Genomic DNA, 277,613 nt, shown 5'->3' with positions numbered 1-277,613 from the left:
GGAAATATGATGGTGTCGAGGTCATTTTTGTGGCCAATCGGGCGTCCTCATCTTCCACGAGTGCAAATCGGGAGGCTCGATGTAGCGCGTCATCGAGGTCTTTAGGTTCTCGAATGTTGAGGTCCTTCCGTAAAGGTGATATGGGAAGTAGACCCTTCCTGAAGGCAGCAATCGCGGCGTCTTCCGGGACGGAGACGTTTGCTAGTTTTTCTTTAAACCTGCCCAGAAAATTGCCAATGGGCTCACCGGGTTCTTGGTCCATCTCCCAGAGATCCGAACTCGTCACACCTTGCTCAATGAAAATTCGATAATGCTTGAGAAAAGCCATCGACAGCTGGGTGAAGTTGTCAATTAAGTTCGACTCAAGCCTTGTGAACCAAGTTAAGGCGGGACCAGAGAGGCTATCGACGAATAGCTGGCAGTAGCCAATATCCCTCTATTCGTCGGTATATTGGACTAGATCCTTGTCTCCGAGGTAGGTTGGGAGCTTCAGCTTGACACTTGGTATGGAGGCTTGTAGGACCCGCTGAGTGAAAGGGGTTCGCCGAGTGACTTCGACAATCCTGTCAATCTCTGGGGCAGTGTTGATAGCTCGGTGGAGGAGCGAATTCATGCCGCAAATCTGCGACTGGATTTCTTCGATCTGGGGGCAAGACTCCGTGTTCGTCGAGCGGGCGATCGGGGTAGCCGGAGTTTCGCGGGTCCGCAAGCTCGGGTTCGAAGGCCGAATGCTCGATGTCGCATGGGGAAGAGTCCTCTGTTCTGGTTGGTCGATTGTCGGTATGTCCGAGAAATCGAGATGGCGTGTCAGACCGGAAGGCCCTGCTCCGAGTATAGGCTACTGTCCTGCAGAGAGTGGTAATGGGGTTGTCTGAGTTACGACAGTATCAACTCTGCGGTTGGTGTCGGAGATCATCTAATAGATCTCCTTTGTCATGGTGCCGAACAAGACCTTGAAATCTTCCATAAAGATGACCTGCGGGTTTTGTGCCACCGTTGTAGCGTGGTCCGGAAGATCCCCAGTTCAGGCCCCTGGTTGCTGCTCCATGGCGGGCGTTGTTTCCTCGTTCAGGGGTTGACCGAAGTGGTACTTTTACGACGAACGTACACGGCTGTCGCTTGCGCAGTTAGAGCGTCACTTCGTACTTTGGTGCCACCCTGAGGGGGTGCTAGGCCCGTGACGTCGGACACGCTTGAGGGGGTATGGTTTGGGCCGATGATCTCGTTGATGGTGACTGGAGACATTGTCGTAAGCTTTGAGAGAAAACTTTCCGTCGAGCTGCTTTGAAAGATTAACTTGTAAAAACGATCTTGCGTCCCCACAGACGGCGCCAATTGTTGAATTTAGAATTCACACAATGAATTTGTTTGAGTGGAGAACAAATTCACTTAAGATCTCTCTCTAAAAACTGGATTAAAGCTAGGAAATAAAGAGGGGTTTTGCTCTCTTGAAGAAGAAGTTAGTGTTTTCTCTCAAGAACAATGAAGAACTAGGATTTTAGTATTAATTGCTGGATGTTTACAATGAAAGAAATTCCCCCTATTTATACTTTCTCTAGATTACAAACAATATTAACTTTCCTTATAATTCGAACTAAAATAAGGAAAGTTGCTTCTTCTCTTCAAATCGGCCACCAGGCGAATTGGGAAGTCGGCTTATCTTCGGGCTGGGCCGCCTTCTTCCGAACAGGCCTCAAAGATACGTTAAGTGGATATTAACCGGATTCTTGGTTAATCAATTGAATTGTCTTTCTGGTTTAGATCGGTATGTTGGGGGTGCTAAATCCCGCACCAACACATAGTTTGAGGAAAAATCCCTGGTTGGTATATCTCCATCTAATCAAACCTAATTTACCCTTATAATTTATCAATCTAGTACACAAATCGTCATATTTGCCGCCGCCTCTTAGAGTTAGAAACTTAAACTTCTCAGACCTAACATCGAAGCAACCTAAAAGATGCAATCGATTCTCATGGTCGTAAGCTACGTAATACAAAATTCCATTGATGCAGACCCCTCCATTTCCATCAACCGTCTTGAAGGGACATTCGATCTCCCTCCATCTCTCTTTTTCAGTTCCTAATGTTAGAATATAGTGGGCCATTTTATGGTCAACCCTATTGTACTTCATGGACAATACCTCTAATTGCCCCCCAACTGGATCAAACCCTATAAGGCCACCCCAGTCTTTCACATCCTCAGGTCCTAATCTCAATTGAGGCAAGATCGAAAACTGTCATGTGATAAGGTTACATATGACACCTGCTCCATCCTCATCCATACGTGAGACCTTCATACTTGGGAAATAGAGCAAACCAGAGGCATTAAACATGGTCTAAGAAGGAGCACTTGGTATGAAAATCGGCTGCTACTACAAGAGACGAAGACTTCCCATAATGATTCTGAGGCTGAGGCGCTGAGAAGAAGCTACACTCATGGTGTTGTCGGACCCTAATTAAGAGACGTGAACGAGCCGATAATCTGGTAAAGAATAACTTGGTGAAATATGGCTTGTGAAGCATGGATCCCCATTGCTTCGACACGCAGCGAAACCTCTCGATTGAGGTTATAGGCAATCTGGAGAGTATCTCAAGAGTGGACAAATGTAGTCGCGCTAAGAAGCTAACCTAAAGCCCAAGAAACATGGGCTTTAACCATCTAATCTACGTTGGAGTGGACACTGTTGTTTCTTTCACCTCAAGCAATATATTTCATTGTTACCAAATCAGTATGCATCAATGGTTTCGTGTATTATGGTGCTTGGTCCCCAACCCGATCGACAAATCCGGTGAGGCGGTGATTGTGTGTTTTGAAGTCAAATTTGAGAAGATAAGTTTTATCAAAGCGCCTATGACTGTTGTTTGCTGGGAGGGCGAATCTATTCTCATAAAATACAAAGGGAAGCTAGCTTCCATTGCAAGGTACCCTTATGTTGATTTCCGCAGATTGGATTTATGGATACTAGTGGAAGTGACGACACATGATTGGTTCAAGCAAACATTTGAGCATCCCTTCTACTCGGATAAGAATATGACTTCCCCGGGGACCAACAAGGCTGGTGAAATCATTTTTTGCCCCAAAACTCCTCTCAAATGATGTTCAACCATACTACATTTTCTACTACAATGTTGATAGAAAAGACATGAGAAGAGTTAGGCTACTAGGAATTGCTGCGCCGTTACGGAATCACAGGGCAATGTTACGTCTCCATCTCACCCCCACACGTCGAAAGTATTGCTTCTCGATGATCTGTTTTATCCCTTTCTTGAAGGATCTTTATGTTAGAGCTTTGACAAACTCTTTTTTTTTTTCATTATTGAAGCGTTTTGGCACCAAGCATTTAAGTGTTTTTGTTAGTCTGTGTTTTTTTTTTGTGATTATATTTGTAGAGTATTTGTAGTATTATTATTGATCATGTGTGTATTTGTAGTCTCTTACTTGTTGTGTGTATTGTGTAATATTATGCACAAGAATTTGGCAAGTATTATTATTGATCCTGTGTTCCGATTTTGTTACGATCCAACTTGGACCAAATCTATAGAATCTTATCGCCAAATCGAATTCAGGGTTTCGTCAGAAGCCGCCATTAAACGAAGGGACAAAGATGAGAAGGACAGGTTCTGCAGCAACGGAAGCGGAAGTAATAAGTATGATATGAAGTTGATCCCTTTTGTTCTAAAGATGATTACATTGCCTGCTGCCAAGTATCTGATGAAATGCAAGGAGAGACTTCTTCTTATTCGTTATGGTAACGAGGGGGACGAAAATGAGAAAGACAGAAGAAGATCACCAAGTAAGGTAGATCACATCCCTTTTGACCTAGAGATTGAGATACTCACTAGACTGTCTGCCAAGTCTCTTATGAAGTTCCAATGCGTGTCAAAGATTTGGTCTTCCATCATCCGCAGCCAGAGTTTCGTCAATGCCTACTATGATGTGTCTGCGGCGCAATCACGGTTTATAATCGCTTTCAGTGATGGTGGTGGTTGTTTGTTTATCTTCTTGTCTTCACACAAAGGAAGGGAATCTTCATCTTTGGCAACCAATCTCCATATGGCAATACCCTCCCGGACCTTGGATGGCTGGCTCAGCTCCAACTGTGCTTCCGTCCAAGGCGTCCATGGCTTGTCTGTAACCCTAGCATGGGGAAAGTCACTTACTTACCATTACAAGGTCCAAGCACATCCTTGGGATACGATTTTGTTGATGATCAGTTCAAAGCATTGACCTTTGGTGTCTGATCCTTACCAGCAATACGATTTTTTAGAGCACGAGGTTTTAACACTTGGACGAGGTGACTCTTCTTCATGGACATGCAATCAGGTTACCTCCCCGCCTTATTACTTTGCAACTAAATCAATATGCATCAATGGTTTCGTGTATTTTGGTGCTTGGACGACCCCCAACCATGATAACAATCCAGGTGATTGTGTGTTTTGACGTTAGATTTGAGAGGATTAGTTTTGTCAAAGCGCATGTGCCTGTTTTGTATTGGGAGGGTGGATCTACTCTCATAGAATAGAAAGGTAAGTTAGCTTCCATTGCAAGACACCCCTACCGTCCTTTTAGCAGTTTTGATTTATGGATCCTAGAGGATGTGGATAAACATGCTTGGTCCAAGCAAACATTTAAGCTTCCCTTCTCTTTGGAGTTGGGTAGGAGGATGATTTCCCCCGGAATCAACAAAGCTGGTGAATTCATTTTCGCCCCAGAAAGTCTGCGGTGCAATGAACCATACTACATTTTCTACTACAATACAGATAGAAATGACATTAGAAGAGTTATGCTCAAAGGACTTGCAGACAAAGAATTTAGGTGCAGATTGTAAGTTTTGAATAGGATAAGGAGTATGAAGAGATTAGTGAGGAGTGTAGGATCGAACAGAGATTGAAACAGAGTGTAGAACAAAGTAGAAAACAGAGTAAGAGAGTAGAAGGAATATGAGAGTGTTTGAGTGTAATGGAGAAAGAGATTTTCTCATTTCTTACTTGATTTAGATCCTAGTTACAATCTAAATATAGACATTTACACTACAGAATATTCTACTAAGATGCTATGCACAATTACATATACTGAGAGTAACATCTCCTTAAGCTAACATGTGATCTTGGTTTGACTAGCTTCCCACTTGCTTACTCTCACCAACGGCTCTATGGAAGGATCTCGAAGCATTGGTGATCGTTGGAGATTGTTCTATATGGACTGGACTTGCTAAGCCTCCAAACAGTACGAATGGCCCATCTTGATGAGTGTACGGATGTACGGACAATGGTGTGAGTTCTCATACTCCCCCTCAAGCTTGATCAAGAGGATCGATCAAGCTTGAACTCATGAACACCCACCTCATTTAAAACCTTAGTGTAAAAAACCTCTTGGGAAAAACTATACATAAGGGAAAAAGAGTGTAGGTGCCATATTGGAACTTTATGGCCGAATAAGGTCTTTAAGACCAAGTTTGGAGTGAATATACTCACATACTTGTGGAGTGGCTGCTTTGGTGAATACATCAGCCAACTGTTCGGAGCATTCAGTGTGACATGGGAGGACAACTCCGAGTTTGATTTGTTCTCGAACTTTGTGACAATCAACCTTGATGTGCTTGGTCCTTCATGGAATACCGAGTTTGATGCTATGTGAATGGCGACTTCATTATCACAATGCATTGTGATTGGCTTTGATGATTCAACTCCAAGATCCTTGAGAAGAGCTTTGAGCCACATTAATTTGGTAGTAAGTTTCCTCATGGCTCTATATTCTGATTCAGCGCTTGATAGTGATACAACTTTTTGTTTCTTGCTGTTCCATGTGATCAAGTTACCACCTAAGAATGTGCAGTAGCTTGTAGTTGAGCGACGGTCTTCACGGTCTCCGGCATAATCGGCATCGCAATATCCGACAAGCTCAGTGCTATCATTGTGTCCCATCCAGATGCCTTGTCCTGGTGAGCCTTTGATGTATTTGAGTATTCGGTTCACCATGTTCCAGTGGTGTATGGTTGGATTATGCATGTGTTGGTTGGCCTGATTCACGGCAAAACAGATGTCAGGCCGTGTGATAGTGAGGTATATAAGTTTACCTACTAAGCGCCGATACTGTTTGACATCTTCGAATGGAGCTGCATCGAGCTCCCCCTTTCCTCATGCCTTGTAGTTCTCCTCAAGTGTTGTTGATACTGCCTTTGAACCTAATTTACCTGCTTCACTTAAGAGATCAAGAGCATATTTCCTTTGTGATAAAAACAATCCCTCATCACATCTATATACTTCAATTCCAAGAAAATATTTAAGTTCTCCTAGGTCTTTAATATCAAAAACAGATTTGAGAAAATCTTTAGTGTTTGAATTCCTACCTTGTCATTCCCTGTGATGATAATATTTATTTACATAAACGAGAATGACTATGATACCTTTGTCGCTTGGCAATGTAAAGAGAGTGTGATCGGCCTCTGATTTTTGAAATCCTCTTTCAAGTAATGTGGTGCTTAACTTATGGTACCATGCTCTTGGAGACTGTTTCAGACCGTAAATCACTTTGTTGAGTTTCAAAACCTTGCCAGGACCAATGGTGTCTTCTAAGCCCGTTGGAGGGTGCATATAGACTTCATCTTCAAGCTCACCCTGCAAGAACGCATTCTTAACGTCCATTTGCCACAATTCCCAGCTTAGGTTTGTTGCGAGAGAAAAGACCACCCGAACCGTGTGAAGTTTTGCTACTGGTGCAAACGTATCAAGGTAGTCCTCCCCATACGTTTGGGTGAAGCCTCTTGCTACAAGCCGCGCTTTAAAGCGTTTAATCTCACCGTCACTTTTGTACTTGATAGTGAAGATCCATCTTGATGTTACAGTTTTCTTTCCCTTAGGTAGATCAGTCTCATACCAAGTGTTATTGGATTCCATGGCAGTCTTCTCGGCACTAACTGCATCACGCCATTCTTTATGTTCTTTGGCTTCGTCATAGGTTTGAGGGATCCAATGTTTGTCAATTTGACCGAGGAACACTTGATGTTGTAAGGGAAAATGTGCAAGAGTGCATACGGCTTGGATAGGATGAGCAACCGCCACATTGTTGTAGAAAATACGCGGATTTTTCCAGTTAGGGGGGACAGATTTGAGTCGCTCACTCCTTCGTAATGGTATAATAGCTTCTTGATCAGCCTCATCATTATCATCTTCATTGTCGAGACAGACATCATCCTCTTCATTGGAGACAATGTTCACATCGACTGAGTTTAACACCTCTGCATCATATGCAGGTTGTAAAGGTGCATCGATACTTGATGCAGGAGATGTGTCTGGACTCCCCTGTTTCTCTGCTTCTGGTGAGGAAGGTTCGTCGGGGTTTGCTGTGATGCGAGAGTTGTCAACACCAAGTCTCTCAAGGATGATGCGAAGATTTGTTGCACGATCAGATGGTGAGTTGGACAAGTCTTTAAGATTGTCCCAATTTTTCTCCTCATAAAAACCCTGAGACTCTACGAACTTGACATCGCGGGAGACTAACACTTTCTTTGTATTCGGCTCATAGCACTTGTATCCTTTTTGTGTTGTAGAGTAGACAATGAACATGCTTTTAACACTTTTGGCGTCGAGTTTGTCTCGTTGTTCACCTGGTCTCAGTACATAGCAAACACACCCAAATACACGTAAGTGATCAAGTGTAGGTTTTTCTTGGTTTAATACCTCAAATGGTGATGAGTCATGGAGAATCTTTGTAGGTGTTCGGTTGATGAGGTAGCAAGCAGCAAGGACAGCATCTCCCCAAAAACGCTTGGGAACACATGTGTGGAACATCATGGACCTTGCAACCTCCATGAGATGTCTATTCTTTCTTTCAGCTAAAACAATTTGTTGTGGTGTGTAGGGACAGCTTGTTTGATGAATAATGCCATGGTGTGCAAGATGTTGTTTGAATATATGGCTTGTGTACTCCCCACCATTACCTGATCTCAAAATTTTAATCTTGGCATTATAATGGTTAGTCACATAAATTTGAAAGTTCATAAATGCTTCAAGAACCCTATCCTTGGATGGTAGTAATGTTAACCAAGTATATTTAGACTTTTCATCAATAAAAGTAACAAAATATTTTTGATTTTCTCTAGATAAGCAAGGAGATGTCCACACATCTGAATGAACCAAATCAAAACAATGATCATAAATAGTCATAGACTTAGTGAACATTGATCTGCAATGTTTTTCAAGAATACAAGCTTCACATTCATCATTTTTAAAAGACATATTTGGTAACATAAGCTCTAAAGCTCGAAAATGGGGATGTCCTAGTCTAGCATGCGAAATAGCACTATTACCTCTAACAATAGTTGAACTAAACCAAGAAGATAAGGATGGAGCTAGGTTTGAATCCTCAAGCACATAGAGGTCATCTTTCGAGACTCCTTGGCCAAGCACTCTACTTGTGTCAATATCCTGAAAATGTACATTGTTAGGGCCAAATATTGCATAACAATTTAGATCAGTAGTAGCTCTCTTAACTGATAACAAATTTGAAGTAAAGCTAGGCATGTAAAAAGCTTTAGAAATTTTATCAAATAATTTCAGGTTACCAATGCCTTTAACAGGAACTTTTTCTCCATTAGCTATAATCACATTTCCATTTTCTGGTTTAATTTCACTAATTAACTTAGAGTCACTAATCATGTGATGAGATGCTCCACAGTCAATATTAAGAGGTTTAGTAGAGTTTAAGGCAAGACAAGCGTTACCGGATGCCTCTTTGAGGGCTTTGATGAGTGCATCCAGGTCCGACTTCCTCACCAGCTCTGAATACGCCATTAAGGCAGCTCCATTACCTTCCATAGTTTGATTGTTTGGTGTGGAGGTCGTTGCTTCTCCCACCATGTTCGCTTGGTGAGCTCTTGGTCCTCCACGACTAGGCATTGAACGGTTGACACGAAGATGGGGATGGAGAATCCAACATCGACTCTTGAAGTGACCAGGCCTTTTACAATGCTCACAAAAGGGTGGATTCTTGTCATCATGCTTGTAGTATCCTTTGTTTGCGGAAGCAATCTCCACTTTGTGGGCTGTTACCAGTTCTCCTTTGCCTCCAAATAGACCAATAGAGCCACGCTCTTTTTGAATTTGGTTGCATACATCATCGAGACTCGGGAGCTTATCCGATCTCAAGATATGCTTGATGAGATCGTTGTAGGAGGAGTTCAACGTCAAGAGTAGGCTGAATACTTTATCTTATTCGCGCCTCTCGTTTAAGATTGTTGGATCGATGGTTGCAGGTTGAAGCATCTCTAGTTCAGCCCAAAGAGATCTGAACTTTCCAAAGTGTTTGGTGAACTCCATATCTTCTTGGTTGAGATTGTTGATGGCTCGCTTTATTTCAAATATTCGGTTTACATTGGTGACATTCCCGAAAACATTTTGAAGCGTGTCCCATAGATCCTTTGCGGTTTCACAGTAGGAGTATGCTTCAAGAATAGGAGCATCAACTGAGTTTTGAATGATGGCAAGAACTCCTTGATCCTCTTGGAACGACTTGTCTTCTCCACTGGTGACAAGAACTTTGCCGTCTTTAGCGGTTTGGCTCTTTGGAGCTTCACTTGCGGTGATATGGGACCAAAGCCCTCGGCCACATAGGGCTGTTTTTGTGGTTCTTGCCCACAATAAGTAGTTCTCTCCTTTGAGAGTAACTGGAACAATTAGAGTTTTGGTGCTCTCCATGATAATCTGACCGTTGATTACATAGGTTGTCCAACGGGTAATGAGAAGAGTTTGAGGCAGAAATGTTTTGGTGGGTGTTAGATCTACAGAGAAGGTATGTCCTGCTCTGATACCATGTAAGTTTTGAGTAGGATAAGGAGTATGAAGAGATTATTGAGGAGTGTAGGATCGAACAGAGATTGAAACAGAGTGTAGAACAGAGAAGAAAACAGAGTAAGAGAGTAGAAGAAATATGAGAGTGTTTGAGTGTAATGGAGAAAGAGATTATCTCATTTCTTACTTGATTTAGATCCTAGTTACAATCTAAATATAGACATGTACACTACAGAATATTCTACTAAGATGCTATGCATAATTACATATACTGAGAGTGACATCTCCTTAAGCTAACATGTGATCTTGGTTTGACTTTCTTCCCACTTGCTTACTCTCACCAACGGCTCTATGGAAGGATCTCGAAGCATTGGTGATCGTTGGAGATTGTTCTATATGGACTGGATTTGCTAAGCATCCAAACTGTACGGATGGCCCATCATGATGAGTGTACGGATGTACGGACAATGGTGTGAGTTCTCATACAGATATGGAATTGGAGAGCAATGTTGTGTCCACATCTCACCCGAACACGTTGAAAGTATTGCCTCTTTATAAAGTGATTAATGTATTTCTTGAAGAACCGTTATGTGTAAGAGCTTGACGAACTCTGTTTTTCCCTTTTCTTTAAATTTATATCTAAGCGTTGGCTTTTTTAACACCAAGTAAACAAGTTTTTTTTTTATGTTAGGACATGATTTCCATTTGCTGACATGTGTTTTATTTTGTTTTCTACTTTTTATTTGAAGTATAGGAATATCATAATATTCTTCTGGCTCTCCAGAGTGATTATTATAATATCATAATATCATAATATCCTACCTACTTGCTGTGTATTAGTGTATGGTAGTATATGCACAAGATTTCATTGAACTGTATGTTGCATATAATAGAGAAGCTTCTCGATTTTGTTTGCTATGCAGATTAAGCGATTGCGGAAATTTTTGGCAAACAATCGTGATGATTCTTTGTGCTTCTGGAAAACCTAATCTCAACAATCATTGTCTTAATAAATAGTTGGTCTAAAAGGCAATGGCGAGAAACACGAAAGAGAACAATCAGGTGAAGGTGGTCTTGCATTTCATTATGCAGCATAATTTATGCTACTCTATTAATTACAACAATTATATTACATTTTAAGCTTGCAGATTCCCCTTCGAAGCTTATTTCCAAGGTTACTGTAGAAACTGGATTTCCACAATGAATTTGTTTATGGGAGAGAACAAATTCAGTAAAGTAAACTTTCTAGAAAATCAATCTAAGCTATGATTATTAGAAGAAAAGGAATTGATCTTTTAAGAACTAGGGTTTCTATTGCTAAGAACAAGTAGAGAACTCAATAATTGTATTCAATGATGGATGATTTACAATGGAGAAGTCTTTCCCCCTTTATACATATTCATAAATCGCACAATATATTAACTTTCCTTATCAGACGAACTGAAATAAGGAAAGTTACTCTATCTCTTAGATCGGCCGCCGGGCGAAGTGGAAGTCGGTTCTTCACCCTCGAGGCTGGGCTTCTTCTATCCGAAGTGGGCTTAAATGACCTAACTGAGTACTTAACCGGATTCCCAGTTAAATAACCAAATTGTCTTTCTGGTTTAGTTCGGTATGTCGGGGGTGCTAAATCCCGCACCAACAATTAGTCCCCCCCCAGTTCTAAATATTCGGAATTCAATTTGAATATTTCGAACTATGGAAAAGAGAATATCCGATCTAGACCATAAAGAACCATTTGATGTTACCCGGGATTCCCGCGCCACTTCAACGTGAACCGTCTAGATGACACGTGTCGTTTGCATCACATCTGCTAGGTCGGAAGTCGAAGAGCCGCGTAGGTCATAATGACTCTTCGTAGGGTTGCCGCCCATTCGACTCTATAAATACGCCTCCTCCCTTCGTCATTTCTCAGTGAAAGGTAATCTGCTCCGAACTCTCTTCTTTTTAATTATTTATCTCCATTTTTCTTCCGCACTCTCCGAACTCACATCATGGCGGGCACTTCGGATCCCTCTTTTTCGCCGGAAAGCGAAAGCGGACAATTAATTCGTCGCACCTCCAGACGCGTCGCACAGATCGGAGAATCCAGTAGATCGGGCTCCGAAATCCCATCTCTTCTAACTCGCTGCTCAGCTGGAGCTTCATCATCACAGACTCCTCTACCAGTTCGTCATGAAGACGGGAGTGATGAACTGACTCAAGATGTGTTGTCGCAAGAAGAAAACCGATTCGCGCCTTTAGGAATCTCAATCGAAGATATCGATCCTTTGTTAGACCATAAAGGACGAATTGGAGGCGATAAGAATTTGAGTTCGATCAAAACCGTGAACGACATGCTGAACGCATGCGGTGTATTTAACAGCAACGTCACAATTCTTATTCCTTGAGCCGACCAGCGCCCCTGGAACCCGCCGGAAGGGTACATATGCTTGTACGAGGGTTATTTTACTGAATGTCGCCTCCTATTCCCAATCCCGGCATTAATATCACTCTACGCCCAAAGACGCAGGATAGCGATCTGCCAATTTGTCCCTGGAGCCATTTGTAACTTCATGGCTACCCTTACCATAGCAGCCGAAGTCGGAGTTAACATTGGAGTTCAATGCTTTGAGCAACAATCCAATTTCAAGTCATCAAAGAGTCCGCATCGCTGGGAAGTGAATATGAGACCGGCGCATAATTTCCTTGCTGGTCAAAGAGTTTCCAAATTCAAGAAGTGGGCGAACCACTACTTTTATGTCCGTGTCGATTAGTACTCGCTTGTTAATCCATTGGGTTTCCATCGGAGAGTGTGGAATGAAAATCCTGGTAGATTTTATATTTCCAGTACGTTCTAATTGACTTCGGCACCTCTGACCAATTTTAACTTTTTCATGTCTTGCTTCCAGATCGTCCATTTTGCGCAACACGTCTAGCTCCGGACTATCACCCTATCTGGAACGCTCTACTATTCGGGAACAATCGTCGGTGGGAATTTATTACCCGTATCCGTGTTGAAACAGTGATGGGCAAACCCAGGACAACATTCCCAAGTTTCGCGAGTTCGCTGGGACGAACTGTGGAGCCAGTCGGGTCACGTGTCGTTGAATCCGACAGTCTCCAGGTCGTTCGCCGAGAAACCCAGGCTGCCATCGAAGCCGATATCGATCCTCCTCAGGACCGGTCTGATGTTGATCCTGTTCAGGATCGGACCGTCCTTAATCCAACTCGGGCTTCCGAAGAAGACGTCGACACAGTCGATGTTGCGAAAGGCGATACCCCTCCCCTAGCTTTAGGGAATGTCGACCCTCCGAACGATGAAGAGGATGTCCCTCAGCTTGGAGCTGGACCAAAAAGGAAGAAGAGGAAACACAAAAAGAAGGCGCCACAGCCAGCGGTTAACCGCAAACGCTCAGCCGAAGACGCCGGACTGGAATCTGCCGACCGATTCCGTCTGGCAAGAGAGAATGACAAAACGGATCGGTTTGCCTTCGAGTATTTCGGTGATACCCCTTTGGTCATAAATCGTGATGCTTCAGGCGAACTTTTCCGAACCTTGAAGATCTCCAGTCGAATTCTTCCGTCAGTGGACGAACTGGAGTTCCAAAAAGCGTTCCTTGACGTCGCCGAATCCCACTTAATGGTTAGCCTTATCATTTTCTTTAACTTGTTCAAACTTTGTGCGGGCAAAACTGACGTATGTTCCTTGATTTCACAGACTGCCGCCAGGATGAATACGCTGACTCAGTTGTACGATAGGCGAGTCAAAAGCGATAAAAAGTCTGGATTCGAGCTTGAAAAGGTGAAGGAATGCGCGGAACAAATCCGAGTTGCCAGTAAAGCTAAGGACGAGAGGATCAAGGAGCTTGAAGCTCTTCTCGCTGAAAAGGATGGTATCATCGCTAAATCCGAACTGAGGATTGGCGAACTGAATTCCCGAGCGCTTATCCTCGAAGAAGAGAAATCCGAACTGCAGGGAGCATGCAACGAGTTGAAAATTAAACTCGACTTTGAAGTTAAAAGAATTCGGCGGGATCGTTTGGAGAAGGTGGAGCGAACAACGAAGAAAGCGCAGACTCGATTTAATAAGGTCAAGGCTTATTTAGTCAAACAAGAGAAGATTCGCCCCTTGGAAGACCTGTTAAACCAAGCTACCGGAGTGCAGGAAACTGTGCAATATCTGATCGAGAAGGTGGTCGTTATTCCTGAGGAGCGAATCGCGGAGATTGATAAGAACAAGGCCAAAGTCGAGGAAACTATCCAAGCGATCGACGTCCTCGAACTGAATTAAAACGACCTTGTTATGTCCCCCGATCAGCTGGGCTACGGACTTCTTCACCCCGGAACGATGGCTCCGGACTCCGTCTACCATCCGTATGGCTCCAATGCCGAGAGTTTCCAAGCTGATTTGACTGGTGCTTTGGACGCTGAACTTTAATTTTTGTTTTTGCCCCAAACTCTATTAAGTATGGGTTTGAATACCCTTGTAAAACATTGCCGACTTGTTCGGCCCATTCTCCCTTTTGAAACTTTTTTGTCTTTTTTGTGCCGGAATTTTTCCTTTTGCCAAAGAGGAAAACTCAACAAATTCTCGAAATTTGCACTTTTGCCATTTTGCACAGAATATGGAAATTTCACCCCCCAGTTTGCATATAAATCAAACGGGGTGGTCTCCGAACTAAACAATTCTTGAAAAACTTTAAACCAGAGCGATGTCGAACTCTATTAGCAGCGTGGAATCCCCTCTTATCGCGAATGGTGTCCCGACTTTCTCGAATGCCGAAGTTATCGAAAGGGGGATGGCCTACTACCCGAACATCCAAGCTCCTTGGATGCTGATGTTCCGCGTTAAACCGGAAGAGAGACGTGACCTGGAAGAATTTCTTCATCACGTGGAAGACCGTCACACGGAGTACCGCGATCGACTCGCCGCACTCGAACAAGCGCAACGCGAACTGCTGCTCAAGCTTCAGATGCTTGAATCCCACCCAAAAGATTGGATCGAGAATGGATTCGAGAGGATAGCGGCCCTGCCACCATGCCTGGTTACGTACTGCATCAAGTGCCGAAAGGAAGCAGATCGGAAGCCGACACACATGGACCCTACCCTGATTGGTGACTTCATTCCAGGAAACGTCAAGCCGTTTTATATCAACAGGCGTGCTAATGATGCCGAGCTTGCTGAAGCCGATACCTTCTTTTGTCAGGTAACTATCGCGAGACATCCTGCAATGTCCGCTTCCAAACTAATCCGTTGTTGACTTTGCTTAGGCAGATCGCAGGTACACATTAAGAATTGAACCAGGATCTCCAGTACGTTCATATGAAAAAAGTTAGGATCGACCGCCAACTGAAGACTTTAGAATCTGAAGTCGCCATACTTAAGGCAAAAAGGAAAAGGACTATTGACTTGCTGGATGAGTCCGAACAGAAGGCCAGGGCATTGGAAACTCGCCCCAAGGACTGAGAGAAGACCGGGCTGCAGCTGTTGTGGTCGATGCCAAAATGACTCAAGACGAGTGTTCGTGAGATCGCGGCGAATGGCGCACTAGTTCGGAAGTAAGATGTGTTATTTGAAATAAAGAGTATTTAATAAGATTCTACCGCATAGTAGCAGGCGAATTACACTATTTGAGTACTTAAAGTTTGCTATTTTTATTGCTGAAAAATGTACCAGAAGCGAGACGTCTCCCGGCTTATATCCGGCAATTTTTATTAAACGATGGTTGAAAACATCAATCAAACTTTAAAAATTAAGCTATTTAGCCTTAACGGGATACGTTTGGTCAGAGGGCGAGATACTGGGCTCGGCTTCTCTCCTTTGCTTTAGTTCGGATGCCGGACTGCGAAATTATTCTCTGGGTTCGGCTAACCATTCCGTCCGAACTAAAGTTTGGGTGCGAAATAAATACTCTGGGTTCGGCTTATCCCAAAATTAAAAGATTGGGTGCGGAATAAATACTCTGGATCCGGCTTATCCCTAAATTAAAAGAACGGGCGCGGAATAAATACTCTAGGTCCGGCTTATCCCTACATATGAAAGTCAGGTGCGAAATAACAACTCTGTGTTCGGCTTAATCCTGAAAAACATTGCGTAGTTACGCGAGTTGATCACCTGGCCAGGGTGTCAACGAAGAGTGAGTTCGGTATATACCAATACTTAACCCAGTTCGGTATATATATATATATTTTTAGAGAAAATAAAAAGACGCGCTGCATTAAATGTGTTACGCGGTCTTTGAGAATTTTTTTTGGGACGCGGCAAAAATTTCACGGTATTGTGATTGGTGGATTCAGCGGCGGTTACTTTCCACGACCCTATATAAATATGGTTGAGGGTTGGGAGAAAGAGACATTCCAACTTTCACAATTTCTTGAAAAAGAAGGATGATAACTACTCGATCCGCATGGCTAAGACGGGCTTGGGAAAGAATAGCTGCTTCGGCGAGCAACGCCGGGTGTACTGAAGCGTCGGATAATCCCTCCACTCTAGATCGGGCGGAGACGTTTCTTGTTCGTGCACCTGTCCCCTTCGTTGATATGACTGGCGCGGAGGGGAGTCTTATATGCCAGGAGCTTCGACGGTACCGAGCTCGCCGCTATAGGTTGGGGGCTCATCTTACGGCGAGACGTCTTAGGCTCTTTGAGATCTGTCGGTTCTACCGCTTGAATGGGACTGTTCGGGTTCTGAACGAGATGATCGCCGAAGTTTCTTCTTGGCGAAGTGGCGAATGACCCAGTTGCTTGCCGCGCGTGCGACGTGCCAGGAACAGGTTGCGCGCATGGATGTGCCTGCCCTACTCGAGGCCGACTGCCAACCTCTGGAGGATACCGCGCATCCGTTTATCACGGACATCTGGGCCTATCGGGCTTCCCTGGAAATGTTGAGGCGATATGCCAATTTTTTGGAATCGGCTGGCCCAATCTTTCGCGAAAGGCATATGGTCGAGGGCCCATGCACCTTCCTGGAAGATTTGGTATCTAATGGCTTCGAAGTCCCGGCGGATAGACTTGAGGCCTTAAGGCAGGCACGCCGGTTTTGGCGAGCCGAACTAATCAAGATGGAGGTGGAGGAACCTTTGGAGGACGATTTGTCTGGTCCTCGTCCTCCACTTCGGCTGCAGGACCGTCCAGAACGGTGATGGTGAGCCCCGTACCGCGCCGAACTCCGAAAACGGGCGGTTTTTATTTCTTTTTGTTTTTTTTTTTAAATCTTATTAATCGGTCAAATCTCCAAAGCATGTAATGGCGATTGATCAAGACTTTGCTCATTCGTATTATCCGAATTATTCGATGGAAGTTTTCCATTTGTACTTGAAAATAGCGATTGTAGACGAAGTGTAATGGAAATTAATCTAAACGACTTTCAGCGTAATTTGGCGTACTGCCGATCAAAATGTGTTCGAAATAAAGACTTTATTAATATCTTAGCTGCATTCACTTAATCTTGAAAAAGACAAGGAATTGCCTACGTACCCCGAAACGGGGATCAAGCCAACCGTAGTTCGTATTACAAAGGAAAGATGAATGGAGTTCGGATTCCCGAAAACTCCTAGTTAGGGTCGTGAAGACGACTTAGCAGTAATAACGCTTCAAGTGGGTTGTGTTCCACGAGTTTTTGATCCGTTCTCCGCCCATGGTTACAAGTTCGTAGACGCCTGGGCGAACTGCCTTGGATACGAGGTATGGACCCTCCCACCAAGCGCCGAGTTTACCGGCATTGACTTCTTTGGTGTTCTCGAAAACTTCCCGTAGAACCAGATCACCTTCGTTGAAACGCCGCTGACGAACAGTTTTGTTATAATACCGAGCCGCTGCATCTTGGTAGTGTTGTACTCGGACTAGGGCTTGATCGCGCAGCTCTTCGGCAAGATCGTTGTGGTCAATCAGCATCCTGTTGTTAAGTTTGGGATTGCCGACCATCATGGTACGTCAGAGTGTCGGGACTCCTGCTTCGGCAGGGGCGAGTGCCTCGAGACAATATGCAAGGGAAAAAGGGGATTGTCCCGTACTCTGCCGCGGGGTTGTTTGATAGGACCACAATACGCCATCAAGGTGGTCTGCCCACGCCCCCTTTTAGTCCGTCGATGATCGACTTATTAGTGGCCTCAACTTGCCACTTCGTCAGGAAACGTCTGGTGATCATCGAGGTGAATTGTGTGCCGTTATCGGTGACAATCTCGTATGGAAGTCCGTGCCGACATATGATGCTCTTCCATATGAAATTGGTTACGTCCAAGGATTGGATCCTTGTGAAGGACTCCGCTTCGACCCATTTGGTGAAAAGATCGGTCAGCACCAGGACGTATTTCTTGGATTTTGACGCCGGAAGAGGACCTATAGTGTCCATGGCCCAGCGCATGAAAGGATATGGAGCTGTCACGGTGTTTAGCAGTTCGGGCGGGATTTGCCGCATTGGTCCGTGGCGCTGACAGGCTTCGCACTTTGCCGCGAAGGCTTCGCAGTCGGCTATCATGGTCGGCAAATAGTGTCCATCCTTTTTTATTTTGAGGGCGAGTGCGCGTCCGCCAGAATGGTTGCCACCTTCGCCTTCGTGCACCTCCATCATGATTCGCTCGGCCTCGTCCCGAGTGACGCAGGTGAGGAAAACTCCAGATGCGCTTCGGCGGAATAATTCCCCGTCCAAGAGGATGTATCTGGCACTTCGAGCCATTAAGCGTCGGGCTGCCCATCTGTCTGGTGGGACGACGCCGTCGGAGATATAGAGTTTGATCTCAATTTGCCAGTCGTCCGGAGGCTTCGTGACGTCCGTCAGATCCTCTACTGGTTCGTTGACCTCCATCAAAACTGAATCGTCGTTGATTACTGCTATATGATTGTCGGGGTCGATGCTGGGAGCGTCGTTGCATTCGATCGGGATGGTGCGCCTTAAATCAGGGTCGGAGCTGTTTGCCAGGGCTGCGAGGGCGTCGGCTGACGCGTTTTCGTTTCGTGGGACCTTCGTCAGAGAAAAAGACGTGAATTCCCTGGACAGTGCTCGGACCAACTGCCGATACGCCCACATTCGCTTATTTTTGGCGTCGAACTCTCCACTGAATTGGCTGACTACAAGCTGGGAGTCACAGAAGACTTGCAAATGTGTCACTCCGAGTCCTCGTGCTAACCGAAGACCCGCAAGGACGGCCTCGTACTCCGTTTCGTTATTTGATGCTCTGAAGTTGAGTTTTAATGCTTGCTCGAGAACTTCACCGGTGGGGGACCGGAGAATGAGTCCCACTCTGGATCCTTCATTCGTCAACGAACCATCGACGAACATTGTCCAATGCTCTTCCCTATTGGGGTTGTCGAGGTCAGTAGATAGCTCGGTGATGAAGTCGGCCAGGACTTGCAACTTCAAGCTTGGACGGGAGCGGTATTCGATGTCATACTCACTTAGCTCGACTGCCCATTTCGCCATGCGTCCGGATTGGAGGGGGGTATGGAGGATAGTTTGGAGTGGCTGATCGGTTAATACGACGACGGAATGTGACTGGAAATAGGGTCGGAGCTTCCGTGCGGCGATGATCACTGCGAGTGCGAGCTACTCCAGCGTGGGGTATTGTGACTCCGCGTCGTTGAGTGCTTTACTCGTATAGAAGATAGGTTTTTGATCCCCGCGGTCGTCTCCAACCAACACGCCACTGACAGTCGAACTGGAGACCGAGACGTAGAGGTACAGTGTTTCACCGTCTTCTGGTTTGACTAACACTGGGTGGCAAGTCAAGTACTCCTTCAATTGCTAGAAGGCGGCCTCGCATTCCTCGTCCCAGTGAAAATCCATATTTCCGCGGAGGAGTTGGTAGAAAGGGAGGCATTTATCTGTTGATCGAGCGATGAAGCGATTTAAGGCTGCAATGCGGCCGGTCAGGCGTTGCACTTCTCGCTTGTTGGTCGGCGACGGCAGTCCCAATATGGCTTCGATTTGCTTAGGGTTTGCTTCTATCCCGCGCTCAGTGACGATATACCCCAAGAATTCGCCTGAAGTGACTCCGAATGTACACTTTGTTGGATTCAGTTTCATCTGGAAATGATCCAAGATATCGAAACACTCAGCGAGATGCTCGATGTGCTGCTCTGGGATCAAAGATTTAACCAGCATATCTTCGATGTAGAATTCCATGGTTCTTCCAAGCAAACTAGCGAACATCATGTTTACCAGTCGTTGGTAGGTTGCTCCAGCGTTCTTTAATCCGAACGGCATGACCTTATAACAATAGGTCCCCCTATCCGTAATGAATGCCGTTTTTTCGCGGTCAGTTGAACTCATGGCGATCTGGTTGTAACCTGAGAAGGCATCCATGAATGAGAGCAGTTGGTTTCCAGCCGTGGCTTCGACGAGACGGTCTATGTGTGGCAAAGGAAAGCTATCCTTGGGGCAAGCTTTGTTGAGATCGGTGAAATCCATGCATACCCTCCATTTACCGTTCTTCTTTTTGACCACGACTGGATTGGCCAGCCAGTCAGGGTACTGGACCTCCATTATCTGGTCAGCTTTGAGCAGCCGCTCGACCTCGTCCTGAACTGCTTTAGCCTGGTCTGGACCCAGGCGTCGTTGTTTCTTACTGTTCTGAATGTGGGATCGACGTTGAGCTTGTGGCAGATAACATCTGGGTCTATCCCGATCATGTCTTTCGTGGACCAGGCGAATGTGGAAGACCGAGACTGCAGAAAAGCGATCAGCTTTGACTTTATGTGCTCCTCCAGTTCGGCACCGATGCCAACAGTTCGTGAGGGGTCGGTGGGATCGATGTTCACCTGTAAGATTCGACACTCCGGAGACTTAAGGCGATCTCTTTCCGGCTTAGGGGGACCGGTAAGATGGTCCTCGCTCTGTAGTTGCTACACGTCTTCAGTCTTCCTCTGCTTCTTCTCGATAACAGAGCAAGTTTGAGCTACCCTCTGGTCACCATAAAGTGTGCAGATGCCCGTGGTGGTTGGGAACTTGAGGCAGAGGTGATAGGTCGATGGTACGGTCCGCATCGCGTATATCCACGGTACCCCCAAAATGGCGTTGTAGACTGGAGGCGCGTCGATGACTGCGAACTTGGTCTTCTGGGACAATCCGCCGGCTCGCACCTGCAGCTTTACGTTGCCCATCGAAAGTTTGGCGACCCCATCATAGCCCGTCAATGTTCGAGATTCGGGTTTCAGTTGTTCCGGCGTGACACCCATTTTTTCTAGCGTTTGCCAGCATATTACATTGACGGTACTATGGAGACTTTGATGACTAAAGGATCCGAATGGGGGTGTTGGATTCCCTTGGCATCTTCCGAAGTAAATGATATGGGGTCCGAGCAAAGTGGAGGTTCGCTTGGGGCTGCCTGAAGGCTGCAAACTTGACGCCCCCTCTTCTTTAGTGCGCGGACGGAGTCGGCGCAGTCCTCCGGTGGGCCAAGTATCATGGTTATTCGTCCTCGGACAGGAGAATTGGCCCGCTCGGGATTTTGCCCTCTCTGTCGCTTGGGTGGGCCAGGCAGCTCGTCCGCCTGGAGCATCTCCTCTTGATGGTTCGCCAGTACTTGGTTAGCCGGCTGCTGAACTCCGTTGGCCGGACCATTGTAGCCTCGTCCTCCTCCGGCGCCATGGCCGCCGTTAGATCGTCCACCACGCCATCCCCCTCGGCGACCTCTGCCTCCACGAATGCTTTTCGGCTGAAAGGTGGCTTCCACTTAGCCGGAAAGATACTTTCCGTACAGGAAATTCTTCAGATGGACGCATTCGTGTGTAGAGTGGTCGGCGATCATGTGGAAATCGCAGTACAGCTCCTTTGGGTCGGATGGCTGTTTGTTTTGGTCCTCCACTTTGGAGACCGCGTGAACGACACCCTTTTTTTGGTCTTGGGGGTCGTGATGCTTGCGAGGTTCGTGGTGCTCGTCCTGGCTTTTAGCCTTAGGGGGTGCGACGGTTGCCCGATTATTTTTGTGGCTAACTGGGCGTCTTCATCTTCGTCGAGCGCGAATCTGGAGGCTCGATGTAGTGCGTCGTCGAGGTCCTTGGGCTTCCGTATGTTAAGATCCTTTCGTAATGGCGACCCGGGAATCAACCCCTTTTTGAAGGCTGCCATTGCGGCATCCTCTAGGACGATGCGCACGTTAGCTTTTCCTTGAATCTGCTCAAGAAACTGTCGATGGATTCGCCGGGTTCCTGGGTCATCTCCCAAAGGTCTGAGCTCGTCATGCCTCGTTCGATGAGAATTCGATAATGCTTAAGAAAAGCCGTAGATAACTGGTCGAAGTTATCGATTGAACTCGGTTCGAGCCTTGTGAACCACACCAAGGCAGGGCCGGAGAGGCTATCGATGAATAGATGACAACAACCAACATCCCTCTGTTCTTCGGTGAATCGTGCCTTTGTCATGGTTGCCATGAAGGACGTCATGAATTGGACGGGGTCCTTGTCGCCCAGGTAGGTTGGGAGTTTCAGCTTGACGTATGGGATGGCGGCCCGCAAGATCCGTTGAGTAAAAGGGGATTGTCGGGTCACTTCGACAATCCTGTCGATTTCTAGAGTCGTGCTAATGGCCCGATGAAGAAGCTTGTTCATACCGCTGATCTGCGTCTTGATTACTTTGATTTCGAGGCAAGACCCCGCGTTCGTGAAGCGGGCGACCGGGCGGCCGAATTCTCGTGCATACGTGAATTTCGGTTCGTTGGTCGAATACTCGATGTCGTCTGAGGGGGAGGATTCTTCCGCTCGTATTGGACGTCCGAAAAGTCGAGACGACGAGTGAGACTGTCAGTGCCGAGTATGGGCGACTGTCCAGCAGAGATTTGCGATGGGGTTGTCTGAGTTATGACAGCGTCGACCCTGCGGTTAGTTTCGGAGATCATCTGGTAGATTTCTTTCGTCATGGTGCCGAACAGGATCTTGAAATCTTCCATGGAGACGACTTGCGGATTTTGGACCGCTGTCGTGGTGCGAACAGAGGGGTTCCCGTTTTGTGCGTGGAGCCGCTGCTCCGTGGCGCGTGCATCCTCCTCGCCTGGTTGTTCATCGGAGAGCTCCGTGTCGCGGTTGGTTGTCTCTTTGCGAGTTCGCCCTGCTTCCTGGCTGGTCTCCCCTTCAGATCTGGTCTCAACTGGGAGTTCGGAGGAGACATCAGTCAGGTTCCTCGATTCGGTGACGGGGCGGCGAACATACACGGCGATAGCCGGCCTAGTTGATACATCGCTCTGTGTTGCAACGTTGTCTTGAGCAGGCGCGATGCCCGTGACATCGGGTGTGTTGGAGGTGGTACGGTTCGCGCCGGTGACTTCGGTGATGAGTGAAGACATTATCGTGGACTTTTCGGAGAACTTTTTCGGATAAGATTGTCTTTCTTAGAGAGTAACTTTTAGAGACGATTTGCGGTCCCCACAGGCGGCGCCAATTGTAGAAACTGGATTTCCACAATGAATTTGTTTATGGGGGAGAACAAATTCAGTAAAGTAAACCCTCTAGAAAATCAATCTAAGCTTTGATTATTAGAAGAAAAGGAATTGATCTTTTAAGAACTAGGGTTTCTATTGCTAAGAACAAGAAGAGAACTCAATAATTGTATTCAATGATGGATGATTTACAATGGAGAAGTCTTTCCCTTTATACATATTCATAAATCGCACAATATATTAATTTTCCTTATCAGACGAACTGAAATAAGGAAAGTTACTCTATCTCTTAGATCGGCCGCCGGGCGAAGTAGAAGTCGGTTCTTCACCCTCGAGGCTGGGCTTCTTCTATCCGAAATGGGCTTAAATGACCTAACTGAGTACTTAACCGGATTCCCAGTTAAATAACCAAATTGTCTTTCTGGATTAGTTCGGTATGTCGGGGGTGCTAAATCCCGCACCAACAGTTATTTTGATATTGAGGATCTATGTATATTCTCTCGCTAAGAGGTTCATTACATTACCTGTTACTTTTGTGCCAGCTTGTCGTCCTCTCGGCTATAATCTCTTGATCTTGCAGGAAGAGGTCTGTCTGAAAGATCCATGTTTCTCCATTGCTCAGAGTAAATTACATTCGATAAAACAACTACGGATGAATGAGTGAACAAGAAAAGCAGAGGATTCAGATCGTTGACTCGTGGCTAATTGATCAGCAGCATTGTTTGTTGTCCAAAGAAATTCAATGGCATCAAATCTTTGATATATTGAAGATTGAAATTAAATACAAATATAAAATCTGAAAACGGGAACTTTGTATAATCATTTTTGGTTCACATTTTTTAAGATTGAGATAAATATTTGAAGTATTGTGTTAACAATCTGAAAGTTAGAATTTTTTTTAATAAAAAATTGATATAAAGACTACAAATGTGAAATCTAAAAAAGGGCAATTTGTAGAATTCTTTTTATTTTGATTTTTTTAATAGATTGGGATAAATATTTAAGGTATTTTTATATAGAGAAATTTCTCAAATATACCACATTTGAAGTTTTAAAATATATATATATATATATATATATATCATAAACACAAAAACTATATATACTTACAAAGTAATCATGCCGTTTCCACGAAACAATAAATATCCTAAGTATGTGTGTATGTTGAAAATTAGATTCCGTCAGTTTATAAAATATATCCATCGCACAATGGTTTAAGTAAAATTTATTTTGTAAGTGTTCATTATGCAACTAAAATTTATTTGATATCGTTATGCGATTATTATGAAGTAGGAAAGAGACTTTGAATCACTTTTACGATGTCATGCCTTCTTTATTGGTTACATTCATTTAGGTACATATTCAGTTCATTTATTCATGATGGTTAAATTTTCTCTTCTAGAGTTCATGTTCTAGAGTTCATGTTTCTAATTTGCTCGGATCTTGAATGCAAAAGAATTGGTATATTATGATTTATAATTTTTTGTTGGCATTAGATCTTTAGAAATCTCCCAATTGATTGTTGCTATGATAGGTGCAAAATTTTTGACAACAACAAATGTAATGAAAGAATATTCAAGAGCATTTTATTTGTGTCATTACAAAATATTTCACAGCAGAAAATCAAATTGGAAACTAGGATATTAACAGAAACATGGATTTTGAATCCCTATATGTATGTTCAACACCAAGTGAGCTGCACAAACAGGACCAGACAACCTGTATTCAAACACTCTCAAACCCGTAGTCACACCGTCACACCTATATTACTCATGAAATCAACGGTTTCTTTATGCCCTATGATAGTCGTGCCTCTAATGACAAAATCAATCTGTTTTTTTTTCTCTCATTTACTTTTGTCAACGAATGTTAACCACCTAAAAACACAATTTTTTTTTTTCACAATAGAAATTTAAATAAAATACAAAGTAATTAAGATTTATAGTATTCACATGAAATTTCTTTAAAGTAATACTAGAAGACTAGTCAAAGTCAACGGAATCTTCCTCCTCGATCGTCACTAAGAAAGAACTTGTTAATGTATAAGAAAAAAAAAGATAAACAGAAGATTTAAGTAAGAAACTTGACAACATAGATAATTAAAAGCCGCGGAAAGTTTGTGTTTCTTCTTTGAAATGTTTTCTATAAACACTAGGCTTATTAACTCGCCAATGCGCGAGTGTAATTTTGTAAACGGTTTTTATAAATTTTTGGATTTACTAATTTTTTAAATAGTTACATATATTGACATAGTATGTTAGTATTATAATGTTAGATATGAGAGGATAAGTTTTCTCAAAGAGCCTCTGGATATTTTTTTTTTTGCTGGTAGGGTGAATCTGTTCTATTAGAATACAAAGGTAAGTTAGCTTCCTTGCATTTTGCGTCAATGGTTTCGTGTATTTTGGTGTTTGGACCCCCAGCCGAGATAAGAATCCCACTACAAGAAAATATGGATTTTACGACTACAATTAGCGACTATATATGTAGTCGTCATTTTTGGCGACTAAGTAGTGACTATCTAGCGACTATTTTACGACTACAAATATTTGATTGTATATTAGTCGTTTTTTAACGACTGCATATGTTAGTCGCTAGTTTAGTCATAATTTAGTGACTATTTTATGACTATATTGCACACCGAAATATGTAGTTGCTAAATAGTCACCAATTTAGCGATTAATATGCGACTTATAGTAAACAGTCGCTAAGAAGTCGCATATCAGTCGCTATTTAAGAAAATCATAATTTTTAAAATTTAACCCCAAACCCTTAACCAAACCCCAAAACCTAAATCATAAACTCTAAATCTTAGAAATTAATTCATAAGTCATAAATTCAAAACTTAATCCCAAATCATAAACCTATACCCCAAACCTGTACTTTAAACCTTATATCTTAATTTTAAACTTTTATAATGCATAGTATATAGAAATTAAATTATAAACCATTTAACCAAAATATAACCATTATGTGTATAAAATTAAATCTAATCTAAAACTATTTAGTGTATATATATAATTTAATACTTCCAAAAACTAATTACTTATAAAATTTATTAAATTAGTCATTTTAAAATCTGAAACTAATTGTTGATAAACAAAAAAAAAACTTAAATACTATATCATTTAGTCTGAGCCTTGAGAGGTTTTTGTACCACTTTGGATTTTGATATGAATTGAAAATTGGCCAACAAAAAAAAAGAAAAAAAATCAACAAACAAAGAAGGGTCAATTTGCCAACTAGCCATATTTACATATATAATTAAGAATATAACATATTATTTTGAAAAATTAAGTGAATAACATGAAGGGTAGGAAAAATTACCTTTGATGGTTTGGTGGCAATGGTGGCTGGAGGGTGGGTGGCCGGGATTACAATCGGAGGTGATGGCGGCCGGAGGCCGGAGGTGACGGTGGCTGGTAGCCGGAGGTAGGTGGTCGGAGGTGGCGGTGGCTGGTAGCCGGAGGTAGGTGGTCAGAGGTGGCGGTGGTCGGAGGTCGGTGGTCGGTGGCCGGAAGCCGGTGGCCGGTGGCCGGAAATCGATGGCCGGAAGTTGACCGGAAGTCGATGGCCGAAAGTTGGTGGCCAGTGGCCAGATGTTGATGGCCGGTGGTGGCAGCGACCGGACGCCGGCGGTGGCAACGGCCGGTGATCAATGATGACGGTGGCTGGAGGAAATCTAAACCCTAAAGATTAGTTTATTGAGAACCCTAGGGGTATATAATACAGTATATTAGCTTTTAGTGGTTAGAGTAGTTAGGGAGTAAATTATAATTTGTTTTTAGGTTATAGGGTGCAATTCCCCAACAAAGAAACCTTCACCAACCTGTGCCTCTATTCCTCGACACTACACTTAGAAAAAAAAATCATCATCCCTCTCAAAACTCTTTCGGAGAAACTCTCACTCTCATTTCTTCGAATCGCGATGACTCTGTACGGCCAAACCTCCGACCGTATCTCCAGATCTAGAAGGGAAACTTGTTTCCGTGGGAGAAGGTCAGTTTGTTCTATCTCTATTCCCCCCTTTAAATCTGATTTTGGGATTAGGGTTTCTGGTCTACGTTTGTAATGACCTTAATCTTCGAATTGGTTTGAAGACGACATATAAGAAGAAGAAGCTGAGAGGTGAAGCGGAGGAAGACGACATAGAAGACGAAAAAGCTAAGCGGTGGATTTATCGACGAAATTAGAAGTTGGGATCTCAAAACCGGGAAAGATCTGCTTCGATTCAAGTCGTGTGCTTCTCCGGCGCACAGCCGAAAACTTGGGTCGACTAAAGAATCAATTTTTCTATCAAGCAACAATGGGTCAAGTTCTCTTTTGCTCTCACACCAATCCTCTCCGACGTTCTTGAAGGCTTAGTAGTTGCTTTCATTTGTTATCCTTTTTTTTCTTTTCTTGTTCCGCTGTAGGAGCATGGATTTTCACTTTGATTCTGCTAAAAACGAGTTTGATTTATCTGCTTGATATCGGTAGCCAATGCTGATGTGATCCACTTAGTTGCCTTGTTGCGTCTCTCATCCCCTGTGTGATTGCAGATGAGGGAGGATAAGAAGTAGAAGAATGATGAAGGAGAAGTGAGGGAAGGAGTAGCGCATCAATAGCTTTGTTGCCACGCGGGTATATCTCTTGTCATTTCTTTCAAATGTCTAGCTCCATCTGTTTTGGTCTCCATGGAGGTGGGTTTCTTACTTTCTTTTAAAAATCCTGGAACTGCTTTGTTATTTCATCTTTTCAGAATTCTTGAGTACTTATGTGCAAGATTGTTTTTTTTTTTTTTCTTTGGTGGGTTTCTCTCAGATCAGGTGTCAGCTATTTTGGTTGAGTCTTGTGGCTTAAAGAACTCAAGGCTCAACTCGGCTCTCCTCAGTGTCACCAAAGTCACCGAAGGTACTCAAACTAAGCTCTCTAAAAGCATATCACTTCTTTCACAGAGTCACCTCAGTTTTGGTGATTTTATATGATAAAATGTGGTATGTGTGTGTGTGTTGGTGTTTGTGTTTGTGTCTTAGAAGCTTATGGTTTGAACATGTGATTTTTGTTTACTATATTATTTTGTTGTTTGTGATCAATAGACTGGATTTGGAGAAGCTTGAAGAAGCGGTTGGCTGGAAGAAGATAGGTAAAACCCTTATGTTTATTTTCAATTATTACTCTTGTATTACTCTTCAATTCTTTGAAGTCACATTGTTGCATGCGTAAACCATCTGATTCAGTGTCCTATTGTTCTTAGGTCGATGATGATGTTTGGCTTACAGAGAAAGCCACAGCCAAGCACACTCTTAGACAGAGCTCATGATGTACAACTTTATTTCAGAGCGTAAGGTAAACTTTCATTGGTTAAGACATTTTCTTATCCTATTGTATCTTTTGCTATTAAGGTACAATATATATACTTTGCTACTTATTGCTGTGAGACTTTTATTAAATCTGTCAAAAGAGTCATTTGTTTAGAAGCCTCTGTTGTAATTTTTGTGAGGCTTTTTGTTGAATTTGTCAAGAGTTATTTGGTAATACCGATCTCTAGACACCTGTTTTATATGCACTCTTTAACTAGAGTCACCATTGTCGTTCTTCTTACTCACACTCAAGTTTTTAAGCTAGAAGACATGTTAGTTATAGTGAATTGCTTGTCCCGATGGTTTCTCATTTCTAGTCTCGATTTTGAAATCGTGTTATATTGATAATGGGAAATGAGTCCCCATGATACATTTTTTTGTTTGTTTGTTCTGAAGGTACTTGAAGAAATGAGTTGCTCTTGGAACATTAGTGGGAACTACCTAGGCTTCAATGATGGAATACAAAGCAATTGAGAATGTGCGACAAACCATTTATTATGTAGTTTTTCATCTATTTTTCTAATTATGTTTTTTGAGGAGGATGAAGTATTCTTATTTTTAGTTATGATTTTTAATTTTATTTTGTAATACAATTTTTTTGTAATCATGGTTTATTAATCATAAATATAGTACTTAAAAATAATGTTTTAAAACATTATTCATAATTTAAATATATTTAAAACAATTAATAAAATATATATAATTTGTATAAACACTGTATAAATACAATAATGTATAAATACTTAAATACAACTATAGTCAGTAATTAGTCATCAATTAGTCACTAAATTTGGTGACTACATTATGACTATTTTGGAGACAACTAGTCGTAATGTAGTCGCTAAATTTAGTGACTATATTACGACTAAATTTACGACTATTAATGTAGTTGCTATTTGGTGACTAATTTTACGACTATCTATTTTAGCGACTCTCGATTTACGACTATTGGTTTTAGTCGCTATTTAGTCGTAACACACCATTTAGCGATTAAATAGTGACTAATAGTGCAGTCGCTATTTGCCTGTTTTCTTGTAGTGTCCAGTGATTGTGGGGGTTTGATGATAGATTTGAAAGGATTATATAGTTTTATCAAAGCGCTTGTGGATGTTGTGTATTGGGAGGGTGAATCAATATTGATAGAATTCAAAGGGAAGTTAGCTTCCATTGCAAGACAACCCCACCATCCGTCTAGGAGTTTTGATTTATATGGATACTAGAGGATGTGAAGAAACTAGAAGAAGTTTGCGTCCACATCTCGCCAGAACACGTTGAAAGTATTGCCTCTTTATAATGTGTTTTATGTATTTCTTGAAGGATCCTATTATCCTAATGGCTAATGTAAGAGCTTGACAAACTTTGCCTTTTCCCTTTTCTTTTAATTAATATCTAAGCGTTGGCTTTTTGACACCAAGCAAAACTAGTTTTTTCATGTTAGGACTGACGATTTGCATTTGCTGACATGTTTAGTTTTAGTGTTACTCTTATTTTCAGTGTTTTTGTCTTCTTGTCTAAATATTAAAGTAAAGGAATTCCATACCATACTTGCTGTGTGTTAGTGTATGCAAAGATTTTATTGAACTTACAAGTTACAACAAGCTATGTTTTTTCATCTTCAAAGTTTGCTTGCTTGGTCATTAAAAATCGCTTGTATTCCCAGCCAACAGTTGTTGATATACAACTCTCACGCGTAAGTATGTATGATTTACGGTTTAAAACTTCAAAAGACTGAGAAAAAGAAAACGACCAAATAGAGTCTAAACTGCAATTTTAGTTGCCTTTCTTTAAATCTTTAATGCTGTTAACAAATCCTTCAGTCGTTTTTCACCTCTAAAGAATAGTCCAGTAGATTTTGAAGTATTGCTTATAAAAACATGAAAGAGTTAGTAAGCGGTGGTAACCATATATATGAAACTTTATGGCTGTAAACATGTATATAGGTTTATATGAAAGCTAATTATCTCAAAAATCTTCCAAAAGTCAGGAGATATCCATATCCATGAGATGGAAATGCATTGAATTGTCTCGGAATACAACGTCAGAAATGTTCTATCTGCAAAGACAAAAACAAAAAAAATGAAAAAACTATATAGCTCGCAGGAATGTTCAATTCAATTCTTTTCAACAAAATAGAATTCACTGTACTACAAGAAAAGAGTTTTAGAAACTGTAAAAATAAAATAAAAATAAACTGACCTTGTAAGGACAGACTTTTTTAATGGTCTTGGTGGGGTATAAAATGAGATTGAACTATGTAAATAAAGTAACAAGGTCTCTGTGATACCCTCTTACGATCAACATCCTTGGCACATTCTCTACCAGCAAATCCATATATTCCATGTAGAAATACGCCGGGTGGTTCAACGGAGGTGGCGGGAGACTAACCAGAACCACCGCGGCCATCCTCGAGTAACTGAGTATGGTCGAGTTCAATTTCAGCATTGTGTATAGAAACTTCTCTACTTGTTGCTCATTCACCACCATCGGTTTCCCATTTGCCAATAACGGATTCGAACCCTGTCTCTTGATCTCTCCCAGGTAATCTGAGATTCGTCTCTGTGCTGCATCAAAAGCTCCCAATGAATCTTCTTGGCTGTTTCCTTCGGATCTTATATCCCATGATTTCATCGTGACGACAATTACTTCTGCTTGCATTCTGAGATCGTAGAGGAATTTCTTCACATCTGCTTTGAGTGCTTCCGCGTCTGAATCCTCTTCAGCTATGCAGAAGAGTTGGATTTTGCAGCTTTCAAAGCTTTCTTTCGTGAGAAGAAGCTGTGAGAGAAGAAGCATGAGACCACCATCTCTGACAATCCAGTACAAGTCGATTGTTCCATACTGCCTTTGGTACTCGTTTGGCCATTCGTCTAACCCTTTGATGATGACAACAGCTTTGTTTGCTGTTATGCAGTCGTTGATTATCCCAACAAATGTGGATGGAATCTCTGTTAGATTTTCTCTGCGCCAGATCTCAGGGTACCGCATTACCACGATGTTGGGTTTGAGATTTCCTAGTCCCATTGTCTGGATGATACCACGGAACCCTTCGGTCATGTTTGGTGCTACAACGATTTCAGCTACACCTTCGCAACGCTTGTACTCAATGTAGGTGGCTAGTTGTTTGCAGGCTTCCTTTGCTTCTTCAGCACATTCATAGTAGTCACCATCTAATATCGAGACAAAGATCGACATTCCACGACCTTTTTTCTTCATACAGTTCGCAAAATCAGCCAACTTAGGGTGGCACGGAACATTTTCTGGGAGCTGTCCCCACGGTCTGCAGAAAACAAGGGGAATTGGATACCAGTTCTTGGGGTGCACTTGATTTGCTACAGTTAGGAGAAAATACAGTACATGTGATTAGCATAAATACATGGACTATCTCTTACTGAATCAAATAGATATGGCAGGTTCAGCATTATGGAACTTGGAGAATATATATTAAATAACCCGTTGGTTACAAGCAAAATAAATTTATGCAGCTCACCTCCGAGTGACCTGAGACTACGAAGGGCCAACTGGAAATATGCACTCTTGAAACCATCCCCCCAGTCCCCGGCCTTTCCTTTTAGGCCAACATATTTGTATATAAGACTTGCAAGTGCAATGGCAACCACAGTGAACGACCAGGAAATCAAGAACATGATCACTGTTACAGTAGAGAAAATTGAAAATCAACAAGTCTTTACAATAAGACATTTCGAGCTTCAGGTATGAATATACTATATAGGAAGACAGTACCACAGACATTTTATTCAGTGAGTATATGGAAATTGATACCTATGCACAGTGAGGCTCCAACAAAGGAAAGGCTCCAATGATGGTATTTCCACCGTGGACGCCAACTTGGAGCATCAAGAAGATCGAGCAGGAAACAAGACAGGTTTACTCCCGAATAGCATAAAAGATAAAACATAGTCACAGTTGGTGTGATAAGATCCAGATTTCCAATAACAACACATCCTATGCAGATAAATGCTGTGAAAAGCGTCGCTATGTGAGGTTCACTAGTATCTGCAACTTTAAAATAATTGAGGATGGGGAGAATATCATCATTTGCTATAGCTGCAAGTAACCGTGGGGCCCCTGTCAAACTCTGGAGAGCAGCCCCTAAGGTTGAAAGGATGATTCCAACGTGAACAATGGCAGGGAAAGGCCAAGCAATTGTAGCAGTAAGTAGCCTGCAATAGAGGGAAATTGAATTAGAAAAAGTTCATAATGTAAGCTTGGTGTTGAAGTACTTAAAAGAACACCGTCTCTGTGACCAGACAAGATAAATCTTTTCTGACATATAAATGTGTGTAGTATATAAAGAACATGAGGTTATTTTAGTTTCTTTCAGGTTTAACCACACTCAAGACACGATGCAAGTAACAAGTGGGTTTTTGCATTTCCACCAGGACACTTCTCGCTATGAAAACACAACAGATCAGCTGTGTAACAAAAAAAAAAGATAATCCACACGATGAATAAAGTCGTTACCTATCAGTCAAAAGTTTATTACGGGTCGCAACAGCTCCAAAAAACAACACAGAGATCAAATATAGCGAGGTTGTGGTCAGAGTGGCAGCCAACGTTCCAACAGGTATTGATCTTTGTGTGTCTTTCAGGGAAGCTGATCGATTTGAACCAGCCATAATTCCTGTTACAGCAGGGAAAAATAGACCCACCAGCTCACTGAAAAGAACCAACAAGAAGGGGAAATAAATTTCAGAGTAACAACTGAACAGAAAATTAATTCTAACATAAACCATAACTAAAGTTTTTCGATCATAGGCAACACAATCTCTGGAAGTTACTCACTTGAAGCTCCAGTACGTGCCTCCAGTTGGATCAGGAATTCCCGCATCATTTGTCATTTGATAAGCAGAACCCCAGTTATCTTTAAAACTTTTTAAACGTAAGCCCGTAATTCCAGCTGTGCCAAATTATAAAAGGGAACAAAAGGAAGGTTAACCATTCGGGAAAAACTAAACACCACACCTGTTTCGAACAATGTCAACAAACGACTTACTGTCAGGGTCATCAGTCTTTGCCAAAAATATCCCAATGAATATGCAGAAGATAGAGAGCAAAACGGGTACGAGGAAAGCAGGTGCAACCCGATTGATCATCTTCACGCCGCCAAACACAATGAAGCAAAGAAGGATCGTCACTACAATTCCATAAATCTGCAAGTCATGTGAGTTCGGGCTTTGTATTGATTCGGCAACTGCTGTTCCATTAACCTTTGTGATAGTTTCTGCAATTAGAAATGAAGCACAGACATATGATTAAATGTGACTTCTAGACAATAGATTATGTCCTCAGGGAAACAAGTAAATTTTTTGTTAAATAAAACTCAAGATTTTCAATAACACAGTCTTTTGTTTCTTCCAAAATCCTGAATTTGCATAACGCTTTCTCAGTCTTAACAAACTGATGAAACAAATCTCAGGTGTCAAGACTAGCATTACAAAGTTGTGGTTTAGATAAGAATAATGGCGGATATAAAAACTAACAAATTACTAGGATTTGTTATAAATCCTCGAAGCCTTCTGCTAGTTCACAGGTCTAGTTCTTAAAAGTTTCACAGTATACCTCTAAAAATCCCAGCAGCAGGGAATGCTTTTAGAAAAGTCTCCACGGCACCTAAAACATACCTACAATGATTAGGAAGAAAGCAAAAAAAAAGTAGTTATTAGAATCACTTGGCGACCATGTGAAACTAAACAGAGCACCAACAACTTAATGGAATGAGTGTCAAGCTAAAGACTTTTTCCAAAGGTAGATTCCTTGAAAGGATCTAGGATTTACACTTACAGAGCTCCAGCAACTGCATTGCCAAGGAAGAAGCACAAACCTATGCTAATCCCAACTTCTGGACCAAGAGCGCGACCAATGAGGTAATATGGTCCTCCGCCCTGGAAGTAACACAAAAATTTATTAATAAACTTGATATTACTGTCTATTGTTTAATCACAAATGAAATATAAATTAACGAGGGGTGCCAACGCTGGACCCGAGACCCAACAGTAGGAGATATATTTTTAACTATGGTTTCACAGATTTTATTCAAAGAAAATTCAGGTGATATAATAGAAAAAAAGAATTACCTTCATTGCGCCATTTGTTGCAATAGCACTCAGAGATATCGTCGTCAAGAATGTACATAAGCCACAGAGCAATACCAATACCAGACCTTGTCCGATACCAGCCATACCAACAATCCTGAATATTGAACAGACTGAGGCAGGCTATAATGACTTTATAATATGCTGTGAAACATCAAGGAGTTGCAGTCTTACCATGTGAAACGGATATAGTATATAATTCCTAATATGTTTTGCAAGCAGGGAACGAAAACTCCCATCATTGTGCCCATCTTGAGAGGCTGCAACGAAATGCATAATATCATGGAAATTATAAATTAAGCAATAGACGATGTCTATGTCAAAAAGATCCTTACAAAAAATTATGACAAAAATCTGCCAGACTAGAATACCTAAGAATAATTTTGCATGCACCATAATCAACAGAACAATGAAGGAAATTATCATTGGAAAGTAAAACCATCTAATTATCCTGCAACAATGATAACTAAACAGAAAGTAGCAAAACAATCAGATATAGGATTGCAATCTTTGCAGTGTAACAAGACATACTTCCGTACATAATCTTTATATGTTTATAAACGTTCCAAACAATATTTCTAGTGCAAACTAGAGGAGATAAGGGTGATTCTAGTGCATGACACTTGAACACCTGGCGTTCCCCTGCATCGCCAGGGTAGAAAGATATACCTTTTAAGTTATTTTCCAATGTTCCCTAACATCTCACATCTACCTCTCTTGACTAAGCCTGATACTAATTGAAGTCTTTTTCTTTAAAAAACAGAGAAGCACTTGATCGTTACAGCCTGGCAGAAGTCATCAATTGTATAATTTAAAAAGCACTTAGAAGCTAATGGTAATAGGAAGATACCTTCGGGTGCCCTTGCGTGATGGAGATATCCTCCCCATCTCTAGGGCTAGAAGGTGTCGGAATTTGCTCTCCTGTCATACTGAAAGAGAAATTTATAACATTTTCACATGTACAGTTAAGAGAAAATGTGTTTCCCAAAGCAAATGACATATATTGTGCAAGAAAAAGCCAAAGATGGGCAAAACTAAACATTATCGAAAAATTGAACTGCGGAATGGATCAAGTGTAAAGCGTAGTTTAGGGTAAAAGATGTCATTTCCACGTAGCAGGATAAAAGAGAAATCCTTACTGTTTTATTGATAATGAGAGACACTAACACTAGTAAAGAACAACACAAACTAATGGAATGTGCATCAATGTTACAATAGAAACCTGAACATGATACATAGCCAGGGGAAAACAGTACACAAGGTTCCAACAAGCAGGAAACTTCTATCGAGTATATTGTTATCCATTGATTCAGTTAAGACGGGAAAAAAAAACAAAGGTATTTACAAAGGCAAGAAATGGAAGCAAGAGATCATTTTCAGTGAATAATCACTACTTCTTAATGCATGTCACGTCATCTTTCTAATGAACATTTCTAAATGTTAATAACAAATAAGATCGCAAGTACCTCTTCAAACCAAGAATATTCACAAGAGAATCGAAACCAAATAACTCCAGCTTGGATTCCTTCTGATGGCCATTAACTCCATCTTCTGGACTTGTCCTATCCCTTGCATTAGCGCCCACATCTCCTGGCGCAACTACTTTTATGTTCCTGTCAAAAACCTACAAATGTGAGACACTCATGATGAAATAAGGTGCACAAGACTGGAACATTCAACAATAACTTTCCAAGGTAAAGTTTGGAATATTCCTGCGCCCATGATTCATTAAACTAGAACTTCACCTTGGAGGATTCTCTTTACAAGCAATAAGGAAGCAGCCAAAATATAAATTACCTAGTAGACTTATGCAACCCATCTACCAATGTAACCAAGTTCAACCACAACTAGTGATTGAAGCAAACGTAGATTGAACAAAAAAATAGCAATGTGAATCTTATCAAGCTAACGTCACTTTCAACATCAAATTGTCGGAGAATCTAACAGCAGCCTTAGAATCATTAGAAATCGAACCTAATTGGATCCCATTCTATTGATCAGTACACAAAATCGTCATCAACATCAACGAAAAAAATCCACATCCTTAAAAACACTTGAAGAAGCAATGATCACAACAACACCAGACGAAAACGAAGTTACCAGGCGAAATATTATAAAAAGAAGAAATTACTTGAGGGTGGAAGAAGAAGATCCAGGATCGATGGAGGACATCTCAACAACGGCTCTATCGTGAGCCACCACGGGCCTGTATTTGCTTCCTCCGAGACGTGGTCCTGACCTGAATTCCTCTTCGCCATTACCACCGGCTTCTTCAATGTCGCCGCTATCCATTTATCCCGCCGTATCTGGTCAGATCCCTCTTTCGAAAAACGAATCTGATATCCCGGCGGAATCAGAGATCGGAGAGTTTGATATCTGATGAGGACGGAGATCGAGACAGACTCTCACGAATTAACGGAAAAAAAACAAAAACTCAAAAAATTTCAGAAGAAAAAAATAAAATAAAGAGAAGATGATTTTTCAGATTTCAGAGAAGAAAAATATTAAAATATTATAAACGGAGGAAAAAAAGTTAAAAAAAAATGTTAAAATTGGGCTTTATAATTGGGTCAATTGCTTAGCATGATAGAGTCTTTGGTTAGTAGTAACTTCAAGTCTTCCAAATTTTTATTTTTAATTAAACCAATTTTAAGCAACTAATTACATAATTTCCCGGTTCGAAACGATACTTGTATATTTATTAATGGAAAATTACTAAAAATGCATTCTCGTTAATATAAAGGCTTCTGATAACTTACCATTAATATAATAAAATTGAAACTCCTTAAAGAGATGCAAGAAATGAGATAAACACATTTTTAGATGGTTAAAAAAACTGAATTCTAGAGGATTATATTTTTCTTGTGCAATAATAATATTTGATTCTTTTGAATTTTCTTAGAAGTTCAAATGAAAATATAAAAATGAGAAAGTAGTTTGGTTGTCAAACGTCACATAAAAATTGAAAAGTAAACATGATTACAAAGCCTACAATGCACACATTTAAAAATGGAAGCTCTCATCTTTTTTAGCTAACCAATGTTCAGGACACAGTAATTGAACCGTGGAATTTTTACCATTTTCACCTCTCAGAACTAATGCTCGAAGCTTTCTTATGCTTCCCACGACGTTCTTTAACATCCTTTAGCTTCTCTATCTTCACATTCTCGTTGTTAGACTTAGACACAGATCCTTCTTGAGCACTGCACATTTGATGTGACTTCAGCTTAAAACCAAACCCGAGTTTCTTAGAAACGTTTTCCCATGTTTTGCCGCCACCGCCTCCACCGTTTGCGGAACCACCTCCTTTCGTCGTCTTGCCGAGTTTCTCAATCTCTTGTCTCATGTTTGAACATTCTTTCTCTAACTCGCAAACCCGCATTCTCATACTGTCCATTCCAACTTTCAGGACTTGATTCTCTCTTACTGCGGTTGCCCATCCTCCTCCTCCTCCTCCTCCTTCAGTTGATCCTCCTACAAATCCTCCGCTTCTTAACTGTCTTGATCCGCCATCGAGGTTGTCTGAAACCAGGAAGCATCCTGCTACAGAGGTTCTGAGCTGAAGCTGCTCAAAGAAGAGCACTTGAACGATTATTCTTAACGGTAATCTCTCGTTCTGCGCTGCGTGTGTACAAGCTTCTAAAGAGAGTTTCTTGCAATCCAACAACCTGCACAGATTCTCTCTTTCGGATTCTGCTAACCATGGATGATGCTGTGAATCATCAAACGAAGAGAAAACTTAATTTGTCTGTGTAAATATAAATCCAATATATAGAAGATTGATAGGGTTCTTTTTGAAGTGTTACCTTTAGATAAATGTCTATTGCACGATAGAGTCCGTCATCTAAGAGCCTGGCGTATTCAGGAACAGAAGCAGCTAAAGCTTGGAACTTTGGAAGCTTAAGATTGACATCGGGAGCAACTTCAGCAAGATACCCGTCGATCAGCTTTGCAACCGCTGTCATCGGTGTTATTGACTGTGGGGATCCGATTAAATTTCCATCATCTACTGAAGAACAAGGAGAGCCAACCCCCCCAGGCATAATCTGATCCGTCCCAAGAAAATGGTCTAAGATCCTTTGCACAGAGTCAACATCGTATAGAGTCTCCATAGTATGAGAAAAGCTAGGCATTACAAGATCTTCCAACGCAGCCTGGTCAAGCTGCATACCTATCCTTTTCTCCAAATTCGCTATGCAATCCGGACTAGCTTTCAAAATCTTGGCGATACGAAGCATGTCGACGAAAAATTTGGTTGGAACTAAACCTTTTTGCATACGTAGAAGCTCCTGGATCTCTTCAAGCAAGTTCTTCTGCTCTTCCTCGGAGAGTACAGTTCCTGAGGCCAAAGGAGTACTGAAACGACCACTAGATTCAGCTCCACCACGTCGCCTTTTTAAGCCAGGCAAATATTTTCTTGTGTAATAGGTAAGGGAACCGGCAATGATGTCTTCTCTTATGCCTCGGGAATCCATGACTGTGATAAGTCTCTTGAAAAGAGGAAAGCTAAGCATTGATGCATCCTCGTACCACCAATCTGAACTAGTATGTTTAGGTCTAGCCCCGGTGCTTATCCCATTCCATAAAACACTGCCACCTGGACTCTGCATTGGCCCACCATGCTCCACAACAGGCCATCCAAACAAGTTCGGGTCTGTCGATGTTCTCATTGCTAGTGACTCAATACATTTCTTGGTAATATTCAATTCATCAGCATACTCTAGGACCTCATCGCAGCTATGAAGCGCCTTTATTGAATCTTTCCAGCTTTTGAGAACTACTTGATTGAAAAATGTTTCAGTTTGAGAAATAAGATTTCCTTCCCCATACTCTTCCGTCATCTCGAGATGCTCGGCAGCACATCTGAGATATACAACGTTAGAGGCAGTGAGTTCGAGCTTCACACCGTAGCAGAACTTGGCAACTAGTTCAAACGTCTTGTCTCCGCCAGGAAGATCAGAAATTTCAATGAGACATTTATCATCCCCTTCTTTTGACGCCTCTGCAATCCTTCTTTCCATGACTCCACTTCTAGAGAGCAAGGGAAACTGTACATAGCAAAAAATAATTAAAACAAAAGGTGTCAGAAATTAAATCATTCTTTCACAAAGAGGGGGATTAGTAAATACGTGTTTCTACAATAAGTGTCAGAATTCTCATTGTTAGAAACAAGGCATTTCCACAAAAACTACAGAGCTGAATGAGTATTGAAGGAAGCAAAAGAAAGTTCAGCAAATAAGCAAGGATGTGGAACAGCTAGCAAAATTGCATTGGTGGATTAGTCATATAAGTAGATTAAGAGCTAAAAACCAAAGTTTCGATCTTTTTGATCAACAAAAGACTAATATGGCACAATGTTGTAAAGAATAAATATACACACCCACCAAAGAGATCTTTGACACATAGCAGTTCTACAATGCTGGAGAAAGGCATAACATTCTAGAAGCAAGGATGTGGAACAGCTATTTCAAGAGGAGAGTGTTGTGTTCAAGTTAAGCAAATTGTACCTTGTGGAGATGGAAACACATCTCCCCAACTTCAACGACAATGTCACTTGGAAGTCCAGTTGTGCAAAACCTGCAATTAGCAAAACCCAAGAAGACAAAGGAATGAGCTTTTTTGACTCAGTATTGCTGAGATTGCTTTACAGAAAGACCACGGTCTCAAATTCAGACCAAGTCTGCTCAATTAGAAGGAGAAAACAAGAAGCAAAATACAAAATAAAATTAGAGAGAGAGAGAGAGATCAAGTGAGAATATACCAAGCCTGGCCTTGTCTCTGGAAAGCATCAGATTTGGATCCCAGCTTCATGCAAGCCATTGTTTCTCTCACCGGAATTCAACAAACCAACCAAAGTAACTAGTAGAGTTAAACCTTCAAACCCCTAAAAAAAGAAATCCCTCCAACAAAATCAAAACCCTAATGCACAGAGAAACCTCCTTTGTTACCCAGAAACGAGATATTGATAAAAACAGAACAATTTTCACTCAGACATTTTAACAAACACTTGAGCTGCCTCCTCCTTACTCTACATTTAGTAAGCTCACAATACGTTTCTTTTTCTTTTTTCCAGAAAGTAACCTAAAATCCCGTAGATGTACAACAGATCCCTTGACCAAAACCACTAAAAACCCAGAATCCCCCTCAAATAATCTTATCTGAAACACCAAATTCAAACAACAAAGTAATGAAAAAGACAAAAAAAAAAAAAAATGAAAAGAAAAGAGCACAACCCCAAAAACCCAGCTAGACAAGAACAGCTAAGCAGAAGTTACCAGCTCTTGTAGCTTTATACGAGAGAATATACATTGTAAGAAAGGGGACCATATTATATATCCCAAACATGTTTATTATTATTAGTTATTCATATCAAATTTATTTCTTTTTTTTTTCTTAAGAAGAGAAAAAAGAAAGTGAGGTAATTGATAATTTCTATATTGGATTATTGGTTGCTTTAGAATTTTTTACATATCGAAAGTGAAAAGGAAAAAAAAAGGAAAGAGATGGATGGAGATTTGAAAATCTCGAGATTAATAAGATGAAGAAGAAGAACACATGCACGCATGTGGGGTCCTTAGTGTAATATCTTCAAACATACTCATTGTGTTGGGATTCTTGAAATTAGCAAAACACTACTTATGCTTTCAATTAGTACTAGTTAAATGTGGGTTGTGTTTAGTTTTGTCCTAATCTTTACTCAAAGAATCCAATCCTTCCCACTAATTTCTTTTGGCGTGCGAGTGCGGTTATATATGTGATGTGTGTTCCTGTTCCACTAATCCGTATCATATCAATTGTTTTGAAAGAGATTTACTTACACACCATAACTATCATTAGTAGGGTATAATGATAAAGTTATACAAATTTTATTCCTTTTCTGAGTTTGCTAGTACTTTTTTATATATTTATAAGAATTGTTAATAATGTTATGAAATCTACTAGTTTTTTATTTGTTTTTAACCGGATTTATATGTTAGAAAATCTCAAAAGTTGTGAGAACAAATTGAATATATTTTTGTATTGTGGTAAATGAGAAAATGTGTTACCTATTTGTTATGGTTAGCTAACAACAAAGTAAATTAATTTTGTGGTTTCTACCGCTCTTCTCTACGTATTAGAATATGGATAGATTATATTTTTTGAATTACCAAATTGACGTGTTGGCCACCAATTGTGATATGGTTGATCAATGAAAAATCACCCTAACCATATATATAATATTTTGTTTTGTTGTCAAACATTAATCCCTCCAAAATAAACCATATGAATCATATAGATTATCTTATAAAAAATTAAGTTTATAAGATTATAAAATCTTTATATTTAATTTTAAATAATTAATATAGTAACTCCTAAAATTTTGTTTTTCATATTTGTTACACTTTTCATTTTCTTGTAAGTGTCATTTTTATAAATTTTCACACATGTATAATAAATAAATAATACAGTATTAAGTTGACATATTTAATGCAACATCACTTTACAATAAAAGACTCATTAATTATAAAAGAAAATCTATATTAAATAAAAGTAGACGCTATAAACTTTTTAAGTTGTCCACATATGATTTTAAACAACCAATAGGGGTTAGTCATCTCACTAATTAACATTTTTAATTAAGTTGTCCACATATAATTTTTAAAAAACAATAGAGATTGAACATCTCACTTATTAACATTTTTGAAAATATAGTAGTTTCTATATTATTAAGTTTTTTTGAGAAAAAGGAAAAAGTTAAATCTATAAAAATAAAAGACATATGTACAATGTCCCACATCGGGTAAAAAAGTTTTAGACACTGGTTCAAAACCATTATAAATAAAGACTAATATGCTTCCAACTACAAATGAGCAGGAAAACTTGATTTATCAAGCTTCCACATTTAAAAGTTTCATTCGGTTTAATCTGATGCTTTATTTGAGCAAATAAACACTTTTAAAACATTTCTAAATATTATAATTTTAAATTTTCAAAAAGTTTAAAATATTATAAATATTAAAAAATTTAAAAGTTTTTAGCTTTTACAAAAATTTTAAAATGAGCAGGAATCTTGATTTACCATGCATCCACATTTAAAAGTTTTATTCGGTTTATTCTGGTTCTTTATTTTAGAGAATTTAAACAATAACAAAATTTCCAGTTCCGAGAGAGAGAAAAAAGAGAGAGAGAGAGGGTTGCCGCTGGTTCGTTAAATCTGCCTCTCTGGTTGCCCTTCTGGCGCCGGAGAGGGCTCCGTCCATTAGTTTTTTTTCCTCTTTGTAATCTCGTTTGCTGTCTACTCCCGCTCCTTGTCTTCCTTTTGCGTTGGTTGGGTGCCTCTCGACGGTGGTGGTTCCGGTGTTATCTTGGCGCGTGAAGTGAAGTTCCGTCTGGTGGTGGTTGCTGGTGAAGGCTCTGGTGCGACGTTGGCAGATAGCGTCGATTCTATGGCCAGATCTGGCGGATCTGGGTTGGCGGCTTTGCTTGCTGTTTTGTCTCCGGCGGTTTGTTGGCTTCGGTGAGCAATGAGGGATGAAGCTACTCTTTGACGAGCTTCAGCGGTCGGGTTTGGGTTCTTTAGATCTTACCTCTCATTCCAGCCACGGCGGTGTCAAGAAGTAAGGAGCGGCGTCGTTTAGTTTTCAGTCCGGCCAAGGTGTGTGCCTCGAAACATGGCAGAAGTGATATAGCTCTTCGATCTTGCACTGTGAGGTGATGATTTGCTATCCTGTGCTCCAATTTTAATCTTTAGAAGATTAGCATTCTGGTTATTAAATGGTTAGTTCGGAGAAGCATCTATTTTGCCGGTTTAGCTACATGACTCTTGGTCGGGTCAGTCGGATTTATTGTTCGTTTTTAGGTTCAAGACCAAGCTCTTCTGATGATGCGCCTTTGGGTGTTGAAGCTATTGGGACAAGTTCTTTATATCGATCATGAGGTTCATATAGCTGGGATTTGATTTTTTTCTCAGATTAGTTTTTGGTCTTCTCTGTGTTAGTATTTGTTTTCGTGTCATTAGGTTAATTTAGGTGGTTTAAGAGATGACTTCACTCCGAGTTGTGGTTTGTTGTCTATCTCGCTGTGGTTAAAAAATGCAATGGTTCTCGCTTAGGTAGCGTTGGATCCGCCTAGTGATCCAGGGTTGTACTTGATCAACCATTGCATTTGGTCCAAGTCTTTAGAGGTGAAAATTAATGTGTTATGATTTGGTTGTAACTTGTTGGTCAATGAAAGTTGTTGTTGAGCCAAAAAAAAAAAAAAAAAAAAAAAAACAATAACAAAATTTCCAACAATTTATATTACACATACAATTGATTTTGGGTTCTTTATTTTAGTAGGAGCTATAAGTTTCAAGGCGTTCACATAGGATTTTAAACAATCAGTGGAGATTTGACACTTCATTATTTGATATTTTGAAAAATATAATATTTTCTATATTATTAAGTTCTTTTAGAAAAAGTAAAAGTTTGATTTATAGAAATAAGAAAAATATGTACAACTTCCCACATTGGCAACAAAAGTTTTAGACAATGGTTCATAACCATTATAAATAAGATTAATGTGCTTACAACTACGAATGAGCAGGAAAGCTTGACTTATCAAGCATCCAAATTTGAAAGTTTTATTCAGTTTAATCTGATATTTTATTTGAGTAAATAAAAATTTTATTCAGTTTAATCTGATATTTTATTTGAGTAAATAAAAACTTAGTTTCAAAATATTATAATTTAAAAAAAATTTAATATATCATAATTTTTAAATTTTAAAAATTTTATAATATTATAAATATTGAAAATTTTTAAAGGTTAAAAATAAATTTTATTGTTTTCTTACTCCATGAAAATAATGACAATTTGTCAATTAAGATATCAAAAAATATGGAGAGTAAGAAAACAATGTATGTTTAAATACTATAAATATTTAAACTATAAAAAATTGAAGTATCATTATTGGTTTGAGAAGTTTCAATACATGTAGATGTAAAACTAAATATATGGGTGAAAGTATCAATCAATAACTGAGTACATGTGTTGGCTATGTTGGTCTTCATGAATTGCAAAAATCTCACATGAAAAGATTCAGTAATTTTGGTGTTAGAGTTTGTTAAAGATAAATTGTGTTTACTTTGAAACAAAAAATAAGTTGTGTAGTAATTTAAAACAAAAAGGTTTTTAATGATTATTCAGTGGAAGAAAGTGAGGAAGCGGACGAGGAAGAGGAAAATAAAAGTATAACGAAAAAGCGGACGAAAGTTATGTGGTAATTTTTTAAAAAAAATGTTCTCAATAATTATACAGTAGAAAAAGCGAGAAATCAGCCAAGAATGAATAAAAATAAGAGTATAACAAAGAAGCAGACGCTGAAAGTAACGATGACAACTACCATGCAAAATTGACAATGAAAATGACGAGAAAAAGGATCAAGAGTAAATGAAAAAAAAACACGAAGACATAAGTGGTGGTGTTCAATTGAATATGAAAAACCAAAATTGGTTCATGATTCTTTTGATCATATTTCATTCTTAAATAAAATTGATTTTTATATTTTTAATTATGTATTTAAAATAAAATTATTATCTTAATAGCGGCTTAAAGTTTTTAGAAGATAATATTTCATAATATCAATTATATATAGTTTCATCTAAATATATAAAAAATCCACGCGTAGGTGGGTTCAAAAGAAAATAAAAATAAAAAAGAGATTTTAAAACTTACCTAAAATTGTAAAATAACATTTTTATGAAATAAAAAAGACATATGAAATAAAAAAAATACATTCATCATGACATAGATGGCCTACTTTATTTCTAAAAAATATCACTAGGAATATAAATCTTATTTTCACAGTCAATCCTTCTAAACTAAGGTTTGTGTATCCAAACCCATTATTTTTCTTTCGGATGTTGTAATTGTATTTACCGTTGGAAATATGTAATGTTTCCTATTTTTCAATACAAAGTTACAAATTAACACAAACTCAAATCAAAATTTGAAGTAATGGATAGTTCAAATTGATTTATGTTATGTTTCCCAAGAACCTTAGTAATTTATAGTTATCAATTCACATCAAAACCTTCGTTTTGCAAATTTTTAAAGATACAACCCCCTTTATGAATCAACTCGCCGACTTGTCATAGTCACGAAGAAGTGCGTATAGTTGGTGTAAATTCATAAGTGGCTTTAAATAGTCTTGCGCATTGATGCCTAAGTGGTAACGTATAACTATGAGGAGTCCTCTTGCTGATCAATACTATAAATTTCATTCTGCCACTTTTTTTACCACTGTAATTAAACATGACCCTCTACATACATATATATATAGTTACAAAAAGAACAAAAAGTTATATTATGTGATATACGGAGAGAATGATATAATATACTATTATGTTCCAAACCCAATAATGCGAACTTGGCCAAGTCACGAAAGACATTTTATAGCAAAATATTCCTCTATTATTGTTAGTGATGGAATGGGATTTTGTCCGTACCTATACTATCTAAGCATGTGGTTGAAGCTTCGTTGTCCGACCAAGGTATTTTTACTTCGACGCTGACGCATCTATAACCATCTTAGCCACGTGAACTTTGACTTCTCTTTGGTTAACTTTTGCACTTCTCAACTTCCCATAAATAAATAAAAAAAATGTAAACTGAACCAACGACTTTAATAAACTATTGTTAAGGATTATCCCAACCTTTAATTTGTACTATAGCGAGTTAAGTACAAACTAAACTGTTTGAATTTTGGAAGTTTTGTACACATGCCTACCATGTAATAAAAAGGGCAATAGCTCTAGGCCACCAAAAAAATATTATACATAATAGGCCACATTTTTTGTATAAATAATTTGTATATTTCTTTTAGACCATACTATAAATACATTGAAATTATATTTTTTTTGAATATCATTCTTTAAAAATTATATTTATTAAAGAAATGTAATAAAATTTCTGATATTAATTATAAAATAATAATACACATGTTTAAATAAAATAAAATAAACTAATACTAATTTTCTTTTTTCATATACAAAAATCTGCCCTAAGCCTCCATATGTCTAGGCACGGCAGTGTGTACACATGTGCATTGTACACTGACTCATGAGTAAATTATCCTCTTAATTGATATTTTATGGGTCATATAATACTACCATAATAACCAAATCATGTATAGAATGATTATAATAACCAAACTTGTTTTAACTCCGAATTATTCAACCCATGATTTTTTAATAACCAAACTTTATTTCATAAAAATCTATGTTTATTAGTCGTGGTAGATGCTTCACTCATATCAAATTAATTCGAGTGTAGTATTATTTAGACAAAAATTTGTTATGCATGCTAATTGAATTGAAAATATATAACCTTTTTCTGATTTTAAGAGATGCAAGAAGTCTAAAAATTAGAAACTAGTGGTTTTAAAATAATAATTAATTAGGCTATCTTGATAGCTAATTTTTTATATGTTTGTTAAACGTGCATGTATTTAAAAATGTGTTCTAATATATTTCAAATATGCATACACGTTAGTAAATCTAATTTTACATCAAATTCACGTTTAATAATTAAAATTGCACAACACCTACACAGGGCCGGTCCAGTGAAATTTGTGGCCAATACAAAACAATTTTTTTTTTAGATTTTATAGATAAAAATTTAAAACTGAAACCAAATCTTAAAATTTTAGAAATTGAGACCTATTTTTGCAATAATAAAATAGATAAAATTACAAATTGATGTCAAATCTATAACTTTCATAAAAATGAGGTCTATTTTTGCAATAAAAAGTATATTTTGAAATCTATTTTTGTTACTAAAAATCTCAAAAAAATTGGAGGCCTAACAGTAATGTGTAAACCTGCACCTACAAATAACTGAACGAATGAATCCCTTACACCTCTATCCAATATTTTTTTTTATTTGACTAAATGAAAACTCTATCTAAACTCATGTAAATTTGTTTGAGTATGCTTATTATTTTACATGTCTATCTAGTAATCTACAAAAATAATTAAAGTAAAAAAACCATAAATACGCATGCAGTAGTGAAAAATGATTCGGGCCTAAACAGCGAAGTGTGTGACCTTATTATCTTTGGATTCTTGAATTTTCAATGTTTTTTTAATAATTTTTTTTTACATTTTCTGTGCTCCTTGTCCACACACAAAAGCTCTTTTCCTTTTAAATGCGTTTATGTGTGCCTTGACTTTTATGCTCAACACTCACCCCCATACCCACAAGTTAACTCCAATTTTTGTTTCAAATTATTTGTTTAAAAACAGAGTAACGTACATATCTACTACTTATCTTTATATGTCCTTAAAACAAGGTTACTGTAATTGTTTTAGAAAAGCCTAGTTTACCATGGGGAAAAACGAGTTTAACTTATCTTAGACGGAGAAGTGAAATCGATCGAGATTTCATTTTTAGGGTGTCTAATTCTTTTTGGTGTAAATGTTAAGACAAAGGTTTTTATTACATGTTCACTCTATTGTGTATGTAAAAGCATGTGTAAAAGTAAACTACATGATAAGTTAACCTCACGTTCCACTTTTGCAAACAGAAAGGTGAAAAAAGAGGAGAGAAATAATTTACAAGTCCGAACAAAATCATTAATAGATGTCGCATAATTTTGCTTGCCTTTTAGACAAAGGCGTGAGAGAAACCTTAGGCCACATGGGTAACAAAACTCACCACACGCCTCGGCTTTCGCAAGCGTCACGCTTTTTACGTCAAGCTTTATTTATTTATTTTTTTGCTAGCGATTTCAACCAAAAAGGTGAAAAAACAAACAAACTCAATCCGGCCACGTGGAAAATAGTTTCAAATGGAAGAGAAAAAAAATCTCCGTTGCCGGGACTCGAACCCGGGTCTCTCGGGTGAGAGCCGAGTATCCTGACCAGCTAGACTACAACGGATTGTTGTTAGTGATTCCTTATACTACTATATACTACACTTGTATACTCTTATGACAATTTTGCAGATGGTAAATTTAATGAAGTCTTGTCTTTGTAACATGAACAGATGAAGACTTGAAGTGATACTTTACTATAAGCTCTTGTGTGATTGTCAGTTATTACGCTATACTACAACCAGAAAAAAGGATCACATAAGAACAAAATAACATTTGAAAGAATCAGTAAAATTTTACCCATTTCAACTGCCAATGAGATCATATATGTACACAAGAGTGCTATAACACTTATTGTTCATGAGCGACTGCCGATTTCTTGGTTCACCTTCAATTGTTCAGCATAAAGCTATATCCCCTTCTAACGTTGGGACTCTGGTAAATGGTGGTGATGAAACTCCAATCATAATGCAAACTTATAACCTCATTCTTGGAAGGGCTGGTGACCATTTTTATCTACCATGACTCATTCCATTCCCTCTCCTTTCAAAGACCAAGTTGGCAAGGTACCGAGCATTGTCTGGTCCAGTGCTATGAACCATCTTAAAGAAGGCACTTGTATCTCTTGATAGCAATTCTTGGGGACTACCATACTCCAAAACCTAACAAAATTTGACATAGCTCAATGTAAGTCACATAGGACGTTGCTACTCGGCAATAGAAATCCTCTTGAGTGAGTTCTAGGAACATAATCCTGGACTTACCTGACCAGAACTAAGCACAAGGATCTTGTCGCAGTCGATGATGGTATTCAATCTGTGAGCGATAACAAGCATTGTGCAAGACTTAAATTCCTCACCGATGGTCCTCTGTATCAGAGAATCTGTTCTGACATCAACAGATGCAGTTGCTTCATCGAGAACAAGGATCTTAGATCTTCTTAACAATGCACGCGCTAGACTTAGCAGTTGCCTTTGCCCCACGCTGAAGTTCTCACCTCCCTCAGAGACCTTTACAGAACAGTTTCATCAATAATCTTTATAACAAGTCAAAACATTCTTCTACCTAATGTATGTCACTTAAGGTAAACTTCACCTGTGCATCTAGGCCAAAAGGATTCCTGTTGATGACATCTTTTATATGCGCCCTTTGTAGAGCCTCCCAGAGTTCAGTATCATTGTGCTCACTAAATGGATCGATATTGAATCTCACCGTCCCTAACAAGAAGAATTCTTTCTCAGAAAGCAGGATCATACTTACAATATCATCTTAAAATTACACACACGAACCTGAAAAAAGAACTGGTGACTGGGGTATGATACTTAGGGCCCTGCGCAAATCTGTCAGTCCAAACTTTGCCACATCATAATCATCAATTATGATTCTTCCCTTTTCCAATTCCACAATACGATATAATGCATTCAGCATGGAGGACTTCCCTGCCCCAGTTCTTCCAACCACTCCTACCTTCTCACTGGGAGAAACAGAAAAGGTCAGTCCATGCAATACTGGAGGAAGCCCGGGTCTATAACGAAGGTGAACGTCTTCAAATTCAATGGATCCTCTTGAAGGCCAGCTAGATATTGGACGATGATTCTCGATTATATCTGAAGCCTCAGAAGGAAGATCAATGTAGTTGCCAACACGCTCAACAGAATTTAAGCTGTTCTCTGCCTTGCTAGCTTGCCTTAGAACACCACTTAAAAGAGTAGTGATATTCAGAGTGTAACTAAGAAGGAGACCCATCGTAGATGCAAAAACATCTTGGTTCTCTACATTCCCATATCGCAAAACCGCAAAAGTTGCAGTTAACCAAATCATGACACCCCCAAGAGTCTCTGATCTTATAGTGAGCCAACGATTTGAGCTCGTATTTGCAAGAGTGAACCTTATGTTGTTGTCCATGGATTTTCCATTAATCTTGGCAATCCGCTCATAGGCTTTGTAGGCTCGGATGCTTGGCAAACCATTCAAAGCTTCTCCAAATTGTGCATAAATAGGTGATCTAGTAACGGAATCCAAACGTCTAACTTCGCGGGATGTGCTCTACAAATTATAAAAGTGGTATTAATTCCAAGTGGATCATACAGTTTAATGTGAATTTTGCATATGTTTGATGCATAGAACAATCAAATAGAAGCACACACAGACATGAAATAGAAAATTACCTGATAGTAGATATATGTTGCATAAAACATTATTAGGAGTGGCAATATTGCCCACAATGAAATTGTACTGACAGTACCTATCAGTGCAAATGTCGAGAGGAGTTGCCACAGCTGGTTCATGAACATGTTCATTAGGTTGGCCACGTTTCTATCTATATCACCAATATCCTTAGAAAATCTGTTTATTACACGTCCAGTTGGGTTTGTTTCGAAGAAGAGCATAGGAGCTCTTAGGATAGAATTCAGCATCGCTTCATGGAGTCTTTTGGCGGCATGTAAACTTGATATCAGCAGCCAAAAAGAGTTGGTAAACGTGACAGCCACCTGAAAAATTACCATTATAATCGTCAACTTCGTGTAATATGTCAGAAATACAGATCTCAGTCTTTTACGAACACAAACCTGACCAAATCCGAGAAGAGCATATACGACAATGTAGAAACCGGGACTATGACTCTTTGACGTGATTTGATCAGTCCAAATACTTAACCACGTGCTACTTAAAACTCTGAGAACTTCAGTTGTTAAATAGCATGCAAAAAGAATCATAACTACCCATACGCCGCCTACTGCCTTTTTATACCTGAAAATTTGGAAAGTACCTTAGCCATTTTTTTGTATTAAACATAAAGCAATGTACATCTAACGATATAAAGCAAGTGATGCCAGTTTTATTTTTCATTTGGAATGACTATATCTGGTAAATTTCTAGCCGTAGAAAGATGTTGAGCTAAGTACCTCATCAGAACATCCCAACTAATGATGCCAGTTTCCCGCTCTTCTTGCTTGACAAGCATGGATCTTCCCTGTTTCCCTAGCTTGATCCTGTCTAGATTTCCTTCATTCACATCAATTGTGACAGTTGGATCCGGCTTCAAGCTTTTGTCGTCTTTTTTATTCCCCGCTTGCGTTGCATCCATTTTCCCAGAATTCTCCATTAGTGTCCGGAACAAACTCCCATTTTTTGACAGCTCTGCAAAGGTTCCCTCCTCCTTAATCGTTCCTTCGGAGACTAAAATTATTCTATCCATCAAAGGAAGAAAATGTAGCTGATTTGTGACAAGAACCCTCGTCTTCCCCTTCAGCTCATCCTTCATGCAGCGATCAAAGACCTGTTACATGATTCAGGGAAGCCTGTCGTTAGATGTACCAAAAAGGAGTACTGAGAAATGAAATATTAAATCATGTAAATGCCTGAACACTCATTATTTATCAATGCAATTTATGCCAGCCTTATGAATTTCTCAGTTATGTAATGATCAACCATAAGAATACCTGGTGAGCAACATGAGCATCTAAAGCACTCAAGGGATCATCGAATATGTAAACATCTGAACTTGAGTAGACTGCCCTAGCCATTGAAACTCTCTGCTTCTGCCCTCCACTAATATTCACCCCACGTTCTCCAATCTCAGTAAGATCACCGCCCTGAATAATCGAAATTTTTAAGAAGTTACTTAGTAATGTCATATCAACTTATATGTTATTAACTTGTGTAAGCCTGTCATTCCACTTAACTGGAAGCAAATCAAGATCGTTTTGTAAGGCAGTCACATCAATAGCCCTCCTATATCTCTCAGACTCAAAATCTGACCCAAATAAAATGTTTTCACGTACCTGCAATACATAGACACTTGTATTGGGGAACTTCTTGCATAACTAATTAACCAAATGAAAATAAAGCTACCGAAAGTTATAATACAGTTTAGGTTCCCAGAGCAAGCGAGAAGTAAAATGTACTCACAGTGGCATTGAAGATCCATGAAACTTGAGGAACATAAGCTACGGAGCCTCTAATAACAACACTTGAGGTTTCGGAATGAGATAACTCCCCCAGCATTGCCGAAATAAGTGATGTCTTACCTTCTCCAGTTCCACCTACAATGGCAATCAAGCTCCCCACTGGTATTTCCAAATTGATATTGGATAATGTGGGCTTTGTTGCCTGGGAAATTTCGAGCAAAACACAGTGAATATTGCAGAAAGTTATAAAATGTGCATCGTAGAAGCTAATATTGCATCTTTTGAGGATTCACCTTTGAATCCCATGAAAAATATCCATTCTTAATAGAAATGGCTGGAGCTCCTGGTTGAAGAGGTGGGTTTTGTGCTAGAATTCTCTCTTCGCTTAAAAGTAGTTCCTCAATGCGTTGCAGTGAAACATTTGCGTTAACAGCCTAAGTAGAGAAATAGCAAACAGAAGATAACTAAATATGAATCTATTTGCAAATGAGATACCAAATATAACTGAGGAGAGGGAATAACGGTTAAAATAACCTGACTTATAAGATTTGGTAGCATGTTGAGAGGAGATCTTAGCACTGCGAATAGAGAAAGAGATGTAAATGCCCTTGCTGGTGTCAAATCTCCTCCAAGCAGAACGAAAACCCCAAATGAAACCACGGTCACAACTACTGGAATGCTGTTTAGTATAAAACTATTGAACTGGAAGAGGGAAAACGTTTATAGGGAAGAAATGTTAAGCATTTAAGCAAAATTAGTTTATCCTTATTCAAGGACTAAGTAATATATGGAACTAAGGGCGAACAGGATGAAACCATGAGATTAAAGGTTTCCCTCAAAATGTCAGGCATTAAAAAAAATCAAAGATAAGGATTCATACTGCCGATAGTAACTGTGCTTTACGAAACCATGACAGCTCTTCATTTCTAATTCCTTGAATTCGAGACTCGAAGCTCTTCTCCCATGCATAACATCTAACAAAGTTGGAGAATGCCAAGAGAATATATTATATGTAGAATAAATGGTTTAAGAATGTACCGTTCATAAAAGCTAAAAGAGAAGTAATTATGATTATCATACTTTACAATATCCATAGATGCCAAAATCTCATTTATGATAGTGACTCTTTTGTCAGTCCACTGGAGTCCTTCTTTAGTCAGTTTCCGCATTCTTCTTACAATCAGAGTCTATTTATCAAGAAACAGAATAGGCGGACTTGTATGTAAACAGATGCAATTACCACAACTTGTACAATTGAAAACTAGTCAAAAGCACATAACGAAGCTGAATACCTGGAGAGGAATAAGGAGAAACAGAATCAATGAGCCCAAAATTGAAGCAACTCCTAGTTGTTGATAAAGAAGAATCATAGACAAAATGATGCGAAAGGGAGCTGACCATAAACCATGGAGCTGTTCTGCTAATAGCTGAAAACTCGGGAGACTATGTTAGCAGTTACAAATCCATAGTTGTGCAAAAGTAGAGTTTTGAACAAACTGAGAAAGAAGATGGTTCCATTTTAACTAAACCTAATTATACCTGAAGTGCATTAGCATCAGTCGTTATCATGTTTGTGATCTTCCCAGATGCAAAATTCTTGCGAGCTTCATGAGTTAGTCTTATTGATTTGTGGAATATAGCTGCAACCTACAAGGAAAAATGAGCATAATTAGTTGGAGAATCAACATGACGAAAGTGATCATAGAAGTCGGAGAGAAATGGATGTTTCACAAATTTTACCAAAGTTGACCTTAACCGAAATCCCACTCGGCCAACATGTTGAAAGTACTGTGATTGACAGAGCACTCCAAGTGTCTGAAACAAAATCGAAACAGAATAGCTTTACAGAAGTTCCAACAAGATAACAACATTCCAATAGTATTTTACAGATCAGAGACGAATTTTGTGATACATACCACACCAACGAAAATTGAGAAAGCATAGACATAGCCAACCCAAGCTGGATCACCTTCTAGCATTGACTACATAAATTGATCAAAGATTTGTTGTATAAGTTAGATCAATAAATATGGTCTGGGAGTAAAGCTCAGAGAGATCCCTGATATAGACGCAACAAAATGTTCATAAATTATCAGTCATTTAGAAATGTGAGATAAGAATCAGGGGAATCTGCAGAATGAAGCATCTTATTAAATATAGGTCATCACTCATGTATGAGAAATATGTCGGTACTACGTTGTTTTCTCAGTTTAGAAAGCTATAATGTAGATCATTAGATGTAAAACCTCGGAAATGTGTAGTGACCATTGAGTACGTGAGAAACATAAATCATGGGTAAGAAAGAAAGCTTACCTGCAGTAGATGGCTCAGTATAATCGGTCCAACAAATTGAGAAAGATCATGTCCAACCTAAAACACGCTAAAGCACATGTATTAATTGCTTGAGAGTTTTCAATTACAGGACTGAACATTACTGTAGATGCAGGTCAGACCTGATGCATGAGAAATAACAATCAAGAGCATTTTTAGGATCTATTTTAAGTAACCAACAGAGAGACAGGACACAAGTTTAAGCAACCATGGTTTGAAGAGCACAGATAAACAAGATGATCTTTACCTTGAAAATACCACCCAACCAGACTCTACAAAAACGGGAAAGAAAAAATTAGTGCCAGTATCTATATATGATGTGTCACTATTAAAGGAAAAGTATCCAGTGGAATAGACGGTTTTTAATGAAATCATCAGCTTTTACCTTCGACCAAGGCTACTATTTAGTGCTCGGAGCAGCCATGGCTTAGATCTCCGTGATTCTTCAGTCCAGCATCTTTGGAATCTGTCAAATAACTTATCCAATGAATAAGAATGTTACTTGATTCCAGACGAAACATTTAACATATATATAAAAGAAGGCAGAAGCAAAGCAGCACTACTTCTAGACCTTTTTATCAGAGTTTCTGTTTGGTCCCATTTGTCTAATTGCCAAACATCCTTCTCGGTTATAGGCTTTCTGTAGCCTAACTGCAGAAGCGGCGTCATCCAGCTAAAGTATATTCCTTTGGTTTCTCAATAGTAAACAAGAAATCCAAATTAGTGGAACAAAAAGAAACCATGGCGATTATATATATTTGCCTAACATGGATTGTTTGCTAATAGAGTGGGCATTCGATAAATTTCGTTTATCAATTCAAGGGCTACCTACCGGATAATATGCTGGCATATCGCTCTGGACATATGTGCTCTCCCCCAGGAAGCGCATTATATTCAACATTCTCTAACGGTTCATTGTTTAGAATATGGTAACCTGGATAAGGATCCAGTTCAGGAATGTAAACAAGGAGAAGAGCTCCGAAGAGAACCTGCAAACAGACAACAAATGAAAGTCTGAAGCTTTGTTCTGAGAAGAATTAATGAATTGCAAGCTTATACATAAGGATCATGTTCTGACAAACCTGGCAACATATTGAACTGATACAGAGATAAAGGGCAGTTCTACAAGGAAAAATAGAGGAAAAAATTAATGCTACAGGTATCAATAACCAAAACTTTTTCCCACTTTCAGAAAATTGTAAGAAATAAAAAAACAAACTCATAAAATTTAAATGTCAAATCACCCAATTGGGTTCCTTAATATGAAATATACAGTAACTAACCTATCAATTGAGTTATTGAGAGGCAACACAAGGTCCAGCAGGACAGTATCAGCAACCAAAACATATACAACACCAAATCTCACATACCATCGAAACTCTTTGACGTATTGTTTGGTTTCGAGTCCAATCAAAACAAGCATGGAGAACCAAGCGAATGCCTCAACCATTAAGGATGCAAACTGCCATTAATTTAACACCATTCATACTTTGATTTCAGAATTTAGAAAAGAAGCATATGAATTTAGTCTCTCATATGATTAATAATCAGAGTTACTCTTTCGAAAGTCACCTCAAAGGGAGGAAGATCAGTCTCTTCACCCACGTCAAAAAGCGAAATCCTCATGACCAACCTCAGAACAGGCTCAATGAAACAGTAACAAGCCAAAACCCCCAGCACAAAATGATAGTACATGTTCCTCAAAACATAAACCTGAGCTGCTTTGGCATTGTCCAAGGTGATCCATATCCGGTAGAAACAAAGACTCAGTAGCACTAGGTGAGAAGCAATCATCACTAGTGAGTCAATAGCACACGGCGTGTAGGCACCAAACGCACCATCCGGTGCTTTCTCCCAAAATCCTTGTGCGATTGGCTTGCAGTACCAATTCAAGGCCTGATCAAAACCCATCTTCTTCTTTTCTTCAATCAAAACTTGAATGAATACTCAAACTGGAAAAAAAAAACAAACGGCATTTGCTTAATACTTTCACCAAGGCAACCATCGTCAGCGGAAAGCATCAATTCATAACTTGCATAGATTGTACAAAGCAGAATTTGCATACTAGTAGAACAACAAAGAAGCATATTCTTGACAATTGAGTGATTTCTAAGGTTTTGTTTTTTTTAAAGCATCGAACTCATTTCCCAAAAGCTAAAACCTTTACGAAAGTCCATTAGCAGACCCAAATCGTTGACCAAACAAAAACACTTATCACACAGAGAAAAGGATAGAGAAAGATGATTGAGGGGTGGGGAGAAGAAGAAAGCTTTACCCTTTTGCTTTGTGATTGTTCCTAAAATATCCAAAAAAAAAATCGGAGCTTTGCCGATGATCTCTTCTCTGTAATATTACAATAATGAGACGTTTTACAAACATTTCTTCTTCTTCTTCTATAAATAAGGGAGATTTGCATCAATTCATAGCTTTCATAGATTGTACACAGGAAAATTTGCATACTAGTAGAATAACAAAAGACAGCATATAATTCTTGACAAGCATATATCTCCCAAGAGCTATAATCGTTGACCAACCAAAATAAAAAGGAAGGAAACTAAACACTTATTATACAGATAAAACGGGAGAGAGAGAGAGAGAGAAAAGCTTTACCTTTTGCGTGCTTCGTTCGTGATTGTTCTCAACAAAAATAGGAGCTTTGCCGATGATCTCTTCTCTGATAAGTTCAAGTATATTTTTAGTCTCTTAATGTGACTTTAGAAAGACGACTAGCTCTCAAGTCTTAACAAAACAAAATGTTGTCTTATTTTTCTTTTTTATTTTAAATGTGTTTTACTTTTACATATGTACAGTAAGTACATATATTTTTATAATCCAATTAGTTCTATGATTCTGGATATATATTTTTTGGTCGCCCACGTTATAAATGTCGATATTTCTTGAGTTAATGATAACTTTTATATTTGTCTGAACACATTGTAATGTAGAAAATTAAATCTTTAAATAAAATTTACCCTATTAAAAAAGATAGCTATCCCCAACCAAAAGAGGGAACCCTAAATTCAATACCGGCGAATGTTTTCGGTGAGTAGATTGCCTGCCAAGTTCCTGATGAAGGAGGACGATGAGAAAGACAGAAGACAAGTTCCCCTTGACCTAGAGATTGAGATACTCACTAGACTGCCTGCCAAGTCTCTTATGAAGTTCCAATGCGTGTCGAAGATTTGGTCTTCCATCATCCGAAGCCAGAGTTTCGTCAGTTCTTACAACGCTATGTCCTCCACGATCCGATCATCTCGGTTTATAATCGCTTTGGGTGCATCAGACAGGTGTACGTTGGTCTTCTCCTCTTCCTACGAATGTGAGAAATCTTCTTCTTTGGCAACCAACCTCGATATGACAATACCAGTAAACTTTACCGCGGGCGCCTACTATGCTTCCTTCCGTCCATGGCTTAATCGGGTTTACTAAGAATCGTACGTTCATTGTCTGTAACCCCAGCACCAACAAATACACTATCCTACCATGTGCCGGGCCACGCACATTCTGGGGATACGATCCTGTTGGAGATCAATTCAAAGCATTGACCATGGTGTCTCATCCTTACTGGCCTCCTGATTTTCTCCGGCACGAGGTTTTAACACTTGAGGGGGAGGGCCTTCTTCATTCATGGACACGCACTAAGGTTACCAGCCCGCCTTATTCGCTGTTACCAAATCAGTATGCATCAACGGTATTGTGTATTATGGTGCTTGGTCCCCAAGAAATAGAAAGGATCCGGTGATTATGTGTTTTGATGTCAGATTTGAGACGATCAGTTTTATCAAAGCGCCTATGCCTGTTGTTTGCTGGGAGGGTGAATCAATTCTCATCGAATACAGAGGCAAGTTAGCTTCCGTTGCAAGAAACCCTTATGCTGATTTCCGTAGTTTGATTTATGGATACTAGAGGATGTGACGACACATGATTGGTCCAAGAAAACGTTTGAGCTTCCTCTCTCTTTGGGGACAGGTATGTATATGACTTCCCCGGGCACTAACAAGGCTGGTGAAATCATTATTGCACCAAAATTCCTCTCAGAAGAGTTAGGCTCCTACAACCATTCTACATTTTCTACTACAATGTTGATAGAAAAGACATCAGAAGAGTTAGGCTCCTAGGAATTGCTGACGATGAACAGTTTAGGCGCCGTTACGGAATAATAATCACTCAGTATTTTACTGAAAAATGTTACGTCTCCATCGCAGCCGAGCACGTCGAAAGTATTGCTTCTCTGTAATTTGTTTTATGTATCCCTTTCTTCCAGGATCTTAATTTTTAATTTCTCCATCTCAGCATCTGCCCCAAAGTTGTTGGTCATATGTACACAAAAATATTAAAAGGCGTGTTGTTCATGCTAGCACATCTTTTAGGTTTACCTCTAAATTATTTAGCATAAGACTATCTCCTTGTAACTTTGGCACTCTGGTAAATGCTCTGACTTTGGCACTCTGGTAAATGTTTGACCATCATCATGAAACGACAATGGAAGTTGCAATAGGTTTGACCATCATCATGAAACGAAAAGTGACCAAGCACTCTGTATTTAAATGTTTGACCATCATCTTTTAGGTCCAAGCAAACGTTTGACCATCATCATGAAAAGTGACTATTGCAACTTCCATTGTCGTTTGTCACAAACCGGAACTTATATACTCATTTTGGAAGGCTGGTGACCATTTTTATCCACCCAGACTCATTCCAGTCCCCCGCTTTTCAAAGACCAAGTTGCAAAGGTACTGAGCATTTGCTTGTCCGGTGCTATGAACCATCCTGAAGAAGGCACTTGTGTCTCTTGATAGCAATTCTTGTGGACTATCATATTCCAAAACCTAAAAAAAATATTGACATTTCCCATAGTTTTTATTATGTAACGAAGTCCTTTATCCATATCTTACGAGAAGATATAATAAAGTGAGTTCCATGAATAGTAATCCTGGCATTACCTGACCAGAACTAAGCACAAGGATTTTGTCACAGTCGACGATGGTATTCAATCTGTGAGCGATAACAAGCATTGTGCAAGACTTGAATTCCTCACGGATGGTCCTCTGTATCAGAGAATCTGTTCTGACATCAACAGATGCAGTTGCTTCATCGAGAACAAGGATCTTAGATCTTCTTAGCAATGCACGTGCTAGACTTAGCAGTTGCCTTTGCCCCACGCTGAAATTCTCACCTCCCTCAGAGACCTTCACAGAGTGAGAGTTTGATCAATAATCTCAATCATAACAAAACAAACACAAACAATGCTAATAATAAAAGCTCTGATTAAAACTACACCTTTGCATCTAGGCCACAAAGATTCCTGCTGATGACATCTTTTATATGCGCCCTTTGTAGAGCCTCCCAAAGGTCAGCATCATTGTGCTCACTAAATGGATCGATATTGAATCTCACCGTCCCTAAAATAAAGAAATGATTCTCATAATGATTAACAGAATGCAGGAATATATACTTACAAGTTACAATGTTGTCTTAAATTAAACACGAACCTGAGAAAAGAACTGGTGATTGTGGTATGATACTTAGGACCCTGCGTAAATCTGTCAGTCCGAACTTAGCCACATCACTGTCATCAATCATAATTCTTCCCTTTTCTATTTCCACGATCCGAAACAATGCATTCAGCATGGAAGATTTTCCTGCACCAGTTCTTCCTACCACTCCTACTTTCTCACCTGGAGAAACAAAAAAGGATAGTCCATGCAATACTGGAGGAAGCCCGGGTCTGTAACGCAGGTGAACGTCTTCAAACTCAATGGATCCTCTTGAAGGCCAGCCAGATACTGGACGACTGTTCTCGATTATCTCTGAAGCCTCAGAAGGAAGATCAATGTAGTTACCGACACGCTCAACAGAATTCAAGCTGTTCTCTGCTCTGCTAGCTTGCCTTAAAACACCACTTAACAGAGTAGTGATATTCAAAGTGTAACTAAGAAGGAGACCCATCGTAGATGCAAAAGCAGCTTGGTTCTCTGCATTCCCATTTTGCAGAACCGCAAACGTTGCAGTCAACCAAATCATGATACCCCCTAGAGTCTCCAATCTTATAGTGAGCCAACGATTTGAGCTCGTATTTGCAAGAGTGAACCTTATGTTGTTGTCCATGGATCTTCCGTTAATCTTTGCCATCCGGTCATAGGCTTTATAGGCTCGAATGCTTGACAAACCATTCAAAGCTTCTCCAAACTGAGCATAAATAGGTGATCTAGTAATGGAATCCAAACGTCTAACTTCGCGGGATGTGCTCTACAAATCACAAAAGATGTTAATTCCAAGAGGATCATATGGTTCTAACAGCAATTCTCCATGTATTTGAAGAAGGAAGTACCTGATAGTAGAGATATGCTGCATAGAACAGTATTAGGAGTGGCATTATTGCCCACAATGAAATTGTACTGACAGTACCTATTAGTGCAAATGTTGAGAGGAGTTGCCATAGCTGGTTCATGAACATATTCATTAGGTTGGCCACGTTTCTATCTATATCACCAATATCCTTAGAAAATCGGTTTATTACTCGTCCAGTTGGATTAGTGTGGAAGAAGAGCATAGGAGCTCGAAGAATAGAACTCAGCATCGCGTCATGGAGTTTTTTGGCGGCACGTAAACTTGATGTGATCAGCCAAAAGGAGATGGTAAACGTGACAGCCACCTGAAACAATGACCATAAAAGTCGTCAACTTCGTGTGATTTGTCAAAATTAAAGATCTCAGTCTTTTACAGAAACAAACCTGACCAAATCCGAGAAGTGCATATACGACAATGTAGAAACCGGGACTATAACTCTTTGACGTGCTTTGATCTGTCCAAAAACTTAACCATGTGCTACTTGAAACTCGGAGAACTTCAGTAGATAAATAGCATGCCAATAAAATCATGACTACCCATAAGCCGCCAACTGCTTCTTTATACCTGAAAGTTAGAAAGCATTTTGTTAGTCATCTGTGTGTATAGAATATAAAGAAATGTTCAATATTTTGAGTCGGATGAACCAGTGAATGTTGAGCAAAGTACCTCATCAGAACATTCCAACTAACGATGCCAGTTTCCCGTTCTTCTTGCTTGACAAGCACGGATCTTCTCCGTTTCCCTTGTTTGGTACTGCCCTGATTTCTTTCACTCACATCAATCGTGACAGTAGGACCGGGCTTCAAAATGTTCTCGTCGTTTGTATCGACCTCTTGGGCATCCATTTTTCCAGCATTTTCCATTAGTTTCTTGAAGAAACTCCCACTTTTTGACAGCTCTGCAAAGGTTCCCTCCTCTTTAATCATTCCTTCGGAGACTAAAATTATTCTATCCATTAAAGGAAGAAAATGTAGCTGATTTGTGACAAGTACTCTCGTTTTCCCCTTCAGCTCATTCTTCATACAGCTATCAAAGACCTGTTAATTGATTCAGTGAAGCCTGTCCTTAGATGCACCTTACAGAATTACTCAGAAATAAAGTACTGTAACTGTGGGATCAAGTAAAGGTGGGTTTCTCATAATTATCGATACAATTTATGTTAGCTTGAAGAGATTATCATTTATGTAAGGGATCAACCATAAGAATACCTGGTGAGCAACATGAGCATCTAAAGCACTCAAGGGATCATCGAATATTAAACATCTGAATTTGAGTAGACTGCCCTAGCCATTGAAACTCTCTGCTTTTGCCCTCCACTAATATTCACCCCACGTTCTCCAATCTCAGTAAGATCACGGCCCTGATCATAAGCAAAATTTAGGAAGTTACTAAGAAATGTTATATAAACTCAGGCTGTCTAGGTTTTTCATTCCACTTAACTGGAAGCAAATCAAGATCTTGCTGTAAGGCAGTCGCATCAATAGCCCTCCAGTATCTTTCAGACTCAAAATCTGACCCAAATAAAATGTTGTCACGCACCTGCAATATATTAACACATGCATTGGGGACACTTCTCGCCAAACTAACTGACCAAATGGAAAGGAAAGGCGACTCACAGTGGCATTGAAGATCCATGAAACTTGAGGAACATAAGCTACGGAGCCTCTAATAACAACACTTGAGGTTTCAGCATGAGATAACTCCCCCAGTATCGCCGAAATAAGTGATGTCTTACCTTCTCCAGTTGCACCAACAATGGCAGTCAAGCTCCCCACTGGTATCTCCAAATTGATATCGGATAATGTGGGCTTTGTTGTCTGAGAAATTTCGAGCAAAACACCGTGAATACTTCAGAAAGTTATAAAATGTGCATCGTAGAAACTAATATTGCATCTTTTGAGGATTGACCTTTGAATCCCATGAAAAATATCCATTCCTTATAGAAATGGCTGGAGCTCCTGGTTGAAGAGGTGGGTTTTGTGATAGAATTCTCTCTTCACTTAAAAGCAGTTCCTCAATGCGTTGTAGTGAAACATTTGCGTTGACAACCTAAGTAGAGAAGTAGCAAAGACAAGTAAATATAAAGAGTAAATCCATTGGCACATGATAGATCAAATGCAGACTATTAAATTAATAGTTAAAAACTTAACAGAGGTATATGGAACAGCTGAGGAGGGTATGATTGTTAAAATAACCTGACTTAGTAGATTTGGTAGCATGTTGAGAGGAAATCTTAGAACTGCGAATAGAGAAAGAGATGTGAATGCCCTTGCTGGTGTCAAATCTCCTCCAAGCAGAACAAAAACACCAAATGAAACCACAGTCACAACTACCGGGATGCTGTTCAGTATAAAACTATTGAACTGGAAGAGGAAAAAACGTTTGGGGATGAAGTTGTTTAATGTGGAAGACTTATCCCTAAATGTAAGTCATATACGGAATTTAAGTGCATACAAGATACGTAAATCCTGTCGAAATGTGTTAGAGAAATGGCAGGCAGTATAAAATCAAAGATAAGGAGTCATACAGCTGATAGTAACTGCGCTTTACGAAACCATGAGAGCTCTTCGTTTCTCATATCTTGAACCCGAGACTCGAAGCTCTTCTCCCATGCATAGCATCTGAAAATAGTAGAATAACTAGTTTAATAATGTATCATTAACTCAAAAAACCTGAAAAAGAAGCAATGAAAATTATCAATCATACTTTACAGTATCCATGGATGCCAAAATCTCATTTGTGATACCGACTCTTTGGTCAGTCCACTGGAGTCCTTCTTTAGTCAGTTTCCTCATTTTGCTTATAATCAGAGTCTGTTTATCAAGAAATAGAATAGGTGGACTTGTATGTGAACATATGCATTTACCACAAAGCTTGTACAATATTAAAATAGGTTTATCAACAGAATGAAGCTAAATACCTGGAGAGGAATTAAGAGAAACAGAATCAATGAACCGAAAAGTGAAGCAACTCCTAGTTGTTGATAGAGAAGAATCATAGACACAGCGATGCGAAATGGAGCAGACCATAAGCCGTGTAGCTGTTGCGATATTTGCTGAAATAATCAGGAGACTATGTTAACAGTTGCAAATCCATAGTTGTTCAAAAGTAGTATCAAACTGAGAGAGTTAGACGGAACGTTTAACTGAACCTAAGTATACCTGAAGTGAATTAGCATCCGTAGTTATCATGTTTGTGACCTTTCCCGAAGCAAAATTCTTGCGAGCCTCGTGAGTTAGTCTTAGAGATTTGTGGAATATAGCTGCCACCTACAAAGTAACTAGCATAATTAGTTGGAGAATAAAGATGACTAAACTGATCATACAAGTCGGAGGGAAATAAACGTTTCGCCAAAATTACCAGAGTTGATCTCAACCGAAATCCTACCCGCCAAACATTCTGAAAATACTGGGCTTCACAAAGCACTCCAAGTGTCTGAAATAAAATTGAAATAGAGAGAAAATTATGGGGGAGTAGGAAACCAAACATGACAGTTTGGAGAAAATGTAAATGAACCAATATAATTTTAGAGATCAGTGACGAATTTTGTGATACATACCACCCCAATGAATATTATGAAAGCATAGACATATCCAACCCAAGCTGGATCACCTTCTTGCATTGACTAAATAAAATGATTTAAAGTTTTTTTTAAGTTAGATTGAATAAACCAAAGTAAAACGGGACAAATTGTTAAAAATGTGAGATAAGAATCGGCAGAGCCTATTGATAAGAGCTCATCACTCATGTATGAGAACTATATGTCACTACGTTATTTCTCATTTATATATACGTAAAACCTCAAAAACAATGAGTAATTACTGTTGAGTACATGTTACACATAGGCCAAAAACTATGCAATATTTTTTTTAGTAAAAATTAAGCAGAAAGAGACCTTACCCGCAATAGATGGCTCAGTATCACTGGTCCAACAAATTGAGAAAGATCATTTCCAATCTACAACACGCTAAAAAATGAATAAATTGCTTGAGGGTTGTCAAATACAGAATTGAACATTACTGTGGATGCAGGTAAAACCTGATGCACAGGAAAATAACAATCAAAAGCTTTTCTGGGATCTATTTTAGCCAGCCGAGAGGCAAGATCACAAGTTTAAGCAACCATCATTCAAATAGCACGACAACTAAACCACAGTATCCTTACCTTGAAAATACCAGCCAACCAGAACCTACAAAGATGGAAAAGAGAAAATTAATGCCAGTGTCTATAATGTGTGGCTTTAAGGAAAAATTACATGGAATAGACGGTTTTTAGAAAAATCATCAGCTTTTACCTTCGACCAAGGCTACTATTTAGTGCTCGGAGAAGCCATGGCTTTGGTCTCCGTGATTCTTCAGTCCAGAATCTTTGGAATCTGTCAAAGCACTCATACAGTGAATAAGAATGTTCTTGATTCTCAATTAAATCTTCTACCATATATATAAAAGAAGATATAGTGCAGAAGGCAGAAGCCAAGCAGCAACACTTCTGTACCTTGTGATAAGAGTTTCTGTTTGGTCCCATTTGTCTAATTGCCAAACATCCTTCTCAGTTATAGGCTTTCTGTAGCCTAACTGCATAAGCGGCGTGATCCAACCAAAGTATATTCCTAAGACAAGAAATCCAAATCAGTAGTATAATAAGAGACCATGGCTATCATATAAACAAGTGTCATTTGCCAATAGACTAAGCATTAAATAAATTTAGTTTATCAGTTCCGGGGCTACCTACTGGAAAATATGCTGGCACGTCGCTCAGGACATATGTGCTCTCCCTCGCGAAGTGCAACATATTCAACATTGTCTAATGGTTCATCGTTTAGAATATGGTAACCCGGATAAGGATCAATATCAGGAATATATATAAAAAGAAGAGTTCCAAAAAGAGCCTGAAACAGAAACCATATGAAACAAGAACTTGATTATTAGCACATGGATAGCCTCCTCTACAAGCGAGCTATCTATAACGTACTTTACATCTTTCCCTATACAGATATTTCGGTAAGTTTGAAGAATTTGGATGTGATTTCCGAGAACAATAAATTGCAAACTTATATGTAAGTACGTTGTTCTAACACACCTGGGAGCATCTCGAACTGATACAGAGATATAGAGCAGTTCTGCAATAGCAAATAGAGGAAATCTTATTATGCAATTGAGGGATAAATCCACCAATGCCCCAAACTTTTTCCCACTCCAAAATATGTTAGAAAATACAAATAAAGTTTTGAGATATACAATAACAAACCTATTGATTGAGTTCTTGAGAGGCAACACAAGGTCCAGCAGGACAGCATCAGCAACCAAGACATAAACAACACCGAATCTCAGGTACCATCGGAACTCTTTGACATATTGTTTAATTTCCAACCCAACCAAAACAAGCATGGAGAGCCAAGCCAATGCCTCTACCATCAAAGATGCAACCTGCCATTGAATAACACCAGAATCCTATTTCATTTCTTTCCTACAACTTTCATATCAACAAGAAGGGCTTATGAAGTTAATCTCTAAACGACCATATGATTACGAATCAGAGTTACTCATTTAAAGTCACCTCAAAGGGAGGCAGACCACGAGTCTCTTCATCAATGTCAAAGAGTGAAATCCCCATGACCAATCTCAGAATAGGCTCAATAACACAGTAACACGCCAATATTCCAAGCACACAGTTATAATATTTCTTCCTCAAAACATATATCTGAGCTTTGGTATTGTAGAAGATGATCCATATCCGGTAGAGACACAAACCCAGAAGCACAAGGTAAGAAACAAGCATCACTAGTGAGTCAATGGCACACGGCGTGTCAGCTCTAAAGGCACCATCCACTGCTTTTCCCCAAATTCCATCTGCAACTGGTTTGCAGTACCAATTCAAAGCTTCAAAACCCATCTTTTTTAATCTAACCCAAACTGGAAGCAAACAAACAAAAAGGCATTTTCTTAATACTATACAAAAAGGCTAATACAACACACACTGTTTCATGCCCAAATTGAAAACTTTAACCAAGGCAACTGTCAAAGATTATTATTATAAGCAAGAATTGACACTAGTCGATTATCATGGCTTGAAACTTAAGGAAAAAAAAACGCCCCTTTAACCTTTAAGGTTCCAGAAGCATCGAACTCAGTTGTAAAAAGCTAAAACCTTTACGAGGGTCCATTAGCAGCAGTACCAATTTAGTGACCTTAAAAGACCCAAATCAACTTGAACGCTACTAAAACAGAGAGATGAATTAGGGAGAAGAAGAAAAAGAAAAGAAATTACACTTTGGCTTCGTGATATTTCCAAGAAGACCCCCAAAGATTGAAGCTTTGCCAATAATCTCACAATCACTGAGCAGTGTAGCGTTCAAGGGAGACTTTTGGGTAGGAAAAGCCAACCCAACCCGAGAAACACACACTAAAGCAGCGTAACGACGAACCAGTCACTGTTTGGTTCTTCTTCGTAATCATAAGTACTAATCAAAACCCACTAAAAGAAAAGGATTCTCTTAGATAAGACGAATCGCAAATTCCGATATCTGTGTGTCTGTAAGTGTAACTCTGTTGGATTTACGTGTGTGATTGATTTATGAGAAAGAAAAAAACATTTATTTATTACGCACCATTGACGTTTGTCAGAAATGGGTGATTAGGTAATAGTACTTAATAGAGACGAAAATTAATCATTTGACAATGTGAAATATTAAATGGGAAAAAATCCGAAAAATACGCCATCTAATTTTTTTTGCCGTTTAATTTTTCTAATTATTAAATTTCCTAAAAAATATCTGGTTTAATTTCCGTTGTTTTTAAAAACTTTCATTTTATTAATAACGGTAGATCTATACTTACGACATAACGACTGTTAACTCTAATGACGGAAATGTTAACCATGGTTAAACTATAACCCTACGTGGTTAATTAGAGGGAACTAAAGACATTGTTGCCCTCTTCTTCTTCCCCCAAATCGATTTCGAATTTTAGAACCCTAGAACCCTAAAAGCGATTTTTCTTCTCAAACTTCAAATCTCGAATTCCTTTCATTGCGATGATAGTTGCCGTCTAAGTAGTTGCGGTTCTGATTGATTGTGTGGTGTGTTCGTTGCAAGAATCGAATGAGAGATGAGGTATGAAACCGTTGTTAATTTCAATTGTAATATTTAGGATTATAAGGTTCTAAAACTCAAAATCGATTTAGGGGAAGAAGAAGATGGTAACAATATCTTTAGTTCTCTCTAATTAAGCACGTGGAGTTATAGTTTAACCATGGTTAACATTTCCGTCATTAGAGTTAACAGTCGTTATGTCGTAAGTATAGATCTATTGTTATTAATAAAATAAAAGTTTTTAAAGACAACGGAAATTAAACCAGATATTTTTTAGGAAATTTAATAACTAGAGGAATTAAACGGCAAAAAAAAATTAGATGGCGTATTTTTCGGATTTTTTCCCAATATTAAATTAAACAAAGTTTTTTTTTCATTTTTTAATATTCAAACAAAAAAACAAAGTTCTTTTCAATTTGGTAACGATTTACAAAATTAATTTTGAGAAGCAGGAAATGATTTAAGATTTTTCCTTTTATTCGTAGATATTGGATTTTCTTGTTTCATAAGTGTTAAAAGTGAGTTAATTATAAATAAATATTTTAATTTGTTTTAATTTAAAAGAAAAGGAATACCAAGTGGCTCAATCAAAATTCACATGATTTGGTTGTTTTGTTGATATAAACTCGACACTCTCACATAATATTTCAAATTGAAAATATTACTTTTGAACTGGCAAACTATATTAGTTTTTTTATAAAATTATATGAACTTCTATCTTTTTGGTTTTTTTTTGTTTTTCACTCATCAATTTAATTTATAGTGCTAGATTTCATACTAACGTTTCATTTTTAGAGAATTTAGTTAAATGGTATTTTAATTTTTTTTTTTTAATATATTTTACTTCCAGTTAAATATGATTTCTTTTGAGGATCATTTTTCATTTTGATTAAATCACAAAGACCAAATTTTTGTAATTAAGTTCTTTTTGTTTTCAAAAACCTTAAATCATAACTAAAATAAATATTATATTGATCTTTACATATTCATCTATTGGATCACAAAACAAAATAGACTTTATAAATAGAGTTTATAGACTTTATAAAATAAAATAGACTTTATAAATGGATAATTATATTTAAATATTATACTGATCATATAAATTATTTAAAATGATAAATGAATATCATACCAGATATCATACCAATTAGGTGATACTACCAGTTTCGCACAAAAAAAAAATTATTACTACAATATTTAGAATATATTTTCCATATCTACCAGTCACAAGTCCCTATGACCTAATCACAACTTCATATTTAACTAGCTCTTGAGTGGTTCAGCTTCATTTTTTATTTCATTGATGAATATCAATTTATTAAAAACCACAAAAACAACAGTTCAATGGCATTTAACTATAATGTAAGTCCTACCCAATAATTCTACATTAATTCATTTCTCCTATTAAACCATGGTCCTATATTCAGAAATTTTGTCCAATGGGTTGGTTTGTCCATGAGTTCAAAACCATGTTTTTTTTTCTTTGCAAATTTGCTTTAAAAATGGATCAAATGATGGGATCAAGGAAAATTGAATTCCAATTGTGTTGTCTTTATCATCCAATCCTAACCCAAACTCTCCTTCTCAAAGAAGCGTAGCCTACTACATATATAGTTACACCACAACAAAATGGGCATTTTTGTTCCGTGTATCCAAAGCAACACAAATAGAAAAGTTCATCAAAATGGGACTTTTAAGGTCCAAGTAAATTGTAAGCCTTTCAACGTTTGTTTACATCTCGACATTGTCCCAGTCAAACGATTTCCCTTCTAAATTGTAATCTGGGTGTTGCATTCGGTTCTTCGCCAATCTGCTCATCACAGCAAGCCCTGATAGTACACATATTATTAGATCAAGAACCTTCAACATTTCGTATCAGCAGAATCTTAAGAATAGCGTTTACCTTCGACCATTTTGTAAAGAGATGGCCACCACCGCTCTCTAGAGATGTTACTGTGGTTAAGAGAGTCTTCAATCTCTTTATCATACTTCCCTTCAAGAACACTGCGTAGAGTGACGACGGCGTCCTTTGTTCTCTTCAAAACACTGCTATCATCTTCTATCTCAAGGCTCTCAAGGTCGTTGTGAGATGAAGTGAGGCTCACAGCCAAAGCAAACTGGGCAGCTGCAGCCCAACGGGAAGAAGCTTGCCATTTCCTCTGACCTTCTAAAGTTTGTGATGATTCATCTTTTATACGTTTGTTCTCAAGTACTATACTACGTAAGTACTCAGCATTTGCAGCTCCTGTACTTTGAACCATCTTCGAGAAAGAACTTTCTCCGTTGGAAAGAAGATTCTCTGGTGTACTGAATTCCTGAACCTGAGGTGTTACGAATATCAATTTTTATATTAGTTGAAGACATAAAGCAGATCTCAAAAGTAGGGTTTGATTGATGCAAATAGTGTAGGACATGAAGTCTGCGTACTTTTCCAGAATCAAGGACGAGAACTTTGTCACAGTCGATGATAGTATTGAGACGATGAGCGATGATTAGCATCGTGCATGACTTGAATTCTTCTCGGATGGTCTTTTGGATGAGAACATCAGTTCTAACGTCAACAGCAGCAGTTGCTTCATCAAGAACAAGTATCTTAGATCTCCGCAACAATGCACGTGCAAGACTCAACAACTGTCTCTGTCCAACACTGAAATTCTCTCCTGCCTCAGATACCTGATCAAACATTTTGAGTTATTACCGAACACAAGAGACTTTCTAAAGGGAAAATGTTTAACTGAAGTACCTCAGCATCAAGACCAAGAGGATTTCTGCGTATAGTATCTTTCAAGTGTGCTCTCTCAAGCGATTCCCAAAGATCCGCATCATTGTGTTCACTAAATGGGTCAAGATTAAATCTCACAGTACCTAGATACAAACGACAATATTAGTATTCTTTTGACTTTTAAGAAAGATAAAACATCAGAAGCAGTCGTTTAAAAAAATAAATACCATAAGCAATGGGAGACGTACCTGAGAAAAGAACTGGCGCTTGTGGTATAATTCCGAGCACTTTACGTAGGTCCATCAGTCCAAATCTGCCAATGTCACATTCATCGATCAAGATCCTTCCTTTTTCCAGCTCCACAATCCGGAATAAGGCATTCAAGAGGCTTGATTTCCCAGCGCCTGTCCTTCCAACAATTCCCACCTTATCCATTGGAGAAATCAAGAACGAAACCCCATGAAGAACAGGAGGTAACTCAGGGCGGTAACGAAGAATAACATCCTCAAATTTGATGGATCCAGATGATGGCCATCCGGGAGGTGGACGATTGTTTTCAATGACCAATGGAGCCTCTGATGGTATCTCGATATAATTTCCAACACGCTCAACTGAGTTTAAACTATTCTCAGCTAGACTCGCGAGTCTCAGTACAGCTGTTAAGGAGCTGGTGATACTTAAAGCATAACTGAGAAGCAAACCCATCGTAGATGCAAATGCTTGTTGGTTCTCTGCCCTTCCATTTTGCATGACGGCTAATGACGCAGTCAACCAAACCATGAGACCTCCCAAAACTTCCAAACGGATTCCCAGCCACCGATTTGCAGCCATGTTTACAAGTGTGAATCTGATGTTATTATCCATTGACCTTCCATTGATCTCAGCCATCCTATCATAAGCTTTATAAGCACGGATACTAGATAGTCCATTCAATGCCTCTCCAAATTGAGCATAAACCGGCGATCTTGTAGTGGAATCCATACGTTTAATTTCACGAGATGTGTTCTACAATAAGGAGAAAACAGGTAATATGATTGGATTTTTTTTACTGACAGTTAAAATTAGAGGACTGATGTACCAAAGACGGCCACACTTTTATAATCATGAAAAACTCTTCAAGTCTAATGTGAAAAATGCAGAAAATAATAGAAGAATTAAAACTATCAGTGTTCCTTTTGGTCTCAGTTTTCGATGTCTCAATCTGTATTCTTTGAAAGATGTATGAATTGAGAAATCATTGTGTCTAAAAGGTATGTTACCTGGTAATATAGATAAGCTCCATAGAACACAATCAACAGTGGCATGATGGCCCACAGGGACAGTGTGCTAACAATGCCAATCAAGATAACAGTTGAAAGAAGCTGTGCGATTGAACCCATAAACATGTTTACAAAGACTGCCACAGTTCGATCAATATCACCCATATCTTTTGCGAATCGATTGATTATCCGTCCTAATGGATTGGTTTGAAAAAAGACCATTGGAGCCCTTAGTATGGAACCAAGCATAGCATCATGCATCTTTTTAGCTGCATACAGACTGGACATAATCAACCAATATGAATTGATCAATGTCACAGAGACCTGAAAAAACAAAAAGAAATAAGTCTTAGCACAAACATTTTGCTCTCTGTATCCTTTTCTTCTCCATTTTTTTCCCAATACTTTGGCGCAGAAGAAACTAGGTGTACATTTATTCTTAACTGATCTGCCTTTTAATGTTCAGTTATATATTATTATGCGATCATGAGTCTTTAATATAACGACTCAAACATTTACCAAATGCAACTCATACCTGTCCAAAAGAAAGAAGCGCATAGACAATATTATAGAATAGGGGTCCATGAGTCTTTGGAGTTCCTGCATCAGTCCACTCACTCAACCAAGTGCTGCTTGAAACCCGAAATACTTGAGTCAAGACGTAGCATATAAGGAGCATCATCACTACCCCTGCACCGCCAAGTGCATTCTGGTACCTGGAACACCTCAGTACTCTCATTAATATGGCCTTTAAATACGAAGCTTAGCAAGGAAACATGACTAGGAGGTGTCAAACAATTTATAGAAAAAAAGACGTCACAGATAGATTGACATATTGCTGAACCAATAAGAATGCGCCATATTTACTGATATTCCACTATGGGTAGAAAATAAATAGGAAAAGAAAAACCGCAATAACACCAAAAGAAAGAGCAAAATTCCAAACGCCAACTAACCTCTCCAGGACTTTCCAACTCACAACTCCAGTTTCACGTTCTTCTCGCTTGACAAGCACAGAGTTTCCTGCTTTGGATTTCTTTGTCTCGCTTCCATCCTTCTGCACATTATTAGTGTTTCCATTCTCAACTGGTCTTACAGACGTTTGATCTGCTTCAGCTTCTCCACTTTCTTCTGAATATTCTTCAACCTTCCCTGCATTTTCCATTAACCTCTGGAACAATGGGCCACTATTGCATAATTCTTCATATGTTCCCTCCTCTTTTATTGTTCCCTCATGGACAAGTAGAATTTTATCCACTTGTGATAGGAAGTGGAGCTGGTTTGTAACAAGTACTCTCGTTTTGTGTCCTAGTTCTCTTTTTATGCATTTTTCAAAAACCTATACATAACAGCCAGTTCTAAATATCAGGTGGCAAACAATAAGAATATTCATGCAGATTGGAAACAAAAGTTATAGAATTCAAGATTTGCAAGATTGAAAGATAACAAGTATTGTTCTATCTGAAAGAGTCTTTGGCTAGTTTACCTGCTGACCAACATGCGCATCAAGGGCACTCAATGGGTCATCTAAGATGCACACATCGGAATTTGAGTAAACAGCCCTAGCCATAGAAACCCTCTGCTTTTGTCCCCCACTGATGTTAACACCTCTTTCTCCAATCTCCGTGAGATCACCACCCTATCAATCAAGAGAAAGAATAGGAAACAAACTTAGATGCCTGAGAACTTGAGGAGAGAAGTCCATGCTATCAATGGATCTGATGCAATTCTCAATTTTTTACACCAACAAATGTTAATTTCGATTCACCTAAGGAAATTTATGATGCACATGGTAAAGGAATTCTGCACAAAACTTACGGGAAGTAACTCAAGGTCATGCGTCAGTGCTGTCACATCAATCACCCTTTCATATTTTTCTTGGTCAAAAGGAGCCCCAAACAATATATTGTCACGTACCTACGGATGTAAATTACAATCATCAGCTCAAAATTACTTAGAGATAAAACACTAGTAAAACCAACCAGAATCTGCCTGTCCGTATCTAAAACCACATATTATTAGTATCATGCCAAGAGGATAATTTGACATTTTCGCAGTGAGAACCATACTATAAACACAGCAGCATATATGAACTTACTGTTGCGTTAAAGATCCATGAAACTTGTGGAACATAAGCGACTGATCCTCTAAGAGTAACTGTAGCATCAGATCTTGCAGGAAGTTCCCCAAGCATAGCAGATATTAGGGAGGTTTTTCCTTCTCCTGTACTGCCAACTACCGCAACTAGGCTGCCAAGAGGTATGTCCAAGTTGATGTTTGACAAGGTTGGCCTATCCGCCTGCATATGTATACTTCTAGCTCACTTTTTGTACTTCAATGACAATATGTAATAACGAAAACTAGAAGACGTAAGAACATGGGATCAAATAGACAAAGAAGACCTTTGGATCCCAGGAGAAGTATCCATTTCTTATTGAGATAGCTGGCTGTCCAGGTACAATGGGAGGATTCGGTAAGAGAACTCTCTCTTCCGTCGATAGTACCTCCTCCAAACGGTTCAAGGATACATTAGCATTTACCATCTACAAAAGTAAAACTTGGTCAGCATCTGCAAAAAAAATTTATGACAAATGACTGTTCAAAAAGAGGTAGAGGTTAAATATAAAAAGAACAATTAGAAGCAATCATTACTACTGATGTCATATTTATCATACTGGACATGAATACAAGGTTCAAGAAACACTTTTGGAAAGTCACCTGAGTTATAATGTTCGGAAGCATAAATAAAGGAAAACGAAGCACAGAGAATAGAGAAAGCGACGTAAACGCTCTTGCAGGTGTCAGATCTCCTCCAAGCAATGAGAACACACCAAATGAAACAACAGTCACGAAGACAGGAATGCTGTTTAGTATGAACATATTAAACTGCAGAACAAACAGAAGACCAAAAAATGAGTCAGAAATTAACATCAAAGAGGAAATCGAAATACATTAATGCAATATATGTTAAGAATGCTGCTACACATGGCCGCGACAACTGAAACAATGTTCACTGAACTAGAGAAGTAGAGAAAATGCCCTCAACACATCTTGATTCTTGATGGATACCATTCTCAAAATGGTCAAAGGCATTTAATTCGACGAGCAGCTTGGATTTGTCTTTATATACATACTATCAGGAGAGCGACCAGTATATGACCAAGACAACTATGCACACTATGTATACAGTCTATAGAATTAGAAGCAATTAATATAACAGTCACTGCACTCAAGCCATACCGCTGACAGGAGTTGTGCTTTTCGGAACCAAGATAATTCATCATCACGTACAGTTTGAACCTTGGACTGAAAACTGTTTTCCCAAGCATAACACCTACAGTGTATTGGTTTAGTGAGTTAAAACATTGCCTCAAACATCCAACTATGCAAAAAAGAAACATCAGGTTCCAATATATCATACTTCACTGTGTCCATTGCGGCTAAAACCTCATTCATTAGGCCAATTCTCTTGTCAGTACGCTGCAACCCTTCTTTTGTTAACTTCTGTGTTTTGCTTATAATAACAGTCTGGTTATGAAAACAAGAAAATAAATCATAGTCATTGATCTGAAAAATAATTGAGATTGGAAAACAAACGAGAAATAAGCACTCAAAATCAAAATAACAGAGATCATGAGGAATTATAAAGATATAAGAACCTGTATAGGGAACATAAGAACAAGAAACAATGCACCGATGATTGAGGCAACACCCAATTGTTGGTAGAGGAGAACCAGCGCTACAATTATACGAAATGGCGCTGACCACATGGTATGAAGTGATTGGCAGATTTGCTGTCACAAACAGGAGAAAATTAGGAATAAGAACAGCTATCAGCTAGGTAAACACTTCGATTTCAAGCCAAAGCTTAGATAAAAGCATTGTCCAAAGTTGTAGTAACCATCAGACAAGTTGTAAAGAGAACGCTATTTTTTTCTTGAATTAATTTAACATTATATTCAAAGAAAAAAAAAAAAAGCATTGTCCAAAGGTAACTTTTTGCCTACATATCAAGCAAATTAAAGTTTATTGGCTAATCAAGGAAAATCCAACTCCTACAACCGCATTGAAAGAACTCTTAGATTCCTATGATTGGCTTTCAGATTCAGTCGATAACTTACAGGAAGAGGATTGTCTTGGTAAACAGCATTTGAGACTCATATTTTGAGGAAGAGGATTTACAACTATGCAGTAAAAAATAATATTGAAAAATAGACAAAGCTAAGGAAGGAAAAGGCAACAAAGATATATACCTGCAGCGACTCAGCATCAGTCGTCATTAAGTTCGTTATTTTTCCTGTTTGAAACTTCTTACGGCCCTCGTTAGTTAGCCTCAACGATTTTCGGAACACAGCAGCAATCTATTAAGGGAGGAAGTCATCAGCAGAAATAAGCAATCTAAAAGCATCTGTTATAGTTTTCAACAGACAAATCAGTATATATTTTGAATGAAAACATGAGAAGCATAGCAACAAAAAATAAAAACTAAGTAGCACAAGATAATTGATGTGAAACTTCATCTTACCAGTGCAGACCTTAGCCGGTAACCAACACGCATCACATTTTGGAAATATTGAGCTTCACATAGAACCCCCAACACCTGAAATTGTCAAAATCAACATAAAGCGCTTAAGGCGTCTCTTGGTCAAAGTCTCACCCTGAACTACCACACAAAACCCCTTAAAAAATGCAAAAGTATTAACAATACAAAAACTACCAACTCTCGAATCCGACAGAAAATATACCCAGCTGCCAGCTTTAGAAAGTAAAACTGGAGCTACAATTCGTAGAATCTACCCTAGGTCAATATTACCATGAAGTCCTAGCAAGAGAGAAAAGAGGCCACAGAAACAAGAGATTTTGTTTCATATCCCTCCAACAAAGATTGAGAATGCATAGATATTTCCTATGAAGTCCATGCAAGAGATAAAAAAGGAAGGGGAGATAAAAGTTATTTGTTGCATACCACTCCAACAAAGATTGAGATTGCATAGATGTAACCTATCCACGCTGGTTCATTAAGTTGCATTGACTGCAAAAAGTTTCAAGACCACATTAAGAGATATCGTCAGAACATAATATCCAAAGGATGATAGGATTGTGAATCTACCAAGAACGTTTAAACACTAATTTTAGCCAGTAGAAATATGAATCCATCTGAGCAATCCATGTGAATGGCCAAATTACAGAGCATCGTGTTAAACAGGTTCAAGCACAATGTGCACTGGGAAAAGAAAAAAAGGGAAAGGAACAAACCTTTAGGAGCTCATTCAGTAGAAGAGGCCCCACGAATTGTGAACAGTCATTCCCAATCTATGATACAATGTCAAAACACTTAATTAACCAGTTACAAAACACATCATTTAGGAAATATAAGACCTCCGAAGCCATCAATATTATTATATAGACAAAGAAAAAGACTGTTACGGAATAATGTAAAAAAAAAAAAAAAAAAAAAAAAAACAAGAAAGAGAAACAAAAGTACCTTCCAGAACCCACCCCACCAAAACCTACAAAATGCAGAAACAGGTTTCCGTAAGACAAACAGTTCATAAGGATGAGAAATATTTGGCATATTACGACCAGAAAAGTAACACATTTATTATCCTAGTTGACATGCATTAAAACAGTTCATAATGCATTAACAATTACAACCAAATGCTTCCATACATAATTACATATCATGACAAAGCCCAAACAATCAATTCAAGTTCCAAAGATATGAGAACACATGACTGCAAAGATGTTTCTCTTTACCTTCCCCCAAGGCTGCTATTCAGTGCTCTCAAGAGCCACGGTTTGGGCTTTTCTAGTTCCTTATCCCATGACATCTGGAAGCTAGAAAAGGAGATGAAATTATATCACGCAACCATGCCAGTCATAGACAGTATTATAACAAATATGATTTATAAAAAAAATACCTCCTCATGAGAGTTTCAGTTTTATCCCAAGTGTCTAGATGCCATACATCCTTCTCCGTGAGAGGCCGTTTAGATCCCAGAGTCATCAACGGATTCAACCATGAAAAGAAGATTCCTATGGGGTAAAAATATATTGGTAAGGTACATAATAGTCAAAGTTCAACAAATATTGAAGAATCTACTATACAAAATGTTGCGGCTTAGTCAAAGTGATGACCCCTATGCAAAAACTTCGGTCTCACAGTCACATTCCAGTTTTCCTAAGTTCATTTCTATAGAGAACGGAAGCAGAAGTTAAAAAGAAAATACTATAGACAACTCGCTTTTTAGATTTGAAAACACTTATAATGACCGGTTACCAACTATTAGCACTCCATTAGAAATTTATAGATTCAGGGAAATATTTAAGCTCAGAAGAAATTCCAACTTAGATAGGTAGTAAGTGAAAAGAGATCAGAGATGCTGTGGTGATTCTCACAATAAAATAGAAATGCATATAGATAACTAAGTTCAAACGGTGAATGAGAAATGTAGAGTGACATACTGTCAAATAAATTTGCATGCCGCTCAGGACATATATTTTCTCCTCCAGGAAGCTCTTCATACTCAGAATCCTCCGAATTTTCAGTCCCCACTGGGGTGTAACCAGGGTGGGGATCCAAATTAGGGAAATACACAAACAAGAGAATTCCAAATGCAACCTGGATCCAAAAGCCACCCTCAACGTCATTATCAAAAGACAGTTGTATCATCTATAGCCTGATTTAGACACAGCAGATGGTAAAGAGCAGTTTCGAGAATGCAAAAAAAGAGTCTAAATGTGCAAACCTGAACTGCCACCTCGCTTATGTAAAGATACAGTTTAAAACTGCAAAAAAAAAAAAAAAAAAACATGACATATACAGTATAAGTTCATCCTGCAGACCAAGGCAACGACTTTCCATAAACCACATAGATTGCAAATTTACCAACCTGCTATAGTACTCCTTGACTGAAAGAACAAGATTTAACAGCACCATGTCTCCCACAAGGGCGTAAATGACAGCAAATCTGACATACCAACGGAGTTCATGGATATACGTTTTAGTTTCCACAACAGTCATAACCAATGCAGAACCCCAAGCGAAAGCTTCAAGGACCAACATGAACGCCTGCCAAAGAAAGCACAAAACAACAGCATCTTTCAGATAAAACGTACAGAGCAACAAAAACAAAAAACAAAAAAAGAGCAAAAGAGGTGATTACACGAACCTCATACGTAGGGAACCCAGCTCCATCCAAATCCAAGACAGAGATCCTCATAACCAATCTAAACAAAGGCTCACCAGTACCATAAGCAACCAAAAGAGCCAGAAAATAGTTATACCATTTCGACCTCAAGCAGAACTTGACAACTTTGTGATCCTTGGAAGTGAGCCATAAGCGATAAAGACACAGAATCAAGAGAACAAGATGAGAGATGCCAAGCACAAAAGAGTCAATAGCACAAGGAGTGTATCCACCAAATGCATAATCCACTGTTTTTGTCCACACACCATTCGGCACCGGCTTACAATACCAATCCAACGGCTCAAACCCCATCTTCTTCTTCCTCAACACACAATTAAAAGTCCCTCTGCTTTCGAAGTTTATTATCCTCTCAAAACACTACACATCACAATCACAAGTAACTAACAATCCTCCAATCTGCAATTTAAAAAAAAGAATACAGAAATCAATGATTTTGTGGTTATGAACTCAATGAATACAAATGGGGAGAAAAAAAGTTGGGAAAAAGCTATTTGCATTGGAGATAAAACAAAACTTTAATCCCAAAAAAGGAAGAACAGAGACAAGCACCACCCAAAAGTAAGCAGTTTAAAGCATAGATTCTCATAAAACTCTGGAGAATAACAAAAACCAAAAAAAGGTCAGATGGCGCTCTCTCTCTCTCTCTCTCTCTCTATCTATCCATGAACAGTATTGTATTAAGAAGAAATCACGTAATCGATTCGTTTTTAAGATTCACTGTTACAACAGACTTAATCAATCGATAAAAGGCAAGCGAAATGGAGAAAAACGAAAACCTCGAGAGTGCAATCTCGCCGCCGGAGATTTGGAAAAAAAAAAAAAAATCAATCAGGAAAGACGTAAACGGAAGAACCTCATTTTTGGCCGGAGAAAAGGTGACTCTCTCTCTCTCTCTGGCGTAAGCTCTCCTTTGGCAGATTCTGAGAGAAATGAGATTTTATAGAGAAGATGAAAATAAAATAAAAAAAAATGAATGCGTCACTGCTTACACTAACAGAAAGAAATGAAGAGAGATCCATCCATATATATATTTGGAGATTTTTTTGCCCGAAAAGTCAAAAAGCTTTATGAGTAAAACAATCACTACCTTTTTTCTGCTTTTTTTTTTTTTTTTTAATTTTCTTACACTCATTTAAAAATATATAAATTAAATAATGATGATATTACTCCAGATGACTTTATATAATGATTTTATCCATTTTTTAGTATATTTTGAAAATAACAAAGTAATAGTACTAATTGTTTTGCCCAAAGAAAAAGTACTATCTAATTCAATGAGAAAATTTATAATTTATTTAATATGAATACCCAATATAAAAAAAATCTAGATGTTCTAAAGTAACGAGACCAATTTGGTTGATGGTCCAAGTTTACAAACATTTTCATTCGAAAAATGATAGTATTAGATTTACAACGAACACTTTGACAATTAGTATGTTTCTTAAATCTTACTTAGCTATCAAATGAAAACAATCATTTTCTTAAAATAAACAAATAATGAATGAGAAGACTTTTCCTAAATCCATAAGATCATAAAATAATGGCAGTGCATGTAACAAAGTTGAAAGACAAAGTTGAAAGCACGACTTCTCTCTAGCTTGCAAGTCCCTACTAGACCAAAGATTTTTCAACTCTCTGTCCCAAAGTTTCCAAGATACATTGGTCACAAGACAATGAAAAGAATTGTATTTTTCCTTTTTCAAAACAAATCAGAAAACTAATAGAAATTGTCTTCGGAATCAAAGTAGATTATAGTGCACACGAGCAGATGTACCTTTTATATCAACGTTTCTATAGTATAGTTGGCCAACAAGAGACGAAATCAACTCGAATGTTTTATCAAAATTGTCACTAACCTATCATTTCAGTTATATTAATTACTTCGTGAATTAATCTCTTTTCGTAATCGATATGCCATTAAACAACTTAACAGCCCACGAAGTAAATTTTCCTTGAAAACATATAATATGTTAATGTTCTTAGATTATATATATGGCGATTAAAATATAGATATATCAAAATTACAATAGAAATAAAATTTCATTAAAAAAACATATAGACCACTCTAATTTGCAAATTTTAACATGATTTGTGCTTAAGAACAAATCGCTGATCAGTATAAGTTAGTTAGCAATTTATAACATAACTAGATAGCACGGGTTGAAATTCATTTTATTTATATTATAATTTTTATATAAAATATAATTTATGTGATTGTTTTTAAAAGTTTTTTTGGATAAAATATTATGCAATAAAATCATATGCTAAATATGATGGCTTGAAAAAAGACACTTATTTTGTAAGTTTTATATTGTTAATGATTCTAGATAATTATATTATACGAAATTTTGTATATTTTATATTTTAAAATAAAATTTTAATATGTTGTATTAGGTTATATATGTGAAGTTATTTCAACAATGTATATTCTACATCATGACTTGAATGTCATTATAAGACATAATTTTGTAAATTTGAATTTAAATATTCAAATTTTGACATGTTACTCAGTAAAATTATTCAATTGATTTTATATTTAAAGAATAATATTACTAAAGCTTAAATATTTTATAGATTGAATAATTTATATTTGTTGTTAAAATTCAACTTATGGTATATCTAGAAATAAAAATATTTTTAATTATAATAAATAATATGATAATTTATTTGTTTTACAAAATAGACTCATATATAAAAATAAAAGGTGAAGTATAATGATAGTTAACAAATTAATATGTTAAGTTAGATATCAAAAGAATTTATTTGATGAATAATTTAATAAAAGAAATTAATATGGTAAGTTAGATGATATGATTCTTTAGAATATTCTCTTTAAGAATTTTGGTATAACATATTTGTAACTAATTAATCTATCATTAATGTATAACATATATGTAACCAACTTATTAAAATTATATAGACTACAAAATAATGTTGTGTACTTCTGTTTTATTATATAGGGGATTTTGCTGGTCATTTGTTTAGAATTTTTTTTTCAAGTGTGTAAATGTTTAAATTGTCAATATATTATCTTTAACGAAAAGACAGTATAATGATAACTCTAACTATGCAATATGCATCATTGGCTCATAACAGTGGTCAGTGGATAAGTAAAAAGATCTCCAAAGGTGAATATGCCAATGGTCCACACGGAAGATGATGTCTCGCAATGAATGAGAGAAGGAAAGATCCGGAGAACACAAGTGCAACTATCGTTTTTATCATCTTCGCTTTCTCTTTTTGGCAATGCCTGTTTTCGATTTGAATGCCTCAACTTACACAAATTTTTGTCTTTTTCCCATTAAATTTCATGATACTATAGATTACAAAAAACAAAAAAAAAATGAAAAATGAACCATTTGTTGTCGGATTCAATTTACTACTTGACTTTATTATTATTCTCTGAGTTCAAGTTTCAATTTATAAATGCAGTTCTTCTGATTTTTTTCAGTTACAAAATTTATTACGAGTGGGCCAATAGTTTGTATTCCTCGTTGAGATCTTTAAAAACGCCTTAGCACTAGATCCGACTTTGACTCAACATATGTTTGCACATGCATGCACTAAGATAACTAAAATTAAATCACTGAATAAAAAAAAATGAAATAGTACTCATTAATCACACGACCTCGACATCGATGATGGTCGATCGAGTACCATGAAGTCTTTTTCCCAAATTTATTTATTCATTTGTTTCAAATTATATATGTTTGCCGGAAGTATCCAACAAATTCAAGTTGAAGCAGAATTTGTATATACACTAATGATCAAACTGGAAACTGTAAGTTAATGACTTTATACTTTTTAGTTACAAGATCCAATACCAATGTGCCACCATGCGAGCATGCTGTCTTTTGGCAAGTTTCCTATGGAACACTGAGAAGTTTCAAGTTTACTACAAATAAAAACTGTATGGGCCTAGCTTTTAATTCTGATTGGGTCTATGTGACTCGTATTCCAAAACGACAATATTAATTCGATACAAAATTACAAACAATAAAAAAGAGAACTGAAAATAGATGTGAAAACCAAGTCGAAATAAAGTTATAATATTTGATAAAAATTAATTGTAAATAATCCAAGTATCATACGGTAATCATCTAAGTAAAGTGGCATTCAAATGTACTCCATCAGAGGCGACCTAAAAATAACATATTTGTGGCTCACGTCACGTGGATCTTCCAATGTAGACTCTTTTACCATCGCTTGACTCGATGTTGAGGCTTCCCTAACTGCAAGTTCTAGGGATTCATCAGGAGGTTCTCTTATATTCTCAAACAGGAAACGGTTATCTATGAAAAAACGTGGAAAACTTCCTCGCCTATTCCCAAATCTTGGCATTTCCCGAATAAGAAGTTAAAATTATAGAAGAGGAATTGTTTAGAGAAGAGAAGGTAGTCCCTGAATAATATCTAAGTGTGTAACGTTAACGACTTATTTACTTTAACTATAAAAAAAACAATTAAAAACGACTCATTTTGACATTATTTATTATTACGTATGTAGTTTTTATAATCTTTGAATATGGAACCAGTGGAGCACTAGAGTAAAAACCAATAATGGAGGAGACAGAAAGCAATAGTAGTAGTGTCGTCTGACCATGTTATAGGGGAGCCTCATTTTCCTAATGCCCAAACGACTAATGTAAGAAGTAAATATGTAACAGTAACCATCAGTTCGAACTATATATAACACACTGCAGATTTGATGCCTAATTAATCAAAAAAAAACAATTAAGCATAAGAATATATAGCTCAAAAGAATGTTTTAAATTAAACTGAACTCTAGTTTTAGGCTTTTGGCGTCACTTAATCGAACACTTTTATCAACTTTTTTGGAAGATTATCTCCAGACTCCATCATCTAGTACATCTATATTATTATTATTTTTTTTGTTAAATACACATCTATATTATTAGATGACAAACAAATTAAACATGGATCAACAAGCCAAACAAGAATCGGAAAACCTTCGTGAAACCCTTTTTCTCCATGTTTTGTAAAATGCTAGACTTGCAAAATATTATATGAAATTGAATTGCAACGGAACATATGTATATATATCTTGTTGGTGTACCAACGAGAGCATAGACTATATGAAATATGCAAAATGACACTATATGCATCAAATCCTCGGACCAGAAAACTCCACAAAACAAAAACTTTAAGATCTAACTAAGACAAAATCCTAGCTAGGCTTCGAAGAAAAACAAACACATATATGAAAGAGAATGAAATGCGATCCAAACATTATAAACATAAAGACTTGCAACTTCCATTGGACCTCCCTCCGGTTCATGAGAGCATTGTTATAAAAATCTACAAATTTTACATATTCAAATAAAAGAGCTTCAACAACTTTTAAATAGCACCGATGTTTTTGAGGCCGAGGACAACTCCAACGCCGATGACATGACCAACGGTACCACAAGCCAATGTGTCAGCGAGCGTGAACCCCGCAGGGTCGCCCGTTTGTAGACCCGAGTCACGTGCCTCCAGCCTAAGTCCAGCTGTCGCCTTTCTATTGGCTGATGGCGCTAGTCCGAACCTCCCAGCGAATAGCATCAGCGTCGTCGATGTTACCATTATCTAATCAAAATGTGATTTAATCATTGCTTAAAACTTAATTACTGTACATATAATTTTGTTTTATCTCTTTCATTACCAGATTTGTTGATGAACCAATGAAGTCACACTTGGCACCCAAAGCTCCATTTCCCTTGCGTCTCATGGGCTGAACACTTGCCTAGTAGCGTTTAAAACAAAACAAAAACATTTCATATATAATTAACCATTTTTTATAATATCATCATCTAAAGATTGAATCAAGAAAATTTGAAAAATACTAACCAGGCCTTGAACAGGAGCTGCGGAGATTTTGGTGGCTCGAAGACCATTGAACTGTGGCAATGTAGTCATCATAGTGCTCGCCATTTTTTTTTTAGATTGAATCTCAAACTCTTTTATTTTTCTTGTGCTATCAGATCAGTTTTGTTCTTCTAACAGTCTTTAAAATGATTTAGCCAAAGATCATCGTGTGGCTTTGACGATCACAGAAATGGATTCTGTTTAGGTTACTTCTTGCTGACTCGTCAAGTGTCTATTGGCGGATTTTAACTCTGGATAAGGGTGTCCTCATCGTCTTCTTCAGAACGATCCTTTCTTATATGGGCTTCACATGCAGGCCCATCTATACTTAATTAAACCTCAGCATAATATTGGACCGTGGTCTGGTTTTTGAAAATAATCGAATCATAATATTGTATTTATAGTTCTCAACAACACATGAGTGGCCATGGGAAAGGCTAGTGTCTACTGTACGATTTAGTGGTACTTTTGTAATTGTTTCAAGAGAAGAAGGGTAAGACTGAGAATAGGAAGGATGTCTTATCGTTGATGTGCGGACGAACTTGCCTTGAAGAACACTTTCGAGTTGGTCAATTCATTACCCTATTGTTTGTGAATTAAGTTTTTTCAAATCAATCATCGTACATGAACTATTTTGTTTTGGTTAAATCCATTCCTTTCAACATTAATATAACTTAGAAATTCTTATCTACCACAATCATCAACCTTAATAAGCCACTTGAAGTCCACCACAAGATTTTCTTTCATACACAATCATCAATTTATCCACAATATTATTATGTTTAGGTAGTATAAACTAGCATAATCATATGATTAATTATCTTTCGAAAACATAATTATGCTAGTTTTAAATTGATCAACTTATCCACAATTTAAACTAGCATAATCCTTTTTACAAAGATTAATTTCTCACCGAATTTTAAATGATCAACTAGGTTTAATCCAGTTGGTCGGAAATGCACGTCAAATTACATGCATTATACAATGAGGTATGTTTGTTTCTTTATTTTCCTCTAGTCAGCCAGTAACATTTTTATTTTATTTTTTTGAACAAAGTAAGCCAATAACATTTTTTTTTGTTGGATATTTATTGGATTTTATGTAACGTTCTTATCCAGTAGCAAGCCAGCAGCAATAATTCTAAATCATAATAAGTGGACCCGTTTATTAGGAGGAAAATTGAAGTTATATAACCTAACACAAAAGCCGACACAGTAGACTCTTCTAAGAGTTGATTTGTCCTAACACATAATCTTTAACCAACTCCATAATTATATTTACATCTAGCAGCCGTAGTTGTTTATTAAGTCCTTCAGCTGCCAAAGAATAAATTGTAGAAAACTAACATCATGGACATGGCGTATTATTATTACTTTGACCAACTAAAATCATTTTTGAGAGAATGAGATGTGTTTTGACTTATATTAAACCTTTATAAGAGAGGAAATTTAGAAAATTATATTGATCTAGAGCTTTTGGATCTGGTTAGTTTACCTGAACCGGGGATCTGATTCTATTAGCGATCGACCAACCTCTTCGCTTAACTTACACACATACATATATAAAACTAAACCGGGTCAAACATTTATTCTTCGTCTACGCATCTGAGTATCTTCCTAGAAGTAACATATATGCGCGTGTGAGTTTATATGTTTCTTCGTTTATATAGCACATAGAGATCATTTCTAAAGCACATCGAACACATCACAATTATTATTATCATCTTCATCATAACCAGCCTGAAATACAAACTCAGAAATGGAGAACGCATTGGTCAAAACTCCATTGAGAAAGCTAAGAAGAAGAAGAACAAAACGGGTCTGGAGATTGAAGCTGGCATGGAAGTCTATCAAGACCCGGGTCAAGTCACATCTCCCAGGTTTCTTGGTTACCAAGAAACACCTCTTGCACATTAAATCACGAAAGGAAGAACAAGATTTGTCTCAAGTGGCTCGGAGGATCTGCAAAATCTCCAACGACTCGACCAAATCGCTAGCGTTTTTGCTTCAGCTTCCTAAATACTCAGCCGCGGATTTCTTAGACCGCGGAGATTTGATGACTCCGGCTGCGTCTCCAAGGGAGAACATATCCAAAATGTGGCGTGAGCTACACGGTAGCAACAACTGGGAGAATCTTCTCAATCCTCTGCATCCATGGCTGAGGAGAGAAGTAACCAAATATGGAGAATTTGTGGAATCCGTCTACGATTCACTCGATTTCGATCCTTTATCCGAGTTCTGTGGAAGCTCTAGATTCAACAGGAACAAACTCTTCGAAGAGCTTGGTTTAACTAAACATGGTTACAAGGTAACCAAATTCATCTACGCGATGTCTCATGTCGATGTTCCACAGTGGTTCTTAAGCTCATCTATGGGAGAGACATGGAGCAAAGATTCGAACTGGATGGGGTTTGTAGCTGTGAGTGGAGACAGAGAGTCGTTGAGGATCGGTCGGAGAGACATTGTTGTGGCGTGGCGTGGAACTGTGACTCCCACGGAATGGTTCATGGATCTTAGGACGAGTAAAGAGCCGTTTGATTGCAAGGAAGAACATGGCAAGAACGTGGTCAAGGTCCAAAGTGGTTTTTTTAGTATCTATAACTCGAAAAGCGAACTCACACGGTACAATAAAGAGAGCGCATCTGAGCAGACGATGGAGGAAGTGAAGCGGCTAGTGAAGTTTTTTAAGGATAGAGGCGAAGAAGTGAGCCTAACCGTGACCGGCCATAGCCTTGGAGGCGCGTTGGCGCTTTTGAATGCTTATGAGGCGGCTAGAGATGTCCCCGGGTTATCTGGTAACGTTTCTGTGTTCTCGTTTGGTGCGCCAAGAGTAGGTAACTTGGCATTCAAGGAACGGCTAAACAGTTTAGGTGTCAAGGTGTTACGTGTGGTGAACAAGCAAGACATTGTCCCTAAGCTTCCTGGTATCGTGTTCAACAAAGTACTAAACAAAATTAACCCGATAACTTCAAGGCTCAATTGGGTCTACCGGCACGTCGGGACACAGCTTAAGCTCGATGTATTCAGTTCGCCTTACGTAAAACGCGATTCGGACTTAGCGAGGTCTCATAATCTCGAGGTGTATCTCCATGTTTTGGATGGCTTCCACAGCAAGAAATCAGGGTTTAGGGTTAACGCGAGGAGAGACGTTGCTTCAGTGAACAAGAGCACAGATATGTTGTTGGATCATCTAAGAATACCTGAGTGTTGGTACCAAGTGGCACATAAGGGTCTGATCCTCAACAAACAGACCGGCAGGTGGGTGAAGCCCGTCCGTGCGCCAGAAGATATTCCCTCTCCGTTATCGACCGGACCAAAACCGATTTATAGCTTATGAGAAATAAATCAGTTTCCATTTCATTTATTCGTTTAATTCTTGAATCGTTTTGTCTTTGTGATTTTTGATTAGAACATTTCTACTCGATCAACATAGATCAAACTGTGACAATAATGTATATATGTTTGAAGCTATATTAAATACAATTTGCAACAGAACGTGTCAGTGTGACAGATTAAACCTTAATTACAGATATGTTAAAGTTTCTAAAGCAACAAAACAATCTAACAACAACGACAATATATAGTTTACGGATTCAACCATGGGAGTGATCTTTTAACACTCTGTCTCTTGGATTCAAAAGTTCAATTTCTTTTCAAAAGACTTCAACAATGATCTGAATATCACATATCTAATTACGTTTGAAGAAGTGGGCGCCTATATTGTAAATTTCCGGAAAAAGAAATACTAAATTGCTTTAAGAATTGTCTGTCTTATAAATGATGTGATGAACCAACCAGATTGCATCTTTTTTATAAAAGGAAATAGCAGTAGAAGAATCATAATGATGACAAATCAAGTTGATGTTTAAAAGTAACTTACAAAGTTACAAGTTACAACAACCCAAGAACACATACAAAGAAGAATCCTAAGCAAACCCTAAAATTCACACACACAACAATAAAGAGATTCTAAAAAAAAGCCAACAAATCAAATCTATGAGATAATTTGGGATTGGCTTCAAATTTTTTAAGCGGCTGATATTGCATTGAAGTCTTGATAACGAGACATTGCGCCTTTGAACTCGTGTTCGTCTGGTTTGTGAGTGCTCAAGCTATGAGGAATGTATGCTCTGAAAATCTCCTCGAGGTCAGGACTCTGCTTCAGCTCACGGCAAGCCACCTCGAGAGCTGTGTGCTCGAACCCTCCGTAAAACTTCTGGCGGCACACGTAACCGAAGATGAGAGAGGTGATGATGAGAGGGATCACAAGGGCCGTGTAGAAGAATGTCTTGGCTCCTAAGTAACCAAACATGACTACTTGGAATAGAAACAAAGCTGCTAGTATGCGCTGGTGAATATGCGGCCACATTCTTCCATAGCTCTCATATGATGGGACGTAAACTTTCAAAGCCTGTCATACATACCCCCAAATAAAATCGTTTAAGATCACATTTGTAAACCTAAGTTTTTATGGGTATAGTAATAAAGGAGAGAGTCTGACCTGATTCCTAAGGACGAGCCAGCCTAAACCGAAGTAGGTGACGCCGAATACGAGGATAAGAGGAGCAATTACGGAATAGCAGAACGTGATTGTGAGGATGAGCAAGTCTCCGGGAACCCTAGTCGCATAGCTCAAGTCTCCCGGGTACCAAGCTTCTTTCACCTCTGCTTCGGTTTTGCAGAGAAACTTCTTTTTCAAATGGAAGATTATCAAAGGTATGATCCGAGACAGCTCAAGGCCATAACCGATAAAGAACCTGAAAACAACATAAGATTTAAAGAACAAACGAACAATATATATGCTATGTGACTCAAGAGGATCAAAAACTCACTTGAGAGCAACATAGGTCAAGAAGAAAGTCGCACTCTTAGGAAGGCTAGTAGCCAAAAGGTTAATAACCATGTCGAGTTTAGGATTTTTGGCGATATCCTTCACTGTGTTAAACAAAGTCCCTGCAAGTGTAACTCCAATGAAGACATTAAAGACCGAGAAGTAAAAGTACTTCCCCGAAGCAGCCCTAATGGCATGGCTCTGCGATGGAATCCCCTCAGCTTTGGAGAGAAACAAGAGAAGCTTAGGCAACATCGCCAAGAAAACGAGAAGCGCAATCTGAGGAAGGAAAGACTCCAAAACAGTTCTTACAGAGGTTAACTCCACAACTGGCTTTATGAATGGAATAATCTTCTGAAGATTCTTAAGAGTGGTGATAGCAGAGACGAACGCAATTGGGATCATGTAAAACAGAATGGTGACTGCAACAAAGAAGTAGATGAAGTATTGCCGTATTATTCTACCGAAGAGCTTGATATTGAGATTCTTCCATATGAGCTGGCGAGGCTCAGGAGCTTCCATCACCGTCCATTTATCAACCATCTGGCAGTGCAAAGACTGAGCGGCTGATGCAGCAGTAATCCTATTGTTGAAGAAAACAATTGCTGCAGTTTGCTGCTTTTCAGCAAGAACAGCTTTCTGCTCTGTTTCTAGTTTGGCTACAGACTCGTTGATTAGCTCCGTGTAATACTCAATGCTGTCTACTTGTTTACCAACTAGTCCACACATGCCGGTTTTATTCGTAGGTCGGTTATTAGTGGCTTCATTTATAGCTTCTGCACGCGCAAGTTTCTTCTTGTACCCTTCCAACTTTTCCCATATCTTATTAACCTACAAATCAAACAAAGAGCAAAGATTAAAACTGTTTTAAACATATGATGCATACAAAATTTTAGTGCAGAACAAGCAGATAGATACCTTGCTGTTTTCTGTTACGACAAGGGATCTGTAGAATGTCTCAGGGTATATTTCTCTGAAATAAGAATCAATGAACTCTTTCTGTGTCTGTCCGTCAGGCGGATGAGGCATATCCCTAACAAGAATAGCGAACTGCTCGGGTTTTACATCAGTAGACATGAGAGCTTGAGCTCTCAATGTAGAGACATGCTTATAAGCTTTCCACAGGAAGAAATAAGTGACCAAAGATATCCAGTAAACAGCTCCTAGGAACGCCCAAAGCCTCGGACTTCTTTTCTGTTCAGTTGAAAGGATACACATTTTTGCTTTAGAAGATCAAAACCGCAATATCTGAAAATGAAGTCTTTGTTTGTGTTTGTGATTACTTACTGTGATGTTAGCCATTGATAGATTATCAATTTGGCTAAAAGTTCCTTTGCTTGTGGTATCTGTGGCGTTCTTTGAACGGGTCTTTAAATTGTTGTCTGTTGCGGCTATAGGGAGTAGAGTCGGTAAGAGAAGAAGACCGGAACAAGCAAATATCCCAAGAACTGCGTCAAACAAACAAAAGAAGCCAATTTCAAGACATCAGAAACACTATGTCATGTTCTTGTGAACATCAACTGAACAATATCAACATCTACAAGTAATGAGCTACAAGAAAGTTACTTAATTTAAACAGAGATCCAAACATAACATAGCATAGCAAAACAGAATCGTCAGAGACAACAACAAAAACATCATTTTGAAACTTTTCTCCCCAAATTGTCCCCAAAGATTGAAACTTTCTTAGGTCAAATCTCAAACACAAATCAAAACCAACAGAAATTAGTAGAATTCCACAAGATCCTTAAATAGTAACCACTCTAAGAACAAACTAAAGTTGCCCACAGAGAGAGAGAGAGAGAGAGAGAGACCGAACCAGTGCTCAAGAAGACAAAGTGAACAGCAGTATCGACACCGGAAACGTTAACAATATCTTGTTCAGAAGAAGTGAAAGCTTCACGCATCCAAGCCAAAGGGTTTCGAGTCAAGGAGGTGCCTTCCCATGGTTCCAAGCCTTTAATGATCCGATTCGGGTAGTAAATCGTAACATTACCGGGTTTTCGAGAAAGCCAAGTGAAGAGAAGCATGAGAACGACGAAGATAGCCGCGGATGTCCCTAAGGACACAAGAAAAGATCCGAATTCCATCTGGGTTTTGCCAGATGCAAGCTCTCTGTTTTCTTTCTAAATCCGAATTCCTCAAAGTAGCAGTTTTTAAAGAACAAAAGAAGGAAAGTAACCGTTTTTTTTTAGAGAAAGAGAGGAAGTGTGTAATGTTGTTGTTCTTGCTTCTTCTGGTAATTAACAGCCCCCTTACAGGTGAGAGAGGACAGGCTTTTTTTCTTCTTTTGTTCTTTGTCTTTGATGTATTATTTATTTCACAGAAAAGAAAAAAGATATTTTTTCTAGTATTTGTTTAATCTTGTGGAATTGTGTTGTTTATGGAGGAATCAAAAAATTTGTGAGTAGATTAAGAGATTAAATGGTGGGGAGAGGGAGAGGTGTGAGAAGAGAGTGAAGAGCGTGTTTAAGTGAGAAGGCCGACAGGTGTTGACGAAAGAGACACCAAAGGAGCTGGTTTCAACCCTACTTCAGGGCACCCCTCTCTCTCTCTTTTACCCAATTTGTTCCTTTTCTTTTTATATTCTTTTCTTTTTCAATGATAAATTTTCCTCTTTTTGTGCTTCTCAAGTTTCTATTCCTTTCTATTTTCTATTTTTCTAGTGTGTTGCTTTTTACAAAACTTTTTAACTTGTATAATTACTTACTATAGCTGTCTTACTCCTAAGTTAACTATGACATGTTTTACAAATCCCTTAAATACTTTTTAATTGTATTTAGTAAGGAATAATATTTATTTTGTAAAATATAAAGGTTATAGTAAAATTGGTTATCAAACTGACTTGTGTTTATTAATTACATCAAACGAGTATTTATACAAGAGAGTCTCAACAAGAGATAAGTCTCCACCAGAGATAAGGACACATTGTCTAAACAAATCATAAAGAGATTTAATCTTAATCTTAGCAGATCCACACACATTCTCCTATAGTTATTATAGCAATTCTAAAATTTAAATTATTGTTTTAAAAACGTATATTATTTGAAAATAAACGAAGCATATATTTTTCGTAGAAATAAAATGTAAATAAAGGTTTTTTCCTCTTTATTTTACTAGTTACACCTTATATATCCTTTATATAAAAAACTCATACACAAATATGTCAAATCTGTTATTTAGATATGAGATATATGGGTTGAGTGTGTGACTAGAAGACAGAAAAATAGAGCAAACATTTAATTTCTCTTTTATTTGTCCTTCGATTTTGTTGAATAATTGTGGAATACCTAACCCATTAAATTTAGTTTCCTCCAATTTAGATTCCTCGCTGATCTTATGTTTTACTCTAAAACATTCACCAATCACACAATATGTGTGTGCCTTTTAGCCTAAACATATAACAACCTTATGTGTGTGTGTATAATCTACGTAAGAAATACACATGTCTTGTACGTGTGCACAATAAATACGAGAGAGAGCGACTATAATAAAAAACAAAGAACGATTGATGCAGTTTCTGAAAGTTTTGAAGTAACAGATAAAAGTCGAAAGACGACGTCCACGACATACTTAAAAAAGATACTATAAGAGTTAAGGTGTGACTGTCTGATTGACAATGATCTCGTTCAAATTAATCAATAACTATGTCTATGTGTCGAGAGGGGAATCGTCTTTAATTAAATTGGTTATGATTTTAAGCCATGGGAGTTTTGAGACAGTTTTTTTTTTTATTCTTTCTTCATTTGTGTGTACAATGAAAATGATAGTTTTGTTTGTGTTATTATCCATGACCAGTAAGCTAGTAGTATCATCACTACCACCGGTCCTTCCTTTTTATGTCGATTGGGTAAAATCCAAACTAGATAGATATAAAATAGATGTTATTCTTTTGGCATCTAACTGAATTAAATAGATAACAAATTCACTGGACAAAACAGTGGGTTTCACTAAGACAGGCCATTAATATGGGCGAATAAAAATTATATATCTATAGATAAATTTATGCGAATTTGATAAAGTTTGTGTTACTCACAAGACAAAAAGGACCCAAAGAAAAAATAGCCGGTGTGGTCCATTTGTTGCCACGTCGACGTAAACTTCATTGCCGACAACCAAAAAAACTTGAAAAGGTCCCCAAAACCTTATCTTTATTATATGTAGTCGAAGAACCTAAAGTCTTATCTACAAATAATTTCAGTTTAGTATTTGTTATTTGAAAGTAACGCGGTTCACAGATTTGGTTAGGTGGCTATTGATCGGGTCCAAACTCCTTTTGCTGATATTTATTATTTTTTTCTTCTCTTTTCACGTCGACATGTACATAAACCAAGACCCACCACCTCATCAAGTTTCTTCTTCTACTTATGGGTATCAACAATGATTAAATGATATTTCAAATAGCAATTAGATGGCTCGAATCCGTATTTTAATCAAGTTGTTGTATTAGCAAAATTTTATATAGAATTATTATGTCAAGACTGAAAATATCTAGAATTAAAGTGTTAGCATACAATGCCTTATGCCGTTACCACTGGATAAATGAATATACATATCTAATAACAACTTTTACTTTTAGATAAAAAAATATTTTAACTTTGTTTTACAATTTTTTTTAAAACCCCATTGTACGATGCTGATATTGATGCTATTTATGCAGATTACCCCCACTTTACAACTTCTGGATCAAAAGAGACAAAACAAATGGTTTTCATAAGTTGTAGGTATCCATTACCAAAAAAATAAGTTGTAGGTATTTGAAATCATAGGCATTCTTATGTACTCTAAACAAAATCTAGACTAATCTTCGAATTTAGATCAAGATCAAAATAGGAAGAGATTCGTGAGAATCAAATTTGGTAGATTAATTTCATTTTGTAAGCTTCGTTGCTTTCACGATCGAAGATATATGTACATTTGCCCATAGACTTGTAATTTGCTTGGGAAAAGATTTGCAAATAATTGGTTGTAAGAATATTGACTTCTACGAGACTACGACCTATTTAAATTGCGCAACACCGTAGTATAATTGTGTGATATGTGGACTATACAAAACGAATCAAAACATAAGGATTTTCAAACTAAGTTTATTTCATATTTCATAATCATTGTATGGGAGACGTGACTCCTACTAGTAAAAAATACAGTTTGAATTATTTTGCATGACTTGCAATCAAAGGCAATATTCAATCACACAGAACAAAGTATCATTACTATTATTCCAAAACTGAATATCAGGTTACTATAATTACCATATTTCTGGTGTTGTCGCTATGCAACGAATCAATCACATGTAATATACTTAGCATTTTGGTGACAATGTGACAAAAGAAAATTAATTAAATGGTACGTGTACCTCCGGCCAAAATAAGTTATTTATACTTGACTTGCATATGCCTGAGCAAGTTATACCATTTTATATCTCCAGATTACCATATACTTATTCTAAGAAAAAAACTAATTAAAACCTTATACATCTACTTTATGTTGACACCTATAATCCATCTACTAATTAAAACCATTTGGTCAATACATTGTAACATCGCTGATCGTTTTCATTGTTTAGCTAACTAATATGATGGGCCGTTAATATGCACGGCCCAAACAATTTCTTTTACGAGACTCCAGCAGGACTAGGAAAAAACATGGGAGAATATGCAACTTTGAAATATTTAGTTCTTTTAGTTCGTATTTTGACATAAGCCTGCAACTATGTTTTAAAACTGGATCCTGCCCAACACCTAGATTTTGGAGCGATGTTCATATATATGATGAACCAGGCTCTAACTTTCTCTAATCTTTATATATTTTCTTAATTACACAGGTAAGATAGATCCGAAACTTGTTAGGCTATTACTAACATTACATATAGAGTCCAAATTCAAACTAACACATGGTCAGCACAAGCAGTGCGGCCACTCTATCTAAGAGGGGAAGAGCATTGTTCAAAAAGGTATTTCTATAAACATTTAAATTCAAATGATGATAATATAAATTCATTAAAAGTTCCTACTATTCTCCCCATCTATAAAAACACATCTTTTCACATTACATGGGCCACTATTTTATTATGGAGATTTCTTAGGGCACTTCCATTGCATATCTTTTGGAGTATCTCTAGATTTAAAACAGAATTAAAAAAAAAAAAAAAAAAAGTTTATTGTATAAACAGGAAAGAACTCGTGTCTCAAATATCTTTGCCGAGACATTGTCATACCCTTAGAGACACCTTACCTGTCACAATTTCATTGGTTTGTGTTTATAATTTTGTTTTTTGATTTTTTTATTGTTTCCTTCCTCCTCTTTGCAAACGCTCATAGAAGACATTCGTATGAAGGATGACTAATGGAGAAGGAAAACTAATAAAAAGCCGATGAAGATGTTTACATTAAACTAATATTAATTTTAATATTAATTAAAGTTTATGACACATATTACAGTATTACCGATAAAAATGCTCTTAGGGAGATCAAAATCCAACTAAAAATTACTAAATCCAAATCTTATGTCATGTAATTCTTTATGTTCCTCAATGTTATATAGCCTACCAGGTTATATGTGTCACTGTTAGACAACTATAGTACAAAGTTCAACAAGGATCATTCATGGAGCAAGAACCTAGTTGCTACCAAGCAAACTGGTAGGAGATAGCCAAGAAGAAAGGCTAACGTAAAACATTGAGGAAATGTTTGACATGTAAATATGTAATTTTTTTACAGTCATTTTGCAAAATAAAAACTTATAATGACATTTTGCAATATAAAAACTTCTATTTAAATATGTAATTATAATGACATTTTGCAAAATAAAAACTTTAAAATGACATTTCCTTAAAAAAATCTCTTGTAGATTGCATTATCAGCATGTGTGTCACACCTTCTCATCTTTCACACGCATACATACAATTCATACATGTAATGCAAATACTTATATACTTATAAGTCTATTGATAACTTATACGTATACTCTCTAGCTCACATCTATGTTGTGACTCATGCATAGATATTTGCACACACCTAGTTCAATTCAAGCATCAACATCTTCAAGAAAATGGATTCTCTCGTAATAACAATTTCACTTCTCTTTGCAATTTTCGCTTCTCCTCTTGTAGAGTCTGCTTATAATCATAGTAATGGTTACACCCTCGCGAAGGTATCACTAAATCCAATTGATGCTTGCTGGCGAAGAAACCCTAAATGGGCGACTAGCCGTCAAGCTCTTGCACATTGCGCAGTAGGGTACGGAAAAGCTGCGTTAGGGGGCAAAAACGGTCCGATCTACGTGGTTACAGACCCATCAGACGACCCTGTAAAACCTAAACCTGGAACGCTAAGATATGCAGTGGTCCAACCAAAACCGCTATGGATCACATTCGCACGTGACATGGTGATAGTGTTGAAAAGCGAGCTCTATGTGAACAGCTACAAGACGATAGACGGGAGAGGGGCAAAAGTTGAAATAGGCAACGGGCCGTGTATAAGGATGAAACTTGTGAAACATGTCATTATACATGGGATAAGTATCCATGATTGTAAACCAGGTCCGAAGGAAAAATTGGATGGTGACGGTATCCGCGTTTTCCAATCTTCACATATTTGGATCGATCATTGTTTCTTGTCTCGGAGCCAAGATGGTTTGATCGATGTGATTTTTTTGTCTACGGCTGTCACTATCTCTAATAACTATTTCACGCAGCATGATAAAGTAAGAGTTTATCATATTTACTAAATAGTACCAAAAATAATACTTAAGCTAGTATTTGATGAAAAAAATTGGTGTGTTATTGTGAAGGTGATGTTACTCGGACATGATGACAAGTTTATGGGAGATAAGATCATGAGAGTTACAATTGCATTCAACTATTTTGGACCAGGTCTCATTGAGAGAATGCCTAGGTAAGTATATATATAGAGTTCAATTTAGCTGAATTAGATTAGAAAATGCTGACATAGATCGATCTGTGATCAGGGTGAGGAGAGGGTACGCGCATGTAGCAAACAATAGATACGAGAAATGGCAAATGTATGCGATCGGGGGAAGTGCCGATCCAATTATCTATAGTGAAGGCAACTACTTCGTTGCTCCCGACAAGCGTAGCAGTAAACAGGTACACTACAACAAATATGTACATTGTTAGCATGAGAGAAACGCTATAATATGTAATTCATAGCTCTTTTACAAACGCTATGTTAGGCCACTGTTATTGTAGGTACCTCACATATGATAGCACAGAATTCGTATGCTATGATATAGTATTATACCATAGCAGTACAGAAATGCTATATTATCCCGCTTTTCAAATTTTTAAAGATAATGTTATAAGTCATTTTACACGCTATGTTAAGAGTTTTTACCGTAATTATATCATAGCACTAATCGAATGCTATAATATATTTTATTGGATCACAAAATTCATGCTGTTTTATTTATTATTATAATTTTTTTTTCAAAATTTATTTAAATATATTTATATTTTTACATTTCATAAAATAATCAACATACATAACATAAATTACATTAACCAAAATAAGTCTTACATAACAAAGTGTCACCAAGTCTAAAACAAAATAAAATTAACATTAAAAAGAATAGAAACACTATTTGACATGTACATGTAACCCATCCAAGCCTTTCTTACTTGTAGCAAAGGCTCTCTTTTAGCTGCTCACTTAGCGTTTCTAGAAACAGTCCAATGAACAGCTACTAGTTCACTTTGAATATATGAAAAAGACATGTTAGTTATCCTCTCCATATGTATCTGCTCATATGAAACAAAAGAATCGTGAGAAGCCACAATATGCCATTAACCCTATAAGCAAATAGCAATCACATAGAGATAAATAAACCATAAATTGTAAGTGTTACCTATACATGAGCGGAAACCTACAAAACTTATTATTTAACGTTACAACATGTTCAAATAGACAACTAACAGATATGGGCAATGTGGGAACCTATACCAAGACATAAACACAAAAACATAATGAAACGGATAAAACAAGCAGAGCAATAAGATATATTCCAAACCTTCATATGACTACCAAAACTTCCAATAAGATATTCCAACTCACATTATGAACTTGATGTACTCTGGTCGCTGCCAATATTGAAGATAGTTCAAGTATTCAATAAATGCTTCATCTTCAAAATACTGATTCTGTGCCAGGTCTACAAAACAGCATAACCCAAAGGATAAGGGCAAACACTTAAAAAAGCACAAAGACTAAACCCTAGAACAAATCCTCATAAACTATAGAAGGGAAAAGAAGAAGAGAAACTAACAGTGGATGTAAGTAGGATTGGCGAGACATTGAATGAATTCAAGTTCCAGTAAGAACTGTTGCCTTCCACCGTCGGGATCCTTGTAAGTTTTCTTTGGCCTGTAGATATGTGAATTAAACAACTAAAGAGTAGATTGAAACATATGAAAGAGTACAGAAGAGGAAGAAGATGAACCCACGGGGATGGAATCTCTGATGTATCATCATCAATCTCCTCGGGAGAAACAGTGAACCTAAATCAACCAAAAACAAGAATCGAATTTTGGATTTCTCAAGCGGAATCAGAAAAAGCTTCACACACCCACATTAGATCGACTGAGAGAACAGACAGAGAGGAGGACTATTTATGGTGGTTCTGATTTCTGAATTTAAGTTTGGGTTATCCACCAAAGTACTAAACCGGTTCTGATTAAAATTGAAAATACAAACCTTATTTTCTTGCGCATCGTTGCTTTGCTAAGATCATAAGGCTTCTTTTGCTAAAATTGTGCCTCCACCAAGACCTAAAACTGTGCCTCCACCAAAGGCTTGTTCCACTTATCCGCTCATACTTTCCATCTCCATTGACCTAAATAAGAACAAGTTTAAGTAAGTAAAATCGCTGATGTAGTTGCAAACAAAAACCATAGTTATATAATCCAGATTCTCTGTATGTCCTCGAGAAACAATCTACAATACCTCTGTACACAAAACTATTGCTGAAGCGACTTAGACTCATCACCTAAATCCTGCAAGCGTTGTGCACTAAAACAAGAAAAAATTAACAAGCTTATGTCATGAGAGAAATATGCATATCATATAGGTCATCCAATACCATAGATACCATTCAATATGACCTCTCCAGAAAAGCATATAATAAAGAGAAATGTTGAACAATCAAAAGCTTAACCCATCTATTGATTTACAAGCAATCAAAATACTAAAACTTTGAAACCGAATCTGAACCATATCCATCGCAAAGAGAGTAAATCAGTCTCGAGATCTAATCATTCATCTAAACACAAAAAGGTACAAATCACAGAGAAGAACAAGAAAAAACATACAAATACGAACCTGGAGCTTAAGTAGTTGAAAGAAAGTTGAAAAAGTGGATGACTTTGTTGTTAAGGTAGCTTGAAATCTCGCAAACTCGGATTTGGATGGAGAAAGATAATAAGAGAAGGAAGCAAATAAAAATTGAGGTAGAGGGAGACATAACAATTCGTGTTAATCACTTTTTTGCCGAGATATGACATCGGAATGGACGCGAAATGAGGCCACCGACGAGCTTCACGGTGGAGTCTATGGTGGACTCAAAAAGACCTAGATTTCAATTTGGCGAAGAAAAATTTTCTGATGTTTTGTTCGTCTCGTCGTACAGAAAAGGGATAAGGTTTTATTTTTGCTGTAAACGTGGCATTTAAATTTTTTGGTTCTGTTGACAAAAAAAAAAATTGGATCTGAAACGCGCTTAAACGAAAATTTTCATCTAAGTAATAGCGGAATAAACGATTTTAGGTTCTCGCTTAACGAATTTTTATCTTAGCGTTTATCTAGTGCTATTATATAGTAATTAAAAAAAAAGTCTATTTTTCATAGCAGTTAGAGAAAATGAGCTATAATCTACTGCTATCAATGTGGACTTTTCTTGTAGTGGTATCTTCATTTTAAATATTATGATGCAATAAGATTTAAATTAACGATGACATAATCTCACGTTAAAATAACATATTACATGATGCACTTGGGTTTATATAGATATTGACTTTGAGTAGCTTTAATAACTGTGTATTTGTTCGAGTACAACGTTTTGTATACATATATTGTAGGTGACGAAGAGAATGACAACTGGAGCTGATTCTAAAAAATGGAAATGGAGTACGTCTAAAGACGTTTTCATGAATGGAGCTTTCTTCGTGCCGTCTGGTGGAGCAGTCAAGCCGTTGTACAAAGGAGGAGAGGCGTTTCCGGTGGCCCACGGCTCTCTCGTCCCTTCTCTTACTTCCTCCGCCGGTCCTCTCCGTTGCTACGCCGGTAGAATTTGCTAATCAATTACTCACCTCGTTTTATTAGAAAACCACACACACACACAAAAAAAAAAACAATTTCTTCATTAAACGATATGTAACTTTAATTTTTGGTTATTGCCTCACAGTTCGTTAATATTAACAGAAAATTAACTCCCTTAACTTCTATTTTAATATGTACTCCCTTAGTATAAAATGTATATCATATTGCATTGAATCCTGTAAATATATGGTGGTAAAGTATAGTAATAGACTTTTAATTACATCGCATACGAGTTATAGTGGCATTGAATTGACCTCTCGCTTTTGCCTTCAATATAATGTTAGATTGTTCTATGATTTCATTGGTGGTTTTTCTTTTTGAGAAATGAGTGTGATGATTCATAATGTTTTATCTTCTTGAACTTAATTGGGAACTAGATAGATCTATGGTTTTCTCATGGATGTGTCTATTGTTTTACATTTTATTGTTATTCGATAGAACATGCCAATCTAAACCCCTCACAAAATCTTCACCAAGAACCCACATTCCAATCTTATGTGAACCTTACATGGGCCTTTGAGACCTCCTAAAACAGATCGTTGGATGGTTCTCGATAAGGTATTTCATCTCGGCTTTGATGGGCCTTGTTTTTGGGGTCTAGGTTTGTTCAAAGCTGAGTGAAGGAATCAACTTACATGAGATTACAATAATTATTTCTAAAGGCTATTTTGGTTTCACTTTAATTGGATAGTGATACATTGACAATTCAAACTTCTTAATTATGATATCAAACTCATACATACAGATATTGAAAACTACATCTCCTATCCTTTTTAAAAGGATTTATTTTTGTAAAAACAAATATAAAATTAAGGAAGATGAAACAGTGTCTCCCGTTAGGAAAGCATGTTGCAAAAAATTGAGCTGAATAATTACTAATAGCTTTTTTATCACATACAGTACTTTTTTAATATATCAACATTTTGTATCTTTCGCTTTTTACGTGTGTTAAAAGATGTACCGAAAAGTAAAAGGCATATAATCAGCATTCGAATGTATTTTTTCTTTGGTAAAAAGGTTTAAAAAATAATAATCAAATTATCCAGTTTCAAAGCCATTTAGAATTCGTATTTATAGAGAAAGCTTGACATAATAATAGACTAACACGTCCACCAATTGTGAAGAAGATTATCATTACGAAGAATCATAACTTATCAGTATCATATAAGTGAGTGTTTACAGCAAATCGAAATATATTGATATCAAAAAATGTTTACAACAGTTAACGCAAATACAAGAAATCATAACAATTTCGATGAAGGAATGGAAAGTAACCATGCTATTTTTAGACTTATACGCTAACAGAAATAATTTATTATGTCTCTCTTTCACATGCTTTTTAATGGCTATCACCAATATGCTGAAACTCCAAAATGCCTCTGACATTACTTTGAATGGTAAATGTAAATTCTTCAACGTTGAACGAGATAAATCTGGATCTTGTATCTTCCTTGAAAAAAAAAAGTGAGTGTTTACATACAAAAAAAAAATTGTCCAAATTACTATATTTAAACGTGAACAAAATACCAATATATTCAAAAAGAATTTATTTTGTGAAGTGCAAGATACAAAATATTTGGTAATATGAGTTATTGATTATTTTTAACTTTTAAAAATTTGTGATGAGCTGTATAATTATTTATCATTTCGTTATAAATTATCAATAACTGAGCATATGTCTACCAAATAATTTTATACAAGAAGGAAAATCCGACTTAGATAACCCGTATTTATATGATGAGCTGTAAGCAATATCTTTGTCAAATTATTATCATATACATATCTTAGTCACAATTTATGAAAATATCTTGATGAAATTTTGTTAGATCCCCCACCAAATAGAATATATTTTAAATATTTTTGGATTGATTATTAGACTGCACAGATATGAAACCAGATATATATAACTTTATTTTTTATTCTTTCATGGCCTACATCATCGATATGATTCGCACTACTAGATCTTAAAAGTGCATGCTCATGTTTATTTATACATCGTGAAACCAAATTATGTCACTTTCTTCTTTCATTTCTTCGCACATCCCTATCATTTACCGATTTGTTTTATTTTATTTATGTATTGACATTGTTACATTACTTTCTTAGATCCATAAACGTTCTGAAGATAACAATTTTAGGCGTTTACAGTGTAACATTAAAATTTGAGGATTACGGCCGTTTAGTGCATCCCTAAATTTCTTACGTATTTTTCAAGTTCCAACATATCTAGGATTCCGATTACATGTTATAAAATTAGTGTTGAAGTTTGTCATAGTATCAAGTGGAATGTACTATTTAAAATTGCTTAGAGAAATAAAATTCTAAATAAAAATGCATTTAAGTGTAGTAGGTATGAGACATGATAAACCGGGCCACCCTTAGTTCAATGCAACTTTTTCCCTAGCACATTGCATTTGACTCTTTCTTGGATTTCACATTTTCCTCAAGTATATCAATTATGACTAGATACCACCTTATAATATACACTTTTTCTATGATAAAGAGTTTTTGTTTTGATATTTGAAAATTTATTTTAAAGTAACCACATAGTTTTCCAAATTGATGAATTTCCTAAAGTAAAGAAGAAGAAATTCCAGAAATACTAAGGTTAACACATTACTTTACAAACCAACTTAGATTAATATTAACAAAATTTTACTCCTATATATTTCTAACAATGATGAATTGTATAGTTAAAAAAAAGAGTATCATTGGTTTAGTACTTTAGGGTTATTAAAAATTGTTAATCACAAAAATAATGCATTTATAGTTAAATTCTAAAATATATGATGTCCACAAGAACCATTCACCGTTGACAGTGAATAAATTAGATCATGTCCACACAAAAATCATCAACTTCTACCGTAGAGTAAACAATGTCACTTAGAAGTTAGAACTATCTATCATCCCTTGTAGTCGTAGACTAAAGTAAATTAGATATATAATTCAATTCGTGTGGAAAATATTTGGTTTGTGATAGAACGTAGATATATCTAGTTCTCGTTGGTAACATTTGGTCTACGATAGACAATTGCTAGTTTTCACTTTTCCGGTACCGTATTTATAGTTAATTAGTTATTAGTAATTTTGGTTTATTAATGAAATAGCCTCTCTCTAGTATCTTAGAGTAATTTTGATGTTTTTTTTTTTGTTTGTGTGTTCAGAATTCAGATTGTGTGTTCAGAAGTAAAAATGTTTACTTCTCTCCAAAACCTAACTCTATAACTTTGATTATTATTAGCATTTATTTCCAAGAGACTTGCCTAAACGATAATACTATTATTGAAATGATCGACCGAACATACACTTTGGCCTTTGCCATAATCTAATTAATGCGTGAAAATTAAGTAGAAAAATAAGGATTTTGGGACTACAAACATGCAAGTCCATGTGACAACTATCTTTGGCAACAGAATAAACACTTAACTATAAATTTATACCAAAAATTGTAAGTACATACAAAATAAGTAATTCGATTATTCTCATAGTTCACAGTATATATGGTTCTTTCGTAGTTAGGGCGACCGGCAAAAGGAAAACAATTTTCTGACTCTCATTGTAGAATGAGACAACGTGGTTGGTCAAAATATCGAGAAAACAGAAATAGCAGGCCTACGTACATATATCTCCCATAACAATCTCTTTTTACAAACGCCCAAACAAGAAAAACTTAAGCTGGCGGACAACTAGAAGTCCCCAAGAACAAACGTCGGAGGAAAAAAGAATTCCCTCGAAACTAAACCCTAACAAAGGGAGACATGTAAAATCGACAAGAAATACAAACAAATAATATCGAAACCAAATCGAAGGAGGACAACTCCTTATCCTTTTTTTTCCTATAAGCAGAAATAACTAGACAAACACCTTAAAAATGGTAGAACCAAAAAAAACAGAAAATCATTTTCTTCTGAAACATCTGCGCATGCGATTTATCACGGATGCCCTCAGCTAAACCGTAGATAACAACTACCTCCTCCTATACATTGAGAGTCAATCTCTTGAGAACCAAGGACATCATAACCCGGCAAGCAAAGAGCACTCATAGAAGTTCATAGAGACACATACTCCCAGATGCGACGACGACGACTGATGCGTCTCCTTACGTCTAAGTAGAATCCTTCCAAAAAGCAATCATATCTAAACAGATCATGAATGCAGGAGCAAGGAGCAAGGCAAAACTTCACTAAGTTAACACACACCATGAACACCAAGGATAAGAAATCTCTGTAAGTTTTGAAGACTACCAACCAAACAATAAGCATGAAACTTCTACTAAGAAAGGAGCCGAGCCTAAAAGGAACCACAGGCTAAAACAAGGAGACAAGGATTGGGAGAAAAGGCCATGGCTTGAGCTGACAAACCATTCAATATCAGCGGCTTAGAAATCAAAATAGGCACATGACCAGCAACAAGATCTGAGACAGGAACAAGCAAACCCCAATGGCAATTATTCTTCAAACCAACCGTTGATATAAGATCCGACATCATTAACTTTACTTGCAATCAGAAATCCTCCCAGAGATGACTGCTCTAACCACTTCCTCAACACAAACACAAATCATACCATGAATCCTCCAACAAGGTTCCCCAAACAAAGGTTCAACAAGACTGCAAACGACACTAAACACCTACCCTAGCTAAAACAGTACAGAAGAAAGACGGACAACCAGCTTACTCAAAACAGGAGACAACAAAACCCAAGCCACATAAACGAGAAGCATAACCTACGAGACCAGGACAACACCGGATCTGACAAAGGAAAAAGAGGTTTCTCCTGAAACCGGCGAGGGAGGACGAACAACGCTCAAAAGGCCGTCAAGCAAGCCTCACCGTGAAAATCGTCTCCTTCGCTGAGCGCACTAACCACACCATCCATCCACCAAATCTAGCCAAGTCGACACAAATGAAAGCAAAAACAAGAGAACAAACGAACTACAGAGCAGCGGGGGTCCTCTCACAACTACGGTGAAGAGCACCGGTCACCGGAGAGGATAAACGGAAATTTGATTTTTTGGACGATGGTTAGAACGAACTCACGAGAAAGGGTTTTTTTTTCCATGGAGTTTACCTATCTCCCATAACAATCTCTAGGGAGACGAGTTAAGACGCTATGATCCATTTTGTATAGTGGTTTTTCGGAGAACATAATTAATAGTTTATATAAATATTGATTCCAAATTTCCAGTTTAAGGTTCTTTCTAGCTATATGGCACGGTCTATTCAATGGATGAAAACCAGCCTAATAAAAATATTGTGATTCGTTTTCTTCTTATTGTTTTGCCTATAGCTAGCCATTATAAGAACTAACCAATATGATACCAAAAAAAAGGAAACCAATATAACCCTCAATTCAGGTTTTCGCATGCTTTCTTTTTCTATTATTATTTTTACAAAAAGAAAAAAAAAATCACAGCAGATTAAAAAAAGACAGAGACATCTCAACAATAGTACTTTTTTCTTCTTCTTCTAAATGTCTCATTAATTTTATAAAAGAAAGATACTATAACCTATTTACCTTGTGAAGTGCTTTTATATTCTATTAAAATTAAAATAATTTTAATGCTGACTTTATATTTATAATTTTTTGTATAACCTAAAAGAGAGAAATATATAACTTGGTAAAGACTATATTTTATATTTGAGAATCTTATGTCTATTATAAATACTTTTTTTTTATCGTATTCACGATTTTTTTTGTTTTTTCTCTCCAAATATAGAAAATGTCCGATCTACTATATATATATATCTGTATATATAATATGTCGATATATATACGTGTGTGAAAGTAAATCCAATATGACACTTGATCAAAAGTGAGAATAAAAATATCATCATTTAGATTGCATTTGACTACTTTTTTCTTCTTCTTTTTAATTTTGAAACGGCGCAAATGGTGAAAAGAATCTAACTCAAGCTTTATAAATATAAGCACCAGTAGTACTATATATGCCCTAATTAGCACTAATCGCAAGGCTTAGAATTAAGGTAGACAAGGGTTATCAGTGTCTTTTCGGACACTCGAACATGTCTTATTTTGTTGCGTTGGTTTCTCCTTTTTAATTAACACTAATCATTGCTAACGATAACATTAATTTTTTATAATACTACAGCTTTTAACTTCTTTCTTTCGTTTGTCAAATAGTTTCGCTTCATTAAGGGAATGTGGGGCCCATTTTTAATAATTAGAAAACAGCCTAATTAACATTTTAGCTTCAAGTCTTGTCTCTTGTCATCATCTAATGCTCTTACGAGGTTACAAAGAAAATCTTTGTTGGTATGTTTTGTTTAATGTTGTCTCTACAAGCTTATAACTTGACTGAATAAACAAATGAAAAAAAAAAGTTTATAACTTGACTTAATGTGTCTGACCTACTTGTTTTACATTAATTAAAATAATTTAGAATGATTACAAAAACATAAATTTCTGCAGACATAACTCCAAATAATAGTGGTCAACGACTCTCTCTTACTAGAGGTCAAAAATAAAATACTCGCTCTTCGGTCACTGCTAAAAAGGTCACTAATAAGACTATGTTGAGTTTCACTAATCATAGTTTGCTACTAGTTTAGGTCACTGAGTCTTGATATGCATACATAGCCTATTATAAGAACTAATTAAATATCTGATTTGTTTTATAGTAATAACTAAATTCTTTCGTTAACAAGGCTATGTCGTAATAATCTCATCGTTTTTAGAAGTATTATAGTTGATGAGACGTTTAGGTTCACGAAACAACTTATTTTTTTCGCAATATATAATATAAACTTTTAACAAAAAAATATACACATATAATAGAAAGTTACAAATGAGTCAAAATTGTTTATAGAATTTATAGTATTCTGGTAAGAAAAGAAAACAATATAATATAAAGTTACATATGAATTAAAATTGTTTATAGTATGTGGTATTAAAAGAAAAGCTGCCCTAGTTATTTGTATTTTTATTTCAGTTTAACCAAAATAAAACAAAAGTAAGTTGAACTAGTACGGAGGTTTCATAAAACTAAACTCTAACAAAAGTTTGGATGCTCATGAGTCACACATGAGGTACGATATTTGAACCAAATTGCCTTCGATTATAATTTAATATATGGTTAGGTACTCTTACTATATATTTAGGTTACAAGTTGCGGAGAATCCTTCACTAAAGAAATGTTCTTTTTCTTTTAATTTTTATTTTCCTTTGGCACAAAAGAGGGGGTCAATGTGTACTAATTAAAGAAAACATCCTTAAAAGAGAAAAATGTTTCGTTTAAGGTATCTTTCTTTTCCGCGAAATCCCCTGAAAAAAAATAATTTCATGATTATCTTATATTAGCAATTTGTAGATCTCATCGTTTTATATAAGATGCATTGTAATCATTTTATCGTAGATGATTCCTTTGCATGCTCGCTTTTAGATTATTAATGTAGTATGTTACTAGCGATTAATTTGAAATAAAGGGTATAGTTTGTCAGGAGAAAAGATGTATTAATTAAAGCAAAATATATACCATGTACTAATGCATACAGTATATAATAGTACTATTGGTTTATATACGGCCAATGAAATTTATTAGCTATAATAATAATAACAATAAAATTTTCCCATAAAAACAGAATTAGTTGTTTATAACAATATGGGCCCAATGTATTACATGTTTATTATATCAATAGCCGTATCTGGCTCGTCTGACGTCAAAACGTTTTTAAAAACTATCATTGGTTAACTCATTTTACTACATTTCTCATAAGTTAAATTAAAATAAAAATAAAAATTATCCATTGGTTGTATCTGTAATCTCATTGATAACATTGTACTCTGATTGATATAAATAAAGTTTTTAAGATGTTAAAAAAATGAATTGAATAGTGGAATATATTATATCTTTCATTACGAATAACAAATCCAATAGTTTTTTTTTTTTTTTTTTTGTCAAACAACAAATCCAATAGCTATGAAACAATACATATACAAAAAAATCTAGTAAGTGTGTTTGGTACTAGCTTTGCAATACTCTTCAATGTTTAAAACATATTTATCTATCGTCAGATATTTATACTAAAATATGTGAACAAAATGTAAATGAAAGGCATGGGCGATAAATGTAGGTAGTGGGTGAAATTGTACCTACTGTTTTTTTCGTATATGTTTGTACTTAGCTTATAGAGAACAAGTGCCTTAAATTTCAAAATGTGGAATGGGCTTATATGTTTTTTTTTTTTAACCCTGAACTATATTTATATTTAATTAATACGTAACCAAGCTAGAGTTTACATCATACATGATGCATAAAGGAACAGAATGATAGATAGTGAAATTAGAAATTCTATTCCGTTGGTCTTTGGCTAATTTATCAGCTAATTTATTTGAAGACCGTGACGTCCAGCGGAAGATTATGTTGGCAAATCTTGTTGACCAACCTTGTATTTCTTGTATCCAGTTGAAAAGATCAAAGCGTAGAGATCTTTTGTTGATTGCATTGATCAGCGATTGACAATCACCCTCAAATATTATACTTTTGTATCCACTTCTCCAAGCTTGTTGCATTGCGTAAACTAAACTTTGACATTCAGCTTCAATAGCAGACGTAGCTAAGGGACCAGAAGCTTGACCTGATTCGTTAAACTGACCATGCTCATCGCATATTATCCATGCTGAAGTAGGATGTGTGTCGCCATTGTTGAAGCTACCATCGTAGTTACATTTGACCCAACCATGAGGTGGTTTAATTCAGTTGGCTCTGTCTCCTCTGCCATTACAGGTATTGTTTGAGTCCCGACGATAGTGCTCTGTAATTGGAGGAAGAATGTCTAGCCATTCATCAGTCTCTTGTTTCGCTTCTTTTAGTACTCTTTGCCAGCTGTGATTGATCTTCTGGAATGTGAGTTTGTTGCGACTTGTCCAAATTTTCCATAGGATCCAAAATGGAAGTATGGAAAGCCTATCATATATCCTCCTCTGTTTGTGGAACTCCAAAATTGTTTTAAGCTTGGTGTCAATGGAATCATTCGGATTGAGAATACCTCTTATAGGAAGATGTGAACCACACCAAATCTGCATCGAATGAGGGCAGGTAAAGAACAAATGTTCAGGCGTTTCAACTTCGGAGACACAACGTTTACAGAAAGAGTTTGCTGGGATATGTCGTCGCTCTAATTCAGTTCCTGTAGCCAATGCTCTTGATGATAATCGCCACAAAAAATGTTTGAACTTCGGCGGGAGTTTTGTTTTCCAGATTTCTATTTTTGTTTGTAGATTTCCGTATGGAGGTCTGATATGGAATTCTTGATTCGGAAGGTGAGTAGCAAGCCAGTAGCCAGACTTAACAGTATAGATTCCTGATTCAGTGTAGTGCCATCCCAGATAGTCTTGATGCTGCCAGTGACTTACTTTGATTCTCAGAATGTGATTGATATCAGCTGGATGAACTCTTTCTCGTATTAGCCTTTCATTTCAATTGCTTCTGTCTGGAAGCAGAAGACTGTCAACAGTGATAGTGTCAGATTGATTCTCTATTGCTTGTCGAGGGGGTCGTGGTGGATGGACTGGGAGCCAAGGATTAGTCCATGTTTTAATAAAGTGACTGTCTCCAACTGTAAATCGAATGCCTTTTTTTAAAGAGGTCACGACCATGAAGGATTGATTGCCAACCAAAAGAGGGTTGAGTTCCTCTTGAAGCCTCGAGAATTTTTGAGTCTGAGAAGTATCTACCTTTGAGGATACGGGAGAGAAGACTAGTTGGATTTTGTAGTATTCTCCATGCTTGTTTGGCAAGTAGAGCATCATTAAAAAGCTCTATATCTCTAAAGCCCAGTCCACCTTCTTTTTTCATATACTTCAGACGATCCCAAGCTACCTAGTGAACTGCATTACCCGTTTGCTGAGTGTTCCACCAGAAGTTAGCGATAATCTTTTCTATCTCTTCGCAAATCCCTTTTGGAATCTTGAAATAGTTCATTGTATAGACAGGCATTGCAAGGGCTATTGCTTTCAATAAAATCTATTTGCCGCCTTGAGATAAAAACTTATTATTCCACCCCTTTGTTCTGTTCTGGACTTTCTCCACAATATATTGAAACATCTCTTTCTCTTTTTCTACCGAACTGTTCAGGGAGCCCCAAGTACTTGCCACATCCACTGTCATTGTGAATCTGTAGAACCCGTTGAATCTGTGTTTTAGTTGTGGCAGGAACTCGCTTTCCAAAAGTTAGAGCAGATTTTCTTGTGTTGATTTGCTGACCAGAAGCTCTTTCATATTGTGTGAGGACCTCTTTTATAGCTCTGCATGATTTGATATTTGCTTGACAGAAGAACAGGGAGTCATCTGCAAAGAGTAAATGGCTCACTGAAGGACTAGCATTACTTATCTTGATTTCTTTGATGGTGCCTTGTGCTTCTGCTCGTTTCATCATATGGCTTAAGACTTTAGCACAGAGGATAAAACCTTGGGGATTACCGTTGGTGTTTACTGAGAATGTTGGCGTCCCAACGCAGGTCATTATCCATTGCACCCATTTAATATCAAAAGCGAATTTAAGCATCATTTCCTGCAGAAAATCCCACTCCAGACGGTCATAGGCCTTCGTTATATCTGTTTTTATCGCCATATAAGAGTTTGCACAGCGTCTTTTGACTTTGAGGGCATCGATGAGTTCATGTGCTATAAGGACATTGTCTGTAATGTTTCTTCCGGGGATGAAAGCAGCTTGTTCTTCAGAGATGATATGATGCAGATGTTGTTGTAACCTTCCAACCAACAGTTTGGAGATTAACTTATAACTAACATTGCATAATGCGATTGGACGAAAATCACTCATATGCCTCGCCTCGATAGTCTTAGGTATTAGACAGATATTTGTATGATTCAGAGCTTTGTCAAAAATACCTTGATCAAAGAAGTTACAAACTTCCTGGATTATTGCATCTTTTGTTACTTCCCAATAGTTTCGGTAAAAAGCTTCTGTGAAACCGTCTGGACCCGGGGCTTTAGTTGCTCCAATAGCAAACACTGCTTCTTTGGTTTCTTCTTCAGTAACAGGCTTCACTAGGTCTTCATTCATCTCTGGTGTGACACGCTGCTGGAAATCCCGGAACACGTGGTAGTGGTTGTTCTGAACAGACAATTTACTTTTGAATAAGTTGGTGAAAGAAGATTCTGCAACCTTTCCCATCTGACTGTCACCATGATGCTCACGTCTCTCACCATCCATAATGGAGTATAGTTTATTCCGAGCTGTATGACTTTTTGCAGTGGCAAAGAAATATCTTGTGTTTCGATCACCACTTGATAACGAGGTCTTTCGGCTCTTTATTCTCCAAAACTCTTCTTCACTATGATAAACATAACTAAGCTTACCTCTAAGATCTCGGATATGTTGTGTAGTAGATCCATTAGAGTGAGCTTGATCAATTAGCGTCTTTAGAATGCCAATTTCTTCCTGAGCATTCGTTCTGTTTGCTTTTTTTCCAGATGGATATGGATCTTCTACACTCATGCAAACGTGTACTGAGGCACATCGATTGACCTGGTCTACGGATTGTCCAACCTTTAGATACTGCATCGCTAAAACCCTCTATGTTTACCATACGTAAATCGAAGTAGAAATGTCCTCTGCGAGGGGAGAAATGTTATCTATAACAAGTATGAATGTTTGTTTTTTGATAAACTTTTAAAAAAAAAAAAACATATAAAGTAAGTATGGAGGTTTCTCCTCAGTTGTTTTAGTTATAATATTGAGGGTAATTAAATTGTGTTCATCTTCACGTAAGCATGGATAATTCTCCATTATATTCACAAGATTAAGTTAAAGTCACCTTATGACACTAATCCTAATAAGTAAGAAATACAGACAATAAAAACTCCCCAACATTGTTTAACACAAAACATAAGAGTAAGTTTGAAGGAAACTTTTGATTGACGAACATGCTCACTCCAAAATCACATTGTTAATAACCACACTATCATCTAATTTTTTCCTATACGAGATGAAAACGAAATTGTTGTATTATTCTTAATCATCGTGAAATCGTTTTTTCTTTTTTTTTTTTTGAAAATGAGCAATTATTTGTGAAAAGCGATGGATTAAATCATGGAAAATATATAAAACCAAAACTCGTTGAAAATGGTAGGACCAAACTTAATATCAATTTGTTAAAAGGATCAGTTTTGTATTTATTTTATCTTCATCAATACAAAAAAAAATAATAATCAAATGAACCACATGGTCATACACAATTTAATTGCTCAATAAGTGATAGAAACTTTACATTTCAAATATGATATACTTGGAACATTGTAAAGCTTCAATGCAGAACAATAATTAATAATTAATATTATGCAAATTTAATTATGATAAATCATTACATCAGAACTTTGTAGTTCGTTATTGATTATTTTTTTATTGTTAGAATCAAATTCTAAGACATTCTAGGAAAACAAAAGGTTTATTACACTTCACATATTGATATTTTAGATTGATTAAATTCATGCATAAATATAACCGCACAGTTCAGTGTAATTTGAAAGATAGGAATAAAATGGTTTTTCAAAATACACAGTTTGTCTCGGATGAGGTGTTTACTCAGGTAAGTGACAAAAATATATGGGAGGAGGCGCAGTCTCCTGCAGTGGTTCCATCCGCTAGACCTGTATCCACGGTTACGATGATTCCCTTGAGGCTGCCGGGTTGTGGGCTTTTTTGTCAAACAAATAGCTCTTGAAAAGCATCTGAGCCCAATTCAGATATTGGTTGGTGCAGATTTAGTCGCGATGGTTTACGCTCCTGACAATTTGCCTGCTTTTTCTAATCTACTAGACGATCTTCTCCTTCTCCAGTCTGCCTTCCCTCATTTTTCGTTGTCCAAAATTTTACGCTCAGAGAATTTGAAAGCAGATTGTCTTCCCCAGTTGTCTAGATCTTTACTTTTGGCATTCTCTTTTATAAACTCTTTTCCTCCACCATGGGTTACTACCGTATATACTTTATCACTTTTCTTTGTTTCTAAACTTCCACTTATACTATAGTTACGACAATAAGTGGATTAGAAAGAATAAAATATTCAATGAAATTTTAGTATATATTAGATTAATGATTGAAGGATAAATATTTACAATCTTTATTTTTTTGGGTGGTTTTGGCTAAACAGTCAACCTTAAAATTAAACGTACGATCAATAAAAGAAATAGAGAAAGAAAAGAATGATCGAATATTTCTATGAAATCCAATATAATATATATATATATATATCTTGAAAATCTATATTATGAAAGTTGCTCAACTCTCTCCATGTGAGTGACACGTCAGCAGTGGAGAGAGTGACACTTGTCAATCTAAATTTAAAGCAAACATATTTAAAATCAAAGAGGAATTTGAAACATTTTTCATGTCTTTTATTCTTTTTCATATCACAAACAATTTTAATATTTATATAAGAAATCTAAAGAGGCTTAGAACATGTTGATGTATTCTTTAAGTAAGTAGATGCATCACCAAAAGAAACAAAAAAATGTATCCAGAGTAAAACCAAAGATTTGCTTTGTCCTCTCATGGTAAACTATTAAGATATGAATATATGGTTTAGGCGCTAGAATTTTCTCAACAATTTGAAGGGTTGTAACGGAATTTGGTTACTATTGTATAGAAATTCATGAAAGTGTGTCATTGAAATAAATTTTTATTTATGAAAAAGATCGGAGTTTTGTTCACTATCGAATGAAAGAAAGATAGTTAAATCAATGATATAATTTTGGTTGAGGAAAATACAGAGAGAAAAGAAGAAGAAAATTAAATTAAATTCTACAATTATATTCAAGAAATTGAATAGGTAGCAGCAAGGAAAGTTGTCTATATTAATTATAACCATTAAAGAGTTAACCAAACTGCAAGAAAATCTTTTTGATAATAGAGAATTTGAGAGTCTCATGGTATTTAATTGAGAAGCTTAAATAAAAATATTTTAGACAAGAATTGTAGGATGTTTAAATGTTTTTATCTACCAATCAAATGTGCAAATGGTATGATTATTTACTTCCTAAAAAAAATGCTAATAATTTTTATCTACAAAAATCACTAGCTTTAAACAAAATTTAGTATTATTTGCCTCACAAAAAAATCTTAGTTTTGTTTGGTAATGTATAATTTTTAGTTTTTTAAATGTAAAAACATAAGAAGTAAAAAAAGGTATTGCAATAAATATATATATATATATATATATATATAAACAAACCCGCACATAGTGCGGGTATTCATCTAATATACATAAATCCAATACAAAATGTAACAGTGATCGAATTTCTCATGTCGCCTCTTTTTCTTCTTCTCGGTTTAGATCATCTGTTTCTCTCTGCAGCTTCGTAACTTCGATAATGTTTTCGATATTGCTTTCCAAAAGCAATTAGCCAAAAAGATAATGATTATTAAAGTTAGGAGAAGAAATAATAGTGGAAGATACAATATGACGTCAAAAAGAGATGGGACGGGGAAATCTTAAGCGACGAAAATGGTGGGACTCCCAAATCTTACACTTGACCTGTTGCTTTTTTTTTTTTTTTCTTCTCACAAACCTGAAACCTCCCTTTTTTCTCACAAATCTTACACTTGACCTGTTACACTTGACCTATTATTAACTCGGCTAAAATTTGGCACTCTGATAAATAAATATGAGCTTCAAAATTAAAATTTATTGGCATTATTCAACTAGTATGTGTTTCTTACAGAAATATGTTTTCTCTATCTCTACTTTTAATGAAAAATATAATAATAGATTTTTTTTCTATGAAATAACCTCTTATAAAGCACAAGTCACATGACCAGTAAAATTCTGCCACGTAGATTTATATTTTATATTTTAATTTAAAAAAAAAACGAAATAACAAAAAAAAAGACATCGTGTAAAAAAAATTTGTAGACAAATTAAATCCCTAATGTTACTCCCACTAACCCACTTTCAAACTAATTTATAATTATAACCATATTTCTGATTAACTCCAATTAATTCAATTTCTTCTTTATTTTATCTTTAAACTTTGTTCATATTTATTTATTTTTCTCTTTCACTTTTTAGATTTCATTTTATCAAAACTAACTAAAAATAAAAGTTTATCAAACTAACATTTGTCTCGGACGTAGTCCGGGCTTCCTGCTAGTATGCTTATAAAACCAAAGAAGGAGGTTGATTTTTTTTTAATTGTAAAATGTCTTGGTGTCTTTAAATTCTGAGAGTTTCTATTTTTATAATACTTTTTGAAAATGATGGTGTTTCTATAATTAACATCTAACATATGCCACTTCTAACACAAACCTAGTTCTTCTTTCCTAGTATGATATTCTACATGGGTACCAAACAGGTACAATTGTTGGCAGTGCGGTCTACTACTAATAAAAACGATTTGTATTGTCAGTACAGTACGAAATAAACAGTGCCATTAAAAATGTTAAATAGTGAACTAATGTGATGTTTTATAAGAAAAAAGGAGTTTGATATTACTCATTTAAGAAAGCTAGATAATCAAATATTGTTTTTATTTCGTAATTTACATATTTAATTATTACTTTTCAAAAACAAATATAAGAAGTATGGCGGTGCATGACAACCGCAAATACTTTTCTATATTTTAATTAAAACAAAACTACTTCACTTCATTTAGAAGACAATGACTCTTCTCGATATAGTGTTTACTGTTTAGAAGAGTCGAAGTTTATTCGGATAACAACTCGTTGTATTTGCAGCCAGTTAGTCATATAACTTGAGTTTTCGTTTACTTTTATTTATACGAGTTCATAGCATATGTCTGCATTTATTGTGTTGTTTTAATTGAGTTCTTGGTTCTGTAAAAATGTTTTTGGTTATGAAAATGTATGAGAAAATTTTGACCATGACGTTGACTCGAATGACAGGTTTGCCAGAGAAGTCGGTGTTTTAAATAGGTATTGTTTTTTTGGCGTTAACTAATTATTCAAACGTCTGATACAAATAATATTGTCTAGCCAATTATATTTGTTAATTTTATATTATAAAAATCCAAAGACGAGTTGAGCTCATACTCGATAAGACAGGTTTCACGTGCAAATGCAATGCCCATAGACCAGAGATCAAATACATTTTTGGACTAGGACTAATATCAGCAATCTTACAAATTTTAAAAGAAAATTCTAATATAGTTTTTGAGTTTATTTATTATGTCGAAGAGAATGCGTGTTAAACTGACTTAGAAACGTATTAAAGACAGTGTTAAACTGACTTAGAAACGTATTAAAGACAGACTAAACAAAATTATTATATCGATAATTAATGGTATGCTCCAGTATTATAAATATGCGATATTAACACCAAACATTTGGATAAGTCATACGCCAAATTTGCATGAGACAGCAACACTTGGAAATTTGTAAACCAAGTCTAAGAATGATGTGATGCTGTTGATAGAAAAGGTATCTCGTTTTCTAAATTGATACCAATATTTTTTCAAAAGAATAAATTAAACTTATATTCCAAGAATTAAAATTAATACACATAACTAAAATATCTCACAATTGTTTTTCTTATAAAAGAAATGAGAGAGATAGGGAGCGCATGTGAGATGGGCCAGAGCCTCTGATCCAACTGGCAGTCCAACTGGCAGTTTCTTCGAGGGACATGCATGAATGGCCTCTTCCTTTTCTTTCTCTTCTCTTCTTACTTAGGGTTTTTTTTTTTTTTTTTTTACACTCTAGCATTTATTAGTTACTTTATTCATGCCCGAGAAGTTTCTGATCGAGAAAATTCAGGAATCTCTTTGGACCAGAGACAAAAACATAATTTATCTAATGATTTTTCATCAAATAGTGTTCGAACACACGACATAATCCGACTCCACCACAGTTTGATTTCATCAGATTCAACCGATTGAATTATCGTTTCCAAGTATTTACTATTTAATTTATAAACATATCCTTTGTTATCATCGTCCTATCTGTTTTTTAGTTGTACGTACGTTCTTGTCTTTAAAACATTTTTTCTATAATAGGCTTGAACAAGTGAAGTTACACGGTGTTTCGATGATTTTAGAATCGTAGCCTACATAAGACGTCTCCCAATGATTTTTACCACGAAAAACATCATACACCATTATTTTCTGTTCACGAAGAATAAATATGTTTTGTTTATGTAAGGCAAGACTCTAGCTTCATATATATGATCAACACCAAGGCTATCCTGCAACTTTTTCTTTATTTTATTTGCCTTGGAAATAAGTCTTTGTAGAATTAATCTTATTTATTGGATATTGATTTCATGATGGTCATTTAGAGCAACGCCATTAAGATATGTTCGAGGCATCATAAAGCCATCAACAAGAAACTATATATCTCTTCACCCGGTAACCTTTGATATTTTGTGTAGTTTATCCATCATTCCTCTTATAAATTGTACTTCTCGTTCTGAATAAAAGGAGTATATTCTTATGTGTAATATTATGCGTTGAACATGTATGAGATTTATAGGCTGCCATAAAATGCATAACTTTTTCCTCAAAACTATTTACCAGTGACTATTCTTTTTTTTTTTTTTTGGCATCCAGTGACATTTTTATTCAGTAATTTGTGGCTTGAAACAGGGACAGTTTTGACCCAAGAGAAAAAAAGAATGGGAACAGTATCCTTTTAACCACAAAAAAGAAAAAAAACCTTGCATCTTTTAATTATTAGAAACACTGTATTGTTGTAAATATACAATGAAAATTCTAAAAATTCGTTCTCCAATTAAAAACAAAATGTAAATCATTTTTCTCTTATCGACTTTCGTGTGTGTTTCCAAATGCAATATACATACACAAAAATGTAAGCCTCGTAGATCTTATCTTGATCATATTTTCAGAACCTTTCAAGCTAATATATAGTCGAAGAAGAAGAACAATAAATATTAGACTATTTTTCGTGTTATGTGTCACGCAGTACACACAGTGACACACGTGTGGATTAGAGTGTGGGAGCGGGAAGGTAATTGCGTGTAGCGATGGAACACCGTAAGGTACTGTGAAAACGACCAATGGAAGAAGCCCTACTGTTTTTAGTATAATGTCATGTCCCATCTCCAACTCATGCGAGTCCCCACTCTTTTTCTATCGAACGGCTACGATTCATTCCTTGTTTTCATAACCTATCATCGTACACCGCTCACTTCCGCTCTCTACCCTTTCTTTCTAGGGACAACCCATACACTGTCCTATTCTTCTTCTCTTCTTCTTCTACTTACTCATTTAATAGTATTTTACATTATTCTTTTCTTATTTTGACGTCCAAAATCTATCCTATACGTACTTTTATAATATACCCGTCAAGTCCACTATATATATCGCCGACAGAAAAAATATCATTCTATAGTAGTTGTAATACATATTAATTTATTCGTGTACACAAACCGAGCTATGTACTTGATAAAGGTCTTGCATTTGAGACTTTTGTGACAAGTTCAAAACGAATATATATATATATCGAGTAAAGAAGAATTTCTCATATACAAATTAATTTAGTTCATATCGAAGTCAGCTTCCATTGCAAAACCTCTATTGCTTATCTCTTAAACAAGTCATGGTTACTATTTTCTAGACATATCTTGGAGACGAAACAAGAAAACGAAAAATAAAGTCAATGTAGATTTGTCAGGAGTTCTATTATGACTACGAAACACTTTTATGGCCGCCATGACATTACTAGTAACATCGTATAGATCTCAATCATCTCAGACATTAGTACGCAAAATCTGATTAAGAAATTTTCTAAATCAGCCATCTCACAATATTCCGATTAATTTATGTTTAACTTGATATTAATGTTGTCTACATCTCTCTTTTTTCATTTTGACTTTTTTTTTTTACAAAAAAGTGTTTCTTTATATAGTTTTAAAATTAAATTTTTTTTTTTAACCACTAAATCATAACTGGCCGGTAATTTAGAACAAATTCCTACAATCGTAAAGAGCAGAATTCGATCCTTGGTGATACATTTTACAATTGGACTTACTATTAGCCATTGTACTAAGATCACTTTATTGATTATTTTTTTTTTTCGCTTATTCATTCAAATCAAAAGAGTGGAAGTACAATATTGGAAACAAAGAAAACAGAGTTTACAAATAAAATTGGAGAAAATGAAGCTAAACCAATCCATCCTTTAACCTCGGCGATCTTGTTCAATCTTGTCATGTAACCAAGATGGACCCCCAAGTGCAAGATAAGAAGAGAGACGTCCCTCGCGTGACACACTACAAGCAATAGCCCTAGCTAAAACCTTGGCTTTCGGTGAAGAGAGGTGAAAAGAAACCTCCCCCATCACCTATATTGTTTCAGTGATGCTGTCAATTGCAGAACGATATTTCAGCCAATGTGAAGGCGATTTCAACGCATCAAACGTAGCATTACAATCCAACCAAACTTCACAAGACGTAATCTGTAAAATCTTCAGGCTTTGTAGACACCATAATACACAACTGAACTCCGCCGAGATTCTGTTTTTGCAGGGAACGAAGGCATCTCGCGCATGATACATAACATCCCCATTATGGTCCCGTAGAAGCCAAGCTCCACCACTAAACCAAGAGTCTGACACCCAGGAGGCATGAATATGGCATTTAAGTATACCTTGAGGTGGTTTTCTCCAACCCTGTACCCAGCTTCCTCTCCCATGATTTTCAAACCGAGATTCCGTAAGTATGAGAGCCTGCTGCTTAAGCCACTCCTCTGATGTCTCCAAGGCGGAAGCAATTAAAACATGATGATCCTGGTTTCTGTTTTCAAAAACAAAAACATTCCTTGCCTTCCAAATTTCCCAAAGTAACAAGGGGATAACATTTCTCCACCTCTCCAAAATGGTACTCTTGTTCATCAAACCAAATATATACTCTACATTTTCTGTGATAGAGTTTAAGAATCCTTGCGACGAAAGAGGTAAAGCAGTGGCCTCCCATACTCGAGAGGCTAGAGAGCATCCAAAGAGAACGTGAGCTATCGTCTCATTTGCTGCATTACAGACCTGGCAAACAGGGTTAACATGAACACCATGAGAGTTCATACAATCAGCGACCGCTAAAGCACCTGATAACATTCTCCAAAGGAACATTTGGATCTTCGGTTCTGTGTGTACTTTCCAGATCCTTTCCTTGAGCTTATTAAACAGTGCAGCAGGTTCAGCTACCAGACTAAGGTTGTTAGCTTCCTTGGTGAGTAACCAATTCCCGCTCTTAACTGTAAACCTACCATCCCGCGTATAGGCCCAAATGTAACGATCAGGGAGCGTCAGAGCTGGTGGATAGGATCGAATGAGAGTTACATCACACGGAGGAAACAAATCATGGAGTCTTTGAATGTTCCATGTTCCTTCCTCTGTTATCAACGACGACAACTTTAGACACAGGTCAATGGTAATTTCCTTGTTAAAAGGTCGACGTGGAGAGCCATATGAGACCCACTTATCTAGCCAAACATTAGTAGTCTGACCATCACCAATAGATTTCATTAATCCCCTCTCCAGCAGCTCACGACCAAACATGATACTACGCCATGCATAGGAAGGGCGGTAACCTAACTTTGCGTCCATGAAAGACTTATCAGAGAAATATCTTGCTCTATAAACTCTAGCCAACAGAGAGTTAGGTTCGTCTAGCAACCTCCATGCCTGTTTCGCAAGTAAGGCTTGATTAAATCTGCCAATATCCCTGAAACCCAAACCACCTCTCTGTTTCGATTGACAGACTTTGTCCCATGACGTCCAATGCATCTTATGTTTGTCTGCATTTGCATTCCACCAGAATTGACACATTGCACTTGTGAGTTGTCGACACTGATGTTTGCTAAGCCTGAACATGACATAGCATAGACCGGAAGAGCAAGAGCTATCGAATTTAACAAGACCTCTTTACCACCCAAGGACAATGTTTTCTCGTACCAACCGCTCAGCCGTGATTTAAGCCTATCAGTAATAAACTGCAGTAAATCCTTTTTTGAGCCACTAAAACACTCTGGCAGTCCTAGGTACTTCCCATTGCCTCCTTCAAGTTCAATTCCAGTATATAAGCCTAAGAGATGCTTCATATAAGGATCCAGTTTCTTACCAAACGTGATTGCTGATTTTTGAAAATTTATTTCCTGACCAGAGGCTGCTCCATATAACCGTAGACATTTGAGAAACTCAAAGCATTCCGGTAAGTTTGCTTGACAAAGAAAAAGGTTGTCGTCCGCAAATAGAAGATGTTGGATCGATGGACAGGAAGAGTTGAGTTTCATTCCTGTGAGCCGTCCCTCCAACTCCGCTTTATTCATAATATGGACCAAAGCTTCAACACAGAGGATGAAAAGGAAGGGTGATAGAGGATCACCCTGGCGTAGACCTCTCTCCGGCCTAAAGTACCCGTACGACGAACCATTCAGTAAAACTGAATAAGATACTGAGCTTACACACACCATAACCCATTTAACCCACTTGATATCAAATCCCAAGCGGATAAGCAATTCTTCCAAAAAACGCCACTCGACACGATCATACGCCTTTGACATATCAATTTTGATGGCCACGAAATCTTCATCACATTGAGGATTGGTGCGTAATGCATGAAGCATCTCATGTGCCAGTAAGATGTTGTCGGATATTAAGCGCCCAGCCACAAAGGCTCCTTGTGTCGCAGAGACTATATCAGGTAAGAACTCTTTAAGGCGATTGCACATAACCTTAGACACAACCTTATAGATCACCGAACATAAGCTGATGGGGAGCATGTCAGTCATTTTAGAAGGGTTTGGCTTCTTAGGGATGAGGTAAATCTGCTTGAAATTCCAATCTGCAGGTAGAGAACCAGTATCAAAGAACTGTGTCACTTCTTGAACCACTTGAGGACCCACAATATCCCAATAAGCCTGATAGAAATGACCAGACATTCCATCCGCCCCTGGTGTACTACCTCCATTGATGCTAAAAAACCGCCTATTTTATCTCTTCTTCTTTCACCGGACGAGTTAACATGGTGTTCATCTGATGAGTTACCCTTGGAACCATGCCTTCTAAGGCTTCAGATATCACTTCCGGTTGTGTCGTAGAGAAAATGTTGCGAAATTAGGAAACCGCCACCTCTCCTTTGGACCCTTCTGCATACTGTTCCACTCCGTTAGCATCCAGAAGGGATAAGATGCGATTCTGTACACGCCGACGTTGCACACTACCATGAAAGAATTTGGTGTTGCGGTCTCCTTCCTTAACCCATTTCTCTCGACTCTGTTCCTTCCAAAACAATTCTTCTTGTCTATATACTTCTGCTAAGTCTCACCATAGAGTCTTCATGAGATGAAGATCCGACTGTAACTTTGCTCCTTCACATCCAACTTGAACTTCAGTTGTGCTATATGTTCTTTGGAGTTGCAGTTGGTAGAACGCTTCCATAGAGAAATTGATCTTCGACATTCTGCAATCTTGTTCATAATAGACAATTGTCCTCTGTTTTCTCCCTCACACCAGCCTTGTTTGATAATGTCTGCGAACTCTGGCTTAGAGATCCAGCGTTTTTGAAACATAAACCGACCTCTATGCGAGATGTTTTCACTGACAAACCGTGTGAAGAGTGGACGATGGTCAGAACCAACTTGCTCCAGATACTCTGCTTGGACCCGTGGAAACAACTGAAACCAAGCAGTGTTCCCCAAGGCTTTATCAAGTCTGCATTGCACCCACATCTTGTTATGTTCACCTGCCCAAGATAGTTTATTTACAATACTGGGAATCCCTCGTAATCGATAATCACTAATCATGTTACGAAAAGGGAAGAATGAGGATTCTGCTTGTACAGGTCCACCCAGTTTTTCAGAGTTATCAATGATCTCATTGAGATCTCCTAAAACTAGCCATGGATCATCTCTTTTTGCACCTATGTTAATCAACTTGTCCCAAACTTTTTGACGATGTTGCCAAACCGGGTCCCCATAGACGCAAGATATGAAGAACAGAAGGGATCCAAGCTTAACTTGAACATCAATAATACGATTGTCCGCACTAATGACCTCAACCTCATATGTGGACTTCCAGAAGAGTGCTAAACCACCACTCAACCCAACCGGATCCACAATGTGAGAGTGATCATGGCCTAAAGATTTTTGTAGGTTAACCACGTGATGACTGGAGTTCTTTGTCTCCAGGAGGAACATGAAATCAGGAAAATGTTCACGACGCATCTCCCTTATGGTAGGAAATGTCAAGGGGCCCCCCAAACCTTGACAATTCCAACTCATGAAACTCATACTTGCATCGGCGGTCCCTCATCCGGAACCATCTTCTCATTGCGACGTGCGACTTTAGATGATACATCTGATCCACTTATAGCTTTCTTTTTCGTGGAAGACGCCTCTAGCGTCTCCTGATGCTGGACAACTTGGTTTGTTTCTACTACTTCCAGTGACAGAGCAGCCTGCGCTTTCCTAACCTATTGGTTTGGGCGTCTCCGTTTTTTAATACGTTTGGTTTTAGCCCCGGTGTAACCAGCCAAAAAGATTGGTCCATAAACCGTCGAGCCGCCACCAACCCTATGACTTGAAGAGACAGAAACCAAAGTGGAAAGCTCTGGTTGAGATATTCTTTCTGTTGCTCTTCGTGTACCAGCTACAGGTTCAGAGCTGCATTTCTTAGGGTTACTAACAGTCGCTATCCCTTCAAAGTCAAATACTAGACCTTTCCCTTTATTCATATCGGTTGTGACCTCAGGAGGGGCTTCCAGCTGAAGCAACTGTTTTTGGCCATCTTTTTCACCATCAAGGTTCCAAACTGATTGACGGACACGTTCAACATGTACTTTTCTTAACTGAGGGTCTGCAACTGAAAGATACTGACGCATATCGTCAAGAACATGCTTAGCAATTTTTGGTTTACCAGAGACTAAATCAAACCCAACATCATCATCTGTGAGCACTCAAAAAAGAGGATCATCTTTACTGATCCTAGGAATCAGACGACTAGGGACCCTTGGTAAAGAGGCACTCCCACCCGTAGCAGAAGACTGTCGGTTTAAAGGATTAAAGGGGCAGTGTTCCTTATCATGCGTGAGACGTTGACATTGGTAACATCTTCGTCGGATCCGCTCGTATTCAACACCAATGACAACAATATCTCCTGAAGGTAACTGAAGGTCCCGAGAGTTCTTTAGGGGCCGACTGACATCAAACAAAATTCGAACCCTGACATAACCCTTGCTCTGTGGTTTAAGCGGATCAAAGGCCACATGAGTGACTTGACCAAAGTGAGAGGCTATGGCCTTGATGGTTTCTGCTGTGTTGTAGTTGACCGGAATATGTCGTAGTCTGATCCATATAGGTAGGATCTTCAAGTAATCATTTGGTGGCTGCTCCAGCCAGCGTTCCAAGGTAACGCTCCAATCATTAAACGTCCAAGCACCTGTGTCTAGCACGGTAGATAACTCTGTTTCGGAATCAAGGATGAACTGAAAATGATCATTAGGTAAGGCAATACCTCTTGCTCTGTTATACACCCTCCATAAGCGTGGCATCTCATGGATCAGACTGGAGAGTTTCTAATTCTCCGGACAGAGGAGTCCTCCAATGATGCTACACTTGTTTTTGACACACGAGCTGAATTGAGGCAGGTCCTCCAAAACAATTGGCTTATCATCATCAAGCGTCATCTCCTGTAAAGCCTTATCCAAAGCATACTCCATTTGAAAGCGTTAACCGTTCGATAGCGTCAGAAAAGCTTCAAGAACGTGGAAAATGTTGACGGCGGATGGAAAAAAGCACAAACTAGGTTAAAACTTGCGGCGAGATCTTCAAAGATACGTCAAAGATTACGCGAAAACAAATCAAAACTTTCCAAATCCGGCGAAAACAAGAATATTCCCGGTAAAACTAAGTCTTAACACTAGAGGGCAAACCCTTTAAATGAAAAGAAAGGGCCTAAGCGGAAAAAACCTTTTTCATCTCATTTTCTTCACATCAGCATATTTCTTTTTGATTAAATTTCTTTTTATCCTATTATTTAAAGTTATTAATTAGAAAGATAAATTTTTTTAGTGCATATGTAAAGAGTAGAACAGAAATTTAGATATTTTTTTTAATTTGTGTGCATTATATCAAAATAATACTTTTTGTAAATTAGAGGGAGTTTTAAATTAACATAAAAAGATATATTAATTAACATGATACAATAACTTTTAACATATTTTAATTTTGTATCTGATATATCATAACATATATCTAGAAAATGAAATAAAACCTTTCAAATCCACGATTTATATTTTTTGGATCTACAATCTATATCTGCAGACCTGTTTTTAAAGTTATTAAGATTTAAGAGGGTTTAGTTCTTTTATTTTTCTTTTCGAAAGTCCTCTTATAATAGAGACAAGACTGAACCTATGATGTTGTCGAAATCCGTATAACAAAAGGAATAGTTTAACACTTTAACATGATCATAACTTAAAATGTTACACAAAATTTAGTTTGTTCATTTATTATACACAAAAAATAGTTTATGAAAAAAAGGAGAGGGAGAAAAATATGAAGTAGAAAAATGGAAATGAAAAATGTCTCTAAATGCGAAAGAGACAAAAAAAAATGAAGATTTATTACTCTTTCTTTATCATATTTTTTTCTATTATATAATTTGGCAATCTTCCATTGTAATTCACTAAATTCACCCATGTTTCTATATCTCCAATTTTTTCTATTTAAAATCACTAGATCTAAATTAGTGTATATAATAACAAATAGCTGTTATTTTTGCATAACTTACATGTCATCTTTATATAATTAAAAAGTACTAGGCTTCTAGCTATGTTTCTAGTTTGTCGCAAAATTTTAAGGTTTTTTGCTTAAGAATTGGTTGCATTAACAAATGCTAGTTGGATGCTGATGTTTATGTACATATAACATATACAACCACATTAGCCGAATTTTCTAGCAACTGAATCCCATGTTATTGAGAAATTTTCAATAATGCAACCATAATTAATACAACAAATAGATAAATATCCCAAAAAGATATGACGACGGTACTGATCTATTTTGTATACTATGTTGTTTCCAACGTTACCCTTGCTACGTCAAGAAACTGCACGTGCCTTCTTAGGGACAGTATTGTCATTGCTTAGCTAAATGATCACTAATGTCCACCGTTTGGAATCAAATTAGTCACCCAAAAAAAAGTGGAAAACACCTAGAAAGCTCGAAAATATAATTTTCATTTTTTTATAAAGGAAAATAGCTCTAAATTGATTTGAAAGAAATATACGTATATTAAAAAAATATGACATCAGATTCGTAAATTTCCGAACGAGGAAAAATGTGTATTATATACATATATTGCCAAAAGTGCCCTCTCCGACATGCAATTTCGAAAGTATTATATACATAAATTAAAAGAAAAATGTATAGAAGAATCAGGAAACCCTTAAAGCACGTCCTGTCATTTTTATCAGGTGATTTCACTGTCTATCTTGACTTATTGCTACAAAAAAAACTATTTTATTTGTAACTCACACACTTTCAATTTTTTTTTTTTTTATAACTCAGAATAAATCCTTAGACTTAGGAAGAGATTCGAGACTAATCTCTGGGAAAAGTGTAATCCACACACTTCCAATTTTTCTCATAATTACAGTTTAAAACATAAAATAAATTATGTACTAAATTAATTATTACATACTCGCTTGCACTAAAATCACTTTTATTTTAACTAAATATTATGCCACAAAAAAAATATATTATGTTCTATGATAATACAGTTACACACTTTTTACCTGAATATTTATAGTACCATATTTTCTGTTTTGCGATAAAGTGAAGTCCATCACTTCTTAATTTTTCTTCAAAAACAATTAGAACACTTACTTTTTTCTTTTTTTTGTCATATGTTAATATTGATAAACAAGGTGAAATACAAGGTGAAATACAAGCTTAAGCCGGCGGAATACAAGATTTTCCCGGAGTCTAATACCCAAAAGAGGGAAACAAAGCCGGCGGATAAGTAGAACTCCCAGAAACATAAGTGAAACCAACCAAGAAATAAACTACAAAGCAAACAATTTTAACTTGGAGAGAGGACGAACCCAAGAACTAAAAACAAAGGCAAACTAGGTTGAACCTTTATGAAATAAACTAGTCTCAAAACGCAAGGTTTCTTCTTCTGAAGCACTTGAAGCTGAGTTTTACCAAGAATGCCCACGGCCAATCCGACAATAACAACCACCACCTCCTATCAAGATGAGAGCCAATCTCTCGAAACAAGAACCAAGAACTTCATAATCCGGTAAACAAGACTCGAGTACGCTTCTGGATACGACGACGACGACTACATCGTCCCATAACATCTAGATAGAAGCCTTCAAAACGCAATCAGATCTGAACAGATCTGCAAAGAAAGACAAGGAGCAAAGTCTAACCTCTCGAATAAACCAAACATGAGGAATGTTCGAGAAAGCTATCAGCCACAACAAGCAACAACAATGAGAAGATCACCAACTGTAGATAACCGAGACTAGCATTTCTTCAATCAACAAACGGAGCCTAAGTTTAGAAGGGGAACAAGCCTTATGGGAATCAAAGGTTGGGCGAGATAAAACAGGGGTGATAGGAAGGCAAAGGCTGGGCGGATAACGCAATCACAGCCACACAACACTGACGGCATCAAATCGAACATCACATGAACGAAAGAACACATGGGAAGGACCAAACAAAAAAGATACATTATTCTTCGAGCCATACCGTGGATCTACCAGATTTGGAATTGCTAGCATCTTCTCTGTACATTGACCCTTCCAACCGCATCCACAAACCCAAATCAGAACTCGAGGAAAACCAAAAGATTCCCCAATCCAAGGCCAAACAGCTACTCAAACAGAACTTGAAACAAACTAAAACAGCAAAAGAGATACTAAAGGAACCCTTTCACGGTAGCGGCGAGGAGCGCCGGCCACCGTAGAGGGTAAATGGAGATTGAAGTTTGTTGGCGGCTAGGACGAACTCTTTGTTGGGAAAGATAGTCGAGAGAGAAAAAAATCCGGAGAGTAATGTGTTGACAATTAGAACACTTACTTAATTAGTGTGTAATTTGTTTATTACTATTGTTACAAACAATGATTTATTTCATTGACGATAAGAAATTTAAATTTATATAGTAAATACTTAATCCACACAAACTAATGATCTTATGAACAACTTTACAATAAACTTTAATAAGTAGGATCACCAAAAATCATATCGTTAACATTACTTTGCTTTTTTAAAATTTCCTTTTACATTAATATTACAAAATTTTAATTTAGTTTTAATTGATCAAATCTAACTATATACATCACATGAAGGTCTGATTGGTGATTACGTTGAAGCGAGACAGTTAAAAACTTATGAGCGGTTGTAAAGAAGATAATTAAAAAAAAAATGTTAAAGATAGAAGAAAGAAAAGACGATAGAGTTAAATGAGTGGTAGTATTTAGTTTGATTGTTAAAATTGTAGCGGTTGAATAATATAAATTACAATAGTTAGTAAAATAAATAAATTAATTTAGTTGGAAAAGAAAAAATTGAAACTAATAGATTATTATTTATTTCATAATATGAAATATGAACATAATTAAATAAAAATTGTTAAAATGATAAAGAACTGGTTTTGTCATAACGATAATAGATTATGATATTACACTATCATAAATTATATAAAAAATTGAATTTATAACCTTTTTATTAAAAATCCATGAAAGTAATATATGAACTATTATTTTTCTTTTGTTAGATAAAAAAGAAAAAAATACCAAAAACAAAGAATAAAATGTCAAAAATAAATAATTTTCAACTTTTATATATGAGTATATCACCAAACGTTTGGTTTTTCTAAGTAACAGAACTTGGTATTTGCACTAAAAAACTAAGCTTTCATCATTTTCTCCAAACTTTTTCTCTAATAAAGTTTTTTCATCGTTTTTTCCAGTCGATTTGTTGATTGGTGACTATTAAAATGATTCATTTGTAAATGATGTTAATAAATGACACTAATCAGAATCAAAACTATGATTAGTTATCGATTAGTAGGAAAAAATCCCACAAACAACTTTTTATATATAAGATTATGATATACAAAAGATTCTTTAATAAAAAAACTATGATTTACAAAAAAAAAAAAAATGAAACAAAAACGACCATGTTGTATAATAGTAGTATATGACGGATACCATAATGTATTATTAAAACCATGATATAGTACTTCTTCATTTATTTATTTTCATGGACGACGCAACGAAGTTTTTGAAATTTCGGGAGAAGCATAATTATTATTTTTTTCAAAATCATTTAGAGAAAGAAAAAAAAAAAGGCACGAGTCCCCAACTGTAATAAAAAAGAAACGAAAAGGGTAAATGAGTAAATGTAAGTGTCCTTTCGGAAAACACAAACAAGTTGCTTTTAAAAATGTTTTAATCAGAAAATCAAAGACCCGCTCCGTTCGGGTTCGGGTCAAAAACTGCCATTGTCGTTCTTCTTCTTCTTCTTCTGATTCAAATAAGAGAGAGAGAGAAGTTTGTAAAAAACTTTTGCAGAAGAGAGAGAATAAACAAATAACAATAACAATAGCACCGCCACGTCGCCGCCGTACTTCGCAACCGGAATCATAGTTTTATCTTTTGCAAATCCAAATAAATATATAAAAACCGTCTCTTTCTTTTTATCTTTGTCTATACTTTTTTTTTTCTCTGTTCTGCAACAGTTGAGCAAGTGCATGCCCCATATCTTTCTTACTTCTCATTTCCCCCATTAATCAATCATATACTCCTCTTGGGATCTCAGTTAAACCAAGCTAAGCTTCAAAAGAAGAAGATCTCTCTCTGTTCTTAAGCTGAAACGACGCTACCTCTTGTCGTTTTTTTATCTAGCTCGAGATCTGTGTTTCTTTTTTCTTTTTTCTTGGCTTCTGAGCTTTTTAGCGGTGGTGGGTTTTTCTGGAGAAAACCAAAGGACAATTAAAGTTTTGAGCTTTTTTTTTTTAATGGGAGTTATGAGTGGGATTGTTACTGGGTGAGTAGTTTACAAGTATGAAGGAGTTGAAGAATCGAAGAAGCGGCTTTGAAGTTGGCGCGACCAAGATTGCCACCTTATTTGGCTGATTCAGTTCTGTGAAGGAGATTAGAAGAAAGCAGTTATTTTATAATTTTTAGGGTTTTTTTTTTTAGATTGTGAAAAAGATTTGGTTGGTGAATGGGTGGGAGGTGGAGGGAAACAGTTAAAAAAAGTTATGCTTTTTGTGTCTCTTCCTCATAATTACATTTGGGCATCTTCAGAAATCTTGGATCTTTGAAGAAAACTACAAACTTGCAACTTCTTTTTTTTTTTTTTTTTCCTATTGCTGTTTGCTTTTAAGTTATCAAAATATGAGATTGTCTTCAGCTGGGTTTAATCCTCAACCTCATGAAGGTACTCCTCTCATAATTTTCCCTCTTTTTTCTCTCTCTCTCTGTCTGCCCCCTTGATATAAGTTAACTAACTTTGTGTGTTTTGTTTTGGATTCAAAGTTACAGGAGAGAAACGAGTTCTTAATTCTGAGCTCTGGCATGCTTGCGCTGGTCCTCTTGTTTCACTACCTCCTGTTGGAAGCAGAGTTGTGTATTTCCCTCAAGGTCACAGTGAGCAGGTTTTTGTCTCCTTCCTTTATTGGTTTGGGATTCTAATCTTTCCTTTTTTGGTAACAGATTACTTAAGCTTCTGAGAACATTTTTTCAGGTCGCTGCTTCGACCAACAAAGAAGTGGATGCTCATATACCAAACTATCCAAGCTTGCATCCGCAGCTTATCTGTCAGCTTCACAATGTCACAATGCATGTGAGGAGCTTGTTTTTTTGAAAAAAGAACTTCTAAGAGTGTTTTGTTCTGCTCCGTGTGTTATAATTAATAAACATGTTTCCTTATAATTTCAGGCTGATGTGGAGACTGATGAAGTCTATGCACAGATGACTTTACAACCTTTGAATGCGGTATGAGACTTCACCTCTGAATCTATATTTCATTTACGCCGAATTTGTCGGTGTCCTGAATTTTTCTTTGCTTTGATTGAATGCAGCAAGAGCAAAAAGATCCTTACCTTCCAGCGGAATTAGGTGTCCCGAGTAGACAACCTACAAACTATTTCTGTAAAACTCTGACTGCTAGCGATACAAGCACTCATGGTGGTTTCTCTGTACCTCGCCGAGCTGCTGAGAAAGTTTTCCCTCCCTTGGTAAATTCATCTTCTAGTTTATATGAAATTTAACTTTTAAGCTTCGATATTATTGCCTCTTTTACAACCTCATAGGTTTCTTGACATCTTTTAACCAGAAAATGTTATGTGTTCTTCAGGATTACTCACAACAGCCTCCAGCTCAAGAGTTGATGGCGAGGGATCTGCATGATAATGAATGGAAATTCAGGCATATATTCCGAGGTTAGCTTTCTTCCTGAAATTCCAAGCTCTTCTTTATTGATGACTGAGGAACAAAGAGGTTTATCTACTCTGCATTTGTTTCCGCCTTTCAGGCCAACCAAAGAGACATCTCCTTACTACGGGTTGGAGCGTATTTGTGAGTGCTAAAAGGCTTGTTGCTGGTGACTCTGTGCTTTTCATCTGGTTAGAAACGTTTCTTTTAAATTTTGTTTCTTTTTTTGAATTGAGACCTGCGAATCTTGGAACTAACTAAGTATTTGATAATACTAGGAACGATAAGAATCAATTGCTTCTTGGTATAAGGCGAGCGAACAGACCACAAACTGTCATGCCTTCATCTGTTTTGTCAAGTGACAGTATGCATTTAGGTCTTCTTGCTGCAGCAGCTCATGCTGCCGCCACAAACAGCCGATTCACTATCTTCTATAACCCAAGGTACTGTTTTAGATCCATAAAGAATGCGCTGCTTATGCATAAGAATGCACAAGAATGTGCTTATGTGTTGATCTGCATTTCGCGTTTAAAGGAATCCGCTTTTCTTCAGGGCGAGTCCATCAGAGTTCGTTATACCCCTGGCTAAGTATGTCAAAGCGGTTTATCACACTCGTGTCTCTGTTGGCATGCGGTTTAGGATGCTGTTTGAAACCGAAGAATCAAGTGTTCGTCGGTAGGTGAATAATTCAGAATTCCTATTTTTTACTCTGCTTTTTGGAGCTGAATGTCCTTTAATAATCTTTGTTTAATGTCAGGTACATGGGTACAATAACTGGCATTTGTGATCTTGATCCTACTCGTTGGGCTAATTCTCATTGGCGGTCCGTTAAGGTTTTTGCTCCAAAACCAAACCTTTAGTGAAAATTTATTCATTAATCGTTACTTACTCATATGTATCATTCACAATCTGATATAAATGTAGGTTGGGTGGGACGAGTCTACTGCAGGAGAGAGACAACCGAGGGTTTCCTTGTGGGAAATTGAACCTTTAACGACATTCCCAATGTATCCATCTCCTTTCCCTCTCAGGCTTAAACGTCCTTGGCCTCCTGGTCTTCCATCTTTCCATGGTATTGTAAAATTCAAAACTTGCTGGTTCATCTTTCAAGAATTTTCATTTCTAGTCTTTTTATATCTTCTAATCTTGGTTGTCTTTCCTTTTCTTTTAGGCCTTAAAGAAGATGACATGGGTATGAGTATGAGTTCGCCGCTTATGTGGGACCGTGGACTCCAATCTGTAAACTTTCAAGGTATGGGAGTGAACCCGTGGATGCAGCCGAGGCTTGATACCTCAGGCTTGCTTGGTATGCAAAACGATGTTTACCAAGCAATGGCTGCAGCTGCACTTCAAGACATGAGAGGCATTGATCCCGCAAAAGCTGCTGCTTCACTTCTTCAGTTCCAAAATTCTTCGGGATTCTCAATGCAATCTCCGTCCTTAGTGCAGCCGCAGATGCTGCAACAGCAACTCTCTCAGCAGCAGCAACAACAACTCTCTCAGCAGCAGCAACAACAACTCTCTCAGCAGCAGCAGCAACAGCTCTCTCAGCATCAGCAGCAGCAGCAGCAACAGGCGTATCTCGGCGTTCCTGAAACCCACCAGCCGCAGTCTCAGTCTCAGTCACAGTCAAACAATCTTCTTTCTCAACAGCAGCAGCAGCAAGTAGTGGATAATCATAACCCGTCTGCATCCAGTCCTGCTGTTGTTTCCACTATGTCTCAGTTTGGTTCTGCTTCTCAGTCCAACACGTCACCACTCCAGTCCATGGCTTCTCTGTGTCATCAACAAAGCTTCTCTGACACCAATGGAGGAAACAATCCTATTTCTCCGCTTCACAGTCTTCTCAGTAACTTCTCTCAAGACGAGTCATCTCAACTGCTCAACCTCACTAGGACTAACTCTGCAATGACTTCATCCGGTTGGCCATCAAAGCGTCCTGCAGTTGATTCATCGTTCCAGCACTCTGGAGCTGGTAACAACACTCAGTCCGTAATGGAGCAACTGGGACAGTCCCACACAAGCAACGTTCCTCCTAACGCAGTCTCGTTGCCTCCATTTCCCGGTGGTAGAGAGTGTTCAATCGAGCAAGAAGGAAGTGCCTCAGACCCGCATAGCCATCTTCTCTTCGGAGTCAACATAGATTCATCTTCTCTTTTGATGCCGAACGGAATGTCAAACCTTAGAAGCATTGGCATTGAAGGTGGCGACTCCACGACTTTACCCTTCACATCATCTAACTTCAACAACGATTTCTCGGGTAATCTTGCAATGACCACACCATCCAGTTGCATAGATGAATCAGGTTTTCTACAGTCCTCAGAAAACATTGGTTCCGAGAACCCACAATCTAATACCTGTGTGAAGGTAAAACCTTAGTTATGTTCTTTTCCTACCCAAAGTGTTTTCCTTTTTTGTACACTTAGTGATACTTTTTGTTTGCAGGTGTACAAGTCAGGGTCTTTTGGGAGATCGTTAGATATATCGAAGTTTAGCAGCTACCACGAGCTGCGAAGCGAGCTTGCTCGCATGTTTGGCCTCGAAGGCCAATTAGAAGACCCTGTGAGATCAGGCTGGCAGCTTGTATTTGTTGACCGAGAGAACGACGTTCTTCTCCTCGGCGATGACCCTTGGCCGTGAGTTTTACTACTACTAATCCCGCATCTCAGCTTTTTTTGTTTTGTCCATTTTCCATGTTTACTAACCTGCATAATTATCATTATCAACAGGGAGTTTGTGAGCAGCGTGTGGTGCATTAAGATATTGTCACCACAAGAAGTGCAGCAAATGGGTAAAAGAGGCCTTGAGCTTCTCAATTCCGCGCCATCTTCCAACAATGTCGATAAGCTCCCGAGCAACGGGAACTGTGATGACTTTGGGAACAGGTCAGACCCGAGGAATCTCGGTAACGGTATCGCATCAGTTGGGGGTACATTCAACTACTAGATGTAGAAAGAAAACCCCATTCAAGTTAAGTTTCAATCTTTATAAATTAGTAGTGAGATCCTCTTAGTTTAATTACTAGCAATATCTCTCTTTATAACTTATAAAAAAATGAAGGGAGTTGTGCCTTTGCCTTTGTGGAAACCAAAAAAACTATATAATCCCTCTGTCGTAATACTGTAATTATAAGATCTTTTGGTCTTTTTTTTTCTTTTTCTTAATCATATGAATATTTTTACTCAACTCTGTATGTCATTTTCTTTACTCACTTCTTGAATCAATGTGATAGTGAAGTGTTATTTTGGAGTTATATCAAGACTTTGTCTGACCTTAATGGTCCACATAGAAAGTGATTTGGGTCCCAATTCCTTTATCAGAAGTGAAAGCGTTTTGTGGTTTTGTTGTGTGAAACACCGAAATATTCCGACCCGCAATTTAGGGCTTTACCCTAAAATTAGATCTCATTCTGCGTCAGCAGTACCTTTTTTCGCTAGACACGTGTCGATCCGTAGTTCGTAGGACACCTTTATTGGTAGGTAAATTAATATATGTCCTAGCCTCGGAGAAGAAAAAAACGAGGCGGTTCAATAAAAGAAGTTTAGAATGAGTAAGGTTTTTGTTCACGTCTTATGTTATGAATTTATGATGATGATTAGATTATTGTATAACATGGAAACGTAAACGTAAGGGGTATGTATAACTCGGGGTATAAACTTACAAATCGAAGTCGTTTCAATGATTGATCGAACTTCTTGTGAATTTGGAAATATATATCTTGCAAGTTAACTTTTTTGGTTGGCTTTTATCAGATTGGGATATGGTTTAGCTATGAATTGGGCATCTTAAAATAGTTAAGAAGAATTTATGATTTAGTTTGGTATTTGATAGTTTTTGTTTGATTGCCCATTACGATATAATAGAGTGGCCAATGAATGAAAGACCATGTTTTATACATTTTCTTGAGTCAAAGAAATAACAAATCTGATAAAGAGATATTTGTAAGCATTTGGTTTTGATGTGTGGTGTATGAATGTGATTCACATAAATCTTTATAGTGGTGGGACTCTATATTCTAAGTAAGAAATTGGGAATGGTTGAAAATAATGTTGGGTGCATATGGTAGGGACATTTATAGATGACACAAGTTAGGGCACTTTCATGAACCCTAATTAAATAGTGCATGGTGACCCATAATTCTGAAAGTTCTCACTTTTTTTTTTCTTTTCATTTTCTTTATTTACCTTTTTTCCTCCTTTTTAAAGTTATTTCTTCTTCTTACAAAATCAATTATTAATTCTAGTCATCCATAGGATGTTATAGCCATTCATTACGTGGTTAAGAATAGATTCAAATGAAGATCTAGAATATAACTTTTGTCTATATATATCTACACACAGAATCATATGTCTTTTCTACATTATATGTCATAACTATATAATTTCAATCTTATAGGAATTTTCATGAGTTTAATATTATTACATAATTAAAAAAATTCTGGTTTGTTTTATTTGAGATTCAAAGGCTGAAAGTGAACGTGTAACATTCTTTGAATTCATTACTTCAAAAGCATGCATGCATCAGTGCATCACTCTATTATTTCTGATATATATATTATTTTTGTGATGAACATATTAATCCATTGGAGAGTAGGATCTTAGAACCGTAATCTGACTTGCAAAGAAAACAGTTCATGCTTTAGTTATTTTGTTGATGGAGTGCATAATTTATTTTTAAGTTTGCTATTGAAGACCTTAATTAACAGCTTTATCTAGTAGTAATATTTCTAATTTGGTCTCATTACCAAATAGAAATAGAAATAGTAAAATGATATTTGCACTGTTAAACTCGTAGCGGAATGAAAATATAATCCTTACTTTCTATCTATAGATGTATGGAAATTAAAAATGAATATAACCAAAATAAGCTTTTAGCGATAAGGCATAAGGGTTTTGAGTGGATATGTAATTTTGTTACTGTGCGACTATCTTTCTCATTTATCTCTTTTAAAAACGACGAACAGAAAACGTCAAATGTGATAATTATTGATTGTTGAAGCACTTTTTGAACAAAGTAAATAAAGGCACTTTTCGAGTTGTAAGACCAAAGAAAACAAAATTCTTTGGACCATCCTTTCGTTGTACTAACTACTCTGTTACCGTTTCACTGAGTCAAGTGATCCCTTTATCACATTAATTCTATTTTGTAAGGGTGGTTTCAATGCAATGGAACAACCGGACAACCATGCATTGTTAGCGAAGTACGATCCAAGCTTGAGTATGCCAGAACTTCTAACTGAACTAATGCAAACTGTAAAAAAACATAGCATAGCTACTTAGCTAGTACGTAGTGATCCTAGCTATACTACTTACCCATGTTTCTAAGGGGTTATTGTCTAAATGGGCATTTATTCCCTAAAAACTTTGAAGTTGAGCATTTCTTCCCGTACTCTCGGTTTTAGGCATTTTAGGGTAAGCAGAAAGACGGTTCTACCCTTGGTCGTGATGTACTGGATTTCTTCAGCTGCGAAAGCCTCCACTGACTTGTCGTTCCATCACTGCTCCAATGATTTCTTCAGATGCACTAGATTTCGTCAGCTGCTAACTGAAGATGTTGTTTAGTTAGGGATTGGTGAGGATATATATGAGGATCTCTATTTGTTTCTGTGGACAATGATAAATAAAAAAAACTGCACAGTAGAAGAATCTGAACAAAAGTCTTTGTCAGTTATGAACATGAGGTAAAGCACCATGATCATTCCTTCATATATTTAACAATCTCGTTACTAATGCTTTTTAAGATTATAGAATCAAATGATTTTGTTCTGTTAAAGAGTTAAAGGTTTGGTTATGTTATGTTTAAGGTTAAAGAGTTAAAGTCTTGTTCTGATAACTCTTAAATTTTTTCAGAGAAGCCATTGATGGAGGCATGGAGCTTTGCTTCAATGATAACCTCAAATTTATTTGATTGAATCTGAGAGCGAGAATAAGTTTACATATTGTTTCGTGTTTCCCCAACACAGTAGAAGAAGAAGTTTACATATTGTTTCATGTTTTAAGAAAAGTAGAAGAAGAAGCATTGACATGGGGAAATAGGGGTTAAGATAGTCTGAAGTTGCTACTTCTTCCAGAACGTCTCTGCCTTTGCAACCATCATATTGATGCCACACATGATGTGAAAGCCAACTTACCTTATGAACAAGCTCCTTGCAGTTTTGACACCTGAAGAAGAACAAATATAGATGACCAAGTGACAGAGATGAAGATCAAATACTTACAGAATAAAGTTAAATGGAACATCTTGGTGCAAAAAACTCATGATTACAAAAGCCAGTATTTCAAAATCATGAGGTGTAGAAGTTAATGACAATGAAGATGTGCTTGTTTATAGTTTCTATGAAATTAGTGGGATCCAAAGTCAACTAAATAAGAAGAGTAAACCAAAGAGAGAAAGGAAATCAAAAGAGGACAACACATGTATTAAGGAAAAACTATAACCTATGGACTGTAACTAACGGAACCCAAGGACAAATCAAACAACCATATATGAAGGAAAACTATACCCTAAGAACTATTACCGAGGGAACCCAAGAAACAAATTAACCACACTCTTAATTAAGGAACACTAAACCCTAAGGAACTACAACTGAGGAACCCAAACACCAAATGAAACACACATATTGTAAAGGACATGACTACCAAAGGAACCTAAGAAACAAATTAAACACACTCTTAATTAAGGAGCACTAAACCCTAAGGAACTACAACTGAGGAACCCAAACACCAAATGAAACATACATATTGTAAAGAACATGACTAACAATGCTTAAACCCATTAGATTCGTTTATCTAGTACGGAAAAAATCACAACCCAGGCAAAGATGACATAGAAATAGAGCACACATACCTCTCAAATTCTGGCGATTCTCAGAAGGCTTCCTGCGATACAGAGAAGCGATGAAGATGGTGAAGCGCTGTTAAAAAATGTAAAAAAATTGGGATCTTTTTACCTTTGAATTAGAGAGACATGAAGTGTAAGTTTGCTGACCCACAACGAACCTGAGAATTTGAAACTCTCTTTCTCTTCTACATTGTCCATCTCTAAATCCCAATTAAAAAGGAGAAATTAAATTTCAGGAAAATTAAAAACCCTAGAAATTGAAACTTACTTCTCCATAAGCTTCTCTTTATTGGCTTTTTGAAGAGCTAATTCGTTTGGGGAGGGATCATGGTTGTGTGTAGTTGGAGGGAGAAGATTATTAGATCATTGGCTCTTTTCTATGGCTGAGTCGACAAAGTGAGAAACCAGAGTTGTGTCGAGAGAAAGAGACGATCAATTGTGTGATGTGAGAAGGGGCAATATTGTCTTTTCATCGTCTAAAAAAGGCCTAAATCTGGAAGCAAGGAAAGAAAATCTGTATTGAACAATACCCATGAGAATAAATGCCGATCTCGTAATTAACCCATGTTTCTAATGAAGCGAGTTAAAACAAAGTGAGTATATTGTATAAATATATTTTAACGATGATTATGATTTAGTTTCAGTCATCATACGAAATATTAAATTTGAGAAAAAAATGATAGATAAAGTCTAACTCGTTGAGATAACCAGATTTGTAAGCATACTTTCGATATTTTTCTACAAAATCTTTCCAAACTTTCATATGAGAGTTTTCTAACCAGATTCATTTCTATTATATGATAGCCAAGTTATCCAACCTCACTTGTTGTGACATAGTTTAACATTCAATCTTCCATGCTTTTAAAAGAGACTTCAACATTCAACTATCTAGCATTTTGACCAAACATCTCTTACAACTTTTAGTTGGAGAGGAAGAATAATAAAAATAGTTCATGGCAGAAGAAGACAACAACTTGAAATTCTAAGGTATCAATAAGACTATTTTCTTGATTAGAGATTTAAAAATCAATAGTCTTTGGAATATGAGGCAAATGGCTCATTTTGTTACAAAGTAAACAGGGGCCGGCGTGCAACGGGATATGGATTTATAAACATAGATACATGACGTATATAGTAATATTTTTGTAGACTATATATACAATCTGACTTTGAACTCGAATGATGATATAACAACTAGCTAGGCTGCATATCCCATAAGGCGTTATTTCTGTTTTCTATTGTTAATTCATATATTGTGACTAAATCCGTCCTTCCTACTTCTATACTTGAAGAGAAGATTTTTAGATCTGCCTCTGGAATCATACAAAAAGAAAACATTTCAGAACTTTCTATCACAAAGAAACTTTTTGTGTCAACAGTTGTACTCATCTTAAACATTAAGTCCATAGGTCAAAGCCCAAATGTATCAGTGTAACCAAAGAGGGCCTCTACAACCTACATTTGCTGTCCGGTTTGTAAGTGAACCGTTTCAATTTTGTTTTGAGTCTTTAGAGGCTAATCTATCAACAAGCAAAACCTATAACGCCAAAGAGTGTGTCTCTAGCAATTTGGTTTTCAGTTCTTGGATTTTTTTTGTCAGTTCTGGTTAACTTGCTCCTTAAGGCAAGAGGAAGCCCTAACCTAAGGCACAATCTTTGGCATTCTCTTTTGAATCTATGCAACATAAAAATGCATTCCATTTATATATTACACAAAGGGGATCTGAGAGTCCAATCTTGGTTTACTCAAAGACCAAAAACTCAATCTAGTGCCTCATGAGAACCAACCACAACATATCTTGTAACCGGAACCCGGTATTCGACCAGTTTCCCGGATATATTGGGCTTCAGCTACTGCCTTTTCAGCATCACGGACTTTTCTAGCTTCCGCCAAAGCCCGTTTCTCTTCTGACCTTTGCTTAGCCATCGCAATTTTTTTCACTATCTTTGCTTCAGCTTCAGCTTTCATCTGCTCAACTTTAGCCTACCAACAGAAGTTTATGTAAGCTTTAGAAATGAATTTGGTGTGAGAGACCAATCAAAAGTTTCAAAGGAAATAAGAATTTTGATCAGAAAACGCCTTACATACCTCAATACGTCGCATTTCTGCTTCGAGTTTGGCTTTCTCCTGACTTTCCCAAGCTTGGATTCTGATTTCCTCACGCTTATACCTAAACATTTTGAGTTTCAAAAAGAAAAGTATAACACATTTTAAGTCTTTTACTCTATGATTCTTCACTGACCAAGTAAACAATTTTGTTTAGGTCATAGGAGCACACACACACCTTGCATTGTGTTTGGACTTCTCTGCTTCTTCCCATGCAGTAGCTCGTTTTTCAAACTCAATCTTCTGTGCTTTCTCTGCATCTTCATTTTTTTTATTGTTCTCCTCTTCTTCTTTACTTGCCCAAGCCGCAATGTTCATCTTCCCTAGCTGAACTCCAAGAGCTACAATCTCTCTCCTCGTCTTTGCTTTCTCTTCCTCCTCAGATAGTTCTCTTCTTGTGTTTTTCGACTGGTCTTGCGACATAGAAGAGTCCTGTTGTTGGCCACCTCTAGGGGTAGAAGGGAGAGATGAGGTCGGGCTTCGGAGAGGAGTTGTTGCATCAACTGGTGTGACAGATCTTGAAGGTTCTTGACTCGGTATTGGCGTCATATCGGTTCCCATATCTCTCATACATACAGAACGAATCGCGAGACCACCTTCACAACACATTAAAATACTTATCTTGTCAAGCTCCGTGGTCATCTTCAAGAATCAAACAATTTCGCCAAAAAAAGTTAGTCACCTTTGTTTTACCTGTTGTGTTATCATGTGATGGAACCTTTGTTGTATCCACAAGATCATTGCTTTGTGTAGATTGATCGATCAACGAGTTTCCTCCATAGTGGCACGAATCCATCCTAGATTTGTTATGCTCGTAACCTGCATTATCAGGCACAACTCTCACGGGCACCCGGTTCCCTTGACCGGTCTTCCTCATCACCATGTTCTGCCTGCTCATTATCCACTTCTCAGCATCATTCCATTTGGATGGCATTTGTCTCGAAGGGTAAGCTCTTGCGCCATGATTCTGATTCGAACGCTCACCACGAGCTCGGTGAAACTCGAAGCTTGAAGAGCTAGCGTTACTGTCATAATCAAGGTTATCATCTTCTTGAGGTCTCATCATGTGAGAAGCCATACTCATGTCCCCTTTTCTGTATTGTTGCGGTCTCGGTTGATCGTTTTCCTTCACAGCACCATCAGAACGATGTCTCGACGCTTGATTATCGCACTCGGTTAGATCCAAAACTGGCTCATCTGGAAGTTTAGCTACTTCGACATCCCTAGTTGTAACCGCCACTAGACGTCACACACAACAAGAACAGAGCAAAGAAACAATTTTTAGCCAAATTCAGGAGTTAAATCGATGAAAAGGCTTCATATAGAACAGAGAGACCAAACAAAGAAGAGGTCAAAGACACAAACTTTATCCAAGAACAGAACAAAGACACAAGCTTAAGCAAAGTGTTGAGGACCAAAACAGAACAAAAAGACACAAGCTTTAGCCAAGTGTTATACCAAAACAGAACAAAAATACAAGCTGTAGCCAAGTGTTGAGGACCAAAACAGAACAAAGACACAAGGTTTAGCCAAGTGTTGAGGACCAAAACAGAACAAAGCAAAGTCAAAAACTTTTAGCCCAAGTTCCGGAGTTAAATCGAGCTAAAGACTCCAATTGTAACGTATAGCACATAGACGAAAATAACAGGTGAAAAAAAAACACACACTTTAGCGAAAGAACAGAGTAAAGACCAGAGACTTAAGCTGATTACATTATCAAACTGTGATACGGAAGAGGAGAGAGAGAGAGAGAAGGGAAAAAACCATTATTGTCGTCGTCGTCAGAATAAGATTGAGAAGCTAACAAGCTGTTCTTGGAGAACTCGGTGTCATCTGAAATCTGAAGACGAGAAGGAGATGTTCTTGAAGAGTTACTGTTGGACTTGGATCCTTCTTTCTTCTTGTTGTTGTGAGGTCCCATTAGCTTCATTCGCAGCTTCGTTGGCGAGATTATGCTCTTCTGCAATTTATATATATAAAAAACCTTTAAAAAATTATTGAATTTCTTGATTTCTTTTTTTTTGTTTCTTAAACATGAAAATTCAATAGTTCAAATAATCAAAAAAAACAATTTCTGATAGAACAAAACTAGAAAGGACAAAAATGTCTGAAATTGAATAGTAGGAAAGTTAAAGGTGGAAGTGAAACTCACTGTAACATAAAATGGATCCTAAAATCTTAAGCAGAGAGTGTAATAATGAGGACAAAAAACAAACAGAGAAGTACAAACAAGATTCAAAAACCAGAGAAATGTTGTACTTGATAGAGAAAACGGAAAAAAAATAGATTTAAAATAAAACTGCACCTTCTCTATCCTCTCGTAATCCATTATTGCCAATGCCCAAATCTTTTCTTCACTATCTCTCTATATATTTACAGATACAAGAAGAAGCAGAACAAGAGGAAGTAGAAGAAGAAGAAGAAGAAGAAGAAGAAGAAGAGAGACAAATGAGATTTTGTTTTGTTTTAACTTTGTTCCTTTTTTCTCTAATAGAGGTTTTTGGGAATTTTTTAGATAATGATTGGAACAAAAGGCGAATATATATTTTGTAAATTATATACGACTTCTCTAATAGGGTGGGACTGTGCACGCCGGTCCACATTTGTTAGCTTCATCATCATATCACCGTTCTGATTTTGACACGTCACCTAATTACATCAACAGTTTTTTTTTTGGTTTTGAGTACTTTTTGTTCTCTTGTGTTGTTATCCTCCATGAATACAACAATTTTTCTTGTTTCTATCCAAATTAAGTTTGGAAAACGACTTCTATATTTATTCATTGAAATAGAGAAAAAAAAAAAAAATAACAGAGTAATTGGATATATGATGAAATTAGAGTATTTTAACAAAGTTTAATTTGAGCTATAAAAAAAAAAAAAAAGAGAAAACGAGTCTAATCATTATCATGGTAATCATTTTGATTCTTTTTGAGATAAAGAGTTTGGAATAAAAGAGAACAAAATTTGAATTATACATGCCAAAAAGAAAAGTTCATAAAGATACTAATAAAATTCACTGATATCTGAAGAGTCTATAAATAGATCACTAGTAAAAAAGTGTATTTATTATTTATACCCATCATAATGAACTCTGAGAATCAGTTCTTTTTTCACTGTTAACCTAATAATAGTTATAAATAAAAAAATCAGAATCCCATACAATATTTGCCTATTTGGTTCAGAATAGTAATAAAATGGTATTTATTTTCCTCATACATAATGATTTTTTTTCTTGGTTAGTTTTAAAGAAGAACCGAAGAAGTAGTTGTGTTGTGTTGTAGAGAGATTCGCAAAGCAAATGTGAAAAAAAAAATCAGTACTGACTGAAACGTAAAACAATCGAAACTGACACTTTTTCTCCACTTAAGGGCATTACGTTTCTTCTGTCACTTTGACCGTTGACTACCCCTCTCCTTCTTCTACTTTAATCGTAAGACTATATAGTTCCTCTGATTTATCAAATAACACCACAAATCGGTATTATATAGTTTCATGGGATTATAATATTCAAAACATACGAATCGTATAAAAAAAATGACGAGGCGTGTGTGTACGTATTGCGAGGCTCGAGCTCACAGCTAGATTCCTCTAGCCTAACCTTGTTTTCCTCAAAAAGTTTTTTTTTTTTTTAAAAACCAATTTTTCCTAAGAAGCCATGCTTTTGTACACTATATATATGACATTATTTTCACTTTAAGACTTTTTTTTGTTTTCTCTTTTCTACAACAATATATGAGATTATTCATCAATCATAATTTTCGTTTTTTTTCCCTTTTCTCTCAATTCGGTCTAAAATATTATTAACTACATATATGTCGGAAATATTATGTCACGCTGCTATTAATCATGTGAATTTGACATAGTTGAACTCTATTGTCATCACAAAAAGGACTAAAGCAAACCTTATCCTCAAATCAAACCTTACAATAACCAACCTTAATTAATTCTCTCACTTTCACTTCTTTTTTTATTTTTCACTTTTCACTTTCAGTCTTTCACTTATATCGTTGTTGACTACTGTTTCTCAAACTCATTTCACTTCTTGTTAATTTTGGACTGTTTCACATTGGTGAGCCTATTTTTCTTACGTATATGTGTATACTATATTAATTAACTTTTAAACATTGTAAAAGTGGTGTATCAAGTTTTCAAAAGAAAAGAAAAGTTGATTATATAATAATGATTCATATTGACGAGTCTATGTATTATTTCCAGAGTCTTGAAGAAACATCTTTGACTAATTTCACCGGCATATTATTCCACATCCTTTCTTCTTTCAAATACTCAAAAAATAAACAACTTAGATCTTTTTGTGTTTACATGAAATCAACGTCGATATGATTGTGATGTACATGTACGGGTCGCTGAATTTTTACATTTTTTTCTCAATTGACAACGAAAAGTGTTTGTACTCTCTTTATTCTTGGTCAACAACGAAAACATTCTTATAAAACAAAATAAATATATACAAACGGATACGTCAATACCAGTTGGACGTTTCACAAATGGGCTTATTGAAATGGTGCGTCAATTGGATTATGGTGGTCGGTGTATGAGATAAGTCAAAAAAGCCACTCTACTACATTTCCTCGCACACATCTTTTGACATTTTGTCCATTTCACATTGATAATACATTTCAGATCAAATGCCGTGAATTAAATTTCGAAGATTAGGATCATTTCCAAAGGTTCAAAACCATGAGGTTTGACTATCATAGTAGAAAATATAAATGGTGACAAAACATCTCTGCTGCCCCTGGGTCCAAAAAGATTTTGCCAAGCGTATTGAAACTTGTTTGGTCTACAAAAATAGATCCAATTTAATTTTGATTATCATGTTTGTGGAACCTTTGGCCGGAGACAAAAGCTCCATAGTTCCAAACTATATATCGCAACAAGAAAGTTAGAAAACCTAGTAGTAGCGACGATTTCTATATATTTTGGCTAAAGATAAATGTAGATCTTCTAGTAACTACATAAAACATATTAGTCTTTTGTTGAATGCTTAGGAGGATGGCAATGGCGATATTACTTCGAAAATTCAAAGGCAATGAGATTTTCATTTGAAATGACCGGGATCCAGACTTGTTTCATAAAACCATTCGGTCCACGAGCCAGCTCAAAGCAACATTAATTAATGGTTAGATAGAAAAAAGCTACCGGGATACTACCTGTGCTCAACTTTAAAATTATTCTCGTGGATTTCACTATCGAACACCACCTTAACCCTCACATATACATACAGAGAGAGATTTCGTAAACACTACTTAGATCCTAAAATTGACAAGAAGATGACAGAGGTCAAAGAATGAGAAAATTTGTTGCTTCTGTTATGATGAATTTATGAGATTCCGTTACAGAGTCTCTTTGGTTTTGGTTTAATTGCACACAAATTACTCGGTTATCTAAACCGGTACACTAATATCAAAGACAATTGAAGATGTGAATTAGTTAAGAAAAAAAAAAAAAAAAATCTCTGTTTTTACTTTTTATTATAACAGGTATATCTGGGGAAAAAAAATCTTTAGTGATAATGCCGATATGAAGCCATGTGAGTAAATACATCATCTTGAACAAAACCGTTTCTTTCTTCTCCATGTCTGCCTCTTCCTCTCTGTATCTTCTTAAAGACAAGAAGACCCACAAGCATCCTCATCTTGTAACTTAGATAATCAAGCCTAAAGAGATTCAAGAACCAGAGCTCAGTTAAAATATAAGAAGACAATATTAATGTTCTTAGTTTCTTAATGGGAAGACCAAGTAATCATTTTTACCTTTTTAAAGGTCTATTGGCACTCGCAAGCCATCGTGAGCGAGTTTTACTGGAATCCCTTCCCTAACAAACCAAAACATTGCAGCAAGTAAGATTACTTCTCTCTTTCTATGGTATGGATTCGTCAGATGGATTATGTAATTAAGGGTTTTTCAATATAGTTTTATTACCTTTTAGACCATTCTTCAAGATACTCGTTGTCCTTGTGGTGATCAAACTCGTGAGTCATTCCGATTAGAAGAGCCCTTTTCGGACACAGTCTTTTGATTGTGTCTAGTGTCTACAAAAAAAAAAAGTAAGCATACATAAATCATAAAAGAAAAACCACACCTTAGCTTTCAATTATGCTAACCTGCGGAAAACATAAGTGCGTGTTGTGGGATCCTGTCTGCAATCACAGTTAATGACAAAGGATGTGTAAACATCAGCTCACACTGAACTTAAAAATTCAAACTTCATTGCATTACCAATGATCTGTGTTACCTTATATAATGTATCCAAGATAAGGAGATCCAATTGTCCACCACCAGATTTTGATATAACTGTGTTAAAACAAAGGCAAATGAAGTCTGAAACATCTTCTTCATGTATATCAAAATGCAGCCGCACAAAGCAAATTCGTTACACTTACCATGCTCGGTGTTTGGAGGAAAACGTGATACATCAGATATATATGCCACTCTTGATTTTTCACCAAAAAGGAAACCAAGACATACATAGTCTTCTCCATGCATCACCTGCGGCATTAATACGATTGAGTCTCCACATAGATCAGCAGGGAGCCATGATTCACTATTTCTTCGTAGGATTTGAGAAACTTACTGGAAGTGGCGTGAATGATAAGTCTGAAGCAACAAATGGCTTCTCACAATCTTCTTCAATTATTCTCCAATCTAGCTGTGCTACTCGCCTAACTTCTTGGCCTTCTTTAAGTTTCTTCTGAACCAAATACGGGAACTTCACAGCAAGGCTGTTTTCAAAAAAAAGCACGAGATTGTCTACAGCTTCAGAGCCTAAAAGGTCAAACTGAAATTTCCAAAGACCATGACTATGTTTATTACCTGTCCATAGCGTATTGGCTTACAAAAATTGGAGTAGGCTCAATATCATTCGTAGGACTAAATGGTTGCACAGAACGTATATCATCCAGGCCAAGTACTGCATCAGCATGTTCATGAGTCAAAATGATCTGCAATTCATGCAAAAATTATGAGAGCTTCAGATACAGATAGTAAAACTCGGATAAAAGGAGATCTCAATAGGAAAGAATGCAGAGCAATAAAACGAGTTCCTGAAGACTTACAGAATCAACTTGAGGAATCTTGTGAAGAGTAAACCAACGAAGGACTTGTTCCCTAAAAGTCTTGCCAACATCGATTTGAATGTATTTATGTTTTCCATCACTTTGACAATAATCAATGAGCAATGAAGTATTCCCCCTGCCAAAAAAACCACCCACAAGATTTCTTATAGAATGAAAAAAAAAAAAAAACAAGCTAGAACTAGTCTAACACTCTACTGGCAAACTCAGCTAAAAGATGGATCTAATCAAATCTTAAAGGGCTTCATATGATCAACTCAACACATGGATCAAAGTGGAACACCAAAACTAGACTAAGTGATCCCAAACTTACGGAAATTGAAATTAATCCACAGTCGAAAATTTTCAGAACTCGCATTGATATCACCAGAGAACCAAATCAGTGCGAGACGAGAATGTACCTGTAGTTAGGATTTCGCTCAGGAGGGATCGAAAGCGACTGGGAACAAACGTAGCAGGGACTATCAGATCGCTGGATCAAGCACATTGCGTTAGGTACCGCGCTCGAACATCCCGTTCCGAGGAATATAAGAGCCGATCCATCATGTTCAGAGGAAACGGTGCCGTTCTCCATCGGAATCGAACCGTCCATCATCGAAGACGTCAGTATCCTCTATGTATATATATGTGGAATATTCCGGCAAAGGAGTCGATTGTAAAAACGGTAACACAAGGGTGTCGACGACGCAAAGTGGGTATACACAAGAGGAAGGCGAGAGAATAAAAAAAAAAAAAAAGTTGATATATAAATAAATACATAAATATATATCAACGGTTTTTGTCTAATTTATGTACAACACGTGGCGTAATCTTAACGGTTTTCCCTCAAGGCCCTCGTTTTTAATTTATTTTTCGATTTTCGACTTGTAGTTTCTTTCCAGAGCTTCGTCACCCCCTTTCTGATTTCAAAATTGGCATGGTTCCGTTGATTTGCTCTTTAAGCATTTCTCAGTTCGAGTTAAAAGAACGGAGAGAGCTTTTGTGTTACCTTGAGAGACTTGAGTAGCTTAATTAGTGGAAGAAGCTTCTTGTTTTGATTGATGTTGAACTTAAGGGTTAATCGGATTCTTCGTAGACCCTTAATTCGATGTTTACCTTGCTCAATCTCTAACGATGATGCATCTTTCTCGACAACTTCATCGAAAGATCCTGTCTTTAATCGTGTTCCGGAGATAGGAGGAGTTTCTTATCGAGAAGATGAACATTTAGGAGAGTTGAGGCAATTGGGTTTCGTAAAGTCATCAGCTTTGAATGCTACGAGCGTTGGTGAACCTGAATTCGGAGAGATTCGAAACCCTAGGTTTGATGAGATAGATGAATTGGGAGAAGATGAAGAAGAACTAGACGATGATGATGATAATGATGAAGATGGTGGAACAAGTGGCGAAGAGCGTGATGATGATCTCGCTGTTCTGAAATCGGTTAGGAAGGTCCCTCAGTCACGAGAAGAAAATGGTAGATTCGATGTGGAAGAAGATGAATCTAGGCATCCTTTGGTGAGAGAGATAGGTAGATTGATTGGTCTCAGGTCATCTTGGAACCCAAAGCATGAAGCCCAGATGAGGAATCTTCTGAGGAGTCTTAAACCATCACAAGTCTGCGCTGTTTTACGCTCACAGGACGATGAACGGGTTGCTCTTAAGTTCTTCTACTGGGCGGATCGTCAATGGCGGTATCGGCATGATCCCATGGTGTATTACTCCATGCTTGATGTTCTTAGTAAGACTAAACTGTGTCAAGGTGCTAGGAGAGTTCTCGTTCTGATGAAGCGTAGAGGTATATATCGAAGCCCTACAGCGTTTTCGTTTGTAATGGTATCGTATAGTAGGGCAGGTCAGCTGAGAGATGCGTTGAAGGTGTTGACTCTTATGCAGAGAGCTGGAGTTGAACCTGATTTGTTAATTTGCAATACAACTATTGATGTTTTTTTGAGAGCGAATAGGTTGGAGAAAGCTTTACGGTTTCTAGAACGTATGCAAGTTATTGGTATAGTGCCGAATGTGGTGACTTATAATTGTATGATCAGAGGTTATTGTGACTTGCATCGAGTTGACGAGGCTATTGAACTACTAGAGGATATGCCTAGTAAAGGATGTTTGCCGGACAAAGTTAGTTACTATACCATAATGGGCTATCTTTGTAAAGAAAAACGGATTGTGGATGTGAGGGACTTGATGAAGAAGATGGCGAAAGAGCATGGTTTGGTGCCGGACCAAGTTACTTACAATACTCTAATTCATATGCTCACAAAACATGACCATGCAGATGAGGCTCTTTGGTTTCTAAACGATGCTGATGAAAAAGGTTTTCGGATTGATAAGGTGGGTTATAGTGCTATAGTTCATGCATTGTGTAAAGAGGGAAGAATGTCTGAGGCGAAAGATCTCATTAATGAAATGCTGTCGAAAGGACATTGTCCACCTGATGTAGTAACTTATACTACAGTTGTCAATGGCTTCTGTCGTTTGGGTGAGATCGACAAAGCTAAAAAGCTTCTTCAGGTTATGCACACACATGGACATAAACCAAATACTGTGTCATACACAGCTCTGTTAAATGGGATGTGCCGAACAGGGAAATCATTAGAGGCAAGAGAAATGATGAACATGAGCGAAGAGCACTGGTGGAGTCCGAATTCCATTACTTATAGCGTAATTATGCATGGGTTGCGAAGGGAAGGGAAACTGTCTGAGGCCTGTGATGTGGTAAGAGAGATGGTACTAAAAGGTTTTTTCCCTGGCCCAGTTGAAATCAACTTATTGCTCCAGAGCCTTTGTCGGGATGGGAGAACACACGAGGCCAGAAAATTCATGGAGGAGTGTCTGAACAAGGGTTGTGCTATTAATGTCGTGAATTTCACTACAGTGATTCATGGTTTATGTCAGAAAGATGAGCTAGATGCTGCTCTCTCAGTGCTTGATGACATATACCTGATCAACAAACACGCAGATGTCTTTATATATACTACTTTAGTTGATGCGTTAGGAAAAAAAGGTAGAATATCAGAAGCAACGGAACTTATGAAGAAGATGCTTCATAAAGGTATAGATCCTACCCCTGTTACATACAGGACTGTCATCCATCGATACTGCCAAATGGGAAAAGTTGATGATCTTGTGGCTATATTGGAGAAGATGATATTGAGGCAGAAATGCAGGACGGTTTATAATCAAGTCATTGAGAAGCTTTGTGGTCTGGGAAAGCTCGAGGAGGCAGACAAACTTTTGGGAAAGGTTCTGAGGACAGCTTCAATAGCTGATGCTAAGACATGTTACGTACTTATGGAAGGCTATCTTAAGAAAGGTGTGCCTCTGTCAGCATATAAAGTGGCCTGTCGGATGTTTAACCGCAATCTGATACCTGATGTTAAGATATGTGAGAAGCTTAGCAAAAGACTGGTTCGAGACAATAAAGTAGAGGAGGCAGATCAGCTGATGCTACGTTTGGTTGAGCGTGGTCATATATCACCCCAGTCCTCAAAACCGTCAATGGTCTAGTAAATACCTGTCTTGATTTACTTTAGTTTTTGTAACAACAAACTTCTTGATAGTATTTGATGCTTCAAGCAGAGCGATTTTGATAATACAACTGTCCAGGTGCTGGAAATAATAACTACATGCTGTTGTATATTTTGCTTCTTAGTCACAACCTCCAGATCCAAAACGAAGGAACTAGGCTCTCACTCGGTTAGCAGTGATGGATTTCTTCTTTGATGCTCTTGGCATGAGGAAACTGGTTTGAGCAGAAACCAGTTATTCTATTTCACATTTTCCTGGTAGCGACCCGTTATTCCCAATACTTCTACTCATTGTTTTCATTATTACTATTGATGACTGGACAAAACTAAGAAATAACCTTTTCGAAAGGAAGAACGTAAAATGATTTTTCCTTTCCGCAGGGACCATATTAAAGTGACACCATACAATCAAGTACTGATAAGTCTCTGTCCTCTTAAGTTTTACTTTAATTAAGGCCACAATTGTCTAAGTTTTATTTTACTTTATAGCAAAACTAGATGTTCAGTATACCTCACTGTTTATTGATCATTTTGATTATTCTGGGAAGTGATTTCATTATAGACCATGATGTTTTGTTGGTTGCTGCTTGATAATTAGAATACGGTAGAAGGTGCAAATAGAAAAGAGTTGTTGATGCAAATGAGAAGGGACTGTAACGCTAAGAATTTTTGTACATGTAGAATTTTCACTTTCTCTGAAGGTATATGCTATTTATATTATCAATTATGAGAAGAAAAAAGGAAATCTTTTTGGGACAGACAGAATTATATGGTTAGAATTACGATAGATGACTGAACCTTGATGGGGGTATATCATACATGTCGCTATATTAATAAAGATATCCATTATTTTCTGTATTTGGGTATAGTGAAGCTGATAGCTTACTTATTGCATAAACACTCTCTCTTATTGTATTTTAGTTAATTTTGGTTTGTTGTACCAACGCGGAATTAACTCGTCGTGACTTTCTTCTTCCGTGTGAACCTGGTGACGTTGGAGGTACTTATCAAACAACAATTCCATGATAATGCCTGCTTATTCTGATAATAAGCCAAAACTAGAAACTGTTGCTGGGAAAGTGAAAGTAAAGGGTCAGTTACTGCTTTTGTTGTAGACTGTTACTTTATATTCTGCAAACAAAAGGGTCATGTCTGCTCTGCTTGTCCAGTTAACGGTTTTAAACTGTTGCTTTTTATAAAAACTTATTGAGCAATTTCCACTTTGGCGTGTTGCTGTTTGTTTTTCCATGTAAAGGCTGAGAGAGCCCTTATGCGAAACTTGTTTCTTACTCTTGCGCATTCACTTGTTACCGTATAATTCCACACACAATCATGCTAAAAAGAAAGTGTTGCTTTCAAGAATCTCTAGTGAAATTCATTTTTAGAAAAGATGTTGAATTGATCTTTGGCGATGTGATTTGTTGTTTTGTTTGTAATGTTTAAATGGTATGTCCCACAGTATATGACAGCGATTATAACTGTTGTTGTCTTTGAGTGGAGGACTTGAGTTATCTACAGGATTCGACCTTGGATTTATGATATTTCCATCAACACTTGACAGTAAATGCTACTGGTGCTTCAAAGGATCTCTACTGGAGCTTCAAAAGGATTTCTATTGGCTACATGCAAATGCCGACAGAGCGAGAACTGTTATATTACTACTGTACACTGCACAGGTACTGAAAGTCTCCAACTTTTACATAAAAATAGTTTCTAGAAACTTGATGGCTCTGACTGAACCATCAACTAGTAAGGTCTTTAGCATCTTATGTAGTGAAACCGAACCCTGTGAAGTCTTTGCTTTGGCAAAATGGTTGAATACAAATGATTAAACTTTGGGTTAATCAAGAGAGTCCTGCGGTAAGGATTTTTAGCCTTGGAAGCCTTAATCGAACAATCGTTTAACTTTGCTTAACTCATTAACAACATTGTTGAATCCTTCTTTACGTTCCCATGTAATGCAATGCCACATTATTGAGATGGGTCGTTTGCATTATTGAAGTCACCCGCAACGAATCCATGACCCTGAACTGATGGGTACGTAGTGTATTTCCTTTAGCCGTCTTTTCTCAAAACATAAATATTTGTGTATAAAGTTTCCTTCTTTTTACCACTCTCTGGAAATGCAATGTGTTTTGCGTGGTCTAGGTTCATTTCTGCTTATGATTTGCATTGCCAAAACACTCTGCAACAAAACACCACGAGTCCTTTCTGCCCCATCTCTTCAACTCATGGGTATGTATAACACCATTAGCAACATAAATATCTCTGCAAATGCTGTGGTTTAATAGTGACATAGGTCAAATCTAACTGTAGTCTATTTTGTCTGCTTATGGTAACAATCGCTTTCCTCGTCGGCTTATTACTTTGTCAGGAGGCTTATTACACGTCAAGAGAAAGCTCATTGGTTATGGCCATTCATTCTTTGTGCTCGACCTTAACTGGACTGTGTATTTGAGGATTTTGTGTTTGGTATTATCCAAAGGCACTTATGCTTTTGCTTGCTGAATCATCTCCCATGTTCTGTTTACTTTGTTTGTCTTCCAGTTTGCACCCAAAGATCATTCATTACCTCTGTAGCAGTCAAATTGTTGTGTAAATTCGGTTTTGCCCCTACCCCTCCTCTTGATACACTTTTGTGGGAACTGAGGAACTATCTTGGGATATGTGGAACCATAGTGTAACGAAGTTATGTGCATTGAAACCATTGACGAGGAAGGTCTTCCAGGTGAGGCATTGTTGGCCGCCGTAGAGAGCTTGTCTATTTGCCGAGTGAGTTGTTGGAGCAGTGTCATAGCCTTGATTGTGAATTCGAGCATATTCTTTCTCTCCGCACATGATATATAGTGGTTCGGAAAGCTAGTCGAACGAGGATTCACTGCAACTTGCTGAAGTAAGCCCCAATGTGGTGAAAATGTATTCCCTTTTGGCGCTATAAAAGTGTTTCAAATTTAGTATACGAATGACTAATGTAGATTTCAAAAGACGATGATACTTCTTATTTGTAAAATGGACCACCAAGATTTTTCATTCCTTTTAAAAAGGAGATTTGATCTCTAAAGTCATATCGTAGAAAAGATTTGATGTATGAGATAATAACTAAAGAGGACAACATCTTTGCAACATAGCATCCTGAAAAGTTGATAAAACTGCAAGGAAGCATTACAGCTCAGACACATGCTTTGTAAGTTGTAACAGCTAAACATCCATGATTATTTTTTTAGTTTTTATCTAATTACTTTGTTATTATTTTAGTTGAAATGATCTAAGCTCGAATCTTAAGGGAGCAAATCCCATAAGAAATGATTGCTTTTGTATATTATATCGTATATTTTCAGAAAGAAGATAAAGTTGTCCCCCTTGAAGACCACCTGATCTGCATTTTTTACCTGTAATGTTCCATACCATGGTTTTGAATCTGATACATGTTTTAAAATCACTTGCTTGTTCCTTTTTTTGGTTGTTTTTGTTCCTTCCCAAAATGGTTTCCAAAAGCAATTAAAAAATGCATGGTCTTCTGCGAAAGGTGGTTCCGAGTTAGAGGAGTATTGTTTTACAACTTTTGTATATGACTGATTTTGTTGTTTAATAAATATAATATTTCAAAAAATAAAAAAATTACCTAAATACGCCAACTTAAAAAAAAAAAAATTATGTGTATATTCAACAATAATACGAGTTTCTTACAAATTACCTGCATCGTTTTTTTCACTATAGTAGAAATGGAATAGAAAAAATCTAAAGAAGTCAAACAGAAAATAGCTAGGAACTGAGATTTGATGTGCACATTTTTGTATATTTACTTTATTGATTTTCAATAGATTTGTGATCCCAAACAAAATCAATTGATCCATCGGTTTCCACAACAGTGCCCGTTTCAATTGCGAGCCAAAATGGAAAGATCTTTTTCTAACACCAATTAACTACGTAACAACCAGCAGATAATGAGATAAATCGATTTACAGAAAATTATAATCCTAAAACTAATATATGTTTGTATCAAACATATTATGTAACTAATTTTTTTTTTTTTATATATTTAAAACTGTGTTTTTTCGTGTAAAAAATATGTTTCACCGGAGAAATATTTGAATGTGTAAGAGGTTTTATGGTAGATAAAATATTGATAAAACTAGATTATGACCCGCGATACACCGCGGGAGTAAGTTTTTTTAAAATTGTTTTGTTAATGTATTATTTTAATACTAATTTTGCTAATATACTCTTTTGTTAGTTTTAGTGATTTAATATGTAAACCGTGGTATACCGCACAATAATTTTTATTTACTACAATCTTAATTAAATCAGTTTGATTCGACATATTTTATATTGGTGTTGTTAAAACATTAAAATGAGGATTTAACCCATATTGAAATATCATATTACTGATAGTTTATTTTTTAGTATTATCAATTCAATCTTGTAATGTCATATAACCCATCATGTAATATAACTCGTTTGTGTAATTTTGAAAATTTAATATGTTTAAATATTTATAATTTTAAACTTTTTATTAAGTTTAGATATATCAGTTATAAATTATAAACTTCTTAAAATTTTATAATTTACTATATACAGTAAATTTACTATATATGTATGTTGAACACACACTTTTATACTAATTGAGTAATATATGTTTGTTTTTAAAAATTCAAATCACAATATATGCAAGAAAAATACACCTTTTTTATTAACTTTATGTATTATATGATGATTCACTACATTTAAATTTTAAAATCAAAAAGAGATGATAGGAGAATAGTTTTTTTTTAATCTGGAATAAATCTTCTAAATATCTATATTAATTATAGAACATTATATATATATGAATATTTAAAATATTTTTATTGTGTTTGGTTATAAGGATAGTAGAGAAACTTAACTAAAATTGTTTGGCAATGAATATAAGCATTAAATAGCATTCAATGTAAAAACTTTCCGAAAAACATTTTTGAGCAAAAACTGCTGCAAAAATACTAGTATAGATGTTACTATTTATTGCAACATGTATTTTGTGTGGTTTAAAATCAAATTCATATCTCTTATGTTTTATTTTATAATCATAACAATTTTGCATGTTTCTTATGTAACCATAACAACATATACTAATTACTCAGTAGTTTAATTATTTAATTTTATTATATGTTAGTAACAATCGAATTCTAAACTAAATTTCCTAAAGATAATCTAATCTATTGATTTAATATTTTTGATTAGACTATTTCTTTTGAGTTAGTCGGTTTGTTAATATTTTCTCTCAATGATGGATTATTACCAAAAAAACCATTATGAAAAAATTAGTGAAATTCTAAAATCAACGTATTCATGTAAGAATACATTTCACCCATGAAATATGTGAACGTGGTAAAGAAAATATTTCTAAAATTTTACAATTTATGGCAATATATATATATTTTTGTGTGCTTTAAAAATCAAATTTATATTTATGGTTAATCGAGTAACTATAACAATTTTGCATAATCTAATAATCACTCATTTTAAAGATATTTTGATTTTTTTTGGGTACTAAGTTTATTTATAATGATAAGTGTTATTGTTTCATTCTTTTTTAATAGCACATAGATGAATGTACAATTAGAACGTATATTCCTATTCGGTTATCAATATTTCTATTTTTAATGAATAAATATACTAAATGTTGAGATTAATTAGTTTACATACTTAGATATATATTAATAATCACACATCATGATATCTCCTAATTTGTTGTCATTTTATATTTATTTATGAATATATATAAATACATTTATTGGGAATTAAGTTTCTTTTAATAAGTTGGAGATAATTCAAGGGTAATATACTTCTTTTTATAATCAATTATAATAACTGTTGAAAGCTTGTTATTTAAATTATAATTGTAATAATACTAACATAAAAAATAACATTTTTTATATGATTTTGTTAAGAAGTTATATGTTTAATAAGTTATGTGTTATTTATTTTTATTAACTTTATATTAATTGATATGTTTTTATAGCCTTTAGAATATTTTACTTATATTGATTTTAAGAAATCAATATTAAAATCAATATAAACATTGACTTGTATATTTGTAAGTAAATTTTAGTTAAATTTGCCTTAAAATAGTATGTAATTATTTAATTAGTTTTAATATGTGATATTTAAATTTGTGTGAGAAATGATGACAAATCTAATTATTATTCAGTAAATTGTTCTTTTTTTTTAAATATAATGACATGTTAATTTAATTAAATAAAAAATTTAAGGGTATTTTGCTAAAAGGTACACATAGCTCTCTGGCAGCGACTCATCTATTTTTTTAGATTGTGCTTCTCTATTAATATATAGGGGATTAGTCAAGAATAGTAAAAACTCTTTAAGAACAATTCTATTGGTAATCACGCCCAACAATTCTAAAAAACAATTAAATTTTTTATATTTTAATTAAATAATTTTTATTGTTTTTAATAAATAAATTAATAGATGATTTGGAAGTGCTTGAGCAACGTTTCTTAAATTTCTTAAGTAAGAAACGTTTTTCTTTCTCTAGTCTATTTTTTCTCATATTTATTATTATTTACTATCAGAGTCACTACTTCGGCAACCCTGTTGGACATGCTCTTAGCGTATTGATTCATTGACGTTGATTGAGTTTAACCCATGCTAATTAGTAGTTCATCTTAGGGGATTATTATAAACTTGTGAACATTAATGGAATTGATAACCTATTTGTATGCCGGAAATGCCAAAAAACAATTGCTTACAAAATAAGATAATATAAAACCACTTTTATAATGTGATGATCAATTAATGATCTGTCCATTCGGGGACATCAAAATTAAAAAAAAATGTTTAACGATCTTTTTTCTTTCTAATTAATTTGGGAATAATGATAAGCATGTGTTGGAAAGTAAGAAGGGTATGGCCTTTTTGGTGGGGAAGAATGTTTATTGACATCAAATTATAGCATGCATTGTCCCCCTCCAAAGGGTATGTGTCATTCCTTCACCCACTTCTTTTTTTAATATCGAAATGGAATTAAAATGTTTTATATATAATCATTTCCCTAACATAATAGGAATATCCATCGGGAGTGACTCTAATTATAAATCAGTTAAATGGTTTACGTTTTACATATCTTATATCTTATCGATGACCTGTCAACAATTGAAAAACGTGATCTTTAGTCCTCCCACTTATCATAAGCTGAAGCTTTTTAATAAGATGATTTACAAAAAGAGAACAAGTTTTAACAATAGTTTTACTACAAGAAATTTTATGCAATCATATCGGTCATTAATTAGACATGTTAAACTGTCTAATACTAATCGAACATGGTGTTTCTTCGTCGAACTTGATTTGAAACACAAACTTTATTGTTTTTTTTTTTTTGTATTTTGACATCATCATTCATCATGTTTTACAATTACATGTAAATAAAAAGATCATGTTTTAGTTCTTCTTGAACATATATCGGCATCTATATATGATGTTTTTTGAAAAACAATATACTATCTTTGTTTAATTTTATTTCAAACATATATATCTAACCGGAGATAATATATCCTTGATCCTTTTACCAAAAAAAAAAAATATCTCCTTGATCCATTAACATTTTATCTTGTAAGTATATAATTATAGTTTAGGAATACAACTAGCAAACGCGAGACATGTTGGAATGTTATCACAATGCAAGACGATATCGGATTCATAAATATCAATATATCATAGTTAGATATTTTATGAGGTAGGGTCTAAAATTTGATAAGTTTATTGTAAAATATTTGAAAATGTATATACTTTTTAATCTAAATAGATTAGATTTGTTTTTGGTTTTACACTCCACTAGGACCACTATCACCCAAAGATAACTAAAAACTTAAATAATGAATATAATTTTTTGAAAATTATTATATAAAAAAAGCTAGAAAATAATGATACAACAAAAGGCCGGAAACCATTAAATCATGTCTTCTGAGAGACTAGGGACTCCAAGTGGGTAACATGCTATTTGGTGACAACAACAACAAAAAAAAAAGATAGCAAAAAAAAAAGTCAAAATCTTTATTACATATATAGATTTACAGTATTTGCCTCTATTTAGAAAGACATAAAACATAAAGAAAGAACACATACTTGTACAAGTGCAAAAAGAAACAGCATATACATACATAGATTTGTGAACTTTTAAGAAATTGATCATCTCATGTTTGATAAGACCTGAGATTATTCAATACCAATATATATATAAAGAAGATGATAATTCAATGAAACCTTTTCATGAAATATAACCAAAGCAAAGCCTTTTCATGAAGTATGTGCGCGTGTGCAGTATGTTAACCTTTTCACTTAACCAAAGTATTTATCTTCTTTTCCCCCTCCATTAGCTTGAAAATTAATAGTTCCTTTTGATATTACTACTAGACTATTAGTAGGTACGAGTTTCATTTCAAACTCTAGATTATGCCAATTAATCTTTCTTTCAAAATATGCTGATTCACATATTGTCCTTAAATGCTCCAAACTCTCAAATATTAGTTAGTATTCTAGATTAAGCACTCTTTTTTTTTTTTTTTGTCAGGACTACAACTGGCCGGCTCATTAGCCAAATTCCTACATTCGTAAGAAGCGGGACTCGATCCCTGGTGTGATGATGCCTTCTACAAATAGACTTACCTCCTGCCACTGCACTAAGGTCACTTCACACTCTTTTTCATAGTATAACCAGCAAAATTCAAGTCGTATATTTAGACGTGGGATTGAAAAAAAACATTGTGTTGTCAAATAAATAAAATAAACTACTCTCTCTATTTTACAAAAAGTGTCATTGACACAATTTACATAAATTAAAAAATTGTAAAACTATACACATTTATTTTTATTTATAAATCATCAATGATTTAGATTCAATGTAAATTAGTTTTGGAATAAGAGGTAAATTAGAAAATTTAATATAAAAATATATTAAAATTCTAAAATGACATTCTTTGTGAAATAGAAAAAATATTAATAACGTGATAACATCACGTATTTAGTGGATAAAAAAAATGGTTAATGATACATAAATAAAATAAAAGATACCGAAATGGTGAATAGGAAAAAAATAAAATAAAAAAATAACACCATCGTTATGTATTGCTTTTAGTATTGTTTTCTGACTCTTGACAATAAAAATGGTAATGAAGCACAATTTATAATAGACAAATTACATGTTTGGATTAATCATTGAATGCATTGTATGTGTAAATGTGTCGTACACAATACTAATCCACAAGGTACAACTAAATTAGAAATTTTAATTGAAGGAGAAAAAGAGTTGAAAACGAATAAAATCCATAACCATGATGAAAATAATTAAAATAAATCTTTTGTTTGCCTACTATATATACACATGTTCGTTTAGTGTCCATTATTACACAACACAACACAACACAACACACTCTCTTCACTTCCTAATCCCTTAGACTTCCCCGGTGACCGGAGAAAAAAAAAGAGACTTCACCGGCGAAATGGATGAATCGTGGCGTATGAAGATGGGTTTAGGCGCTGATCCATTCTTCTCCATAGCTCGTAAATCAATGGACGCTAGGATCAACGCAGAAGATTTCGCCGATGTTTTTGGCGGTCCACCGCGAAGCGTCCTCACCCGAAAATTCTCCGGCGACTTCTCTCGTTCGGACTGTTTCTACGACGAGATTTTCCGACCGCCGGGGAATTTCTCCGGTGGCGGCTCCCTTGCTTCTTCTAAATCTCACGGCAGAAACTTACCGGCGTTCAGGATTCCCTCCGGCGGAGAAGGATTTTACGACGGCGTGTTCGGCGACCGCTGCGGGTCGGCCAAGGAGGGATTAAAGAAACAGAACTCGATGGCGAAATCGAGATCGAATTCGTCATCCGTACTCTCTTCAGAAGAGCTCAGTCCTCATTATCCACCACCGGCGGCAACTTCCGGCGACGACGTCGGGTTTTCTTCTTTCACTTCCAAACTCCGGTTAGTGAACTTTTACAATTCTATCATCCACATCATTGTTGGTTTATTCACAATTCTTAAGGACAGTTCCGTAATTTTAAACATGCTCTGTTTTCATTTTTGTCCTTTAGACCGTTAAACGTCCCTTCAAGAAGTCATAAACGAGACTCAAAGAAACAGAGTTTCCCGGCGTTTCCAACATCCAAAGATTCATTCTCCGGCCAAAACAACACGCCGGAAAAAGCAGATTTTTACTACAGAAAACCACATTTCACCGGATCCAGGAGAGCATCTCCGGAGACAATTAGCTTAGATCCTAATTCCTTCAGAAGAACGGATGATTACGGACCGAGCTCCCCTGCATCTTCCCCTGTTTCTTCCTTCATCTGCGAAGAAGAACACAACAACACTGATGCCAGACAGAGAAGGAACAGAGACGAAGAGGTAGTCGTAGTAGAAGACGAAGAAGACGAAGAAGAAGAGGAGATGAGCTCTTACGTAATTGAGATAAACTCAGACCGATTCGATCGTTACAAAGAAGAAGGAGGAGGAGGAGGAGGAGGAGGAGGAGGAGGGAACTCGGATTCAAACGACATGGATGAAGCAATAGCTTGGGCAAAAGAGAGATCACAAAGACCAGAAACGAAGCAAACAGAAGAAGAAGACGTTATCGATTCGAGAAGAAGCGAAGAAGAACCCAAATCAGAAGAAGAGGTTAGTGACTTAGTGTTGTTGTCATTGACATTTTCCCGGGAAAAAAAACTCAACTTTTTCTCAAGAAACTGATGAGATAAAAATGAAATGAATAATGCAGATGGAGATGGAGATGAAAGATGAAGAGATAAGAATCTGGTTAACCGGAAAAGAGACAAACATTAGACTTCTCCTCTCAACGTTACATCATGTAAGTGTGTGACTGTGTGTATAAATCAGAAATTGAATTGGTTTTAATGTTGTCTCGGACCGGTTACTTAACCGGGATTTGTTTATTTGTTGTTATTTCAGGTTCTTTGGTCAAATAGCAATTGGTATGCGATTCCTTTAGCAAATCTGCGAGATGGATCACAAGTGAAGAAAGCTTATCAAAAAGCTCGGCTTTGTTTACATCCAGACAAGCTACAACAAAGAGGTGGAGCTTCACCGATTCAGAAATCTGTCGCCAGTAGAGTTTTCGCAATTCTTCAGGTACTACTACTAAAACCGAATCAAAAATCGCCTTTTTAAGCTTCGGTCTTTTTGTGTTCTCGTCACTAAAAATCTGAGCTGCCATTTGGAAATTTGTAGGAAGCATGGGCAGTGTACGTAACAAACGAAGGGCTCTCTAGCTAAACCGGAATCCGCAAACATTTCTTCTCTCAGTTTGTATTAAACTTGAGGTTTTCAGAATCGGTTTATAATGCAAGAAGAATAAGAGCAAAAACAAAAAGCACAGTTTGGTTTCTTGATTGTAAAAGTCACATATATATTCCATTGTCAATGTTATTTATATACAGAAAACAATGCGTGAATTAAAATATAAAACCTTGATAAGAAAAAAAAACGAGAAAGCGAAATAAATAGAGCAAGTCTCACATGCATCAAACAGAGTAATAGTGAGTGTCTCCAAGCGAGAGTGATGTTTGAAAGATTTAACAATAATAGACATGACATAGATTCTCTAGACAACTCAAAAACTAGTATTCTATAATCTCTTGAGGTGGAATATGGTATGGGGCATTGAATCCGAATCTAGATGAACCACCCTCGTAGCTGCATTCAGCAAGATCGACTAGTCCGACCTCGGCGAAATCAAAGATATGGAATTTGTTAGGGAGCATGCCTGGAAAAGAGCTAGCAGGGACACAGAAAGGTTCAGACCTTGAGATGAAAATGCAGAGATCTCCTATGTCTTCAGTGTAAACCGCGTTTCCTTCTTCGTCAAGCTTGAACACCCTTAAAACACTTGTTTCCATTATCGCAACACCGTCGATGCTATCGACGATATTCCTGTACCACCTAACCAAGAAAGTTTCACCTGTGCATCATGACTCCACCAAGTGTTCGCTTGTGCTGTACAAATTCAAAAGCTCGGGTGTCGTCTTCATCTGTCCAGGATGGTACTGATATCGCAACTTCTGGAGCTTAGGTATGTTCTTGTACTGTTTGTGGAGATCCCATGATCCAATGAGGTGGTCTCCAGATCCGGGTATACGAAACATGCCGTGTTTCTTTGAAAACATGACTCGGGAGGAGAAGAAACAGGGGTTTTCGATTGTAATGTTGGTCCACTCGGGGTTACTTTGACCTGGTCTGCAAAAGCTTAGTTGAGGTCCCAAGAACTTGACAGCCACAACACAGTCCTTATCCTCTGGAGAAGGTAAAGACATTGCCACGTTGGTGACGATTTGGGTTTGGCAATGAGGCAGAGTTACAAGAGGAGGTAACGAGATACGTTTTGGATCTGAATCCGATGCAGCCGGGTTAAGATCGTCTTGGAGACGCACAGTTCCGTTCTTCAATGTAGCTACCCAGCCATGAGATGAACCGATCGTTACCATTGCCTCAGTAATATCATTATACACCAACTCCATAGGCACCTTCTTATCCAAACGAATGCGGCCACATTCGTTAGCATTTATAATCACGAGTTTTCCTAGATTTGCTCCGCAAGGATCAGCGCCGATGATAGAACAAGGAGGGGTTTGCAGCAAGCCATTAGAGCGAAGAGGAGGAGAGGCTCTAACAAACACTGGTTTCCGAAGACAGAGCTTCGGAGGCTGGCCGAGAAGCAGAGACATGAGTGTGTGTTCTTAGCGAAAGGCAAGTGTTACGTTATTAACAAGAAACCAAAAAAAAAACTTAATCGGCGATGTTAACATCTCCGCTAAAACCCTTTTTTATTAGTAGAGAGAAAGGAAGGAACTTGGTCACCAAGTGTTCAATCTCCAATATCTTTTTTATGGATATTCTTCTTTCCTTTTCAATCTCTTTAACTTCCAACTTTAAAGAACTCTAATCTTATTTTTTTGGTATTTTTTCCGGATGGATTGGGTTTGGTCTGCAGCTTGAATCAGAGGCTGAGGATTCACATGCTGAAGCTTCTCTATCTATGAAGATTTATATTCTTCAAGACTCTTGTGTTGAGTCCTATGTGTGTTGCACGGTAATATACAAAGAGGCGTTCAAGGAATAAGCTGATAAGAAACTTGGGAGAGTTTATGATGTATCATATGTTATAGAACCCTGAGAGCAAATGTAAAAGACTCTTCCTCAAAGTGGCAAATAAATTTGATGTTTGAAAAGACAGACTCTAGACTCAAACTCAAGTCCAAACTAAACTCAACTCAAGTCCAAACCCTAATTGCGATCTTGTTCACATTCTTCGCCCTCTGTTCACATTGATAAACAAGGAGTAACTTGGCCCCCAAGTTTTCCATCTTTGACATAATCTTTATGGACATTTATTTGTCTTTCCTTGTTTTCGTTTAATTCTCAATTTCTCTTTGAACGTCAAATCATACATAATACATTTAATTTGTTTTTGGCTACATTTTTGATATTGGTTTTTAATCTGCTTTCCTTTTTCGGGGTTTTAATTGATTGATATTGTAGAAATGGCAAAACCAAATCTGTAAAGCTTTTACTTTCCGGTTAAAAAATCGATTCAAGCCAAGATACTCGCAACACGCATGCTATTCACAACATTCCATGGAATCAAACAAGATTAAATTATCAATAATCCCCATTTCCCAATATAGTTTCAAATTGCTTTGCTTCACTTCTTAACGCTTCCTTTGTATAACTTCAAACCCACTCGCAACCCCACCCACTACTATAGTAATTTAAAAAAAGAAAAAAAAAAATCTATATTTGAAAAAAGTAAACAGCTTATGCCGACTGTTTCGCAACTGTCCGGTTAGCCATGGCACCATTAGTACCACCTGAAACTTGAAGAGACGAAAATGATTTGTGTTCAGATGTTTCGTTAGTTTCTCCTTTCTAGGCTTTATCTAGCAAACATAATAATATCAAAAGGCGGATACTTACCATCGGTTCCTTCTTCTTTCTCTTCGTCGATGGTTTTCCAAACAATGTCCTTAAGTCCCGTGGTAAGGCTCTTGTAAAACTAAAAGAAGAGCAAGAGAGGAGACAAAAGGGTAAAGATTCAAACATCAGTTACTGGAACACCATTTGGCAAACAAAAGCACAAGCTCGGGTTTGATATAACTAGATCAGCATTTATAATAAGCCTTGCATACCTTGTGGAATTCCAACGTGTCACCCCCTGATTTTCGCATTTCAACCATATAAAGAGATGGAGCAACTTGAAAAACCTGAAGGTAGATGTTAATTAAGTTAAAATTAGGTTCTCAGGTGACACTATACAAAGGTTGAGCAATGGTCATTGTGAAAGCTAACCTCAGTGGCAACTGCCAACTGACCCTTGCGGCCTGATTTTTCTCCTGTCAGCTTCATCTGAAGGAGTTGAGAAATAGTAAAAAGGTCTTATCAGAAGCAACAAACCATTACAACTCCACAGCACGGGTAAATATGTAACAGTATTCTAACCTTGTAGTTATTTGTCTTGACATCAAAGCCCATAGGTGCTGCCGCAGCCTCAATTTTTGTAACTATCTCATTAGCCGAAGATTTGGAAGTAAATCGAGTTTTTCGTTTCACAAGGCCCTGAAATCAGAGATGCTTATAAGATCAGAATGACGACTTTATCAAACTAAGTATGGGCTTCCAAAGAAACGTATTGGTCACTAAAATTTGGTGGCAAGAAGCTACTTCCTATTAGGTTCTGACCAAACCAGCAAAAAGATAGTTTAAAATCGTCAACAAAATAAGAGCCTTGAAGGCTGAATTTTAAGGAACAGCTTTACTTATCAGACTTTTGTACCATTTGTTTTTCGAAAAGTGAACCGAGATTGAGACCCTGGGATGTTGAGATGAGCTCAAAAGCATTCATAGTTACTGGTGTTTTGGGTCCTTCTTCTCGCCTCTCCACAACAAGATTCTTAGACTCCTATTAACAAACAAGAACAAACTGATCAATCATCCAGGACAAACTACAGAAAAGAAAACCCCCAAAAGAACATAAGCCTTACCCCTGAGTCATCAAAGATTGCATCAACATCATCAAGGCTGACATCAGCATTCTCAAATTTAGGTGCTTTATACCCTTTTTTAAACCACTCATTTTCAATGACCTCAGCAAATGTGATCCTCTGCCCAATATAAAAAAAACCAGTGTAAAGCTTTCAGATCTACTCAATCTAATAGAAGCCTTTGCCTCTTCAAAGGAAATCCACTCTAATATAGCAAGGGTAAGAAAAAGATACCGTTGCTGGACTGGGATCCAAAATCCTTTTGATTAACTTCTTAGCACTTGCAGAAAACCAGGGAGGGCAGGTAAATTCTGCTTTGAATATCTGTAATCATGAAGAAAGAAGACTGAGGTGACATTTTAATGCTATATAAATCTCGTGTCCTATAAAAATCACAGAGGCTCCCCATACAAAACCAAATGACACCTTCTAGAAATTCAAACCTTGAAGCCTTTCTGATAGCATGCAAAATGAATATGTATCAAAAGAAAAACAAACATCAAAGAAGAAAGCGTAATACCTTTTTATACAATGAAGTCAGGTTAGAATCTTCAAAAGGTAAATAACCAGCCATTAAGACAAAGAGAATTACTCCACAAGACCACAAATCCGCCTTCGCTCCATCATAACCTTTGTTGTTGATTACCTAAAGAGAAAAAAAAATACAAGGTTACCGAGACTAGAAAATAATAGACTTGATACCTTCAAGACAACCGTGTGCCAGTTTTCAGTAGCAGTCGATGATAATACCTCCGGAGCAACATAATTGGGTGTTCCGCATGTTGTGTGAAGTAACCCATCCTCCTAAAGAAGAAGGATCGCAACAAAATCAGCTTTTGATAACTCATGGAAAACTTTCTCCTTAGAGGGCATACATAGTAAGATGAATTATCAAACTATCACAATATACAACAGGGAAATAAAAGAAAAAGAAATCAATATATGGATGCTCACTCGAACTTGCTGAGGTAGAGCGCTCAATCCAAAATCAGACACTTTCAAAGCACCGTTAGCATCCAACAGCAAATTTTCTGGCTGCAACCAGAAGGTAAACTTTCACTTCTGATCACAAGAACACTATGCAAAGAGTATCACAAAAAGTAAGAATTTTTTCTAACCTTAAGGTCTCGATGATAAACACCTCTGCTATGACAATAATCAACCGCATTAATAAGCTGTTGGAAGTACTTCCTCGCCTCATCTTCCTTCAATCTCCCATTGCTTGACTAAAATACACGACAATGTTTAAAGAAATCAACATCTCATTAACCACATAGTATTAAGAAGAAGAAAAAAAACACATTCTTTAAATGAAAGCTTACAATTTTATCGAAAAGCTCTCCACCAGTAACGAATTCCAAGACGAAGTAGATCTTAGTTTTGCTAGCCATCACCTGAACAAATAAGAAGAAGAAGAAGAAGAAGAAGAAGAAGAAGAAGAAGAAGAAGAAGAAGAAGAGAATCAATCGGTAACTACAAAGATACCAAAACATAGAATAATCAAAAATCCGTTAAATATAAAGATATGATCTAGCCTAGCCAGGGACCACAAAACTATGTTCCATAACTTCAAAACGAATCTCAGATTCTAAGAACAAAAACTTTGGAATATAATAAGCTCTCAGAAGAAAGGGAGATGTAGAATGAAAAACCTCAAACATACGGATCACATTTGGGTGCTTGATCAATTTCATTGTAGAAATCTCACGCTTGATCTAAAACAAATAACAAAATCCAAGGTTATATATCACACACAGGCTGCGTAAATCAGATAAACAAAGAGAAGAAGATACAAAGAGAACCTGAGCGATCATCTTATTTTTGGTGACTTTCTCTTTATCAATAACCTTAATGGCGACATTATCACCATTCTCAACATTTCTAGCGAATTTGACCTTAGCGAAGGTTCCTTCACCCAAAGTTCTACCAAGCTCATACTTACCAACTCGTGTCCTACCTGAAGAACCACCACCACCACCAGAAGGAGTCGATCGTGAAGGCGTTGTTCGAGAAGCCATCTCTCTTTCTCTCAATCTCTCAATCTCTCAATCTCGCTTGCTTTTATAGATATAGATAGATCTCTTTCTTGCTAATGAATCATTAGGAGGAGGAGGAGGACCTCTTCTTCTTGCATGGCTGCCATACTTGGGATTTGGCTACGCTCATCGTGAGAGATCTGCAGACGAAATTAAAAAAAAAAAAAAAAAAAACCCTAAAAGGGAACCCGGAGACCGGATAATCAAAAAAAATATCGGGGGATTTCAACTTTCGCGTGCGGAGAAAATTCAAATCGGACGACGAAGACGAAGACGAAGACTCATCAGAATACGAAGATTTTCAAATTTTTGTAGTGAAGAATTTTTCAGTAAGGTGAATTGGGCAATTTAATGTTTCTTTTTCTGATATTAATCGCAAATTTCGGCTACAAAGGAAAAAAAAAAATCGAAGCCGGTTTTGAGAAAGAAAGCGAGTAACAATTTTCTGATTCTCTATGGGTGGAAGAGGATTTATTTAAAGTTAAATTACTTATACTAATTTTTTATTTAATTGTTTTTTTTTTTTTTGGTCAGTAAAGTTATTTAATTAAGGAAATGTTTAATTAAATTCTGTTTAGGGATTATACGAGGAAGGTTATATCTGTGGTTTTTTTATTTTCTTTTCTTCTGACGCATGCTATAGTTACATTTATTAATAATAATGATTCTCTAGGCTTATGCAGATTTTATTATTGTTAATGCAAAGTGTGAAAAACTGGGTAATAAGAAAAGTTCCAATGGCAAAAGTCAAAACCGTTACCAAAGTAGCGTTTTTTTTTAATCTTCTTCCTGGTAATACAGTGGTTATTTATTTGTTTGTAACGTTTGTATCCATTATACAATATATGATGATTCTTTAGTTCTATTTTAATATATGATGATTCTTTAGTTCTATTTTAATTACAACTAGATTTTAACCTGCGATACACTGCAGAATTATTTTTTTTACTAAAATCATTAAATTTCAAATTGTAATTGTTAGTTAATTTCTACGTTTTATTTTAAGCTTAAGATTATATAATTGTATTTTGATTGTTAATTCTACGATTTAATTTGCGGTTTATATACAACATAATAATTTATATACCCAAGCATGTCCTCAACCTAAATTTTATATTAATTATTCTTAAAAAATTTAGTGGCAAAGAAAAAAAAGAAATTTTAAAATAACTTATAATATTGATATTTTGTAAATATCTTAATTAGTATAAATTAAATTTCCTCACATTATCACATATTTCACGTATTATATATACATAACTATGTAAAAATATTATTTATATATAATAAATTTATTTTAATCTTATATTTGTAGTTTTCGGGACAACCCGCCAACTGCAGACGTACCTTGCTAAAATCCGTAATCCCGATAGACTTAATTGTAAGGACCATCTTTCAACGGTACACCACAAGCCTATACTTTTTAGTATAAAATACTGATGGTCGTAGCGATGGATTATTGACATTTTAAATTTATAAGAATATCGATCATAACCCGTCCCATAATAATTTAAATTTATTAAAGTTTATTAAATAATATAATTAAAACATTTATAAAAATTAATTGCCATACGGATTTTATTTGGTAATGTTACTTTTCCAAATATCTTATTATAGATTAAATATTTTATATTTAGTAGAGGAACTCTTTAGATTTTCTATATATGAAAGACAGAAAATCTAGAGGAATTTTTTTAAAAATTAAAAAATTTGAAGTAATTGAATATGATTGATTGAAATTAATATAGAGTTTCCTATGTTAGAAAAACAAAAATTTTGTTTAGTTTTGCAGAAAATTAGGTTCAGAGGTGGAGATAATTTAGGAATTATACTGGATTGATAGGAGAATATTTAATTAACATATCTTTTTTGAATATTTCGATTTTTTGTTTTATTTTTTAAAAAAAATATTTTAATGATAATGGCATAACCGTAAATACATTCGAACTCCAAGCCTTTTAATGCTGTGAAAATAATAATATAGATGAAAATGGTTTCGTATTTGGTATAACAAAATTTGAAGTTATTTTGGGTCAAATGTAAACCAAAAAAAAAGTATTTTGACGTTTGTTGACAAAAGTTATGACTTATGAGGTTTTTTATATGTCAATCAGGAATTTATGCAAATGTATCTCTTATCATTAAACACATTCTGTAACTAAAAAAGATAGTGTTGGACTTAATAGTTAATACATATGATTTGACAACGATCCTTTCTTGTGAAGCTGGTAGCTATGAATGATTCTATGAGGAAAAAAAATACTAATTGATTTGCCATCCTTTTTTATTCATGGCGTAAATAAATTTGATGTGGGAATTAGTTTAATTTCAAGGTTACGATAGTTGAAGTGAATAAAATCCATCATCAGTTTAGTTTATTTTCTTTTTGATATATAGACTACGAATCGCTATGGATCAATTCTATATGTTTGTCAAAGCGGTTTGTAACTGATTTACGACAATAATTGTTTAAAATTTTTGAATTTGTCTACTGCAAATATAATTTATGAATTAGCAAATAAAAAACAGTATAATCCACAAATCAATTAATCGATCGGCATCAATAATTAATAACCCATTCGAACTCAAAACTTTAGAATGAGTCTTAAGTCTTAACATCAGAATGTTATTATGTGGGGATCGAAACTTTAGAGTTTAGACCAATAAAAGAAGTTCTACTACCACTTATCCAATTTAGCTTCCAGCATTTAATTTATCCCAGTATTATCCTTTTATACTTCGAAATTCCAAACATATATACTTATGAGACTTATAAAATGTTAGAGGAATATCTTATTATATTAAATCTAATTAAAACTTATATTGTTAAGTTTTGAAGCGTCCACTTCAACTTCTGATGTTATGGAAAAGCCGTTAGCAGTATATCAAAGAGCCACGTGCCCTTTTCAAACCTAAATCGTTTACAAAGGGGCATTGATACAAGACATTAAACAATGCATTAGTACAACAAACCATAGCATTAAACAATAAAATTCCATGGTTCGATCATATGTTTAGAATCTTGTATCTAGATTACGTGTTTGTGTTTTCTCTATAAGAAACAATGTTCTATTGTAAAGTATAGTGTTATTGTTCTAATCTGGATTTTGTATTCATGGTTTCAAATATATTTATCAATCTAAAATAGCTATACTTCTTTAGTTGTCAACCCAAATAGTTTGGTTTCTTCTGTTATTATAATGTTCATCAATGAGAAGAAGAAATGTATTGTTTTCATGAAGAAGGAATCATCCTCTCCTATCACCATATAATAAGAGAACAAAATCATTGATGGGCAAATGTAGATCCATGAACTTGTCACGTTTTCTAGAAAGGTTTGACTTTAAAATATTTATAACATTTTGCCCATGATGCCATTACTCTAGAAAAAAGTTATCTTATATTCATATTAGTACTGGTTTAGTCGTTTAATATATTTCCCTATATTTTCAAATACCATCACTATAATTGTAATCAATCAGTCGAACATTGTTTATAAAAGATTTAGCTAGTTTTTTATAAACCCTAAAAATGTTTAAATTTTGGTTCCAATTCCAAGTTAGAATTACAATAATAAAAAAAGCATGAGCTATGTGACTTTCTTATTAAGAAACGTATATTTCTCATCAGTCATTATTATATTTGACCTCGGAAACAAAATTATATACCGACCCACGAGTCCGTGTTTGATTTTGATATCGATGACCGCGAAAAAAGAAAAACTAAATTAACGGACCTTAACAGAAACAATCATGTTAAGAGTGTCTGTTGGAGCCAATCAAGACCTTGTTTTTTGCCTAATTAAAATGATTCTATATATAGTTTTTTAGATTTTTTTTTTGTATCACAATAGATGATTTTCTGTATATTTTTATCAATTAATACTAGAAAATTACAAATTTCAAGAATCATTGATTGAAAATTTAAAATTTTGATGAATTACTATTGGTTAATAATTATGAAATATGTTATTATAAATAATAATATATTTATTGTTAAACATTAAATATTTTTCTTAATTTATGTGAAAGTTTCAAAAAATCATCTATTCTAATACAAAGAGAGTATTAGTTTTGCAATGATTAATATTTTTGGCGAGAAAACAAATTTTGCAATACTCTTAAGTTCTTATTCCGATAGGTAACACATGATAGCATAATTAAGTTTTCTAAGTAATTTAATTCTGCCAATTTTATTTTTGGGATATGTTCATTTTTCGAGTTTTTATCCTGCAGTTTGTATTGTTATGAGTTTATATCAGGTTACCGATGGGAGCCTTAATTAGTTTCTTACATGTTTAAGACCATGTATATGTGAATCCAATTATAATAGAACGAAACAATATTCATTTTAATCGGTTGAGTAGAGTGTGTTTGAGTTAGAATCATCATAATCGTTTTATATATGTCTCTGTCTTCTTTGACAAAATATGTTTTTTTTTGTTTTTTCCTTGGGCTAGCTTGTAATATATTGAACAATTATCAGTTATATTCACATATAATTTAGCGAGACTATAAAACTTTAACACGGATGCCTAGTTTTCGTTAACAATACTCAGTTCATGAACTAGTATAGTGTATGATTATATGAATCACCACCAAAACATCCCGATCAAAAACCTAAAAAAAACATAATATATAAGGTTTTGGTAAAGGGCTGCTTACGCTATTCAGAAAACTATATAAGCAAAGCGCACCGCTGATTATCATTGAGACCATGCCAGTAAGGCCGACTCGATCATTGGTAGTAACATGCGTGAGTTGTGAGAAGAATGCATGAGAGTGGAACCCGAAACTCATATATGGAGTTGACGCCCTTTATTCAAGATGTTTGTCTTTAAACTCATTATTTTACTCGTTGTACTATATATCTTTCGAGTCTCGACCATGATTCGTCAATCCTACGGATAAAAAGAAAGGTTTCATTACTTAACTTGAAAAACGATATTAATTTAACAACCTTTTTCGACGTCATTGATGAGCGATCTAGTTTCGGACCGTATAGTTACTTTCTTTTAATACCATTTTATTATGATAAAGAACACATAATCACGAGCTGAGGGACAAACACAGATTCATGCATGAACTTGCCACGTTTTCTAGAAACGTTTTGACTTAAAAAATTGTATAACTTTAAACTAATTTATAGTGTACGCATGACAAACATTAGGTGAAACGAATAATTAATCAAGATGTCCTTTTTGTTGTATGATGTACCGACGTCTAATGTGTTGCCACATATCCCTTTGCAACTTCCAAGCTAGTGGCGTGGAGCATACTAGATTTGTAACAGTCAATCGATAACATAACTTTCTCTAAATTTTCTATAATTCTATCCACAAATTTCTCTTACGGTATTCAAAAATATCTATTTATAATATCGCATTCATAGTGCAAAACATTTATCTCATATAAAATATAATTGACTTAGTAGTAATCATTGAGTTTTCATTCTCAAGAGGAGTTGGCCACCATCCATTTACTAATACCATACAGTACCTATAATCCACCAATCCTCCAAGTCACCACGTAATATTCACTTGGTTTAAAGATAGAACCATTAAAAAAAACCACATTGTTTTGCGCTTTAAGTCTTTAACAATCATGTGATACGGTCAAAACTAGAGATTTTAGAAGTTTCAACAAGTAAATGAAAATAACAATATCCTAAATAATTGCTCTTTCTTTGGGCTCATTTCATATAAGAAAAAACAATACATTGAAAACGACATCGAACAGAGTCCCTTCCACATATTTGACTACGTACACAATTCTTTGATCAACCCACTAGGGAATAAAACTCTGATCATCCGAATTCACCGGAGCTCACCGGGAAATCAAACTCAACACACATAGACACACTTCTGATTACAACGTAATCGAATACACAAAACATTTGCATGCATACATATACAAACAGAGATATAATTTACATCTGAAAATTGGTTCAGTTCTTGAAAACCGGAAAAGAGCTTCGGTTCTCTGTAACCGGGAAATTTTTAAGACCGGAACTGGATGAAGCCGAAGAAACAGTGGGATAAGGAGAAGTAAATGGTGAGCCTGAGGAGATGATCTTCGACTTCGAAGAAAATATGGAATCAGTGCCAACTTCTCTTTCTTCCTCCTTGATGGTGTCGAGTACCTTAGCCGTTCTCCGCCGCATCACCGAGACAAATTGTGGTGGTGCAACCTCTGTTATGAATCTCGCCAGTCTTGAGCTCGCCATGGTCTTGAATTTTAAAGGACTAGATCAGATTGGTGGTGATCGATGAAAGGTGAGAGATGATGATGGACTTGGTTTGAGAAGATAGATTTTATAGTAAGTGACAAATCATATCTTGGATTGTTTTATTGACTTTGTGAAAATAAATTATTTTAGTGATTTTTAACAATTGTATTTTCTATGGTGGATACTCGTCAGAGACTAGATAATTTTGTATTATTTTTTTTTTCTACTTATTGGTATATTGGATTTTGAAAAAGACCTCGACTTTAGAATTCGTGACACGTGTCGGAGAGTAAATAATGTAGCAAATAAATTGTATTGTTATATACTTTTATCCACAATTCCGAATATTGGCTCGAATTTGGGGAATATTATAGTTTTTTGGTGAAAAAATTGATATTGGTTTAAGTAGTTACACTTAATAAGGTTTATTTGCAAACGAACCGTTATAGTGGTTACTGATTAGGTTTTGAATCTGAAAGTTGCAATCAACTGGTTTTTCTTTAAGATTGTACGTATCACAAGATATGCCAATCATGGCAAAAAAAAGTTGGCTCAGTTTAGTTGGAGGTATTTTCAATTATTAATGGTAAATATCTATAATTGAAATATTTTACCATTAAGATTGTACGATTATTTGACTTACAAGGTTGAAAAAATTAAGAATTTTTTCTGTTAGTTCTATATGAAAAAACATGTCACATTATAAATGTCGACGATCGAACTTCAAACTTAAAAAGTTAGAAAGCAAAAACTGATGTGAGAAATCTAACGTTAGTGCCGCCCACTAGCTTTTTGTATTAAATAACATAGCCGTCTAATTCCTTGACTTTCGTGACCAAAAGCAAGCTTCGTCATCGCTCATTCTCAACCTGACTCGAAAATAAAAGAAAAGAGAGTACTCTTTAATTACTCAAATATGTGAAAGACGAAAACTTGTTTCTGCGGCTAAACTAACATTTCTTTACATAAGAAGTAAACAAAATTGGTACATCAAACAAAGTGCAAAAGATATGTACTGACTACTGACACAAATATGAAAATACTTAATTCACAAAGTTGTGTTTTCACCAACCGACTGGAGATTAGTATTCATATCTACAATGGCACTCACATTTAAGTTATCATTATAGTAGATTGCACTACAGATTTTGTCTTCCATGTATAAGTGGAGTTTTTTTTTCGTAAATCATCACCTTCAAAACTTTGTTAAATCCTAATGCAGTGTAACCTGTACGTAGACTGGGGCATTAAGAATCAAACTGCATAGAAAGTCATAACAATTTGGTTTTCACATTTGGAATTTCACTAACTAGCCAAACCTCATTATTATATTGTTTCTTTAATATGTCAACTTATTAGGACCACCTTACCCGATAAAGAAAGTTACAAATTGTGTGTTAATCTTGTGATGCATATTATTACCACATCTATCATACCAACTAAAAGTCTAAAACTGATACATATTCAGATCTATACGCAGTAAGTACAAAATTGACTTAAATCATGAAAGACGTACAAAAAGGGAAATGTAATAGGATAGGTTGGCTCTCATATCTACCACGTGTAACACCCTGAAGATCGGAGGACCACGCCATCTCTAATCTGATATGTGCTTGAGCTTAATTTTATTTTGGTTTTCCCTTCTAGCTTCAGCCTAAATTAGTATGTGATTTGGATATATACCTATTTGTGGCCTTATCTCAATACGGCAGTGAAGGCCAAAAGGAGTCACTGTTACTAGACGGACCTCTCTCTTATTTGCCGTCAGAAACACGGCACAAGCCACCGGCTAAAGAAAAAGGAGAGTTTTCACACTTTTTGCCATCAATTTTGCCCTAATCGAGACAAAGGTTTTGCAGAAAACACCAAACTTCTTATTTTATTTTCGATATTTGGAGGGTCCCTTGCCCACATGATAGATTTCCGAAAATGAAACGGGAAATGAAAGAGTAAAAAGAGCACATCTTGTAATCTAGCCCCATCGACCTCTTATACCATTTCACGCGGTTGCTTCGATAATTAGACCGTAAGCATGACGAGTACAAACATATGATAATGGACGTTAAGTATAGAGACTTAGAGCAAAACAAATCTGATGAAACATTAGACTATATATGGGAGGAATATGTTGGGACATAAATAAGAGAGACATAAATGTCGTGGGAACTCATCCAATCTGATGTTAATTTTAGGATGGCCAAAAAGAGCGAATAGCTGACGTAGCATTTGAAGATATAACAAGTTCAAGAAACCTGGATTAGATTTTAGGCACATGAGGGAATCATTTCTGTTAAGGTTCTGGTTTCGGTTTATCAGCAAATACAAAGTTCACCTCTAGGGAGACTCGTTTTGTGGAACAATGTTAGTTCTTCGACTTTGTTTATGCTTATAATATGTTACTTTTGAATTAAGGACTCAAGGGTTTCTACTGTAAAAAGTATTTTTTTGAGGTTTGGAGAATTTAGTTCTGATCAATAATTTATATAATTGTTTCGGATTCCTTATCTTTATTCATATATATACAAAATAGTTACACATAAACTTAAAATTTTCGTATATTATATATATGTTAATGAGATAGGGCAACACATATCGTTGTTTAACTCATAAAAAGGCCATGTTTCAACCGATCCAAAAGACAAATGTAAACAACTTGCACCAATAATATTGTCTTCTTATCGCTATTTCATATATCAAAAACATATCGCTATTTAGCTTTTGTACTTTGAGAGATATTAAGAAGAAGGAAGACGCTAGCTGAATATTGAAAATTCTTTGATGTATGTCCAAAACATGCATTTAATTCATAAAGTTCTTTAGTGCTATCTTTTTTTTGGTCCTTTAGCATTGACGTCCATCCAATTTATTCAAGTAATAAGGGATTATTTTCATCTTTATAGTGTTTATCGACTTGTTTTGGGGAGTAGATTTACAAAAATTGCGTTCCAAAAGTTAATAAAACTACACATTTGAGTATATTATTTTGACAAAAGTTAATAAAACTACACATTTGAGTATATTATTTTGATAAGATAGAACATCTACTTCATTCAAAAAGATAAAACAATATCTACACTAGTGTGGATGAGTACTAGCGATAGCCAATACGAAAACATGATGATAATTGATGACTAAATAAACTAATTATTTTTTGAAGATTATACTACTAGCTAGTAATATTGCCATATGTTGTCCTAGCATGCAAACATTTCATTGTTAGTTCTTTAGTTTTAGCAACGGAATTAGAATTTTAGGTATAATTAAGTTGTATAAATTATCATATCTACTATATAATAAAAATATATTTTATTTGTTTGAGAATTTCTTTAGTTTAATTATTTCTACATTATATGTCATATTAGAAAATTTTACTTTTATCTAAATCATTAAAAAAGTTACTACTTGTATGTATACGACTTATATACATCGATGGTAACAATTTTTAAAAAAAAAATCTATAAACTTGGGACAACAGATACAATTTTATTACAATTTTACTATAGAAGTAAATCTATAATTTGGAAAAACAGAATATTAATTAATTTTCTTTCTATGCTTAAATAGAGTTTTACTGTTTACATGTATATATGTTGGCACTTTTATTTTTTCACTAAGATAAATAAGGACTAAAAAGAAAATGAGGCTCTCGTCTAGGCAACTCCTATATAAACAGAGAAACCCATCTTCCAAATCAACAACATTTACAACAACCCAAAGCAAAAGAAAAGGCTTCACTAGTCTCCGATCCTAAACACTTTAGTTCAGCCTTAAGAAACACAAAACCCTTTTTTCAAAATGGTTAATACTCAAAACACCCTTTTCGTCTTCCAACCAGACCAACAGGCTCTCGCACCTCAACCTCTGACTCCATTCTCTGCCGTGACTGCGAACCGTGCCTCAGCCATACGTAGGTGCCGACTCATGATCTCTGCCAAAACTCTCGAAATGATCCTCGAGGATGAGATATCACCAGAAGATGATCATCTAAGCATTGCCCCTTCGTTGGATTCTCTTTTGGTGTGTCCAGCGACCTCTTGTTTCTAAGACATCAAGGAACAAGTCTCTTCTCTGTTTTACCGAAGCTACAAGTGCCCTTGATCATCCTTCACCACAAGTATTGTGTCTCTCTTGTAATAGTTAAGTTAGTGATGTCTTTTAAGTTCAAGTTTTTTTTTTCTTGTAATTTATGGCTTGGTGCTTTTTTTTCAGAGGTCAGTTCAAGTTTTTTTTCTTTTTCTTTTTTTAGTTTCCACCAGATAATAATTAATCTTGTGAAATTGTTGTTGAAAATATGTTCTTATTGGTTTCACAACCTAAGAACATGTTTTTTTTATTGAATAAGAATTTACTTCTCTGATATTCTTATTACAAAGATGAAAGATTACAAAGATTTGTTAAACACCAAAAGGACTACATTAGGACCCGTGCTAATTTCTTTTATTTATATTGTAGTTTTTATATAAAGTATAATTTATGTGATTGTTTTTAGAAGTTGTTGTGAATAAAAGTTAAGAACCGGATTGAAATTTATGACCCGGGTTAAAAGTGATTGTTTTTAAAAGTTGCTGTGAATAATATTAATTTTTGAAATTTTGTTGTATAGATATGGTTACTTAAATGTTCAGTGGAGATTTATTTTATTTTTTTGGAATATCCTTTCTAAGAGGATCTCAAATCGAGATTTAATTAATGGTTACAACCCATATAACTTATAATCTATCAAATAATCAAATAATTAATCTTATAACTCATATTATATAGTCTACACAAAAAGGCTGTGTACTTATGTTTTATTATATAGGGGCAATATTAAATTCTCCTAAACAAATTTTAAATCTTGATTTTTGTTACTTCTTGAGTACAAAATGAAAATTTTGGTATAAAATTAAAAGGAAATTTCAATTTCGAGGATTTTGTTCCCCAATTTGGATTACAAACTAGGATTTCACCCGCGGTACACCGCGGAACTAAATTATAAATTCTTGTATTTTAAATAATGATTTTTAATTTATTTAGTTTTCAAGTTCTCAATTAATTAACTTTTGTCTAACTAATTTATAATTTTGTTTAGAATTTTATTTTTTTTGGAATATTAAGAATTTGTTATAGTATGCGTGATATTTTGTATTTCACATACTAAATAATTTTTAAGTTAATTTTCAAAACTATGATTACAAATCTATAGTATATATGAGATAAACCAATAGTTTTAGTGTTGGTTCTATAGTCCAAATCCGCCATGCTAGGCAGGTCAAACAACATGTTCAAAAAATTTTAATCCGCAAAAACTCATCATATGAAACCCATGAAGTAAAAATTAGTTTTAAATACGTTGAGATCAAAAATCTTGGTCACGGATCCTCCTCCAAGATCGAAAATCAATTCGTTTATTGATTAGGCCGATTGTTTAAGAAATTTGTGTATGGAGAAAATATTGTTTTGTAAAATTGGAAACTTAATATTAATTAAATTAATTATAAACTTAATACTTAATGTTAAAGAGAGTGGTTCCAATTGTTTTTAGAAATTTATTTAGGATGGGAAATCTTGTTTTCAAAAATAGAAACTTAATATTAATTAATTAAATAAAAACAAATTAATAATTAATACTAATGACATGGTTGTAAATAAGTATGAACTTCAGAATTTATTTCATAAATATCTCAAAAAATGTATATATAGATAGATGTAATGGTACATCCGGTTAAACACAAGACAAATTACATTCGGTTCAACGAACCGTCAAAATTACTGGTTTGATTCGATTTAACCGATTAGCCAAACCTGATTCGCTTAAACCTTTGTCTCTCTAACATCAAAAAGCTCGAAGCCACCTCTGTGTCCGCTTCAGTTCTTAAACCCTAATCTCACAAAAACCCCTAATCTCTTCATCCGCTGCTTCAATGGCGTCTTTTGAGCGTTTCGAAGACATGTGTGACTCAAGATTAAAACCCAAGATTCTCAGAAACCTTCTCTCCGAATATGTTCCAAACGAGAAGCAGCCTCTGACCAACTTTTTAGTACTCTCCAAGGTTGTATCCACTATCTCCACCCACAAGCTCTTATCTGAATCTCCTCCAGCTTCAGTTGACCAGAATCATCATGCCAAATCGAATTCAGCCGTTGATGATTGGGTTAATAGACTATTGGCATTGGTTTCTTCAGATATGGTACGAATCTGTCTTCAATGACCTTACTTTGGAATCAATTAACTCTATGTGGTGAAAGCTCTCAGCTTTGGTGTTAATTTGTGTGAATTTTGTTGTTTTGGTTGTTGTTGTAGCCAGATAAATGCTGGGTAGGTATTTGTTTGATGGGAGTAACTTGTCAAGAATGCAGCTTAGATCGTTTCATTAGTTCCTACTCTGTTTGGTTTAACAGTTTATTATCACATCTTAAGGTATGTTTGGCTTAATGAGGTTTGTTCCATCTTCTACTGTTTATTCCTGAAAGCTAAATGTTTTGTTTTGTTTTCAAACAGAATCCAGCAAGTTCTAGAATCGTCCAAGTGGCTTCATGTACTTCAATCTCTGATCTCCTTACAAGGTCTGTATATATATGAATCTGTTTTACTTGCTTTTTATTTTGCTGTTTGTTTCTATATATTACTCTGTTTCGTGTTTGATAATGGATCAAAGCCTGCCGTTATTTACACTGAAAAGCTATGTATTTCAGATTGATTTAGTTTAGACATTAGACAACTATGGATGGTGTTCTCCGCACTCCGCAGAGTCTGTAATTTTAGCTTATCTATATCTATCTTCTTTTACTTCTATTGTTGAATGTTCTATATGTGCTTAGCCCTCAAGAAAATGCTTAGGCCTTTTATATAAAGAGACTTCTCATATTGCATTGCATTGTAAATGATTATTCAGTTTATTATTTGCTTATTTGTGTTCTACTGATTCCTTGGGTCTTGCTTTTTCAAGTATTTTGTAACGAGGAACTTTGAAAATCGAATGTCTTTTATTTTTAACTGATACAGGCTGTCTAGATTTTCGAATACAAAGAAAGATGCAGTTTCACACGCTGCGAAAGTAATCCTACCTATCATTAAACTATTGGAGGAAGATTCTTCAGAAGCACTATGGGTAAGTGCTATATAAGAAGGCCTTGTGTTTTTCTTTTAATTTAGTTATTACGTCCTCTCTATGGTGCCCTATCTGTTTGAAGATTTTCCATAAGGCTCTTAAAACCAACCTGGAATTATAAAAGAAAGAGTAGTCAGCCTTATTGCAAGACTGTTCAACCACTGAAAAAGTAAAATTAGATGTTTAACATGTTGAGTTAATAGTTATGCATCAGTTCCTCTGTTTGAATCCTGTGTATCAGAATCAGAACCTACTAGAACTGCTGAGTGCTATAAGAATTTAGGAAAGTATCATATTTCACCAAAAATTATTCTACTCATGTCATTGCTAGAATATTTAATTTGATTTTTTGATTGGTGTTGGATGTGCAGGAAGGCATTGTCCATTTGCTAAGTACAGTTGTAATCTTGTTTCCTGCTGCCTTCCACAGTAATTATGACAAGGTCAGCTCTCTTTGCTTAAATGTATTTTCTGTTTGTCTAATTTCCCGAATTTATTAGTATCAGTATTTTGATAGCTACATGACAACAGTTCATAGTCTAATTAATACACACACATATGACTCTGTTATACATTTATTTCCATCTCAATGGTACTACACTATCACAATCATCATACATATTTCAAGTTAATTATGTTACCAATATGAGTTTATTTGAAATGCTAATTCTTTTCAGGTTGAAGCCGCTATTGCCTCCAAAATACTTTCTGCGAAAACCAGTTCTAATATGTTAAAGGTATTCATCTTTTTAAATCCTCTACTTCATATTGTCCATTAAGGCATCAACTAAGCAAGAAACTATTAACGTGCACTTCTTTTCTTCTATCTCAACCTTCAGAAATTTGCCCACTTGCTAGCATTGCTCCCCAAAGTTAAAGGAACCGAGGAAAGCTGGTCCTTGATGATGCAAAAGTTATTGATATCTATAAACATACATTTAAATAATTTTTTCCAAGGTCTAGAAGAAGGTAATTTGTTGATTTCTTTGTTCATTTTGTTTATGTGCGCTATAGTTTTCCTGATAGAACATGGTGACATGTGTTGCAGAAACAAAAGGAACAAAAGCAATCCAAAGATTGACTCCTCCTGGAAAAGACTCTCCTTTGCCCCTGGGAGGTCAAAATGGGGGTTTGGATGATGCAGCGTGGAACTCTGAACAATTGATTGTATCCAGAGTTTCTACACTTATGCTCTGCAGTTCAACGATGTTAACTAGCTCGTACAAATCCAAGGTAGTGTGATATCGTCTTTTGGGTTGGATTATTTGCGATTCCTCTTACTTTTAGACGTGGAGAGAGTTAGCTTTTTTGTACTTGGTCATAAATATATAGGGTTGCAATTTGGGTATCTAGATTAAGCATCATTGTTAAAGCATCAAGTTAAGCATGTCCCTGCTTATGCCATGTCCCTGCCCTGCACTTGCCATTTACTTCTGAAAGATCCTGATATTTTTTATTTTAATCTTCAGATTAATATTCCAGTTGGCTCAATATTATCCCTTGTTGAGCGAGTGCTAGCGGTGAATGGCTCTCTACCTCGAGCCATGTCACCCTTCATGACAGGGATCCAGCAAGAATTGGTTTGTGCAGAACTTCCAACTTTGCATTCGTCTGCTCTGGAACTCTTGCGTACTACCATAAAGAGTATCCGCAGGTAATTCTTCTCGTTTCATTCTCGCTAGTAGCAGAAACTATAGTTTCCATTTAACCTGGATTATTACCTTCATTGCCGAATACTATAGATATTTACATGTCAGACACATTAAAGATTATATTTCAACTAAAACCTGACCTTAATTTCATTGACACTGACAATTAAGGAGTTGTTCCTTTGGTAGCTTTCGTACTTTCTCGTTTTTCCGAATAATGGATTGTTACTACATCTTTCTGTGCCGTAGGAACTTAACAACAATCCTCTTACTTGTTCATTTTGCAGCCAACTTTTACCATATGCTGCATCTGTAGTGAGACTTGTTAGTAGTTACTTCAAGAAATGTTCATTACCAGAATTGAGGATAAAGCTCTACTCAATCACTACGACCTTGCTCAAATCCATGGGTATAGGTAATTTCACAAGATCTTGCCTTTGCTTGTATTTTCATTTCTCAGGTTGATGTGATGAAAATCAAGATCACTTCTGCTAACATATGGTTCTGTGACCAGGAATGGCAATGCAACTAGCACAGGAAGTTGTCACTAATGCCTCTGCGGATCTAGACCCAAGAAGTGTAGAAGGATTTGATGCGGTATCTAGCAAAAACATGTCGCTTACTAACGGAGCTGTTCTTCAGGCATGCAGTAAAAAAAGGAAGCATTCAACTAATTCAGGAGTCGAGGCAGAGAATTCTGCTTTTGAAGTGGGAGTTCCCCACAATCACTCCAGTAGCCCAATTACATTGAAGATTGCATCTCTTGAGGCTCTGGAAACTCTTCTGACCATTGTATGCTCTTTTAACTTATTGCTATAATAATTCCACTTTTTATCGACACTGTTGGAAGTTAAACTCTGGATTCTTACTCATAGTCACCATATTCTATCATTATTACAATTTGATAGGTTGTCACATATTTTTCTTTGTTTTTTTTGTTTCAGGGTGGTGCATTGGGATCAGATAGCTGGAGAGAACGTGTTGATAATCTTCTAATGACCACAGCAACAAGTGCTTGTGAAGGGAGATGGGCCAATACTGAAACTTACCATTGTTTACCCAATAAGTCGACTACAGATCTGGATGAGTTTCAGCTTGCAGCACTCCGTGCCTTCTTGGCATCTCTCGTTTCTCCATCACGAGTACGCCCTGCATTTTTAGCTGAAGGGCTTGAGCTTTTCCGAACAGGTAACTAAGATTGTTGGCATGATTTAAACTAATCTTTAAAATCCAGAACCGGAAATATTTGATGCATATATCGGCCTTTGAACAGGTAAACTTCAGGCTGGAATGAAAGTTGCCGGATTCTGTGCTCAAGCTCTCATGTCCCTTGAAGTTGTCATACATCCGAGGGCACTTCCACTTGACGGTCTCCCATCACTTGGCAACTTGTTTCCAGAAAGCAATTCCCTTGCCAGCCAAAAACACAACACACCTAATCCGAATAAGTTGAATGGTATTGCTCATGATGGTGATGATCTATGCAACAAATGGCTGGCAAATGCGGACGTTCCTTCTAACAACGCAATTCAGAGAACCTTAGAGACTACTTTACCTTTCCAAGAGACTAAAAGATTGAAAGTTGGGAATGATTTAGCTACTGTCACATCTCTGGGTGTCCAAGATCCTACTGATATGGTTGCATCAGAGAATGTTCAACAAGCGGATGTGCCTGTGCAGGTTCCTGAGGGATCTCTTGGACAGATTTCGGACAAAGATGCTACGGCTCCCCAAGACAGTTATGTAGAAGTAGTGAGTGGGACTCAGGAGGGAGAGGATTATGTGGTTAAGGATAGTCTGATGGAGGAAGCATCAATTGGTAAGAGAGAATCATTAGATGAATCTGATGATGATTCTATTCCTAGTCTTAAGGACGATGATTTTCTCTCTGATTCTGATGCTGAATCTTAGTGCAAGACAAACAAATCAATCTATCTTTAAAGAATCTCTTTTGTTTCCTAAGTTAAAGTTTTGATCATGATTATACCCTCTTATTGGATGTTGAATTGAAAAAGGCCCCTACTATGAAGTTTCAAATTTTCAAATTTCAAAGAGTTTATTTCCAAGTTTTGTGTAAATGAATGGTTCACTAGTTTCCATGAGAGAAGCAGCCAAAAGAGTTGGTCATGTGCCAAAGCAACCACAGAACCTAAGTATCAATTAAAATCAATGGAGGTAATTTTTCACCCAAATCTTACCACTCAAGGGAAACTTGGTCACTTAAAACACTCTTCTAAAACTCTATAGCACAATATCTTCAGAACATGTATAGAGAACCATCATAATTATACAATTTTATCAGCTTGAATTCCTCTAATTAGGAAATCCTACTCAGACAATCACTTACAAAATCATACTAATTTTTTTCAGCAGCTTCATATCATGATCCAATGATTAATAGAAATAGCTAAGGATTCACTAAGAATTACATATGATGCAAGCTACGAAATAGTTAAAGGAAACAAGAAGCAGAGAATGGTCATAGACTCCTCCATATTGAATTGTCATTTTTCATTAAATATCAAAACGAACCAGAGATGACAAAAACCATAACAGAGTCAAAAACAACAGTCTACAGAAACTCGGAAGACAAAATATAGAAGAAGAAGCAAACAACATAAACACAGAACTTCCTTTAAGCTTTCTCCATCTTCCTGCATTATGATACAATCCAATATACAAAGTTACACACTGCATTATCTTATAAACAATGATAATTTCTAAAGAGTTGAAACATATTCATGAAACTTACATATCTTGTTGAAGGCAACAATGTCACAGCTCTGGACGTATTCATTGATTGGTTCAACAGTGAGTTGCTCTTCGATCATGGTGTCAATAGAGACAAGGTCATCAACAATGGTGCACATAATCTGCAACTTCTATTAGATGAATCTGAATGATGATTCTATTCCTAGTCTTAAGGACGATGATTATCTCTCTAATTCTGAAGGTGAATCTTAGTGCATTTCAATCAATCTGTCTTAAAGAATCTCTTTTGTTTCTTAAGTTAAAAGTTTTGATCATGATTATACCCTCTTTTTCAAGATGTTGAATTGAAAAAGGCCCCTACTATGAAGTTTCAAATTTTCAAAATTCAAGAGTTTATTTATTTCTTAGTTTTGTGTAAATGAATGGTTCACTAGTTTCCATGAGAGAAGCAGCCAAAAGAGTAGGTCATGTGTCAAAGAAACCACATAACCAAAGTATCGATTAAGAGATTAAGATTAATGGAGGTAGTTCTTCACCCAAATCTTACCACTGAAAGGAAAACTTGTGGGACACTTAAGCTAAGACACTCTTCTGTATATATAATATTCAATATATTGTGCTCAATTCAATCGAGAAACAGTCTTAAAAACTGGAACTCTATAGCACAGTATCTTCACAACCTAATGTCTAGAGAACCATCTAATATGCAATTTTATCAGCTTGAATTCCTCTAATCAGGAAATCCTAGTCAGACAAGCACTTACTAAATAGCTAAAGATTCACTAAGAATTACATATGATGCAAGCAACGAAATAGTTAAAGAAACAGGAAGCAGAGAATAGTCATAAAGTCCTCCAATACTGAATTGTCATTCTTAATTAAATATCAAAACCAATAAGAGAAAGCCATAAAGTCAAAACAACAGTCTAAAACAAGTGGGGAGACAAAATATAGAAGAAGCGGCAGATAGCACACAGAACTTCAGAACTTCCTTTAGGCTTTCTCCATCTTCCTGCATTATGATTTTAAATCCAATATACAAAGTTACACACTGCATTCTAAATGATGACAATCTCTAAAGAGTTGAGAGCATGAAACTTACATATCTTGTTGAAAGCAACAATGTCACAGCTCTGGACGTACTCATTGATTGGTTCAACAGTGAGTTGCTCTTCGATCATGGTATCAATAGAGACAAGGTCATCAACAATAGTGCACATAATCTGCAACTTCTTGATACCATAACCAACTGGGACAAGCTTTGATGCTCCCCAAAACAATCCTTCCATCTGAATAGATCTAACAGCTTCCTCTAGCTTCTTCATGTCAGTCTCATCATCCCACGGCTTGATATCAATCAAAACTGATGACTTTCCAGCTGATGAAGAGAAAAAAAGAACAATGAGAAACCAAAGACATCTTCAAATCATAAACTACAAGTGTAGAATAAGAAACCAAACTTACATTCCTTCTTCTTTGTAGATGCCTTCACAGAAGCTGCTCTCTCTTCAGCAGCTTTCTTTTCCTCTTCTGTCTCCTCTCCGAAAAGGTCAACATCATCATCATCTTCCTCAGCCGCAGCATCCTACAAAAATACACATTGATATGAATCTACCCAATGCACAACTTTAACAGAACATTATGAGTAACCATAGAAACAATCATAAGTACCTTAGAATCAGCTGCAGGGGGAGTAGCAACAGCCTCTTCTGTGATAGGGGCAGATCCCTCAACAACGACACCGCTTCCTTCAGCGGAGACACCACTGTAAATAACAGAGATCAATGAAACGCCATTAGATTAATCCGAACAGCGAAAACTTAATCCACAAGTAAACAGGAAACAATAGAAGGGAATGAAGCTTACGAGATCCTCAAGAGGGCATCAATGTGGTTGTACCAACGAGAAGCATTCACATGCTGGGAAGTTGGGGGCTTTGCAAGAGCTGCGAAAACAGTGATATCATCCTTTGAAGCCTGGTACCTATAAAAAATACAGAAGGAAAAATAAATGTTACTTCAATTGTTTGAATAAGGTACAGACATAGGATCTAATCTATAAGAGATGTCCACAACCAAGCTGAGATAACACCAACTAAATAAAAAAACATACAGGCTTTAATAAAACTTCTTTACAGTTTTGGTGCTCAATGAACTTACCCAGTGATGTAACTGCGAGTGAGAAGATGCTCATCGAGCTTCTTCAATCCAGCATCAGAGTTAAGGTTAGGGAAGGCCGCCATTATTTCTAAAGCTTGAACCTTTTCACTGATATAAAGCAGATCAACTACTAAAAAACACCAATGATTCAGCAAAAACGAAACTTTTAATAGCTCCCAAACAATGATTCACTAAGACATTACTTATAATAACAAAAAAGAGACCATACAAGGCTCACTGATCTAGGGTTCGTAATCACAGGGGATCAACAATATGTTCAGATAAGTGTCTCAAATTTTGAATTTGTAATCGAATACTATTAAAACTACGGGTACTTTCAGATCGAAGCCAACCTAATGGGAGGCTTAAGAACAATTGATCTAAAAAAAGGAAATCGAAGAAGAACAAACCTGAGCTAAAAGGTGCAGACTTTGAAGATGAAGAGCGAAGGAGGCAGAGGAGGAAGACAAAGAGTTCACAGCAAACTTATTTAACCCTCTCTAGGTTTTTCTCTAGTGGGCCTGTTTTGGGCCTAACTAGTTCCTCATCTAGGCCTTTTCTCTGTTTCTCTTGTTGGGTTTTACACAAAAATTAATGACTGGTTAAGATTAATTTGATTGAGAGTATCGATAAGAAAATGAATTAATGTTACCATCTGTCTATGAATGAAAATTTGTAAGCTACGTTTAAGTGAACAATGAGAAATGTGTATTTGACCCAAAAATTTCATGTATTTCAGTTAGGAATGATTTAGCATTGCTCACAAGTCAAAACTACTAAAACAGCGATAAGGAAAAGAAAAAAAGCTTGAGTTTTATAAATAAGGTAATTTAGAATGATTTATGGGAAGAGTATATGTGTAATGTCATCAATTTTCTTATCTGATTAGTGATTAGTTATCAGTTTTTTCTTTTAAGTTGTCATTTACTAAGAAAAAACTAAACTTAATTGATTTTGAAATAACATGTCACCCAACAATACATATTATCAGCGGCAAAAAGAAAATACCGTATAGCTAATCTCAGTTATTATAACTTCATACTATTTCTTAAGTTTGAGTTTAGAATAGTTGTTAGATCTCACAAGCTCACAATGCCAAAAGATATCTAGTATATAAAGGTTTACATATTTAGAAACAAACACCAATTTTAGATTTTTTTTACATAGTTATATTTTGTCAAAAAATATGATTAGTTATTTTACTAAATTGTTATGATCGGATTCGCGCTATAACGCAGAAAAATATTTCTTGATATATGTGTAATTCAATTTGATGTAAGAATAGAAAATATTCTCAAATTTATCAGAAAATCCTAAATTATGAATCAAGTTTACAAAATGCGAAGTTCTAAAATCGTTCTATATGTACCAAAAAATAGTTCTAGTTTATAAAAAAAAACCAAACATTTGATCGAAATATACCCAAAAAATTCTAATTTATTCAAGATTCTATCTCTCCAACATAGAGGATGTAGGAGGGTTTAGTTTCAACAACTTTTTCCCCCATATTTGCCACACAACTACCTTGAAAATTATTATTCAATCAATTCACATTTGTTATCAATTTACGCATAAAAATTGTTTGAAATTATAATGAACCGGTTATGATCAATTTGATAGAGAGTATTAAGAAGAAAATGAAAATTTTATAAGCTAATGATGTTTAAGTGAACAATGAGAAGTGTACATTGATTCACCCAAAAGTTCCAAACTTTTCAGTTAGGAATGAATTAGTATTGCTCAAAAGTCAAAAGTCAAAACTACTAAAAAAGCGATAAGGAAAAAAAAAAAGCTTTAATTTTCTTAATAAGGTAATTTAGAATGATTTATGGAAATATTAGATGTGTAATGTATCTTACAAAAGTAATCAATTTTCCTCTCTCATTAGTTGTCACTTTTTTATCTTTTAAGTTGTCATTTGCTAACAAAAGACTAAGCTCAACTGATTTTGAAAATGATAGCTTACCCAATTACATCTAATATTTTAATATTAGTTATATCAGCGCAAAAAAGAATAAAGAACAACGGTGTAGCTAATCTCAAGTTATTAACTTAATACTAATTTCTTAAGTTTGAGTTGAGACTAGTTGTTGGATCTAACAAGCTCACAACGCCAAAAAAATATCTAGTATACAAAGTTTTCATATTTAGAAACAAACACCAGATTTTTAGATTTTCTTAAATAGTTATCTTTTGTCAAAAATGTGGTTAGTTATTTACTAAACTACTAACATCGAATCCACGCTACAACACAGAAATTTTTTTTATTGATATGTGATTTAGTTTGATCATGTAGAAATAGTATGAACGTAAAAAAGTTGTAAATATTCTATTCAGAAAAATTACACAATCATAATGTATGTTTTGACGAACTAACATGCAAAACATTGTCTTTCCTAAATATATCAAACTTAACTCGCTTTTAACATTATGATTGTTGAAGTGTTGTGACTCAGATTCAACAACAAGGAATGCTTAAGTGTGAAGAAGACTCTTGGTGTATGAGAGAGTTTAATACAAGCTCTAGTTCACACATGTGAGTGGCACGGATGGAAGTTGCTATAAACAACTCAGGGTAGATCCATCTTTCTGATTACTCTAACGTTTTATCTTCTCTTGATCTCAATCAGAAGTTTGTTAGATCTTGTTAATGTGAGATTTGAGAGAGAGAGAGAGTAATCGATTACAGAAGAGAGAGAAGTGAAAGCTTTGTAATCGGAATTGATCATCGTTCTAGTGGATTAACGGAGGAGTTAACTCCGGCGAGACATAGCGTTTCCACCTTGGAAACGTGAACTCGTTAAATCGTATGTCGTCTCTTCTCTCTTTCTTTCTTAAGTTTTTCTCAAGTCTAATTCACTCATCCCGCATTCGATTCGTGTTCGTGTTGGTTTAGTTTGATCGAATTTTACAACAATTGGTATCAGAGCCACAGTTTTGGCAAGGTTTAATTGAATCAGAGATGTTTGGGGTTCTGATCGCGGTGTTCGATGGTTCGGGAGATTTCTCTTTGTGGAAAACAAGAATCTAAGCTCATATGAGTGTGATCGGGTTGAAGGACGTGTTGATTGAGAAGGTTCCATCTCTGCCTCTCACGGAGGAAGAAGAACGAGATCCGGAAAAGAAAAAGAAACGTGAGGCAGATGATGCAGCTAGATTGGAGCGATGTGATAGAGCGAAGAACGTAATCTTCTTGAATGTTGCGGATAAGGTTTTGAGGAACATTGAGCTTTGTGAAACCGCAGCAGAAGCATGGTCAACCTTAGATAAGATGTTCATGTCGACTTCTCTCCCGCATCACATGTATTCACAGTTGAATTTCTACACGTTTAAGATGCAAGTAAACAAGAAGATCGATGACAACATTGACGACTTCTTGAAGATAGTAGCGGATCTGAATCATTTGCAGATCGAAGTTTCTGACGAGGTACAAACGATAATATTGCTGAGTTCTTTACCTGCTAGGTTTGATAGTCTAGTTGAGACATTGAAGTACAGTACTAGTAGAGAAAAGTTGAGACTGGATGATGTGATGGTAGCTGCATGAGATAAAGAAAGGGAGGTAGCTCAAAACAATAAGTCAGTTTCGGAAGGACATTTTGCAAGAGGAAGGTCTCGGTCTAAGTCAAAGGATGGTAAGAGAGTATGTTGGATATACGGTAAGGAAGACCACTTCAAGAAACAATGTTTCAAGTGGATTGAAAAGAATAAAAGAAAGACTCAAGGTTCTGAAAAGGGAGAAGCTGGTTTAGCAAAGTCTAAATGTGAAGCTGATTCTGCCATGGTTTTAATGGCGGTAGATGAGAGTCTGGTGACATCAGGATGTAAAGCTGATGAATGGGTTCTGGACATAGGTTGTTCATTTCATATGTCTCCTAGGCAAGACTGGTTTTATGATTTTAAAGAGGTGCAGTCTGGATATGTGAAGATGGGAAATGATTCTTTGTCACAGGTTAAAGGGATCGGTAGTGTGAAGATCCAAGATTCAAGTGGTGCGTTTGTGGTTTTAACAGATGTCAGGTACATGCCATCTATGTCCAAGAATCTGATATCTTTGGGAACCTTGGAGGATAAGGGATGTTGGTTTAAATCGAAGGATGGTATTCTAAAGGTGATCAAAGGATGTTCGACTATTCTAAAAGGTCTGAAGAGGGATACGCTTTATATTCTGCAAGGAGAAACGGAGATTGCTGAGTCTTATTCTTCGGAATTATCAAAAGACGAGACGGATTTATGGCACAGTCGTCTCGGTCATATGAGTCAGAGAGGACTCGAGGTTCTAGTGAAGAAAGGAAGTATGAAAAGAGACGTCATCAGAGAGTTGAAGTTCTGTGAAAATTGTGTGTTTAGGAAGTACCACATGGTAAGTTTCTCATTGGCTCAGCATGTTACGAAAGAGAAATTGGGGTATGTTCATTCAGACTTATGGGGGTCTCCGCACAATCCAATATCGTTAGGAAATTGTCAGTATTTCATATCATTTATTGATGACTTCTCGAGAAAGACGTGGATTTATTTTATGAAGAGGAAAGATGAAGCTTTTGAGAAATTTGTGGATTGGAAGAAGATGGTGGAGACTCAATCTGAGAAGAAGGTTAAGAAGCTGAGAACCGACAATGGTTTAGAGTACTGTACTTTGATAAATTTTGTAAAGATGAGGGTATTGTAAGACACATGACTTGTGCTTATACTCCTCAACAAAATGGAGTCGCAGAAAGGATGAATCGTACCATAATGGACAAGGTGAGGAGTATGCTTAGTGAGAGTGGCATGGAGAAAAAATTATGGGCAAAAGCAGCCTCTACTGCAGTATATATGATTAATAGATCACCTTCTACAACTATTGAATGTGATCTCCCAGAAGCAAGGTGGACATCAAGGTTGCCAGATTTGAGTTCGCTCAGGAAATTTGGTTTTTTAGTCTATGTCCATGCGGACCAAGGCAAGTTGAATCCTAGAGCTAAGAAGGGTTATTTTACCAGTTATCCTGAAGGCGTTAGAGGGAAAAAGGTATGGGTTCCAAAAGAAGGAAAATGTGTCATAAGTCGAAATATTATTTTCAGGGAAGAAGTCATGTACAAAGATGCTAAGGATGGCTCGCAGTTTGATGTTCTCAACTTAGATCTACAGAATCAAGAGTTGTTTTCAGACTCACTTGATCAAGGTGGAGTCTTACAAGAAGCTGATATTCCTTCGGACAAGATTCTAGTCAGAGGAGAGTCGTCACAAAATCAACGAGAGTTTATGGTTCAAGAGGAAACTGTGGAATCTGAGGAAGAGGAGGACTTAAGTGACTACTAGTTGGTCAGGGATAGAGGAAAAAGAGCGATCTAGGATAACAAAAGGTATAATGAGTCTAATATGGTGGGTTTTGCCTACTACACTGAAGATGGAGGAAAGTCAGAGCCAGGATCCTATAAGGAAGCATTATTAGATCCTGACTGGGAGAAGTGGAATGAAGCTATGAAGGTGGAAATGGTTTCTATGAAAAAGAACCATACTTGAGATCTTGGAGATAAACCAGAGAATGCCAAAGTGGTTGGTTGTAGATGGGTTTACACTCGAAAACCTGGTATCCCTGGTGTTGAAGCTCTGAGGTTTAAAGCTCGTTTGGTTGCAAAGGGTTATACCCAGAAGGAAGGAGTAGATTACTATGAGATTTTTGCACCGGTGGTTAAACATGTTTCAATTCGGTATTTGCTATTGATGGTGGTACAGTTTGACATGGAGCTCCAACAGATGGATGTCAAGACGGTGTTTTTACATGGTTTTCTAGAGGAAGATATTGTGATGGCTCAACCGGAGGGTTTTGAAGACAAAAGCCATCCTAATCGGGTATGTTTTCTCAGAAGATCTTTGTATGGTCTTAAGCAGTCTCCTAGGCAGTGGAATTTGAGATTCGATGAGTTCATGAAGGGGATAGGTTATAGTAGAAGTGCCTATGATAGCTGTGTTTATTGGAGAAAGCTGGAAAATGGACTGTACGTATATCTGCTATTATACGTAGATGATATGTTGATTGCATCAGTGAGTAAGTTTCATGTCCAAGAGTTAAAGAAGTTGTTGAGTCAGGAGTTTGAGATGAAAGACTTGGGAGATGCTAAGAAGATTTTGGGTATGGAGATTATACGAGATTGAGTGGCAGGGACATTGGTTTTGTCTCAGGAAGGTTATGTGAAAAGAGTGTTGAAAACTTTTCATATGGATCAAGCTAAATCAGTGGCTACACCAATGGGAGCTCATTTCAAATTAAGAGCAACCATAGATGAAGAATATGAAGAACAATCTGGTAGGATGAAGGTGATTCCTTCTGCTAACATTGTTGGTAGTATTATGTATGCAATGATAGGCACTCGGCCGGACCTGGAGTATCCTGTTGGAGTTATTAGCAGGTACATGGGAAAACCTCTTAAGAGTCACTGGGAGGCGGCCAAGTGGGTCTTGAGGTACATAAGAGGATCAGAGAAAAGGAGTTTGTGTTTCAGGAAGCAAGATGATTTGGTGTTGCGAGAATATTGTCACTCGGATCATGCTGGTGATAGTTGTACTAGGAGGTCTACCACTGGTTATGTTTTTACAGTAGGAGGGAACACTATCAGTTGGAAGTCAGGACTGCCGAAAGTGGTGTCTCTCTCGTCAACAGAGGCTGAGTATATGGCCTTAACAGAAGCGGTGAAAGAGGCTCTTTGGCTTAAAGGGTTCGCAGCTGAACTTGGATTCCCTCAGAGTCTTGTAGAGGTACATTTTGATTCTCAAAGTGCAATCTCATTGGCAAAGAACTCGGTTCATCATGAGAGGACTAAGCATATAGATATCCGGTTGCATTTTATCAGAGATATCATTGCTGAAGGAAAGGTAAAGGTGATTAAAATTGCTAGTGAATGCAATCCAGCTGATATCTTCACTAAAGTACTTCCGGTGGATAAATTGGATGGAGCACTGGAGATGCTCCGGGTTACAAGTTACTAAATATCAAGTTTTTTGGTGTCTGAGTGGTTGAACTCAGGGTGGAGAGGTTGAGCTCGGAGTCTGAGTGGTTGAACTCAGGGTGGAGCGGTTGAGCTCAGAGTCTGAGTGGTTGAACTCAGGGTGGAGCGGTTGAGCTCGAGTATTGAGTTGTGAAACTCAAGTTCCAGAAGAAGGTAATCCAAGACTAGACGGCGTTGCGGCTAAGCAGTAGAATCATAGTCAAGGTGGAGAATTGAAGTGTTGTGACTCAGATTCAACAACAAGGAATGCTTAAGTGTGGAGAAGACTCTCGGTGTATGAGAGGGTTTGATACAAGCTCTAGTTCACACGTGTGAGTGGCACGGATGGAAGTTGTTACAAACAACTGAGGGTAGATCCGTCTTTCTGATTACTCTAACGTTTTATTTTCTCTTAATCTCGATCAGAAGTTTGTTAGATCTTGTTAAGGTGAGATTTGAGAGAGAGAGAGTAATCGATTACAGAAGAGAGAGAAGTGAGAGCTTTGTAATTGGAATTGATCATCGTTCTAGTGAATTACCGGAGGAGTTAACTCCGGCGAGACGTAGCGTTTCCACCTTGGAAACGTGAACTCGTTAAATCGTGTCGTCTCTTCTCTCTTTCTTTCTTAAGTTTTTCTCAAGTCTAATTCACTCATTCCACATTTGATTCGTGTTCATGTTGGTTAAGTTTGATCGGGTTTTACAACAATTGTGAGTTTCACAAATTGTATTCTTAAAAGAATCATGACAGCAAAATGAGTAATATTGATGATACAAGGCGGAGAAATATTTATTATTACATACTATATTTTAACATGGTTTGTAGTTAAGTAGAAAAATAAGTAATATAGGCAAATAAAGACAAATTAATATACGGTCTACGTAGTACGTACCGCGGATGACTATGTTTATTTGAATATATAGTATTGTTACATTAATTTTAACATTGTGCATAATTTGAATAGCAAAATACGTAATATATCAATAAGACTTATTCGTTTTAAATATTGATTTCGTCAATATTTGAATAGTGTATTTTGTGAATAAGAACTTGCATGAACATCAACAAAAAATAGTCATATAATTTCCGACTCGTGGTCCACTATGGGTGAAAATGTTTTTGAATATAGTGTTATTATATTTGTTCTAGCATGGTACATATTTCAAATTTAAAAACTAAGAGAATTCATTATTGTGCTGCAAGACGATTTATATATAGTTCAAATGTAGTCAAACTCTTGATAGCGTCCAAATTTTAAGTTTGATATAGTCCAAATTCACGAGTTGTGTAACACTATCAAGAGTTTGACTAAATCATATACAGTTCAACTCAATCCCAGAATTTCCAATTTTCTTTTGTGTGTTACATCTATAAAAGTGATCAAATGAAAATGATCTTTGACCAAAGATTGGTAGTGACAATTAAACTAGGTATATAACTAAATCATTAACGTGCTTCCATACCACGAACGTTTTCTCTTTGTTTATTGAGTCTTTGATCAATTGCATGTTTTTTTTTGTTCGTTGAAATGAGTATCTCCTCCTATAAGCATCGTCCCAAAATCTTGTAGGAGGTACGGATGGAACCACCTCCCAGGAAGCCATTATGAAAACTCCCTTGTAAAATCATTTTATGGTATGCAAAGTGTTGGAGTTGGCTTTTACCATAGTGGTTGAATTAATCGCATTCCGCAAGCTCACCGTTTGGTAGACACCAAAATTCACTCAAACAGATATTGTCCACTGCGATGATATCTGTCCACAGATATTGACACTATGGGGAAGGCGGGTCTTGTAATTGCCAGATTCTTCGAATATGGAAACCGACAATATTTATCAAATTCAATAAATGTATCATTACCTTAACTTGTTAGTTGTTAATGTAAAATTCGGTAAATATGGAAAGTTTATGGATTCTCCCTTTGTATATAAAAGATTTAACGACGCCTATTGTACAAATCAATTCTTTTTCTCACCATTGAGTTTCAGTTTAGGGTTTTCTTCGTCATCTTTTCACCGAGCTTCCTTCACAATGGCGAACCCAAACCAATCCGTCTGGGTACCTCTTCCTCGCTCAATCTATCTATATATATCTATCACTCTTTCTTCAGTTGCCAATGATTTTCTGTGTAAATTTTGCAGACTTGCATACTAAAAGTCGATTTAAAGTGTTGCACCGGTTGCTAAAAAAAAAGCAAGCATCAAGTTGCAGAGTATCTCTGGTAAGAAATAAAAAGTCCAAACATCTAAACTGCGAGACTCATATGTCTTATTATCTTATATTATATAACATGAGATAATTCTTAATACTTTTGTTTCCAATGATAACAGGTGTAAACGAAGTGGAGTATAACAGCGAAAAAGGGCTCATGACGGTCACAGGTGACGTAGAACCTATGGCTCTAGTTCGTAAACTTACTAAATGTGGCAAAAAAACAGAGCTCTTCTCAGTTAAGTACCAGCTTGAAGATGATGATCTAAACAGCGACGATGAAGATGACACTTCTTCTGACTCTACTAGTTCATATAATATCCGAAACCCATGGAACGTGACTTCTATAAGGGACCGAAACTGGCATGTCCCATCAAAGTTTAAGAATGGTCGTCCTGGCTTTGGCTAATTTCTTTTGCCAATACTATTTTTAAAATGATGAAAACTCTCAATGATTAGTTATATCTTTTATTTCTTTTGCAAACATCTCAAGAATTTAATTTTCTTTTGGAGAAATTATTGGTTTTTTTTTTTTTGAAACTTATTAACCCGCTAATGTAAACACTTGGTACCTCTGCTGGATATCCCATAATTTAATATAAAAAAAATTGGGTCCATAAGAACCAATGAATTGCCAAGTTATGATTAGTTATATTTTTTATTTCTTTTGCAAACATCTCAAGAATTTTTTTTTTCTAAGAAATTATTGGGTTTTTTTTTGAAACTTATTAACCCGCTAATGTAAACGTTTGGTACCTTTGCTGGATATCCCATAATTTAATCTAAGAAAAATGGATCCAGAAGAACTAATGGATTGCCAAGTTAAAGTTTTCTATACGTAACATTAAAATATTATTACAAAAATATTTTTAAAATTTTAGTTTAACAACAACAAAAAATAATAATAATGTAGTCAACTATACTGACATGTAACGTATGTAGTCAATGCACATATACTTTAGTAATTTACGTTTTCATAATTTTATGTGATATATGTTGATGTGGCAATAGAGACGAAATTAAAAAGCTAATAAAACTTGTTTTGTGAATTGTGATAGTATGATATATTGTTGCTGAGAAAAAGAGTAAAATATTCAATTGTCATAAGGTAAATATTCTGTTTGCTAGGGTTTTTAAGAGTAGGTATTATAGGAATTCAAATCCTTTGGAACCAATACGGTTATATTCTCTATTTTATGGATGGAGAAACATTGTTTCTGCTCGCTCTCTGGTAAATAAAGGGCTTATTAAAAGGGTTGGCTCTAGGAACTCCATTTCTATATGGCATGATTCCTGGATTCCAGCTCAATTCCCGAGACCAGCTTTGAGTAACGGTCCTTTTCAGGATCCAGCTCTTCGATTGACTCATTTGATCAATCGCCAAATGAATACTTGGCGTAGGGATATGCTCATTGAGCATTTTGATCCCGTGGACGTTGCTTTGATAGAAGCTTTGCTTTTAAGTAATTGTTCGAAGAAAGATTATTTAGGATGGCATTTTACTAAACATGGAAAATACAGAGTTAAATCAAGGTATGAGGTGGAGCATTTACCGGTTCTGAACACATTTCAGGCTTCTGGGGATGGTCCAGAGATTACTTCTCTTCTTGCTAAGGTATGGAACGTTCCATGTCCGCCAAAATTACAGCACTTTATGTGGCAAGTGTTGTCGGGTTGTATTTCGGCCTCGGCTAATTTGAGACGACGTGGAGTCAACTGTGATGTAGAATGTACACGGTGTGGGGCAGATGTGGAGAATATAAATCATGCCGTTTTCTTGTGTTCACCGGCTCGTCAGGCATGGGGTTTAGCACACGTTCCGGTGGGGCCGCATCATTTCCCTACGGAGTCCGTTTATGCAAATGTGGATCATTTTTTGGGCTCTACTAATCCGGGTTCACAGGTGGCAGCATTTCCTTGAATAATGTGGTATATATGGAAAGCACGGAATGCTCGGGTTTTCGAGAATCAAGTAGAACGACCTGATGAGGTTGTTCGGGTGGCGGTAGGTGAAGCGCAGACTTGGCAGCAGGCACAGGTGGAGGCTGAGGCGGACGAGCTTCCCTCCTCCCTTGGCATGCGACCTTCTCCGTCTTGGGGATGTGATGTTCCCCTTCCGCCAGTGTTTTCTGGACATCGGTGTTTTGTGGATGGCTCTTGGAAAGCCACTGATGTTTTTGCAGGTGCAGGATGAGTGTGCTTTTCTTCTCAAGGATCACCCCCGATTTCTGGCGCAACCAATTACCGGCGTAGTCTGTCTTCGTTACATGCTGAGGTTGAAGCTTTCATTTGGGCGATGCGATGCATGATTGGACATGATTTTCGAGAGGTAGTCTTTTTCACGGACTGCTCTGATTTGGTGAAGATGGTGTCTTCGCCTCAGGATTGGCCAGCCTTTGCAACATACCTAGACGATATCAAGATTGACAGGGAGGAGTTTTCTTCTTTTTCATTGGTTCAGGTTTCTAGAAATGCTAATGTACGAGCGGATTCTTTGGCACGCCAAGCGCGTTCAAATCCGCATCCTATTTTATTTGTAAACAACTTTCCCACAAATTGGCTCGTTTGAGCTGATTTTTTTTTGTTGACAAAAAAAATCATAAGGTAAATTACCCTAGAAATACATGTAATATAATAAATATAGGTACATATAATACAAACAAAGAAAATTAATAAATGAGTTATCCAGAAGAAAAAAAAAAAGTAAAAGAAGAAAACTTTAAAAAGTCATTGGATTTTTCTAGGAATCCTCGTGTTCCATCTCAATTCCTGATTCATTCATCACCACACTTATATTTTATTTTCCTCACTTTTCTCATTACAACAGAGAAAAAAAACAGAACACAACAGAGAAACTCACAGTCTTTATATTGGTTGTTCCGTCTCATTCGACAAACACTTTTAATCCTTAAAAGCAAAAAAAATATGGAAGGAGGAATAATACATGGAGGAGGAGCAGATGAATCAGCTTTCAGAGAATGTTTCTCACTAACATGGAAGAATCCTTATGTTCTTCGTCTTGCTTTCTCTGCTGGAATCGGTGGTCTTCTCTTTGGTTACGACACCGGTAAGTTTCTCTTCTCTGTCGATTCTCTCATGCATACATATATTTGCTTTGGAGTTTGATGGGTTTTATATTGTGTGTGTATATACATGCAGGAGTCATATCTGGAGCTCTGCTTTACATCAGAGATGATTTCAAGTCTGTTGACAAAAATACTTGGTTACAGGTTCTTATATTTTTCTTGCTTTCTGTTTTCTTGATTTTTGGTTAATTTTAGGATTCTCAAAAACATAAATGATCGATGTTTTAATAAAAATTAGATGAGTCCACCTCGGACAGAAGAATATATTAACGTTTCGTAATTTGCGTTTTTAGACACTAATATACTCTAGTTATTTATATTTTGTTTGTTTAAGTTTTGTCAACAAAATAAACTTAAGTTTATAGTTTGATGTTAATGTACCGCCGCGGTTTGACTTATTGATTGTAACGATTGTATTGATTCGCAAACAAAATTTAGCAAGCATAAATAAAAGCAGATCATCAAGATTTGGATCCTGTTTTTAGAGTACGATTAGCACTAAACATCATGTTACTTTTTTTTGCATGCCATTTAGTATTTACCGTTAAGAAAAGCATCTAAATACCTAAGACACAAGCAAATACTAAACTTGAAACAAACAAAAAAAATGGAAACAGGAGATGATAGTGAGCATGGCAGTCGCAGGAGCCATCATTGGAGCCGCTATAGGAGGTTGGGCGAACGACAGATTCGGGAGGAGAAGCGCGATTCTTATGGCGGATTTTCTTTTTCTATTAGGAGCTATCATTATGGCAGCAGCTCCTAACCCGTCTCTACTTGTCGTTGGCCGTGTATTTGTGGGCCTCGGGGTCGGGATGGCTTCGATGACCGCTCCTCTATACATATCAGAAGCTTCTCCTGCAAAGATTAGAGGAGCTTTGGTTAGTACCAATGGGTTTCTCATTACCGGAGGACAGTTCTTGTCTTATCTCATCAACTTGGCCTTTACCGATGTAAGTGCATGATACTAGCCTAAAGGGCAGATCATGTCTCACCTCATCAACTTAACCTTAACGAAAATTTCACACTTTGGCTAGTTTTAGAGAATTTAAATGTTCTGTTTTCTCTTGTTGTAGGTGACCGGAACATGGAGATGGATGCTCGGAATCGCCGGACTTCCAGCTCTTTTGCAGTTTATCCTAATGTTTTCGCTCCCGGAATCACCTCGTTGGTTATACCGCAAGGTACTCATGGTATCTCCAAGACTTTTTCACAAAGTCTGATATATAATATCTAAAAATGTGTGTAACCAAAAGTGTTTTAAAGATTTTAAGCTCCTTATATTAAAATCCATGTGTTTTCGTAATGTAAACAGGGAAGAGAAGAAGAGGCTAAAGCAATTCTGAGAAGAATATATTCATCAGAAGATGTAGAACAAGAGATACGTGCACTTCAAGACTCAGTTGAAACAGAGATACTCGAAGAAGGATCATCTGAGAAAATCAACATGATCAAACTATGCAAAGCCAAAACAGTTAGACGAGGACTTATAGCTGGTGTTGGTCTCCAAGTGTTTCAACAGTTCGTTGGGATCAACACTGTTATGTATTACAGTCCAACCATTGTTCAGCTTGCCGGTTTCGCTTCAAACAGAACAGCTCTGCTCTTGTCTCTAGTTAACGCAGGGCTTAACGCATTTGGTTCCATTATTAGCATTTACTTCATCGATAGAACCGGAAGGAAAAAGCTTCTGATCATTAGTCTTTTTGGAGTTATTATCTCGCTCGGAATACTAACTGGTGTTTTCTATGAAGCGGCTACTCACGCTCCTGCGATTAGCTCACTCGAGACACAATGGTTTAATAATCTTACTTGTCCGGATTATAATAAGTCAGGTATGAATACCAATGCTTGGGATTGTATGACTTGCTTGAAAGCTTCTTCTACATCTTGTGGCTTCTGTTCCTCACCTAATGGAAAGGTAAAGACTATTCGAAAACCCGAAAAATATATATGTTTTCACTCCAAAACATTTGAAAATCAAATCCTTTTTTCATATATGATGATTGTAGGAACAACCCGGGGCATGTTGGATCTCTAATGATTCGGTTAAGGACTTATGTCATAAGGAAAACAGACTTTGGTACACGAGAGGATGTCCTAGCAATTTTGGTTGGTTTGCTCTTCTAGGATTGGGACTTTACATCATTTTCTTCTCTCCTGGAATGGGGACTGTGCCATGGATAGTTAACTCAGAGATATATCCATTGAGGTTCAGAGGAGTCTGTGGTGGAATAGCTGCAACTGCGAACTGGATATCGAATTTGATCGTGGCTCAATCTTTTCTTTCTTTGACTGAAGCTATTGGTACTTCTTGGACTTTTCTCATCTTTGGAGTGATCTCAGTCATTGCTCTTTTCTTTGTTGTGGTTTGTGTTCCGGAGACGAAAGGAATGCCAATGGAGGAGATTGAGAAGATGCTTGAAGGAAGAACTATGGAGTTTATGTTTTGGAAGAAGACATCGACAAAACCTGTTGAGAAACATAACCAGAGTGCATGAAAGAAACTCAAAACCAGAGTAGTGCATGAGAAGAAAAAAAAACTCTTGTAAGCAGTATCAATGTATAAGAACGCTCATGAAGATTTGTAAGTTTGTATTGAAACTTGATAGTGACAATGTCGTGATACTCTTTTGTAAGAATTAGTCAAATATTTGGTTATAAATCATATTATTGGAGCAAGCTCCTAGGAGCTAGATCGTACCAACTACCAATAAACCACCATTGAAATGTCACCAAAATCATGTTGATAAGACCAGTTACTTATTATATAGTTTCTATATGTGAACATACAAAAACAAACTTTTCTTAAAAAACACACATATTGTCGTTAAATTATTATCAATCTTTAAGGATCCCTATGGTCATACTTGACACTTTAGCTGTTGAGCATGAAGCTGACAAGTGACAAGTTCAAGTGTAACTAAACTAAGTGCAGATAACAAATATTGTACTTGAAACTTGAGTAATTAGAATTCATCTTGTGCTCTTTTTGCATTAGAAATTACTTTTCTTTTCTTAATTGGGAAACACAAACCAAATATGTTTAACATATCATACATTCGAAATTGATAGAAATACATTGGAGCAACAGGGAAATAAAAAAGTGAAGTTCGATGTGAAAAAAAAAAAAAAACTGAATGTGCATCAATAAATGCCTTTAGACAGCGACACGTGCGTGGCAGTCTCGAGCCCGTCGTTAGCTCCATTACCACCGAAACCCAAATGAGTATATCTTATTACTTGTTTTAGGATTTAGATCAGAAACGTTAACCCATCAAAAGCTATATACACATCTCACTCTCGAGTCTCGATACACACCCACCCCTACTTTAGATTAACCAAATACTGAAATACATTACCATTAAGAGATATGTTACGTTCTTATATTATCACATGTCTCTATACATATGAATACTCCATGATTGGTTGTTATAAGGACATGTACAGGTGGGTTCTCAAATTAGTTCTTACCAATAAAAAAATAAAAAATAACAAAAAGTAGGAGTGAGAAGTAAGAATCATTCGAGTCTCTCACCACTGCAAATGCTATAATTAATACTAGACTGAGTAAATTCCTATAAAAACAAAGAACGAATGACATAATTAATAGTACTTAGATTTCGTTACATAATTAATAGTACTTAGATTTCGTTACATAATTTAAACTTTGCTTTCTTTACGAAAAGAGTTTGGACATTGTTTCCCTGTCAAGAAAATAGTCGTAATCACAAAGATTTTACTGGTCAATTGGCCATTCGGCCGATAGTTTGGTTTGTGCATTTTTTTCTTCTCTTTCTATTATCCATAATTTTTACATTATTATTAGTATTATTTTTAAACTATTTACTTGTAGATGTATGAGTTGTATGTTTGACTTATGAGTTATCTAAGAGGCTGTTATTGGAGAGATGATTTCTAAATACATATGGAATTGTAAATTCTAAAAATCAAAACACATGGATTTTGAAATAACATGTTTTATCCTTGAATTTGAATCCTTCTATTTTACACTTTCAAATCCATTTAAAACATAATATGAATTTTGAAATCTAAAAACAAATCATTAAATGAATAACATGGGATTTTAACAAGTATTTGTAAATCATAGAACCAATAACACATAATTTTGATAAGTATTTTAAAATCAATGATTAAATAATACATGATTTGTATTTGGATTTCCAAATTCATTAAAATCATATAACCAATAACCAATAACCCCCTCTAACATTGATTTCAGTTCTACCGTTATTCATAACAAGTGTTTTTAAGGGGTTTTTTAATTCAAAATGTTGTTGTTTTTTTCTATTTTCACTTGAGTTTTTTGCATTAAATCCCATCATGTCTAGGGCAATAAAAGTTCAAAAGAAATTATTGTGGCATTAGGAAATACCAAGAAAAGCGTGAATCATTCTTTAGCATTGACAACAATTATGTATATATATATATATCACAATCACTGATTGCTCATCTTACCACCATACACTAAAATATGTTTTAATTTTTTTTTCCAAAATATAATCAAACACTAAAATGTACTCTAATTTACCTTTCTAAGTATAAATAACTCGAAAAAAACTTGTGCCAACGATGCACATATTTGATTTGGTGATTCTTTGTTGCATCGTTTGAAAAATCTTTAGTGGAGTCAAACCCAAAATATTGATACTAATTACACAACAAAATAATTTTGTGCTCCAAGCTGCATAAATATATTTGTGCACTAAATATCTAATTTGGTAGTTCATAAACCACAAAACTAACAATTAATTTTGTGATTTGGCGACAAATGGTCTTAATATTTTTCACACATATCATATTAGATTATTTATTAGTCATTTCTCATATTGCATTTTGTAAGTTTTAACTTCTCTGTCTTTAGTTACATTCAAGCATACTTTAGCTTATCATACCTAGTAGGTCCAAACACAGATTTGTTAAGATATAGTTTTATTTGGTTGAAATTTTTTCTTCACCAAGCCCAGGAAATCATCATACTAAATTGGAGATCTAACAAAAAAAAAACTTCATTTGAGAATTATATTTTCGTAGATCCTCTAGTTAATCTTAAAATAAAAAATGATCTTTCAAAACTTAGAATGAAAATATATATTTTTATCGTATGCAAAAAATAAAGCTATTTTTTATAATAAAAAAGTAAAGTTGTTGCTTTGTTTTTTTTTTTTTTGTTGTCTAAAACTCATTTATCTACTTGATCACCTTGACAAAGCCTGTCTTAACCGTTGATATATCAACATGAAAGATTATACAAGCTTAATATTCCTTGAAAAGGTAATGATTTAAAAAGAAAAAATAGGCTAAATAATATTGGAAATATGTATCAAAGAAGAAGCATTATATTATACTAGATAAGGTTCATGTTATTATGTGGGTAAAAATTTTAAAAATATATTGAGAATAATTAAATAGTAATATATATGTTTTTATATTATATCTTGTAACATTTTAATATTAAATATGAGCTTCTCATATTTAATTTTAATACTCTCTCAGTTTCATTATATAAGAGTTTTAAGGTTTTTTGCTCTATTTTATAATATTTTCTCAAATTTCTATGTATAATTTTTATTATTATAATAATTTATGACTATTTGAACTATGCAGTATATTTTCCTATTGGTTGAAGTTTTATAAATAACATAATATTTATTGTTTATTAATCTTTGCACTTTTACCCAAAAACTCTTATAGGACACGAAGTACCGTTTAAATATCTATACCATCATAATAAACCATATTTTACGTTTAGTTACACATTTCATCTTAATGCATATAACTAAATATTTTATATCAAACACAATTAATACATCATATCAAATCTATATCTTAGTAAAAATTGAAAATACAAATAAAAATTAACAAAATGTAATTCGCAAAAAATAACTGAATCAACATTATTTAAGATGTATATTGTTATGTTGTGATCTCATATGTACTAATTTGACCTCATGTCATAATCAATTTTAAATGAGTGAAATTTATAAAAGAAAAACATATATAAAGATATAGAGACATTCTCATCAAATAACCGAAGATTCATTCCTATAAATTATAATCTATTTTGAATTATGTTATGTTTTAACATATGCAGTACATAAGTACACATGTTGAAATTATAAAATCAAACATAAAAAATTACTAATATTCTTAAATTATTTATTTTTAAATGATACATATTAAAATTTGGAAAATTTTAATCCAAAATAAATCTCATCATTATTAGACATTCATTTTAGTAATCACATTTAACTATCTATTTCATCGTAAAACCATAGTTCACTTTTTCATTGATTAGAGTTAAAATTTTAATAACAAAAAGAATATGAGGATCATATGAGATAATATGTATATTGTTTAGTATTTCAAATTTAACAATAAAAATAATCAGTCAAAAAATCCGTTAACATCCAAAAAAATTTTAGAAATCCAAAAATATCCTATATATTATTCTTCTATATGTCATAATTTCATAAGTATTACTTTTGTCAATTTCCGTCAATTAACCAAAAATTCATTCCTACAAACTCATTTTTTCTATTTTTTTCAGGTTTCTCATACTACATGCATTAAAATCTCTAAAATAAAACATGTAAAGCTATACTAATACACATCATGTATTGAATTTTTTTCTTTTTAAGTTCATTAATCTTTCAAGGATAAATACAATAAAATTTTATATTACAACGATAAATACAATTTATATCCGACTAAAATTATGTTATTCTTTTTAACTTTGTTATTCATTATTTATTGATTAATATACATGCTCAATAAATTAAGTTTTTGCTTACACATGTCCAATTTTATTGAGAACACACGTATAATATAATTAGCATATAATGGAAAATATATTGATTTTGTTAGTTTTCTTTTTTGATTTAGAGAAATAAAAATTTTAAAATATAAACATGTAAAATTCTGTAAATATAATTTGTTGTCCTACTAAGTTTATAAAAAAGAGATTTTTTTTGACACGTATCAACATCTAATCCATATATTTGACACGTATCATGATCTTGTTAATGAGTAACTTTAATATTAAACTTTATATAATAAGATTCAGGAATAAGATTCAGGAATTATACAGCACACAAACTATATGTAGCAAATATACTCTAAATTACTCTTTTAAAGATTTTCTGACTAGAGCTTAATAAATTAAATGCACTTGCCTTTATTATATCTATTTTCTTTCATCTACACATAAACAAATTAGAATATTATATCTTATCTGCTTAATCCTAGCTACTGTCTTATCAGATCTTACATCAAAACTCGTAGAAATGATTAAACATGCATACATTTTATACCAATAGAGAGTTATATTCCAATTGTAAAGTACAGTAGGGTAAACAAATGAGTGGCAGATTTGTAAAACAGAGAAAGAAGTAAGGGTAAAAAAGAGAGAGAAGAGAACAAAGGAAAGTACAAAACAGTCCAAAACAGTGCACTTCTGTCTTCCCTTGTCCGAAGGCTTTACTTACTTACTCTACTGTGGATATTTTTTTCTCTAACAGGTAATAAAAAAAACACTTTTCTCCCTCTAGAGTCTCCTTCCAATTCCCATTTTCTGCTAATTTTCTTTCACTTTCTCGTCTGATTTTCCTGGGAAATTAAAAAAAAAACATCCTAAAACCCTACCTCAAACGAATATTTTTTTGTAAATCTTATATAGAACCATTTCGATTTGATTATTATGGCAGATCTGTGGATCTCAACACTCTAATGTTTATTATGGAAGCTATGATGAGATCTAAGCATGATAACAATACCAAAGGGATAAAGAAGAAGCTCGTTTAAAAAAAAAGATAGTTTGGTCTCTTTTTTTACAGTCGCCGCCATTGTTGTTCTACAGTGAGCTTGGACAGTTGACACCTGTAATCCAAAGTGAGATTTCTCTTTGTTGGTGATTTTTGAGGCAAATCTTTTATTTATATTTAAAATCTTTTTAGCTTTTCTTTAATGTAATCAAGATTGTTTACTTTGCAAACCTACCATGTTTATTAGGGCAAGCTTCATTTCATTTAGTGTTGTAGTTCTTTTTCATCTTCTTCAGCTAATAAACCTCTCTTTTGACTTGTGGGTATTTATTATTTTCAGACCTGAGCTAGCTTCTAATCTTTTTTATCAATCTCCTATAGCTAGGTCTAATAGGTTTACATATATTTAATTTAGGGTTTCTGAAAAGGCTCTTAAGCTATAGGTCTATAAGCTATTGAACATATGAATGTTTAAAAGATAGGCTTTGCAGATCTACAAAATTGGTATTATTAATTTCAATGAAACAAAATTATTCATATTTCAGCTTTTTCAGTAATGACTTTAATCTTCTTCTTCTTCTTCCTTCTTTTTTTTTTCTTTCACAGATTCAATCACTGCAACATACTCAGGCTTTTTGTGTGTTTTACTTATCATAGCTTCTGATAAAGTATGAGAGTAGCGTTTCAATGGAGTTGGACGAAGACATTGAGGTACAAAGACAACAACAACAAAGCAGGAAGCTACAGAGATTTACAGACGACAACACCGGAATGATGAAGGATTGGAACAATCCATCGTCTCGTATCATTAGGGTTTCACGAGCTTCAGGAGGCAAAGATCGACACAGCAAAGTCTTGACTTCAAAAGGTTTGAGAGATAGGAGGATACGTCTCTCGGTAGCTACAGCTATCCAGTTCTATGATCTTCAAGATCGTCTTGGATTTGATCAGCCAAGCAAAGCTGTTGAGTGGCTTATCAACGCAGCTTCTGATTCAATCACTGATCTTCCTCCGATCAACACTAACTTCGATCTTGAGAATCAGAACCAGACCAAATCTGCTTGTAGTAGTGGAACATCTGAGAGCTCGTTGTTGTCTTTGTCTAGGACAGAGATTCGTGGGAAAGCAAGAGAGAGAGCTAGAGATAGAACTGCTAAAGAAAGAGATAAAGATTTGCAGAATGCTCATCAAAGCTCCTTCACTCAGCTTCTCACCGGCGGCTTTGACCAACAACAACAACAGCAACAGCCGGATAACCACCGGAATTGGACCGGTGGTTCTGATTGTTTCAACCCGGTTCAGTTCATACCAAACTCATCCTCAACATCTCATCAAGAGCCAACAATGAATCAGAATAACCACCCTTTCTCCTTTGTACCTGATCAATACAACTTTGGAATCTCTTCTTCTTCTGCCCTTAATGGAGGTTACAGTAGTAGGGGGACCCTTCAGTCCAATTCACAATCTCTCTTTCTCAACAACAACATTACTCAAAGGGCATCGATTTCGTCTTCCTCTTCTTCCTCTTCTCCAATGGATAGTCAGAGCATTTCCTTTTTCATGGCTACACCTCCTCCTCTTGACCACCATAGCCACCAGCTGCCTTCTACTTTTGATGGCCGTTTGTATCTTTATTACGGCGAAGGAAACAGGAACTCCGATGATAAAGATAAAGATAGGAGATAGGAGTCAAAATGCTTCCCTTTCATCTCTCCACAATCTTGGTTAGTATTTTTTACTATCTTTTTTTTACAATCTCAGTTCTTCATTAATTCAATGTTTTAAAAATGGTTAATGGATTGATTAGATAAGTTTTAGTAATAGTACCATGTTGTTTGATTTGTTAAAATTTTGGTTTCTTGATTTCACAAAAGAAAGATGGTTTATTGGGGGCGTGGCATTGATGAGTCATTTCTTGACTTCATTGCTTTTTTTGTTTGTGCGTCTCGAAGTAATGACTTACATTTTAGATTTAATAACCAAAGGGCATGTGGATGAATTTGAAAAGAGGGCTTCATCGTGTGTTATGTCTCCTCATCTGTACTATGTTGGGTTCCCTTCTTCCTTAGCATCATCACTTTTGCTCCAATTTGTTGTGATCATTACTTATTTTCTCTTAAGGGTAGATCCGGATTTTATTTAATTTGTCTCCAACTTTTGTTGTGTTTTATTTCATTCTCATCACACACATTCACCTAACCTTTTGACTCCATGTTTCTGATTGATACTATGCTTACCAAAATTTAAGCTTATGAATTAATAAATACTTTTAGTATTCAAAGTTCTTGGTTTAGGAATCTTTATGGAAATTTAATGTTTTTAATGGAAAATGTAGTGAGTTGATTAACTGTTTAAGGATAAGAAAGTAGTTGGTTAATATATTATTATTGGTGTGAAAGAATCAAATATTAGATAATAAAGACTTTTGCTGTGAAAGAATCAATGGAACTTTGTCCTTTTTATATACTTATTTTTAGAGAAAAGATGGGACGTTGAGTGTTTTTGCCTGGCAAAAAATGTGAAAAAAATTGTTTGAAAACATTGGCCTCCTGAAGTGGCACCACATGCTCTGTGTCGGAATCTAACCCATCTCTTCATTGTTGTCCCATGAGCTCTTGCCCTTTACTTCAGGGCATCACTCACATCTTAGGTCTCTTCAACTTTACATAACATAAAACATTTTCTTTATAAAGGTTGGATTTGTTTCTAGTAATGAGGATAGATGAGTTTTTGTAGTTATAATGTCACCTTTCAAATGTATTTTTGCGTTAAGGAAGATGATATAAAATGTGTTTTTGTGTTAAGGCCAATGATTAAAGTCCAATGTTTAACTTGCACATATGGAATTCTTGATAATGGTTTTTTAACAACCCGATTGGGAATTTTATCTTCATCAAGATATATGGTTGATTTATGACAATGTTTCTTGGAATTGAAATGCAGGAGAGGAAGTGTAATTTTGAGGGAAGACTATGTTTGCGCAGCCCTGGGCATATATATATATATATGGATCCCCCATTGCAATCAGAAGCATGATTGGTTGTATGTTAAGACCGTGAGTAATTGTTGTTTGTTAAGAAGATGTATTATGTATGTATGAATCATATATATGTTTTTATGTGTGTTCATCCTCATTCTGTTGGCTGCATGCTATGAAGCTTTTTCTGAGCTTCTAGGTTACAATTGGGGGCAATACGAGTGTTCTGATTTTAGGTTTCAAAACAATTTTTACTATCCATGATGGTGGATATGCGAGTTGATGGTGCAAGCCATAAGTGAAACAAGAGCATATATCAAAGTAGAGAGGAGAATCAGTAGAAGATCATTGTTTTATGAAGTTAGCTTCAAGAACAGAACATCTAAGTATCAAGAACAGAACATCAGAGTGTCGAAATAAAGCTTATAAATATTTATTACAGACTCTTTTTATAACATGATCCCTTCCGTGTTACAGCGATTCCTATGCTGTTATGTGTCTCTTTTAAACACAGACCACACACATGTTCTTTGCTCATTCGGATAATCTTACAAGAGTCTATGTACAATGGCGTTCTTCGGTTTCAGAGTAACTCCCTTAGACATCCATGCCTACAGATCCGATGCGCTCCGCATGGCTGGCGAAGCAGTATGTGTCAAAAAGTCAGAGAGTTGCGGTTTTAAGCTTCAGGACATTTGTGATCTCTCTCTGTACTCTTTCCGGCATCCTCCAGTATAAGTGGATTTGTTTGCTCCCACCACCTGCAAAATGTCTATGATTAACACTGTACTAGCTTCTACACGTATAATACAGTCTAAAACAGATACAAGACTCGATGATACGTCCGAATAGCAACTCAAGTTTCATTAGTTTTGGCCACAAATCAACCACATTTTCAGTGAAATTGTTATGGTCCTGCAGGTAATGTATTCTCTCAACAAGAACCATGAAACTTCAGCTCAAGAAACATCATCACCCAAACTAACACAATTCACATAACATGAGCAAAGACAAAGCAAAAATCATTATATAACCCCTCAGATTGGTTCTCTAAGTACATGCATTTTCTTCTTCTAGCAGCGACATAGTTCAAACGACCAAAACAGAGCAGTACACAAATATCAGAGAACAGCACAATGCAATATAGTACCTGAAATCGGGTCGTAATGCAAAATCAGAACGAGTTCATCTCCAAACAATAAGTCCTCCTCCTGATCAACATCTTAGCCGCAGTCCCATACGGTTCCTCAAACGCATCAGACAACCAAGAAGCATCACAAACTTCCTTCTTAGACTCACTCGGCCTAATAGCCACCAACGTCGCACCTTTCAAAACCGAACCATCAGGTAAATCCAACTGCGGAGCATACCACAGCCTCATGTTCAATGCAGGCACAAGCGTCCTCTTCGAAGCAGAAGAAGCTGATAAAGGAGTAACTCTAAGCTCTTCAAGCTGTTCTCTATCCATACACAAAACACCTTGCCCATCAGCATCAGATAAAACCAAACGATCTAACGTCTTGTGCTCAGTGATGATCGGCTGGAGAAGATAATGCCGAGCCGAAGCTGCGATCAACGAGCTAATCGTCCACACAACACGGAGCTTAAGCCCTCCGTTAGTGTAGAACGACTCAGGTATGTTACCATTGTCTTCATCAACAACAACACAATTCTCAAGATTCTTCGATCTAATCACCGAAGAAGCGCCGAGAATCATACAGTTATCAAGCGTAGATCCAAAATCAGCTCTCCATTTCAGTAATATACCATCTTCGATCCCTAATTCACCTGTTGGGAGTTCAATTCTCAGAAACCGAATCTCGTTGAAGTTTTTCAAAACCTGCGTCGGCGAGTGATGCGTTACGCCGCCTTGCTCGATCTCGCCGTCGATCGACGAAAACGAAGCGTCGAACGAAGAAGACGATCGTTTCGGTCCTAGGAACTGGCCTAGAGCTTGAAACGGTTTGAAAATTGGAGCGAAGACGAGACGGAACAAGGCGGAGAAGGAGCCGCCAACAGCGACGGCGTCTGAAATCGAAGCAGCGTTGAGTGAGAATCGACGGTTGTTATTATTATCATCAGAGGAAGAAGAGTCGTCATCGGAGATAACACAATCAACGCGGACGAGAACGTTTTCAACGAAAGGGACGAGAGAGTGGAATCTACGGGAGACGATACAGCAACGGCCGAGATCTTTGACGTCGGCGACTTTATCGAAGATTAAGAGGAGGAGAGAGTCAGGGAGAAGATCGAAGTGGTCGAAAGAGGTTGGAGATTGAGGCTCTGGGTGGATTCGTGAAACTGGATCGGTGCGGAGAAGGTAAGACATGACTTCCCTTTTCTTTTTGAAGGAGAGAGGGGTTTCAGAGTGTGAGATCTGAGGAGAAGGAGAGAAGAGACGCCATTGATGAAGAGGTGTTGGCTCGTGATTGCTTTTGTCTTTTAGTGAGAGCAAAGAGAGCAAAGATGTGTTTGTTACTTGCTACGTTATTAAATGAGAGAGAGATCTCACTTAGGGAAGGTATTGGTTTAGGATTTAGAAAGAATTTTAATGACTTTACGTTCTTGCTGATTGTTAGAATCATAGAAAATTGAAAGTAAAAAATGAAGGATTCTAAGAGATTGTTTAGGAAGTTTTTTTAAATCTTGATGATTTGTTTTTTCTAATCTTGTAAAATCTTTCTATTTGATAAAAGAGTTTTCATGACTTTTGTTATGAAGGAAATGATATAAAATCCTAAACCAATAACATAAAATTTGAATTCATTAACAATCCAAGATTCTTTTGTTTTACTTGAATAACATAAAACTTTTAATGACTTTATAAAACTCTTAATCCAATAACACTAGATTTATCAAGATTTTAGATAACTTTTTACAAATCCACAACCAATAACACCAATTTTTTAAAGAGTTTTTAAAAATCTTGATTGAATAACAACATATTTTACCTAACTTTTAAAGTCATTAAAATTCTTTCTAAATCCTAAACCAATACCTCCCCCTTAGTTTTTATAATTTCGCATGATTAATTTATGGATTATGATAGTTAAACTCTCTTAATTATTTAAATCGTTTTCGCAATTCTGTTACAGGTGTTTACTATATTTCTAAGGAATCGTTTATTTATTTCTTTTTTTGTGATTCTTTCTAATATAATCGTATTTTAGTTTTTTTTTTGTCGAAGGAATTGGAACCTAATTCTAATTTGTTCGACACTATAATTTTTGTTCGTTACATTTCAAACAAATTTCAATGGTTTAGGTGATTATGTTGGAAAATAAAACTGATCTTTTAAATATTATACATTTGGAGTTTGGAGTTTTAACGAGAGAAGAAGAGTAGTGGTTTTTCTAACATACAATTCTATTTTAAAGATAATGCAAAACTAATTTTCAATAATTCAAATATTTTCGTATTCGTTATTGCCTTATTGGTAAAAGACCAACTAAGGCGTTTTCAATATTTAAATATTCATATTCTATTGTTTATTTGTTGTTAACACATGACACACAATCTAGCAACAATATTAACATTAACAAAAGAAAAACCTACTATATCATAAACCTAAATTTCACTGTCTTTAAAAAGTTTTGGTTTTCAAATACCATGAATAGTGTACATTTAATTTAAATAGTTTATGGCAATATATAGAAATGATATAGTTTTTTTTTTGACAATTAACTTCGATTTCATTTAATTAATAAGAAATGATGTAGATATGGATCAGAAATTATAAATTGGTGATAACAAAATGTTAGGTATTTATTTGGCTAAACAAAACATGTTAGGTATGGTTTCAGTCGCATGGCTTTACTGAGATTTCTCAATTCTTATTCACACTAAAAAGGTGGATGAAAGCAAAATCTTACTTATAATCTACCAATATCTTTTTCTTTAATCATGTTTTAATATGTCAACAAATTTAGTGACTTTTAAGAACAAAAAAGTATCTTCTTTCGGTTACTTAATTTGGTAAAAAGTATTCTAAACAGAAAAAGAAAAAAAGAATGATCCTGAAACATGCACTGCTTATTTGTGACACTTGTGATGCATTACCAATAGACTTGCAAAAGCATGTAAGAAAACTTACAAAAATTCTGAAGACTTGCAACAATAATATTTTCAAAATTTACCAAACATTTATAGGGAAAATTTTGTAGGTTTCCCGGAATTTGAAAATAGGTTATGAACTTATGAGAAAGTCAAAATGATTTGTAAGTTTTCACATAACTGACAAATTTTTGGTAAAAAAAAACATAAATGGAGTTTCTTTATCTCATAATATATGGAGCTTTTTTATCTCATAATATTAAGATATAAAAGAGATCCTGAGACCTTAGACCATTATTATTGGTGGTTGAGTAATAAAAAAATATAAAAAAGAGAGAGAAAATAAGAGAAACGTTTCTGAAGTTACTAGGGGAAGTAACGTTTCTCACTCTATTTCTCCACATATCAATATGTTATTAGTTATATATTAAAATATATATTTATTTTCCTTGATTAACGGTGAACCGTTTTCAGCTAATAATGCTCTTAGAGCATCATTACTGGGAGAATTATACCCTGTTTCTCAAAAAAAAAATATATATATATTTTATTTTGTAGCTAATAGAAAGATGCAAGGTGTAAAATCAAAGTGAAGCATTTCTTTCCAGAAAATTAAAGCAACCGTTCTCTCTCATTCTCTTTTTTTGTATATATTATTTTATTGATTTTTAATAATAAAAATTATGGGAGAGTAACGACCACTAATGATGATCTTAGTTTTTTTATAATTTACCTTTTACTTTTTCTGCATTAATATCTAACCATATGCAATTCATTTAAAAAAACACAAACATATAATACATTTCAAACAATTTATCTGTAACTTTTTTAAGACTTAGGTTTTGATATGTAGGCATGTAGCCACCAACTTGCAACCCGAGATTAACCACTTTGGTGACTACCAAATAAAATAAACAGTACTTCAACATATGTTTTTATTTTATTTTTCAATTGTTAACGACTTAACGTGTTACCACTTATATATATTTCCACTTCTAGTTTTACCACTATTTTTATTCCTACGAACCGCATTCTGTTTTTTTGTTGTTATGAACCGCATTCTAATTTTTATCTCCTTTTTAATAAAAGAGAAGTACAGTACACAACATAGTTTTTGTAGATTTTAAATTTTTAATAAATGGTTACAAATATATTATAAATAGGTTATAGATTAATTCATATATTAATCGGTTACACCTAAATATTGGTGCAACATTAATTAGGAATATTCTAAATTGATAAATATATTAATGATAAGAAATAAAATCATGGATATTCCAAACTGTATTTTCTGAAGATTTTAGTCTTATATCAAGTTGTTTCCAAAGATCTTTAAACACAATATTACAAATTTATTTTCCACAGATTTTATTGATAAACCACAACGTTCAATAAAAATTAGGACCGTGCTAGAGCACGGATTGATTTTTTTTTTATTTATATTATAATTTTAAGACTTACATACTCTAGCACAAATTAAATTTTTATATATTCTAGCACGAAAGCTGCTGGATACATTCTAGCACGGATTAATAATTTTATATACTCTAGCAGAGATTAAAATTAACAATATAAGACTTACATAATAGATTTAAATCCCATAGTGATATTTACCATAAAAATTGTTTGCAGTTGCATCTAAATATAATTATAAACAATTACATATATAATATTTTAAAAATAATGAAATATATTTCAATGCGTGATGTTGCAGGGTCCAAATCTAGTAATCGGTATATAAAAGAAAAATGTCACCACGACCACGATGCTTAAAGTTAAAACGTTTGTGCTTAGTCCAAATTCTTGATTGCATATTAAAACATCACACGTCTATAATAAACCTTATCCATAGAAAACACTAATATAGTAATGTAAATGTTTATCTGAATAAGTACTTTAGTTATCAATCAATTATTATCCAAATCTACGACATTTTTGTGTGGATATAATAGTGTTATTTTAGTTAATGTCATAGTCGTCCTTAGTGGACGTTTCTTTGTATTGTCTATAAATATATAACAAGTATGTGCATATCATATATTTGAATTTCGCAGTAGTCTTGCCTTATAAGTCGCAATATATGGGTCTCCACCTAGTGACGAGTTGGTGCAAGTTGCATTTATATCAGTTTTATAATCATTATTGTTTGACGTATATATTAAGTATTAACTAATTGAGATTAGGTATATATATTCGTTGATTTATAGTGGATAAGACTTGAGAAAAGCATGAGACAACTAGTTGGATATTAAGTTAAAAATGTCTGATTTTTATTTTCTTAAATTTTAAAAACTCCTGTATAGGATTGGATAATATAAACAATCTCATTTAATTCGTGAAGATGTCAACATACGAACATTTTTTCTTCACCGCACTTTTTGATTTTTATTTCTTCTACAAACAACCCTGTTGATCTCTTAACCCGGCAAAAGAGAAATATCAGTTATATAGTATTAGCTAATTTTTACCATCTATGATCTATCTATCCATAACATAGTGTATGTCTATAACAATCATATCATATGATTAGACATACACATACTGATTTATTTATAAAAACACAATAACATTCTAATGTGAAAACATATCTTGTGATTGGAACAATGCGAGAAAAGAATTGGTTGGAAAGATGCGCCAGATCATATTTGCTACCACACTCAATAATTAAAATCAAAGTACAGGAATGCATTTGCAGGTTTTTGTCATTAATGAGATCCTCATTAATACATTCTTTATAAACAAATTTGATTTTTGAGTAAAGTCTTCGCATTGACCGTACGTTGCAATCCATTTCTACGTTTTTTTGGGGTCTAATGTTACTTGCCATCTCCATCATAAAATACAATAAAATGTTACATACATTACAATTTATCTTTGGCAACTTCTTTGACTGCTATATTACTTTTTGTAAATGATTAAAAATCGAATGGTGATCATTGTTGTATACATAATGGGCTTTACAATTAACAGAGAAAGTTCCATCTCACGTAATAGCCAATCCAAATAACCTAAGTACCTAACTAATGCTACATATACGTACGTGTTTGTGTTTGCTTCACGTAGTCACATGTCAAATGCCTTTAGGCCCTTGGATCAAGTAGTTTTTTGTTTTGTTTTTTTTTTCGTATCAGAAGAGGTAAAAGCTAAAAAATCATTAGTATAATTTATAACCCTTTATTTTATTCACATTGGCATTAACATTTTTTTTTTGTCGTCAAGCATTAACATTTAATTTATCCACTAACTTGGGTAGATTACATCGTAAGGGATTCACGGGAGACACGGCGTCGCATGTGTCCATGTGTTTTGTCTGTACCTTTCCCGGGAAATTCGTACGGAGATTCACCACTTTTTCACTTTCGTTTGCTTTTATACTAATCTAAATCATAGTAGCAAATTATGTACTCCCTATTGGATGAATCAGCTATTTTCAACTAAATGTTTATTACTATTAAATACCTTAACGTGTATTATATGGCTTGTTTAGAGATTGTGGTTGATAAACTCCTTTCCTCTTTAACAACAAACATCTTTATTTTCTGGGACTATTTTGATTTTTGACCTAAATGTATTTTCTCTTTTCTCTCTATTCTTGATGACCATCTCACGCTCTTTCTCTTTTCCATTTTATATACAAAGATCAGGACGACTTCGTTCGTGGCGTGATTGAAGGTCTTATGTTGGGTTACGACATTCATTGCGGAATGAGCTACAAAAATTTGATATTTTCAAGAAATTCACTTGTTAATTTCCTTAAAACTTTCTAAAAGTTTTTTTCTCATAATTAATATCAATAACATATTTACAATACTACAGATGATTTATGTTATTACAAAAGATGTTTCCAAAGAGATATGGATCGATCGAGTACTATATAAACAACAATTTTTGATAAGTTTATGTCAGCTAAACAATGTAAATTGTGCTAACAATGATGGGTGTATGTTCAAACTGATAGCATAACTGAGTTTCTACCAGCTAAAAGGGCATGTGGAGAAATTAAAATGTTCAAAAAACTGTTATTCACTGGTTGCCCCCAAACATATAATAGTATGTATTATCTGTATATACAAAAATTTGAAACATTTAGAGCTTTGTCTAAAGCCTGTCGATTTGTTTTCCTTCTTTAGTTTTGGCTGAATATCACACATTTTTTTTTTTTTTTTTTTTTCATTTTCTCCATTACTTTGGAGCTAGCCTTGAAAATTGAATGCTTTGAAGTTTGAAAGCTAGTTTATGGACTTTTACAAGTCTTCGACAATTATTTCAACGTTACAAGAAGATTCGGACATTATTACGTACCAACCACAGCTATCTAGTGGACACTAGTATATATTAGGAGATGTTAACAATTCTAAGTCACTAGACATTTTGACATTGAATATTTATCGGAAAAAAATGAAAATAATAACTAACGTCTAACAATGCCTTTCCCCAATCATTAAACTTGGCTAGTGATTATTTTTGTGGTCCTTTATTTATAGAAAAGTTCATAAAAATCTGATCCGAATCCAATTTCACCGTCCCTCGCATATGGCATATTATCTTCGAGTCATTTTCATGTCTTTAGCATTTTTGTTTTCAAACTCATTCCATCATCATCAACATAATTACTATTGATATGCATAATACAACAAACGCATTGATGTCGGGAATCTTTTTTCTAATAAACAATCAGTTTTAATAAAATCTTCTGTTTTAGCAAACACTTAAGTCTTAGGAATTCACTTCATATGTGTGGTAAGTTGAAGGGAGATATCCTTACTGGAGTAAAGAATTCATGGGCCTAAATTTAAAAACCCAATCAATACAGGGGCATAAACAGCGACGACCAAAATAGGTTTTATGTAGTATTGTCCATCAAGATAGATCATTCCAAATTTTGTTTACACCTCAAAAACATTGATATAGGCTTTTTCACATATCCTACAAGATCCATTAAAAAGGATTACGAACCTCATCTGGGTATCTAATTGATTTTACATCAGAATGTTCCAAATGGAATATGATCCATTCCTAATTGACTTAATTTTTATGAACAAGATCAAAAAGAAAAAAAAAACTAATTATTCTTTACGAATCTAAACACATGTAGCATAACTAACCGATACTATAATGTTTTTCTTTGCATTAAGCGATTATATATATATATATATATATATAATTTTTTGTTTTTTTACAACGGACCAAATACTGTATTTATCAGTAACAATTATCCTTTCCATATTCTACTGCTTATAATAATTTACACCGACGACGACTGCAAAAATAGTCGTCTCATCACCAAGTTTCTTAAACCATACTCTACGTTCAAAAAGAAAAGTACTGACTAAATTAATACTAGGATCAATTTAATTTACGTAGCTGAAACTCGTGATTGAGATCTGATCTGTCTATTGAACCGTTGGATGAACTCTTCGACTCGTTTGTTCAACTCCTCGTTCGACATATTTGAAAACTCTTCGGATTCTTCTTCAACATTCTCCCACTTCTCCGGAACAACCATCCATGTCGAGCTATCGGACTTCCTTCGACCATAACTCTTACGTTTTGTCTCTATACCTTCACTGATCCTCTTTCTCCGTGGCTTATCTGATTTACTTCTCCCGTACAATTTAGGGTTCATATGATTTCTTGCGTTGGAAACTTCTACGCTAACAACAGTTTCATCAGTAACAGGTTTATATTTCTCGATAGCGACGTCGTCTCTAGGTTTCTCCTCGTTCACCACTCGTAGCATTTTCTCGGGAGGAGAAACGTAAACGATCTCTTTCACCATCGGTGGTTCTTCTTCTTCTTCTTTATGGTTCTTGGTTTCCACATGTTTAGGGTTCTTGATTTCTCCATCTCTAGTGTTTTCTCGGTATGTCAAGACAGGAATAGGAGAGTAGTTATCTGCACGGCTTCTCATCGTTGCGGCTGCGGCGGTGTATTGACTGTAAACGTCGTGACTCGCTTTATCAGAGAAGGCGCCATAATCTGCAGCGATTATGAGGATGAGAGTGTTGGAGATGAAGAACAAGACCTTCGTGTCTTTGAAGATAGACGATGGGGATACTTCGTAAAAGATCAAAATGTAAGTGAAGATCGATAAGAAGATAGAAAGCACCGAAGAAGAGTAACAACGCCGTTTCTTTGGCTTGTAAGGCTCAAACTTAGGGTTCTCGATCATGTAAGAGGGCATCTCTTTCATTTTTCACTTGTCAAGAGAGGAAACGAGAGTTAAGTAATGAAGAGTTGTGTAATTGTGTTGATCTTTTGAGGTGTAGAGGAAGCCCCTTTATATAGAGGGTCATGGATATGAATCATTGAGTTAATGAAATATCGAAATTGCCCTTGAAATATATATTATTGTACTGGAAAAGTTTTGACACGATTCAAGATTTGTCGCGTCATAGTGATTTACGTGGAAACTAAAGGGTACTCATATGTGAAACATCCTGGTAGGTGCCCGGCAATTCATATTTAGTAATTAATATAGGATACAAATCTTGTCTACTTGAAGAATTACATTTGTATAAAAGTGTTATGCTACGATACAAAATTTAATTAATTCGGGAAACATAGTTTGTCAAGGCATCGATCACGCTCGAGCATTGGTACAGCAGAGTTACGACACGTCATCATTAGACAACAACACAATAATCGGATATGTTCACGATTTTATCTCTCCTTTTTAATTGTATATATATAACGATGAATTAATTACATTTTGTGAAGTTAAGTAGTATTATTATTCTATAACTCATGATATGAATTTATAAAAAAAACATGTATAGCACTTCAAATCTAAATTCTGTGAAATTGAATTAAGTCATTAACTCTAGTTTTCGGATAAATACTTTAATGTCACGTCGTAATGCAATTTTATTCATAGGTATCGTGATAGATCTATTCTTCTTCCACGTAAACGTAGAAGTGGGTTGTTTTAATTGCATCACCTCATGATTCACTATCACTTAACGAATAAATATATTGAAATCTGGTTCAACGGGATTTTATCATACCTTTCGATGCGTTATATACTTATATATATATATATATATATATATACCCTATGGCCTATGATATGTTTTTACTAATTTTGATAAAACATAAATTATCTTCTAAACATTAACCAACTCACAAATATGTACCCTGTAAAAATTGAAATTTATTTAGAAAATTTTATTTGCCTATTTGGTCATGAACAAAAATTTATGAGAAAAAAATAAAATTCTATATTTACTATCTTTACTATACTGCTCCCTATATCCAATATCCTTGACTTTTTCCTTTACGAACCTTGAGATTTTCTTCTCACTCTAACCAACTTTTACTTACTAGACTTTTCCAATATTTCTTAACTAAAAAATGAAAAAGAAACATAATAAATGTGCAATATTAGTTACCATGTTCTAGTAGCACCATGGTAGTTATATTTGAACTCAAATGTAAATTCGTACATGTTTGATCTACTATATATAATTTATAATTTATTTATACTGCAGATTTACTTGTTTACGTGGGTCATTTGGTTGTTTGGGTTTTGGTCTAGAGTAGACAACTACTATATAGTGTGAATTGCAGATAATTTCATACCAATAATTTTCTTTTCTTTTCTCATCCCTGAAATGTCTTAATGTTAAATTTATTTATTAGTTACCACAAATATAGGATAACGCACGCAATGTATAACCACGTTGCAGCTGCATGAGCAAGTTAGTTGTATATTTAGTAGTCGTGTAAACTTCAGTCCAGTTCCTTGTCATCACCTTAGTCTTGCTCATAATTATTATATTTAGATATTTTCATCACTAAGTTATAATTTTACGACTGACGTGGTAAGAATGAAATGAATTATCGTTCATACAAATATACAAAAAGGCTTTAAGAATTTTGTCGGCTTTTGATAGATATATGATATATCATATATCATATATGCCTCCTCCTGATATTTCTAGGCCGTCTATATTCAAAAGACTATATATACTTTTTCTTTTTCTTATAGTTAATCGTTACATATCATGTGACGGCTAATCATTGTTTCTTGTTGTTGACTATAACCTATGTAAATGATTATAATACTCCCATAAGAAAACTAGAGCTTAACACTGCTACTAGCTTAAATTTAAGCTCAATATCGAAATCTTTCAATAACTAGCATCGTATATCCTTGATTGATTTTTTATTATCATTATTTGTTAAAGATCTTGATCAATATTACAAGTGACTAAACCATTTTGGTTAGGTTTTATACAAAACCATATACTAATATTATCTACCCGTTATCTACATATATATAGATAATTTAGTTGTCCCTGAATTTCTACGAAAGTAACTTCTCGTTAAACCGGTCTTGTCTGAAGTCATTTTAGTGTATTTATTTGTAAAAAAGGACTTCTTAGTTCCAACTGAATATACTTTATATTTTAAGGATAGAACATTTAGAGCAAGTCCATTGGTATATTTATCATGGTTTTTTAGCAATACTCTTATTTTAATTAAGATTAAAAATAAATCAAAAATGGTAAAATAGACGAGAATTGGCTCTTATTTAGTAAGTTTTAACACCAACTCTTGTTGGAAAGAGTTTGTGTGCTATCTGTATCTAATTGATATAATTTATTATATAACAAACAATTTATTTTATTTTTCCCTTTTTTCTCTTTATTTTTCTGCATTTCTTCGCGTTATTTTCTCCAAACGAAGAGAAATTTTGGCTCACTTTTGATCTTGTTGATTAACAAATCTCGAATCAAACTACTGATCAAACAATCTTCAGTCAGAGGTATTGATTAAGCAATCAAAACAACAAATCAGAAATTCTGACCAATCGACGAGAGATTTGAGAGTCTTCTCCACCAAAGTCGATGGTTAACCAATCTCCATCTGATGGTAATTTCATGTTTCAATTTGTATCAATTATTGTTTAGTCTTGTGAATAAATCGTCTCTTGTGTGTATATATATATATATCAAAGATTTGGTCAATTTAAGGTTTTTTATCGGTTTGGGAGGAGAATATTGTGTGTTTGATCTATCGATCTTTAACTTGAGGAATTAGGTATATCGAAGAACTGACGGAAAGGGATGAGAAGAAGGTGGAGTAGAGATTGGTTGATGATAACGGAGATAATTGGTTAGCAGAGGAAACATGATTGTGTTGACCACAAAGAGGGCACTGGTTTGTTGGTGCTCATGAATGAGTTTCGCTGGTGGGATCGTGTCTCTGAGGTATAACTATTATTGATTTTTGAGCTGGTTTATGTTGGGATCATTTCCGATTGTTTTGTTTGGTCTCTTGTTTAAATTATGTTATCTGGATTTGAGTATGCTAATACTTGTCTCTCTTAATCTTGTTTCTATATTTTCTATTACTGGGAGCTATTCCATTCCCATCTGATGTTTCACAGCTGAAAGAGTTTGGTGTATGTGGATCCATTTGAAGGACGTGATAGAGCCATTGATGAGGTTTCAAACCCTCGAAAGTATACTGATAACGACATAGCAGGATCACGAAGTTCATATTCAAGAGACTCTGTTGTTAACTCTAGGGGTATAGAAGACAGGCGTTTTGTTGCCAAAGACTTATATAGATTCCAGGGACGTGATAAAGCTTATGATGAGGTTTATAATCCTCAAAAGTTCAGTAATAACGAGAGATGAGGATCATATTCAAAAGGCTCTTCTGGTAACTCTCGGGGTTGGGATGATAGGCGTTCGGTTGTATATGCAAGAGATAAGGACGATTGGTTTACCATTCTTCTTTACCATGATGCAGGCTCTTCTGGTAACCAATTTTCTTACTGTTATTGGTTTACCGTTCTTGTTTACCATGATGCATGCTCTGGCTTTTGCACCAGTTATTGATGGAAAGAGTTGTATTGTAGCTGACCAAAGTGGATCAGGCAAGACTCTATCAACACCCTATGATTTGAGGTTAGCTACTTGAACATTGGTGAACCTCATCAACTTTTTATTTGATTTAAGAACAACACTTATGCATTTGGTCATCATCTCAGGTTGGGTCCCCAGTTCAAGCAAGGGCGGAGAGTATCCTGAAATCATGACTCCTGCACACTTATCCTCACTTTTTATTTGAGTTCAACATACTTTTTTTTTATAACCGATTTTTTCTTGCCTCAGGATAAAAAGCAAGTCTCAAGATATTTATCAAGTTACTCCTCCTATCAAATCAACCACAGAGGTTAACACTTTTACTGTTTTTTTAGCTTCACCTGATGTGATATGTTGGTGGCTAACATATGGTGGAATTTGTTTTGCAGGTTTTTCAATGACTCATTTGGAAGACCTCGATTTACAAGAACACCACACAGCCTCCGTATCTTTCTAATCCTGCCTTTTAGCTCAAATTCTTTCTAATGTGTACTTGTTTAGATTTATTTGCAACAATTTACTAGTTTGAAATGATTAGGAGGAAAATGATTACTAGTGTGCTCGCTAATCCTGATGATATTGATCCTGATGATTTTGATTTTGTTTATATTCATCCCACACTTTGGTTTGGTCTTTCACATTCTCGATGCAGGTCTTTCAATTTAATTTTCCGTTTCATTGCAGGGGCGATGCAGGTCTTTCACATTCTCGATGCAAGTCTTTCAATTTCGTTTTCTTCGCTTAACACTGGCTGTAAAACCAAGTGCTCCCAAAGTAGGTAAGTATATTGATTTTTTTTCTAGATTAGGTAAGCCTTGAGTGTTGAATTGATTGTGTTTAAGTTTGTTGGTTGTGATAAATGCTTCTTAGATGATGCTTAGGTGTTTACATCATACTTAATGTTCGATAGGATGTTCCAAGACACTCTCCTTGAATGCGACCCCATTGTAGAAGGATTGGTCTTTCCACAAAGTTCCATCACCACGTCCGATATCCGTAAACACCCTCTCTGGACCCGCACCACGACCACGACCCGCACCACGACCACGACCTTCTTCCTCGTCGTCACTTTCTGGGTACGTATCATGACGAATCGACTCTTCAGCATCGGTAAATTCCTGAGCAAGCATATCGACGTGAAATTCATCTCGATCCTCTCCTTCTTCATCGTACTCTCGTTCTCCAACACCATCTCTTTGCCCAATACCATCTTGTTGCCCAAAACCAGATCGGATTATTAAATCCATCGATTCAATTTGAGAAATCGATGGTGAAATTTGATTTTCTAGGGTTCGTCGCGAGAGAAAACAAAAAAGAGGTTAAAATGTGATTTTAGGGATTTCTCGGTTGAGGGTTATGTTTCTAATCGGGTCAAAATCAGGTTTTAATCGGGTCGAAATCAGGTTTATTTTGGTTTGTAAACTTCGTCACTCGGTTAATCAAATAGTAAACCAATTAAACCTATAGCAATGGTGAAATAGATGATATCTTCTATTCTCATGGAGATACAAAACGTAAATTACAGATATATGGGTATATAGATTGAAAAGAATTTCAGGAGAGCCATCTGGGACGGGGGTAAAGATCGGGCTCCATCTGGTACGATATCATAGTTCTCATGGGAAACCAGGACGTTTTCCCTTTTAGTTTAGGTAAACTCTTTATTTTGACATTGATTGCTAACACCAACACAAACCAAAATGTTTTAACACTAACATACATCAAACATCATAAATACAAGTCTCCCTCTTCATTCCCAAATACACACCTACATAAATAAAAGCCTTCCTCTCCATTATCCTTTAGCAATCTCTTTCCTTTTCTTTTTAACAACCACACAGAAAAAAAGATATGGATTCACCCGATTCCATGAATCCTTATAACTCTTGCTTCATGGACCTCTTACATAGTCAACAAGAAACCCAAAATGTAGACGCCAATCCTTACGACAGTTCATCACAAGTCCCTGTTTTTAGTACCCATTGTCCCCATGATGCTCCAAGTGAAGATGGATCCACACAAATAGGCCGTAGAACAAGAAAGACATGTTCACCAGCAGATGATGTTCTGCTCATCAGTACATGGGCTAAACACGAGCAAGGATCCAACCACTTCAAATAAGCAAAAAGGTGGAACATTTTGGTCTCAGATTGCAAAATATTTTGCAGCAAGTCCAAAGGATGCAGGTCGGCCACATAGAGAGGCCATGCATTGTAAGCAGAGGTGGGGGAAGATCAATGATATAGTGTGAAAGTTTGTTGGTTGCTATGAGGCAGTAGAAAAGCAGAGATCAAGTGGGATGAATGAAGATGATGTTATGAAGATAGCACTCCAAATATACTTCAATGATCATAAGGTGAAGTTCACCTTGGAGCATGCATGGCGAGAGCTTAGGCATGACCATAAATGGTGTTCATCTTCATCTACTAGAGGGACTACAACAACAAAAAGAAGAAAGTGCGGAGATGGCTCTGCTCAGTCTTCAAGCTCCCAACCACATGAAGAGGATGAATCAATAACTCGGCCACCTGGTATTAAAGCTTCAAAGGGAAAATCGAAAAGGACTGTGAACAATACATTAACTGCCGAGGAGCAAGCGAAGGATTTGCTATAAGAGAGAAGGAGTATGCATTGAAGGAAAAGCATAGCAAGCATATCATGCTTGAGAGTCTACTTGCAAAAGCAGAGCCACTTAGTGAAGCAGATATGACTTGAAAGGAGAAGCTCATTTCTGAAATGTTTTCAAAATAAAATTTGTAACAGTTTATGTAATCGGTTGAACGTTTTTTTGTTTATATGAGTGAAAGTATTCACTTCTATGTAATCGGTTGAATGATTTTTGTTTGGTTGAGTGAAAGTTATCAGTTTATGTAATCGGTTGAATGTTATGTGTTCATGATATCAGTTTATGTAATCGGTTGAATGTTATGTGTTCACGATATCAGTTTATGTAATCGGTTGAATGTTATGTGTTCTGAAATGTTATCAGCCTACTCTGAGTCAAGCATATCATGGATGAGCAAAAAGACATCGTTCCAGATGTGTACTTGTTTCGAGATATGCTTCGGACATGTCAAGAAGTCTGGTCTTCAGGATAACTCCAGCATTTATACTACAACCAACATCACTTTCACTTAGAGGCAAAAAAGATTTGTCTTGATTCGAAAGATCATGATCACTGAGATTTGTAAAGAAATAAACTTTGCTCTGTTCTTCCTTCAGTGTTTTGTTCTGTGGACCGGCCCGGAGAGTGATCTGTGAGATGTGTGGAAGATATAGAGATGTGTTCAAAGAGTGTTTGCTCTGTTTTTTGTTTACCACACAATTTTATCAACTACAGTTCTCTATTTTTTTTTTGTAACCTTGACTACAAATTTTTACCAAGTACAGCTCTCTATTTTTGTTTTTTTGTAACTTTTACCACAAATTTTTACCAAGTACAGCTCTCTATTTTGTTTTTTTGTTTGTATGACCACAAATTTTAAGCAAGTACACTACTCTTTATTAGTTTTTTTGTAAACTCACCATATGTTTTTAGACCATATTTCTATAGCACACATTTGTAAATGTATGTACACCACAAAATATTCTATATAAGTCACACATTTTTATACATTATTTTTCACAATCAATTTCCAATATTCTCACAAATTAAACATTCTACTTATATCTCAAAAATGGCTTCTTCTTCTAGAAATAATTTTGATGATATGCTAGATGATTGTTTTGATCAACTTAGGGATCAAATCAACAATCAGATTACCGATCAAGTTACCAATCAATCTTTCAAAATCTTATTGTTCAGCCTAGTACTCGTCAAAAAGCGCCAAAGAAAAAGAGAGCATTCATTGATCGATGGCGTGACGAAGGACACGCTCTATTGTGGAACGATTATTTTAGTGAAGATGCAACATACCCTCTGCAACTTTTTCGTCATCGATTTAGAATGAACAAGCCGTTGTTCATGCGTATTAATGATCGACTCTCCAATGAAATTCGATTCTTTCAACAAAGAAGAGATGCTACCGGAATATTCGGTCTCTCTGCACTACAGAAGTGTACAACAACAATTCGTATGATGGCATATGGTTGTGCAGCTGATGCAGTTGATGAATACCTCCGACTTGCTGATAGCACTGCGATTCAATGCTTTGAAAATTTTGTTGAGGGAGTCATAAATTCATTTGGAGATGAGTATCTAAGGAGACCCACACCAGATGATCTTTAACGTTTACTCGATATTGGCGAGCTACGAGGATTTCTCGGGATAATAGGAAGCATTGATTGTATGCATTGAGAGTTGAAGAATTTCCCAACTGCATGGAAAGGTCAATACACACGTGGATCCGGAAAGCCAACCATTGTTTTAGAGGCTGTAGCGTCATAAGATCTGTGGATATGGCACACGTTTTTTGGACCTCCAGGTACATTAAACGATATCAATGTTCTTGATCGCTCTCCAGTTTTTGATGATATATTACAAGGTCATGCTCCAAAAGTGAATTACATTGTCAACGGCCGGGAGTATAATTTGGCTTACTATCTTACTGATGGTATTTATCCGAAATGGATTACTTTTATTCAATCTATTCAGATTCCACAATGTCCAAAGGCATCCTTGTTTGCTATGCTACATGTCAAGAAGCTGGCCGTAAAGACGTCGAGCATGCTTTTGGAGTCTTGCAACCTCGCTTCGCCATAGTAAAAAACTCAGCTCTTATCCATGATAAGGAAACAATTGGAAAGATATTAGAGCGTGTATCATACTTCACAATATGATAGTAGAAGACGAACGAGATGAGTACACGCCGTATGATCCAACAGAATTCGCACAAGTGGAAGCAAACGGAACTTCACAAGTGGACTCCACAAATTCAACTGATATACCTTCAAATGTCACCAATATGATGATCATGCTGAGCAAGCGTAAGGAACTTCTTAATCAACAAAACATCAACAATTGAAGGATGATTTGGTTGAGAATGTTTGGCAAAAGTTTGGCATAAATCAAGATTACAACTAATCTTTTTCCCCATTTGTGATTTCTACTTTTATTTTAATATTAATTTATGTTTTGTATGTTTAAAAGTTTATGAAATGCAGTAATTTCCATTTTAATAAAAATTTAATTGTTTTAATATTTAAACTAATTGTTCTACTTAAATTAATTATATTTTAAAAATAATTTTTTTTCAAAAATAAGAAACCTAACAAGAATCTACCGTTGGAGGAGTATAATTTTATTTAACAACAAAAACTTCTTATTTTGTAAAAGTATACTTTTTAATCAAAAAAAATATAAGAGCTTCAAAATAAGAGTCTCCCAATGGAAATGTTCTTAGAGCATGTTTATCAGTCGAAAATAGAGTATAAATAATATTTTAATATAATAATATAATTTTATTCAAATTTTATTTTTTTTCTAAATATCAACCAATTAAGTTATAACATTTAGCAAGAAGAAAATCTGAGGATGTCTATAAAAGTCTTCGCAGAAACCTTGTATATTTCTCTTTCATCACTTTTTATGACTTTTCTGTTTTTTATTATTTTGACACCCACCACAAAATAACCGATAAACATGCTCTTATGACAGTACATCTAATTCACATTATACATATAGTTCACATTACGAGGTAGCATCTCTAAAATGTGTAATAAAAGATCTTTCGACAGTCGTTCAAATGTTAAGATAGAAAAATTCCCTAGCGCGTTCAACTTAACCATTATTTAGTAATATCTCTAAATTTTGTAAGTTGGGTCATCTAAGCAGCTTAGACTAAGCTAAATCATACACACTATTTAATCCCAAGAAAAGAGAGTATTACTTTTCCTCAAATTTTCTACAATATTGAAGAAGACGTTTGAATTGAACTTTTCGATATGAAGAAACTTTTATGACGCCTAGTGACTTACGAGATTTAATAGTTAGTTTACAAAAACTATTAACACATGATTACATAAATCTATAATATTTTCAAAATAATATAGTGTGAGAAATACATCAGTATGAAGAAACAATTTATTTTAGTTAGTAGAGATTAATATAATATAATTCACCAACATCTTTTCAACACGCCATTTGAAACGACCTAACCACAACCACAATCATACAGTAAAAATAACCAATATCAATATCCAATAATATTCCAATAATACTTATCCAATAATCAAATCATAACCATTCCAATATCAAAACAACAGAAACCAAAGAACCAGCAACATAGCAAGTTCTAAAGACCCAACTCTAGCAACCTAACAATGCCAAACAACATCCAATCGAGTCCCTAGAACATCCTCCTCTTCATTGCCTTGATTCCATGATCACACTTTGCCTTTACCTGCACCGCAAACACAAATTGTAATGCATGAGTATTTTATAAACACTCAGTAAGGAAATCCTCCCATCTCTAACCATCAATAATCAATCAACAATCAACAATAACAAACCAGGACTCAGCATCGACCGACACCAACATGCATCGACCGACACCAGATGGAGGTTGCGTCGACCGACGCAAGATCAGCATCGACCAATGCAAGGTTAACTTGCATCGACTGATGCATGCTCGACATAGCACGAAAACCATAGATTTTAAGCGCTGTCCTCGCATTTGCATCGACCGATGCATTGCCGAGCATCGTCTTCCCCCAAAGCTTCTCGCCGTATCTTCATTCCTACAACCACAAAATTCGACCCAGGCCACAAGAAAGCTTCCTAACGTCCCAAATAACCATCTAACAAGCCTAACAACACAAAACAAGCAAATCAGAGAGATCTCTAGCTTAGATAAGTCATGATCCTGCACTTACCTTTGCCACAGAAGACTCTGAACCACAAACAAGCAAGAACACGCTCCTAGGAAGCTCCTACAACGATCTCAGCTACAGATCTCTACAGAAACGCCTCCAAACTCCCAAAAACTCACCAAGAACACTTAGAACTCTTTTCCTCTCTTCTTTTCTCTCTGAAAATAGCTAAACTTGTCGAATGAGACAAAAACACGACTTAGGGTTTTCCCTAACCCCAAACGCAGCGTTTAACTTAAACTGTCCGCAAAAAGCAGGATTCCGGTTCGCGGATGTTACAATTCTCCCCCACCAACATAGATTCGTCCTCGAATCTCGACCAACCATCAGTCAAGGCCTCCTGTACAACCGTCTCCACGGTCCACATTCCTCTGACCGTTCTACGAAAGGTCACCTCTAGGCGATAGACTCACGCTGCAAGCATTATTTGCTCTCGACTTTTGGACTTTCCTTTACCCATAGACCTAAACCTTTGGTTTTTATTGGCTCCTCATCAGACCGAAGTTTGCATGCCATGATATTGGCTCCTCATCGGGCCAAAACCCGCATGCCATAATATATAAGGAAGTCCAATACTTGTCTCTCGGGTTGCCACCCTACAACGCGCCCCCGGATCGTCATCCGAAGTCGATATACCAGCCATACTCCCAATCCACAAAGTCTTAGAATATGACGGTACTAGGAGAACTAAGTTCCTCAAGAGTCGCGAGCAAACAATTCTGAACACGTCTGAGTCCTATCCCTATCCAGGTGTCCTTCCCGTGGTTCGCGTAAGATAACACAATGTCCTACCAACCACATATCCCCTCACTGGAATACTTCATGACCACACAAGGATCATACACATGCCGCAAGGGCCGCCACAAAGGCCAAACAAATGTCCTAAACAGGACCGCCACCAAGGCCAAACAAATGTCCTAACAGGACCGTCACAAAGGCTAAACAAATGTCCTAAACAGGACCGCCACAAAGGCCAAACAAATGTCCTAAACAGGACCGCCACCAAGGCCACTCGTCCCGAAGGACCGTCACAAAGACCATCTGTTCCGAAGGACCGTCACAAAGGCCATCTGTCCCGAAGGACTGTCACAAAGACCATCTGTCCCGAAGGACCATCACAAAGACCACCTGTCCCGAAGGACCGCCAAAACAGGCACTCTGGCTAAACAGACCGCCACAAAGGCCACACAATTGGCTAAACAGCCCGCCACAAAGGCCACACATTTGGCTAAACAGCCCGCCACAAAGGCCACACAATTGGCTAAACAGCCCACTACAAAGGCCACACAATTGGCTAAATAGCGCGCCACAAATGCCACACAATGTCTCAAAAGTCCGCCACGAAGGCCACACTAGCCACTCCAAGGCTCACAACCACTAAAAATGGACAAATTCTAACACACATAAAACTTTCCATTTTTAGCACTTCCCACTTCTGGAAACTTTCCATGTATAGAAACTTCTGTTCCAGGAAACCTTCCCTCAAACACCGCCTCACGGAAATTTCGTATACCGAGCACCACCTCATCTTGTTACTTAGTCGCACAACCAACCACCCCTAAGTGACCAAGTAAAACAAGAGAGATGGGCTGAAATACTCCTTTCCCGCTCCAGCCACGGACTACAACTGGGACCAGGCTAGACAAGTTCAAGTTGCGGCTTGCTTCTCTTACCACTTCTTAAACCTTGCCTTCATCCTTGCCTCAGGCTCCCAAGTCTGCTCCTCAACACCATCACAGTCCCAAAGGACTCTCATCAAAAGAATTTTTTTCTTCCGAAATTCCTTGATCCTCCTCCCGAGAACCCTCACTGGTCTCGCCTCCAAAGTCATGTTAGGCTGAAGATCCTCAGGAATCTTAACCAACAACTGATCATCCTCACGGAGACACTTCCAACATAGACACATGAAAAACCTTATGGAATGCTCGCATAACATCAGGTAACTCCATTCTATATGCCACTGGTCCAACTCGCTCAATCACTCTGAACGGACCCATATACCTTGGACTCCACTTAGTCTTAGTCAATGACCTGTTCGGACCCCGCAACATTGCAATCTTGTAGTACACTCTATCTCCCATCTGAAACTCAAGATCTCTCCTCCTCCTATCGGCATAACTCCTCTGCCGATCCTGAGCTTCCTGAAAAAAATATGCTCGTACATGCTCCTCTCTCCCCACCTGAGTCCAGCATAACGGTGTACGACACGGCCTCCCATACAAAGCCTCATAAGGTGCCATCCCGATACTCGCTCGGTAATTGTTGTTGTAAGCAAACTCTACCAAGCTCAAGTGATCTGCCCAATGGCCACCCCAATCCAACACACACATCCCAAATCCTCCAACGTCTGGATCGTCCTGTCTGACTGTCCATCTGTCTCGGGATGATAAGTTGTACTCATATGCACCTTAGTGCCCACCGAAGTGAACTTGGAATCCGTATCAGACACAATGCTTGCTGGCACCCATGCAACCTAACTATCTCCTTCACATACTTCTTAGCCAAGACCGCTGCTCCATCAGTCTTCTTAATGGCCAGAAAATGTGCCGACTTAGTCAACCGGTCCACAATGACCCAAATCGCATCAAACGTCCTGGACACTGCCAGACCTACCACGAAGCCCAGAGTAATCATATCCCACTTCCACTCCGGAATGGGAAGACTCTTCAGCAAACCACTGGGTACCTGATGCTCAGCCTTCACCAGCTGACACACATCGCACCTCGCAATCCAACTAGCCACGTCCTTCTTCATCCCGACCCAGTGATATTACTTCTTGAGATCACGGTACATCTTAGTCGCTCCTGGATTAATAGAGAACATGCTCGCATGAGCCTCCCTCAGGATCTCCTGCCTCAACTCCTCATCCTTAAGCACACAAATCCGCCCATGCACCAAAATAATACATTAGCCGAAACATGATACTCATAATCAACATCCTTTGAGGCACTCACCAGCCCCAAATCCTTCTCCTGAGCCAACCGCACTCTGCTCAACAGATCTGCTTTATCATCTGCCACCAAACCCAACGGTTCCTGTGAAACAGCACACAGACTCAACGCACTGATCTCTCCTACCAAAGACTCCATATTCTGCTCCTAAGCCGAAGCCGCCCGCTTCTGCCTCAAAGCATCAGCAACCAAGTTAGTCTTACCAGGGTGATAGGCTATCTCCAAATCATAATCCGCCACCAGCTCCATCTACCGCCTCTGCCTCAAATTCAGCTCGGGCTGAGTGAATATATACTTCAGGCTCTTATGATCTGTAAACACCTTTGCACCATAAAGATAAGATCTCCAAATCTTCAGGGCAAAAACTACAACATCCATCTCCAAGTCATGAGTACGATAGTTGTCCTCATGCTTCCGCAACTGCTGAGAAGCATAGGCAATCACCCTCCCATGCTGCATCAACACACACCCCTAACCAACTCTGGATGCATCTGTATAAACCACATAGGGTTCTCCCTGCTCAGGCAAAGCCAACACTGGAGCAGTAGTCAACATCTCCTTCAGGCTTGCAAAGCCTTCCTCACACTCCTGTGACCAAACAAAAGGAACATCCTTACCTGTCAACTTAGTCATAGGACGTGCTCTGCTCGCAAACCCCTACACAAACCTCCTGTAGTAACCTGCCAACCCAAGAAAACTCCTGATCTCCATGGCATTCTGCGGTCTAGGCCAATCCTTGATAGCCTAAATCTTCTTTGGATCTACAGAAACCCCATCTGCAGACACAATATGACCCAGAAATCCAATCTCACACTGCCAAAAACTGCACTTGCTCAACTTAGCAAACAACTTCTGCTCACGCAGCTTCTCCAGAACTGCTCTCAAATGCATTGCATGTTCCTAAGGACTCTTAGCATATACTAGGATATCGTCGATGAAAATGACGACAGACACGTCCAGAAACTCCTGAAACACTCTGTTCATCAATCTCATAAACGCAGCTGGTACGTTAGTCAACCCAAACGGCATCACCACAAACTCAAAATGCCCATACCTCATCCTGAAAGCAGTCTTCCTCACATCTGCCTCATCTATCGGTATCTGATGATAACCCGACGCCAGATCGATCTTGGAGAACCAAGTAGCACCTCTCAACTGATCCAACAACTCATCGATCCTCGAAAGAGGGTACTTGTTCTTCACAGTGACCCGGTTGAGACCCCTGTAATCAATACACAAGCGGAAACTCCCATCCTTCTTTTTAACAAATAACACCAGCGCTCCCACGGTGATACTCTAAGACGGATGAATCCCTTGCTCAACAAATCTTCTAGCTGCTTCTTCAGCTCTGCCATCTCTGCTGGAGCCATCCTTTTAGGAGCCTTGGATAACGGTGTCGTCCCTGGTTCCAGTTCAATCGTAAAAGGATCAGACCGAGATGGTGGTAATCCCTGCAATGACTGGAACACATCCTCAAACTCCTCCACAACCTGGATCCCGCTAACTGTGCACTTCCCCAGTGACTCTGGCATAGACCCTCCCACCAAATCAAACATAACATGGGACTTAAACCCTCCCACCAACAAGGTCCCTACACAAAACTCATGTGTTGAGAACCTAACACTTTATCACTGGACAACATAAAATCTGAACTTACTAAGAATTCACAAAGACAAAGTACCAGAAATTATACTTGTGATCGCCCCAGCACTGGTTCCACCAGTCTCTGCAGTCATGTAAACCCGTGGCGCCTGCTCAATCCGTGCCACTTGCTGCCCTCCCGGCTGCATCTGCTGCAACGCTGGCACTGCAACCGGCTGAAACTTAGGACACAAGGGCCTGATGTGTCCTAGCTCCCTGCAATGGTAGCATACACGAACTGCTGCCGCTAGAGCACTCCTCTTGGGACAGCTAGCAATCTTGTGATCCTTGCCCCCACACCCGAAACCACTCGGACCACCCGGCCTCTGCGTAGCCTCCCATCTCCTCTTGGTTCCCTATGCAGGCTTGCTACCCTTGCTAGAACCTCCCTGATGTTGAGCCTTACCATGCTGAACTGTTGGGCTAGCCGCCATTGAGTGTGCCCGGATATCCTCTTCAATCCCTGCTGCAGTCTCAACCAGCTCTGCACGCGTAGCATAACTCCGCCCTCTACAGTGAATCCTCAAGTCATCACGTAGGGCCCTCAAAAACCTCCTGATCTGAGTCTCCTCAGACTCCATATCCCGACCCCCATACCTCAGGAGTCGGCTGAACTCCAAGTCAAGCTCCCGCACTGACCGAGTCCCCTGAGCTAGCTGAAGGAACTGCACCTCCAACCTATCTAGTGCCTCTCTAGGGAAATACTTGCGGTTGAACTTCAAGACGAAGTCAGCCCAAGACATCTCCCTCCGCACTCTCCTGGCAGCCACAGAACTCGACCACAACTGAGCATCACCAGTCAAATGGTGGACCCCAATGTCCACCCAAAACTCCTCTGTACATCTCAGAGTATGGAAGTTACGTTCCACACTCGTCCTCCACGCATCCGCATCGGTAGTATTAGTACCTCCCAAAAACCGCTCGGTACCATTACGGCCCATCTCTGTCAGCATGCTGACATAACGAGAATGAACCCCCACATCCGCAGCCACTGGCTGCCGCTTCTCCGCCACCACTGGTAGAACTACCAGAGCCTGAGCCGGTGCTACTGGCGTTAAGCGCGCTATCAATTGTGCCAGCAAACCCGCAAGGTCGACACCCGGGACTCTACCCACTGGGACTCCCACACATGGGGCACTAACATCACCGTCTACTGGAGCATCAACACCGCCCCCTCCGGCCACACTCATGGAATCCCCCTGGATACCCTGCGACTCGCCGACACCCTCTGCTGTCACACTCTGGTCCGCAGTCTTACTAACCGTTGGGACTCTGCCCCTACCACGTCCGCGTCTATGACCACGTCCGCATCCACGACTACGACCAGCAACCGCATCCTCTCTAACCATCTGCAATACCATGAACAGAAGGCTAAGCACACAATTAACATAACACAAAAACAACAACTCACCGTGGAATCACTTTGTAGGCTCGAAGAAGATGTTCTAGGACTCCATGCCACACACAATTGACTAACTCACATAATCAATCAAGACATGCAATCCCAAACATCACAACAGAAACCTAGTGAACCCAAACCTAGAACCGTAAGGGCTATGATACCAAACTGAAACGACTTGACCCGTTTTTTTAAAAAAATAAGAAAATAATAAATAATAAATAATAATAATAATAATAATAATAATAATAATATTAAATTACAACTAGTGGTCCCATATCTACTAGCCACCTAACCACAACCACAATCATACAACGGAAATAACCAATATCAATAACCAATAATATTCCAATAATACTTATCCAATATTCTAATCATAACCATTCCAATATCAAAACAACAAGAACCAAGGAACCAACAACCTAGCAAGTTCTAAAGACCCAACTCTAGCAACTTAACAATGTCAAACAACATCCAATAAAGTCCTTAAAACATCCTCCTCTTCATTGCCTTGATTCCACGATCACACTTTGCGTTTACCTGCACTACAAACACAAATTGTAATGCATGAGTATTTTATAAACACTCAATAAGGCAATCCTCTCATCTAATGGGCTATACACATAAGCAATAGAGACATCTAACCATCAATAATCAATCAGCAATCAACAATAACAAACCAGGACTCAGCATCGACCGACACCAACATGCATCGACCGACACCAGATGGAGGTTGCGTTGACCGACGCAAGATCTGCATCGACCAATGCTCCCATTGCATCGACTGACGCATGCTCGACATAACACGAAAACCCTAGATTTTACACGTCGTCCTCGCATTTGCATCGACCAACGCACAAAGTGCATCGACCGATGCAATACCGAGCATCGTCTTCCCCCGAAACTTCTCGCCGGATCTTCGTTCCGACAACCACAAAACTCGATCCCAAGCCACAAGAAAGCTTCCTAACGTCCCCAAATAACCATCTAACAAGCCTAACAACACAAAACAAGCAAATCAGAGAGATTTCTAGCTTAGATAAGTCATGGTCCTGCACTTACCTTCGCCACAGAAGATTCTAAACCACAAACAAGCAGGAAGACGCTCCTAGGAAGCTCCTACAACGATCTCAGCTACAGATCTCTACAGAAACGCCTCCAAACTCCCAAAAACTCACCAAGAACACTTAGAACTCTTTTCCTCTCTTCTTCCTCTCTGAAAACGGCTAAACTCGTCGAATGAGACAAAAACATGACTTAAGGATTTTCCCTAACCCAAAACGCAACGTTTAACTTAAACTCGTCCGCAGAAAAACAACTTTGCATCGATCGATGCAATTCCTAAACCGAGATTCCGGTTCTCGGATGTAACATGATTAAAAAGATTAAAGTTTTATGCAAAAAAGATAATATATTTGACGTTTGGGCTTTAAGTGTTTCATCATCGGCTAAATAGTTTTAAATCAAGTATTAGATGTTGTTATCAATATAAATTTAAAAAGAGTGAAAAAATAGAAGTTATTATTTTTTATGTTTTAGCTAAATTTCTTATAAATTAAATGGAGTGAGTATATGTTATTTTATCATAAAACTGATGATGAGCCAACAATCAATTTCATGCATTCATATATTACGAATAAATCATATATTTCGTAAAATACATATTGCAAATAAGGGACTTGTACTCCAATATCTTAAGGCCAACAAGCTGCATTTATCGCTTGTGTTCATGATTAATTTTAGAAAATTTAAAGTTGATTGGTCTTTAAAGACTCATGAAATGTCACTAAACACATAGATAATCATAAAACGATATATCTTTGTCAGTAAAGATAATTCTCGAATAAGAATTAATAATCAGGAAACCAAGGTGCATTTATAGCTTGTATTCTTGATCCATCTTATAAATTTCAAGTCGATTGATCTTGACGTGGTTAACGGTTCGTAAAACGTCACAAGATAAATAACAAGGCATATCGATGAACATGAACCAATCTATCTTTTTCAAAAAAGATGATTCTCGAATTAGAAAGAAGAAACAGCAAAACAAGCTTCATTTATAGCTTGTGTTCTTGGTTGTGTTTATGTTCCCTTTCTAGCAGCACATGAGTAGTTCATTCTCCATCCTTTATTCACCATATCATTTTCATCATTCATATTCAAAGCTCCATTTTCCTTGATCTTATCTCCATTACACAAATGAAAAATATATAAAAATATTGGAAGAGTAACTAGGATGAGTTAAAGGAAATGAGAATATCAAATTTGTTTGCATAAAATCTATTTTGTAGATACTATTGGGTGGGGCACACATCTGAAATATTATTTGAAAACAAAACAAAATATATATATTGAAGATATTTGAATGGTATGAAAAAAGTGGTTTGAGGATGATAGATTTTTAATTTTACCAAAGAAAATGGATAGAATTTTAAACAATATTTTCTGTAATGCCATAGCAAACTTTCCTTTTTTAGCTCAAACACATGCATTGTTGTAATTGGGAATGGGATGGTGAAACATGTGACAGCCATAGTTTATTTAGGTGGTACTTCATTTTAAACAAATGAAGTGAGTTGTGTACGTAAATTATGTTTACAGAAGAACTATTCCATTGATCATAATAAACTAATTAATACAGTCAAAAGGGAACATAGATGACCGAAATTTAGATCTTAGCAAGTCGAGAGATACAGTAGTAAAATCGAAGCAATCAAAGCCATCCAATCCTAGAACTAGCTAGAAGATGGAGGAAACCAGTAAGGGTCCACAATATTATTCAGTGCACCTCTGGGAGCTCGAAAAGCAGAGACATCTCTGGTGGTAAGATCGTAGATACCTATGCCAAAGCCAACAAAATAGATGGAGTTTGGCTTAAGGCCAGGAAAAGAGCTTGCGGGGACGCAAAAAGCCTCGCTCTTTGAGACAAAGATGCAGATATCTCCAATGTCATCAGTGTAACACATGAATCTTCCTTCTGTAGTCTTCTCTTCTCTAAACACCATGAACCGCTGCGTTTCATAGGTGATTTTACTCGAATAAGCCAAACAGCCCTTGGCGTACCTGCATGCAAACACCAATGATCAATGGTTCAGCAATAATGTAGTACGGTAGTAGCTATAGATCAGTATTATTATACCATTTGACGAGGAAACGTTCATCTCCGGAGGGTGACTCCACAAAGCGTTCTGTCCTACAAGAAGAAGGAAACATCTCCGAGATCTCCGAGTCATACTTAAACGACTCTGGAAAGTTTCGGAACTTCAACTCATGGAACTCAGGCTTGTCGGCTTTGTCGAAGTGAAGATCGTAGGATAACAAGTGATGGCCTCCAGGACCAGGCAAGTAGAACATCCGATCTCTCTTGGAATACGTCAGATTCGAGGTTGGAAAGTAGTCAAAAGGTGTCTGGAACTTAGTCCAACGCAAGTCACGACGGGGCCTACAGAAACTGATCTGGTCACCCAATGACTTGATGCCAACAACCCAGTCTTCATCATCATCAGGACAACAGGACATTGCCACGTTCCAGATCACATCAGTTTGGCAAGCGAGCAGAGGGTTAAGCGGAGGCAGAGTCAAGAGTTTGGGGTTTGGTTTGCAATTCCATGGGTTCAAAAAGTCGGTGAGGAGTACACAACGGTCTTGTGGGTCAGAGTGAACTCCCTATCCCTTGGAAACTCCGATCCATTTGGCTATAACGATTTCTTCTGGAATTGCTTTGTCCGTAAGCTTGAGTAACTCTTGTTTCGCAGGGTCGTACAAATCTACTTCTCCGTTGCTGATGCCTTCCGACGGGGGTCCTGCACTGACAGTAAGAGACAGATACGGACCGGTCGTGGAAGATGAAAACGAACGAACGCTCCTCTTGTGAATCTGCCATGTTTAAGCAAACATAAATGTAAATCCTCAATTCTCTAAAGAATAGATCTATAGCTCAACCCTCCGTTAGCGTAATAGAGTAGAAAAGTAAACCATCTAAAATCTAAGAAAATACAATCGAAAGAAATTAGAAAATTGAACAAAAAAACAAGGAAGATCTTACAAGGGGAGAGAGCTTGGAGAGAAGGCGAGACATATTTGAAGATAACAACACCAAGAAAGAAAACCAAAGTTAAGTTGATGTATCTGTGGAGTCTCTACCATATATCTTCTCTTACCTTAAAAGAGATATATATGCGTGGATAGCAAGCTTTTTATTTTCTTTTCTGGTGTAATTTTCGTTTTTGGAATCTTGCCAAAGCCAAGGCAGTCGCTACTAGAACAGAGACAATAATAATGCTTTTTTTTTTCAATTTTCTAAATTTTGTTGCTTTTTCTTTGTATCTCTTTGTAACCCATTGCGTACTCGGTACTCATTACCGAGCCCCACTCTCAGTTCTTACAAAAGTTACAATAACTTTGTTGACAGAATCATCTACAAGTACATTAATAATTCTGAGCCAACCATATTTCACACATCTCTCTATCTAAAAACTTACATATGGGGACTCTAGTAAGTGTTGAGTCTAAACTTATTAGTATGTATGTTTTTATAACGATGTAATGTATAATTAGGACTCTAGGAGACTCGTTAAATGTACTATATTGACAACACGAAAAATTAAAATTCAATATAAACAGTTAAAATTTGAAGCGTTGCAGTTGAAAGAGAGTTTTAAGAAATAATCATGTGGAGTTATGGCTTTGGAGATGTGAGCTTTCTCTTTGGAAATTCTTTGATCTCTATATGTATCTAGTATATATTTTTTGTTTTTTGCTAACTAGTATCTAGTAATACTCTCTCGCTTCACAAAGCCATGTCATACACTATATCAGCTTAAGAAAGAGCAAAAATAATAAATAATTGTGTGTTTTCATATTATAAATTTATAACACATGAGGATTATTATGGAAGTATTCAACCTATCATAGAAATTATATATATGTTTTCTGTCTTGGTCAAAATGGTGTTCTCTATGCTGCAATAACGTGCATATAAATTAAATCTGTAAGTTGCAGTTGGAATATCAAATCCTGACATGCTGCTGATGAATCTTTTTGTTATAACAGTAAAAGGATTAAGTTGTAGAAATGTGTAACTAGAGAATCCAGGTTCACTCTGGTTTAAATTGTAGTCTTCATGTCTCTGCTTTCTTTTTTTCTTTTATTGAAAATGCAAAAATTAAAAGGTACCGATTAAGCCATACAGTTTTGAAAGATAAATGAGAGAGTAGAGATTACATAAATGTTTATGAGTCATGGACTACTGGATTCCATATACATGCTTTAAACTTGACAAGGTGGAGTAATCTCGGTTGGGGTTCATTCAAGGAATATAAATTTATTAGAGTAATCTCGGTTGGGGTTCATTCAAGGAATATAAATTTATTCAAACAAGGGGAACACAAAAGCTAATATAGGATCCGGAATTGTGAAAAATTTGTTATGAAATTTACGATGCAAAAGCTTGATAAATACGTGACACACGGAATATCCTTACACAAATATTTCAAATTTGTAACAATTATTCCAAAATACCAAATGATCTTGACAATTCAAATTGGTAAAACAGGACAGACAATAACAGCAATGAAGCAAGGATCGATCGAGCACTAGGGAGAAAACGGAGGAAGCCAGTACGGGCAGTAGGGAATTTTTGCTGGTGTACCTAGGGGATATTCATAGCACCAGAAGGTACTGTTGCTCATATTGAACGTCGCTAACAAACGTCCATGTAAAAAGATGGAGTTACGGTGGAGTCCAGGACAAGAGCTCGCCTCGACGCAGAAATCTTCTCCCTTTGAAATGAAAATGCACAAATCTCCTATGTCCTCTGTGTAAACCATGTTTTTCCTCCCATCTTGTGTGTACTCCTCTCTAAACACCATTAGAGTCGGTGCTTTGAACCCTTCAGGAGTGTATTCTGAGTACCTGCAGCCGAGAATACCTAAACGTGTTTATTTTTTGATTCAGGGAAGATCCTTTATATAAAATATCTGTATGATGTACCATTTGACAAGGAAACTTTCGCCCGAAGGTGACTCCACCCAGTGATCCTCCCTGCAGTAGGAATCCAACTGCTTCCGTCGGGAACGTGGCATGCTTGGAAGGTTGTGAAAAACCAACTCATGGAACTTAGGCTTCTTGTCTTCCTTGAAGTTGAGATCCCAGGAGCATAAGTAGTTGCCTCCAGGAGCAAGCAAATAGAACCTTTGGTCTTTCTTGGAATACATAAGTTTTGAGCTATCCCATGACTCAAAAGGTGCTAGGATGTTAGTCCAACGGAGGTCACGACGGGGCCTGCAGAGACTCAGCTGTCTACCCAAGAACTTGATGCCAACGACCCAATCTTGGTCGTCTTGATCAGGAGGAGAAGAGGACATGGCCACGTTGCACACGACTTCGGTTTGGCCATTGTACATTGAAGTAAAAAAAGGTAGGTGAATGATCTCTGGTTTTGACTTGGAAGCGTAAGGGTTTAGAAAGTCGCTGATAAGTACCGACCGATCTCTTCTATCGGAGAAAAGTCCCCATCTATGGGAAGCTCCCACCAACTGCGCGTCATAAAGCTCAATGGGATATGTTTTGTCTGTTCTGACTAACTCGGAATTTACTAGGTTGAACAACATGACTTGTCCGAGGTTGCCGCCGTCCGGTGAGGGTTCCATCATGCTGCAAATCGAAACATATGGGCCGGTCGTGGAGGATGAAAATGAACGAACGATTCTACTGCTCTTGTGAATCTGCCATGCTAAACACACAGAGATTAAGACCAATCAAAGTAAATGAAGCATCTTCTTCTCTAACTAAGCTTAGATCTATAACTCAACCCTCCGATCCTTATCTAATCTAGTGTAATAAAGTAGAAAAGTAAACCATCTAAAATCTAAGAAAATACAGCAAAAGAAATTAGAAAATTGAACAAAAAACAAGCAAGAGCGTACGAGGGGAGAGAGCTTGGAGAGAAGCCGAGACATTATTGCAGATAACAACACCAAGAAACCAAAAGTTCTTGTGGAGTCTCTACCATATATCTTCTCTTACCTTAAAAGAGAGATAGAGGCGTGGCTAGCAAGCTTTTGTTTCCTTTTTCGTGAAATTTTCGTTTTTGGAATCTTGCCAAAGACAAGGTAGTGCTGCTAGAACAGAGACAATAATTATGCTTTTCCAGGTTTTCTATATTTTTTTGCTTTTTTCTTTGTATCTCTTTGTAACCCATTGCGTACTTGGTACTCATTACCGAGCCCCACTCACAGTTCTTACAAAAGTTACAATAACTTTGTTGACAGAATCATCTACAAGTACATTAACAATAAACCATAAATTCAGCCTACCATATTTCATACATCTCTCTATCTGTTTTTTTTTTGTGCAAACATCTCTTTATCTAAAAACTTACATATTTAACCTTTTGGGAGGGGATGGGGGTAGGAAAGCTTAAAAATACCTCATTTAATTTTATTTTGGACAAATAATGCATGTTCTTTTTTTATTAGAAAAATAATACCTCATTTAATTAATTAAAGCTGATTAATATTTCAACTTTTAAATGTTGTAAGTTTAATACTTGACACGTGTATAATTATTATAAAATTACGATTTTGCCCTTAAAATTCTATTTGTGTTAATTAAAACAAAAGAACAGGTGTTATACTATCTTTGATCTCAAAATTTCAAAATGAGCCTTGTGTGTGATCATTAGTCCTAGGCTCCCAGCTAGTGCTTTTGTGTTCTAGTGTGAAATGTGGATTATCAATTTTAAATATCATATCTAGAATTCTAGACACATGTAACATAAATAAAATAACCGATATTAGAATGTTCGTTTTCTTGGCATTAAGCGATTATACATTTCTTTTCTTTTTCTTTACAACGGACCAAATAGAGCATTTATAAGTAACAATTATCCTTTTCACATTCTTAAATTAATTTTATACTACTTGCTAGTCGTCTCATGTCCAAGTTTTAACAATTCTACGACTGTCAAAATAGTCGTCTCATGTCCAAGTTTTTAAAACAGTATGTACTCTATAAGTAAAAAAAGCTCTGACTTTTATAATTTATACTAGCCCACTAGCTAGTAGCAATTAAAATTAAACGAAGGGAATCCAATTAGACGAAACTCGTGATTGTGATCTGGTCTGTCTAGCTATTGAACCCTTGGATGAAGTCTTCGACTCGTTTTTTTTTTAACTTCTCGTTCGACATATCTTTGAAAACTCTTCAGATTCTTTTTCAATATTCTCCCACTTCTCTGGAACAAACCTTTAACTAAAAGAAAAATCAGAGGAAAAGTTTAATTAGTTGATTCAAGAAAAGAAAATTTTGAAAGGAAAAATAAAATTAATCTCACTATCTTCTACTACTGTATATTTTTACCGCTTTCAAGCCTTCTTTAGCAGTAAATGTTAATGCATCTATATTAACATTTTCACAACAGTTTGATAAAGAAAGCTTGAAATTGAGACTTATAAACATTTTCACAATACAGTAGAATCTCTATAAATTAATATTCTTTAAATTAATACTCGCTATAAATTAATAAATTTTTCCAGTCTCGAGTTGGACCGGTGTAAAAAATGACACAATTCGATAAAATAATAAGATAATATTTTTTTAAAAATCTTAAGTAAAAATATAGTCCCATCAATATTATAAATTAATAATGATATAAACTATATATATATATATAAATCTATGAAAATTTAGTGAATTATGACTCTATTGTTGTTTGCCTATTTTTTAATTTGCATTCTTGTTGGAGCTCTTCTATAATCTTTTTCATTGCATCAAAAACTTTTTGTGTTGTTTTCTCAAATTTTATCCAAAATTTATGGAGCGTCTTTCACGCGATAGTTGCTTTTTTACGTGTAATTGGTTATAAAGATACCGTAATATCTTCTTTGACTTCATCAGTAACCATAGTTTCTTCTAAAGTATAAACTTTTAAACATTTATCATTTTCACTTTGATAATCTAGTAAACTATTGACATAAATCATATTACGATAGCCAAAATTATAAATTAAGAAATATAAAAGTGTGAATTATAACAAAAAATATCTTTTTTTAATCGAAAATATTCAAAACTATGAAAATGAAATTCTCTTCATAAATTAATATTTTATTAATTTATCAATAAATTAATAATTATTAATTTATCGATAAATTAAAACCTCTATAAATTAATAAAATATCATGGTCCCGATTTTATTAATTTATAGAGGTTTTACCGTAGTTTGATAAAGAAGGCTTGAAGTTGAAACTTATTTGCAAATAATGTCATTGATATTTATTCATTTTAAAATCAAATTAATAAAAATAATTTTGGTAACGATAACACATTCCTAAAATCATCGCAAGAATCTTTACCATATCTTTACAATAATCGATTTCAACATATAAAGTTATGAGAAGCCTATAAATCAGCTATAATCGATTTTGTATGTCCTTAATTACTCACAAATTTAATTTAAATTAGAAACAAATTTGAATATAGAAACAAATTAATTTCGGTAATATATATACACATTCTTGGGTGTGGATCATCAACATGATTAGCGTTTGATTTGAATATAGGAGATTAATATTACTTTTTTTAAAACAACACCAATATTAGGCATGTACAATTAAACTGATTTAATAAAAATTGGTATTATGCAATCTTAATAGTTATTAATAAACTCCAACAAAATCTGCAAATTCCAAAAAAATGTGAATTCCAATAAAGAAATGTTTTACACATTTAAACTTTATAAGAATTATAAATATTTTAACTTTATATGAATTATAAATATTTTAACTTTATATGAATTATAAATATACTATATTGAGTTAATCTCAGAATTATAAATGTTTTTTGACTGAGAAAAAAATGTGTCATTTATAGAGTTAAGATGTCAAATACATATTTATCATGTATTGAGTAAATAAAATTTATTCATATATAATTAATATCAACAATGTTACTAACTTTGTGAATAAAACTAAATTTGTGTAAATACAGATTTTTGCAATTTAACATATGCACAATACTAAAACAGCAACAATATTTTATGGAAATTTTTATTTGTTCACGTGTCCAAACCTAGACCAAAAATAATTATAAGTATGTGATGGAAATTAGGGTTAATATTAGTATAATTATATGTTTTTGCGGGTTGGTTTAAAAACAGAAGCAAAATATCTTAAAACTTAATCTTATATAAAAAGAGTTATAAACCAACATTAATCCGCTCTATCACTCTCATATACAGAACTAGTTAATTGTTTTTTTTTTTCAATAACTAATAGGTTCTATGCAAAACTAACTAATTTTCAAATTAGTGGATAATGTTTAAATAAATATTATATGAACTACAAAGTGTATTATACATATTTACAGATGTTTACTTTCACAACCAACTAATTTTAATTGATTAAATTCCAAAATAAAAGAATTATGATTAATTAAATTCTAAATTAAAATAATAATTTGTATATAGATAAAGCAAATAAATTACAAATATCTCAATATTATTATAAATTTTTTTTAATATATATATATATATATATTGTCAACTTTCAAAAATATATATTTGATCCAACATAATATTTTTTAATAAATTATATAAAATATATATTAAAAATATATATATATAATCCGGTAATATACGGCAGATTAAAATCTAGTAATCCATTATTCTACAACATTATGACTTCTAGATCTATAATTTAATATCATAATAAGTCTTTTCCAATAACTAAGAAAAGAAACTTAAAACAATAAAGTGCAATATTAGTTACCCTTGACTAATGATGCATAGTGACACATTCGTAATTAGATCAGAGCTAGAGCATAAACTCGTATGTGTTTCGGTATTTCGATTCGGCTGTCAATAAATATTTTGCACAAGGATCGTCATTTGGATGTTTGGAACTTGATCAAAAGGTGATTTTCATCCCTAAAATCAGTCGATGCTTAAACGACTGAACGAACACTTAATTATCTAACACTAGCCACGTTGCAGATGCATCAGCAAGATAGTTGTGTTTAGTAGTCGTTAGATAATTAACACTAGCCACGTTGCAGATGCATCAGCAAGATAGTTGTGCTTTAGTAGTCGTGTAAATTTCAGTCCAATCCGTGTCATCACCTTAGTCTTCCCTATAATTATTATACTATACTATAATTAGATATTTCTAATGAAGTTAAGTTATATGATTGACGTGGTGAGACTGAGATGCATCTCCCTTCTTACAAATATATAAAAGATTTCTAAAAAACATTGTCGTCTTCGATTACATATATATTTTGAACCTAATGTTTTTTATTATAGTTAATCTTCACATATATCATGTCTGTTTCTTTTGCTGTTTTCTAAGACCTATGTAAATGATCATAAATAAGTCTCTCCATATAAAACTAGAGGTTGAAACATTAATTGGTAGTACTAGACCATACTATATACATACGATAAAATTGATTCGTGCTAAAATTGAGCGAGAGAAGTGACTAAGCTACTTTATATTTAGGATAAGCTTCTATGTGATACATAAACCACTTTATTTAGGTTTAACTTCTATGTGATACATACCATATACAAAATTATTACAGTATGTAGTTAATTTGTTGCCTGCCAATTTTCGAGGAAAGTGACTTCTCGTTGAACTCGTTTTCGAAGATCAACTTATATAAATAAACTTTTTTATTTTTTGACAAAAAAATAAACTTTTTTATTTGTTAACAAAAAAAAAGAGAAAATAGCTGTCGGAAGCATATAGAGTATATTTATTGGTAATAAAACTAAAGAACTTCTGAGAGTATCAGTTCACAATCACATTATAAAGACTTCGCACTTCCAATATAATTAAAACTCTGACAGTCTTAGTTGCATGCTTACGTACAAACTACAAAGATCCTTAAAATGTGCAAGTTGGCTGTCTTTTTTTTTTTCGGGTTTAAAGTTGGCTCTGTCTTTGTAATAAAAGACCTCACAGTTTCTCTCTGCATCACATCTTATAGTATCTTCGACTCAACCATTAAGTTGTAATATCTCTAAAATATTGTAACCTGAGTCTGCTAAATTATACATACTAATTAGGAACCAAACAAATTTAGACTATATTGCATTCCATAAAAATATCTACAATGCATAGTCCATAAATTTTTAAAAATAATATAAACGTTATAGTCCATAAAAAATATTATAGTATCTACAGATCAGTTTGAACTGAAACCTAATAATTTTAGGTTATTGAAATATATATATATATATATATATATGTAGATGATACGTAAAGACCTACCTACAAGATGATTAATAATTTTCATAAAAAATTTAGAACACATGAATCTACGATATCCTTAATCATGTAGTTGATTTGGTGCCATACTATGAGAATAATTATCGAAACTCTCTACGTCTAAGCTACGGCAAAAAGATTAAATATACATATATATATATATATATATATATATATATGTTAAAAGGGAATACTAACAAGTAACAATTACTAGATGAAACACAAATTTAATACTATATCTTAAAAGAAAAGGTAAAAAATAATAATTATAATAAAGCAAAATGAAATCAAATAATAAAACAAAGAATCTCTGTAATTAATAGATTGATGGTGACAAAAAACAAATCTCTGTAAATCTCTATACCTCTCTCTTCTCTGTTGCAGAGCTTTAACCCTCGTTGCTCTATTTATATTTTCCTTCTTCTCATACCTCTCACTCGCAGAAGTTATTCCTGTCTTATTCATCTATCTCCCTATCTCTCTGAAGGAGTCCCAGCCCAAGGCAATTACTTTTTTTTTGTTAAAGAGCGTCCTATATGATCGTGACGGGGAGAAATGAATTGTGCTTCAATGAATCAACCCCTTGGTTGGTGGGTTTTTTCGATAACCCCCCCCCCCCCCTCCACTCAACCCACACTTACTCATCTACACTACACTTGTTTCACGCTTCTTCTTCTACTTCTTCTACGTTTCATCCTTCTTTCACTTTTCAACATGGCCGGTGCATTCAGCAAAAATGCCGCCAAATTAGCCGAAAGACTTCGCGTTCCGACAAACAGTCACAACCATGGTGAAAGAGCATCCGTTCCAGAAGGATCAATGCATCGAGCTTGAGTTAGCACGTGGTGTGGCAAGGGCAATGGGTGTTAGGGAGGATTCTGTGGCGATGGTTGAGCTTCACAACAACTGGAATTCAGCAGAGTTCATTCACAGTGTCACTACTCCCATGCCTCCACCACCCAAGAAGGGCATGCCCCAAGACCCTCCTGTCACCACAAGCACCATCTTCAAAGTTGTTGCCGAGAGTGGGAAGCTCAGGGTGTGCTACGTCACTCTTGACGAAAACAACATGCCCGTGGGAAGGGAAGTCTTTTAAAGTACTGTGGAAGATTTCCAGATATTTTTATAACTTAATATTTTTTTAACATTGTAATAGAATCTAAAAGGTACCGATTCTTCTAATTTCCGTTCTTCTGTTCACCACGTTAGCATCAGGTGCTTCTTTAGTCGTGTGGAAACAACATGACGATAAGATGGTTAATTATCGTGATCCTCGCAATCACTAAATCTAAATCTTAAGAGAAGTAATCTGAATAATGGAGAGTCATATTCATAATAAGAAATACGTGCGAATGCAAGGCTTTTCCATCCATATATGATGGAGATTAATGTTGAATACCAAGAACGATTAATCATTAAATTTTACTAAGGATGATTATGGCTTTTATTTTAAATATGCTGCATGTGAGACGAGTCATCTCATAGCACGATATTGTTTTTATTTGTTTTGGGAAGTAAAATGATCTTCAATATTATTATATAGGAAAAGTAAGTGTATCACACACTAATTTTAGAGATTTCATGATATAATATAGTTGAAGGAGTAATTTAAAATTCAATTTTTAAAAAATCAAATCCGTGAAAAAATCCCATATTACGATCTAGAGAGGATAATAACAAACTAGGGGTAAAATAATTATTAAATAAATGTATATATTGTTAGTTTTTTTTATACAAAACTTTCTTTCATTAGAACAAAGCCGGTGGTAGTTTTTAGTGGGTTGCTATTAAAGTTATTGGATCAAAAATAATTCAAAAACAAAAAGAAAAGCCCAAAAACATGAGAATCGATACTCAAGTGAGCATCCAAAGAACGGTTGAAGTAACCCTATGTGGCCTCTTCTGATTGGATGTATCTCAAAATATAAAAGACCAAAAAAAACAATTTCTCATTTTTTTCCTTTTCTTTTGCTGACTCTTTCTCTCTCTCTTTCTCTTCTCGACGACGGAGAAATGATTCAATCCTTCCTCAGTTTCGATCGATTCAATCGACAAAACAGTTTTTCCGGGCTAAAGAGGTGAGTGTTTGCCCTGATAACGATTTCTGTTCGGTTTTGGTTACAAGGATTATTAATCTCGAATTCTCGATCCGACGATTCGAGCCTGACAGCAATCGATCTCTGGTTCCAGGGGTTATTAATTTCGATCCGACGAGTAGGACAGCGAGGGGACGGCGATGGGACGGCAAGGGGCACCGGAAAGGTTAGTTTTCATTGTTCAATCAAAATAGGGATTGTCAATGGTCATGCAAAAAAAATCTGAGTTTTAGGTTTGGTTTCGTAGGTGAGATACGATTCAGAGGTGATGGAACACCAAGATTGAATCAGAGGACGATTCAGATTGAACTACATCACCTCGGATTGCCGGAGAGATTGTGTCTTCTTCTCTCTTTCTCCCTCCTCCACGGTTTACTTCCCAACTTTGCTTGTTCTATTCCTGAATTCTGTAAAATATTTTTATTTCTCTTATATGTAATATAAGTAATTAATATTACTTATTTTTCAATTTAAAATTATTTAAATTTAAAAATTAATAAACAATAATTTTAATGATTGAAAAACCTATGTGGGTTACTCTAGTAGAAGGAAGAATTATATAAGTACTTAATGGGTAGTTTTGATTTGATTAATTTAATTGTGAGTAACCCATATGGGTTACTCCACTGGCCTTGCTCTAGGCACTCTTTTAACAGGATCCATCAACGAAGTGTGTAAAATTACAATTGGCGTGGGTACCAAGCTTTTCTTTCATATTTTCATTCTTGGTGATATTTTTTTTTGTTTTTGGATTCTTTTCAAATCAAGCTAGCCAAGGTCGCTCTTTTCCTCTTATCTTTTTTGTTACCGTGTGGTCCAGTCACAATTGTTAGCAAATCTATAAATAACTCTCTTGACAGAATAAACAGGTACATATACCATAAATTGTTAGCCAACAATATATCATACGTATCTCTATCTTTCTTAATTATTGGTTTTAACAAACATCTCTATCTTGAACTTAACTCGATGAAAACGTTATATTTTAAATCTTTATGTTAACATTAGACTTAAACAATTATTGTTTTTCTTTTCCAACACCACACTTATAGAACTAGTTTTCTTTAAAATTACTTTCAAAATTTGGTTAACTAGTATAATTTACTTATACACACTTCATAAATGGATTCTTAAACTTAAAAATTATAAATAATAATAAATGAATTTTTATAAACTACTCTACTTTAGTTGATAACTATTAGAAAAACAAAAAATTGTGAGCATTACTTATATAAGAATGGACGAGCTAGAATTGCATGAATAAGGGTAATTTCTCCACTTATACTTCTTCTTATTAATAAAAAAGATATTGGCATAGATGTATCTTTTAAAAACAAAAATGTGGGAAATAAGAAAGATAGAAATCTTTTACTAGTAGTTTATAAGGGAAATTCTCATACGTTCAGCCAGTAGAATTTAAGAGAAGCAAATTTTTGTGAAAATGCATTATCAATATTCAATATATTGACAGTAGAGAGTAGAAGATGTATACATATTTAAGAGCTCTGTTATATATTATGACAATGTTGTTTTTATTTTTCTCTTAAATGATATTCAAACAAGCAAATAGCCTTGCTCTTTATACATCTTCAGATTAGGAATTATTGGTAAAGGAGAAGGCTTACAACCTAACATACCATTGTGAGAGAACAGCTCTAATGCATACTTGCGTTGACATAAAGAGATGCCATTGGAATTTCGAGCAATTTCCAGACTCAAGAAGTACTTCAGGGGACCCAAATCCCATAGCTTAAACAGTTGTTTCAAAACCACTGTCAGCTTAGTAGCCTCAATTTCTGTAGTACTGGCAATAACAATATTATCAACATACACCAAAACTGCAACAAAATCATCTCCACCAACTGGTTTGACAAACAAATTCTGATCACCATGGCCTTTAGTGAATCCAAGACCCAATAACGAAGAAGAAAATCGTTTATACCACTACCGAGATGCCTGTTTAAGACCATAAATCGATTTAAAGAGCTTACAAACAGCATTCTTAGGGAGAGTGATACCTTTTCGTTCAGCATATCCTTCAGGTAGCTTCATGTAAATTTCTTCTTCCAATTCTCCATTAAGAAACACATTCGAGACATCAAGCTGGGTAAGAATCCATTTCTTTGAAGCAGAGATCTTGAGTAACAGCTTGATAGTTGACATTTTAGCAACTGGAGAGAACGTTTCTGTATAGTCCAACCCTTCCTTCTGAGTAAAACCCTTGGCCACCAACCTTGCCTTATATCGTTCAAGACTACCATCTGCCAAAAACTTCAATGTAAAAACCCATTTGCATCCTACAACTTTCTTACCTGGAGGCAAAGTAGTAACCATCCAAGTATTTGTTGCCTCCATTGCACCAATCTCTGTATCAACCGCTCCACACCATTCTTTTGATTCATGTGCCTCATCATAAGTTGTGGGAATAGGAATATTTGTGATGTGATTGATGTAAGAGAGATGAGAGGGTGAAATATTTGAATAAGAAAGAGAATCTGAAATAGGATATTTAATATGTGAATGGAGAGAATAACAATGATAATCCTGTAAATGAGTAGGAGTTTTTTTTTGTTTTCTTAGAAATTTGTGGTGGAAGATCAGAAATTTGTGAAGGGAAAGAAATTTGAGGAGCTGGAGAAGGAACAGATGGAGTAGAAGTCAGATTACCTGAAGGCACAGAATCAGAATGTGTGAAGAACTTCAATGATGTGTCATTCTCTGGTTCTGTATTCATGGGAAACACTTCTTCATGGAAAATGACATTCCTGGAAATGAATATTTTATTACTTTCCAAGTCCATGAGTTTGTATCCCTTATAACCTACAGGATAACCAAAAAACAAACAAGCTTTAGACCGAGGCATGAACTTGGTTCTCTGTTTAGGTGAAGTAGAACCATAGCACAAGCAACCAAAGGTCTTCAATTGATCATAAACAGGAGATTATCCAGTGAGAACTTCATACAGTGTTTTGTTTAAGAGAAGCTGTGAAGGAGTTCTATTGATGAGAAATACTGCAGTCAATATAGAATCTCCCCAAAACTGCAGAGGGAGCTTCGATTGAAACATAAGTGCAAGAGCCACATTGAGAATGTGCTGGTGCTTGCGTTCAACCACAGAGTTCTGCTCTGGTTTCTCTGGACAAGAATGGAAAACTTGAATCCCCTTTTCATGATAGAAACTTGTGAAATTCAATTATGGTGCATTATCTGATCTAACAGCTTTAACTCTGACATTGTACTGGTTCTCAACCATTTTAATAAACCCATGGAAAACTGTAAGAAATTCTGATTTATTTCTTAGCAAATATACCCAAGTTGCTCTTGAATGATCATCCACAATAGTCATAAAATATCTAAATCCTTCAATAGTATCAACTGAGAAAGGTCCCCAAATATCAATATGTAATAACTCAAAGTTTGAATCACAAATGTTATTTGGAGAAGGATAAGACAGTTTTCTCTGTTTTGCAAGGTGACAAAATATGACAATAAGCTATGCATTTATTCTTATGTCTAGTAGTGCCTAAAGACTGAGAAATGACATCCAATCTACTGAAAGCAGGATGCCCTAATCTTCTATGCCACATACTGACATCAACTACTGCATTGACTGAGACTTCCAGATCTTCATCGTCCAATACATAGAGGTTCGCCACTCTTCTACCCTTTCCAATTGTCAATTCCTTGGTAAGATCCTAGATTTCACAAGAACAGGGATCAAATATAACTCGCAAACCAAGAGAACTAATATTGATGAGGTTCAGGCAAAATTCCGGGAAAAACAACGCATTCTGAAGAGTAATGTAACTGTTAATCCTAACTGAACCAACTCCATTGATCTTGACTATTGAGCCTGTTGAAAAATTCACGTAACTCACGATAGAAGTATTCATATCCGAGAATAAGTTTCTATCATGAGAGACATTATGAGTAGCCCCAGAGTCTATCACCCATGTCTTAGGTGTAACCGTGGTTTTAGCTACAGTCAAGATACCAATAAAACAGTAGGTAGAGGGTGAAAAATCAATACCAGTATACTCAGGGTTGGAAGAGGAACTAGCTTCCTTAGATCCTTGAATGCCCTAAGTCTGCAACTGTGAACTGAATAGAGCAATGAACTGTTGGAGCTGATCCTTACTGAGATTTCCAATCATGCTTTTCATAGTAGGAGAGTCTGAATGAGACTTGACTGAAGGTGGATTAGGATTAGCCAAAGTCACTTGTGCTGCTACAGGCTATGGTGTAACAGGTTTGTTAGCATTCTTGTTCTTTTAAACAAAACCTGGTGGAAAACCATGCTTCTTGTAGCACCGTTCTGCAATGTGACCAACCCGATTACAGAAAGAACATATTGGTCTGCCTTTGTGAGGACCATTTTGAACGTAGCAGACTGTAGGATCAAGTCCAGAGGAATCCACTTCTGAAACTTGAAAAGCAGAAGGAGCAACATTCAAGTTGGGGAATCTTTTTTGACTATCATCTTGATCAAGAATCTTATAAACTTCTGCCAAACTTGGGAGAAACTTCTTCATAATGATCTGTTTCCGAATGATGGCATAAGACTCATTTAATCCAGCAAGAAACTTGACTATTTTAGCTCTCTCTGCCTTCTGTTGCAGACGATCAGCTTTACCACAAATACAGGGTTCATCAATTTCTTCTGTGGTCTCCACAGTACTCCTAAGTGTCTTCAACTTTGTGTAATATGCCATCAAATACATAGAACCTTGACGAAGATCTTGTATCCCTTGAGTGATGTTAAAAGTCCTAGGCAAATTACTCATGTGAAAACGACTGTATAGATCACGCCATATATTAGAAGCATCTTTCATTCGTAGAATGTTCCGGTAGATCTCAGGTGATACAGAGTTCAACAACCATTATTTAACCATGCTGTTGCAACAAGACCATAGAGGGAAGCGGTTACGATTCATCAAGACGAGGTAAGCTACCATCAATAAAACCTTGTTTCCTTTTTGAATCTAACGCAATACGCATAGCAGCATCTCAATCATCATAGTTTGTACCATCTAAGCGAATAGCAACGAGAATCAAACCTGGATGATCAGCGCTATGCATAGAGAACGGAGAAGGAGCTGGATCGGGAAATCCTGATGAGATTATTGCTCGCGAAGCTCCGGAAGTTTTAGATCTAGCAATCGGAGGAGAGTTCGGAGGAGAATCATCAACATCGGCTGATTTAGACGTCTTCCTAGCAGCGGAACTTGTGCCTGACTTCGCTCGAGTGGGTTTTCGTATGACGTGAGCTGCAACCATGATGAAACGAGATGATCAGAGCTCAAAAACGAAGAACCAGATCGGAATCAGTGGAGATTTGAGCTTCTGAGCTCTGATACCATATCAGAGAGAAAGAGAGGAAAACGTTGAAAAGTTTGTTATTCTTATTCCTTATCCACAAATGATCTGTACAAAGACTTATATATAAGTATATAGTAAATACTAAATATACATTGTTTAAGATAACCAGAGTAAACCGACTAAACCAATCCTCATATCTAATATTTTTCATCTCCCTCTCCCTATTTCTTGCAGAGATCGTCATCATCTGATCACCCAAGGCCAAAAAATATTTAATATTTGTAAGAGCTTCATGATCGTGACTTGGGGAGAAGTAATTGCTCTCATGTGATAAAAATACCATAAATTATTTAATTTCTTCTAGCGTTCTTCTTGAGTGAAGAACTTATTGGGTTGGAGTGGAGTTTTTTTATAATATATATACCCTAAACCACAAGCAAAATAAGACACTGAACTCTCACACTTCTTTCACGTACGCATCTCCTCTTACACGCTTCTCTTCGTTCATCCTCCTCTTTCACGGTTCTCTTCTTTCACCATGTCTTCTTCTTCTTCCACTGCTCTCAAGGCTGCTGCTGTAAAAGCTTTGGAGAGAATCCGCGTTATGAATTCTGTCCGGCCAGAGTTCGTTGGCTTGTTTAAAAGAACAGTTAACGACATAGTATCTAATAATCGCTTCAGCAAAGAGGAGTGCGTTGTCCTTCAACTAGCACGTGGGGTGGCTAAAGCTATGGGTCTTGGGTAGATGTCGTGCAAGTGAAGCGTCTCCACAACGACAGGATATCCTACGAGTTTTTGCACTCAGTAAAGACACTGATGCCTCCACCGCCGAAAAAGGGATGCCCACGGATCCTGCGGTGACCACGACCACATGCTTCATAATCACTGATAAAAGTGCATTCATCGACACCTACTGCAAGAATATTGACGAAGATGGCACCAACATGGGTGGGGAGAATTTCGTAAAGCAGTTCCGACGTCCTCCAACCCCATCTGAATACAACGAGGACGACTAAGCTCGTATGTTTTATCTCCCTAAATTATCCTATGCTTAAGTAGTCATCTTTAGTAATTGTCTTGTCCCTAATTGGCTTTAGACTCTGTGTTTGTTTGTCTCTCCCTATAATTTGTGTTCATGTTGTAATGGGCTTTGACTTTCTAGATCTTTATCAAGTTTTCTTATTAAATATTAATTTATAATAATTCCAAAAATGAAAAGACCAAAACATCATCTCAGAACCTCCCATAACCGAAAATTGACGTAACTAAAAGATTTATGAATGATTTTTATACCGGTTATGTAAGTTTGATATAATTTAGAAAGGCTTGATTTGTTCATTAAACTGATATGAGTATTTATACATAATGGTAAATATATGATAAGGCTAAGTTTCTATTTTAAGATAAATCTAATGTAAATAATACATAAGAGATATATTGAAATATTTCTAATGTATATCTTCTAGATCCTTCTAAAATCTTAACCGTTGATCTTAGTAGATCTACTGTTCTCTTTTGGTAGATCTACGGTTCTCTTGATAAAGTTTTACCAGTTATCACACAAGGCCCATTTTGATCGATAGTAACGGCCCAATTGAAACCATTGATAGACGAGTAGAGAAATCGTTCGTCAGTTGTGTGTTGTTTATCATTTCAAAACTCAATGTTCTGAATTTTTGGCGAGATTATATAATCTTAGTAACTATCTGGACCAACTTAAACCGATAATAAAACCAAGTAACTGATATCCAACTGGTAAAGAAAACTGACAGCCAACCGAACCAAAAGCAAATTCATATACCGAGACAAAGTTTGAATTTCATTGGGTTCATTCATCATCATAATGATATCACAATCTTGGAAAATTAAAATGTCAAGATAAAAGATTTACATACAACATTTTCATCGACTGACTATCTCCAATGGTTTTCCCTATTTCTTTTCTCTATAACAGAGATCTTTATAATAGAAGTGAGTTTTACTCCAACCCACCTCTATTCTCACATCTAAAATAGAGTTCCTCTATTTATAGAGGAACCCTTTGTAGAAAAAAATAGAGTTCCTCTATAAATAGAGGAAAAAATAGCAATCTCTATTTTAGAGGTGAAAATTCACTTTTATTATAAAAGATTTCTATTATAGAGGAAAAAATAGAAAACCATTGGAGATGTTATGAAAATATATAGGTGTAAAACTGTAAATAAATGTAGTTGGCTCAGAATTTATTGTTTTCCTGTTTACTATTTATTCAGTCAACAAAGTTATTATACTATATCCTTTATATATATATATATATATATATTCATTTTTTGTCATCAAAGTTATTATATATCCTTTGTGACTGGTCCCTTTTGAAGTCTTGATCCATAGTAATGTCTCAAAAAAAAAAACGTTAAATATGTAAAAACCATTACTATACGTCTATACCCCATATGTAAGTTTTTAAGATGTTGAAGCCGTAAAATTTGAATGAAACCTTCATTCTTCATCATGGCTCTGGATTCTCTAATAACACATTTCTAAAACTTATCGCTCTTAACCGCTAAACAAAGATTCATCAGCAGCATGTCACGATTTGATATTCCAACTGCGCGCAACATAGAGGTTTTATTAATATCCACGTCATTGCAACACAGAGGACACCATTTTGACCGAGACATAGAACACGCACATATATATATATATATACATATATATATAATATGTATGATGGGTTGAATACTTTCAAGACAATCCTCATGTGTTATACTAAAAAACACACCAAAAAGGAAAGATTTTGGTCTTTTCAAAGAGTATAACATTAGATAGAGTCATATAGAGTCTCCAAAGAGAAAGCTCACATCTCCAAAGCCATAAAATCCACATGGATTTAGTTTTTTTTGGAAAAACAAAATCCACATGGATTATTTCTTAACTGCAACACTCCAAATTTAAACTGTATACGTTGAATTTTATGTTTCGTATTCGACGATTTCGTAGAGTCTAACTCCTAATTATACATTACAGTACCCTTAAAAACATTTAAAGTTTGACTCAATACTTACTAGACCACATTACACATACCGACATACGTAAGTTTTTAGATAGATTGTGGTGTGTGAAATATGGTTGGCTCAGAATTTATGGTTTATTATTATGTACTTGTAGATTCTGTCATTTGTTTTTGTATCTTTCGTAAGAACTCTGAGTGGTCCTCGGTAATGGGGTTACCAAGACTGAAAGATACAAGGGAAAAAGGGAAAAAATAAAAAATAAAAATATATATATATATATATATATAGAAAAATGTAAAAGAAAAGCATAATTATTGTCTCTGTTCTAGCAGCGACTACCTTGGCTTTGGCAAGATTCCAAAAACGAAAATTTCACCAAAAAAGAAACAAAAGCTTGCTAGCCACGCCTCTATCTCTCTTTTAAGGTAAGAGAAGATATAAGGTAGAGACTCCACGATAATTTTTGGTTTCTTGGTGTTGTTATCTGCAATAATGTCTCGGCTTCTCTCCAAGCTCTCTCCCCTCGTACGCTGTTGCTTGCTATTTGTTCAATATTTCTAATTTCTTTTGCTTGTATTTTCTTAGATTAGATGGTTTAGTTTCCACTTTTTGTACTTTAGATTAGATAGATAAGGATCGGAGGGTAACGAGGGTTTGAGATTTAGATCTATTCTTTAGAGATTTGAGAATTTACGTTTATGTTTGCTTAAACTTGGCAGATTCACAAGCGGAGCGTTCGTTCGTTTTCATCCTCCACGACCGGCCCATGTGCTTCGATTGCCAGCATTGTAGAACCCTCGCCGGACGGTGGCCTCCTCGGACATCTCCTGTTATTCAACATAGGAGATTCCAAGTTAGTCAGTACGGACAAAACATTTCCCATTGAGCTTTTTGACGGGAAGTTGGTAGGAGCTTCGCATGGATTGGGACTTTTCTCCGATAGAAGAGATCGGTCGGTACTTATCAGCGACTTTCTAAACCCTTACGCTTCCAAGTCAAAACCAGAGATCATTCACCTACCTTTTTTTACTTCAATGTACAATGGCCAAACCGAAGTCGTGTGCAACGTGGCCATGTCCTCTTCTCCTCCTGATCAAGAATACCAAGATTGGGTCGTTGGCATCAAGTTCTTGGGTAGACAGCTGAGTCTCTGCAGTCCCCGTTGTGACCTGCGTTGGACTAACATCCTAGCACCTTTTGAGTCATGGGACAGCTCAAAACTTATGTATTCCAAGAAAGACCAAAGGTTCTATTTGATTGCTCCTGGAGGCAACTACTTATGCTCCTGGGATCTCAACTTTAAGGAAGACAAGAAGCCTAAGTTCCATGAGTTGGTGTTGCACAACCTTCCCGACATGCCACGTTCTCACTGGAAGCAATTGGATTCCTACTGCAGGGAGGATCATTGGGTGGAGTCACCTTCCGGTGAAAGTTTCCTTGTCAAATGGTAAGCTAAATATAGTTTTTAGATATTATTATTACGGAATTTTCTGAAACAAAAAAAACTAATCACCCATTTGGCTTGTAACGTGTATGCAGGTTCTGTGAATACTCCCCTAAAAACTCCAGTAAATGGTGCAAGTCACCGATAGTAATGGTCTTCAGAGAGGAAGAGACAAAAGATGGAAGGAAAAACATGCGTTACACAGACGACATTGGAGATCTGTGCATTTTCATTTCAAAGGGAGAGGATTTCTGCGTCAAGGCGAGCTCTTGCCCTGGTCTCCACGCTAACTCCATCTGTTTGCATGGCCGTGTGTTTGCAACGGTCAATCTCACGGAAAGAACCTATGGCTGCTACGAATATCCTCAAGGCACACCAAGCAGGATTCCTTATTCACCCTACTGGCTTCCTCCGTTTTCTCCTTAGCCCTCTGTTTGCTTCATTGAATCATTGGTGATTGGTCTTATGGTGTCGTTGGTTCTGTCCAGTTTAATTTGAAGACTTCATTTGGTATTTGGTGTCACATGTAGTATATCTGATGTCACTTGTCTTACATTTCATATCCTTTTTTTAGCCTGTTTTTGTTCCCCAACTTTTTATGTCCATGAATGTGATATCTCTTGTGAAGCCCCAGCCGAGATTACTCAACCCTATCAAGTTTAAACTTATATATACTGTATATATAAGTGGAATTTATTTAAGGTGTCCATGACTCCATGGCTCATATAAGCACTAAAATTAAATTGAATCAAAAGAAGCAAAGACACGGAGACTACAATTAAGATCATAGTGAACTTGAAAGTAGGAGAGACAATCAGAAATATGTTGAAGAAGTAAGTTAAATCACACATTCTTTCATGGCCCTGGATTCTGATTGCACATTTCTATCTTAACCCCAAAACAAAGATTCATCAGAAGCATGTCAGGATTTAATATATATTCCAATAAATGCAACTTACAGATATTAATATCCACGTTATTACAGCACAGAGAACACCATTTTGACCGAGACAGAAAATAATACAGTTTCTATGACTGGTTGAATACTTTCATTGCATATGGATTTTTTCTTAAACTCTTTTGTAACTGCCACACCCCAAATTTATACTGTCCTCACCACATTGAATTTAATGTTTCGTATTGTCATGTCTTCAATATACATTTAACGAGTCTCATAGAGTCCTAATTATACATTACAGTTATGTTTATAATCAGTTCGAATCAACACTAGCTAGACCCCATATGTAATAATAACTGGTGTATGAAAAATATATGGTTCAGTCAGAATTTATGGTTTATGTACTTGTTGTATATTGTTCCGTCAACAAAGTTGTTACAATCTTTTGTAACAACTGTGAGTGGGCCTCGGTAAAGAGTACCGAGTACGTATGGGTAAAAAGGAAAAAAATATATATATATAGAAATCATGTATAAGAAAAGCATAATTATTGCTCTGTTCTAGCAGCGACTGCCTTGGCTTTGGCAAGATTCCAAAAACGAAAGTTTCACAAAAAATAAAGAAATAAAACTTGCTACCCACGCTTATATATCTCTCTCTTTTAAGGTAAGTGAAGATATATGGTAGAGACTCCACAAATACATCAACTTAATTTTGGTCTTTTTTGGTGTTTGTTATTTGCAATAATGTTTCGGCTTCTCTCCAAGCTCTCCCCCCACGTAAGATCTTCCTTGCTTTTTGTTTAATTTTCTAATTTTATTCTGCTTTTATTTTCTTAAGATTAGATGGTTTATTTTCTACCTTTGTCTACTTTAGATTACATAGATAAGGAGTTAATTAAGGATCGGAGATATAAATCTATACTTAAGAGAATTGAGGATTTACTTTTATTTTTGCTTAAACATGGCAGATTCACAAGAGGAGCGTTCGTTCGTTTTCATCTTCCACGACCGGTCCGTATTTGTCGCTTAATGTCCGTGCAGGACCGCCGTCGGAAGGCGTCTGCAACGGAGAAGTAGATTTGTACGACCCTGCGAAACAAGAGTTACTCAAGCTTACGGACAAAGCAATTCCAGAAGAAATCGTTACAGCCAAATGGATCGGAGTTTCCAAGGGATGGGGAGTTCACTCTGACCCACAAGACCGTTGTGTACTCCTCACCGACTTTTTGAACCCATGGAATTGCAAACCAAACCCCAAACTCTTGACTCTGCCTCCGCTTAACCCTCTGCTCGCTTGCCAAACTGATGTGATCTGGAACGTGGCAATGTCCTGTTGTCCTGATGACGATGAAGACTGGGTTCTTGGCATCAAGTCATTGGGTGACCAGATCAGTTTCTGTAGGCCCCGTCGTGACTTGCGTTGGACTAAGTTCCAGACCCCTTATGACTACTTTCCAACCTCGAATCTGACGTATTCCAAGAGAGATCAAAAGTTCTACTTGCCTGGTCCTGGAGGCCATCACTTGTTATCCTACGATCTCCACTTCGACAAAGCCGGCCAGCCTGAGTTCCATGAGTTGCAGTTCCGAAACTTTCCAGAGTCGTTCAAGTATGACTCGGAGATCTCGGAGCTGTTTCCTTCTTCTTGTAGGACAGAACGCTTTGTGGAGTCACCCTCCGGAGATGAACGTTTCCTCGTCAAATGGTATATTATACTCTATTGCTAATACCATATGAATTATACATTATTGCTGATTTGCTCGATCGTTGGTTTTTGTATGCAGGTACGCCAAGGGATGTTTGGCTAATTATTCGAGTAGAATAACATATGAAACGCAGCGCTTCATGGTGTTTAGAGAAGAGGAAACTATAGAAGGAAGATTCATGTGTTACACTGATGATATTGGAGATTTGTGCATCTTTGTTTCAAAGAGCGAGGCTTTTTGCGTCCCCGCAAGCTCTTTTCCTGGCCTTAAGCCAAACTCCATCTATTTTGTTGGCTTTGGCTTAGGCATTTACGATCTCACCACCAGAGATGTCTCTACTTTTCCTGCTCCTAACGGTGCACTGAATCATATTGTGCATCCTTACTGGTTTCCTCCAGCTTCTAGCTAGTTCTACGATTAATTAGATGGCTTTGTTTGCTTCGGTTTTACTGTCTCTCGACTTGCTGAGATCTAAATATCTGTCATCTATATATGTTCCCTTTTGACTGTATAAGTTTGTTATGATCAATGGAATAGTTCTTCTATAAACATTCTTTACATACACAAATAACACAATTCACTTCATTTGTTTATACCTGAAACAATTCTTGTTAGCCACCAAACCATCTTTCTTATTTACAGTTGTATTGAATGGGGAAAAAGTACCACCTACATATATTATATGGCTGTCACGTGTTTAACCATCCCAATTTCCAACTACAACTATCAGAGCCGTGCCTAGGGTCATGGAGGCCAGAGGCAATAAGAAAAAAGAAAAAAACTCATATCAAATAAAAAAAAAAGTAATGGTAACAACTGTCATCTTTAAAAGAGTAGAGTCAAAATAAAATATTAGTTAGAAAAACATAACATGAGTACCAAAAATAATGATACCAAAAGAAGTTAATTGTGCTAGAGAATTGCAAAAACAATAAAGAAGAAGAAACACGCTTAAGTGTGACTTTAGGAAAAATAAATAAGTTAGGTTTTTATCCTATACAGTAGAACCTCTATAAATTAATACTATTTAAATTAATACTTGTTATAAATTAATAAAAAATTTCCGTCTCAAGTTGGACCGGTGTAAAAAATGACACATTTCGATAAAATAATAAGATACTATTTTTTTTGGAAATACTATATAAAAATATGGTTCCATCAATATCATAAATTAATAATCAAATAAACTAGAAAAACATATATATATATATAGTGAAATATAACTCTATTGCTGTTTGTCTATTCTTGAATTTGCATTCTTGTTGGAACTCATCTTTAATTTTTTTTTTATTGTTGTCTTCTCAATCACATTCAAAAATTATAGAGAGTCTAGATGTGATAATTGCTTATTTAGTAACTGGTTTTAAAGGTACCGCAATATCTTCTTCGACTTCATCAGTAGCAATTTCTTCTAAACTATAAACTTCTAACATTTATCATTTTTACCTAGATAATTTAGTAAAGAATTAAAATTCATCCTATTACGATAACCTAATTGACAACTATACATGTATTTGAGCAAAAGAAAAAAAAGACAAACAATACATATGTATTAATTCGGATAAGCAAGAATATAAACGGAAACAAAATCATTAGTCATTACTAAATCGTAATAAGAAATATATTTAAGATATCAATTTCTTTCAAACTAATACAGTATGTTATCTTTTTATCCAGAGTTAAAAAAGCACGTGCACCAGAAATTCTTTTTCCCCTTATAAACTCTAGTACTCCATAGTCCATACTGGTTCTCCTACGACGACAACCCGAATTTTCTGGGCATGGATCTCTTTTGTTGTTACAAAAATAAATAGTTATCTGTTTAAGTAAGTAGATTTTGATTATAGGATTGCAATTTTAAGTTTTAAGATTTCTAGATTAGTACTTAACAAAAGATTTTAAAATTTAGTTTTTAGAATTTGTCAAGGTTTAGAATTTGGAGTTCAGGTTTTTAAATTAAAATTACCTTGTTAGTATAAAAGAAAAAGTGTTTTCCTAGAATTTTGGTCTAGTAATGTTGACTCTTTACATAATTCTCTCATAATGATAAGTACTTCTATCGGACTAAGACTAAAATGTTGTTAATTTGGATTTTAGTTTGGTTGAAAAATGAATTTTACAAATGCAACTAAAGTAACATAAGATGAAAAGAATAACCACTAAAAGTTTTTGCTTCTCACATGTTTAGAAAATTATATGGATTTTGACATAAGATTCTCTGATTATATAATTTGAAAACGGCAGAAAATATAATTTAAGAACCACTAAGCATTCATTAGTTTTTTAGTTTAATTTCATTCATGTCTTAAGAGTTAATACATTCATTCAGATGTCCACGTCACACCCATAAAAGGATTCATGTACATGTTGTGATATTGCATCAGAGAACATATTTTGTACAAATGATCTAACGATTTATTGTTGTCTTTTGGTGAACCATAATTATCCTAACTCACACTACAAGATTAATTGGTATCCAAAACTTTAATCTCACACTTGCAATTGTTGAACTTTCAATGTCACGATATCTTTCAAGAGCCTCAAAGCAACTGCAACAGCGCTTGCAATTTCAAGCACCATGCATTGACCTGGAGAGCCCCAAAGCAACGTAATGGCACCAACGTCACGACATCTCTGGAGAGCCCCAAAGCTACGGCAGTCGCTCTTGCAATCTCAAGGACCATGCATTGACCAGGGACAAATGGTTTCTCTTGGACCATTTGGTTGACGATGTTTCGGAATATATCTACATTAGCTGCTCTCACCACCCTCATCACATTCATCCTTTCAACACCCATGTTTACAAAATGATAGGAGCAAGAGCAAGCATAAGAGTAAGTGGTTGTGTTGGGTGTGTTTGGACTTCATTAGAAGAAGAGGGTTTTTTATAATGGTCACTGACCTACATGTTTGTAATCAATATTTCACATATAGGTTTAAACATAGTCATCATTGTTTGAGAGAGAGCTTCAAACTAAAAGGATTCAATTCCAGAAAAAATTGAATTAGTTATACATTTTGCTATATAGAGTATGAGAGACAAGAGAGGAAAATCACACACTAAAAATTGACTCATTTAAAATTAGGGAATTTGACAAACAAAACAACGCCACGCCACGTGAGAGAAATCACTACTCATGATTCCCAGTTTTATAGCGGTTTTTTCAATTACTTATACACAAACCTATTTTGATCGATAGAAACGGCCCATTTCAAACAAGGCGGTCATTTGATTTTGACCAATATACGTTGTATACAATTTGTAAACAGAACATTCGACTAATTTTTTAATATAATTTTTGACTATGTATTGTCAAAAAAAAAATTAATATAATTTTTGACTATGTATTGTCAAGAACTTAACCAACAATGAACTCATAACCACAAAACATAGTTCATACTATTTTACTATTTTATTATATAAATCTGTTTATAGGACGGATTATCGCTCACTGTATACAAATAGATAAGAACATCGGTTTAGAAATTAAATGTATTGTGTTCATATATAATGGTACATCAGGTTCATAATCGCTCTTGAGATGAATCAAATACTATGTATGTGTTTCTATTAAGAGTACTTCTCCTTTTTTTTTTTTTTTTGGTCAACTTAAGAGTACTTCTCTAATCAGTAAAAAAGAACACAAAAAAACATAATTTCACTTAGATTGATTACTCAAAAAATAACAAAAACACTATCGTCGTGAATGTTGATGGTGATAAGGTGAAGAAGCTTGAATTCGAATTTTCCGTTTATGAAGAGAGATCTTTTCATTGACGCCTTTGGATTTGGAAGCTGGTAATGATTATGATGAAATCGGGTCGACTTATTTTGCGAATCCGACCCGTTTATTGAGGATGACTTCTCTTCCATATCTCTGTTCGCCATCGATATTATAGATTTAGCCTGCATTCATTTACATAAAACATTAGTTATTATAAATCCACCAAATAATTTCATTAAAAATCATATGAATGTGTATATAATGAATACACACATACTTGAAGATGAGTAACATCCGAAGAAACACACATTTTTCCATTGTAGAAAATTGTTATTCTTTGAGATTCTTCCTTTGATTGTGCTTGATCTCGTGAGATGCTTGATTCTATCACACTTCAAATCCAATAATTGTGTAAAACTAATCAGATTAATGTATTAATAAACTCTGATTTTCTGAGATTTCTAACAAAAAAAGTCAAATTTAAAATAGAGAGATAGACTTACGAGGTATCATCAGAAGAATCAGAATCATAAGTCGAAGTGGGAAAAAGACGAAGTTCCAAGTCGCAAGTTTGCTGCATCGTCTTCATGTCGCAAGTAAGATGATGATTTTGTGTTGATTTGGATTGAGATAGATAATATAAAGTGTATTTATAATATATGTTGTGTTTGTTTTGTGATGATGAGAGAAAGAGAGGACACGGAAGAGACGGTGGGAAACAGAACACGGATTTTATAACGGCGGATTCTTAGGATAGATTGCCAGACAGACAGAACACAACGTCTTCTATCTAATTCTCTCACGTGGAAAATGCTTTTTCTATTTTAAAAAAAAAATTGTACAACTTTAAGGTTTTGGGATTTTTTAAAGACAAAAAAAAAAAGTGAAAGCTTCAGTTCCGTTTTTGTTTAATGCTTTATCGCAAATTTCTTCTTCTTTTTTTTTTTTTTCAAATAATCAATACACATATTTTAGTCCATGTGCTTGACTTTATTTTTTTTGGTTAAACTATAAACTTATTTTTTTTGTAGTATTTGGTTATTTATTTATTAATTAACTGGTGTACTATAGTGCGACCTAATTTTTTCCTTGGTTTGTGTAAGTGTCGACGGTGGAGTCACTCACAGCCACCACCGGTGTGTATATTATAATGCATATATATTTTCTGACTTATTTCAGGCGGCGTGGCTTATCTCTTTATTTAATAGTATCTGCGATCACTGCTCACGCACTAATTAAAAATGTTTGGCGGTGTTTTTAACATAATCTCTTTTTAATTGAAATTAAGTTAATTGATTCATAAAAAACGTGTGTAAAATACTTCAATTCCTAGTTATTGGTTAAATGTAAAATCTGTGCCGGAATGTAACGTTCCAATTCCAAATCTCCAAGCCCTTAAATCGAAAAAGCGAGTATTGTTCCAAGTTGGGAAGTTACAGTTTATATATCCTTTTCTATATTAATTAAATTAATATTTCAACTCAATAATATAAAAACGCTAGAAAGTAATCCACGCCATGCGTGAGTTATATATATATTATTAATTTGAATTAAAGAATAAAGTTTCCATTTAATTGTATATGAAATGTAAATGTAACTGTTAATATATGTATTGAAAATTAATTTTCATAATATTAAATTTTAACTATAATATTTTAATATATATATATATATATATTTATATATTTATATATTTGTTATATGATGCTTCATAGAAGAGTCATTTTGAGATAGAGAGAAAAGTGAAAATACACATTACTAATATTTGTGCTTACTACAGTATTATTGAAAATATTTAAACAATATGTTACTATAATAATAGGACCATTGTTTTAGTTACCACAATATCAATTTAATTTCATCTGTCTGTTAAGTAATTAAGATAAATTATATTTATGTATATTTTTGTTATTTTGGAAAAAATAACTGATAAGTAGTCTAAAAAATAATTGTAAGATTTTACAAAATATAATTAATTTGATAGATAATTTTATGTTGTTCTATATATTAATTTTAATTTCATCATCTAAAAATAATACTTAACAAAAAAATAATTTTTAAAAAAATTCTCTTTCCTGTAATCTATTTTCAATAATACCCTTATCTATATACAAAATAACTAAATTTTAAAGTGAGCGGAGCCAATGACCAAGCACCTAGATCAATTGACTTTGATGAAATTTCAAAATCAACTAATTTTTTCTTAAAATTTTCAAATTGACCCTTGTGCAATATCAATATTGACGCCTATAAATTTTTGTTTTTTACATTTTGACCCTCATAAGTCAAAATCCTAGCTCCGCCACTATTTTAAACCCTAAATCCTAAACCCCAAATAATAAACATACTAAACATTATCATAATAAACGTTATCTCTCCATCACTCTTTAATTAACTTGCCTCAAAAAAAATTTGTTTCATAAATGATTTCTTAAATAAACATTTGACTTTTATAAATTTAAAATATGAAATATTGATCTACCCTTTTTACCATTGCTCGCTTTTTTACGACTCACTTTATCTCGTATAATTAACTTTTATTTGGCTCGGTGCAAACGTTTGAAGTGCCTTTTGATATGCCTCCATCTTCATGGATAGTGATTCTCCACAAATAATTATTATAATATCATTATTAATTTGAATATAAAATAAAAATTTTATTCAATTATATATGAAATGTATAGATGTAATTGTTAATATATGTCTTACGAAAATAATTTTCATAATACTACGGTGCAACTACAATTTATAATTTATATATGTTATATAGTGTTTCATAGAAGGGTCATGAAAAAGAGGAAAGTTAAAGTAAATATTATTAAATATTTTTGATTACAATTTATTGTTGAAATTATTTAAATAATGTGAAATTAAAGTAAATATTTGATAATTCAATTTTAAAATAATTTATTAAAACAATATCACAAAACAAATATCTTACACTATAAGTTTAACCAGTTTTGATAAAAATTCATGAAAATAAAAGTGTGTGAAATTTAATATATTTTTTATTTTCTATATATTGTCTCTACTTCTAATCATTTTAATATAAATATATAGTATGATTAACAATAAATTAAAATTTTGAAATTATTGTTTTCTGTTATATCATAGGGTGATAAAGCAATTATGTTATGATACCTTTATGTTTTTTTAGTACATATAATTTAAACACAATCAAAATATAACTTATAAATTACTATTAAATACAAATTTGAGTTGTGTATTTAATACAATATATATGATTATTAAATATAATGTGAGGTTTTTATATATTAGAAAATCTTTTATATTAAATTAGTCTATCATAAATTAATCTGGTTTCAGTTTTTACTTTGAAATGTATGAAACCATTTTATAGTAATAGGACAATTAGTTACAGCAAAGTTAATTAATTTTTGTATGTTCGTTAAATAATTATGATAAATTAATTTATTTATAGTTTTTTTGGAATAGTATATCTAAAAATAAATTGTAACTTATATATCTAAAAATAAATTAATTTTGAAAATATTGTTTCTATTATTTCTTGGGCGAGATAAAACAATTATGTTATGATATCATTTTATTTTAGTACATATGTTTTAAAGACAGTCAAACTGTAACTTATATAATACTATTAAATATAAATTTGAGTTGTGTCTTTAATACATTATATATGATTATTGAATATAATATGATTTGTATATATATATTTGAAAATATTCTATATTTTAAAATTAGTCTATCATAAGTTAATTTGGTTTCAGTTTTTACTTTAAAAGTATGAAACCATTTTCTATTTTTATTTGGTTTCAATTTGTTTATATTTTTTAGTTGGGTTGATCAGTATTTTTTTTATAGGTTCTATGATGTATGATTTCATTATGAAATATATTAGATGCTAAAACTAAAAAATGGAAGGAAGATATTTTTATAACAATGTTGAAATTCAAAAAGCAAACTATACAACAATTATATTTTTTTTAACAAACTATACACCATATAAAATACAAATAAAATAAAGTAAAAAAAAAGAATGTTAAAAATTTAAAATTAATGAGAATGACATGTGTCACAAATATAGAGTGCCAAATGTCACATTGTTAGGCAAATGTCATATGAAGTGTAATAATTTTTTATAAGAATCTACCTTCTTGTATTTTGAGAAGACTTTAGCTGAGCCTTTAATATCCACTGATTCCATTTTATGGCTTCTATATAATACAGTTTTGCTAGCTTCACTAAGGTATAAGACTATGTGCATTGGTAGGTTCTGGAAGAGTTTCTCATTATAAAAATAAATAAAAAACAGAAAAATCATAATATTTAAACAAAAATAATAGAGATAATATACATTTTCATCTAGAAAGAGACATTCAAGACTTAGTAAGACATTGTTTCTTCCAAAGTTTCGAACTTCCCAAATATGAATGACCCGAACAACAATTCTAGATACCAGTGTTGTAGTTCATAAAGAAAACTTAATGCAATGGTTGAGGGAGAGTAATCATGGATTGGAGTGAATTGTTAATGACCATGAAATCATAGGTGTTTGGTATTATTTTGATTACGTTATAATTGGGTAGAAAACGTAAAGAGGAAAATGAAGGATATACTTCAATGGAATTCTTTAATTATCTTAAAGTTTGTAATAAGTAATAAAAATTATGTAGTCATAGTAATGGTTCATCTGATTCTAATTGGTGGTGCGGATCTTAACCCCTTTTTTAAAATTTTAAATTTGAATCCAAACAATTTGAAAACGATTTTGGACAGGATTAATTTCACATACAGTTCAAAACTTGAAATAGGTGTTTGGGATCTTGACCCAGACATTAAACCAAAATTGATTTAGAATTTGGTGGTGAAGTAGGAAAACTAAACCGAAAAAACCCAAGGATTAAGAGATTTTTGGAAAAACCCAGAGGGAAGAGAACATAAATGATGGTGAATTACTGCTCAATAAAAGGAAACCAGATATGAGACCGAATTTAATTATCCAATAAATATGACTACGAAGGGATTTAAGAGATCTTCACGGGAAAGCTGACCAAAGAGCTTGCAGCGAAGGACAGAGACCAGTGACGTATACACCGAAACAAAACAACAAAGGCTCGATGGAGAAGGTACATCGGAGGTGATAGTTTATAGGAACGATGGTGGAGAAGGTGAGAAGGTGAGCACAAGTTCGTTTGTAAGCGCTGTCGATTTATTTGGTGGGCCTGTATTTAGTTTTGTTTTATTAGGTCAATATTAAAAAATAAAGATAAATAATCTTTAAGAATAAGAATAATAGAAGAACATATGTCAGTTATATAATAAGCCAAATGTCATGTTCTTAACAGAAAAAGTTGAGAAGAACCTTCTTTTATTATATAAATAAGATATTCGCATGTTTTTTCTCCTTGTAAAATAGACGTCCAAAACTTTTTACTGTATGACATTTTCGTACCTAATTCATTTGAGTCAATATTAATAATCTTCATTAAGGCACGTGTTTAGTTCTCCATCACCCCTTCTCCTTTCCGTATTTTCTTGTTTAATTCTCCTGCAATTTTTTTAATTATATGTTAATTTTTCCACGGCTACGATATACAGTAAGTGGTAAGGATTCGTACGTGAGAAAAAAAAGAAGAAGCACATTAGCAGAGTTTTAAGCCTTAAGCGGGATTGATCAATGACCAATTATGCATATAAAGGAATTATATGTTAAAAAGACTTTAAAATTTGGAAAAAGTACTAAACACAAATTAACATATGAGGAGATTTATATATTTATATCTCAATATTTTATCTTCAGGTTGAACAGTGAAAAACGCAAAAGTCCAAACGTGATATACGATCATACGCTGTTTTGTAAATACGTCCGCGGACTGTGACATGAACCAACTGTATTGGTGATTTTATCATAACAAACGAAATTATAATTTATTTGCCGTCAAAAAAGTAACTAACGTTTTTTATTTTCTTTACTTTCTGCGGCCGTAAACATAAAACTAATTAAATACGTGTGTCATGAGCGATTATATCAACGACCTTAAACCTTGTTGGTTACCTAAGCACCATTCAATCGATTCACAATTTGACAAAATATCGTTTACTTTTCACAAAATAATCTTATTACGTGCCTATAAAGCAAGTAGTCGACGGAAACAAGTAAAAAAATAATCATCGATACTCAAAACAAATTAGTCAAATGATAATTTTATCATAATAGACAAAACTATATATAATTTATTTTCCGTCAAAAAAAGTTACTAACGTTTATTTTTCTTTTACTTTTGCGGCCGTGACCATAAAACTTAAAGACGTGTGTCATGAGAAGTATGATATCGACGACCTTAAACCTTGTTGGTTTACCTACACACCACTCGATTGATTCACAGTTTGATAAATAGTCTTATTACGTGCCTATAAAGTAAGTAGTCGACGGATTAGTACTATTCAGTGTGCTGACATACTGACAATATGGAAAACAAAAGCACGTTGAAAAAAAAAAATCATCGATATTCAGGATAAATTAGTCAAACGATATATACGATATCAGACCACAGGTTGAATTTTTTTATTTATATTATAATTTTTATATAAAATATAGTTTATATAATTGTTTTTAAAAGTTGTTGTAAATAAAATGTTATACAATAAAATCATATACTAAATATGAGTACTTGAATTTTTTTTGAGATTTCTTATGATTGTTCCGCGGATTAGCCTAAATTTTTTGAAATTTATCAAATGAATCATAATATACATTATTTATGTTATTTTGATATATAGTTGCTAGTATAATCGAAAATCATTGAGATTTTGTTGCTTATATATAGTTAATTAAATATTTAGTGGAGATTTTTTTTTTTTTTGGAATATCCTTTTTAAGAGGATCTGAAATCGAGATTTAACTAATGGTTACAACCCAAACCTATAATCTATCAAATAATCAAATAATTAATCTTATAACCCATATTATATAGTTTATAAAATAAGTTGTGTTTTTTCGTTTTATTATATATGGGATATCTCTACTTCATGCAAACGAACAAAACATGTGGTTGGTGTTGCAAAGCAACAACTTGTCGACATATACTAAATCCAGAAGTATCTCATATCAGTAGCACAATTGAAGTGAAGTTTGCAATTTGGCACGCTTTGACTCCGTTCGAATCCATCATTATCTCGGTCTGATGTTATCTTAAAACGTTCATTTATGTGGCTGAGTTGTTTTTTTCTTTTTCTTTTCTTGTTCTATGAAAGATTTTTCAGAAGTAAACAAAAAATAAAATATAAAAAAATGAAAATTTAATAAAAGAATTAAACACAAAAACTCATTAAAAAAACCAAAACAAATAATGGAGATAGTGTTCTATTTTACTGGATATATACGCATGAGAACATCGGTTCAATATGAAGTGTTAACTTTAATGAAGTATCAGAAAGATCAAGGCCTGGGATGTAAAAAAAAAAAGATCAGTTGATCAGAGCAGCCACGAAAAGAATGAAGCATCTATAATTTATTTTATTTTGACAATCTTGTTAATAATGGGTCGAAAGTTTGTTGGCAAAATAAATAAATCCAAAATATACATCAAAAACTCATTTATAGTAATGAAATTTTAGAGGAGGACAACCACAAAAATGTTATGTATAATTAGTGGATGCCCATTAGAAGCCCATTAGAAGTTTATTAGGTTAAAACCTAATGTTTGTTCACCAAGTTGTATTCTCTATATATATTCTATTATGTTTAATGAATGAGACAAACTTTCCCACAAATCTATTACTTTAACACGTTATCAATACGAGTTTCTAACCCTAGCCATCATAAAAAAAAAAAAAAACTGTCGACATTGAGCAGCAGCCGTCACCGCTTTCGACTTATCTACTCATCCAACTTCGAACATCTCTCGTCTCTGCCGTCGTTGCCAGTTTACTACTGCAACTTAATTTAATATGGAGAACTGAGGAAATAATTACTCACCAAAATCTCCAGCCGATGTATGGTCTGATGCGTCTCAACTTCAATGACGTTTCTGATTTCCGATCACCCATTACCACAGAGATAAGTATATATGTTTTATGATATTTGTCATAGAACAACAACAATCCTATGCTGCTGTGGTGAATAAGCATCCTTTGCTTAAGAAACACGACTTCGATATAAGTTTGGTTGATGGTGTTCCTACGATCGCGGTTCCTGATGCGGTGCTCCAGGATTCTGTG

At 35.8% G+C, this 277,613-nt stretch overlaps 33 protein-coding genes, 2 long non-coding RNA genes, 1 other non-coding gene and 8 pseudogenes across 93 annotated transcripts; 16 read left to right on the top strand and 28 right to left on the bottom strand.

The window, feature by feature from the left end:
* Nucleotides 1-1,757: 1,757 nt before the first annotated feature.
* LOC147928215 (putative F-box protein At5g42430) lies at nt 1,758-2,333 on the bottom strand. Its single transcript, XM_087486061.1, has 2 exons — nt 2,264-2,333; nt 1,758-2,206 (listed from the first exon to the last, which is right to left on the bottom strand). Exons 1-2 carry the CDS (start codon nt 2,331-2,333, stop codon nt 1,758-1,760), a joined length of 519 nt encoding a protein of 172 aa, XP_087342187.1.
* A 518-nt stretch (nt 2,334-2,851) lies between these two features.
* Nucleotides 2,852-10,347, top strand: LOC147928214 (F-box protein At1g30790 pseudogene; annotated as a pseudogene).
* Nucleotides 10,348-17,346: 6,999 nt separating this feature from the next.
* Nucleotides 17,347-17,697, bottom strand: LOC147928213 (uncharacterized). The gene has a single exon (XM_087486060.1). The coding sequence runs from the start codon at nt 17,695-17,697 to the stop codon at nt 17,347-17,349; it is 351 nt and encodes a 116-aa protein (XP_087342186.1).
* A 124-nt stretch (nt 17,698-17,821) lies between these two features.
* On the bottom strand, nt 17,822-19,189 carry LOC147928212 (uncharacterized). Its single transcript, XM_087486059.1, has one exon. The coding sequence runs from the start codon at nt 19,187-19,189 to the stop codon at nt 17,822-17,824; it is 1,368 nt and encodes a 455-aa protein (XP_087342185.1).
* Nucleotides 19,190-20,610: 1,421 nt separating this feature from the next.
* Nucleotides 20,611-20,943, bottom strand: LOC147928211 (uncharacterized). Its single transcript, XM_087486058.1, has one exon. The coding sequence runs from the start codon at nt 20,941-20,943 to the stop codon at nt 20,611-20,613; it is 333 nt and encodes a 110-aa protein (XP_087342184.1).
* A 5,947-nt stretch (nt 20,944-26,890) lies between these two features.
* LOC147928210 (uncharacterized) lies at nt 26,891-29,120 on the top strand. 5 transcript variants are annotated; one of them, XR_015580734.1, is made up of 7 exons: nt 26,891-27,137; nt 27,239-27,448; nt 27,680-27,761; nt 27,942-28,031; nt 28,217-28,263; nt 28,375-28,466; nt 28,877-29,120. It is a non-coding gene; the product is annotated as an uncharacterized LOC147928210 (long non-coding RNA). The 5 variants fall into 5 exon arrangements; XR_015580731.1 differs by having other exon boundaries at nt 27,680-27,820; XR_015580732.1 differs by having other exon boundaries at nt 26,941-27,137; nt 27,680-27,820; nt 27,947-28,031.
* A 1,111-nt stretch (nt 29,121-30,231) lies between these two features.
* On the bottom strand, nt 30,232-37,483 carry LOC104741640 (cation-chloride cotransporter 1). 4 transcript variants are annotated; one of them, XR_760350.2, is made up of 14 exons: nt 36,725-37,483; nt 36,060-36,206; nt 35,444-35,522; nt 34,768-34,853; nt 34,576-34,690; nt 34,283-34,383; nt 34,061-34,122; nt 33,495-33,722; nt 33,284-33,398; nt 32,963-33,157; nt 32,261-32,661; nt 31,968-32,129; nt 30,677-31,809; nt 30,232-30,533 (listed from the first exon to the last, which is right to left on the bottom strand). XR_760350.2 is itself a non-coding variant. In XM_010462533.3 (13 exons), exons 1-13 carry the CDS (start codon nt 36,883-36,885, stop codon nt 30,731-30,733), a joined length of 2,931 nt encoding a protein of 976 aa, XP_010460835.1. In that variant the 5' UTR covers nt 36,886-37,483; the 3' UTR covers nt 30,584-30,730. The 4 variants fall into 4 exon arrangements, 2 of the variants coding, with proteins under 2 accessions (XP_010460835.1, XP_087339876.1); XR_015579712.1 differs by having other exon boundaries at nt 34,277-34,383; nt 36,725-37,076; XM_010462533.3 differs by lacking the exon at nt 30,232-30,533 and having other exon boundaries at nt 30,584-31,809.
* A 3-nt stretch (nt 37,484-37,486) lies between these two features.
* Nucleotides 37,487-41,777, bottom strand: LOC104741639 (BTB/POZ domain-containing protein At1g30440). Its single transcript, XM_010462532.3, has 4 exons — nt 40,355-41,777; nt 40,101-40,170; nt 38,400-39,641; nt 37,487-38,305 (listed from the first exon to the last, which is right to left on the bottom strand). The coding sequence occupies exons 1-4, from the start codon at nt 40,411-40,413 to the stop codon at nt 37,676-37,678; spliced, it is 2,001 nt and encodes a 666-aa protein (XP_010460834.2). The 5' UTR covers nt 40,414-41,777; the 3' UTR covers nt 37,487-37,675.
* Nucleotides 41,778-48,420: 6,643 nt separating this feature from the next.
* On the bottom strand, nt 48,421-48,493 carry TRNAE-CUC (transfer RNA glutamic acid (anticodon CUC)). The gene has a single exon. It is a non-coding gene; the product is annotated as a tRNA-Glu (tRNA).
* Nucleotides 48,494-48,701: 208 nt separating this feature from the next.
* LOC104741637 (ABC transporter C family member 11) lies at nt 48,702-57,413 on the bottom strand. 7 transcript variants are annotated; one of them, XR_015579711.1, is made up of 28 exons: nt 57,279-57,392; nt 56,944-57,011; nt 56,241-56,620; nt 55,952-56,130; nt 55,751-55,790; nt 55,501-55,657; nt 55,240-55,354; nt 55,054-55,134; nt 54,916-54,940; nt 54,651-54,707; nt 54,254-54,319; nt 54,078-54,152; nt 53,877-53,984; nt 53,630-53,764; nt 53,418-53,524; nt 53,218-53,311; nt 52,872-53,039; nt 52,631-52,771; nt 52,339-52,539; nt 52,113-52,211; nt 51,870-52,022; nt 51,333-51,706; nt 50,997-51,177; nt 50,672-50,918; nt 49,716-50,472; nt 49,522-49,643; nt 49,191-49,436; nt 48,702-49,088 (listed from the first exon to the last, which is right to left on the bottom strand). XR_015579711.1 is itself a non-coding variant. In XM_087483733.1 (28 exons), the coding sequence occupies exons 3-28, from the start codon at nt 56,577-56,579 to the stop codon at nt 48,939-48,941; spliced, it is 4,494 nt and encodes a 1,497-aa protein (XP_087339859.1). In that variant the 5' UTR covers nt 56,580-56,620; nt 56,944-57,011; nt 57,279-57,392; the 3' UTR covers nt 48,702-48,938. The 7 variants fall into 7 exon arrangements, 5 of the variants coding, with proteins under 5 accessions (XP_087339859.1, XP_087339862.1, XP_010460830.2 ...); XM_087483733.1 differs by having other exon boundaries at nt 50,595-50,918; XM_087483736.1 differs by having other exon boundaries at nt 50,595-50,918; nt 52,872-52,915.
* Nucleotides 57,414-57,682: 269 nt separating this feature from the next.
* Nucleotides 57,683-58,905, top strand: LOC147928209 (F-box protein At1g30790 pseudogene; annotated as a pseudogene).
* LOC104741638 (ABC transporter C family member 12) lies at nt 58,906-67,587 on the bottom strand. 14 transcript variants are annotated; one of them, XM_087483743.1, is made up of 28 exons: nt 67,287-67,587; nt 66,576-66,931; nt 66,267-66,445; nt 66,099-66,138; nt 65,751-65,907; nt 65,514-65,628; nt 65,314-65,394; nt 65,184-65,208; nt 64,920-64,976; nt 64,579-64,644; nt 64,380-64,454; nt 64,181-64,288; nt 63,940-64,074; nt 63,726-63,832; nt 63,547-63,640; nt 63,215-63,382; nt 62,928-63,068; nt 62,755-62,836; nt 62,636-62,682; nt 62,460-62,558; nt 62,228-62,379; nt 61,686-62,056; nt 61,403-61,583; nt 61,000-61,323; nt 60,161-60,917; nt 59,949-60,070; nt 59,612-59,857; nt 58,906-59,497 (listed from the first exon to the last, which is right to left on the bottom strand). In XM_087483743.1, the coding sequence occupies exons 2-21, from the start codon at nt 66,909-66,911 to the stop codon at nt 62,275-62,277; spliced, it is 2,217 nt and encodes a 738-aa protein (XP_087339869.1). In that variant the 5' UTR covers nt 66,912-66,931; nt 67,287-67,587; the 3' UTR covers nt 58,906-59,497; nt 59,612-59,857; nt 59,949-60,070; nt 60,161-60,917; nt 61,000-61,323; nt 61,403-61,583; nt 61,686-62,056; nt 62,228-62,274. The 14 variants fall into 12 exon arrangements, with proteins under 14 accessions (XP_087339869.1, XP_087339864.1, XP_087339872.1 ...); XM_087483749.1 differs by having other exon boundaries at nt 59,182-59,497; nt 62,636-62,684; nt 63,215-63,258; XM_087483738.1 differs by having other exon boundaries at nt 62,636-62,836; nt 65,747-65,907.
* Nucleotides 67,588-69,624: 2,037 nt separating this feature from the next.
* On the bottom strand, nt 69,625-80,340 carry LOC104743635 (ABC transporter C family member 1-like). Of its 4 annotated transcripts, none has more exons than XM_087483729.1 (28): nt 80,155-80,340; nt 79,263-79,697; nt 78,984-79,162; nt 78,840-78,879; nt 78,556-78,712; nt 78,012-78,126; nt 77,848-77,928; nt 77,576-77,600; nt 77,347-77,403; nt 77,057-77,122; nt 76,616-76,690; nt 76,344-76,451; nt 75,750-75,884; nt 75,512-75,618; nt 75,331-75,424; nt 74,809-74,976; nt 74,493-74,633; nt 74,189-74,389; nt 73,909-74,007; nt 73,577-73,729; nt 73,047-73,429; nt 72,626-72,806; nt 72,091-72,414; nt 71,080-71,836; nt 70,853-70,974; nt 70,537-70,782; nt 70,013-70,430; nt 69,625-69,938 (listed from the first exon to the last, which is right to left on the bottom strand). In XM_087483729.1, the coding sequence occupies exons 2-28, from the start codon at nt 79,590-79,592 to the stop codon at nt 69,841-69,843; spliced, it is 4,860 nt and encodes a 1,619-aa protein (XP_087339855.1). In that variant the 5' UTR covers nt 79,593-79,697; nt 80,155-80,340; the 3' UTR covers nt 69,625-69,840. The 4 variants fall into 4 exon arrangements, with proteins under 4 accessions (XP_087339855.1, XP_087339856.1, XP_087339857.1 ...); XM_087483730.1 differs by having other exon boundaries at nt 80,078-80,296; XM_087483731.1 differs by having other exon boundaries at nt 77,848-77,921; nt 80,155-80,296.
* Nucleotides 80,341-84,537: 4,197 nt separating this feature from the next.
* On the bottom strand, nt 84,538-85,279 carry LOC104741636 (photosystem I reaction center subunit psaK, chloroplastic). Its single transcript, XM_010462527.3, has 3 exons — nt 85,151-85,279; nt 84,966-85,046; nt 84,538-84,889 (listed from the first exon to the last, which is right to left on the bottom strand). The coding sequence occupies exons 1-3, from the start codon at nt 85,232-85,234 to the stop codon at nt 84,662-84,664; spliced, it is 393 nt and encodes a 130-aa protein (XP_010460829.1). The 5' UTR covers nt 85,235-85,279; the 3' UTR covers nt 84,538-84,661.
* Nucleotides 85,280-86,761: 1,482 nt separating this feature from the next.
* LOC104741635 (phospholipase A1-Igamma1, chloroplastic pseudogene) lies at nt 86,762-88,659 on the top strand (annotated as a pseudogene). The gene has a single exon (XR_015579709.1). The product of XR_015579709.1 is annotated as a phospholipase A1-Igamma1, chloroplastic pseudogene (transcript).
* A 351-nt stretch (nt 88,660-89,010) lies between these two features.
* Nucleotides 89,011-92,731, bottom strand: LOC104741634 (hyperosmolality-gated Ca2+ permeable channel 3.1). The gene is made up of 6 exons (XM_087483728.1): nt 91,818-92,731; nt 91,286-91,446; nt 90,917-91,192; nt 90,000-90,829; nt 89,669-89,924; nt 89,011-89,578 (listed from the first exon to the last, which is right to left on the bottom strand). The coding sequence occupies exons 1-6, from the start codon at nt 92,086-92,088 to the stop codon at nt 89,195-89,197; spliced, it is 2,178 nt and encodes a 725-aa protein (XP_087339854.1). The 5' UTR covers nt 92,089-92,731; the 3' UTR covers nt 89,011-89,194.
* Nucleotides 92,732-96,927: 4,196 nt separating this feature from the next.
* Nucleotides 96,928-101,555, top strand: LOC104741633 (putative pectate lyase 4). Of its 2 annotated transcripts, none has more exons than XM_087483725.1 (4): nt 96,928-97,702; nt 97,790-97,893; nt 97,967-98,105; nt 101,088-101,555. In XM_087483725.1, the coding sequence occupies exons 1-4, from the start codon at nt 97,049-97,051 to the stop codon at nt 101,304-101,306; spliced, it is 1,116 nt and encodes a 371-aa protein (XP_087339851.1). In that variant the 5' UTR covers nt 96,928-97,048; the 3' UTR covers nt 101,307-101,555. The 2 variants fall into 2 exon arrangements, with proteins under 2 accessions (XP_087339851.1, XP_087339852.1); XM_087483726.1 differs by having other exon boundaries at nt 96,988-97,702; nt 99,165-101,555.
* On the bottom strand, nt 98,479-99,787 carry LOC147928208 (mediator of RNA polymerase II transcription subunit 31-like). The gene is made up of 5 exons (XM_087483727.1): nt 99,709-99,787; nt 99,459-99,512; nt 99,281-99,378; nt 99,070-99,166; nt 98,479-98,756 (listed from the first exon to the last, which is right to left on the bottom strand). The coding sequence occupies exons 1-5, from the start codon at nt 99,723-99,725 to the stop codon at nt 98,738-98,740; spliced, it is 285 nt and encodes a 94-aa protein (XP_087339853.1). The 5' UTR covers nt 99,726-99,787; the 3' UTR covers nt 98,479-98,737.
* Nucleotides 101,556-123,611: 22,056 nt separating the features above from the next.
* On the bottom strand, nt 123,612-124,565 carry LOC147928207 (uncharacterized). The gene has a single exon (XM_087486057.1). It carries the CDS (start codon nt 124,563-124,565, stop codon nt 123,612-123,614), a length of 954 nt encoding a protein of 317 aa, XP_087342183.1.
* LOC147928206 (uncharacterized) lies at nt 124,562-125,992 on the bottom strand. Its single transcript, XM_087486056.1, has 4 exons — nt 125,904-125,992; nt 125,305-125,795; nt 124,847-125,220; nt 124,562-124,747 (listed from the first exon to the last, which is right to left on the bottom strand). Exons 1-4 carry the CDS (start codon nt 125,990-125,992, stop codon nt 124,562-124,564), a joined length of 1,140 nt encoding a protein of 379 aa, XP_087342182.1.
* Nucleotides 125,993-130,723: 4,731 nt separating this feature from the next.
* On the top strand, nt 130,724-136,437 carry LOC104743633 (auxin response factor 6-like). Of its 7 annotated transcripts, none has more exons than XM_087483722.1 (15): nt 130,724-131,732; nt 131,831-131,949; nt 132,039-132,137; nt 132,233-132,289; nt 132,376-132,531; nt 132,651-132,735; nt 132,828-132,918; nt 133,006-133,170; nt 133,280-133,402; nt 133,485-133,560; nt 133,652-133,799; nt 133,899-135,094; nt 135,173-135,363; nt 135,457-135,697; nt 136,110-136,437. In XM_087483722.1, exons 1-14 carry the CDS (start codon nt 131,690-131,692, stop codon nt 135,671-135,673), a joined length of 2,766 nt encoding a protein of 921 aa, XP_087339848.1. In that variant the 5' UTR covers nt 130,724-131,689; the 3' UTR covers nt 135,674-135,697; nt 136,110-136,437. The 7 variants fall into 7 exon arrangements, with proteins under 7 accessions (XP_087339848.1, XP_087339849.1, XP_087339845.1 ...); XM_087483719.1 differs by having other exon boundaries at nt 130,745-131,732; nt 133,262-133,402; XM_087483724.1 differs by having other exon boundaries at nt 130,754-131,732; nt 131,837-131,949.
* A 2,170-nt stretch (nt 136,438-138,607) lies between these two features.
* On the bottom strand, nt 138,608-140,126 carry LOC104741630 (uncharacterized). 2 transcript variants are annotated; one of them, XR_760348.3, is made up of 4 exons: nt 139,836-140,126; nt 139,677-139,767; nt 139,574-139,605; nt 138,608-138,888 (listed from the first exon to the last, which is right to left on the bottom strand). It is a non-coding gene; the product is annotated as an uncharacterized LOC104741630 (long non-coding RNA). The 2 variants fall into 2 exon arrangements; XR_015580608.1 differs by having other exon boundaries at nt 139,677-139,752; nt 139,836-140,007.
* Nucleotides 140,127-141,233: 1,107 nt separating this feature from the next.
* On the bottom strand, nt 141,234-144,264 carry LOC104743632 (uncharacterized). The gene is made up of 6 exons (XM_087483717.1): nt 143,979-144,264; nt 143,438-143,633; nt 142,367-142,912; nt 141,852-142,269; nt 141,656-141,737; nt 141,234-141,550 (listed from the first exon to the last, which is right to left on the bottom strand). Exons 1-6 carry the CDS (start codon nt 144,000-144,002, stop codon nt 141,341-141,343), a joined length of 1,476 nt encoding a protein of 491 aa, XP_087339843.1. The 5' UTR covers nt 144,003-144,264; the 3' UTR covers nt 141,234-141,340.
* Nucleotides 144,265-146,984: 2,720 nt separating this feature from the next.
* LOC104741629 (putative hydrolase C777.06c) lies at nt 146,985-149,528 on the bottom strand. Its single transcript, XM_087485875.1, has 10 exons — nt 149,171-149,528; nt 148,752-148,887; nt 148,510-148,637; nt 148,271-148,418; nt 148,080-148,185; nt 147,932-147,990; nt 147,801-147,836; nt 147,619-147,728; nt 147,450-147,511; nt 146,985-147,353 (listed from the first exon to the last, which is right to left on the bottom strand). Exons 1-9 carry the CDS (start codon nt 149,362-149,364, stop codon nt 147,454-147,456), a joined length of 975 nt encoding a protein of 324 aa, XP_087342001.1. The 5' UTR covers nt 149,365-149,528; the 3' UTR covers nt 146,985-147,353; nt 147,450-147,453.
* Nucleotides 149,529-149,691: 163 nt separating this feature from the next.
* On the top strand, nt 149,692-154,857 carry LOC104741628 (uncharacterized). 3 transcript variants are annotated; one of them, XM_087483716.1, is made up of 7 exons: nt 149,692-152,265; nt 152,412-152,544; nt 152,668-152,698; nt 153,848-153,962; nt 154,049-154,323; nt 154,435-154,521; nt 154,661-154,857. In XM_087483716.1, exons 1-2 carry the CDS (start codon nt 149,810-149,812, stop codon nt 152,458-152,460), a joined length of 2,505 nt encoding a protein of 834 aa, XP_087339842.1. In that variant the 5' UTR covers nt 149,692-149,809; the 3' UTR covers nt 152,461-152,544; nt 152,668-152,698; nt 153,848-153,962; nt 154,049-154,323; nt 154,435-154,521; nt 154,661-154,857. The 3 variants fall into 3 exon arrangements, with proteins under 3 accessions (XP_087339842.1, XP_087339841.1, XP_087339840.1); XM_087483715.1 differs by having other exon boundaries at nt 152,668-154,323; XM_087483714.1 differs by having other exon boundaries at nt 152,412-153,378; nt 153,848-154,323.
* A 6,822-nt stretch (nt 154,858-161,679) lies between these two features.
* LOC104741627 (uncharacterized) lies at nt 161,680-163,735 on the top strand. The gene is made up of 5 exons (XM_010462519.3): nt 161,680-162,259; nt 162,370-162,952; nt 163,053-163,142; nt 163,244-163,423; nt 163,523-163,735. The coding sequence occupies exons 1-5, from the start codon at nt 161,778-161,780 to the stop codon at nt 163,565-163,567; spliced, it is 1,380 nt and encodes a 459-aa protein (XP_010460821.2). The 5' UTR covers nt 161,680-161,777; the 3' UTR covers nt 163,568-163,735.
* Nucleotides 163,736-163,911: 176 nt separating this feature from the next.
* Nucleotides 163,912-165,015, bottom strand: LOC104743631 (uncharacterized; annotated as a pseudogene).
* Nucleotides 165,016-165,861: 846 nt separating this feature from the next.
* Nucleotides 165,862-169,852, bottom strand: LOC104741626 (CBL-interacting serine/threonine-protein kinase 23). 2 transcript variants are annotated; one of them, XM_010462517.3, is made up of 15 exons: nt 169,131-169,852; nt 168,981-169,043; nt 168,651-168,722; nt 168,447-168,554; nt 168,283-168,363; nt 168,079-168,132; nt 167,849-167,974; nt 167,563-167,652; nt 167,329-167,448; nt 167,121-167,246; nt 166,787-166,903; nt 166,637-166,693; nt 166,477-166,551; nt 166,265-166,343; nt 165,862-166,164 (listed from the first exon to the last, which is right to left on the bottom strand). In XM_010462517.3, the coding sequence occupies exons 1-15, from the start codon at nt 169,344-169,346 to the stop codon at nt 166,106-166,108; spliced, it is 1,443 nt and encodes a 480-aa protein (XP_010460819.1). In that variant the 5' UTR covers nt 169,347-169,852; the 3' UTR covers nt 165,862-166,105. The 2 variants fall into 2 exon arrangements, with proteins under 2 accessions (XP_010460819.1, XP_010460820.1); XM_010462518.3 differs by having other exon boundaries at nt 165,862-166,158; nt 169,131-169,826.
* A 5,176-nt stretch (nt 169,853-175,028) lies between these two features.
* LOC109128796 (uncharacterized) lies at nt 175,029-175,683 on the bottom strand. The gene has a single exon (XM_019235801.2). It carries the CDS (start codon nt 175,587-175,589, stop codon nt 175,311-175,313), a length of 279 nt encoding a protein of 92 aa, XP_019091346.1. The 5' UTR covers nt 175,590-175,683; the 3' UTR covers nt 175,029-175,310.
* Nucleotides 175,684-179,300: 3,617 nt separating this feature from the next.
* On the top strand, nt 179,301-179,949 carry LOC109128816 (uncharacterized). The gene has a single exon (XM_019235873.2). It carries the CDS (start codon nt 179,388-179,390, stop codon nt 179,634-179,636), a length of 249 nt encoding a protein of 82 aa, XP_019091418.1. The 5' UTR covers nt 179,301-179,387; the 3' UTR covers nt 179,637-179,949.
* A 1,355-nt stretch (nt 179,950-181,304) lies between these two features.
* On the top strand, nt 181,305-186,398 carry LOC104741625 (uncharacterized). The gene is made up of 13 exons (XM_010462515.3): nt 181,305-181,762; nt 181,876-181,992; nt 182,074-182,138; nt 182,578-182,683; nt 183,055-183,126; nt 183,361-183,420; nt 183,523-183,652; nt 183,732-183,916; nt 184,153-184,337; nt 184,620-184,747; nt 184,847-185,124; nt 185,277-185,520; nt 185,606-186,398. The coding sequence occupies exons 1-13, from the start codon at nt 181,496-181,498 to the stop codon at nt 186,241-186,243; spliced, it is 2,475 nt and encodes an 824-aa protein (XP_010460817.2). The 5' UTR covers nt 181,305-181,495; the 3' UTR covers nt 186,244-186,398.
* A 1,485-nt stretch (nt 186,399-187,883) lies between these two features.
* On the bottom strand, nt 187,884-189,902 carry LOC104741624 (elongation factor 1-delta 1). Of its 3 annotated transcripts, none has more exons than XM_010462514.2 (7): nt 189,614-189,902; nt 189,204-189,311; nt 188,911-189,027; nt 188,716-188,809; nt 188,509-188,629; nt 188,147-188,422; nt 187,884-188,056 (listed from the first exon to the last, which is right to left on the bottom strand). In XM_010462514.2, coding segments are annotated over exons 2-7 (693 nt in total). In that variant the 5' UTR covers nt 189,287-189,311; nt 189,614-189,902; the 3' UTR covers nt 187,884-188,054. The 3 variants fall into 3 exon arrangements, with proteins under 3 accessions (XP_010460816.1, XP_010460815.1, XP_019090738.1); XM_010462513.2 differs by having other exon boundaries at nt 189,204-189,333; nt 189,614-189,729; XM_019235193.2 differs by having other exon boundaries at nt 189,204-189,330; nt 189,614-189,700.
* Nucleotides 189,903-197,663: 7,761 nt separating this feature from the next.
* Nucleotides 197,664-198,840, top strand: LOC104743630 (uncharacterized; annotated as a pseudogene). The gene is made up of 3 exons (XR_015579380.1): nt 197,664-198,230; nt 198,314-198,393; nt 198,503-198,840. The product of XR_015579380.1 is annotated as an uncharacterized LOC104743630 (transcript).
* Nucleotides 198,841-201,033: 2,193 nt separating this feature from the next.
* LOC104741622 (putative inositol transporter 2) lies at nt 201,034-204,137 on the top strand. 2 transcript variants are annotated; one of them, XM_010462512.2, is made up of 6 exons: nt 201,034-201,450; nt 201,543-201,613; nt 202,087-202,422; nt 202,546-202,653; nt 202,785-203,390; nt 203,482-204,137. In XM_010462512.2, the coding sequence occupies exons 1-6, from the start codon at nt 201,060-201,062 to the stop codon at nt 203,968-203,970; spliced, it is 2,001 nt and encodes a 666-aa protein (XP_010460814.2). In that variant the 5' UTR covers nt 201,034-201,059; the 3' UTR covers nt 203,971-204,137. The 2 variants fall into 2 exon arrangements, with proteins under 2 accessions (XP_010460814.2, XP_010460813.2); XM_010462511.2 differs by having other exon boundaries at nt 201,144-201,450; nt 202,546-202,662.
* Nucleotides 204,138-208,813: 4,676 nt separating this feature from the next.
* LOC104741621 (transcription factor TCP24) lies at nt 208,814-212,475 on the top strand. 5 transcript variants are annotated; one of them, XM_087483713.1, is made up of 4 exons: nt 208,914-209,010; nt 209,197-209,380; nt 209,911-210,977; nt 212,197-212,475. In XM_087483713.1, the coding sequence occupies exon 3, from the start codon at nt 209,941-209,943 to the stop codon at nt 210,937-210,939; it is 999 nt and encodes a 332-aa protein (XP_087339839.1). In that variant the 5' UTR covers nt 208,914-209,010; nt 209,197-209,380; nt 209,911-209,940; the 3' UTR covers nt 210,940-210,977; nt 212,197-212,475. The 5 variants fall into 5 exon arrangements, with proteins under 5 accessions (XP_087339838.1, XP_087339839.1, XP_010460809.2 ...); XM_010462507.2 differs by having other exon boundaries at nt 209,860-210,977; XM_087483712.1 differs by having other exon boundaries at nt 208,814-209,380; nt 209,860-210,977.
* Nucleotides 212,476-212,564: 89 nt separating this feature from the next.
* On the bottom strand, nt 212,565-214,747 carry LOC104741620 (F-box protein At1g30200). Its single transcript, XM_010462505.3, has 2 exons — nt 213,381-214,747; nt 212,565-212,991 (listed from the first exon to the last, which is right to left on the bottom strand). Exon 1 carries the CDS (start codon nt 214,557-214,559, stop codon nt 213,405-213,407), a length of 1,155 nt encoding a protein of 384 aa, XP_010460807.1. The 5' UTR covers nt 214,560-214,747; the 3' UTR covers nt 212,565-212,991; nt 213,381-213,404.
* Nucleotides 214,748-221,391: 6,644 nt separating this feature from the next.
* On the bottom strand, nt 221,392-222,533 carry LOC104757363 (uncharacterized). Its single transcript, XM_010480097.2, has one exon. The coding sequence runs from the start codon at nt 222,474-222,476 to the stop codon at nt 221,640-221,642; it is 837 nt and encodes a 278-aa protein (XP_010478399.2). The 5' UTR covers nt 222,477-222,533; the 3' UTR covers nt 221,392-221,639.
* A 2,401-nt stretch (nt 222,534-224,934) lies between these two features.
* LOC104741617 (uncharacterized) lies at nt 224,935-229,568 on the top strand. Of its 5 annotated transcripts, XM_087485589.1 has the most exons (7): nt 224,935-225,160; nt 225,329-225,955; nt 226,046-226,203; nt 226,411-226,471; nt 226,551-226,606; nt 226,846-226,939; nt 229,151-229,568. In XM_087485589.1, the coding sequence occupies exons 2-5, from the start codon at nt 225,884-225,886 to the stop codon at nt 226,560-226,562; spliced, it is 303 nt and encodes a 100-aa protein (XP_087341715.1). In that variant the 5' UTR covers nt 224,935-225,160; nt 225,329-225,883; the 3' UTR covers nt 226,563-226,606; nt 226,846-226,939; nt 229,151-229,568. The 5 variants fall into 5 exon arrangements, 1 of the variants encoding a protein (XP_087341715.1); XR_015580501.1 differs by lacking the exon at nt 224,935-225,160 and having other exon boundaries at nt 225,954-226,054; nt 226,155-226,203; XR_760342.3 differs by lacking the exon at nt 224,935-225,160 and having other exon boundaries at nt 225,954-226,054; nt 226,155-226,203; nt 226,287-226,471.
* Nucleotides 229,569-241,556: 11,988 nt separating this feature from the next.
* LOC109128866 (uncharacterized) lies at nt 241,557-242,847 on the bottom strand (annotated as a pseudogene). Its single transcript, XR_015580796.1, has 2 exons — nt 242,102-242,847; nt 241,557-242,025 (listed from the first exon to the last, which is right to left on the bottom strand). The product of XR_015580796.1 is annotated as an uncharacterized LOC109128866 (transcript).
* A 1,526-nt stretch (nt 242,848-244,373) lies between these two features.
* LOC104741616 (uncharacterized) lies at nt 244,374-246,071 on the bottom strand. Of its 2 annotated transcripts, none has more exons than XM_087485807.1 (3): nt 245,889-246,071; nt 244,954-245,695; nt 244,374-244,875 (listed from the first exon to the last, which is right to left on the bottom strand). In XM_087485807.1, exons 2-3 carry the CDS (start codon nt 245,613-245,615, stop codon nt 244,557-244,559), a joined length of 981 nt encoding a protein of 326 aa, XP_087341933.1. In that variant the 5' UTR covers nt 245,616-245,695; nt 245,889-246,071; the 3' UTR covers nt 244,374-244,556. The 2 variants fall into 2 exon arrangements, with proteins under 2 accessions (XP_087341933.1, XP_010460804.2); XM_010462502.2 differs by having other exon boundaries at nt 244,954-245,687; nt 245,889-246,036.
* Nucleotides 246,072-257,406: 11,335 nt separating this feature from the next.
* Nucleotides 257,407-258,601, bottom strand: LOC147928205 (uncharacterized; annotated as a pseudogene).
* A 3,333-nt stretch (nt 258,602-261,934) lies between these two features.
* On the top strand, nt 261,935-263,713 carry LOC104741615 (uncharacterized). Of its 2 annotated transcripts, none has more exons than XM_087485805.1 (3): nt 261,935-262,061; nt 262,356-263,083; nt 263,176-263,713. In XM_087485805.1, exons 2-3 carry the CDS (start codon nt 262,671-262,673, stop codon nt 263,504-263,506), a joined length of 744 nt encoding a protein of 247 aa, XP_087341931.1. In that variant the 5' UTR covers nt 261,935-262,061; nt 262,356-262,670; the 3' UTR covers nt 263,507-263,713. The 2 variants fall into 2 exon arrangements, with proteins under 2 accessions (XP_087341931.1, XP_010460803.2); XM_010462501.2 differs by having other exon boundaries at nt 261,944-262,161.
* Nucleotides 263,714-264,564: 851 nt separating this feature from the next.
* LOC104741614 (uncharacterized) lies at nt 264,565-266,235 on the top strand. The gene is made up of 3 exons (XM_087483578.1): nt 264,565-264,757; nt 264,949-265,685; nt 265,765-266,235. The coding sequence occupies exons 1-3, from the start codon at nt 264,659-264,661 to the stop codon at nt 266,093-266,095; spliced, it is 1,167 nt and encodes a 388-aa protein (XP_087339704.1). The 5' UTR covers nt 264,565-264,658; the 3' UTR covers nt 266,096-266,235.
* Nucleotides 266,236-269,165: 2,930 nt separating this feature from the next.
* LOC104741613 (protein TIFY 5A-like) lies at nt 269,166-270,123 on the bottom strand (annotated as a pseudogene). The gene is made up of 3 exons (XR_015579331.1): nt 269,915-270,123; nt 269,689-269,803; nt 269,166-269,593 (listed from the first exon to the last, which is right to left on the bottom strand). The product of XR_015579331.1 is annotated as a protein TIFY 5A-like (transcript).
* Nucleotides 270,124-277,613: the final 7,490 nt, after the last annotated feature.

The sequence above is a fragment of the Camelina sativa genome, chromosome 14 (genome assembly GCF_030686135.1).
Source record: "Camelina sativa cultivar CO46 ecotype springtype chromosome 14, ASM3068613v1".
Lineage (NCBI taxonomy): Eukaryota > Viridiplantae > Streptophyta > Magnoliopsida > Brassicales > Brassicaceae > Camelina > Camelina sativa.
This window is presented reverse-complemented; position numbering and strand designations above follow the sequence as displayed.

Excerpts from the sequence above, each read along its gene's own strand:
- LOC104741640 (XM_010462533.3), bottom strand. The coding sequence starts at position 36,885 with ATGGATAGCGGCGACATTGAAGAAGCCGGTGGTAATGGCGAAGAGGAA. Across the intron at positions 34,854-35,443 it reads TCACGCAAGGGCACCCGAAG|CCTCTCAAGATGGGCACAAT; the intron begins GTATCTTCCTAT and ends ATTTCGTTGCAG. Across the intron at positions 32,130-32,260 it reads TGGAGCCTCACTGTGCATAG|TGATCATGTTCTTGATTTCC; the intron begins GTATCAATTTCC and ends CTACTGTAACAG.
- LOC147928215 (XM_087486061.1), bottom strand. The coding sequence starts at position 2,333 with ATGTTTAATGCCTCTGGTTTGCTCTATTTCCCAAGTATGAAGGTCTCA. Across the intron at positions 2,207-2,263 it reads TATGGATGAGGATGGAGCAG|GACCTGAGGATGTGAAAGAC; the intron begins GTGTCATATGTA and ends AATTGAGATTAG.
- LOC104741625 (XM_010462515.3), top strand. The coding sequence starts at position 181,496 with ATGGCGTCTTTTGAGCGTTTCGAAGACATGTGTGACTCAAGATTAAAA. Across the intron at positions 181,763-181,875 it reads CATTGGTTTCTTCAGATATG|CCAGATAAATGCTGGGTAGG; the intron begins GTACGAATCTGT and ends TTGTTGTTGTAG. Across the intron at positions 183,421-183,522 it reads CCAGTTCTAATATGTTAAAG|AAATTTGCCCACTTGCTAGC; the intron begins GTATTCATCTTT and ends CTCAACCTTCAG.
- LOC104741638 (XM_019236151.2), bottom strand. The coding sequence starts at position 66,911 with ATGGGTTTTGAAGCTTTGAATTGGTACTGCAAACCAGTTGCAGATGGA. Across the intron at positions 66,139-66,266 it reads CTCAAGAACTCAATCAATAG|AACTGCTCTATATCTCTGTA; the intron begins GTTTGTTATTGT and ends TTGCTATTGCAG. Across the intron at positions 65,395-65,513 it reads ACAGAAACTCTTATCACAAG|ATTCCAAAGATTCTGGACTG; the intron begins GTACAGAAGTGT and ends GTGCTTTGACAG.
- LOC109128796 (XM_019235801.2), bottom strand. The coding sequence starts at position 175,589 with ATGGCGAGCTCAAGACTGGCGAGATTCATAACAGAGGTTGCACCACCA.
- LOC104741634 (XM_087483728.1), bottom strand. The coding sequence starts at position 92,088 with ATGGAATTCGGATCTTTTCTTGTGTCCTTAGGGACATCCGCGGCTATC. Across the intron at positions 91,193-91,285 it reads TATCAATGGCTAACATCACA|AAAAGAAGTCCGAGGCTTTG; the intron begins GTAAGTAATCAC and ends TCAACTGAACAG. Across the intron at positions 89,579-89,668 it reads GGCTCGTCCTTAGGAATCAG|GCTTTGAAAGTTTACGTCCC; the intron begins GTCAGACTCTCT and ends TATGTATGACAG.
- LOC104741629 (XM_087485875.1), bottom strand. The coding sequence starts at position 149,364 with ATGATGGACGGTTCGATTCCGATGGAGAACGGCACCGTTTCCTCTGAA. Across the intron at positions 148,419-148,509 it reads AGCCAATACGCTATGGACAG|CCTTGCTGTGAAGTTCCCGT; the intron begins GTAATAAACATA and ends TTTTGAAAACAG. Across the intron at positions 147,729-147,800 it reads CGCACTTATGTTTTCCGCAG|ACACTAGACACAATCAAAAG; the intron begins GTTAGCATAATT and ends TTTTTTTTGTAG.
- LOC104741637 (XM_010462528.2), bottom strand. The coding sequence starts at position 56,579 with ATGGGTTTTGATCAGGCCTTGAATTGGTACTGCAAGCCAATCGCACAA. Across the intron at positions 54,153-54,253 it reads TCTCAATTTTCGTTGGTGTG|ACACTTGGAGTGCTCTGTCA; the intron begins GTATGTATCACA and ends ATTTTGTTTCAG. Across the intron at positions 51,707-51,869 it reads ATGCTCATGTTGCTCACCAG|GTCTTTGATCGCTGCATGAA; the intron begins GTATTCTTATGG and ends ATCATGTAACAG.
- LOC104743632 (XM_087483717.1), bottom strand. The coding sequence starts at position 144,002 with ATGGATTACGAGAGGATAGAGAAG. Across the intron at positions 143,634-143,978 it reads ATTACGAGAGGATAGAGAAG|AAGAGCATAATCTCGCCAAC; the intron begins GTGCAGTTTTAT and ends TATAAATTGCAG. Across the intron at positions 141,551-141,655 it reads CAGAAATGCGACGTATTGAG|GCTAAAGTTGAGCAGATGAA; the intron begins GTATGTAAGGCG and ends TTCTGTTGGTAG.
- LOC104741615 (XM_010462501.2), top strand. The coding sequence starts at position 262,129 with ATGTCTCGGCTTCTCTCCAAGCTCTCTCCCCTC. Across the intron at positions 262,162-262,355 it reads TCTCCAAGCTCTCTCCCCTC|ATTCACAAGCGGAGCGTTCG; the intron begins GTACGCTGTTGC and ends TAAACTTGGCAG. Across the intron at positions 263,084-263,175 it reads GAAAGTTTCCTTGTCAAATG|GTTCTGTGAATACTCCCCTA; the intron begins GTAAGCTAAATA and ends ACGTGTATGCAG.
- LOC104741633 (XM_087483725.1), top strand. The coding sequence starts at position 97,049 with ATGGATTCTCTCGTAATAACAATTTCACTTCTCTTTGCAATTTTCGCT. Across the intron at positions 97,703-97,789 it reads ATTTCACGCAGCATGATAAA|GTGATGTTACTCGGACATGA; the intron begins GTAAGAGTTTAT and ends GTTATTGTGAAG. Across the intron at positions 98,106-101,087 it reads ACAAGCGTAGCAGTAAACAG|GTGACGAAGAGAATGACAAC; the intron begins GTACACTACAAC and ends CATATATTGTAG.
- LOC147928206 (XM_087486056.1), bottom strand. The coding sequence starts at position 125,992 with ATGGAGTATGCTTTGGATAAGGCTTTACAGGAGATGACGCTTGATGAT. Across the intron at positions 125,796-125,903 it reads GACCTGCCTCAATTCAGCTC|AGCAAGAGGTATTGCCTTAC; the intron begins GTGTGTCAAAAA and ends GGTGTATAACAG. Across the intron at positions 125,221-125,304 it reads CCGACAGTCTTCTGCTACGG|ATGATGATGTTGGGTTTGAT; the intron begins GTGGGAGTGCCT and ends GAGTGCTCACAG.
- LOC104743633 (XM_087483719.1), top strand. The coding sequence starts at position 131,690 with ATGAGATTGTCTTCAGCTGGGTTTAATCCTCAACCTCATGAAG. Across the intron at positions 133,561-133,651 it reads CTCATTGGCGGTCCGTTAAG|GTTGGGTGGGACGAGTCTAC; the intron begins GTTTTTGCTCCA and ends ATATAAATGTAG. Across the intron at positions 135,364-135,456 it reads CTCGGCGATGACCCTTGGCC|GGAGTTTGTGAGCAGCGTGT; the intron begins GTGAGTTTTACT and ends CATTATCAACAG.
- LOC104741627 (XM_010462519.3), top strand. The coding sequence starts at position 161,778 with ATGGATGAATCGTGGCGTATGAAGATGGGTTTAGGCGCTGATCCATTC. Across the intron at positions 162,953-163,052 it reads AACCCAAATCAGAAGAAGAG|ATGGAGATGGAGATGAAAGA; the intron begins GTTAGTGACTTA and ends TGAATAATGCAG. Across the intron at positions 163,424-163,522 it reads GAGTTTTCGCAATTCTTCAG|GAAGCATGGGCAGTGTACGT; the intron begins GTACTACTACTA and ends GGAAATTTGTAG.
- LOC147928212 (XM_087486059.1), bottom strand. The coding sequence starts at position 19,189 with ATGGCGAAATGGGCAGTCGAGCTAAGTGAGTATGACATCGAATACCGC.
- LOC104741621 (XM_087483712.1), top strand. The coding sequence starts at position 209,941 with ATGGAGTTGGACGAAGACATTGAGGTACAAAGACAACAACAACAAAGC.
- LOC147928207 (XM_087486057.1), bottom strand. The coding sequence starts at position 124,565 with ATGAGTTTCATGAGTTGGAATTGTCAAGGTTTGGGGGGCCCCTTGACA.
- LOC109128816 (XM_019235873.2), top strand. The coding sequence starts at position 179,388 with ATGGTTAATACTCAAAACACCCTTTTCGTCTTCCAACCAGACCAACAG.
- LOC147928213 (XM_087486060.1), bottom strand. The coding sequence starts at position 17,697 with ATGATGGTCGGCAATCCCAAACTTAACAACAGGATGCTGATTGACCAC.
- LOC104741620 (XM_010462505.3), bottom strand. The coding sequence starts at position 214,559 with ATGTCTTACCTTCTCCGCACCGATCCAGTTTCACGAATCCACCCAGAG.
- LOC104743635 (XM_087483729.1), bottom strand. The coding sequence starts at position 79,592 with ATGGGGTTTGAGCCGTTGGATTGGTATTGTAAGCCGGTGCCGAATGGT. Across the intron at positions 78,713-78,839 it reads TAAGCGAGGTGGCAGTTCAG|GTTGCATTTGGAATTCTCTT; the intron begins GTTTGCACATTT and ends TTTTGGATCCAG. Across the intron at positions 78,127-78,555 it reads GCATGCAAATTTATTTGACA|GAATCTTCTTTTCATGGTTG; the intron begins GTATGTCACTCT and ends TTTACCCCATAG.
- LOC104741639 (XM_010462532.3), bottom strand. The coding sequence starts at position 40,413 with ATGGCTTGCATGAAGCTGGGATCCAAATCTGATGCTTTCCAGAGACAA. Across the intron at positions 40,171-40,354 it reads CAGAGACAAGGCCAGGCTTG|GTTTTGCACAACTGGACTTC; the intron begins GTATATTCTCAC and ends TGCTAATTGCAG. Across the intron at positions 38,306-38,399 it reads CAATAGACATTTATCTAAAG|CATCATCCATGGTTAGCAGA; the intron begins GTAACACTTCAA and ends GATGATTCACAG.
- LOC147928211 (XM_087486058.1), bottom strand. The coding sequence starts at position 20,943 with ATGGGTGTCACGCCGGAACAACTGAAACCCGAATCTCGAACATTGACG.
- LOC104741617 (XM_087485589.1), top strand. The coding sequence starts at position 225,884 with ATGATGAGGTTTATAATCCTCAAAAGTTCAGTAATAACGAGAGATGAG. Across the intron at positions 225,956-226,045 it reads ATATTCAAAAGGCTCTTCTG|GCTCTTCTGGTAACCAATTT; the intron begins GTAACTCTCGGG and ends ACCATGATGCAG. Across the intron at positions 226,204-226,410 it reads TCAACACCCTATGATTTGAG|GATAAAAAGCAAGTCTCAAG; the intron begins GTTAGCTACTTG and ends TTCTTGCCTCAG.
- LOC104741628 (XM_087483716.1), top strand. The coding sequence starts at position 149,810 with ATGTTGAACTTAAGGGTTAATCGGATTCTTCGTAGACCCTTAATTCGA. Across the intron at positions 152,266-152,411 it reads TCAAAACCGTCAATGGTCTA|TCACAACCTCCAGATCCAAA; the intron begins GTAAATACCTGT and ends TTTGCTTCTTAG.
- LOC104741636 (XM_010462527.3), bottom strand. The coding sequence starts at position 85,234 with ATGGCGAGCACTATGATGACTACATTGCCACAGTTCAATGGTCTTCGA. Across the intron at positions 85,047-85,150 it reads CAGCTCCTGTTCAAGGCCTG|GCAAGTGTTCAGCCCATGAG; the intron begins GTTAGTATTTTT and ends AAACGCTACTAG. Across the intron at positions 84,890-84,965 it reads TTGGTTCATCAACAAATCTG|ATAATGGTAACATCGACGAC; the intron begins GTAATGAAAGAG and ends CATTTTGATTAG.
- LOC147928208 (XM_087483727.1), bottom strand. Across the intron at positions 99,379-99,458 it reads ACATCAGAGATTCCATCCCC|GCCAAAGAAAACTTACAAGG; the intron begins GTGGGTTCATCT and ends ACATATCTACAG. Across the intron at positions 99,167-99,280 it reads CAATCCTACTTACATCCACT|ACCTGGCACAGAATCAGTAT; the intron begins GTTAGTTTCTCT and ends GCTGTTTTGTAG.
- LOC104757363 (XM_010480097.2), bottom strand. The coding sequence starts at position 222,476 with ATGAAAGAGATGCCCTCTTACATGATCGAGAACCCTAAGTTTGAGCCT.
- LOC104741614 (XM_087483578.1), top strand. The coding sequence starts at position 264,659 with ATGGTAGAGACTCCACAAATACATCAACTTAATTTTGGTCTTTTTTGG. Across the intron at positions 264,758-264,948 it reads TCTCCAAGCTCTCCCCCCAC|ATTCACAAGAGGAGCGTTCG; the intron begins GTAAGATCTTCC and ends TAAACATGGCAG. Across the intron at positions 265,686-265,764 it reads GAACGTTTCCTCGTCAAATG|GTACGCCAAGGGATGTTTGG; the intron begins GTATATTATACT and ends TTTTGTATGCAG.
- LOC104741616 (XM_010462502.2), bottom strand. The coding sequence starts at position 245,921 with ATGTCTCGGCTTCTCTCCAAGCTCTCTCCCCTC. Across the intron at positions 245,688-245,888 it reads TCTCCAAGCTCTCTCCCCTC|ATTCACAAGAGCAGTAGAAT; the intron begins GTACGCTCTTGC and ends TTAGCATGGCAG. Across the intron at positions 244,876-244,953 it reads GAAAGTTTCCTTGTCAAATG|GTACTCAGAATACACTCCTG; the intron begins GTACATCATACA and ends TCTCGGCTGCAG.
- LOC104741626 (XM_010462517.3), bottom strand. The coding sequence starts at position 169,346 with ATGGCTTCTCGAACAACGCCTTCACGATCGACTCCTTCTGGTGGTGGT. Across the intron at positions 168,723-168,980 it reads ATGTGATCCGTATGTTTGAG|GTGATGGCTAGCAAAACTAA; the intron begins GTTTTTCATTCT and ends TTATTTGTTCAG. Across the intron at positions 168,133-168,282 it reads CTCTACCTCAGCAAGTTCGA|GAGGATGGGTTACTTCACAC; the intron begins GTGAGCATCCAT and ends CTTCTTCTTTAG.
- LOC104741622 (XM_010462512.2), top strand. The coding sequence starts at position 201,060 with ATGAGTTATCCAGAAGAAAAAAAAAAAGTAAAAGAAGAAAACTTTAAA. Across the intron at positions 201,614-202,086 it reads ACAAAAATACTTGGTTACAG|GAGATGATAGTGAGCATGGC; the intron begins GTTCTTATATTT and ends AAATGGAAACAG. Across the intron at positions 202,423-202,545 it reads TCAACTTGGCCTTTACCGAT|GTGACCGGAACATGGAGATG; the intron begins GTAAGTGCATGA and ends CTCTTGTTGTAG.
- LOC104741624 (XM_010462514.2), bottom strand. The coding sequence starts at position 189,286 with ATGGCGGCCTTCCCTAACCTTAACTCTGATGCTGGATTGAAGAAGCTC. Across the intron at positions 189,028-189,203 it reads ACTCGCAGTTACATCACTGG|GTACCAGGCTTCAAAGGATG; the intron begins GTAAGTTCATTG and ends TATTTTTTATAG. Across the intron at positions 188,423-188,508 it reads ATCTACAAAGAAGAAGGAAT|CTGGAAAGTCATCAGTTTTG; the intron begins GTAAGTTTGGTT and ends TCTCTTCATCAG.